Source organism: Pelobates fuscus, chromosome 3 (assembly GCF_036172605.1).
Source record: "Pelobates fuscus isolate aPelFus1 chromosome 3, aPelFus1.pri, whole genome shotgun sequence".
In the NCBI taxonomy this organism is placed as follows: domain Eukaryota; kingdom Metazoa; phylum Chordata; class Amphibia; order Anura; family Pelobatidae; genus Pelobates; species Pelobates fuscus.
This window is the reverse complement of record NC_086319.1, coordinates 332,795,487-333,083,844: the sequence shown is the minus strand read 5'-3', so window position 1 is coordinate 333,083,844 and position 288,358 is coordinate 332,795,487.

The window sequence follows — 288,358 nt, the reverse complement described above, 5'->3', positions numbered from 1 at the left end:
ACCTCCTACCCTGTCCTTGCTTCCTGTACTTGTACCTCCAATAAACAGGATGTGGGCAGAACTCAACCTTTTACCTCAACATGCAGGCCCTCCACTTAACATATAAGTAAACCGGCAAAAGGTATTATTCAAGCCATCAATCCGATAGATGTTAAGAACAACAAGGTTCCATTTAAAACCTCCCTCTTCTCAGATATAAATAACAAAGAGCAGCAGTTCAGATGTGCAACAAAATGCTAGCAGGCAGTAACCAGACTGCACAGACTTAACGAGTTTCATGACTGTTAGGGTGTTCACTCATATGCAGACACCTTCTCTTGCCGAGCCTTAATGTTCTGTGCTAGATGCATTCCAGAGAGTCTAAACTTCCTATTCCTTTTAGATAGCAAGCCTTGGGCAAATATCCACATTGTCTCTTAAATACAACCTTTCTTCACCTCTGGTCATATATACATATATTACTGCTATGTCAAAGTTCCCTAAAATAAATTAAAAACGGCTTTTATAATACGGATAGCTTTTAGCAATAAAAGCATAAAGATATTGTGAAGATCCAATTTTTTGTGATTAAATTTATAACAGATTTCAGCGTATAATGTTTAAAATATTTATTTAATAAATGTTACACTCAAAGATATAAAATTTAATTTTGTATCAAAACTGTATTTTAAACATATTCTGCATGAAAAATTTGTATTATTCTGAATTTCTTCCTCAGTAAACTCATCTCTCTAAAGGCTATATCCCCAGAAAGTTTACTTAGCAGAATAAAGCTCTTATTGTCCAATATATTTTTATGAATTATGACTGCAAACTGTCAAGCGTCTCCAGTTGAAATAAATGTAATCAATCACAGCAACATGTCATTTCCCACTCCACATGCACAGTACAGTCTGCTTCCTAATTGCATCCGAGTTTACAGAGTGGAGAGATAGCTCTTAAAGATACAGTGTCTCAGGAGGAGGACATTTTGAGTTTTTTTATCCAGTTAACTTACAGAGGATAATTTTCGGTTTTCAATCATATACAAGTACATGCCAATCCACTGACTAACTTATATCCTTGAGAAATGATAATGCAACATCATCTTCTCAGAAATCTTGTCAAATCTGACATATTTTTTCTGCAGAGACACAACTAAATACTTCCTGGATCACATTCATCACATGAACTGCATACCGTGCAAAATAAATGTCATATAGTTACCTAATAAATACAGCATATAATCACTGTAAACTGAGTGTTATAGCATATTGAGGAAAAGGTGCAAGGTAGTAACATGGAGATATTTATCTCAATTTACATCAATCTACCTGGTTGTTAGAAGCAGGGCTTGTCCTTATTATACACTATATGCATCGATAGATGTGCCTGTTTATAAGAAATTACTGTATGCAATAAAGCAAGAAAATCCGTTTAGAATGTTTTTGGAAAGTCACAAAGTATATAGAAACGTATAAAAATGTTAATTCTTGATTTGATAACAGATTCATGAATTTACAAAAATAAAATAAAAATCAAAACAAACAGGTTTCACCATTGCTCCATAGCCTTGCTTCCGATTTCAAATGGGGCATAGACATCCCTAACAAAGAACATATAGCTGCATATCATTTTATTATCCAAGTGAATGTGCTTTTGTATATGTAATAGATACACATGCACCAACTTAGTTATGTGAGAAAAACGAATGAGAACCACTTGTGCAAATGAATGAAAACTGATGACAGATACAATCATGTTTGTAAGTATTTCTCATGATTATGATTTTTCATATGAAATTGCAACCATCTACTTATTTACATCAGCAAAAAGGATCATTCAGATATATCTTCTTTAGTGATGTCTCGAAAGGTTCGCTGGCGAATAGTTCTTGGCGAACATCGCTTGTTCGCGTTCGCCACGGCGGGCGAACATATGCGATGTTCGGTCCGCACCCTATTCGTCATCATTGAGTAAACTTTGACCCTGTACCTCACAGTCAGCAGACACATTCCAGCCAATCAGCAGCAGACCCTCCCTCCCAGACCCTCCCACCTCCCACCTCTCTCACCATTCATTTTTTTTTTTTTTTAATTCTAAATGCAAAACATTGTTATACAGGGGAATATTCACTAAATACCAAACATTGTTATACAGGGGAATATTCACTAAATACCAAACATTGTTATATAGGGGAATATTCACTAAATACCAAACATTGTTATACAGGGGAATATTCACTAAATACCAAAATTTGTTATACAGGGGAATATTCACTAAATGCCAAACATTGTTATACAGGGGAATATTCACTAAATGCCAAACATTGTTATACAGGGGAATATTCACTAAATACCAAACATTGTTATATAGGGGAATATTCACTAAATGCCAAACATTGTTATACAGGGGAATATTCACTAAATACCAAACATTGTTATACAGGGGGATATTCACTAAATGCCAAACATTGTTATACAGGGGAATATTCACTAAATACCAAACATTGTTATACAGGGGAATATGCACTAAATACCAAACATTGTTATATAGGGGAATATTCACTAAATGCCAAACATTGTTATACAGGGGAATATTCACTAAATACCAAACATTGTTATACAGGGGAATATTCACTAAATGCCAAACATTGTTATACAGGGGAATATTCACTAAATGCCAAAAATTGTTATACAGGGGAATATGCACTAAATACCAAACATTGTTATATAGGGGAATACAAATAATGGGGGGGGGGGAGACCTACTCTCCTCCCCCCTGGCCCCCACCCCTGCGCGGTGGGTGGGGGCCATAAATCACAATGGGGGGGACCTACTGGGGCAGAGGACAGTAGGTCTCCCCCATCTTAATTTAGGGCCCCACCCACCGCTCAGGTGCGCGTTCGCCATTCGCGAACCGAAAATGTTATGTTCGCGACATCACTAATCTTCTTTCTAAAAGGATGTAATTTTTCATGAAGTTGGATTAAAACCTTGCTAAAAGGGTGGAGCTTGCCAGTGAACCTGAGCGGATCTCAGTTCCCAATGGCTTTGGACTAATCTTCTCAAACTCCCCTACTACAAGGGTCATCCAACCCTACCAGACGCTACCATTGATGCAGCAAGGGTTTCTGTGTGCATTGATTGCCAAAAGCCAAAGAACAGAAGTGCAGGTCTGGTGCCTGGAAAGTACGGGCTTTTCCTAACTGGGACTCCTTCCTCGGCAGTTTGCTCAACAACAGGGCCACAGACACTGCAAAGCTGCTCCACAGCCTCTACATCGACTATGGGGTGTAATTTACAGAAGTCTAATCTAGGGACTGTACCTGAATCATGGGATAAAGGCACCATGCTACAGAAGCAGGCGCAACCCAAGATGGTGGCCAAGGAAGGTGCAGGTGAGTCAGCCCCCTCAGACTCGCCAGAATGCAGTGAGGTACTTGCCTCCTGAGAGCAAGGTCTTGCAGTCTCTATCCACCTTAACTTCCTGACAGGGACGCTTGCTATCAACTAGGACATCCAAACTCTTTTGCTCATCATACAAAAGCTGTTGGCAACAGACATGGCAGTAATTAAAACAGAAATTCAGTATGTCACAGACCATGTGTGGGACACAGAGAAGGACATGATGGACCTTCATAAAGAGGTCTCCAATATGAAGGAAAAATTCCATAAATTCCAGTCTACCCAACATATATTTACCTCCCAATTCTCTGCCCTTGAAGATCACCTCAGGCCAAATCACATAAAGATCAGCAGCATACCAGCTGCAATTACTGCAGAGGAACTGCCTCACTATCTACATCTCTTGTGTCATCGGTGCCACATGGATTATTATTATTATTGCCATTTATATAGCGCCAACATATTCCGTAGCGCTTTACAATAATATAAGAGGGGGATGTTACAATAAATAGGACAATTACAAGAAAACTTACAGGAACAATAGGTTGAAGAGGACCCTGCTCAAACAAGCTTACAATCTATAGGAGGTGGGGTATAAAACACATTAGGACAGGAAATATCAAACAAATAAGGTGGGAGTGAAGCAGAGCTGGAGGAGAGAGAGTAAAGTGCTGCCCTATAGGAGAGAACAAGAGACAGGTGTGTAAGGTAGAGGTTACTCTGGGAGGCCACACCTCCCCGGACCGAGAAGGGGCATACCTATGGATGTGTGAGGAGATATAAGAGGGGCTAAGATTATTAAGTGCTTTATAGGTATGGGTTAGCACTTTGAATTGACTCCTATAGCATACAGGAGGTCAATGGGGCCTAAAGATTGCTTGGCACCCTTAAGTCTCCCATTATCACTCCACAGGATGTTATTCTTTGCTGCGCAAATTCTCAAGACACTGGACAGCTGCTGGCAGCACTGTGGGGCAAATCACAGATGGGAGGACCTAGGTCTTTGCTAGTGATCAAAAAATGAACTGTTCATAGACTTAGCTTCCTGAAAATGTTGGGCCTTCCTGTACTGACCTCCACCATGAATTACCAAGCCACACATCATACCTGGGAACCTGGAACTGCTCCTTTGACCACCTAACTACTGATGTTCCTCCTGTTATTTATATTTGCACAGTTTTTTAGTTCATTGCTATGTTTTTGCCTTTTCTGAATTTTTTAAATATTCTTTTACTGTTATTGGGTTCTGCACTACCCTTGCCCACCTAACATATGCTTGTGGATGCATATACTGTGTTCTAGGGGAATTGTCTTTGGTTGGCCCCGATGGGCAGTTAATTACCCACTACTTTACTGCTGCAACTAGTTAGGGGTACTCAAATACGTGTAGTGTATTGAACCTATGCTGTCAGGGCTAGAGCCCTCCTGTTTTATTATGTTATAATTCTCTCTTACACCCCTGATGGGGCATAGAGCTGGTTTTGTATATTGCCCTCTAGAATGTATTCTTTTAACATAGAAATCTTGTACTTACCTCTAGTAAATTATCTGTCCTGAGCCTTCTAAGAACTCCTGGCCATCATGATATGGGCTCCTGATAGTTACTTATAGTTTAGTTCTATTCTGATGCTCATGTACTATTGAGCAAGCTGATATTTTACTGTGATATTATTAATATTGTGTACTCCCAGCACGACAAACATAATGAATAAAATAAACCTTGCTAAGCATACCAAACCTTAGCAAATCTTACTCACTTAAAGCAATTAACTGTAAGACTCTAAAACAAAATAATGTTATATACTGTATTTTTTGGTGAGACACAGTCCTAAAAATAGCAGTTCATCTTCACACTATTGTAAGGTGCTTTAATGAACAACTTCACTCAGCAGCAACATATGAAAGAGAGCACAAACAGGAGGGGACCAATAATGCAATATGGTAGTAAACTGTATAACATACAACACAAGTCTAAAAATACAAGTCTAAATACAAGTCTAAAAATGCCAACTCACATAGTATAGAGCTGTAACAGCACTCAGTAGTATTGTATCCCCACTTGCAGAATATTAATCAGTGGGTAATTCACAGCAGGATAGTGGTGAGGTAGGTCTTATGAAATGAAAAAAAGGCAGCCAATAGTGCTCTCAATATAGGTAAATGCAAGCATAAATAGTAGAAATATACTTACAGTAGATGGAGCAGACTAACCTCTCTGTGTATCATGCATGGGTGGTATGATTCTATACCAGGATTCTATAAACGGTAGTCTTCAGGAATCTCAGGACATAAATAGAAATGCCAGGTAGCGATAAAATACAGAACACAAAAAGCTAAAAGGTATATGGTTTACAACAAAGAGGGGTAGCCAAAAATAATTTATTAAACAAGGATAAAATATTATTAAAAATATATAATATACTAACATATTTTACATCTACATCATTTACATCTATTGTAAGTGTATTTCTTTTTTTGTGTGCTTTTTTTTGAAGTTTAGAGGGAATCCCCCGCATTCAGGTGTGCTCCCTCCCTTATTCTCCCAAGAATACCCATTACTGTTTTTAAACATGCTAAAAAAATTAAATAATCAATTAGCCCAGAGTGCCCTTCTTAAAGGCCCTACTTATAGTCACCAGAACAACTACAGCTTATTGAATTTGTTCTGGTGAGTAGAATCATTACCTTCAGGCTTTTCAGAGAAAATGCAGTGTTTACATTACAGCCTAGTTATAACTTCACTGGCCACTCCTCAGATAGCTGTTAGAGATCCTTCCAGGGCCATGGCTGCCTAAAATGCATCCAAACATTCAGTGTCTCCTCCCTCTGCATGCAGACACTGAACTTTCCTCATAGAGATTAATTGATTCAATTCACCTCTATGAGGAGATGCTTATTGGCCAGGGTTGTGTTTGAATCATGCTGACTCTGCCCCTGATCTGCCTCCTTGTCAGTCTCAGCCAATCCTATGGGGAAGAATTGTGATTGGATCAGGCAACCACTTCTGATGATGTCAGCAGACTGCTTGTTTTTCTGAGTCTAACAGCATGCAGAGTTACAGCTTCTGGCTTGAATACAGTAAGATTTTTATTATATTTATGGAGGCATGAGGGGCCCAGAGGGGCCAGATGGTGGTGTTAACACTGTAGGGTCAGGAATACATGTTTGTGTTCCTGACCCTATAGTGATCCTTTAAGGGATCACTATAGGATCAGGAAATTAAACTTGTTTTCCTGACATTATATCATCCTTTGGGGACCCGCACCCTCATGGTCCCACTCCTGCTGGGCTGAAGGGCATTCAGCCACTTACCTTAATCCAGCAGAGGGCTCCCTTGGTGCTGGTGACAACTCCTCCCCCGCCAGCGTCAGCCCTTGAGTAATCCAGCGTCACAGAAGCGGCTCTAGCGGCTGTCAGGAAGACAGCCATTAGAGGCTGTATAAACCCTGCAATGTAAACATAACAATTTCTCAGAAACTGCTGTGTTTACATGTGAAGGGTTAAAACCTGAGGCACATTGCACCCAGATCACTTATTTAAGCTGAAGTGGTCTGGGTGACTATAGTGTCCCTTTAAAATTACCAAAGAGATAAATGTATTAAATCCCTTGCGTGAGCTTTTTGAAAAACCAAAGTCATTTAATAAACGTGGCAGTTGCTCTACAGAAAAGGAAAAAGTTTTGAAAGTTTTCTAACCAAATAAAAATGTTATATTAAACACTTCATAAACTGTGAAAGTAGAAATGTGATCTATTTATTGCAATGCAAGTGTGGAATACAGTACATAGGAAGAACTGCCAGAACATTACCCGAAAGTCTGACAGAACAGTTTTACACAGTGTTCCTAGATACTGCCAAAATTGTAAGGATTTGAATTTTCAAACTCTCATGTGTATAGGTATAGATGTAGTCGAAGAGGGGCGGAGGGAGGATATAGCATTTGCACTCACTAAAGAAATTCGGTTCCACCGCTGATTTCTCCCCTGGTATAGTTGAAATGACAATTGTGATATGAAGGTTACCTGGCTATTAACCGCTTCACTACCATGAAATTTGCATTCTACTCCAAGATTTTGGGGATTGCCAAGGTTCGACAAAACACGTACAGCTATTCATTTATGGGGAAGTGCTATGCTTGCTAGATCTATCTCTCTGTATGTCTGTCTGTCTCTCTTTCTTGGCATATATCACGTTATTTCTCTTGATCATAACTCAAAACACACACAAAAAAAAAAATTCCTTTATTGGTTGCTATTTATAGTGGAAAGATATTCTTCATCCTTTGATATATCGGAGTGCAATAATAAAGGCATTATTTTGCTCAAGAAACTTAAGCATTTCAGGATATTAGATTCAATGGTCTTGTAAAAAATATATCATATTAATTGCATGTTGTATAACTTACATTTCAATCTGATGCAAACACAACAACTTGATAGGCAATAGTTATAGACCTATTCCCCAATGTATCTGTATATTCCATGAAATCATATTAAGTTACGATTTTAATCACTATAAAATATGTAGTAACATAAAAACATTACGAGAAGAATAAAAGATCATTACAGAACTCTTTGAAATATATAATCTGTGCAATTTGGAGAAAACATAAAAATGTGTCATCAAACTGAAACATTTTTCATTATGAAAAATAGGAGGTAAATTGTTTCTTCTGTGTTGAAAAATGACCTCTATATAACTGACTATTGTACTTGTAGTAAAGTGTAGCATATATTGGGAACATAAGTCAAATTGAACCTTTTAACTTGTTACATTGCTCATTCACTATTATAAATTAAGACTAAAATCACTCCGTGGAGTCTGCTACAGCCTTTAATAATAACATTCCTTGTAAATTAATCGCAAATTGGCACAGATTATATTAAAGTTAGTACAATAAATCATATGTATAGAAAAACTTTTTTGTAGATTTTATTAGAAAAGTTACACTTTATACTATTTGCATTTTTCACACACAAACAAATACTAACGCTAACTTTGGCCAGTGTTTGTGACCCAATGGCTACTAGACTGGACATACCCCATTTGCAATACCTTGGGTTGTCTTCTATTGCAAATGGTATGCCATTATGGGTGTAAATTTAATTCCTGGGCTACTATACAGTCTCAAAGGCAACGTAACCAATCTGCTGAATTTCAATTTCAAATGTACCGTGCTATATTTGACCCTGTAACTTCCCAAAATGCCATAAAACCTGTACATACTGGGGTACTGTTTTACACATGAGACTATGCTAAATACAAATATGTGTATTTTATTGCAGTAAAAGCAAACAGTATTATGACATTGACAGTTAAAATGTCATGTAGAACTAAAAAAATAACAAAATTCTTATTTTCTCCCATTTTTTTCATATTAAATTATGTTTCATAGCTAAATATTTGATATTAAATGAAAGCCCTGTTTCCCCTGAATAAAATGATATATAATAAGGGGGGGGTGCATTTAATATGAAAGAGGTGAATTACGGTTGGACAGACATATGGCGCAAATGCCAGGTTTTGTTTACGTTTTGTTCTGTTCACAACGTGTACATTTGGCTCAGTCCTTAAGGGGTTAATGAATATTCCTGATACTATTCTATTATTTATAAGACTTTTTACTGTTCATGATGCAAAATACTCAGTACTGTAATTAAAGTGGCTATAAAGTCCAAATGCAGACCAATATATTAAATGTAGTGGTAACATAGTTTTAGCTGTGTATGAACCGTTCATAGCATAGTAATACACACTACTTAGCTTTCCTATTGAATATTTTATTTAGCGATCCATCCATGCTGGTACGATGTCAAATGGATCAAAGTCAGAGATACACATGGTAGATTATAGTGCCAATGTCTTTCCAGCCACTGCTAAATGATGTTTCTAATAGAATATCTCTGGTATATCCTGAGAACTCCAACACAATTATTACACCAAAAAGTCACAACCCCAATTAAGTATATTCTTTAACTTCTTTAACTTCAGCACTGCTCAAAATTATTTTTAATATACAGCGATATATTTTAGGGTTGTCCTCTTGAATTAAAAAATAAAAAGTTATGTGTTGCAACGTTTATATGATTTTGAATGGAAAGACAAATATACTTGGTTGACACAACAAAGAATAAAATTTTTGGCCTCAAAATTATACTTTATACATGGATTCCTTGAAGTATGTGTCTGCTGTATACAACAGCTCTGAAACACAACTCAGGAAGAGGAGCAATGCCAGTGAACCACTCATGGACAGCTGTTTAGTTGTTAATGCAACTCATCAGCAAGAGGTTGGTTACTGGCTTGGTTACACATACTCCAAGGAATCCATGTATAAAGTGGAATTGAGGCAAAAATATGGTTCTTTGTTGAGCTCATTTGCATATGTCTACCCAGAATCCCTTGCAGTAGTGAGAGCACTGTTAAAGTGAGATTTCTGTGGTGTGGGGAAAGCAAGTCTTATGGCTTGACTGGTGTTTGCATTTGTATTCAGCAATGTATTAACTATCCACTTACTTCAGGTGGAAGGGGTTTTCATCCACACTTTTCCCCCACTACAACTTTATGTGTATATATATATTTTTGTTTGTGTCTTGATGAAAGCTCCCTAGAGGAGCTGAAACGTCGATTTTGATTTTTCCACAATAAATGGAGAAGTAAACTTTGGAAAATCCTTGAGTGCCAGTATTTTTCTTTGCTTATAATTGAGCCACCAGAGCACCAGGTATTGTTTTCTTTTTGTTCGTTGGAGTGCAGGGGTTGCTTGTATATATATATATATATATATATATATATATATATATATATGTGTGTGTGTGTGTGTGTGTGTGTGTGTGTGTATGTGTGTATACACACAAACTCATTTGATACTCTCAGCTCTAAAGAGTCTGTGATTGGCAGACACTTGGAAAGCTGTCAAACTGTATTTACAAATGATTTGATTACTTATCTTGGAAAGGCACCAGGAAACTCCTGGCACTAACCATAACCTAAATATCAGACTGCTGTGGTTATGGTGCTTTAGTGTTCCTTTAAACATTAGACAGTTTCTGCAATGCAATGGCTTATCAATGGAATTTATTGTGGGTGGTAAAGGTATTTGGATTTGCATATCTCAATATGTTCTAAAAATACCTGCTTCAGTTGAAACATTTCCAGATCTGTATTTCTAACTCAGTTGGATTAAATTTGTGTGAACGCCTTGGCTATCTTTCAGAGCACAATTTACCGAGCTTCGCTAATGAAAAACTTGTAAGGATATTTATTGCATTCACACTGGTACAATTTCTGGTCTCTAAATCATTTAGAAGGACCAAGAAAAGTATTGGGGTGTAATGAAATAACATTTCTAATTTGCGAGACACGTTGACTCGGAAAGTGAAAAAGGTGAAGCTCATAACTCCTGGTTAAATCATTTCGTGCTTGATAAAGTTCATGAATTTCTTGAATAATTTGGTCAATGAATTAGATGACCTTTTCTGATATTCTGGTCAACATGGAATATGTAACAAAAGTGTGTCTTTTTCTACATTTATTTGAACGAGTGAAGAAAAATAGTTCGACAAGTTTTCTTTACTGATGAAGAGAAAAAAACGTACCTTTTTTTTGTTGAATGACAACTTCTTTAGAAATGTTCTTGAGTGAATAGATTTAATCAATACCTATCATCAAAATGATCAGGATATTTTTCCTGTGAAAGGCAATTAATTCACAGTAAAGTTCTTATGTCACATTAGAAAATTCCTTCCTTCATCATACCCTAGCACATTGAGCACTGCAGCTAAAGTTAATAAGGTCCCCTATCACAGGAGCTTATAATCTCGATGGACTAACAGAATTGTAGGAGCAGTAAATACCAAAAATTCTTGATGCATAGTGGTCTTATTCTAAAGCCAAATACTATGCATGTGTGTTATCAAGATGATTACTGCACTTATGAGATGAAAGCTTAAGATGTTATATGTGGGAGGAAAAATTTGTATGCTGTGATTGAACAGGTGGATCTTAAGGTTATGTCTAAATAGGACACAGAAGGCAAAGAATGGATGAAGTTGAATGTGGATACATGTGATGGATGAAAAGAAAATTATATATGCCATGAGAATAAAAGGGGAAAGTCAGAGTGCAGTTGATTTTGTGTTTAATAAAGGATGGAAGCAAAAATGTAGTGTTCAAAGAGGATACGTTTTCATTTAAACCTATTCCTAATTCTATACATATCCGAGATTTTTTTTCAATAACATGGACCAATTTCAGGCTAATTTAAACTGTTATTGCTACTTTTTACTGCTGCTAACTAAAATTATTTTTCACTACTCTTAGCAAGCAGCAGATAACTACAAAAATTACCGACTGCAAAAAAACAGTAGGAACAGAGAGGTACCACCTGCTGCTTATTAAAGCAGTGGCTAATGGCTTCCATTATTCTTTATGGGAGATACTAAACACTACTTATAGGCTGTTTTCCAATTGGTTTTCAACCTTGTCCCTGCTGTGTAATGGCTGCTGCTAAATCTCAGTACTTAATGCCAGCCTTTTACCTGGTGAAAAGTTAACTAGAGCTAACTATACATCTTATAGGAGTAATACATGTTAGTTATGTCGCCTTACATTGAAATCCTAAAGCAAAAATCAAATCAAAGTATATTAAGTCATATCAAAACACAAAAATAATAATAAAGCTAAGATATGAGATAAAACATTATTCTGTCTATCAGTAAAGTGTAAATGACATTTAAATGAACAATACACATAGCAGAAAACAACCTCAAAAGTTAGATACGTATGTATCGGGCATAAGACAAAAATATGGAATGTTTGTGAATGTTTAGCTGACACTTGATTTGTTATAGAATAAACAGACTAAGATTAAATTCGGGGGGCGGAGCCAAGCAGGCAACCTGACTAGACGCACACTACATGAGCTCCTACCGTGATGGCCCAAACTAGACTGATAACCCGAGGAAATTCGCAGGGATGCCGCCACAAATCAGCCTATCGGCTAGAGGAGGCACCCCGGAACACGCCGATACCAAACTCGGCACCAATCCTGACCGGGAACCGCGGCACAAGAATGAGGCCTAGCGGAGGCATGGGGGAAGGACGTCCGCCTTCCCGCCTGACGCTGCACGCAACAAGCGAGTGCAAATCATGTACCCCCCCCCCTGTGGACCGGTGGGGGATATCCCGGTCCCCGCCGGATGGAGTGTCCCGAAATCAGCTCCAAGCGACGGGCACAAAGACTTCCAGAAGACACGCGGTGACGGGAACACCCAAGATGGCGGTACACCATCATTCAACAGCATCCGACAAGCACCAAAAGCACCCAGGCGCAATACACACCAGGGAACAAGCAAGTGACTCCATTACTCTAATTTTTGACCGCTTCTGGGCCACACTAGAAGCACGCTTATGGGCTGAAGTGCCATGCCGAATCTCCTATACCACGTCCAGAGCCGACGGCAGACGGGTGAGTGAGGGTCCGCTTCAGGGCAAAACCACAACCCAAGCGTCCGACTCCCACGTTTTAAGCCCTCCCGGGCTGAGAGCAACACGGGGCAAGCCCCAGAGGTGCCGGCCACACAAGCGGGGAACAGCCAAGAGAACTCCCAAGCGACCTGCCACGATCCCTCGCACCGTCCCGCAAGGGTCGAACCTGGACCACAATGGTCTCCAGGCTCGTGGCCTACAAGCACCAGCCCTCATGCAACCCCGGGGCAGAAGGGGACTCCCGCCCCTGAAACGTCGCTGCTCCACGCAGAAGAAGCAGCACTTAGACATGCGACCCACATCAGGGAGACAACGGACGACCGGCACTCACGAGGCCCGCGGCAGTGGAGTCCACATCCCAGTTCATGCTACGAAAGAGAAATCTCCAGCACACCATGCCGGTACAGGCAACAGCCAGCAACGACCTAATCAGCAGGGGTGTCCAGATCTCCCCACACTGTATCTGACAGCAATGGCCCCGATCAAGGACCGACGCCTGACATGGACCAGCGACAGAGTGAGAGGAATTGGCTGACTGTGTTCAGGTCGCTGACCACTAAAGCCCCTAGATGACCAGCAAATTGCAAGTTGGGGGGGGGGGTGTGATCGGGAGTGGCACTGGCAGAGGCAAAGGTACTGCGGGACTCTAGGGGACTTGACAACTTAGTTGGCTGCCTCCGTTGCCCCCCCCTGTCCACAGAGGGCAACACAGCTACCCACCTATCTATTTATGTTTATGCTTACGTTAACATTTTATTTTAGCCTAACTCAAACACGCTTAACATGTAGAACTTAAAGCATCCTACAAGTTAGTTTACACGTTCAACACATCTAACTGTCTGTCATCCTAAACTGCCAAGCACAGGCCACAGGGCTCTTATTAATCAACATGCTGGCTGAGCCTGTTTTAATAGCAATAAAAGGCACTCACAATAGACACAACTCGAATGCAAATGCAAAGAAAATCATTTATTGCTTGATACTGCATACTATATTGTACCTTCTCTACTCACTTAAATGTACCGTAACTGATTAGCAAGTTGTACACAACTTAAACAACAATGTGTGCATGATATACCAAAGCCATAACACTGTTATCAACCGTTTGAAAATGCATGGTTAACTCTGCTATTGTGGCGATGCAAGCTGATTGTATGTACTCTCTCTACTCGCTTAAATGTACCGTTACTGATTAGCAAGTTTTACTCACCTTAAACAAAAATGTGCGCATGATATACCAAAGCCATAACACTGTTATCAACTGTTTGAAAATGCATGGTTTGCTCTGCTATTGTGGCGATGCAAGCTTATTGTATGTACTCTTTGCGCAACAAAAATAAAGAATATAAAAAAAAAAAAAAAAGATTAAATTCAATCTGTTTGTTCTCCAATAGGTCAATTTTCAGGTAAACTGTGACATCACAAATTGACATAAACATTCCATATTGATTCAGATGCAGTTGTTTCACTCTGCACTCTATTTTGAAGCTGAACAGACAGTGCTGCAATTAGGAAATATGAACAAGCAGAAAAAGCATGGCAGTCCAAAGAATAAAAAAGGTAAGACTGACAGGGTGTGGATCATATAGTGAAAGGGACACTATAGTCACCTAAACAACTACAGCTTAATGTATTTGTTCAGGTGAGATCTATAGCTCCCTGCAGGCAATCTAATGAAAATACAGTGTTTACATTGATTGATAGGAATACCTCCAGTGGCCGTCACTCAGATGGCCCCCAGAGGGACTTCCTATCATGTAGGGCCCTAAAAAGGCATTGTACACATCAGACGTATTAAGATACGTCTGACGTGTGCAGGAGAGAGAAGGCACTGTGTGCGCGCCTTCTCTCTCCAGCCTGTCAGCAGAGGAGAGGGAACGGGCAAAGACCACGAGCTGAGCTCTCCGTCAGCTCAGCTCGCGGCCGCACACAGCGCGTGCTCAGGACTTCAGAGGGCGGCATGAATTTCGCCCTATGAAGTATGTGCGCATGTGTGGCGAAGCCTGATTGCTCCCTGTGCGCGCTCGCCTATTTCGTCATTTTGACGAAATAGGGGGCGCGGCTTCACGAGGCTCCCGAGGCTCGCATGAGGAATAGAAAATAATAATTTTAATGGTAGGTGTATTTTAACAGTGAGAGACAGAATAACCAAAAAAAAAATCCCGAAATCGCTTGTAGTTGGCCACCAGATTTGCACACATCTCAGGAGGGATTTTGTCCCACTCCTCTTTCCAGATACTCTCCAAGTCATTCAGGTTTTGAGGCTGACATTTAGCAACTCAAACCTTCAGCTCCCTCCACAGATTTTCTATGGGATTAAGGTCTGGAGACTGGCTAGGCCACTCCAGGACCTTCATGTGCTTCTTCTTGAGCATTCATTTGTTGCCTTGGCTGTGTGTTTTGGGTCATTGTCATGCTGGAATACCCATAAGGCTGTGCGCCTGGGCTTTAAAAAAAAAAAAAAAAATAAATATATATATATATATATATATATATATATTTTGTTTGTTTGTTTGTTTGTTTGTTTGTTTGTTAACTTCTATTTGTTCTAATGCTTGTTTTTAATAACAAATGAGATATTTGGGCCCGTTTTACTATTCTTAATACATACATATGTATTTTATGCTGTTTTAATCTATGTTTAGACTATGCTAACAGCTGATTGGCCCACTTGTTACACTGTGTTTTTGGCGCCAATTGTAAGTGGTTTTATGCCTATATAAACACTCTAGCCAGGTGTATTTTTTTTATTTCATTTGAAAAAAGCTGTACTGGTGAAAACGCGTTAATGGATGCTACTACTTTGTATTTTAGCTGTTAAAGGATTTTGGTCACTACACTTGTGTGCTGTGCCAATTACCTTTTTTATTTAGTTCTAATACTGTTTTTATACTTCCTGGCATTTTTTATCTCTACTCCAAAGCAATCCTAAGTGGGGATGAAACCACCAACGTTGTCATAATAGAGCAGTTAGTCTGCTCTATATTTGTGAGTATATTTTAACTATTTTTATCATATACATCGCTTGTTTTATTGAGAGAACTATTGGTCACCTTATCTATTTCTCCCTGGGTTCCTATCATCGTGAACCAAACGGACACCTCCAATACATCTTATAAGTGGGGATTATACCACCGCACAGGCCACATATGCTAGAGCTGGCTTAGGCTTTATAAAATGTGAATGTGATACTGACTTTTTTTATTGCATAACTAGATTTGACATATTACACTATTTACGCCCTTTCTGCTTTTTTCTTTCTATATACATCAACAAGAAAATAAAGACAGCTGCCCTACACAAAGAAAAGTCCTTGCTGTACTAAAGACTATCAAGAGACTATTATTTGTGAGGACTATCACATTGACTTATTTCTTGTTTGTTCCAAATATCATTTGTTTTTTGTATATTGTCTATTGGCGCAGCCCTTTTATCTTTTCTTAATAAAATTATAGACTGATCATTTCTTTGTCAGTAGGCAAACGTTCAAAATCAGCAGGGGATCAAATACTCTTTTCCCTCACTGTATGTGTGTGTATGTATGTCAGTATGTATGTATGTACACATGTATGTTATTTTTTTTTTTATTATTATTATTAGTAGTAGTATTTATATAGCGCCAGCTTATTCTGCAGCACTTTACAATAAAAGGGGAATTTACAATGAGACAATAACAAAATGTAACAGGAATAGTAGGAAGTTGAGGACCCTGCTCAAACAAGCTTACATTTATCATTTATTTAGCGCCACCAAATTCCGTAGCGCTTTTATTGGAATGCTTGTATGTGTAAGTGTGTCTGTAGGTATATAAATATGTATGCATGTATGTGTGTGTCTGTATGTCCTTACACGTGTGTGTGTGTGTGTGTGTGTGTGTCAGTATGTGTGTGTGTCTATAGGTATGTTAGTATCTGTGTTTCAGTTGTGTATGTGTGTCAGTATGTATGTCTGTGTATCTGTATGTCTGTTTCAGTATGTATGCCTGTATATGTGTGTGTATGTCTGTTTCAGTACTTGTCTCTGTTAGTATGTATGTGTGTTTGTCAGTATGTCTCTGTGTGTCTGTGTTTTTGTATATGTGTACTTTTGTATCAGTGTATGTATCTGTATTTGTGTCTGTGTCAATGTTTGATAGTCTGTGTGTGTGTGTGTATCTGTTTCTCAGTGTATCAGTGTGTGTGGAAAAACTCTATACAAAAACATGCCTACATTCAAACACAAATTGTGTTGCACTTTACACACACTGCAGCCAATACACAAACACACACTGCATCCACAAAACACACACCCAGTATCCACTCTACAAACACTACTTCCTTGTGTGCAAATTTGTAGTCAGGTCCTGTTGCAAGATTTGGAGGCAGGCCCTGAAGGTGGGCTTGGAGGCAGGTTCCCGGGGGGGCCCAGCCTTTGAGTTGTGTTAGGGGCCCCAAAATGTCTAATGGCGGCCCTGTTTCTTGGTAAATATATAATTGGTTATTCACTTAATAGAGACTTGTCTGGAATGTAGGCCCCATTTGTCATGTTGGGAAATAAACTGAATTTGAAAATGTTTCCAATTATTCTACCATGGTCTTAGGTTGAAATTACTGTACTCCAAATTTAAAGTAAAAGGAATAAACTTAAATAACTTTTCTGATATATAAGCATTTGCAGTGAAGGCTCATCCATATGGGCACTTAGGACAGGACCCCACCAGTTCTTTATGTGGGCAAAGCATTTATTTCCAGTAGTTTAGAAAAGCTAAAATTATTTTTGTGGAGGAGAGGGGGGTAAGCCAAAACATTAACGGAAAATATTAGAGTCTCTTTAATTCTGTAATAGGTTCCAGTCAGGACCGGACTGAGAAAAAAATTAGGCCCGGGCATTCTTTAATCAGAGCGGCCCCCTAAGAAGGGGTTGGGGCCAGAGAGGGTGTGTTTTGTTATCACTAATGGCAAGCACGCCCCCTCTCAAAGTGAGCATGTTGGTTCAATGCGCAGAGCCCCGCTGAAGAGCTCTGGCATTAGAAAAAGGCCCTGAATTTGTTCTGCGCAGCTCAAGCAAATTTAATAACATGTTTGCGCTGTGTTTGCTTTTAAATTGTCTCTGGTTTCTCCACAAGTGGGATACCAGAGGACAAAAGGGCCAGGAAAGTGCATGGTGCATGTGTTTGGAGCCTGCTTGTGGGATTGCATGTGTGTAGAGTGTGGTGTGGTATTGTGTAAATAGGTCAATTTTATTTGTGTTTGTGGTGTAATATGTGTGGCTAGGGGCTGTAGAGAGTGTGTGTATAGGGGGCATAGTGTTATAGGAGATGTAGCGAGTGTGTGCATACGGGCTGTAGTGTGTGTGTATAGGTGACGTAGTGTGTGTAGGGGTTGTAGAGAGTGTAACGGATCAACTGGCACCCCGACTGGGTACCTCCGTTGAAAGATGCTCTTAGCGCTTCCAGAGGACTCCAAGCACTCCACCAGACACCATAAGCACCGCAGGCTGCAGCTATCTCCCTTCAGAACGAAGCAGGAACAAGCTCTTACAAGAGCTCAGTGATTATAGCAAGGGAATATGCCTAGCATAGCAATCCCTTGTAGCAGATTCCCCCAATAAGAGACAGGACTCAAGTTGAGGGTAAAAATAGAACTCCCTGGCTGCTAGCTTGCATTCCTTTTTATTAGGTGCTCCCATGAAGGGGAGGGACACACACAGTAACGCACATTAACCAATCACACAATAGTTACATCCCACACATAGCCCTCCCCTCTACCTGTAAACTAATTATCTGTACACACAGGAAAATACAATTATCATAGGTAGGGAAAATACAGTTTTTACACAACATTCATAACTCCCAAAATATACATCACATTCGCATAAAAATGACATATTCACAATCAATCCATTCAGGGGAATAACATATAAAAAAATGGCATGAATCAGACCAGGGGTTCAAAAGTTAGTAAAAGTATCTTTTGTTCCCCCTGGCTCAAACAGTAAAAGTAAAACATCCCCACAATGCATCCTGGCTTCCTCCCTTCTGCCCTGGAGATAATTGGAGAAGGAATCTAATTATCTCCAAAGACAGAGCCAAACTCCATTACCCACATGGCAGACAAAAAGACAGTAAAAGACATAAAATTACATACTGATACATTTAGTACATAAAACACACATTTCTACATATCCCCAGATAGCTTTGATCTGACTGCACATTATTAGATGAATGGCACTCAGATCACACGAATAAGCCTTTCTGCAGGGAAAATAAACAGTTTAACCTGCAGGGCCATAGTCCAAAGGCAAGAGGCGGGCAAGCAGCCCCCTCCAAGGACACGTGGCGAGGTCGGTTTCGCCACAGAGAGGGTGTGTTTAGAGAATGTTGTATGTGTTTGCTGACAAGGAATGTAGTGTGTGTGTAGGTGGTGCAGTGTGTGTGTGTGTGTAGGAGATCTAGTGTGTAAAGGACCCAGAGTGTGTATAGGAGATTGTGTGTATGTGTGTTTGTAGAGGATTGAGAGTGCATATAGGGTTAGGGATCTAGCATTTATCTGGAGCGTAATGTGTGTAGTGGTGCAGTGTGAGGGGTGCTGTAGTGTGTGTGTGTATATATTTATATATACATATATATATATATATATATATATATATATATATATTTGGACGTATTGTATGTGTGAGGGGCGCAGTGTGTGTGTGTATGTAAGAGGGGTGCTGTGTGTGAGGGTGTTTTTATCTGCCGTCACATTCTAGGTTTCTAATTTTCTTTGTTAACTCACTGAGGGTTATTTTATATATTATATATATATATATATATATATGTATATATATATATATATATATATATATATATATATATATATACATATATATATATATATATGTGTGTGTGTGTGCTGTATATGTGTGGGAGTGTGCTGTGTGTGTGAGCGAGGGTGCTGTCTGTCTGAGTGTGCTGTGTGTGAGTGAGGGGGCTGTGTGTGTCTGAAGCTGCTGTGTGCTTTGTGTCTGAGGGTGCTGTGTGTGTCTGGGGGTGTGCTGTGTGTGTCTGGGTGCGCTGTGTGTGCCTGGGTGCTGTGTGTGCCTGGGGGTGCGCTGTGTCTGGGGCTGTGCTGTGTGTGTCTGGGGGTGCGCTGTGTGTGTCTGGGAGTGCGCTGTGTGTGTCTGGGAGTGCGCTGTGTGTGTCTGGGTGCGCTGTGTGTCTGGGGGTGCGCTGTGTGTCTGGGGGTGCGCTGTGTGTGTCTGGGAGTGCTGTGTGTGTCTGGGTGCTGTGTGTGTCTGGGAGTGCTGTGTGTGTCTGGGAGTGCTTCTTACATTATGCCTGAGAAGGGGGATCCTTTCTGCAGCTACCATCCCTGGTGGTCCTAGTGGTGAGAGTGAACTCTAACCTGCAGGCTAGAGTTCACTCTCGCAAGATCTGAGCATTGCCGCGGTAACCACGGCAACGCTCAGACCTCGCGAGAGGACCCGGCGGAGCTGCTGGCTAGAGCTCCGCCGGTGTTCTCTCCTCCTGCATGCCTCCCTCTCCTGCCGGCGGCCACATCTCAGTGTCTCTGGGCTGAGTTACCATTCAGGCTGCAGAACCAGCTGCCCATGAGTGGATGCATGCCATTGGCCTCACTATTCATGGGTCATCATTGGCTTATAGCTTCAGGGCTTGGAATTTTAGTGCCCACAAGAGAGAGAAGCAAAACGCCATAGTAACACAGAGAGAGCACAGCAACAGCATCACCTGGCCCCTGCCAAATGCAAGTGTATAATATTATCTTTTTTTCTTCCCCAATAGCCCCAATGGCTGTCAGATGGCTGATTAAGCAAGGGAATTTTCTAATATATATAATTAATATATATATAGAAAAGGAAGCTCATGGGTTACAAGGGGAGGGGGCAGCACTGTGCTGCCTGTCACTAATCGTTTTAATAACTCCTATTACACACACCTGTCATTTCTTTAAAGTGCTCAGTCACTCTACAGCTGAGATCTGAGACACTCATGCCTTGACTAGTTGAAAAGTTGTGAAGCTTCATACTGCAGGACTGGGGCTGTGACTCTGAGGACTGATCAGATAATGATTTGAATCCGTTTTAATCTGTAATGATCGTTGATTCTGTTAACTATGTCAGTTACTTCTTTGCTCCATATTACCACTGCAGGTTAAGTATATTGCTAGCTACAAAGGTAATAAAGAGTTTGTCAGTATCATGTTGCTTTAACCCTGGATGCACTGTGTGCTGAGAGCTAATAGTGATTCAGGAGTAGCTGATGGAATAGATGACATGTTTCATAACAGCAGCATCATTTAATAGAAAGCTAACATTACCAAAGCAGGAGCGCTATTGAAAATGATATTGTGACGGACCCTCCATCAATCGATGCTCCTAATGCTTACCAAGGACCATCAGCACCGCACCAGACAACATAAGCACCGCAGACCCTACGAACCGCCGTAGCTTGGTTGGTATCTCGCCGTCTACTACCCACCCTGGAGCTACGACAAGGCTCCAGGCTTCAGTGGGTGAACCTCTCTTCCTTCAGAGAGCGAAGCAGGAACAGCTCTTAGAAGAGCTAGTGATTAGAACCCAGGGGAGTATACAGAGTATAGCAATCCCCAATGTGATTATAGCAGTTCCTACAACACAAGACGGGGCTGCGAGTTGAAGGTAAGAAGATCTAAAAGGTTTATTGAACAGCCTGAGCTTTTATTCAGTTTTTCCCCACAAGGTTGACGCCCAGGAGGACCTTGTGGGGCACAGGACACAGAATTAACAAACCAATAAAAACAAAGTCTTACATGCAGACACTCCCATACAGTGTACACAATCCCTCCCCTCTGCCTGTGATACAATTAACAAAGACAATCGGCTAACTCAATTAACTCTTAGCAGAAAAACATACATTTTTACAAAGTCTGGAAAACACCCCAAAACACAACATATCCCCATTTTCATGCCCAAAATAGTTCCAGAAAATTAGGCTGTGCGGTCGGTCTATTTCCAATTATTCAAATGTACTTCAAATGTTCGAAGTCAATGTCAAAGTGTGTTCGGCAGATTACTTTTACCGAGCGGTGCTCTGTTCGTATGGATTTAGTCAAAGTTAGCTGGAAGTGGAAGTTCTAGCAGTGTTCGTGCCATCGAGTTCCGATTTTCGTTCCATGCACTCAACGACAAAACACCGCTGGCCGCGTTCGACTAAACAAGATGACCGCCGCCACGTGTTTGGCTATACGAAACGGCGACCACCCAGCCGTTCGTCAATTACGCTGCGGTTAACCACAGCTTCTGGACAGTTAACAAGCAGCCCACTTCCAATTATGGGTGGTCCGGTACTTCGATGGTTCGAAGTACCACTTCGAATCACTTCAACAGTTCGAAATGGCATTATTAAAAGTCCCAGCAGGCAGAAATAATGTCCCAGAACCAAATAAGTCACAGGAACCATAATCACACAGTAAAAGGCTGCCCATTAATCTTCTCCAAAACCAGTGGCGAAGTTGCTTTCATCACAGATATCATGTAAGGAAGAGCTAAGAAAGGGCTAGGGAGATAGAGAGAGAAAGCTGGAACATTATACAGAGACATGTACTGTGTGAAGTAGTTAATACTGTGGTGCTCTAGTGCCAACAAACAATGTATTGTGAAAAAATACATTCAAACAGACACTTCAGGCACACAGCCCTATGTCAATGTATAGTTGCCCCCAAAGAGAAAATGCAGCACTTACCCACATTTAAACATCCCCACCCACCACTCCACTGAGGCCACAAATTCGTCCAATCTGAAGCTGTAATACAACACATCGAGAAATGTACAAATGGCCAGTGGCATGCATATTTTGTTTGTCCACAAAACTTCATAATGACAATCTTCAGATTGGACAATGTACAGTAGCTACAGAAGTATTTCTGCAGATAATATAAGGTAACATTTACATACCGCCCCCCAAAAATGTGCAAAAAATGTTAAAGGCATATTTTTAGAGGTATGTCTACTGAATGCTTGATTTTTTCTTTAGTTGATTGTTTCTTTAAACTTCAGGCACACACATAATAATATTGCCTATATTTATATATAATGTCCCATGGTCAATCAAACAGTGATACTACAGAGACCCACCTGCTGTTTGCATTCATAACACATTGCCATATATTTTACTTATGCGCAGTCATGCACTCATACTCGTAAACATCCTTCTTAAATAATTATGAATAGTAAGTACTGAGATAAACAACAACTTTATAACTGTTAACAGCGGGGATACAGAGTGCTCACATTCCTGTCTGTCTGAACCCTGTCCATGTTAGGTGGGATTTAACAAATACTGGTATGGTAATTATATTCTACATTATAATTAACATAACAACTCAACAACACAAACACCTGTGATGCTATATAAAACACTGTAAACATAATTAGCAGTGATATTGTCACATCTGCTATCCCATACATAATCCTGTATTAATTGCTTACATATTGTGATCATAGGCACTGATCCTTATCTTAATGAGGTAAGCTATTAGGTAGTGGGATAATGTAGGGGAGGTATACAAGGTTGTCACTAAGAGAAAACTAGTGAAATTGTGGAAAAATGTTTTTAAGAATGAAGAGATTACTATTGAAAGTCATCACCAGGAAACGTCCACAGTTTCAAAGGTGATAGCATCATTTTTCTAACTTTACCACTCAATACATTTTAGACACAATTCCCTTCCAATGTAAACAAAGACTGCATTATGAATGTGGATGTACAAAGATCACTACATTTCATTGGAATATTAGCGTACGCATTCTATTCATATTTACTGCATGCAATTATATTAAAATAATATCATAATTGTAATCAATGTCAAGTCTCGTCCAGGCCAACTTGCTGACAACACTGTCCTATTTTACTAAGAACAATGGCAGGATTAATGGCATAAACTTGCACAGACCTTAATCCACTAGTTACATTGTTAACATGTTTAAACTTATTTATTTAAATGATGAGTAGTATTGTTTCTAGTAAATATTACATTATTTGAATTGAAATTTAATTTACAATTGAATTATCTTGAAAAACGCTAAAGATTTGAAATCTGAGTGGGCAAAATATGATCAAATTCCATGAAAGCATTGCAAAGCAGAGGTACATCCCGAATCGGTACTAAACACAACAGCTGTACATATAAAGTATATGTATCACACACTAATTCCACTCACTTTATGTTCTGTCCAGAACCAAAAATATTTGGGGAAAAAAAAACAAAAGTGCAGCAGCATTAATGTGGGAAACTCAAAACACTAAATTTGACATATACTGGAATGTGATTACAGTAAACTACAGTTTAAACTCATATAACAAATATATTCTTTAAAATAACATTTGCAATAATTGTCACCTTTAACCATCATTCACATTTTTCACCTCCTTTTGACACTAGATAATAGCATGCTGCCATTGGATTGACACGTTCGACTGACTTTGTATTCCAAAAATACATCATACAGGAATGACATTAATTAATGATGGGAATAACCCATTATATAGTATGTTACTCCATTCAATTATTACACTTGCAAATAGTCCCTATGTTCCTAAGAGTTAATTTGCTATGCTTTAGCATACTTTTTGATCTTTTATGTATCAGATGTCTACTTATCTCATCATTGCCAAATGTGTGTCCCAGTACTGATCTTAGTCTACACATCTACACAATCATTATATGGCAACTGCTGAGATCGCTATAGAAAACAAATAACATAATTGGAATCACATGTAAGATAAACATTGATAGTATATTGTTTAAAGGGACACTATAGTCACCCAGGCCACTTCAGCTCAATGAATTAGTCTGGGTGCCAGGTCCCCAGGTTTTAACCCTTCCGATGTAAACATAGCAGTTTCAGAAAAACTGCTATGTTTACATTGCAGGATTAATACAATCTCTAGTGGCAGTCTTCCTGACAGCCGCTAGAGGCGCTTCTGCGACACTGGATGCAAAAATCACATCCAGCGTGCAGAACGTCCATAGGAAAGCATTGAGAAATGCTTTCCTATGGACTGTTTGAATGCACGCGCGGCTCTTGTTCCGCTCTTTGCATTCCGCTCCACTCGGGAGCTGACGTCGGCGGGGGAGGAAAGGTCATCAGCACCGAGCTAGCCCGGCGCTGGATTCATGTAAGTATGGGGACCCTGAGGGAGGGGGGTCCTAAGGAGTATATAGTGTCAGGAAAATGAGTTTGTTTTCCTGTCACTATAGTGATCCTTTAAGAGTCCTTAGATTAAAAAAATAGGCCCTTTTCACTTGGCAAAATTTTACTTTACTATTGCCCTATTACAGGGGTAGGCAACCTTGGGCACTCCAGATGTTGTGGACTACATCTCCCATAATGCTTTCACAGTCATAATGCTGTCAAGGCATCAAGGGAAATGTACTTCATAACATCTGGCGTGCTGAAGGATGCATACCCCTGCTCTATTACAATGTTATGATGAGGTGCTTGAATGTTAAATTGCATATTGCCTAAACCTGTTTACAAAAGCAACGTTAAACCATAAAACATAAAAAAGAGGTACAAATATTAAGGAAATATTAGATACCATTGTTATTGAACCCTATACTGTATTCTAAATGCACATTTCCCTCTCTCTATTCTGTATCCCATCTAATATGCCTCAATAAAATACAGATTGAAAAAAAAAAAGATACGATAAGAATAAATAAATAAATAAAATAGAATGTATCTATGAAATAAAGAAACTGTGAAAAATCTACATAACTCAAATGATAAACTCTGTGGTTTAAATCTTGGATCATGTGCTTCCACACCATGAGAAAAGAGCCCTCTTCCCCAGAAATTGGCCTTCAACCAGGCCCAGACTGGCCATTAGTCATGCAAGGTAAATGCCACATGAGCTGTGGTGGACATGTTTTCCCAGTTTCCTGACTGAGGCAATCCAGGGGATTTATGGTGAAGATCTAACTAAAGTCCCACGGCCTAGAGAAACATGTATACATAGTTACATACATGCATATCCTTACGGTTTGTGTTTTCTGGTCGGCACTTATTCATAGTATATTCTATGCACGATTGCTGTTCGCATTAAAATGCATACGGTTAAGTTATTCATGCTAACTTCTGTTTCCCTTCATACTAAGATTCGGTTATTCTGCTATGTATTCACATAGATCTTTTTCGTGAGTTACATTTCATCATTTCATGTATTTACATTTGGTTAAAAAGTTGCTTGGTTAAATAGACAGACCATTTTCATGCTATTTTTAAGGTATCACTTATTACATCAGGGTATGAAACCAGCTAACATTTCTGTATAGACATTGGACTCCCACGCTTACTGGAGTTTTTTTTTTTTTTTTATAATTATCCATTTCTTTACAATTAAATCAGCCTACGTTACAGGCCTCATTTCTTTATTGTTAACCATGACACAAGGATTTAATTCCTTTTCATGCATACTCGGGTTGAATCACACGTACTGATCCAACCAATCATACGTTTCCTGCACAGTAATCGGTTAAACTTTCAAATACTTATTTTACACGATCTTAGGTTGTCTATTTTGTTTCAGTTTGCTTATTATATATATATATATATATATATATATATATATATATATATATATATGGTTTTAATAATAATAATAGTTATTTTATTTTACAATGCAGATATTACATGTATATTACTGTTATGGTTAGCCTACATTACGGCTCCTTTTTCTGTCATGCTCGTACGACATACCACGAGTTCAAGGACACGGTCCTATTTTCAAAGAGTATAATGGAGATATGATGTTATTACAACCATGTACATTACGATTACATGCCACTAACTATTCAGGCCATTTCTTATCATACTCATACGATATACCACGAGTATATAAGAACACGGTCCTACCTTCCACAGAGGGTTTCGGGTTGAATCACACGCATTGGTTCAACCACTCATACGTCACGTTACAACATTTTCTGCATAGATTGTCATTTCACATGGCATTTACAAACTCAGGCCTTTTCTTGACACACTCAGACGACGTAACACGAGTATTCAAGAACACGGCTTATACGTCTCACAAGACTTTCGGTTTTTGAATCACACGTTCTGGTTCATACATTCATACGTCACTTTACAGCAACATTTATGATTCTGCATATTGTCACTTCACATTAAAAAGTCCCTTGCATTCCCAGATCAGTTTAGTGACATGCATATCATCTGATCACCTTCCATATATACACATTACACGGCCAATCCCCTGCTGCCAGGTATCGGACTCAGCGTAACGCTTGTCACCAAGCATGGGCAGTCATGTCACTATCATACTCATAGATTTTACACCTCCCACACATACTGCTAGAAGCCCTAATCCCAGCCTATACAGATTACACAGGTCTCACAGGATCCATTCTCACTCTATCCCTTTTTAGGTTTATCCAGGTTTTCATACCTGTCGAATCTCAAAACTTCATACATACTACCAGGTACGTAAGCCTGCTCACGTTGTAGTTCACATACGTTTCATTCTTCTAGGCCATAGAGTACTGGCAAGTTAGGGGTATAGGCCCAAATAGGTACCTCCCTTCTTGGCATTTCTGCCTATCGTTTAGTGGTCCGCGAGGCCAACACCCCGCCTCAACGTTTCGGAGGCAAACGCCATCGGGCCACACGTGAGTTAGCCGCCTCGCAATATTATAGAGAGGGCCTCACCTGTCACTCCCTCCCCCTGTTTTCTTTTACTATCACCGAGAGGCCTACAATTCCTGCCACTACGACGGGTGGCCTCAATAACCCCTCGCGCCAACTCATAGACAGAGCCTCTCATAGCCACTTGGCAACTAGCAGGGCCTCACCTGTCACAAAACAAGATTAATTTTTCGCCTTTCAGGCCTAGTTAGCCTGCCAGTATCACCCCTGGGGAATCGGTCACTACACCCCTTACCATGGCTGGGTCTGCCGCTGCGACCCCTCCAGCACTGGTTGAGTTGCAATCACTTTCTCCAGCCATCTGTTTCAGGGCACATGCTAAATCTGTGTTCAAATAAAATGTATCCCAAAACTATACTTAACATCAATAAACATTTCTGTACTTACGACATTACTGCCACATCATCCATCTAGACATTTGGTGGAATTCATTATCTCGGGTCTATCAGAAGGATTCACACAGGCCTCATACACATGCCTTCCGGAATCCTGGAATGTCCTAATTTACAATCCGCACAACAAACCCTACAGCGGTGGAGACACTCATAGCCAGGAAGTGGCAGAGGACTTCCTATGGGGGCCCTTCCAGTCCCCTCCGTTCACCACATGGCGGACAAACCCCATCGGTATTGTCACGGGGAAATCTTCTCACAAACAGAGACTTATCATTGATCTATCAACACCTCACACCTCTGCCACTCCTAGTCTGAACTCCCTCATACCCTCTGAGGAATTTTCACTGCAATATTCCACCATAGATCACGCCATTACGGCTATCATGCAGGCAGGGGCCGGAGCATGGCTCAGTAAGACTGATATCACAATGCTTTCAAGTTACTGCCTATCCACCCTACACTGTGTCACCTGCATGGTATCAAGTGGGCAGGGAACTACTATTTTGCTCACGTTTAACATTTAGGTTCCAAAGTAGTCCGGCCATTTTCGACGTATTCGCCGAAACCCTATGCTGGTTTTATTAAATATAGCCAGATGCCCTACAGTTATACATTATCTGGATGATTTCTTACTGGTCGAGGAGAATATTTCCCCTCCCAGTAGCCTAAAAGAAACCATCAGTCTATTCGAACAGGTGGGTGTCCCAGTCTCCTCCACCAAGACTGAAGGACCAGATACCTTCATCACATTCCTGGGTATCATACTAGACTCAGCCACCATGCAAGCTAGCCTGCCACGCCCAAGGTAGAAAACATTCTGATCAACATAATCTCTACATACAACTCGGTACTTGCAACCGCAAGAATTACAGTCTCTGCTTGGGTCACTGAATTTTGCCATTCGCATCATACCTCAAGGCCGGGCTTTCATCTCACAACTCCTTTACATGTTTCCCACTTTTAGACATGATGGACACAGGTTACCCCTGGATACCCAAGCCACGGCAGGCGTAATTATGTGGAGACAATTTTTAACCACCTTGAATGGTAAAAGCATGTTCCTTCCAAAATTGTCTGACTCCTCACCTACCATTTGGTCAGACGCGGCGTCTACCACAGGTTTTGCAGCAATTTTTCAGGAACGAATGGCTTTGGGGCAGCTGGCCTTCAGAAGTTCAGGACCTGGAGGGTTTTTCCACTACCTCAGCTCTGTTTGAGATATATCCCATCGTGACGGTTGCCGTGGCATGGGTGCATTTATGGGCAGGTTCGTCTGTACGTTGCTACTCAGACAACCAAGTAACTTGTCACATTATAAACAAGGCCGATCCAAATCACTGACTATTATGAGATTCTTGAGGAAACTCACTTGGCTGGCTGCATGTCATAATTTTCTCTTGTTTTGTATTCATGTTCCAGGTGTATGTAACACTGCTGCTGACAATTTGTCTCGCTTTAATTTCCAGGCTTTTCGTCAAATACTCCCGTCAGCCGCACTCACAGCCACGAACACCCCACTATTCCACCATCTAGTAATGGACTAGATGCTATTATGCAACATAGCAGAACATTGTCCCAATTAGCACTGTCTACTAATACCCGGGAAACTTACGATAGAGCTTTCATTTGATTTAAAGATTCCTTTCTGAACACAACATCTTACAACCTTTCATCGTGACATCCTGGTTGGGCTTTGCTTCTTTTTGCCACCTCAAACTCAAACTATCATACAACACAATCAAACCGTATCTGACAGGCATCCAACATCACATGCTAACTTTACAACCAGACAAATCAAGTGTCCTCCTACCAATTAAGAACATCCTTAGGGGTATTCAGAGATCCGAACCCCCACGTACGGCCCAGAGGCTACCCATAGATTTCCATATTTTTAAAGACTTATACAATTCACTAGATTTAAACCCTTTGCCAACAACACAAACCTCATCGTTAAAACCGCCATATACGTAGCCTTGTTTATGGTTTCTTGAGACCAAGAGAATTTACCGCCATCAGCACAACACAGTCCACTCACATCCTACTTCATTCACACTTAACAAAACACATGGACTATTATATCTTGACTCTGCCTCACTCCAAAACCAGTCAACATGCACTTTCAGTAGAGGTTAAGTACTATCCTACTCACAACAGGTGGAGCCCCGTCAAACTACTGGACTCATATACCCAGCATAACAACGAACCACCATCTCAACCACTTTCAGTCTACAAGGTTCGGTACTCACTACCACCACCTTTATGACACACGTCAGGTCTTTACTTACACAGCTGGGCCTCAAATCAGCTAACTATTTGGGCCACTCCTTCCGCATAGGAGCGGCCTCCACAGCATCCAGTGCAAACATTCCAGTTCATGTTATCAAGTCACTAGGGCGCTGGAAATCATCGGCTTACTCTAGATACATACCTAACCCGGTACAAGAAGTAAGAAATGCCTTTCAAGACATGTCTGGTTAAAGTATGTATATTGCTGGTATGTAATAAATTTGATTTTCTACTTTTGCCCTCTTTATTTACAGGCCTACCTCATCGTCGGTTCCGGCACACCACAACCGACTTGCTCTTTTAATACCATCCTACACTTATCAGTGTTTGTATCTTCTGTACTATCATGAGCCCTTAACACAAGTATTAAGGCCTTTTGGCCTGTTATTGTGGGAGGGGCGTATGACACACCTCTTCCCTACTTAAGGGACACCCCTTACCTGGCTCCATTTCGTTCGAGGTCAGCGCTGCATCACCCTCCTAACCACTCCTCATTATTAACTCCTTTTCTCTTTACATTTCTTCTTGGTGGGCCCTCTTTATTTACAGGCCTACCTCATCGTCGGTTCCAGCACACCACAACCGACTTGCTCTTTTAATACCATCCTACACTTATCAGTGTTTGTATCTTCTGTACTATCATGAGCCCTTAACACAAATATATATATATATATATATATATATATATATATATATATATATATATATATATATATATATATATTAGAGGAATAAAAATATTATATTCACTCTCCCTTATACTGTAGGGTTAGAAATAATAGAAAAAACAAATATACAGGTTATAGGTTTTTGTATGGACGCTGATTTCATTACTAGCAGCACAGCTTACTAAAACAAGCAGCATGGCAAAAGAATGTACAACGGATGTCTGCATTTTAACACTATGCCCACATAAAGTAAACACAGTGAAATTATAAGTTGTTAAATAGTAAATAGGTACTTAAAAGTGTTTTAGCAATCCAGTGCTAAGAGGAATATGAGAGACCTCATTCGCCCTTCCTCTTCTCTGACTGGAGGAATGGTATAGTCATTGAAACTTAACTCCACTTTACTGTTTATAGTCCATAAATAGTCTTTAAATTGGTGGAAAGTGTTAGTGGCAGATAAATGTATTGCTTTACAAATTGGAAATAAAGGCAGGTGATTCTTTAGAAACATTGATTTGCCAAGCAAAGCATGTTACTATTATACCCACTTTTGTACTTTTTCCAGTTCTGTAATATCCTTCCTCAAAACAGGTGGCTGACATTGGACTGCGTGCTCAATTTGGGGGTCGTATTACTTTATAAAAAGGAGAAATTATATTTATATAATATATTTAAGACATCAATGAATACTTTTTTTTTCGATGCAGAACAATAATTTAATTTCCTTTGAATGTTGAGGGTTTATGTTAAATGGCGGGATTTAGGACAATTGTTTCATAAGTCCACACACCATTTTTTTTTTTCCTCAGAAAACAAATGATTGAAAAACGTATGTTTTACTTTGTTTCTAATGACATTTCTAATCAAGTCCTGACATTTCTACTGTATGTCCACTTGAGAAAGAACCTCTTATTTTTTTTTATTTTTTTTACATTTACCACTTCTAGACTCTTCCATTCTAATTGTCCAGTAGAATTGTAGCACTGTCTCTGTACTTTTGTTTATATTGTACCTTATTTTAAGCTCTCTAGAAAATTATCAATTCAAAGTCTGAACTTATTACTGCTAACAATACACCATTTTGATGATAACATAGGGAAAAAAGAAAACACACATGTTTTTTCCTAATCATTATCAAAACAGTCGCACATTTACTGTAGGAGTTCAAGGCCAGTTCAAACATTAGTCCATATATAATTAAACCATATTTCAAATTCATAAATTATTTTTCTGGATACACTTCTATTGATGTTATTTTCCCTCAATTTCATCTTTAATGTCATGTTCATACAACACGAAGCAATAATTTGCTGAGATACCACAAACATTTTTGATGCAGCAAAGCAATCAGTGATGTTGATTAAAAAATGATTGCATTCTAAGTCACAGCTATTTCTGTTTCATGTGAACTGGTCAAGCAATATTCTATATTTTTCACTCAATCTTACAACTAAAACATGTCTTGAAAGGAAATATAATTGGAATGCAGTTCAGTGGTGTGTTACGGTAAAAAAAGAAATACTTATTCATTCATTATTCATTATTTTATATTACAAAAATTAAAAAATAGTTAATTAGCCATTGTGGCAGCATTTCAAAGTTTTCCGTTTAATTATCCTTATATGCCAGATATGTATTATTATTATTATTTTTTTTATTATTACTACTATTTATAGTGCTAACACTTTCTGTAGCAATGTACAATGAATAAATCAACAAACAGTAGGGGATGAAGCTATAAAAGGAAAGGAAGGCAGTTCAGTATGAAGTAGCCTACAAGCTTGCAATCTAAATAGTTAAAGTTAATAAGAAAGAAAAAGAAGATTGCAAAGGAATATCAGTTTCTAATGTAGAATAATCAGTTTGTTGATGCAATTTTATAAAAGGGAGAAGGGGTTAGAATGCAAATAATGTAGTAGAATTAATTAATAAAAATGTATAGAAAAGTATTCATAAACTTATCTTTAAACTAATGTGTAACAAAATTATTAACTTATGAATGTGCAAATTCTACTGAAACCTGCACTTTTTATACTATTACATAAAAGGGAATACACTCTTCACACATGAAGTACCTCAGCAAGCTAACGTGCTTTAGGTATGTGGTGTGTCCCTTTAACACAAAATTATGGTCTCTGGTCAACCCGAACCTGGTGCCTACTTGGAGTAAGACTGAGGCAGAGATTACACACTGCCTTCTAGCCATACCAAATTATACCAGGCATTGGTGCTGCGATAAGCTGAAAGCAGTCAGCTGACATTCTCATCCAATCATAGCCTCCTATTGCTGTTCAGGTTAATGCTTCCTCATTAATCCCAGCAGCACAGAGAGGAGGGGCTACTGGGGACTCTTGTTCAGCATTAAAACATAAAAAAAAACTGTTTAACACTGAATGGAAAGACAATGCCAGGGGACTCTAAATGATTATAAATTCTTAAATCATAAGCAGGAACTATTATTATTATTATTATTATTATTATTATAATTTTATTATTTATATAGTGCCAGCAAATTCCATAGCGGGTGGATGAACAGACATGTAATTGTAACCAGACAAATGGATGCACAGGAACAGAGGGGTTGAGGGCCCTGCTCAATGAGCTTACATGCTAGAGGGAGTGGGGTATAGTAACACAAAGGGCATAAGTAGGGGTAATGGAATAGGTTGCGAGAAAAGTAATAATTGAGAACTTAGAAGTTATTTTTGACAGTTGCAGGAGAGGAGTCATGGGTGGGGGGTGAAAACCCGCTAACAGTTTAAATGATATGGCATCCTGAAGAAGTGATTTTACAAAGATTTTTTAAAGGAGTGGAGACTGGGTGAAAGTCTAACAGAGAAGAGAGGGGAGTTCAACAGAAAAGGTGCAGCCCTGGAGAAGTCTTGGAGACGAACATCAGATGTGGGAGTACGGACAGAGGATAGGCGTAGGTCTTTGGCAGAGCGCAGGGGCCTTGACGGAACATATTTGTGTATTAGGAAGGATAGGTAGGTTGGAGCAGCATTATGTAGGGACTTGTAAGCAAGCACCAGAATCTTAAATTGAGCCCTATATCTAACTGGATGTCAATGTAGGGACTGACGGAGGGGGGAGGCGTGGGAAGTGTGGGCGGACAGGAATATGAGCCTCACTGCTGCATTCATTATAGATTGCAGCTGTGCAATCTGAGAACATGCAAGACCACTGAGAAGGGGATTGCAGTAGCCAAGGCGAGAGAACAGCGGCATGGACCAGCACCTTAGCTGCATCTCGTGTTAAATAGGGGCGGATTCAAGCTATGTTTTTGAGATGGAAGCTGCAGGATTTGACAATTGACTGGGCAGGAGGGGTGAAGGATAGGTCAGAGTCAAAGAGAACACCGAGGCAGCAAGCCTGCAAGGTAGAGGTGGTGGTGGCACCGTTGACTTCAAGGGAGACAGACACAGGAGTAGCAACACTTGAGGGTGGAAAGACCAGAAGTCCTGTTTTGGACAGGTTGAGTTTAAGGAAGTGAGCAGCCATCCAGTTGGAAATTGCAGAGAGGCAGTCAGAGACACGAGTCAAGATGGTTGGAGAGAGATCAGGAGACAAAAGGTAGGTTTGTGTGTCATCTGCATATAAATAATAATGGAAGCCAAAGGAGCTGATGAGTTTACTAAGGGAGGCAGTATAGATAGTTAACAGTAGGGGACCAAGGACAGAACCTTGGGGAATGCCAACAGGGAGGGGTTAGGGAGAAGAGACAGAGCCAAAAAGAAACACTGAAAATGCGTTGGGAGAGGTAGGAAGAGCACCAGGAGAGAGCACTATCCCATAGACCGAGATTCCTGAGAATGAGAAGAAGCTGTTGATAATCAACAGTGTCAAAGGCAGCAGAAAGGTCAAGGAGAATTAGGATAGAGTAATGGCCGGGAGATTTAGCAACGATTAAATCATTGGATACTTTGGTCACAGCTGTTTCAACAGAGTGACGAGCGCAGAATCCAAACTGAAGCGGGTCTGGATTCGAGGAAGTCAGTCAATCTCGCATACACAACTCTCTCAAGGATCTTGGAGGCAAATGGCAGTAGTGATATAGGGCAGTAGTTGACTGGGGAGATGGGGTAAAGGTTGGGCTTTTTCAGAATCGGCGTTATGGTTGCATGCTTGAAGGGTGAGGGAAATGTGCCAGAGGAAAGGGAGAGATTCAACATTTTTGTGAGAGGAAGAGCAAGCAGGCGGACAGAGTGCGGGGGAGAAATGAGGGGATAGGATTGAGGGAACAGGTGGTGGGGCGGGAGGACCAGAGCAGAACAGAAACCTCTGTAGCAGGTGCGAATGAGCATAGAATAGTGGAGGGAGTGGGGTTGGGTGATGTATTGGAAGGGGAGGGAAAGAGGTTAGAGATCTCTTCCCTGATTGAAGAAATCGTCTCAGTGAAGTGAGCTGCAAAGTTTGAGGCGGACAGGGTGGTAGGAGGAGGGGGAGTAACAGGGAAAAGAGAGCATTAAAAGTGTGAAATAGTCATTTGGGTTTGCCAGAGAGTGTGGTTATTAGGGTATTGAAGTTAACTTTTGCAGAAGAAAGAGACAGTTTAGCAGCACAGCATAAATTTATAGTGGAGAAAATCAGGTTAGTGAGACTTTCTCCAACTGCGTTCAGTGGTTCTTGAACATTTTTGGAGATATTGGGCGGCTTGGTTTGCCAGGGTTGTAATTGGGAACGCTTGCTGCGTTTAAATGTAGGAGGTGCCATGATGTCTAGTTGAGAGGAGAGAGTGAAGTTGTAGAGTGAGGTTGCAGAGTTAGGGCAAGTGAGATTTGAGATGGGTAGAAGGAGAGTTTGGAGTTTGGTGGAGAAATGCTGGAGATCAAGCATGGTGTATGCTGGTGTCAAAGGTCAGCAGATGGTGGTCAGATAAAGGAAATGAAACAGTGGGGAGATTGTTGAAGATGAGGTCAAGAGTATTTCCTGCTGTATGAGTTGCTGAAGTAGACCACTATGTGGGGCCGAAGGAGGAGCAGTTGAGGTTGTTGATTGGGATGTTAAAGTCCCCAAGTATTAGGGAATGAGTGCTAGAGGAGAGAAAGTGGGGTAGGTAGGAAGAAAAGTGTTCAATGAATAGCCTAGGATGACCATGGGGGGGGGGGGATAAGGGGTGATAGATGATGGAAATTCTTAAAGGAGTGTGCTTCAATATGCAGACAGTGTGAACTTCAAAGGAAGTAAAGGATAGGGTAGGGGCAGGGAGGATAGCTTGAAAAGTACAGGGAAGAGAAGGATGCCTACACCGCAGCCTTTACAGTTGAGTCTGGGAGTGTGGGAGAATTGTAGTCCACCAAAACACAAAGAAGACAGAGTAGCGGTATCAGAGGGGGAAAGCCAGGTCTCAGTGAATGTTAGTAGTGTGAGGTAATTAGAGATGAAGAGGTTGTGTATGGCTGTTGATTTAATATAGATGGTACGGGCATTCCAGAGTGCACACTGAAGGTTGGTAAGGAGGCTAAACTGCAGGGTATTTGGATGAGGTTTGCGTGGTTTCTAGTTGTTTAGTGTGAGCAGACGAGGTGAGGGGCCTGGGTTGGGAGAGACGTCACCAACTGCTAGAAGTAGGAGGAGAGATAGTGACAGGAGGTGTGAATGAGTTTCATATGGGCATGGTCTAGGATGAGATTGGAGAGAAAGAATAAAGAAATGAGAGAAGGAGGGAGTGTAGCAGAGATGGATAAATGTGGATGTGATTGTATTGTTGAGGGAAGTGGGTGTAAGGAGATATTTTGATACTGAGGGAGAGGAAAGAAAATTAGAAGAGGAGAAGATAGAGCATTGCTCAGATGAGTAAGTACTTTGAGACAAGCAGAATGAGCAGAAGTAAGGAGAATGAGGACTGAGTGTCAGAGTTTAAGGGAGCGTAGGAGGGTTCTGATTGCAGGTAGGTTTTGTGGCTGTCATTTCTAATTATCTTAAATTGTATGTGAGATTCTATCTATAAATGGAATAAAGAGCTTGGGTGAGGTGGGGAGGGGAGGGGAGGAGTGGACGGGCAACTGAGAACTGTTCTGGTTTCAACAGGGAACTTTTTAACTCAGACTGGAAGACAGAGATGATAGAGTCAAAAAGGTCTGCATTAAAGCTTTGGAATGGAGATGCACAGAGGAGGTGAGGATTGGTCAAGCAAGACATTTGGGTGGGGATGCAGAAATAGCAGAGAGTCTTTAGAGATAAGCAGATAGGTGAATAACATTTATGTTAACAAGCCAACAATGTTGAGTGGGGCTGGGAACAACTAGCTTAAGCATGAAGGGTAAGATATTTATGTATAAATGAACAAGTACACATACACAACTGTAAATATATATATATATATATATATATATATATATATATATATATATATTACGCCTACAGTGTCTCTTTAAGTAATCAGGCTACATTGTGAAACACTGGAATTAATACAATAAATATTTTTTTTTTTTCATAAAAGATGTTTTAATTTACAGAACAAATTGAAAAAAACACAGTAACACTATACAGCTCTAATCAAGTCAGTGAGATTGCTGTTTACTCACTTTAGCTTTCTGAAAGTAACAATAATGAGAGTAAGCTTCGCTGACATATTTTATTTGTCAGTTCACTAACAACCAAATCACTTTTAAGTATTTTTTTAGACTCCTGTACACATTTGCTACTTGGTTCTTTTTTGTACCTCGGGCAGAACTGTCTATTTTCAACATATCAGTGATTTCTGGATGTTTATGCCATTGGTGCTTGATCGTTATATAACATACTTAAATGAAATATAATGGATATCATTTAACCAACAGTTTGAATGTCATTCATTTTCGCCACACATATAAATATAGTTTTATATATATATATACATACATACATGTATATATATATATATATATATATATATATATATATATATAAAAAATGGAAAAAACCCTGCACTCACGCTTATGTATAGCTCCAATACCGGGTACATACGCCAAAGCTCCAGCAGACACAAATAGCAGTAAAGAATGGCTGCTCACCGGATTTTAAAAAAGCAAAAAAAAATGTATTGAAAAATGTTTAAAAAGACCAACGTGTCAGTCACAGTTTGGGACTTTCTTCAAGGTCTAAGTAGCAGAACAACATGTTCTGAAGAAAGTCCCGAACTAGGACTGAAACGTTGGTCTTTTTAAACATTTTTCACCCATTTTTTTTTCTGCTTTTTTAAAATCCGGTGAGCAGCCATTCTTTACTGCTATATATATATATATATATATATACACAAAGTAGAAAACTCTTGCACTCCAACTATAGTAAATTATACCAGGTGCCCAGTTCCAAATTCATAAAATGTCAAAAAATTACCGGCACTCGTGGGTTTCTTTTTATTTATTGTAGGTAAGTACTGCTAGGTCAACGTTTCAGCTCCCAGTCGGAGCTTTCATCAGGTCACCAAAGGCATTTAACATGGTAAAAAACAAACATATATAGGGCATCTAAAACATGAAAACCAATAGACACTCACCTTATCAGCTGAATTCTGTTCGTCCTGATTCTCGGTGTGCATTCCTGGATCTAGAACTATCGGTCATCAATCATAAGCTGGAGTTCAAACTCTACACCAAACCGACTGACCGCAACACTATTTTACACTTCGATAGTTTCCACCCGCAGCATCTCAAAAAATCCTTGCCACTCTCTCAGTTCTTAAGGGTACACAGAAACAACTCCCAGGAAGAACAACGGGAGGAACAACTAAGGACGATGTACTTAAAATTTATGAAGAGGGGGTACAGACAACCGGTACTGGAAAAAGCGCTAAGTCAAGCAAGAGAACAACACCAGAAGGGAAATAACTCCCCGAAAGAATTAACCAACCGAATAGTTTTTCCAATGAAACTACACTCCGAAAGCAAAGAAATCACTGAATCTGTCACCAGAAACTGGAACATCTTGCGACAAGATCCGACACTTCCAAAGGAACTGACAAATAAGCCAATGTTTTGTTATAATAGGAATAAGAACGTAAGAGACCTATTGGTTAAAACAGACCCTATCCACTGTTATAACCCCTCTACAACAGGGAAAGTAAATAATGGCTGTGTCAGGTGTTTAGGATGTGTAACCTGTGGGCATATAATTCCCTCTAAGACACTGTCTCATCCTCATACAGGTAAAATATATAAAATTGCCCACAGGATACATTGTCACACATCATTTGTTATATATAAACTCCCATGTCCTTGTGGACTGAGTTATATAGGAAAGACAGACAGCACTGTGCGAGAGGATTAGGGGCCACAGATCAAGTATCCGACTCGCCTACCGTGATGGCAGATCGGACAAACCTGTGGCCCGACATTTCTTGGAAAAACAACATCCACTCTCTGCTTTACGCTGTGTGGCATTCGATCATGTGCCTGTGGCAGCTAGAGGTGGGGATAGAGGGAGACTCCTCTTACAAAGAGAAACTTATTGGATAGTAGAATTGGATACTGTTTCCCCTAGAGGTTTAAACGAAAAATGTTCCTTTATCTCTTTTTTGTAAATAATTTTTTACTTTTGGTTTAATATTATCCTCGATTTTGGATAGATACGTCTTCTCCTTTCCAGTATATGGGAAAACGAATACTTATGATGGTCTCCCTCGGGCGTGACCTTTGGTAATTATTCCTTAAAAATATTTTTAATTACGTTTTGTGGAAAATTCCTTTTTTTATAAAGATTATATGCACATAATAATGGTGATAACTATGACTGTAGACACTCACCTAGTTCTATCTGAAATATGAGTATTATGCACATACACTTATTTACACGTATGAACGTTTTATATATTTTCTCTCTGTAAACATCGCTATTGACCACTAAGGGCATATCCCTTTAATACATACTATATATGTAAATATCGAACACTTCTTTACAATATGCCACACATGTAAATATTGACTACACATCAACCAGGGTTATTACATATACAATACAGTCACCTAGAGACAAAATAAAAGCACCTAGAGACCTGTGCATATATAGTTGCACTTTTTCTTGACATAATATACACTTATTTTCACTTTTTGCCACACATTTGTACATAGTGTTTTTTCTCATAATTTTACACTTTATTGTTTTCACTTTAATGTCATTTCTCTATTATCATTTATTACTGTGTATGGCAGCTGCTCTATATTACATAGATAAGAGATATGTGTAAACAATTGTATTCAGATTTTTATATATAGATGTGATAGCTGTTCTGTTAATCAGGTTTTTCGGCTAGCACTGTTTATCGGAGTATTAGAACCCGATGTCACCGAGAGGATGGCTTTATTTCAGAAGGGAGAAGTTCTCCTGAGGGCAGCTGGTAACACAGTAGCAACCTAAGCTGAATGTATCAGCGGTTGCTTAGATACTGTGACGCACCCGAGATGTAAGCCCGACCTCCGGATCACATGACGCGGAAGTTCATGCCGAACATAGACATGCGCAGTTGCACTGAGTGCACGCCGAGAATCAGGACGAACAGAATTCAGCTGATGCCTTATATTCATGTTTTAGATGCCCTATATATGTTTGTTTTTTACCATGCTAAATGCCTTTGGTGTCCTGATGAAAGCTCCGACCGGGAGCTGAAATGTTGACCTAGCAGTACTTACCTACAATAAATTGGATGAGAGAAACCCACGAGTGCCGGTAATTTTTTGACATTATATATTATATATTATATATATATATATATACAGAATCCAGCGCACTGGGTTATTCACAATGATTTCAAATCTTAGATATTGTAATAGTTTTATTTAAATCACCTCAACTAGGCAAAAAATAATGGGGTTTAGTTACATTATATGATCATATATTGCGTAAGCCTGCCACAATGTCAAAGTACACCATTCTTGGCAGGTCCTTCTCTAGCTGCCTAATGCTTGCTCTTATGAGATTAATCCACTTACTTGGAAATGCTTCCTTACTGGGACTCTCTGCAAGTCAAGGCTAGATAGGGTCCTGGAATGAGGCACCTGTGACAGGGAGGGGTGCAAAACCAAGGAGTTGGCCTGGACTCCCAAATATATTTTGTATATTTTGGCCCCAGCAGAACCCTATAATGTAAGCATGTTTAGGTGAGTGCAGCCCTCTTGGTTTTATATATATATATATATATATATATATATATATATATATATATATATATTTATATTCAGTATTGCTCTTTGTAATGTTTTCTGTGTGATCACTCTTTACTGATCTTTTCATTATTCTTAAATAAGCAATCCATGCACCATAACCACTACAGCTCATGTGTTCCTATAACACTGTTGTATATATCAGGGATCTGAAATACTGGTCCTCCAGAGTTAAGCTGACCTACAACTCCCAGAATTTTTTCTAATATTGTACAGGTGCACCTAACACTTTATTGGTAGTATTGCATATCTTATAGATTGTGAGCTTGTATGAGCAGGGCCCTCTTCACATTTTTCATCTCTGTCAGCTTGACTTTGTACATCAATATTTATTGCTTTATATCCCCAGTGTATAATTGTAAAGCGCTGTGCTATATAAATGCTATGATTCCATAACACAGGGTTACATTACATATGGATGTATTATTAGATGGGGTTCTAAGCTGTATAGTGCTGATTGTGATTGTTATACTCTTTTAGTTTCTAACATATAATGCAGTACAGATTTCCTATTAAACCATGATTTAAAATTAAAAAAAATATATATTAGAAGGCAAAATAATGGATTTGAACAGTAAATAGAGCTTGGTTGCTTCATCTAAGTGTTGCTTCTAAGTGTCTGTGGTTGGAGATATTCTGGAGAGTGTTGCTTCTAAGTGTCTGTGGCTGGAGATATTCTGGAGAGTTTTACAGAAGCTTCAACTGTCTAAGAGTTGTGCTAAGAGTTTTCTTTTTTACTGTTTCAGGTAAGATTCATCTGTAGGAAAAGGTTACTGATTGCACAAGGTTTGATTTCCTGTTGGTAATTATAAGGCATTTGATTTGATTAGTTAGCTACTTGCTATTGATTGCTGTGTAAATTAGCTATTGTTTGCTAATAAGCAGAGGCCTACCCAGGTGTTAAACATTCCTAGTGGGAGGTGATTTTAGGAGTATATAAGGGCTGTTGTCATTAGCTTGGCTAATAGAGCTTGGTTGCTTCATCTAAGTGTTGCTTCTAAGTGTCTGTGGTTGGAGATATTCTGGAGAGTGTTGCTTCTAAGTGTCTTCAGGAGGTATTCAGGAGGATAAATAAAAAGTTAAGATTCGTTTGATTTAAATAATTGATCTCATTGGAATGGCAGACTTAGTTCAGTGTAATAGTTGCTTTGCATTTGTTTCGCGTTCCACTTTTTGGAGGTTTAGTTGTTGTCTAATCTGTAGACAGTTCTCTATCTTGCAGCAGGAGATTGTATTTTTGAAGTCTGAGATTTGTAAATTATCTGGTAAACAAACTCAGGCTGGAACTGCTGCAAAGCCACTGCCACAGAGACATACTAGGAATGGCAGATGGATTACTGTAGGATCTGGTAGACTTGGAGTTGTGGATAAAAGGCATATTGCACAGTCTGTTCTACATAATTAATTTTCTGCACTTTCAGAGTGTAATGGAGACAGGCACTGAGGCTAGTGGTGTTGTGCAGAGAGGCACTGAGGCTAGTGGTGTTGTGCAGAGAGGCACTGAGGCTAGTGGTGTTGTGCAGAGAGGCACTGAGGCTAGTGGTGTTGTGCAGAGAGGCACTGAGGCTAGTGGTGTTGTGCAGAGAGGCACTGAGGCTAGTGGTGTTGTGCAGAGAGGCACTGAGGCTAAGGGTGTTGTGCAGAGAGGCACTGAGGCTAAGGGTGTTGTGCAGAGAGGCACTGAGGCTAGTGGTGTTGTGCAGAGAGGCACTGAGGCTAGTGGTGTTGTGCAGAGAGGCACTGAGGCTAGTGGTGTTGTGCAGAGAGGCACTGAGGCTAGTGGTGTTGTGCAGAGAGGCACTGAGGCTAGTGGTGTTGTGCAGAGAGGCACTGAGGCTAGTGGTGTTGTGCAGAGAGGCACCGAGGCTAGTGGTGTTGTGCAGAGAGGCACCGAGGCTAGTGGTGTTGTGCAGAGAGGCACCGAGGCTAGTGGTGTTGTGCAGAGAGGCACCGAGGCTAGTGGTGTTGTGCAGAGAGGCACCGAGGCTAGTGGTGTTGTGCAGAGAGGCACCGAGGCTAGTGGTGTTGTGCAGAGAGGCACCGAGGCTAGTGGTGTTGTGCAGAGAGGCACCGAGGCTAGTGGTGTTGTGCAGAGAGGCACCGAGGCTAGTGGTGTTGTGCAGAGAGGCACCAAGGCTAGTGGTGTTGTGCAGAGAGGCACCGAGGCTAGTGGTGTTGTGCAGAGAGGCACCGAGGCTAGAGGTGTTGTGGAGAGAGGCACCGAGGCTAGAGGTGTTGTGGAGAGAGGCACCGAGGCTAGAGGTGTTGTGCAGAGAGGCACCGAGGCTAGAGGTGTTGTGGAGAGAGGCACCGAGGCTAGAGGTGTTGTGGAGAGAGGCACCGAGGCTAGAGGTGTTGTGGAGAGAGGCACCGAGGCTAGAGGTGTTGTGGAGAGAGGCACCGAGGCTAGAGGTGTTGTGGAGAGAGGCACCGAGGCTAGAGGTGTTGTGGAGAGAGGCACTGAGGCTAGAGGTGTTGTGGAGAGGCACTGAGGCTAGTGCTGTTGTGGAGAGAGGCATTGAGGCCAGTGGTGTTGTGCAGAGAGGCACTGAGGCTAGTGGTGTTGTGCAGAGAGGCTTGAAGACTATGGTGAGGCCTAATAGAAAGCAGTTGTTGTTGGGGGATTCCATCATAAGAGGTGTGGAGATGGACAATGGTGGTCTTGTGAGGTGTCTTCCCGGAGCTACTGCTCAGAGACAGGAGACGTATCTGTAATATTGTTAAGCAAGCAAAGCAGGAAGGGGAATTGGATGTACTTGTCCATTTAGGGACAAATGACTTGGCTTGCAATTAGGTTTCAGAGGTTAAGGAAGTTTTTAGTGTTTTTGCCAATGATATACGGCAGGTTGCTTCCACACTGTCATTCTCTGAAGTTCTGCCTGTGCATAACACTCAGAATGACAGGCAGATGCGTATTAGGGACTTTAACTTGTGGCTTGGTGAATGGTGTCGGGAGCAAGGATTTGGCTTTATTGCTCATGGTAGCTCTGTTTGGAATGGAAATAAACTGTACAAAAAAGATGGTTTGCATCTTTCTCAAAAGGGAACAAATGTTCTCAGTGAGCAGTTCAGAGGTTTTGCTAAGATGTATTTAAACTAGGAGGGGGGGGGGAAAGGGTGATAAAACATCAATCCAATTGTCCCCCAAAACAAGGACAGAAGGTGCCTGTAGCAAGTGTGTTAAAAAATGATAAGCTTAGAGTCATGTCTACAAATGCTCGCAGTTTAGGGAATAAGATCCATGAACTTGTGGCAATAATGGCAACTGATAGTGTAGATTTAGTCGCTGTTACGGAGACATGGCATAATGAAAAAAATGACTGGGACATAGCAATACCAGGGTACTCTTTATATAGAAAAGACAGGGAAGGCAAGAAAGGGGGAGGGGTGGCCCTGTATGTGAAGGATAGCATAAAATCTAGCCTAATAAAGGTTAGTGAGACGAACATAGAGTCCATTTGGGTTACGTTAGAATTTGGGAATCACACAGTAATTCGTGTAGGTGTGATTTATAGGCCCCCAGGACAAATTGAAGAGTTAGATAATCTACTAGTTGAAGAAATAGCTAAAATGACAATGAAGGGGGAAGTAATCACCATGGGTGACTTTAATCTTCCTGATGTGAATTGGAAAACAAAAATAGCTACTTGTGCCAGAAGCACACGTATTCTAAACTCCCAACTGGGATTGTCTCTAAAACAAGTCGTTGAGGAGCCAACTCGTAAAGAGGCCATACTAAATTTAGTGTTAACAAATGGAGATTTGGTATCAGATATTACTGTAGGTGAAAGTTTAGGATCCAGTGATCATCAGTCAGTGTGGTTTAATATAAGAACAGTGACTGAGTCAAACCACACAAAAACAAAAGTTTTAGACTTTAGAAAAACAGACTTTTCTAAAATTAGAATATGTGTAAAGGAGTCATTATCAGACTGGAGCAACTTAAATGGAGTCCAAAAGAAATGGGATTATTTAAAAGCTGCACTACTGAAGGCAACAGAAAATTGCATTAGGCTTGTCAGTAAAAGCAAAAAATTCAAGAAACCACTGTGGTACTCCGCAGATGTGGCCAAAATAGTAAAAAACAAAAAGTTAGCATTTAGTAATTATAAAAAAACCCAGAGTGAGGAAGACAGAATGACCTATAAGATTAGGCAGAAAGAGGCTAAGCAAGTTATAAGAGCTTCCAAATCACACACAGAAGAGAAAATAGCACAGTCAGTAAAAAAGGGGGACAAAACTTTTTTTAGATACATAAATGAGAAAAGAAAAGTAAAACAAGGATTAGTTAGATTAAAAACAAAAGAAGGAAGGTATGTAGATGAGGATAAAGGTCTAGCTAACTGCCTCAATGAATATTTTTGTTCGGTATTTACAGCTGAAAATGAAGGAAAGGGACCTCTGTTAAAAAAAAGGATAAATGAGTAATTTATTACACGTGAGTTTACAGAAGAAGAGGTTCTATTTCAACTGTCAAAAGTAAAGACAAATAAGTCAATGGGACCTGATGGAATACACCCAAAGCTATTAAAAGAGCTTAGTGGTGTACTAGCAAAACCATTAACAGAATTATTTAACCAATCATTGTTAACAGGAGTAGTCCCAGAAGATTGGAAGTTAGCGAATGTTGTGCCCATTCACAAGAAAGGTAATAGGGAGGAGTCGGGCAACTATAGGCCAGTAAGCCTTACTTCAGTAGTGGGGAAAGTGATGGAAACCATGTTAAAGGATAGGATTGTTGAACATCTAAAAACACATGGATTTCAAGATCAGAGACAACATGGGTTTACTTCAGGGAGATCATGCCAAACTAATCTTATTGATTTTTTTTGATTGGGTAACTAAAATTGGATCAGGGTGGTGCAGTAGACATTGCTTACCTAGATTTCAGTAAGGCTTTTGACACTGTTGCACATAGAAGGCTTATCAATAAACTGCAATCTTTGAGTTTGGATTCCAATATTGTTGAATGGGTAAGGCAGTGGCTGAGTGACAGGCAACAGAGGGTTGTAGTCAATGGAGTATATTTGAAGTTTGGGCTTGTCACCAGTGGGGATCTGTACTTGGACCCATTTTCTTTAATATTTTTATTAGTGATATTGCAGAAGGTCTTGATGGTAAGGTGTGTCTTTTTGCGGATGATACTAAGATATGTAACAGGGTTGATGTTCCAGGAGGGATAAGCCAAATGGCAAATGATTTAGGTAAACTAGAAAAATGGTCAGAGTTGTGGCAACTGACATTTAATGTGGATAAGTGCAAGATAATGCATCTTGGACGTAAAAACCCAAGGGCAGAGTACAGAATATTTGATAGAGTTCTAACTTCAACATCTGAGGAAAGGGATTTAGGGGTGATTATTTCTGATGACTTAAAGGTAGGCAGACAATGTAATAGAGCAGCAGGAAATGCTAGCAGAATGCTTGGTTGTATAGGGAGAGGTATTAGCAGTAGAAAGAGGGAAGTGCTCATGCCATTGTACAGAACACTGGTGAGACCTCACTTGGAGTACTGTACACAGTACTGGAGACCATATCTTCAGAAGGATATTGATACCTTAGAGAGAGTTCAAAGAAGGGCTACTAAACTGGTTCATGGATTGCAGGATAAAACTTACCAGGAAAGGTTAAAGGAACTTAACATGTATAGCTTGGTGGAAAGACGAGACAGGGGGGATATGATAGAAACATTTAAATACATGAAGGGAATCAACACAGTAAAGGAGGAGACTATATTTAAAAGAAGAAACTACCACAACAAGAGGACATAGTCTTAAATTAGAGGGACAAAGGTTTAAAAATAATATCAGGAAGTATTACTTTACTGAGAGGGGGTAGTGGATGCATGGAATAGCCTTCCAGCTGAAGTGGTAGAGGTTAACACAGTAAAGGAGTTTAAGCATGCGTGGGATAGGCATAAGGCTATCCTAACTATAAGATAATGCCAGGGACTAATGAAAGTATTTAGAAAACTGGGCAGACTAGATGGGCCGAATGGTTCTTATCTGCCGTCACATTCTATGTTTCTATGTTTCTATAAAGCAAGGCAGGCGGAATGACAAATGCACCATTATTTAAAGTTATGCTATTTTTGGATGACATAATTTACCTTATACAGTGATTTTACATGAAGTACCTATGCTCCTAAGGTCCATCTTGTATGATTACTTCCATTACTGCTCAAAAAATATAATAAGCTGCACAACACGTAACCTTTTGGGATAATGTGTTTCTGTGATATGATTTTGTGTTTGATACATTATCAGCATTGTTTGATACAGTGTACAGATTATCCCCATGCAGTAATGTGCACAGTTGGCGCTATCAGTTAAAAAGTCTGGTTTTAACTTGGTTCATTTTGTAAATTTGAAATGTACATTTTCTTTCAACTTTTTAACTGTCAATATTAAGGATTTTATCCACTAATCTGGGTGTGGCAGAACCAGCCACCTGATAAATCAGGTACTTATCTGGTTCGACAATTGGGGCCACCAAACAAGTTATAGCTGTATTGTTCGTATACCGAAAAAACTCCCGAACAGTTAGACCACACAGGGGAGTCGTGTCAGCAATTGACCCTATTAACCCTTTTCACACTTAGAAACCGCAAGGTAGTTGGATGGATGGCCATCGTTTGTATGACCGAACATGTGGTGGCAGCCATCTTTAGTCACAAACACATACAGCGGTGTATGGTCGTCGAGTGCCTGAAACTATAATCGGACACTCGACAGCGAGAACACTGCTGGAACTTCCACCTCTATGTGTGTTCGGTTCCACTTACCTTGGAAGAGCGGCATTCGTTGAGAGCAAACTACCGAACAAGGGGCACACAGTCAACTGATTTACGAACTGTTACATTCATTTTTTCTATTGTTTTGTATACTCCTGAAAGAGATCGACCGCACAGCCTGATTTCATGGAACTCTTTTGGGCAGGCGCCTCATGTACGGTCAGTCTAAACTATAACCTGGTGGCGTTTCGGCTGTGTTCGTGGGATCTGAGTGCTTTCAAGATATGTTGGGTGCTTAGGACCTGAGAAGTAATGTATTTATGTTGTGTATTTTGTCACTGTCCCCTCTCAGGTCCAGTGGGGAATTCCCCTGGAATGTGTTACAGTAAACCCCTTAAATGGGGACACACATAAAAGGCTGTGTGTGGCTTTCATTAAACAGTTGACTCCCAGAACTGTGTATTGTTCAGTTACGGGGGAATTGGGATTATATTGCTGAAATGCACTTTTTTTGATGTTCTACAGACTACCAGCGGAGATATTGGTTTTAGTATTGCAGCTCCCCTACACTGGAGGGTGTTGTGTTCTGACTTTGAAGAAAAAAAAATGTAACAAAAAAAAAAAAAACAGATTAAAAAAACCCTGATTTGTAATTTTGTTTTGTTATTTCAAATTACAAGTTACATGCATAATGTTGACTTTGTTTCTGAGTTAGCCAGTTGCACAGTTTATTATTTAATGAGATTATGGAAGTCTTTCTAGTTTCTGTGCAATTTTCCATTCACCAAAAGAAAATAATTACAATGCAGGGCAGTTGACGCTAAAGAAATATAATTTAATTTTGTTGTAATAGGAGTAAAGGGGTGGCCACAATGGGAGAGAACACAAATGCTGGTGTTCCATTTTTTGTGTACATTTCAGGGTCCCCCTTTGTAAAAATAATAATTTGTTTTAAAAGCAATGGAATGTACCTGTTATCCAGAACCCACTTTCAGCCATTTGCTATACTTAATAGCAGATGTAAGTACTACCATTTAGGACACCGTAATGTTCTATTGAACAAGTGAGGGGATAGACATTTGTGTGCCTATATGTATGTAAATATTTCCTCTGTGTGTCTATGAGTATGCATGTGTATGTCTGTATGAAACCTTACCTTTCTGTGTCGCTGTGTATTTGTGTACCTGTGCGAAACTCTGTGAGAGAGAGTGTGCATCAGTGAGATTTATTTACATATCATAATATGTGCAAAGTGAAGTGGTTAGGGAGGAATGTATTTGGAAAGGTTACATAGGCAGTGTGGATGAGCAACTTATGCAGGGGAATATTATTCATACAACTGACACCAAATCTTAGTAATGGAACTTCTAATTCAAGGAACCACATATAAATGCATTGTATGTACAATCAACTCATAGAGATCCACAACAATAAAGCGTCACAATTGTATTTTTTTTATATAAGTGCATCACTGAACTCCACCCCCCCAAAAAAAACCAGAAAATAACAACAACAAAATAAAAGAATAACTCATCATAGCACAATATACAATATACATATACAATATATGTAAATAAATATATAACCTTAGCTTAATCTGCAGGAGAGAGAGCCTTTCCACGTGTGTGTGGTGTGTAGTGATGTACCGAACTGTTCGCTGGCGAATAGTTCCTGGCGAACATAGCATGTTAGCGTTCGCCACGGTGGGCGAACACATGCGCGGTTCGATCCACCCCCTATTTGTCATCATTGACTAAACTTTGACCCTGTGCCTCAGTCAGCAGACACATTCCAGCCAATCAGCAGCAGACCCTCCCTTCCAGACCCTCCCACCTCCTGTACAGCATCCATTTTAGATTCATTCTGAAGCTGCATTCTTAGATAGAGGAGGGAAAGTGTAGCTGCTGCTCATTTGATAGGGAAATGTATAGCTAGGCTAGTGTATTCAGTGTCCACTACAGTCCTGAAGGACTCATCTGATCTCTGCTGTAAGGACAGCACCCCAAAAAGCCCTTTTTAGGGCTAGAACATCAGTCTGCTTTTTTTTTGTGTAATCTAAATGCAGTTGCCTGCCTGCCTGCCAGCTTCTGTGTCAGGCTCACAGTGGATACTGTGCCCACTTGCCTAGTGCCACCACTCATATCTGGTGTCACAATAGCTTGCATTTAAAACCAATTTTTTTTCACTGTAATAGATTGAATAGCAGTTAGTTGTCTGCAAGCGTCTGTGTGTCAGGCCTACAGCGTGTACTCTGCCAACCTCTGCCAGTGCACAGTGCCACTCATATCTGGTGTCACAATCGCATACATTTAAAACCAATTTTTTTTTCACTGTTATAGATTGAATAGCAGTTACTTGTCTTCAAGCGGGTGTGTCAGGCCTACAGCATGTACTCTGCCAACCTCTGCAAGTGCACATTGCCACTAATATCTTGGTGTCACAATAGCGTGCATTTAAAACCAAAAAACGTTTTTCACTGTTATAGATTGAAAAGCAGTTAGTTGTCTGCAAGCAGGTGTCAGGCCTACAGCATGTACTCTGCCAACCTCTGCAAGTGCACATTGCCACTAATATCTTGGTGTCACAATAGCATGCATTTAAAACCAAAAAACGTTTTTCACTGTTATAGATTGAATAGCAGTTAGTTGTCTGCAAGCAGGTGTCAGGCCTACAGCGTGTACTCTGCCAACCTCTGCAAGTGCACATTGCCACTAATATCTTGGTGTCACAATAGCGTGCATTTAAAACCCCAAAAACTTTTTTCACTGTTATAGATTGAATAGCAGTTACTTGTCTTCAAGCGGGTGTGTCAGGCCTACAGCGTGTACTCTGCCAACCTCTGCAAGTGCACATTGCCACTAATATCTGGTGTCACAATAGCGTGCATTTAAAACCCAAAAAACTTTTTTCACTGTTATAGATTGAATAGCAGTTAGTTGTCTTCAAGTGGGTGTGTCAGTCCTACAGCGTGTACTCTGCCAACCTCTGCCAGTGCACATTGCCACTCATATCTGGTGTCACAATAGCATGCATTTAAAACCCAAAAACTTTTTTCACTGTTATAGATTGAATAGCAGTTACTTGTCTTCAAGCGGGTGTGTCAGGCCTACAGCGTGTACTCTGCCAACCTCTGCAAGTGCACATTGCCACTCATATCTGGTGTCACAATAGCGTGCATTTAAAACCAAAAAACTTTTTTCACTGTTATAGATTGAATAGCAGTTACTTGTCTTCAAGCAGGTGTGTCAGGCCTACAGCGTGTACTCTGCCAACCTCTGCAAGTGCACATTGTCACTCATATCTGGTGTCACAATAGCGTGCATTTAAAACCAAAAAAACTTTTTTCACTGTTATAGAGTGAATAGCAGTTAGTTGTCTTCAAGCGGGTGTGTCAGTCCTACAGCGTGTACTCTGCCAACCTCTGCCAGTGCACATTGCCACTCATATCTGGTGTCACAATAGCGTGCATTTAAAACCCAAAAACTTTTTTCACTGTTATAGATTGAATAGCAGTTAGTTGTCTGCAAGCAGGTGTCAGGCCTACAGCGTGAACTCTGCCAACCTCTGCAAGTGCACATTGCCACTAATATCTTGGTGTCACAATAGCGTGCATTTAAAACCCCAAAAACTGTTTTCACTGTTATAGATTGAATAGCAGTTACTTGTCTTCAAGCGGGTGTGTCAGGCCTACAGCGTGTACTCTGCCAACCTCTGCAAGTGCACATTGCCACTAATATCTGGTGTCACAATAGCGTGCATTTAAAACCCCAAAAACTTTTTTTCACTGTTATAGATTGAATAGCAGTTACTTGTCTGCAAGCGGGTGTCAGGCCTACAGCGTGTACTCTGCCAACCTCTGCCAGTGCACATTGCCACTCAAATCTGGTGTCACAATAGCGTGCATTTAAAACCCAAAAACTTTTTTCACTGTTATAGATTGAATAGCAGTTAGTTGTCTTCAAGCGGGTGTCAGGCCTACAGTGTGTACTCTGCCAACCTCTACAAGTGCACATTGCCACTCATATCTGGTGTCACAATAGCGTGCATTTAAACCCAAAAAACCTTTTTCACTGTTATAGATTGAATAGCAGTTACTTGTCTTCAAGCGGGTGTGTCAGGCCTACAGCGTGTACTCTGCCAACCTCTGCAAGTGCACATTGCCACTCATATCTGGTGTCACAATAGCGTGCATTTAAACCCCAAAAACCTTTTTCACTGTTATAGATTGAATAGCAGTTGGTTGTCTGCAAGCAGGTGTCAGGCCTACAGCATGTACTCTGCCAACCTCTGCAAGTGCACATTGCCACTAATATCTTGGTGTCACAATAGCATGCATTTAAAACCAAAAAACGTTTTTCACTGTTATAGATTGAATAGCAGTTGGTTGTCTGCAAGCAGGTGTCAGGCCTACAGCATGTACTCTGCCAACCTCTGCAAGTGCACATTGCCACTAATATCTTGGTGTCACAATAGCATGCATTTAAAACCAAAAAACGTTTTTCACTGTTATAGATTGAATAGCAGTTAGTTGTCTTCAAGCGGGTGTGTCAGGCCTACAGCGTGTACTCTGCCAACCTCTGCAAGTGCACATTGCCACTCATATCTGGTGTCACAATAGCGTGCATTTAAAACCAATACACTTTTTTCACTGTTATAGATTGAATAGCAGTTAGTTGTCTTCAAGCGGGTGTCAGGCCTACAGTGTGTACTCTGCCAACCTCTACAAGTGCACATTGCCACTCATATCTGGTGTCACAATAGCGTGCATTTAAAACCAAAAAAACGTTTTTCACAGTTATAGATTGAATAGCAGTTACTTGTCTGCAAGCGGGTGTCAGGCCTACAGCGTGTACTCTGCCAACCTCTGCAAGTGCACATTGCCACTCATATCTGGTGTCACAATAGCGTGCATTTAAACCCAAAAAAACTTTTTCACTGTTATAGATTGAATAGCAGTTAGTTGTCTTCAAGCGGGTGTGTCAGGCGTACAGCGTGTACTCTGCCAACCGCTGCAAGTGTACATTGCCACTAATATCTTGGTGTCACAATAGCGTGCATTTAAAACCCCAAAAACTTTTTTCACAATTATAGATTGAATAGCAGTTAGTTGTCTTCAAGCGAGTGTCAGGCCTACAGCGTGTACTCTGCCAACCTCTGCAAGTGCACATTGCCACTCATATCTGGTGTCACAATAGCGTGCATTTAAAACCAAAAAACTTTTTTCACTGTTATAGATTGAATAGCAGTTAGTTGTCTGCAAGCAGGTGTCAGGCCTACAGCATGTACTCTGCCAACCTCTGCAAGTGCATATTGCCACTAATATCTGGTGTCACAATAGCATGCATTTAAAACCAAAAAACTTTTTTCACTGTTATAGATTGAATAGCAGTTACTTGTCTGCAAGCGGGTTTCAGGCCTACAGCGTGTACTCTGCCAACCTCTGCAAGTGCACATTGCCATTCATATCTGGTGTCACAATAGCGTGCATTTAAAACCAAAAAAATGTTTTTCACAGTTATAGATTGAATAGCAGTTACTTGTCTGCAAGCGGGTGTCAGGCCTACAGCATGTACTCTGCCAACCTCTGCAAGTGCACATTGCCACTAATATCTTGGTGTCACAATAGCATGCATTTAAAACCAAAAAACGTTTTTCACTGTTATAGATTGAATAGCAGTTAGTTGTCTGCAAGCAGGTGTCAGGCCTACAGCGTGTACTCTGCCAACCTCTGCAAGTGCACATTACCACTAATATCTTGGTGTCACAATAGCGTGCATTTAAAACCCAAAAACTTTTTTCACTGTTATAGATTGAATAGCAGTTAGTTGTCTTCAAGCGGTTGTGTCAGGCCTACAGCGTGTACTCTGCCAACCTCTGCAAGTGCACATTGCCACTAATATCTTGGTGTCACAATAGCATGCATTTAAAACCAAAAAACGTTTTTCACTGTTATAGATTGAATAGCAGTTACTTGTCTTCAAGTGGGTGTGTCAGGCCTACAGCGTGTACTCTGCCAACCTCTGCAAGTGCACATTGCCACTCATATCTGGTGTCACAATAGCGTGCATTTAAAACCAAAAAAACGTTTTTCACAGTTATAGATTGAATAGCAGTTACTTGTCTGCAAGCGGGTGTCAGGCCTACAGTGTGTACTCTGCCAACCTCTGCAAGTGCACATTGCCACACATATCTGGTGTCACAATAGCGTGCATTTAAACCCAAAAAACCTTTTTCACAATTATAGATTGAATAGCAGTTACTTGTCTTCAAGTGGGTGTGTCAGGCCTACAGCGTGTACTCTGCCAACCTCTGCAAGTGCACATTGCCACTCATATCTGGTGTCACAATAGCGTGCATTTAAAACCAAAAAACAGTTTGCACTGTTATAGATTGAATAGCAGTTACTTGTCTGCAAGCGGGTGTCAGGCCTACAGCGTGTACTCTGCCAACCTCTGCAAGTGCACATTGCCACTCATATCTGGTGTCACAATAGCGTGTATTTAAAACCCAAACACTTTTTTCACTATTATAGATTGAATAGCAGTTAGTTGTCTTCAAGCTGGTGTGTCAGGCCTACAGCGTGTACTCTGCCAACCTCTGCCAGTGCACATTGCCACTTATATCTGGTCTCACAGTAGCTTGCACGCATAGTACAACTAATCAAAATAAAAATGATAGGCAGAGGCAGGCCACCCCACAGGGGCCGTCGTGGTCGTGGTGCTGTGATTCTCTTTTGCCCTAAAATAATGCCCAATTTTCAGAAGTCACGTACCCTGAACTCGAAACGTTCTGAGGACATAGTTGACTGGCTAACACAGGACACCCAATCTTCTACAGCTTCCGCTCGGAACCATGACGCACCATCCTCCTTTGGCTTAGCTTCGGGCATCTCTCAAGATACCACTCACCCGCCTGCCGCCACCACCAACACTAGCACCACAGCCGCTTCACTTTATCTGTCAGAGGAGTTATTTACACATCCGTTTGAAGAAATGAGTGATGCGCAACCATTATTGCCAGAGGATGTAGATAACAGGGATATGTCTGTCAGGCAGCATTACACACATGGACGTACGGTGTGATGATGATGATGCTTCCTTTGCTGAGTTGTCAGATACAAGTGAAGCGGTTGATGATGAAGATGCGTCCATGGATGTCACGTGGGTTCCCGCTCGGCAAGAAGAAGAACAGGGCGAAAGTTCAGATGGGGAGACCGAGAGGAGGAGGAGACGAGTTGGAAGCAGAGGGAGGTCGTCGCAAGGAGCTAGTGGCACAGTCAGACAGCATGCATCGGCACCCGGGGTCAGCCCGACAGCACGCCAATCAATGCATGCTGTGTCCACCACCAGAATGCCGTCATTGCAGAGCTCAGCAGTGTGGCATTTTTTTTGTGTGTCTGCCTCTGACAACAGCGATGCCATTTGCAACCTGTGCCAAAAGAAACTGAGTCGTGGGAAGTCCAACACCCACCTAGGTACAACTGCTTTGTGTAGGCACATGATCGCACATCACAAACGCCTATGGGATCAACACACGAGTACAAGCAGCACACAAACTCAAAGCCGCCATCTTCCTCCTGGTCCAGCATCTTCAGCCACGTCAACCACTGCTGTCCTCCTTGCCCCCTCTCAACCATCCGCCACTCCGTCTCTCGCCTTGAGCAGTTCCCGCTCATCTGCCAACAGTCAGGCGTCTGTCAAGGACATGTTTGAGCGTAAGAAGCCAATGTCAGAAAGTCAACCCCTTGCCCAGCATCTGACAGCTGGCTTGTCTGAACTATTAGCCTGCCAGCTTTAACCATACAAGCTGGTGTAGTCTGAGGCGTTCAAAAAATTTGTGGCTATTGGGACACCGCAGTGGAAGGTACCCGGACAAAATTTATTTTCACAAAAGGCAAACCCCTACCTGTACTCGATTGTGCAAAAGGAAGTAATGGCATGTCTGGCACACAGTGTTGGGGCAAGGGTCCATCTGACCACTGATACCTGGTCTGCAAAGCATGGTCAGGGCAGGTATATCACCTACACTGCGCATTGGGTAAACCTGCTGATGGCTGCCAAGCATGGAATGCGTGGCTCTGCAGAGGAGTTGGTGACACCGCCACGACTTGCAGGCAGGCCTGCTGACACCTCCTCTACTCCTCCTACTCCATCCTCTTCCATAACCTCCTCGGCTGAGTCCTCTTCTGCTGCTGCGTCTTGCTCCACATCAACGGAACCCCCCCCCAGCTCGCTGTCTTGGGTTTGACTTGCTTGAAAGCAGAGAGTCACACCGGACAAGCACTCCTGTCCACCCTGAACGCACAGGTGGAAAAGTGGCTGACTCCGCAGCAACTGGATATCGGCAAAGTGGTTTGTGACAACGGAACAAATTTGTTGGCGGTATTGATGTTGGGCAAGTTGACACATGTGCCGTGCATGGCACATGTGTGTAATCTGATCGTACAATGCTTTGTGAATAAGTACACAGGCTTACAGGATGTCCTGAAGCAGGCCAGGAATGTGTGTGGCCATTTCAGTCATTCCTACACGGCCATGGCGCACTTTGCAGATATCCAGCGGCGAAACAACATGCCAGTGAGGCGTTTGATTTGCGACAGCCCGACAGGTTGGAATTCAACACTCCTAATGTTCGACTGCCTGCTCCAACAAGAAAAAGCCGTTAATTAATATTTGGATGACCGGGGTGCTAGGATAGCCTCTGGGGAGCTGTGATTTTTTTTGCCACGTTACTGGACGCTCATGCGCAATGCCTGTAGGCTCATGCGTCCTTTTGAGGAGGTGATAAACCTAGTCAGTCGCAACGAAGGCACCATCAGCGACATCATACCATTTGTTTTCTTCCTGGAGTGTGCCCTGCGAAGAGTGCTGGATCAGGCCGTAGATGAGCGTGAAGAGGAAGAGGAAGAGTTGTGGTCACCATCACCACCAGAAACAGCCTTATCAGCATCGCTTGCTGGACCTGCGGCAACGCTGGAAGAGGATTGTGAGGAAGAGGAGTCAGAGGAGGAATGTGGCTTTTAGGAGGAGGAAGACCAACCACAACAGGCATCCCAGGGTGCTCGTTGTCACCTATCTGGTACCCATGGTGTTGTACGTGGCTGGGGGGAAGAACATACCTTCATTGAGATCACTGAGGAGAAGGAATGGGAAATGATAGCTCGGCATCCAACCTTGTGCAAATTGGGTCTTTCATGCTGTCGTGCCTGTTGAGGGACCCTCGTATAAAAAGGCTTAAGGAGAACGAACTGTACTGGGTGATCCACCCTCAGAGAACGACTCGACCGACAGGTAGCAGACTACACGCCTTAACTGCAGATATCGACACTCTGAGGAGCGATGAACCCCTTGACTACTGGGTGTGCAGGCTTGACCTGTTGCCTGAGCTATCCCAATTTGCGATAGAACTTCTGGCCTGCCCCGGTTCAAGTGTCCTGTCAGAAAGGACCATCAGTGCTGCAGGAGGTATTGTCACTGAGAAGAGAAGTCGCCTAGGTCAAAAAAGTCTAGATTACCTCACCTTTATTAAGATGAATGAGGGATGGATCCCGAAGGGACTGACAGTGGGTGATACATTTGACTAAAAAAGGCCTGATGAGATGAGCTGCCTTGGGATAAAAATGGTGACCCTATGTAGAAGGAACAGTCCATATTCTGCTCTGTGTCAGCGTGTATCAGGGTCCCTGAGGACAGGTGTCAATCCATATCTGTCAAGTGACCCTATGTAGGGGGAACAGTCCCTATTCTGCACTGTGTCAGTATGTATCAGGGTCTCTGAGGACAGGTGTCAATCCATATGTCAAGGTGTCAATATGTCAATGTCAGGTGTCAATCCATATCCATTGTGATTTAGGAATGTTAGGTGATTTATGCCCTTTATGGATTAAAACCAGACTCTGCATCAACGGTGTAATTTTTCATGGGAGTTTTGCCATGGATCCCCCTTCGGCATGCCACAGTCCAGGTGTTAGTCCCCTTGAAAAAACCTTTCCATCACTATTGTGTCCAGAAAGAGTCCCTGCGGGTTTTAAAATTCGCCTGCCCATTGAAGTCTATGGCGGTTCGCCCGGTTCGCCAGTTCACGAACGTTAGCGGATGTTCGCGTTTGCCATTCGCGAAACAAAAATTTTATGTTTGCGACATCAATAGTGGTGTGTAGATTTTGTATGAACACAGCTGGTTGGAAACAACACAGTAACGGAGGATATGAAAACTCATCTGTTTTGTCTGGGCCTAGATTGATATCTTTAGCTATATGAATTTAAAAAAAATCAAAATTATACTTATGCTTTAAATTTACATACTGTCTATTTTTTTAATTTCTTTTTATTTTTTACGTTTGATAGGGCTGGTTCATTTTTTGGAGTGTACCTACTTAAATATTCTCTTATTTATGCAATTGGAGATTTGTGTGGTTACCTCTTACCCTCTTTTTCTGCATATGGTATCTTTTTTAGTTAGAATATGTTTATTATACTTACTTTTTAAGTTTTCCTTTAACCTTATTTTTTTATGTTTACAACATCATAATAAGGAAATTACTTTCTCATTCTACATACAAACTATATATACAAATTTAGTAAAAGAGGATGATATCTTACCAAGCCTTCACTACCTTTTTTGATGTGGAAGAGCATCTACTAATTATTTCAGTGCCACTGGAACTACCAAGGGAGCTGTGGCAATTCAGCAGTGCAAAAAGGGTTGACAACAATTCAGCCACACCAAAAGAGTTGCAGAGATTTAAGATGGTCAAATTATATAATCTAGTGCTCATAAACCATTACCTAATGGCCCCACCTTAACTCCAAACTGTAGCAGTTATGGCACTTAGCAAGTCCCTTTAATAATAACTACTCTTCTGTTTGTAATGATTGCCTGTTTCACAAAGTTAATTCATACACACAAGCATAACAAGTAATATGTGCAGCAGTAGGCTCCGGTACCCCACTATTTTGAGATATCTCCACTGCAACATTCTCATTGCAAACACCCCTTATAAATTTGTGAAGCCTCAATACTTTTGAGAATGTGCGACAGGGGTGAAGATTGGAATTCAAATCCACAAATTCAGTAGTTAAATTATTCAGCATTCCTAAATGTGACACTTTTTTTCTTTTATTGTTATTTATATGATGCCAGTGGAAATAGCGATACCTACAACAAAGTATGCCAGATGAATGTGACTAGTTTGGGTAATGTGATTGGATGGATGAATGTGAGTAGTTTGGGGTATGGCTGTATGGTAATCATAACTAGGTGGGTGGCTGAATGGCAATAAGTACCAGGTGAGGGGGCAGGGGGAGTAGGTGACATGTTATGTGGTCAAGTGTGTGCATGTGGCTGCGGTTTTTTATCTTTTATGTTCATAAAATGTAATTTGGTCCCTGAGGAAGTCTCTTTCAAGGGAAGAAACGCATAGGACCTTTTAGTATTTGTTTTTGATTTTATTTAATTTAAAAATAAAACAAACTTTCTACTGTCCACCCTGCTGGAGTTCTTGTTATCCTTGCTGAGTTTAACTGCTGTCCCTGGGAAGTGAAGAGAGTGTCTACGGTTGCTATATTGTGGGTTTTCACTCTTTGAAAGCTCATAATTACTATTTGTAATTGTATTACCATATCTGTTGTTTCATTCTGATATTGGTTTAGCTTGCTCCCCAGATTTTTTTTTTATATATATACAATATTGTGAATGTAACAGGGTGAGTGGGTATGACTAGAGGTGAGACTATCTGAAATGGTGGATAGCTGAATAAGATCATTTCGGAGTATGTGACTGAATGGTAATGTGTACGTAGAAGCATATTTGCTTGGAGGGTTAGTGAGTGCATATGAATGACGGGTGTATTTGTGTAGAGTGGTAGTGTGAGACTTTAGTGTGTTTTTATAGAGTGCCAGTGTGTGCATGCAGGAGCATATTTGTGTTAAGTTTTAGTGTTCATGTGTGGCTTTGGTGCACATATGTTTCCAATTCCCATCTACCCCTTTTTTATCTCTCCTCACTCCCCCTATTCATTTTTCACTCACACACATGCGTTCTCTTTTCCTTAATTATGCCTTGCCCTCATAATCGACCCTGTCTTTGATTGTTCCCCTTTCCTTCTTTCCCTCTTCACTCTCCCCTTCCCTCTCTTGTCCCCTGCTTCTTTATCCCTAAAAACACTTGTTTCATTCTTCTGTCCCCTATGCTTTCTGCATTTCTTTTCTCCCCCGCAGGCAGCCAAAGGTACAAGAAGTTGCATGGGGTTATGACCCTGACTTCATCTCTGCAAGCTCTCCTGCAGTTCCTTCGGCTGCCTGCAGGAAAAAGAGGACCTGCCGGCATGAGTGCCGGTCAAGAAGGGCAAGAAGGGAAAATAGCTATTCTCTTTAATGCCTGTGCACCTCTGCAGTAGCACCAATGATACTGGGTACAGCAGTGCTGCCCCAAAGATATGGACTCCACTGCTTTATAGGAAATCTGGCCCTGCAGATAGTACAAAAGATATTAAAAAGATAAATTATAAAAGATAATACACAAGAAAGAAAGAAAGACATAATAAAATAAAAACTGTCCAAGGCTACCCCTCCTTTGGAGTTTCTAGTGCTTTCATGAAAAGATGAAACATGATAGCATCCAGCAAGGACTATATTTACTTTTTCCCAGGTCCAAGTTATTTCATTCAAGTAAGTACAAAGCAATTCATGAAACATGAAAGTCTGGGTGCTATTTGTCTTATTCTGGTATTGAAAGTCAAATAATTAAAACATATTCAGCATCTCATAGACTACTTCAAGTTACATATAAAGCTTTTCAATATGGAGAACTATTTTAATATTCCATTTTCTATCACATTTGTACAATCAATATGTCTTTCTTGTCACAGATTTAATTTATATCTCCATAACAGTGAGAGGTAGCATGCTAAATGAGTCAAATTAGTTCTTTTATAAATGTAAATTGTGTTTTTCTTTCTTTCTTTGTTATGATTGATGATGCATTCTCCGAACTAACATTTCTTTTTTTAATGGAGTTGTACAACCATCAAATGTTTACACATTGCTAAGTGATATAACTTAATTCAACTGGCATTCATAACCATTCATCATAGCCATTTTTATAGCATTCATATACTTACCCATAAAATGATCCAAGCTTCATTCTTATTTCAGAGCATTATATTTAAAAAAAATATATTTTTAATTTTCAGTTGACATTGAAGCTTGTGACAAAATCTACCATAATGTTTTCACAATAAAATACAATGAAGTATGATTTTAAGATTTAAAGTTCAGGATAATATAAAACCCTGAAGAAGAATAGAAAAAAAATAATTTTATCTGGAGGAAAATATATAATTAGTGAGAAGGAAAAGGCTAGACAGGGGAAGAAAAAGGAAGAATAATGCTAATACAATGCCAACAACCACTACCAGTATCTCAAAGTTAAGTTAAATATTTGACAAGTGGGGTCCAAAAAGCTAAGAAAAGCTTCAAATAATAGTAGTATTGAACCTTCAACAATCCTCATTAGGACCTTAGATAATGGAGGAAATCTATGGAACCCTTAACATATTACATTTTTATTTTATTTAGACCAACAATAGGTCTCTAGTGAAAAATGCCCGAGTTCCAATGGTTTAGTACAGTTAAATAATTTGCCTAACAAGCTAATTGACTTTAGAAATAGCAATAGTGACTAAAATCACAACACAATTTGGAACCCCAATTGTTACAGCTCTACCAGACACATTGATAGTGTTCTTATCCATTTCCTATAATTTTATCAGGGTAGTAGCCAACCAAAGCCAATTATTATAGCACTGTTTTTAAAATATTACTTATTTTGACGTCTTATATGCCCTTCAGACCTGCACATCGCTATATTTTATATCTAGCATTGTTATTTCTTTGAGGAGAATCTTACCACTGACAACCTTCTTTCTTAGAGGTAAAAAGAAGACCTTTATCGTTGTTATTATTATATATATATTGTTACATTTGTGAATAGCCTGAGATGATGAAATTGTTTTTAGACAGCAAGAGAGTTTTATTTGTATAATTTTGAGGATTAAGGTTATATTTGTACAATTGTAAACATCTATGCAAGTAGTACTCAATAATGACATATAGGAAGATATATCTATATAAGCTCCAGAAAAGGACACAATAACAGACAAGAACTTAGCAATATACATCTGTATAAAGACAAAAAGGAAAAACTACATATGGTGTTGTAACGTTAAGGAGAGATGGAAGGGGAAAGGGAGGGGGAAGGAGTGAGAGCAATCACAAGACGTCAGAATAAACAGGCTTGTCTCCCTATCAAGGGGTATAAGACCATGTAGATAGATCCTCCGTATAATGAGTAGTTCAACGCTGTTACCGTCAAGGTCCGCAGTCTTTCCTGGAACTGTCCCAGGGCGTCCACAAAGCCATGGAGGTCAGTCTGCAATGGTTATAGTGCCTGTGGCTGCTGCACCCCAGTCTGCATACTCTGAACCTCGATTCAGAAGCCAGGAAACTCAGAGTGATTGCTCAATGATTCCAAAATGTTTTATTTGTATACTGATAATGTGCCTTGTGTCGCCTTAAACATGTCTACACTGTCTCTCACCTCTATCTTCTGATTGTAAACCTCTCTCAACATTAGCGTACAACTGAGCACGGACTCCATATAACAGAGATATATCAAGGAAAAATTTGCACTGTTGTGGAGTAAAGTGCTAAATGAGAAACAATCGCCATGAAAACAAATAGAATATATCTTACCAATTTAGCAGTATTGTCCAAAATACCACATTGTCTTGATAATTTATGTTACTTGTTTTTGAGCGCCATATTTTATCACATATATAAATATATGTTTTTTAAAAATAAATATTACATAAACTGTAGAATTTAATAATGGTCTAGCATTTTGTTTCTGTAGGCATAATGAGAAATGCTGTTCAAGGAACATCAGGGATGCCAAGGTTATCATCGCTGGTATAGTGCTTGCCAATCTAACAATGCATTCACGTGTAGACTTGTTAACCTGCAAAATACAGTTAATCAGTGCTGCACGATTCAAAGGTAATGATTGAAAGAACATATTTAACTGCCTTCCTTTCTATTACTTGCAACATAAAAAGGCAAGTCACTAAATCCCCATTCATCAGTGGCAAAGCATTTAGTTGTGATCAAGGGATTTGAAACCATTTTATGTGAGACAAACCAATTTATTATGAAATACATTTATGAAATACATTTACTCAAGTACTTGAATGTAATATTGTCTTAAAATGGGAGGGATATTTTTCCATGTGTGAAATGCATCTCTAATATATGCAGTATTTAGCTTAGAATGGACCCATGCTTTCATGCAAAAGGATACATAAGTGTTTCTTTGTGTCAATTTCTTCCTCTCGTAAAAGCTAGGATAAATGCTAAACTTTAAACTACCTTTCAATATACAGTATTCTTTGGAAGTCCTGTGGGAAAGGGAGCCTATTTCAGAGGGAATGGCGTGTCCAGTCACTCTCTCGAATTATCCGATGCCCCATCTGATTTTCATTAGAGTGTTATATTAACCAGTTAGAATATTGCCTTCCCTAGAGGTATATCATAACTAGAGTGTCAGTTTAATAAATATATTATTAAACAGAGTAAATAGACACAGATTATTTTCGGGAAAGCAGATGTGTGGCACATTTCTTTTAAGTTTCTCTTAACAGGTTACAGGACTGCAGGGAGACTCTACATTGAAAGGAGGAATCATTAAGCACTTAGTTCAGTAAGTTCTCGTGATGCAATCTTTGGGTATCATTCATAAAGCCTCATGACAGATAGCATTCAAAGCAACTGCAGGATAGACTTGTGCTCTCATTTATTGGGTCATCCGAACTCTGAACCTTTGAAGTGCCAAATAAACATATCACAAACAAAGAAGAAAATGGATGAGCTGGTTCTTCTGTGGTTTTTAGCTCCATCCAAAAATGACATAATTGATGGGAAAGAAAGATGATGTTTTGGGGACAGCCACACTGATAAGAGCATTTTTAAAGTGAAAAGACAAAACCAATATTATTATTATTATTGCCATTTATAAAGCACCAACAGATTCTGTAGAGCTTTACAATATTATAAGAGGGGGGAGGAATAGAAGGGAAAAAAAAAGAGGAGTCATATGTGAGGAAGGCTGAACTTGATGGACGCAAGTCTCTTTTCAGCTTTGTAACTATGTAATAATATAAAGCTATATGTAAATAGTTAATAAATATATAATACATACATTTATATATATTTTTTTACTGCTCCTCCTTTTTTCTACTGGTTACTTCTTGTCATTTGAAAATCTATATTTACATTACGTATATATTTTGATGTGCACTGATTTTTGCGCTCTTTCGGTTCATATGATTAATTTGTCTTGCAATGCAAGAAGATCATGTGTGCAGAACAGCCACATGGACAACTTTTAATGGACTCCAAATATTATTTTGTCTCATCAATAAGCTCTTTTATTGGCACCTCAGGTGGAATTGAGACTCACAAATTAAATTAAACATCGGCCATTGCATGTTTCATTTGTTTCCTGATTCAACTACATTTCGGCTCAGTGTTTCAAATGATCACGAAATTGGCCTAAATTCAGACAAATTGCAGTTCATAAGAGAACAAATCTTCAAGTCTTCTTCTCAATACTCCTGTTGATATCCCGCCCTGCCTATTTTGGTTTTCTCTGCTTCAGCATTTTTAATTTTCCACGTTACTGTTGAGAAATGGTTGTGCAATAATGCCAGTACATTTACATCTTGTGATAGGAACTATCACTAAATCAGAATATGTTCCAAAGTTAATATGATTATTTCCAACATATAACCAGCACCTTTATTATGTTTGTTTCCCCTGTTTCACCTTTATTATTGCTCATGCAATATTGCTGCATTGCAATTGAATAAGAAGTGTGCATATTTATTTTAAACATACCGTATATACTCGAGTATAAGCCGACCCGAATATAAGCCGAGGCCCCTAATTTTACCCAAAAAAACTGGGAAAACTTATTGACTCGAGTATAAGACTAGGGTGGGAAATGCAGCAGCTACTGGTAAATTTCTAAATAAAATTAGATCCTAAAAAATATATATTAATTGAATATTTATTTACAGTGTGTGTACAATGAATGCAGTGTGTGTGTGTGTATGAATGCAGTGTGTGTATGAGTGCAGCGAGTGTGTGAGATCAGTGTGTGTATGAGTGGTGTGTGTGTGTGTGTTGCAGAGCCTTGGTGGGGGGTGGGTGGGTTTTTTTTTTATTATTTTAATTTTTATTATTTTAAATTTTTTTATTATTATTCATTATTATTTTTATTTATTTAATTATTATTATTATTGTATTATTATTTATTATTATTACTAATTTTTTTTTCGGCCCCCCTCCCTGCTTGATACATGGCAGGGAGGGGGGCTCTCCTTCCCTGGTGGTCCAGTGGCATTGGCAGTTCAGTGGGGGGGGAGAGGGGGCTGTCAGAGCTGTAACTTACCTGTCCTGCAGCTCCTGTCAGCTCTCTCCTCCTCCGCGCCGTCCGTGCACCTCCCTCTGTCAGCTCCCAGTGTAAGTCTTGCGAGAGCCGCGGCTCTCGCGAGACTTACACTGGGAGCTGACCGAGGTGCTGAACGGACGGCGCAGAGGAGGAGAGAGCTGACAGGAGCTGCAGGAGAGGTAAGTTACAGCTCTGACAGCCCCAGTCTGTATTATGGCAATGTAAATTGCCATAATACAGACTATTGACTCGAGTATAAGCCGAGTTGGGGTTTTTTAGCACAAAAAATGTGCTAAAAAACTTGGCTTATACTCGAGTATATACGGCATACTGCAAAGCTTACATATGAAATTATAAAAAACAGCAATATTGTGTACAGATTTTCTGTTTGATGATTCTTAAATTAGTCATATAAAGTATATTTACTTTCCATTAATTCTTTCATCTTTTCTTAATAAATAATTAAAGTAATAGAGAGTTAAAGAATGTCTAGTACCCTTTTACCTGGCAATTCTTGCAAAAGGTTCATAAAGGTTCTAAATTAACATGGAAACATATAAATTTAATAATTTAAAATATATGCAAAACAAAAACAAAAAAAGATCCAGTTTGGTGAAATAGCCTATTATGTATTTTGTAAGTAAAGGGATTCTATAGTGTAAGGAATACAAAGCTGTATGAATCCTTATGATTCATCTGTTTAACTGTCCTTATGATTACCCTAGTGATATAAAAACGTATTCAGTGTGGGAGTTGCAAAGTAAAATAAAATCTATGTGTATACAGTCTTACCAATAAGGGATTATTGTGATCAATTTGTTATGATAACGGCAATCACATAAAAGTTAGCTATTTTCATATTTTAGCATAATGCACTTAAAAGTAATTAGATTAGTAACTTTGTAAGTCTATTGCCAAACCTTTTTTTTTTTTTTAAATATAAAAAAATGTGTAAAACATTTTGATTATATAATTACTATTTGCAAATTATTGTCTATGCTTTTGCCTATTTAAAATTGGTCTCGTCCTCCCCTTTTCCTTTCTATACCACAATTCTTTGTTTTGAAAATGTAAAAAAACTCAAGGTTACAAAAAATATTACTTTGTTTACAACAGACCAAATCAAGGCTTTGTGTCATTAAACAGTATTTTATTGCTATAAAAGTTGAGAAAAATTGCAAAATTTTCATGTTTACCAGTTCATTTTAGATTACACTGAGTGCCTTACTCATTTTCATTATATTCTCCTAAAATATTTAAATATGAATTAGAGTAATGAATTTGTTAGCATTCTTAAAATGATCTGAACATCACGTTTCAACAAAGATTTAAATAAAATTCCATTATATTATGTTTATGGAATAAATGGGGATTTAAACAGCAGCAATACATTGTGATTTATGGACAAATGTCCATAAATTTTAATTGTGTTATTAGGAAGCTGAAATCTTTAAATAATTTAATAAACTCAGGCCAGTGCATTTGCAATAAAATTTTCATGCAGCATTATAACAAATCAAATGAATAACAATGAAGTGAAATATTTCCATGCCATCAAAGTCCGAATGAATAGCATAATAGCATTTAAGAACATTTTAACAGCGCAAACACATCTTTTAAAAGTAAAAATCTTCCACTCCACTTAAAACTACATAGTTACGATGTGGATGGTAGAAAAATGATGCAATCAATTAAGCACTTGTATCTATCTCTAATTTTGCATTTTGTTCTTCAAATTCTTTAAGCTATCCCCTACCTACCCCCCTCACCCTAAAAATAGTGAAGGGGGAATAAAATAACTAACCTGTAAAAAAAAAATAAACTTACCGTTTGACGTCTTCTTTTTTCTAAAATCTTCATTTTTCAGCCCCAAAAAAGGCCAAATAAAAAGCCATCATACCTGGCGAACTTAAAATAAAATAAAAAACTTGAGCGCAAAAAAAAAACCTGACGAAAAAGAAAAAACCCGAGCGCAAAAAAATAATCCATCTTCACCCATGGAGGGCTCCGTGCAGACTTAGCTACGCAGGGCGGGGGAAGGCTTATAAAGCCTCGCCCCGCCCTGCAATTAGGCTAAGAACACTCTGATTGGTGGGTTTAAGCCAATCAGAGTGCTCTTTGGAAAGTTATTTGGAATTTTCCCATGCTGTGTAAAATGACACAGAGCACAGTGATTGGATGGATTTCAAGCCATCCAATCACAGTGCTCTGTGTCATTTTACACAGCATGGGAAAATTCCAAAGAACTTTCCCACGCTGTGTAAAATGACACAGAGCACTGTGATTGGATGGCTTGAAATCCATCCAATCACTGTGCTCTGTGTCATTTTACACAGCATGGGAAAATTCCAAATAACTTTCCAAAGAGCACTCTGATTGGCTTAAACCCACCAATCAGAGTGTTCTTAGCCTAATTGCAGGGTGGGGCAAGGCTTTATAAGCCTTCCCCCGCCCTGCGTAGCTCAGTCTGTGCGGAGCCCTCCATGGGTGAAGATGGATTTTTTTTTTTTCGTCAGTTTTTTTTTTTGCGCTCGGGTTTTTTATTTTATTTTAAGTTCGTCGGGTATGATGCTTTTTTATTTGGCCTTTTTTGGGGCTGAAAAATAAAGATTTTAGAAAAAAGAAGACGTCAAATGGTAAGTTTAATTTTTTTTACAGGTTAGCTATTTTATTCCCCCCTCACTATTTTTAGGGTGAGGGGGGGGATTGTCATTTAGGGCCCCCACCCGCTGCTCAGGGGTGGGGCCAGGGGGGGACAGTAGGTCCCCCCCTTATTGTTTTTTAGGGCCCCCACCCACTGCTCAGGGGTGGGGGCCGGAGGGGAGGATGGTAGGTCCACCCCACCATTATTATCTAGGGCCCCCACACACTGCTCAGGGGTAGGGGCCGGGGGAGGACAGTAGGTCCCCCCCTCTCTTTATTTAGGGCCCCCACACACCGCTCAGGGGATGGGGCCTGCGGGGACAGTAGTTCCCCCCCCTTATTCTATTTTTAGGGCCCCCACCCACCGCTCAGGGGTGGGGGCCGGGGGTGAGGACAGAAGGTCCCCCCACCATTATTATCTAAGTCCCCCACCCACTGCTCAGGGGTGGGGGCCAGGTGGAGGACAGTAGGCCCACCTCTTTATTTAGGGCCCCCACCCACCACTCAGGGTGTCACTGAGAAGAGAAGTTGCCTAGGTCAAAAAAGTCTAGATTACCTCACCTTTATTAAGATGAATGAGGGATGGATCCCGAAGGGACTGACAGTGGGTGATACATTTGACTAAAAAAGGCCTGATGAGATGAGCTGCCTTGGGATAAAAATGGTGACCCTAGGAAAAATGTGTTTGTATAATGTCTGTATGAAAAAAAAAATGATAAAAATAAAATTAAGATTTTTATTCCATGTACTCTGCTCTATTTTGGTCCATGGTTCAAAACATTGCCCTTGTGTGTTCTGTTAACCATGAAATTGGAGTTGGTGGTCACAGAAAAAGAACTATTGGTGCACTGAAGCCCTTTAAACTGTTGAAGTTATAGCTTGTTTTGGTGAAACCCATGATTACCTTGCACCCTCTCCTATAGCAAAAAGCGTATCTTCACGTACTTTAAGTGAATGTGTGCTTTCAATTTCTACTTGTTTGGAATAGGCATTTCTTGAAGAGCTGGAGATTAAATGCCCTATGCTTGTTGTTGAAATAATTTGTATGGAAAAAAAAGGATATATGCTCAGATCTATTTTCATGCCGAGAAATTATAAATATTGTTCATTAATTATTTTTTCTTCTCTCTTGTTTCAGTATTCACTTGACCTTACATTGCATTTTGTAAATGTATAGCTTTCATTTGTTAACATTTCTCATTTGTCAAACCTGTAAATGGAATTTGTCCTGACAAATGATGGAACTGCGTTAATTGTTCTAATAATATGAAGGCCCCAGGACTCCTGTAAAATGTTCAGTTTGGTTGCTTTTGATAAATTTCTATAGTTTAATGGAATTAATGGGTTTGTATAAATTTATATATAGTAAAAATCTTTCTTGAAATTTATTAGATCAATAATATTTTATGCAGCTTTTGCTTTATCTTAGTGCTGTTAGAATAAAAAGTAAATGACAGTGAATTTTTACCAACAATGCAAACATTTTTTCTAGCCTATAACATTATATATGGTGCAATATTTGTATAATTGGGAGCTACTTGATTTTATTTAGTAATTGACTATTTTTTAACGTAAGTATTTATCTATGTGTTTATCCAACTTTTATTGCTGGAAGTAATGTATTAATCATGCTCACAATATTACCAATTGCATTTCCTTGCACTAATGTATAACTAAGGTTAAGAAACATCTTTTATTTTTGTGTAGTTAATTTATTTAAGAATTCATTTTTTTCCATGATTACCAATAACTTTTTTCCGAATAAGATAATTGTGACGTTCTATATACGTCCGACGGTTTATCACACGTCCTGTCGCCCATACCGGAAATCGAACGACCAGAAACGGAAGTGAATATAGGCGTCAGAGCGTGATGACTCAGATTACGTGATGACGCCGATCCCGGAAGTAAAGTGCCGAGATTACGGTGAAAAGGGCGCTAAAGAAGAGATTAAAAGCCTGCATGCTATGAACATACACATCTTCTCTGACGAAGGCTGATAGCCGAAACGCGTCAGGTGTTGTTGACTTTTGGTTTATGGGACTTTTTTTTTTTTTTCAGCATTCCTGGTTTTAATTTGTTTCCTGTGTTTGGAAGAATAAAGTTTGTAACCCCCTGAATCTGCGTCCTGGAGGTACCTTATACAGGATACTGAGGAGTGCCTAACTGAAGTCTGATGTGTTCAAGGCATGCAGTTTGAGACAGCTATTTAAGTGGCTCTCCATATGTGAGTGGGACCAATGCATATATTTTAATATTTCAGTTTTAACTTTATTACCCTATGTCTTTCTTCTTTGATTTATTTCAGAGAAAAATGTGACTGTAATTTTGGGTAAAATTAATTTTATTTTCTTGAGTGCTCTCACCATTCTTTGTTTTATTGTCTGTTGCTATTTTCTTGGTGGTTATTGTGGCCCACTCAGGTGATTGTAGCACCACTATCTAAGGGATGAAAATAGCAATATTATCTATTGTGGGAATTTTTCACTTTTGTATTTCTATTTAATGAAAACATATACACAATAGCAAGTAAACACATTTGGAAGTATTGTCTGTATTTATTGACAAGATAATGTCTGTCAACAAACAGTTAACGATGGCAATGTGATCACAATCTTCTTTTTGATACCACTTTTACCATTACCTGTGAAATCAGCCCTATTATGTTCTAGGACCAGTTTTAAGATTATATTTTTTTTTTAACTTCAGTTATTGCAAAAAATATATAAAAATTTAATTTATTAGCATTGAAACAACTACTGATAAGTGTGCATCTGTCATTATTATAAGTGCAGTTTGCATTCCCCTCTTTATGGATGACTGGAGATGCAGCTGTTTTTAACCAGGGAATGTCATCTTATGGTGTTAAATTGGTAGAGCCTAACAAGGGGGAAGCCACTAGCTTTAAAATTCACTGTTCACATTAAAATTCTGGAAAACACACAGGGCACTGATACATGCCAGCCTAGGTTACACGTGAGTCAGTAAGATAAAAGGAAAACAATCAATTGAGTGCCACAAAATTAAATTCAATTGTCACCAAATTATATTTATCTTAGTAACCAACAATCAAACTACATTACAGAAACACATAGTACAAATGATTACATAAACACTGATTTTTATATATATATATATATATATATATATATATATATATATATATATATATAGAGAGAGAGAGAGAGACGCATTTTTGTTTTTAAAGACACATATCATTTTTTATTTCCACTATTTGAGTTTGTGAGTGTAAGTGTATTGACTGGACAAACCTCTCAGTAAGTGTGAGTTACAAAGGGACTAAGCTACATGTATAGCATAGCTAGGATGTAAAAATAGGGTAGAAGATGGATGGGGAGGATAATGGGAGCCTGGACAGGGAGGGGCTGTGGGAAGAAAGGCAGATAAAGGTTGTAAAGCCACTGGTGCCAAGGTGACTGGCACACAAAAAGGATGGAGTTGAGCACTAGTGTGATATGGTGGGGTCAATGTAGCATTCAGTTATAAAGCTAGAGTTAGTGAATTCAGGGATCACAGTTAAACAAGTTGAAGATTAAGGCAATAGGGTCTAAGTTTGCCCATAATAAAAAAGTGGACCTAGTAAAGACTGTAAGTGAAAATTAAAAAGGTTGTACTTGGCTGAAACATGATCACATCTAACCTGCAGTACCTAATAAAATCTGCACCCAAACAATTTTTTTGGAGTGTCTGGATCTTCTATTTTGCAAGTATTGTTAGGGGCATGCCAAACCCTTGGAGTTCAGTCCCCTTTTTTGCTGCATGTAGTTGAAAACAAACCGAACTGCTTGATAATGACAAGATAAAACAGACAGCCTTCTGCAAGGGACAAACATGGGAGAAGATGAAAGTAATCACCATTTAATAACTTGTGTAACACTTGGGAGGAACTATATGGAAATAAAGCACAAAAGACGTAGAATGCTTCATAGTCTTGCAAACTCTGAAAGTGTCAGTATAACCCCTACACCTTGTAGATTTTATATTGCAAATTAAATGAGTCCGTTTAACTTTGAGCATGAGTTTAAGTCTATAAACACTAAAGATTGAGCAGCGGACATCCTTTACACCACCTATATGTAGAAGTATACATAGTGAGGGAAGGGATAAAAATAGCAATGTTTCATTTTTATTTATATTTTTCATTTTAACAATGGCTGTAACCAATGTGTCTTATTTTTGTTATTTAGAACATTACACGTTACGCATATCAAAATATATTAATTGCTAGGATAGCTTTAGTAGATGCTGGAATCTAGGGTAGCCTCACCGATTCTTAAACTACACTTTCTTTATATGTATATTAATTTTATAACATGACAGGAGGCTTCGTATTTGCTTAAGACTTTCTTTACTTAAGCTTCACAGCAGCACTTTTTTACTTAGTAACAGGATAACCAATCAGAAAAATTTAACATGGTATAAAAGTCCCTCCCTGTGACGTCACTTCCTCTTTCTTTGCTGCTTCACACCAGTACAGGTCAGAGTGCCACTGTCTCCTACTTTTCTGTGGTTTCTGTGGTTTATTCTTTATTCTTTATTCTTTATTTTTTACCTATCCGTTTCTGTCATAATTTCACTTTATATATGGTTTTTATTCCTAGGCGTTTGTTTCCTACCCTATCTTATTTTTTCCCTAAGTTTCTCTTAACTTAGTTCTTATTTCTACCTTATTTTTCTTTTCTCATTCTTACAGTTACATTTCTGTTTTGTATATCTATCGAATGTATTATATTTAAATTTTCAAATATACCGTTTTTAACAGTCCGGGTTGCGGTCGGCATATTTTGCCCCGTTTTCCCGGGCTTTCTGGGCCGTGGAGAACGCCTCCAGCGGCCCCGAGCGCGCACGGCGGCCATCTTGGATCTCGCACACCTCTGCGAGATCCAAACGGCCGCTTCTCTTCCTTGTGCGCATGAGCACGATCGCGGCGGCCATTTTCTTGGAGCCGCGATCGGAGCCCAAATAGCCGCACGGCGGCCATTTTAACTGCACTTCAGCAGTTCCTTTATTTCTAACACCTGGATAAAGATATATATATATTTTACACTACTATTTTTCAGATAATAATAATATTACCTCAGAGTAGGCTTGATTTCACTCCCCTTGGAAATACCTCACTCTGTAATTTCAATTTGATGAGTTACTGGCTTATACTACTCCCCCTGGTGGTGAATTGAAAGTACTACTTGGAACCAAATATTTATATTTCGGTTTTATATTCAACATCTCATTACTGTTGGGATTACCCCATTACCATTCAACCTGAGTTTTTCATCACATTTATACTGATTTATTGTAAGATTAAATCCCTAAATATATTTATGATTGCTGTTATGATATACAGCCCATGATTGGCCCGCTTTGTCTGTGCCGCTATACCTCTATACGGGTTTGAAATATTACTCCCTGAGGTTATTAAGTCTGGGTGACCCCCAGCTACAGCTTGCACTGTTTTAAAACATTTTAATAAAGTTTTGTGTTATTTCGGACGGCCTCAAATACATTCTAATGCTGGCCTATTCTGCCCCATAGGTATCATCACTATTGCTATGGAGGCTTCAATCCAAGACCAAAACTTACAAGCTGTTATAAATGCGGCTGTTGCCGCTTCACTGGAAAAGGCCCTGGCTCGGGTGCTGCCCATTGAGCCTAAAGACCCAAAAACTTCTGAGCCCCCGCCTTCTGAGGAAGAGGCGGAGGATTCAGATTCCACAAGAAGGAACCCTTCCAAACCCAATAAAAGATATTGGAAAGGGGATGGGCCAGAACCCCTCAAACGCAAGGGGAAAGAACCGGCAAAACGCCCGAAACAGACTGACACCAAAACTAAACATCCCGTGCAACCTACTCTGTCAGAGGAAGGGGACGACTCCTTTGATTTACACCCCTTGGCCATCCTAGATGAGTGGCAAGCCGACCACTCTTCTGAAGATGAAGAAGACTGGCCTGTGGCTTCTTTAAAAGGGGCACCTTTCCCTCAGGATTTTAATAGAGATCTCACAACAGCGGATTCTGTACCCGAACAGAACCCTTCGGAAGACGCCGAAACCTTTATGGATACACTGGGTCAACCCCTATTTGACCCACGGCATATCAGATATCCTCGGTCTTCGGAATGGTCACTCCCATTTCATCTCTCCCAATATATCCATTTCTGGATCAGGAGACCACTAGACCGAGAGGTCCGCAAGCGCCTAAGAGCGGAATGCCCTAGGCCGACCTTGCCGGACAAGGTAGCCATGACCCCGGAGTTCGATCCAATGCTCTGCACATACCTAGCCAGAACTGGCCGTGACCCTAAAAAGGGCATTGAGCGCAGCCTACGCCTCACCCAGGACAAGATGTTGGATGTCCTGGGGCCCCTGGCAAGAATTCTACTTTTGGCTGATGAAGCCCTCACTAACGAGGGCCCCTTAGACCCATCGGTTATAAGAGAATGGGCACTACGCTCCATTTGCCTGCTGGGCAATGCAAATACTTCCCTATGTACGGAGCGTAGAAAAGCAGTGCTGCTGCGTATGGATGCCAAATTAACTGATCTGGGCACCAAAGAATTGGGCCCCAAGGCTAAGGGTCTATTATTTGGAGAACCCTATATCAAAGAGTTACACAAGCATGTAAACTTATACACTACTTTGAACAAAGCACAATCATCCATGAAAAGAGTATTCCACCAACAACCCTCTCGGGTTTTTGGAAGGGCTGGCCGTTCAAGGGGTCGTACAGTCAGCCGCTTCTGGGCCTCAGGCCAACGCCAGCGACCCCCCACCTCATCCTTCTTCCCCAACTACCAGTCAAGGGGTTTCTACACCCAAAGAGCAGACAGGGGAAGAGGAAGCAGAGCCCGTGGACGCAACAGATACCCTACAGGTGAGACTTCCTACCTTTCATCTTACTACGATTTATCATGCGGGCAGGTTATTACATTGTCTAGATATGTGGAAGACGCTGTCTTCAGATACCTGGGTTCTAAACACAGTCCGGGGTTATTTGATAGAATTTTATTCTCTTCCTACTCAAACAGGTTTTCCCCATTACCCGATAATGTCAAGAGCTCAAACCACCCTCCTCGATTCGGAACTACGTTCCTTACTAACAAAAGGTGCTATTCAACCAGCTCCACACGACAAAGGCTTCCTAAGTTCCATCTTCCTAGTCAAGAAGAAATCAGGGGAATTTCGCCCAGTAATCAACCTTCGTCAGTTGAACACTTTCGTGATATACAGGCATTTCAAAATGGAAGGGATTCATCTACTCAGGGACATCCTCCGACCAGGAGATTGGTTCACCAGACTCGACCTCAAGGATGCCTACCTCTCCGTACCGGTACATACATCCAGCCGACGTTTCCTCCGCTTTCTTTGGCACCACCGGGTCTTCCAATTCACCTGCCTTCCATTCGGCCTGAGGTCCGCTCCATGGTGCTTCACCAAACTACTCAAACCAGTCACCGCGCATCTTCGAGCAAGAGGCATTCGCTGCCTAATCTACCTCGACGACCTCTTACTACTCTGCGACGACGCATCCAGTCTACAGTCACAAACGAACTACGCATCTTCATTGATCGAATCCTTGGGATTCGTCATCAACAAGGCGAAATCCTCACTGACTCCATCCCAAATTATTCAATTTCTCGGCTTCGAGATCGACTCCTCTACCTGTGTTCTCCGCCTACCTCAAGCCAAACTAACTGCGATCAGGAAGGAACTACGCAAGACGCTTCGACAAGTGGATATCCCTCTCCGAGGTTTAGCTCGGATTGTAGGCCTACTTTCGGCTTCCATTCAGGCGATCTACCCAGGTCCCCTCCATTATCGGGCCATGCAACGTCTGAAGGCTCAGTTCCTCCAGACCCATCCATCATACGACCAGAGGGTCCCGATCACTACCGAGGTGAGGGAGGAACTCAACTGGTGGCTCCGCCACATGTCTGCCTGGAATGGCAAAGCAATTTTCGGCCCCACTCCAGACTTCGTGGTGGAATCGGACGCGAGCCTCCAAGGCTGGGGCGCAACTTGTCATGCAACTTCCACCGGGGGACCATGGACCGCGGCAGAACACTCTCTCCACATCAACTGTCTGGAGTTAATTGCAGGTTCGTTCGCAATCCGCAGTCTGGCCAACCACCTCTCAGACTGCTGTATCCTCCTTCGAATGGACAATATCTCAGCTGTCCAATACATCAACAAACTGGGAGGGGCCAGATCACGTACCCTATCCGAAGTGACAAAGGACATCTACAATTTTTGCTTCCAACGCAACATAACAATTCGAGCAGAATATCTCCCGGGAGAAACGAACATTACTGCGGATTGGTTCTCCCGGCATTGGAGGGACGTCAGCGACTGGCGCCTGCACGAATCAGTTTTCTTCCACATCTCCAAGCTCCGAGGACCGTTTACTCTGGACCTTTTCGCCTCCCGAACGAATTTTCAAGTCCCACATTTCTTCAGCTGGCTACCAGACCCAGAATGCTTGGCGGTAGATGCCTTCCTTCAAAAGTGGCCGACAACGGGAGCCTACGCCTTCCCTCCCTTCGCAATGATCCCGAGAGTCCTTCTCCAGATCCGCAGACAACAAGTCACGCTGGTACTGCTCACCCCGCTCTGGCAGGGCCAAGCATGGTTCCCAGATCTCCTGGACCTATCCTGCCAACATCCCCTCCTTCTACCTCCATGGCCCAACCTGCTAGAGGACCCCCAAGGAAACCCTCATCCGATGATAATTCAGGGCCACCTCCAACTAGTGGCTTGGACTCTTTCAGGGGATCCTGGAATTTCGGAGAATTATCGCAGAGAACTAAGGAACTCCTCTGGGATTCTTGGGCACCTGGAACCAGAAGATGCTACCTTTCCTCCTGGGGTGCTTGGTGCAATTGGTGCCTGGAACGGAATACCGATCCCCTTACAGCCCCTAGACAGTTCATTTTGAATTTCCTCTCACATCTATTCGACTTAGGCCGCTCATACCGTTCCATCAACGTTGCCCGGTCAGCAATTTCAGCGGCCCACGTGCCTTTAGAGGGAGCTCCGGTTGGCCAGGACCCTTTGGTTTGTAGACTATTGCGGGGCATTAAACTAGCTCGCCCCCCAACACCGAAATACTCCCACCTATGGGACGTTAATGTCATGATTCGCTTCCTTGAAGCTTGGCCGAACAACGAGGATCTAACCCTACGTCAACTCTCAGCAAAATTCACTCTGTTACTTTGCCTCATCTCCTTCCGAAGAGTATCAGACGTTCGAGCATTCGACCATAACGCTATCAACTTCTCCCCAGAAGGTGTCACCTTTTCCGTATCCAGACGGACAAAATCAAACTCCTCTTCAGTTTTTTACCCTTATTTCCCTAACCATCCAAAATTGTGTGTGGTCTCTCTTCTCTCTCGTTATTTATCAGTCACCTCCTCTCTACGTTCAACCTCCTCCAGCCAACTATTGATCTCATACGTCCGACCCCATCATCCCGTATCAACCACAACCCTTGCCAGATGGCTTAGGTGGTTGCTCTCCCTAGCCGGGATTGAAACTTCCTTCGGAGCCCACTCCATCAGGGGTGCGGCGGCATCAGGAGCATTCAACGCTGGAGCCTCTCTTCGGGACATCCTTCACTCAGCAGACTGGTCCAGGGAACAGACGTTCCGCAACTTCTACTTTCGTCCAGCTGGGCACGCTTCCTTAGCCCTCCTGGGGGAGCGTTAAAACAGCAAATACGAAGCCTCCTGTCATGTTATAAAATTGTAGATTATGCTAGCTTTAGTGTACTGATAATCTTAATTTTATTAATGACAGGAGGCGAGTATTTCCCACCCATTCACCTTCGTTTCTTCCCCCCCCTTAGGTTGCCTCTTTAGGTAAGTTTATCTAAGATATGAGTAACACGCTATCTATATTCTACCAGGGGGGGCTAAGGATTTTTCTCCATGGTTATATAAATTAACACTTTAGGGGAGGTGGTCTATTATATATGATTTTTTCTAATTACTGGACACCATAATTTTAGAAGTCCAATTCTCGGATTAATCCTTGGTTTCGACTCTGCTCTCTCGTTTCAGCGTAAAGCCCCTCAAGAGGACAAGTCTAGCTGCTGTCTCATCTCAAGCTTCATCTCAGCTCTACTAGAAGTCATGTTTTCGTTCCTGTTCCCTCTCAAGCATCAACTTTCTCGTCTGGCTTTTCCGGATTTCTCATCGGTTCCCTTTACAGTTTTCCCGTTCCTTTTGTTCGCAGCCAGAAAGAGGAAGTGACGTCACAGGGAGGGACTTTTATACCATGTTAAATTTTTCTGATTGGTTATCCTGTTACTAAGTAAAAAAGTGCTGCTGTGAAGCTTAAGTAAAGAAAGTCTTAAGCAAATACTCGCCTCCTGTCATTAATAAAATTAAGATTATCAGTACACTAAAGCTAGCATAATCTACAATTATTTCTTAACATTATTACATTATTTAGGCTATAAATTCAACTCAGTTTTGAACAGATTTTTTTATGTCATGTCAGACTCTTTTTGTGCATCAGGTAAGATACATTTAACTCTCAACATTTGTCTCTTAAGATTAAAAACAAGCAAAACAAGTGTTTGTTTTCCTGGCCCAGAATTAGACATCAGGGTATTCGTTTTAACAAAACATTCCTGGAAACAACATAACTTCAAATCATTTTGTTCAGCTGGGTACAAGCAACCAGCCGTGACTACATTTTTCAAAGAACTACTCCAAAATTGCATTACTGAGTATAAGCTATGGATTTTAAGGTCAAAGTTTTAAATGGACAAAAACCCATTAAAAACAAACAAACAAACAAACAAAAAACAAAAACAAAAGAAAACAACAACATCAATATTATATGAAGCCTGTGGGTTTAGAAAGTTTTTCAAATAGTCTATAAATGAAGTTGAAAACATCAATAATAAAATCTATAATATTTATTTCACTTTGATTTAAATGATCAAAGTCTCAAATATGTACGTGTTTTAGTTATGTATTTGTGTCATTGTCAATATTTCTAACAAAGAAGAATATGTTATCCTTGTGAGTGACTTAGTAAGAAATATCTATCTTCATATTTTATGTGGTATATGTCTCGTTCAGTTTTAGTGGTTCTTAAAAGGATAAAAGTGTTAACTGCAGAATATGTATGCATTGTTAAAACCTGGTTAGAATTACAGAATTCAACTCAAAACAACATAGTCGTAGCCAAGAAACAAAATGTGTATGTGTTTTTGTGTGTGTGTGTGTGTATCCACATCCACAGACACCTTTGGAAGTGTTTCTGATACCAGATGCTGTAGCATAGCTACTTTTATGACATTAAGCCATTCTTTGTGACATCATCACCACATTGTTGCCGCCCACTCAACCTATAAATACTTTAACTTTTCATCTGTTTAGTGCCCTGTTGTGATTTTTTTTTTTTAAATATTTATTTTAAAATATTCACAAAGTTACAACCATTTCAAAGTCATTCAGTGTTACAAGCATGATCAATAAAGGTACAAAGACAATATTCAACTGGACAAGTCACAGTTGTGTAAGCATAAACACATCATAGGTTGTTGAATAAAAACATTATACATGAGGGTGAGCATACAGCTAGTGGGTGAAAAAGCATCACATATTTAGTATGTAGAAGGATTCACTGCGTGCATACGTAAGGTAGGTATACAGTGTGTCTTTGGTGAATCTGTTTAAGCTCTTGGCTCCTATAGGTAGGAAACTGTGATCAATTGGTCGATACCAAGTACTTGTGCACTATATTGTCTATTGTGTAGGTGTAGTATCCCAACTAGTGGAGCACTGGAGCCCTACCCCCATGTAGCCTCGGGAATGATACCGTAGAAGACCGTCTTCCAGTAGCGGTCACCCACTCCCATTTTCTACTACCTCAATATGATAATGGGTGTGATATATGGTGTTTTAGGTGTTTGTGTTTTGGGGATATGTCATACCGGTACAACAAAACGTGTGTGTGTAAATCTCATGTGGACGACTGTTGCCCTGAGGCTATGTGGGTTGCGTGAATGAATCGCGGAACTGCTGAAGTAGTTATAATTGAAGGTAATACCATAGGTCCTTGTGAACGGGAAACACACCTGGATATAACAATAGCCTTACTAATACCCAACCTTTTGTGGGTAAGGCAGAAGGTGGACAGGTGAAATTCCGTGTTATTAAGTGCCACCATAAGTTACAGGAACATTAATATGACCCTATTTGTACGGTAATAAGCCCAAGAAAGGAGATAGTGGGTCAATGCTATTCATGCCTACGTAATGTGGCCTCTGGTCAGTGAAAACGGGTCTTAAACCATGTGGGGGAAACTGGGTGAAATGTAAACCTTCAGTTTGGTGTGCCAGTTGGCTTGAGGTCTTACAGGAATACTGTTACTGTGGGTTCACCACCTGACTGCTGGCTTGGCTGGGATATTTGAGGAAGCACGTCCAGGGGCCCCAAGTCTTTTCGTATTTGTCATATGTATGTATTAGGGAAGAATCCACCTCCTCTAAGAGATGAACAGACCACCTTATTGATCCATTCCCTGATAGTGGGGCTCCTGTTTTTTTCCAGTTTACTGGAATGAGGGCATTGGCAGCAGTGATCAAATGTGTGATCAGTGATCATGATAGTCTGGGGATAGGGTGCGGATAGTGGAAGAAAAGTAGTGTTTCAGGTGTAGTAGGCAACCTGATTCTGGTCACTAGGTGGATCATTATGGCTATTTTGGACCAGTACTCTTGAATCGTTGAGCAGGTCCACCATATACGGCCCATCGTCCCCGCAGGGTGGGAGCATCTCCAGCAAGCTGCTGATGCATTGGGTAACATTGTATGTATTTTTGACGGTGCTAAATGCCATCTGGAAATCTGTTTGTAGTTTCCTTCTCGAGTGTGTGTGCTGATGCTGGAATTATGTACATTAACGAATATGTGTTGCCAGTCCTTGTGCGTGAGTGTGAAATTCAGCTCAGATTCCCATGAGTTTGCGTATTTTGGCATGGCGGGTGATGCCTCCTGTTGCAGTGTTTTGTACATTAGTGAGATGAGTTTTATTTTAATGCCTCTTAAGGCACAGTGGTTTTCAAATGATTTGAGTTGTCTGTTCCCTTTAAGGAGGTTAGGGGTGGACGTGATAAAATGGGTGAGCTGGGAGTACCTGAATTGTTCTAACGCTGTGGACGTTGTATCGGGCTGGAGACTGTGGAGGGGTATGATGACCCGATCATTCAGTACTGGGTGCAGGGTGAGATAGTGAGAGGAAGGGAGTGCTGCAATAGAGGAGGCGTGTAGGCCTGGTGGGAACCCCGGGTTGTGTGTGATCGGGTATAAAGGGGACGGGTGGGGGGAGAGGCTCAATAGTCCCCTAACTTGTGGCCAGACTTTAAGAGTGGGTGTTATTGTGGGGTGTGTGACATGGGCTCCTCCGGGGGAAGCTCTCCTCCTTAGTACGTTCTAAATGTTGTCATTTTCATGTTCGTGTTTGTGAAATCCACCGAACTTCTAAATAAAGTCCAATACTAGACTTCTAGTTTGGCAAATATTGTTTGCTGATCTGCATTGTTCCCTTTTTAACCCCTTAAGGACCAAACTTCTGGAATAAAAGGGAATCATGACATGTCACACATGTCATGTGTCCTTAAGGGGTTAAAAGACGTAAAAAGTATCCAGATTTTATTCCAGACTTATTTTTGGATAGCAGAAAACAATAGTACATTTCTAAATTCATGGTGATTTATGAAGTGATGTGATTTTTATTATGTACCAGTCATTTCCGAATAAAGAGCAAGAAAAGTTACGTTGAGAGACTTGTTAATTAGAGTGAATTGGATGATTTATAGTTAGACGCTGAAAGTTAATCAATACTCAGGTCAGAGAACACAAAGCACTAGATGTCATTTTAATTAAGAGGTGCCCTAGTTATCACAGCCTACATACTTGATTTTGCATACTGTTGCTTAGTGAGCAGTAGTGTCATATGGTTTTAACTTTTTCTTTTTTTTGCTCATCCTATAAATTATAAAACAAATCAGAACAATTTCATCTCCTGTAAGGTTTACATAAAACTTTCTATTTTATAAGCTTGCTTATGTATTATATGTATTTAAAATCCATGACAGGGATATGATATTTTGGGGGTATTTATTAAAGCACTCTGAAAAGTGACAGTTAAATTACATAGTTTTTGATCACATTTATTAAAGTGTTTTAAAAGTGACCTAAAAAGTACGGTAACATTTTTCTTCATAGTAAATTCCATCAGTTTTGGCATAACTGTCCTTTTTAAGCAGACTGACACATTTGGAGTGGTGGAAAAAATAGTTAAACACTTCAAGTGAGAAGAAGTGGCAAAAAGATTGGAAAATCCGTTTCACTGAAAGAATGGTGTACATTTTACATTCTACTAGAAACACTTGGAAAAGCTCTTTGTTTACTAAATTTTGAGAATGACTATTGCTGGAGCAAATAACATCACCGTGAATTAAACGGTGAGCTCAAAGTTTGGGAGTTTGAGTGCAGGGCTTATTTTTTTATTGGCTTGAAATTGGTTGGAGAGTGGACCAAAATGTTACCTTTTCTCGGTTGATTGAACACCAAAACACAACTGGATACTTTTATCACATGAATTTATAGGGGTTAGCAGAAACTCATAGGCTTGTTTAACTCATCCTCTTCCTGACACTCTTTTTCAGCTACTGGTACTTCATCTGCCAATAGCCGACGTTAATGCTGTACTCTCGCACATGAGCCCTACTTTTTATTTGCAAGGATGTCAATTGTGTTGTGATTAGTGGCATACCTCTAACACTTGTATGTATTTCATATTTCCCAGTAGCTTTAACATACCTGTAGAAGAGTTAGCTAATTATGTTGGTTCATTGTTTTAAGTACTCTGAGGCGGTCATTGTTAAAATTAGAAATACAAACATCACCCTAAACCAGGGGTAGTCAACCATTTTATATCTATCGCCCACTAATGCATCTTTCTTGATGGTAAAATTTCCTTACTGCCCACCAGTGCTGCAGTAACTCGAACTTTTTAGCGCAAGTGTCTTCAGATACTCTGGTAAATAGCCACAAGTATATATATATATATATATATATATATATATATATATATATATATCCAGGCAGTGAGGAGAGCACTCCAGAGGACTTGTTGAAACCATTTATTCAGTGAAGAGGAAAAAAATCGAAATTTCGACCCTCAGGTCTTTATCAAGATACCACAATGTGTACCACATTGTACACATTTTATATATATATTAGATGTGGGTTTTAAATTTGTTGCACAATTTAACTTTTACCACGTTTTGATCTGCACTCCACACAGTGCTCCCCCCTTTTGCTTTTATTACAAACACCCAAAACAATGCTGTATTAGGTGCCAATTTTTATTACATGTCACCATAAAAATAAATTCCCCTTTTTTTTGCTACTTTTCCTGCCTTCTTCTTCTTTGCCTTCCTTATATTATATCAATATATCAGGTGTCTTTTTTCCCTTTCTCTTTATTCTCTCCTTCTCCTTCCTTTACTTATTTTCCTTCTTTCTTTTATTTTATATGATAACAAAACTTAACTTGACAAAACATGAGCCACTCAAAACTTACAAAAACTCCAAATTTTAGCAAACTAAATCTGAATGGTAATGCTATAGTCATTTTTTTGCTATTTTAGTTTGAATCTTTCCATTTGGATTTAATTCATTAAAATTTGTTGATTAGTAGATATCCCTGTTTGACTGTGAAATGATTGTTGGTTTCAGGATCTCAGAAATTGTTTAGCTCCTTGTATTTTCATATGCATTGTTATTCACTAGTCCAAATGACCCTGTTTGGAATGGGACAACTCCATACAGCTGCACACAAGGCCATTAAGACTGCAAAATTGGTCTAAATTTGGTCTGAATTTCAGCTGGGACGGGTGCTTCTGGATGGCTGAAATCCAGACCTGAATACTTCAAAACTTCAAAACCAATCTATAGTTGCACAGTACCAGCATGCTTAGCAATGTGACAGTGAATTATACTTATAACTAGTGACCGGGCAGCCATTGCTGACCAGATGCTAAAAAAGCCCCATCACTTGGGGATGGGACCTGTAAAGTAACGGGGGAGGCAGAGGACAGCCTAATATACCCACCAGCCCCACTCATGGGTGGCAGGTGAGGCCCTAATTATGATATGTAAGGGGGGACCATGAGTAGTGCCTCTTAATAATTATACAATGGGGATTGGCATGCCATTGTTCACCCACCCAATTAATGGCATGACCAAATTTTTAGGTTAACATAATTAACCCTCACTCAACATAATTAAACCACATGTTGCCAAGGGTTTTTAACTATATGACCACTAGCTAATCCTTTGTTTAGTAAATAACTGTGTAAGTCTTTATAGTTTATAGAGTATGATGAATAGAAAAAAAAAAACATCCAATGAGTAATAAAGGTCAGTGGACAGACTGGTACAACATAACAAGGAGTACTTCAGTAATTGAAATAATCATGTGATAGAACAATGCAATGCCAACACTAATCAGTAGCAGAAAACAAGACATCATTACATTTACTATACATGTCCAACTCTTTCATCATAATGAATTCTAAAATGCCAGTCAATTGACAATAGTAGATAGATGATGTCATTGTACACAGCTGTACAGTATACATTTATAAATTCTCTCAGTCAGGTAACTGATTTGAAGATGTAGAATAAAAGTAATTCTGAATTCATACTTATGGAAAATAAAGGAGAAAACTTAGTTTGAGTTTGCCAGAATGCATACCAAAAAATGTTAAATTAACTTATTTCCTCTGCCCCAAAAGTAATTGCTTTTATAGCAGTTGAAATTTTTGCTTCAGTGTATGTGATTTAACATTATAAAACACAATCCTAGCAGCCCACTAGTAATTTGCCAGTAATGTATGATATAAATACCTGACATTAATTAAATTAGTGCAAATAATGCACACATAAACCCTTACCCTTTATTTATTAAACATAAACAGTGACTTTCATTAAATTCTATTAGACTTTACAGGGTTACTCGAGTATAAGACGAGTTTTTCAGCACATTTTTTGTGCTGAAAACCCCCCACTCGTCTTATACTCGAGTCAATTGTCTGTATTATGGCAATTTACATTGCCATAATACAGACAAGGACCGGGGGCTGGCAGGAAGCTGTAACGTACCTTTCATGCAGCTCCTGTCAGCTCCCTTCTCTCTCCTCCGGTCCAGTCAGCTCCCTCTGCAATTCTCGCGAGAGCCGCGGGGTCAGTGTTGCCACGGGTTACCATGGCAACGCTCCGTGCGGCCGCGAGACTTGCAGAGGGAGCTGACCTGGGAGCTGCACGGACCGGAGGAGAGAGAAGGGAGCTGACAGGAGCTGCTGTGAAGGTAAGTAAGAACTCTATGCCAGCCCCCCTCCTACAGCCCATCCACTGGACCACCAGGGAGTTAGAGCCCCCCTCCCTGGCCAGCTAACAAGCAGGGAGGGGGGACGAAAAAAAAAAATAATCAAAAAATTATAATAAAATAAAAAAATAATAATATTAGAAAAAAAATAATATTAAAATAATAATAATTAAATAATAATAAAAAATGCCCACCCCACCAATGCTCTGCATCACACACACACATACACTGCACTCATACACACACACTGCACTCATACACACACACTGCACTCATACACACACACTGCACGCATACACACACTGCATACACACACACTGCACTCATACATACACTGCATTCATACACACACTGCATACACACACACACACTACATTCATACACACACTTCATTCATACACACAGTGCATTCATACACACTGCACTCATACACACACACTGCACTCATAATATACACACTGCATTTATACACACACACTGCACTCATACACACACTGCACTCATACACACACTGCATTCATACACACTGCATTCATACACACACACTGCATTCATTATATACACACACTGTAAATAAATATTCATTTAATATAATTTTTTAGGGTCTAATTTTATTTAGAAATTTACCAGTAGCTGCTGCATTTCCCACCCTAGTCTTATACTCGAGTCAATAAGTTTTCCCAGTTTTTTGGGGTAAAATTAGGGGTCTCGGCTAATATTCGGGTCGGCTTATACTCGAGTATATATGGTATTCACTAAACGCCAGATTTTGTCTGGATGGACAAAATCCGTGAAAATTACCAAATTCCAAGTGGAATAGCAGTTATCATATTTTCCGATGCCATATCTGGTCAGAATTTGATCCAATTGAATTTGCATCAACCATCTGGATGCATTTGATATCCATTTTAAAATCGGTGCTTTTGCATATGAATCCTATACAAATATGGGATTCAGAAGATTCACAAAATAAATACAATTTGGGAATGAGTGGATCTGGCACAATGTACATTTTTGCCAAATTATCATTCACTTGCTTTTTGCAAGTGAATTGATCATTTAAAGAACTATTTGCCCACTTGCAGCGCTATCAATCAGTGGACATATAGTTAAAAAAAATACTTGGCAGTGCAAGGGATAATTATGTGGTGGCTGGTCAGTGCTTGATAATCAGCCACCACATTCAAAAATTAAAATGAATGCATAACCCTTTGGGTAGTCAATAAGACTGCACCTGTTTAACCCATTAAGGACCAAACTTCTGGAATAAAAGGGAATCATGACATGTCACACATGTCATGTGTCCTTAAGGGGTTAAATATTTAAAACTAGTGACTGCTTATATCCCCACCCTAGTCTGCACCCATTAGTTGCAGGTTCGGGCTCTATTAATAAAATATGGGGTGACCTAATATTACCACCCCGGCCCCCCACTCATTAGCAGCAGATTGGGTTTCTAAATAATAATATTCTAGTGTCTTCCCTGCAAGCCCTATGTGTTAGTACTAAATGGATCTAAATTTGTTCTGGATTTCAGCTGGACAGAGTGCTTCCAGATTGCTGAAATCCAGCTGGACAGAGTGCTTCCAGATTGCTGAAATCCAGCTGGACAGAGTGCTTCCAGATTGCTGAAATCCAGCTGGACAGAGTGCTTCCAGATTGCTGAAATCCAGCTGGACAGAGTGCTTCCAGATTGCTGAAATCCAGCTGGACGGAGTGCTTCCAGATTGCTGAAATCCAGCTGGACGGAGTGCTTCTAGATTGCTGAAATCCAGCTGGACGGAGTGCTTCCAGATTGCTGAAATAAAGCTTGACGGAGTGCTTCCGGATTCTGTATCCTTCAAAACCAATACAAATGTTCAGAAATGCTTACTGAATGGAATATTGCAACACTATTTGTGATATTATTGCCCATGTTGCTCCAGGTACACTTGCACATACTCAGGCATGAGCAGACATGAATTGGTGAATAAACATATGCATCCTTCTAAAATGCTGTATGTGTACATGTGAGACAGTTAGGCAGTGTGGGTGTTAAATTAATATGCATGCTATACTTCGTGTTGGCTATGTCAAGACTGCCAAGCATATAATGTAAATAACATGACTGCTGACCCTCTACTCCAACTTCCGTTACCCTTCCCTCTCAATAACTCACAGACAACCAAATTTGTGGGTAAGGGCAACGGTCCCAGCTTTATTCATCAACCAGCATAACGTAATAACTGTCAGCTGCCGCTATTCCCCAGCAGACAGCTACTAATCAACTCCATCTTCCAAAGCCTCTTCAGACTGAAGTCCGTCCTTGACCAGACCAGGCTGCGACTAGACCAGACTAGGAAAACCTGCCACCGCAGCCTCTCCATTGTAACTGGCGATGGCTGCGTCCCCCCAAAGCCAGCGCTTGTTCAACTGCTGATTGCAGCCCCAAATTGAAAATGTCTATCGTCCCACATCAGGCTTGAGTTGTTCCCTTCTAGTTCAACATGACGAACCAAAAAACCACCAGCCTCCGCACAAAACGGGAAATCGTCAAGTTGAACCAGCGCCTACCGCGCTCCACTGCTTTAGCCTGTGGTAGCACCCCCCAAACTGGGAATGACTTTGGACCACACCAGTGTTACGTCACTGAACAACGCCACACAGGGAGCCAAGTCGTGTTTACACACATGCATCAAGTCCCATCCTAAGTAATTCCCCCCGGCATGGATCACCAGAACCACTGGCCCAGACATGAAGCGACTGAGCGCAACACACTCCAGATACACTTGGTGCCAACCTAAACCACATATCCCTCACCATTTTACCCTGACCTCCTAATGTGGGAGCACTAGATTCCATCCGTAAGGTTTCTGCTCCGCCAAGCCACCCAATAAATAAAGGAGTGCCTGAGGATCCAAACAAAATTGGGGGATGCCTGTAGAGAGAACACAACACAGCTAAACCAGCTTGAGAACAGAGCGGGGACCCACTGAAGGGCAGGACGTTTTTTTGCTCCCCTTAGGTTTAAAGGGTAATCCAGACGTAGACCCCTTGCTCACGTTGCCTCAATTGATATTGGCTATACCTCACTGACGATGCCTAACAAGGTTAAAATGACTGTCTGGGGTCAGTGCAGAGAGAGCCAGCCTGTATTTTGGATCTGTTCTGCCCTTTTGTGTGGAATCAGTCTGAGATGCATGGCCAGGTTCTCTCTGTAATGGCATAAGGTGAGCTAAAACCAGCTTGAGAACTGAGCAGGGACTCACCAAAAGAGCAGGCTAATTGAGCTGTTGTCCTTTCTCGGCACTCTCTTGCGACTTGTTTTTTGCGAGGATGAATATACAACTGAAATCTGCGGGAATCCCAATGACCCATACGCTGAATCGCAGCATCGGACAGTCTTAACTGGTGCACCTGCGTCACTGCACCAATACGGAAAGAGTGTGGCAAGTATTCTTTGACCTCCACACCCAACGCCCGCAATCCGGACTTAAAAAGACTAGAGAACGGAGATCGAGTTAAGACTGAACCATCAGCGTGAAGCAAAAAGCAGACTCTGGCCGGGAACCCATGTATCGACCCGCCAGCACCACTGGGCACCATCTACCCCCCGTAATCCCAATACTAGCCATCCTACCATGCCCTAGCTGATCAGTTATGAACAGCTCCACTCCATCTGACCTCATGCGAACATCCACCCTCCTGAGAGATGTGCAGACCCTAGCTGATGAGGCAACCAATTCCCCAATATGCAATGCTGCGTAAAAACAAGAAAAAAATGGCCACCCGAAACAGAAGCACCTCAAAGGGGGAGAAGCACACTGGCGAAAGAACTCCATGTAACGGATTGCCTGGCACCCCGACTGGGTACCTCCGTTGAAGGATGCTCCTAGCATTTCCTGAGGACTTCCAGCACTGCAGCAGACACCATAACCACCATAGACTACTCCAGAGAGCAAAACAGGAACAAGCAGAACAAGAGCTTAGCAGTGATTCAGCAAGGGAATATGACAAGCATAGCAATCCCTTGTAGCAGATTCCCCCAATAAGGCACTCCAAATTGAGGGTAAAGTAGAACTCATGTTTAATGGCAACATTCCTGCTTTTATGAGATTCTCCCATGCAAGGGAGGGACTCGCCACAATTAGTATATTATCCAATGCCAGCGAAGTTACCTCCCACACATCTCCTCCCCTCAGCTTCACAGTTAACACAATTTTAATGTACATGTTTTTTTCCCAATTACTGGATGTACCCCAAATCTGTATCCTGATCTGGGTGAGGAACATATCCAAAAATCACCCAGATCAGACCAGGGGTTCGGGAGTTATGGGCAGGCAAAGTTTTGACCGACCGCATGGGTAAGGTAGCCGAAAATAGTTCCATGAAATCTGGCCCTGCGGTCGGTCTCAATTCGTGTATAAAACCGGATGAAAATACCGAACAAAATAGCTGTTGCTTGCCTTCATTTGAATTCCCTTCTTCGTATGAATATTTCTACCGAACGGCGGCCCGGTCGGTAGTTTCAGCACGAATCCATGGAAGTCTGGAGGTCTCAGCAGTGTTTGCCTAGTCGAGTGTCCGATTTTAGTTCCAGACACTCGACGGCAAAACACCGCTGTTCAGGAGTTTAAGATGGCCGCCGCCACGTGTTCGTCTCACAAATGGCGGCCACCCAGAGGACAAAACCACACATTACACACATTGCCAATTACCCGTTTGCAACATTGTTGCGAACGGTAATTGGAGGCACACTTTAATCCTGGGTGGTCATGTTTTTTCGGTAGTTGCACTCAATATAATGAATGGAGTGACCGAACAATCAGTCGAATGCTGCAAACACATAACACAGTTTACCAAACATATAATATTAAAGACAGCCTGAATGCAATCTGCTACACAGTCTTAAAGGGGCATTGTTCCTAAAAGTCATAATATGCCCACGGATGGCCCTTAAAGGGCCAGTAGCAGCAATATAAAATACCACATGCCCAAATATTGCATTCAACAGTACAAATTTACCAGGGGCCATAGTCAGCAGGTAGGAGGCGGGCAACCAGGCTTCTCCAGTTCACAGTGGTGAGGTTGGTTCCGCCACACTCCACACAATGACTCCAACAGGTGGACGGACCCGCTTCTTCCTCCACCCTCAAAGCACCCTCTGAACCATGAAATCCTTGGAAACATTCTTCCACCCCATAAGAAAGCAAATAGCAACTAAACTACGTTCCACCGAAGCTACCACCACAGCACGCTCCTGCAAAGATGAAAGATAATTCAAAGTGGACAATAACCTACCCTACATGGAATCCAAGCCAAACTCACCTACTGCATAGTCCAGCCACTGGTGCCACACCACTCGGTAGGAAGCCCACGAGGCCGGAGCCAGCGATCTCCCATACAGGTCAGCTAGATTCCAAAATCAAGGGTCCATAAGCACTTGGGGCATACCAGACCATTGGCTTCTGCTTCTGGAGCGACTTCCCGAAATCGATCCCATTGAAAGCGAAAAAGAGAATCGGCAATAACATCAGACACTGTGTCGCACAAACAAACATGCAGCACCAAGCAACGCAACAAAGCCAAAACCCGGTAACAAACCTCATGATAAACGATTCATCACATGGACCACACTCATGTTAGCCCTGCGGAATATAACCTGTATTCGCGAGCTCTGACCCCCACAGTTCCACCGCTTCCACAATAGAGAAAAGCTTAAGAAAAGTCAGGTTCCTAATCAATTCGGACTTGTGCCACGCTGATGACCATGGCTCAGCACACCATCGTTCCTGAAAAATCATGCCAAAGCCCAAGGCGCCCAATGCAACTGTGAAAAATTCTAGGGCCACATTCGAAATTACCTCTCTTCGCACATTATACAACATTATAGAACATTATACCCCTCCAGGATCTTGCTCCAGAACCCCAAACTTCAGACGCTTGTTAACCCGAATAAAGTGTTATGGCAGATGCACACCCATGGTGGCCAGAGAAAGTCACCTACAAAATACCCGACCCATGGGCATAATTCAACAAGCGAAATTCAGATGGCCTAACAGCGATTGCAGCTGCCGAAGTGGCACCTTCCGAGTACTCTGAACCTTATTGACCAAGGAAGTCAGGACTTCCAATGTGTCTGCTGGTAAGTGAAAGACCAATCTAACAGAATCAATTTCGATCCCTGGGAAGAAAATCACCTCCCTCGCACCCTCAGTCTTGTCCTCCACCATCGGAGCTTCCAAATCCTGCATAACCGCCCCAAAATTAGCCAGACCGACAAACAAGAAGTCATCGAGATAGTGAAGGAGGGAAGAAAAGCCCGACAACCACACTACGATCCATTCCAACAAGGAACTAGAAACTCCAAAATAAAAACAAGAAATCAAACAACCCATGGGAAGGCACAACTCGAAGAAAAAAAATCACCCTGAAACTGACACCCCAGCAGATGAAAACAATCTGGGTGAACTGGCAGCAACCAAAAAGCTGACTGGATATCAGATTTCGCCAGCAGGGCCCAAAGCCCAATCGAAGAAAGTGTATCACACCCTACAGTCTTCCTTTGAAATCCCATCATTAACTGAGGACCCGGATGGGTAAGAAAGATGGTTAATAAGCCCAAAGGCACCCAATTCCTTTTTTGGAACAATCAAATAGAGGAATGAAAATGGACCCTCCATATGCCCCAGATCCACCTCCTTCCATAGCCCCAGCTCCACCTCCTTTCGCTCCTTACCCCGGACAGAGGACAGGTTAGGTGCAAACTATGCCTCTCCCAATGGAGTGAAAGGGATACGAAAACCCTCGGTAAAACCTTCCCATATAACCAGTGTGTCCCTATGCCTGAGAGAGAGTGCGAGCCATGACTCCAGTCTTTCCACCCTCACTGGTGTCCTCTCCTGGAGGAACGTCATCCTTGGATGCCGACCTCGGGAGGGGTTTTTCCCTCTGAAAACAGCTGCTTGAGCCCTATCACAGTGGGAGCACTCATGTTTAAACCTACAACTGCTGTACCATCTGCAGTGGCTCTCATTAAAGAGCCAACAGGTTCCCTACTTCCTCCGGAAGTGCCGACGGCCTACGGAAAGTAAGATGCCAAAGGATGACAGGGAGTCTTGAGAAGCAACCACAGGTTGCCATCTTGCAACCCCGAAATCCAGGTTTGGCCTAACCGCCATTTTTTGCCTAAACTGTTGGTCATATTTAATCCAGCATTCCCCCCCCCCCCCCCCCCATACACCTTATAAGCCCTCCAAACCAAGTTCAAATACAAAAACAGCGATTGGGCCTTTTCCGGAAACCTAGCTGATCGAATGCTAGCATAGGTAGCGAATCCTTGCAACCAATTCCCAAAGGTATGGGGGAGCTGCTTACCTTTGTAGCCCTCAACCGCGTCAGCCCGACGTGGTCTATCCGCCGACTCCTTATCGAATTGGACCAAGGAGAGTAGGTCCACATACTCACCCTTAAGTATCTTTTCTCTCACGTCCAAAGACACATGTAACCCCATGGTGGCAATGTTACAGACAGGTCTCCCTGAAGTACTCACTCACCTGTACCTGAAGGGGAAGCCCCAGAGAGAAGCACCGAGCCCTGTGCGTCGCCCCAACGGTCCCCGCAGACGCCAAGCACTAATTGCAGCAATTGCACTGTTTCTCCTTGACCCTCCCCCACTAGTCCTCCCCTAACCCCTGCAAAGCATGAGCACACTCCAACTCACACTTCAGGAGAATGGGTCTTTATTCCAGGCTCCAATTCCGATCCTTCATGCTGTGAGTGTGCTGCAGCCCGCCTGCCTGCTGTTCTGCCAGGGGAGCGGCGACTCGCATCCCAGGGAGTTCTGGTTCGTGCATGCCGGGCATGTTGAGGGGAATCCTGAGGAATCCTGAATCCCTCCCTGGTGCTCCGTGGCCCCCTGTCTATTTTTTTAATTTTTTTTATTTAGGAAAACAGGGAAAACAGCACTGAGTTATTCCCTCAGCGTGCTCTCCAGTGGTCTGGTAAGTCTTTTCCAGGTGTCCCCGGTCCAGGTGCATCCCCAACATTGTATCCTTCTTGTTGCCATGCCAACCTTTCTGTGCAGCCGTCATGCTCCCCTCTCCTTATTTATGCTGGGGGGTTGGCCTGTACTAAAACGGTGTGTAACTAAATTATGAAAATAACATATTCATATCCCTATATTTAGTTCTGTTTTAGTATTTCAGTTAATGGAGAAAAAAACAACAACTTATAATTATAATTTAAATTTACTTAAAGGGATGCCAGAGCTATAGCCAAACAGAATCCAGGAAGTCAGAAATGCACCTGTACAACAGTACAGCTATAGTCAAAACAACCAGAAAGGAAAGCTAAACAGAACAATTCATTAAAGTGATTTTTTTTAAATAAGGCATTATACTAAGGATAATGTAAATGAATGCTGAAGGGCACAGCTGAATTTTAAAGTATTACAGTCTGTGTACTTGATGATAGAGTGTGATGATATTCAGCTGTAGATTGCTTTTGTGATGAAATCTTGCTTTGTTAACAATATACACAGCCGTATGACACAGAGATGGAGAGCCTCCAAACCCCTATAGAGTCTAACATCTTTTTACCTTAAACCCTGTCAGCAAGTTGGTGATTTGATTACAGCACTCAATTTTGATAGCAGGATTAGTTCTAAAATGACTGGTTAGATTTATGTGAGGCATTAATGCATCTTAATGAACCATTTCGAGCTTCCCTTGGTTTCCAGACATTTAAATATTTACCAATATGTGTCCTAGAATTTGTTAAAGCAACCCTTCTATTGGTGCATTTGATGATAGGAGTTCAGGAGACAGACAGGGTATGAGGAAAAAAAGTGTAAGCTTCCGCAGCCATTTTGTTTATGCCTCTGACACTGCACTCCTACATCTCCTCATGACAACTAAAGAGGGACATTGTCGGGAGTATCTTTACCTGTGGCAATGGCTCCTTTGTGATGGGGATGCTAATTAACATACAATTATCAGGAGTATTTGCATACATATAAACGGTCAACCCAATTGGATTTGGGGAGACAGAAACAGAAGACTGGGACTTAGAAATAATACAGATTGGTGCTTAAGGGGTGAACTCACAAGAGACATACATAATATTGTCTCCTGAACTCCTATAAATAACATTGTGATTTTGTGCATATTTAAACATTTTCAAATGCACTCTACTTCCTCATGTTTCTCTGACCCAAAAAAACTCTGGCCAACTTGACTGACCATTAACCCCTTAAGGACCAAACTTAAGTTCCCAGTGAAACAACAAGGCACTCCTCTCGTGAGCCCAGCATGCATGCTGCTTGGAGCATTGCCATGGCAACCCGTGGCAGCATTTTGACAGACGGGGCTTTTGAGATGATACTGTCGGAAGTGGAACTTGGTATCTCCTGGGCCCCCTCTTCATTAAAGATGCCAGCAAGAGCCCACAGGGGCATTTATATATATCAATACTCGCTATATACATTGTAACACATCCCCTCTGGGCTCATTCGCGGGATCTGTACTTTATGTGAACTGTTCATTCGTTTAAAACCACTGTATAACCGATTGCCATAGACTATAATACAAACTGTCCAAAATACAGAATTAAATACCGAACACCGGACCACCCTGATGCTTAATTGTACTCCAATTTACCTCCCTGTTCGACTAATTGAAAGCCGCAAACGCTTTATTCAAGTCCCTGGGTGGCCGCCATTTCGGGAGTTTTACACATGGCGGCGGCCATCTTAAACACCCGAACAGTGGTGTTTTGCCGTCGAGTGTCTGGCACTAAAATGGGACACTCGACTAAGCAAACACCGCTGAAACCTCCAGACCTCCAGAAATCCGTGCTGCAACTACCAAACGTCCCGCCATTCGGTAGAATGACTAAGTTAAGTATGGGAATTCATACGGACACCAGGAGACTCATGGATGGCAAGCAGTTCTGGACTTTTAGTGCACAAACAGAGACCGACCACAAAGCCAAAACTTATGGGACTGTTTTCGGATACTTCACCTGTGCGGTCGGTCAAAACTTTAAACCCTCATAACTCCCGAACCCCTGGCCTGATCTGGGTGATTTTTAAATATGTTGCTCACCCAGAGTACCCATATATTTGGGGTACATCTGAAAACTTGGGGGAAAATGTGTGTTTAGTAATTATGTTAATGCTGATCTAAGGGGATGTGGGATGTACCTTGTGTTTTATTGGTTACTGTATAATTGCTTGTGGGTGTCTCCCTTGCATGGGAGCACTGCATAAAAGGAGAGCATTTGCCATTAAAGATCAGTTCTACTTCACCCTTCAAAACGTAGCTGTGTCTCGTTATTGAAAGGGAACCTGCTATATATCACTAGCTCTTCTCAGAGCTCTGCCTCTCTACTGCTCCAGGGATTTAGCTGATGGGACTTCGCCTCTTCACCTGAACCAAGCACCTGGCCCGGAGAAAGGACGTCTCCAACGGCAGATACCCCTCTCCACTCTGGGTAGCCATTACATACATAGATTTATTTGTGCTAGTTATACTAAATATGCCACTTATGCTAAACCTGCAAAATAAAACACAAGACTAATTTACAAACAATGCCAAACTGCAAAATGTTTGTGGACCTCATTTTTGATAATGTAAAATTAGGTTCAGCATCATAGGACTGTTTTTCTTAAAAGCTCACTCAAAATTAAGTTGTTATGGAACCAGGAGGTCCCTGGTGTTTATTTACCTTTAGGGGGTAAACCATTCATGAATGGATTAACCCAAATGTCTGTTCTGTAGTGCCATTTCTCTCTCTCCCTTTCTACATCCAAGATTCTTCTAAAGGAAGCCGTTGAATGCCTCCAGGCAGTGGCATTGATGATCAGTCAGAAGATTCCCATTTATAGAAATGGCATAAGAAAGGTACGTACCTGTTTAAAGCATTTTTATTATTGGGTAGCTACTGATTGGCTTAGATTGTCAGCAAACTACTCCAAGCCACTGTCTGAGACATCCTTTGGAATTCAGAGATTTCCTTTGAAGAATTTCTGAAAATGCATGTGTCTAGGTGAATGGAAGTCATTTACTTGGTTGATGAATGTACATGACTGGGAGTTGAGGTAGAGGTATGTTACAAGATCAGTGGGTGTACGTGATGATGGCATTCCCTTCCAATCATCAACCATTTATTCAAGCTGTGTTTCAATGGTTCCAGGGTCACACAACATGATAGGAAGGAACTACCTACATTCTCTCAATAGCATCTCACAGTGCTGTGTCATCAGACAAAACAATTACTACAGAGTGGCAGTTCGAAAATGAAAAATATCAGAAACCAAGGAATTATTTCTATTACGATAAGGTTGCTACTAAACCCAGTGAAATTGTATTCTACTCTTCTCATAAATCCAGCTACTGCTAATGATTGGAAATGTTAAGTTGTCCTTTGTTTTTATTCTTTAGCACTTTGCAGCACGTTTTTAAATTAACAGAATAAAAGAAAACAATATTCATGGATGCAATCAGACTAGCTGATATAAAATTATAAGCTTGAAATAAATGAAGTAAACTAAATAACATAATGTATAGTCAAGGGAGGCAGAAAAAGTAATAATACACCAGGAAGTTAGCGTGAGAATTGAGAAGGGAATCTGTGAATCCAAGTCTTTATCATTGCTGAGGGACTAGTCCAATCAGAAGAGTACAGTTGGGCTCAAAAGTTTGCATACCCTGGCAGAAATAGTGATTTAGAAAATATGACTGATCATGTTAAAAAATATATTTTATTGAAGGATAGTGATCATATGAAGCCAGTTATTATCACATAGTTGTTTGACTCATTTTTAAATCATAATGATAACAGAAATAACCCAAATGGCTCTTATCAAACATTTACATATCCTTGAATGTTTGGCCTTGTTACAGACACACAAGGTGTATAAACGAAAACGAGGAATTCCACACTCTTCTTAGGATCCTGGTGCTACCAGACCTATGGTTTGCTGCCCCTACTGTAATAGTTGAACAAAATTGTAGTCCAGGCACTCAAGGATCAATTAAGCAGCAGATTTATTTGGAAAAAGTGCGACGTTTTGATCTCAAAGAGATCTTTCTGACTGCGCAGGCTAGATACTGAGCCATGGGGAGCAGAAAAGAACTGTCAAAACACCTGCGTAACAAGGTAATGAAACTTTATAAAGATAGACAAGGATATAAGAAGATTTCCAAAGCCTTAAAAAAGACCAGTCAGTACTGTTCAATCACTTATTAAGAAGTGGCAAATTCTGCCAGAAGAATTGTTCAGGATACAAAAAAAAACCCACAGGTAACCTTAGGAGAAATACAGGCTGCACTGGAAAAAGACGTTGTGGTTGTTTCAAGTAGCACAATTCAACGATACTTTCAGTTGGTATAGTTGCCCATTCGTCATTGCAAAATGCCTCCAGGTCATGCAAAGACTTTGGTTGTCTTGCATGAACAGCACATGTGAGATCTCCCCAGAGTGGCTCAATGATATTAAGGTCAGGAGACTGTGACAGAATATTCACCGTTCTCTGCTCTAACCACTGGGAGGGGGGTGGAGGGGGTGAAACTGCCCTTGTACATAGAGTCATTGTCATGCTGGAAAGTCCAAGAGCGACCCATGCGCAGCCTTCGTGCACAGGAATGCAAATCGTCTGACAGTATTTTCTAATGACATTCTGCATTCATCTTGCCATCAATTTTCACAAGATTCCCCATGCTTTTAGAGCTCACACCCCCCCAAAACATTAGTGAGCCACCACAATGCTTCACAGAGGGGATGGCATTCTTTTCATTATAAGCCTTGTTGACCCCACTCTAAGCATAGCATTAATATCCAAGCAAATGATTTAAAACAGCAGTTTAAAGCAAAAGGATACCCCAGCACATGTACTATAGGAGGGCGTTAGAGGCTGACGGCAAGGGTCTGTTAAAAGATACTGATCCAAATTTGGTACCCAAAGATTCTGGGGGGACCATTAGCTTGATAGCCACGTATGATGCGGGATGGGAGAGTATGAAAAAAAATAAATTCACTCCAACGCTTCTGGCCCATTTTCACGGGTGTCACCTAAAAGCAGTGAACATCCCCAATGTGACTATGACAGCACGTAGGGGAAAAAACCTCAGTGACTTGTTAGCCCCTAATCACCTTCAGCATAAACAGCCTTCATTAACATGGCTCCAGAAACCTTTAGTTGGCACCTTTGCATGTGGAAGGTGTGTACTGTGTAAACACATCAAAAGGGACTCTAAAAGTAGCATGGACAGTGAGGGTGTAAATGTGTTTAAGATCACAACCTTCTTCAACTGTAATACGGCAGGTACCTGGGCTGTGAATCTGTGCATGGGGGCTTGGCAGGAACAATAACCGGGTACAAGGAAACTGACAAGGGCAAATCCAGGAGAGTAGTCAGGCAAGGTTCCAAAGGTCAGGGCAGGCAACGTACAGGCAATAACAAAGATCCAGAAGCAGGGGGTCACAAACCAAATCAGTCTTAAGCAACAGGATACAATGAACTGATACTGCCCTCAGGGAGTGGCAGTGTTATATAGCTGGATAGCAAGCAGCCACTTTGCAAGATGCCAGAGGTGGACTTAAAGAGACAGGTAGTAATCAAAGGAGAAGTCCAGCCCCCTAGTGCTGCAGACAAGACTAGGTAAACAGGGCTAGAACCGTAAGTTCAGAAGTGGCTCAGAGACAGGAGAGCAGGCTTAGGATACAGAAGGACCTGAGATCAATTCTCCTGTAAGGCCCCTGTGGGGTGGCCACACCTAGCCATCTGGATGGCACGGAGAGAACCATGACAGTCTGACCTTGGGGTGAATTTGCTGGGATGTCCACTACTAGGAAAAATGGCAACGGCTTTCCATTAACACACACACCTGAATGCTCCAGACAAGCACGCTGGTAAAAGTTTTGCTTCATTATTTAATTAGCAGCACCTGTCTGCTACTTAGCCTCTTAATTCCTAGAGTAGCAGTAAGGATGTACTTAGTTTTTCACACATGGCTTCTGCATTTTGACTTTATTCATCATGTGTTGCTGTTCATCTGAGATTTTATTTGTCTCCCAAGGAACAGATAATTTTTATTACTTCCAGATTTGAAGAGAAAAAAACTATAGAATTCAAAGAAGGTGTACTTTCTTTTTCCCATGACTATATATATATATATATATATATATATATATATATATATATATATATATATATATATATATATATATATGTGAGTTTGTATATTTTCATTCTAAACGTATCTTGATCATAATAGAATGCAGCAGGAGTTATCTAAATGTGACAGCTAAGTCTAATTTAGTATGAAATTTTCCCATCAGTTTCACTAATTTGACTTTGCTTGACAAGATTGTACAAATAGCTATAATTCATAACAAGCCAACTAAAATACCAGCAAATGTAGTTTTAAATCCCTATATTTGACCCTGTAACTTTCCAAAACCCCATAAAACCATGGGGGGAGGGGGTCATTGTTGTTCTTGTGTGACCCCACAGCATACAAATATGTGTGTTTTATTGCAGTAAAAGCTAACAGTATTATGACATTCAGAGTTAAGAATTATTAGATTTTTTTCATTATATTTTATTTTCTCATTTATTTAGATTTTATTCATATCAAATTATGTTTCATGTATAAATATTGTCTGTGAAATGAAAGCCTTAGTTCTCTGGAACAAAATGTTATAGGAGAAAAAATATAAATCATTCTTAGCTTAATTCTCTTTTCCTGATCATAGGCCATGGCCTAAGACCAGGACAATAATATTACAGTAAGTATGAATACATTTTGCCCTAATTTATATATAATATATCAAATATATAAATAAAAAGGTGATGTAATATCTGAGTGGCATTGAAAGGGTTAAAAATGAAGTACGTGACTACTGTACATGGACAAGACTACATTATTAGAAATAGCAATTGTTAAATGTCAACTTGAACTGAAACCTATCACAGACCATCAAAGAAATAACCCTTTGACCTCGCTACGAAAAATACATGTTGTTGGCTGCTGAATAAGCAATATCGTGTTTAACTGATGTGATCTTGTCATGTTACTTTTGCTGTAACTTCTGTCTATAAATATGTTTGCCTGAGCCTTAATACATTGGTAGTAGCCCAAGTTGAAACACGTTGTCTGTGTATCACTGAAAGGCTCTCGCCGGACGTTCGGTCCAAAAGTGAGGTGCATGGAACGCTTTGCCAAGCAGTTTATTATGACCCCAACAGGCATCATAATAATAAACTCATAATAATATGTGTTTTCCTATATGTCTATCTTATCATTATGATGTTTAATATTACAATATGAATGCTATTATATTTGGGGAATGTTGATAGCTAAGTATAAATGTAGCACTTTACTCATGTTAAGTGTTTGTATGCATTACTTCACATAATCACTTAGTGATTATTCATTGAGAGTGAAAGCCACTCGGATATTACACCACCTTTTTATTCATATATTTTTCATGTTATATATAAATTAGGGAATTTTAAAGTTTTTTTTTTAATTAATAAGGTTGATAATATAACTGTTTTCCCATTTCCCTGTATATACTGAGCCTCCTGGATCCAATATATTAATTTTCTGTGTTAGAATACATGATTTGGAATGCAAAATTGCAGACGCCATTGCAAACCATGGTTTGAACACAAATAACTGCCTCTTGGAATGCAAACAGTGACATAGGTTGCCGCAGGAAGAGACAGACTGGAAGTAACATCTCGCACAAGGGATTTTGCACGCGAGTCAAAAGCCAAAAGCAGCATATTCCAAAAAAACATGCGATTCCCAGGGCAGGGAAGAAGTCATGAACTGCCCCTAAGGTCACTGCAAATAGCTCCCCTGGTCATTAAAGGGTGCTTACAGGGTGCTTCAGGGAGACGCCTGTGCACAGGGCCATATAGAAACAGAGAAACAGAGAAACATGAATGTGACGGCAGATAAAAACCTTTTCGGCCCATCTAGTCTGCCCCATTTTTTAAATACGTTCATTAGTCCCTGGCCTTATCTTATAGTTAGGATAGCCTTATGCCTATCCCACGCATGCTTAAACTCATTAACTGTGTTAATCTCTACCACTTCAGTTGGAAGGCTATTCCATGCATCCACTACCCTCTCAGTAAAGTAATACTTCCTGATAATATTTTTAAACCTTTGCCCCTCTAATTTAAGACTATGTCCTCTTGTGAAGCTTCCTGAAGCTTCCCATGGAAGAGAGGCTGAACTCTGTTGGGGACAGGAGATAATGACCCCTGTGAACCTTGGCTTGCCCCTAGAAATATACCATTTATATAAATATATGATACCCCAAATATCTTAACCACAGACACACACACTCTCAGTATAGCTTAATTCCTTCAGGATCAAATACTTCTGATTGCAAACAGTTTTCTATTTAAATATATTTGGCTCCAGAAAATGCCACGTAAAGTTTTTTTGGGTCCCAACATATACTCTTCACAGAGAATTAGAATGATGTTATCATTGCTTTTTAAACCATAACATTTTGTATCTTTAGTATTTGCTTGAAGGTGTATAAATTGAAGCTGTAATGTACCGCTATTTGAATTGAAATGTCACTCTATTCAGTTGTGCTCTTGGATTGTAACTAAACAGTTCATTTAGAAGTGACCAGCGATCCACTGACAGCTTACGGAAATTTTTGAGTCAATGGAAAATGTGTTCTCTATAGATAGAGAGTAACAAAGCTCTTCAATTCCACAGCATTCTATTAAGAGGATAACACTGTTGTTAAAAAACATTGACTTGTGATTCTCAAGTGTTTGTCTAACCTTCAGTAGGTCATGGACAAACACGCCATCTGTAATTTCCTTCTCTTGCTTTGGATTGTGTTTAGTCAGGGCATATTTAATATCTGGGGCTCATTATGTCATCTGAATTCACTGCTTCACTTGTGTATATTAAAATGGGTTTTGGATCATGCATACAATAAATCATTTATACATGATCACAATATGTTTCAAGAAAAAAAGAAGGCAAAGAGAATTAAACTCTGTCAATCACAGAAAATTGAACAGGACATAGAATGAATCAACAAGCGTTGGCATGGTTTTTACAATAAACGTTTTATTGAATTTTCATAATGACGTTTTAGCATATATTTGTTTAACCTTGCAGTACCTGAACTTTGTTGTGTAATGTTTTATGCAAAAATGTACACCTTCAGTTACAAGAGTGACTGAAATATCAGATATTTATATTTGGAATATAGATGTAGCATATGCTTTAACACTTTGTCAATAAAAAACTCATCATATCATTACAGCCTTGGCTTGTCATTTGACCTGAAGGTATTGATTGGGGGAAACAACATATCTGCTATCTAATAGCAAACTTAATATTTGAATCTGTTTTATTCACAACACATACATATGAAAGCAAATGGACCACACATACACATATCAGCCGAAACATTAACATGGGAGTCTTGTAAAGAAGGCAGACTGGCAGAGACAGTGTTATGTTCTGAGCAGTGTTCTGCTGGAAAACCTTGGGTCCTGACATTCATGTGGATGTTACTTTGATGCCTACCAAGAGATTGAACACCACTTAATGGCAAAAGTGATCCCTGATGGCAGTGGCCTCTTCCAGTAGGATAATAAACACTGCCACAATGCACAAACACATTAACCCCCATACGCACACACTGCCCATACACACATAATTACCCCCATACACACAATTACCCCCATATACACAATTGTCCACCCATACACACACACACACACACACTCACTGCCCCCCTACACACAATTGCCCCCATACACACACACACACACACTTCCCCAGGGCCGGACTGGCCCACCGGGATACCGGGAAATTTCCCGGTGGGCCGCGGCACCTGGGGCTGGGCTGACAGCCCCATTCAGTGATCAGGCTCCTGTGATCCCGGCCGGCCATGTGTGAGCTGTGCCTCAGTGTCAGTGACTGTGTGCCTGCTAGTGAGTTTGTGTGTGTCAGTGAGCTTGTCTGTAGTGAATCTGTGTGTTAGTGAGCTCTTCTGTAGGGAGCATGTGTGTGTCAATGGGCTTGTCTGTAGGGAGAGCGTGTGCGCATCAGTGAGCTTGTCTGTAGTGAGCGTGTGTGTGTGACCGTGAGCTTGTCTGTAGTAAGCTTGTGTGTGTATCAGAGTTTGTCTGTACTAAATTTGTGTGTGTGCCAGTAACCTTGTCTGTGTGTGTCATTGAGAGTGTCTGTCAATGAGCCTATTTGTGTGCATCAGTAAGATTGTCTGTGTCTGCATGTGCGTATGCTTTACTGTATAATTTAATTACCCTGAAATAACTAATATTTTGAATTAGAAGAAGAAATGTATCAATATATATATATATATATATATATATATATATATATATCCAGGCAATTGAAACAGTTGGCTGCACTCTCAGATTTCATTAAAACGTAACTTTTATTGAAATATTTAAGAGAAGATCAATGTTTCAGTCCCTCTTGTGGACTTTCATCATGATCCTGATGAAAGTCCACAAGAGGGGATGAAACGTTGATCTTCTCTTAAATATTTCAATAAAAGTTACGTTTTAAGGAAATCTGAGAGTGCAGCCAACTGTTTCAATTGCCTGGAGATATATATATATATATATATATATATATATATATATATATATATATATATATATATATATATATATATACACATACACATACACATATATATATATATATATATATACACACATATACACACATATACACACATATACACATATATATATATATATATATATATATATATATATATACCCTACATAGCACATTGACTTATGGGGTTGGCATAGATTTTTTTTCCAGGGCTGCTTCGTATCCCCAGTCTGGCCCTGCACTTCCCCCCCATACACACACACTGTCCCTCCATACACACAAACTGCACCCCTCACACACACTGTACCCCTCACAGACGGCCCCACACAAATTCGACCCCTCATACAACCTGCCCCCCCACACACACACACACTGTACCCCTCACACACAACCTGCCCCCCATACACACACAAATACCCCCATACACACAATTACCCCCATACACACACACACACTCACTGCTTCCCCATACACACACTTGCACCCCCCCACACACACACACACAGCCCCCATACACACACACAATGCCCCTCCATACACACAAACTGTACCCCTCTCACACACTGTACCCCTCACACACTGCCCCACACAAATTCGACCCTTAAAGGACCACTCTAGGCACCCAGACCACTTCAGCTTAATGAAGTGGTCTGGGTGCCAGGTCCAGCTAGGGTTAACTAATTGTTTTATAAACATAGCAGTTTCAGAGAAACTGCTATGTTTATCAATTAGTTAAGCCTTCCCCTATTTCCTTTAGTGGCTGTCTCACTGACAGCCGCTAGAGGCGCTTGCGTGATTCTCACTGTGAAAATCACAGTGAGAGCACGCAAGCGTCCATAGGAAAGCATTATGAATGCTTTCCTATGTGACCGGCTGAATGCGCGCGCAGCTCTTGCCGCGCGTGCGCATTCAGCCGACGGGGAGGAACGGAGGCGGAGAGGAGGAGGAGAGCTCCCCACCCAGCGCTGGAAAAAGGTAAGTTTTTACCCCTTTCCCCTTTCCAGAGCCGGGCGGGAGGGGGTCCCTGAGGGTGGGGGCACCCTCAGGGCACTCTAGTGCCAGGAAAACGAGTATGCTTTCCTGGCACTAGAGTGGTCCTTTAACAAAACCTACCCCCCCACACACATTTCACACCTCACAAATACACTCATACAACCTGCTCCCACACACACACTGTACCCCTCACGCACAACCTGCCCCACATACACAGACACTGCACCCCTCACACACACGCACACTGCACTCCTTACACACACACACACTGCACCCCTCACACACATGCACACTGCACCCCTCACACACGCACCCCTCACAAACACACTCCACCACTAACTCACACACATATTGCACCCCTCACACACACTACTGCCCCTAAAAATACTAAAATATTAGGGTGCCTTGCACCTAAAAAGTTTGGGAACCACTGCTGTAGATTATGTGACTCTTGGAATGTTCCTTTTGGTTCCTCTGTAGGGCAGAGTTTCAATGAGGAAATGTGTAAGATGCACTGAAAATAGCCTAGCTCTCTGTACCTCCACTCTCAAAGAATAATTGCAATATTCTGGGGAAAAAAATGTATCTTTGAAAAATTCTGTTAAAAAAATCCTGCAAAGACATTTCTCTCAAAGAACAGAATTACTATATTTCAAAACATTCATAACTCACCATGACTTTTCTGGAGTATTGTAAATTATACATTTGGAGAATCCCAAGGAGACATTCAATACTGTGTCACTAGGGTGAACTTAGAAGAGTCTGCATTGAATGGTGCATATTTTATATAGGGCATTGCCAATTCACAGATATGAATCATATCAAGTCTTTGATCTAACACCATTATAAAACTTCATGTATTGAACAAATCCCAATAGAAACCCTGAAGAGATGTTTATGTGGTTTATACTTTACACAAGTTTAAATGAGGATAATTATTTTTAATGATTACTAAGAACAGATATGGATTTGTTTCTTGCTAGTGAGAGAGCTACATATCAATGCAATTGCTATAACTATGTCCCCAATAGACTCACTTTTATTTTTCATTTTGGAAAAAATCCAGCAATGTTTTGTCACATTATTAAGTGAATTTATAGATGAACATTACATACAATAATAATATTCAACTCTATAACAATGTTATTTAAATAATAGCATAATACATAACTCATTAAAACTATATATATATATATATATATATATATATATATATATATATATATATATATATATATTTAGCATATCTTGTAAAATAATTGTGAGAAAGGAAACGTTTTAGAAATACATAAAGTTTAAACTTTCTGTGTTTTTATTGTATTAATCTTTTTCACCTGATAATATTTTATTAAGTTTTCTACATAAAGCTTAAGTGTAATAAACAAAACACAAACAGTGCAGTCTACAACCAAACCACAAATTATCAGGAAATGACTAGAGGAATACAGAACTATAGAACTTTTAGGGCAAAATAGATCTAGAGGAAAAAAGTCCACTTCATCTATCGTGAGTTAGGATTTGCTATTCTCTGATTAATTTCCTACAGTTTCTACTTTAGTGAATAGAATGGCTGTACTATTTGGGTATAATACTATAATTTACCATGGTTTTATTTACTGAACAATGAGTTGTGTTGAATTGACAACATGCTTGTAATAATTCTGCCGAAATAGTTAAAGAATTAGAATATTTTCTACAATTGGAAGTTGGTTTCAAATGTACTACAGCTTACTGTTTAGTGAATAAAGTATATATATATACACCAAGAGATTTGTGGTGGGGAAAAAAGTGTGGATGAAAACCCCTTCCACCTGAAATAAGTGGATAGTTAATACATTTCTAAACACAAATACACACACCAGTCAAGCCACAAGACTTGCTTTTCCCACAGAAATCTTACTTTAACAGTGCTCTCACTACTGCAAGGGATTCTGGGTATATGTATGCAAATGAGCTCAACAAAGCTCCTCTTCCTGAGTTGTGTTTCAAAGCTGTTGTATACAGCAGACACATACTACACAGAATCCATGTATAAAGTGGAATTATGAGGCAAAAATTTGGTTTGTTAAACCATTTGCATATGCCTGCCCGGAATCCCTTGCAGTAGTAAGAGAAGGGCCTGTGCAAAGATTTTTGCCGCACTAGGCAAAATGAAGCCCATGGAATAAGCAAAGCTAGGTGGAATGGGCCTTGACAGAGCTAGGAGGCAGGCCTATGGAGGAGTGTTACTTGATTGGTCAATTGGTAAAAGGCTTAGTCATATATGGCTTAGTCATATAAATATTCGCCATTTTAAAATTGGGTTCCATTTTAATTTGAAATCTTTACCTGTTGTTAGCTGTTGCTGGCTTCTGGTTGGGATTTCTTCTTCTTTGTTTTCCAGATGGATTCCGTGGCTGAGAGTGATATGGCAGCGATCCTCGAGGGCGTGAAGGCGGCAATCCGGCAGCATGGCACAGCTTGGATGGAGCAGCAGCTGGGGGCAGCACTGAGCATGGCGGGTCCGTCGGCGGCGCCGGCTCGGAGGACTTCGCGCCGGACCAGGCCTCCACAACGCTTGAGCCCTGATGCCGGTGCTGCCGCGGTTAGGAGTCGCAGCCCGTCAGCAGGCAGGACAGGGACCGGCAACAGGAGAAGTGGCGGCCGGGCTAGGATCCGCGGAGGTAGCGGCCCGGGGGCGACCACGCACCAAGGTCGGCAAGCAGCATCTGAGGTGTGCGGTCAGGACAAGATGGCGCCGAGGAACGCAGAGGCAGCGGGCTCGTTACCAGCAGCGGGCCCCGTTGGGAGCAGGGAGCAGCCCGCAGGACAGAGTAATCGCAGTGAGTCGCCCCCTGGGTCAGTTAGGACAAAAAGGGGTAAAAAACAGGGGTTGTCAAATGAGGCCCTCTTAACCCGTTCAGGTTCCGCAGATGATGGGGCAGCCAGTAAGGGCTTGGACAGCGGGGGACAGTCAGCACCTGCCACCCATTCCAGGGCAGGTAGGGTGGCACCCAGAGCACGCAGCAGGTTGCAGCAAGCGAGGGCTAGGCCGCAAGCACCCCTTCCATCAGCGCAGCGGCCGCAGGTGACAGGCAATAGGACTGATCATAGGGCGCTGGTGATGGGTGGCGGGGTCACAGCAGGCAGTGGCATGGCCCCCTCCAGAACTGGCACAGAGATGGGGCGCTGTAGGCTGACAGATCAGCGGGCGGGCAGGGAAGGCCGCGCTCAGGATAGGTCGGACAGCCCCGTTAGTTGGCGCAGAGACAGGGGGGGTGATAGGGGATCTTGCCATCGCTCCAGGAGTAACCGGCGGAGCAGACAGCGCAGTAGCAGCGGGGAGTCTTCGATTGGGCGTTACCGCGGCTCACCCGTTCGGGGTCCAGTCTCGCGGGGGAGTGCATCCAGGTCAGCGAGCGGGGGCTCTCCTGACAGGTGGGACAGAAGTTCATCCGGGGACAGGTGTGGATGAAAAAGGGCCGGCAGGCCAGGAGTAGCAGTACGCATAGAAGCGCAAGGGTTGAGGTTAGGGAGGATTTGGGTTCTGAAGACGGCCTCCCCAGTTGTGCTTCTTTCATCCACAGGTCATTGGAAGTCGGGTCAGCGGGCCGCAGGAGGCCTCGGGACGGCAGATAATTCGCAGCGGCATCGCCAGGCCCATCGCATGGCGGGGTTCGGGATGCAGCCCCAGGATCAGCAACACCACGGGGTTTGGTCGGTGAGTTGCACAGTACACCACACTCTGGAGATTTATTAGAGGGTTTAAAATCGTTCCTTACATCTTGGAGTTCAGGGCTGGATAAGGGGGCTTCTTTTAGCAGGGCTTGGTTGCCAGGATCGTCGGGTTTGGGGTCGGGGGTGATTCCGTTCTCTGAGCGGGCGGGGAGCGGGGCAGGTGAGTTGGCAGCAGCGTCAGCGGGGTCAGTAGCCACAGAAGTGGCTGCGGAGAGGGACACGCTAGTGGGGGAGATTCCGGATGCAGCACGGCAGAATGTACACGTGTCGTTTGCGGGTCCGCTAGGGTGTCACCTTAAGGTGGAAGTTAAGGAAAGGTTGTGGAAGGGTGAATTTGTGGAGATCTTCTCCCTTCTCCCTTTAGATGAGTACTTAGATTTGAAGGAAGATGACAAAAAGGACGCTAAGAAAGAGGAGGAGGAAAAGCGGCGTAGGTATAGGAAAATCCCGAAAACTTTCGGGAATTGGTTACGAGCATTTTGCATACTGGCGAGTGTGCTGGGGGAAAAGGCCCCTGAAAAATGTTCACAACTGTTTTGTTACTTAGATGGGGTGTGGGAGTCTTACCGCACTTATGGGGGGCTAGCCTGGTGGCGGTACGACGAGCAGTTTCGCCAGAGGCTATCAGCTAATCCAGGGATGAGGTGGGATCAGATGGACCTACCGTTATGGATGAAGCTGATGATGTCCCAGAAGGCGGCTCCCTTTCAAGGGGGGGCTGGCGTCGGTGCCTCTTCCATCGCGTCGGCTGCGCAAAGGAAGGGATTTTGCTGGCTCTATAATGAGGGCCAATGTAAGTGGGGTGCCTCATGCCGCTTTAAGCATGAATGCTCCGGATGCGGTGGGGGGCATGGTTACAACCGGTGTTTCAAGCGGGGTAAGTCCACAGCAACTAGCTCGGCCGGAGGTGCTTCAGCACCTTCCGCTGCCGCTTGGTCGGTCACCGGTGAAGGTAGACGCGATGCTCCCGTGGCTAAACAGCTACGGTAAACGAGAGGATGCCTGTTTGTTGTTTGAGGGATTTACGAAGGGTTTTATCATTCCCTTCCGGGAGCGGGTTGTGGCACCTCGTTTCCGTAATCTGCGCTCCATAGGTGAACATCATGATGTAGTGTGTGAGAAATTGCTTCATGAGGTTCGCCTGGGCCGGATGGCGGGACCGTATAAAGAGCCTCCGTTGCCCGATCTCAGGGTTTCCCCTCTAGGCTTAGTGCCAAAGAAGGAGGCGGGAAAATTTTGCCTCATCCACCACTTGTCATACCCGAAAGGATCATCGGTCAATGATGACATTGACGGGGCTCTCTGTTCTGTTTCCTACGCATCATTCGACCAGGCGGTCGAGCTGGTAAGGGAGGCAGGACGCGGAGCGTTGTTGGCTAAGGCGGATATAGAAGCGGCTTTCCGCCTTTTGCCCATTCACCCAATGTGTCACCACTTACTGGGTTGTTTTATTGATGATAGCTATTTTGTGGATCTGTGTTTGCCCATGGGATGCTCCATTTCATGTGCGTACTTTGAGAAATTTAGTACGTTTGTGGAATGGGTAGTGAGAAAGGAGGCGGGCACCAAGTTTGTGGTCCATTATTTGGATGATTTCTTGTGTGTCGGGCCGGCCGGCTCTGACGCTTGCCGTTTCAGGTTACGGTGTCTTGAATGGGTTAGCCAGGTTTTTGGGATACCTCTGGCTCGCGACAAGACCGTGGGGCTTGTTACTTGCCTTAGTTTCCTAGGACTGGAAATTGACACGGTCGCCGGGGAATGTAGGTTACCAGCGGATAAGTTGGAGTCCCTGCGCGACGCTATTTCAGAGTTGCGGGGGGCGAGGAAGGCGACACTGCGGGCTATACAATCGTTGTTGGGACGGTTGAATTTCTCTTGTCGCATTATTCCGGTGGGTAGGGTATTTAACCGGTTCCTAGCCAAAGCCACGGCGGGAGTGCGGTCACCTCATCATTTTATTAGAGTCACCGCTCCGATCAAGGAGGACTTGGGTGTATGGGAGACCTTCCTGGAGGATTTTAATGGGAAGGTCTTTTTCAGGGAAAAGTGTATGGAGTCACCCGAGTTGGAAGTCTTTACCGATGCATCTGGGAGTGTAGGTTTCGGGGCCTACTTCGCGGGTCAGTGGTGTGCGGAAAGATGGCCCGAAAGGTGGGCAGTCAGCCCGCTGATTCGGAACTTGGCTTTTCTCGAGCTGTTCCCATTGGTGGTGGCACTCTCCTTGTGGGGCCAGGTTTTACGCAATAGGAGAGTGGTTTTCTTTACAGACAACATGGCTGTTGTGGAGGCTGTGAACAATCTGTCAGCGTCATCGGTCCCAGTGGTCCGCTTGCTTCGTCGGTTTGTTTTGTACTGCATGCAGTTGAACATTGTTTTTCGTGCACGTCATGTCCCAGGTTTCTTAAACGTAATTGCTGATGCTCTTTCTCGCTTTCAGTGGGAAAAATTTCGGGCGGAGGCTCCGAACGCGCAAAGGGAGGGTCTGCCATGTCCGGATCTGATGTGGCGGCTCGGGACATCTTGCTTGGAAGACTGATCAGAGATTCGTTGGCTCCGGGCACGTGGGCAGCGTATAGTAAAGTGTGGGAAAGGTGGGACGAAGCAGTAGGCTGTACAGGGGACATGGTATCGGCAAAGGTACGTCTCGAGACTCTATTATGGTTGCTCTGCCGGCTGTTCGCAGGGGGTGCTTCCCCGGCAGTGGTTGGCCAGAACTTGGCAGCACTGGCGCTTCTCTTCAAGCTCCGTGGGTGGGAGGATTTGACAAAGTCGTTTATTGTGCGGCAGGCAGTTAAGGGTTATCGCAAGGGGAAGTCTGTCCCTGACAGTAGGAGGCCGGTGTCTTTCACGGTGCTTCTGCAGCTACTGGGGGTCTTGCCAAGTTTGTGTTTCTCGCTGTTTGAGGTCTTGCTATTTAAGGTGGCTTTTGTATGGGCCTTTTTTGGGGCATTTCGGGTGAGTGAGATTGTAAGTGGGAGTAAGCTTAGGCAAGGGGGTCTTCAGTTCGAGGACATGGACTTGAGGGTAGCAGAAGTAGCTATTCGGCGCTCGAAGACTGATGTCTTTGGGAGAGGTTGGACGATTAAGCTATACCTCAGGTGGAGGCTTGCCCGGTGGGCTGTGCTCAGCGATATGTGGAAGTCCGCCCAGAGGGGCGGGGTTCATTTTTTCGCCATGCTGACGGCTCGGCGTTGTCGAGATTCCAATTCACCAGGGTCTTTAAGTTGGGTTTGGAGCGCTTGGGCATGGATCCCTCGCAATTTGGCACCCACTCGTTCAGGATCGGGGCTGCCACAAAGGCAGCGAGATTAGGCTTGGGGACGAGTTGGTTAAGAAAATTGGGAGATGGGAATCGCTTAGGTTCTGTTCATATGTACGACCTGACCTGTTATTATAAATCAAGTTGATGTTTTGGCGGTACAATTCAGGTTGGCCGTGGTTATAAGTTATTTCTTTTCATTTCAGGTGGAGTCGCATGGATAGTAGGCCACTCATATGTCTACTGGGCTGAACGGAGGGCTGCAGTTCGGAGACAGGGCATGCAGCTCGGCTTTCCGTTGGATGTATTACGTGTGTTGTGGTTTGGTTTTCGTGGTTATGGTTGGAGAGACACGTGTTTGGATTTATTCCGGAGGATAGGGCAAGGGGAAGTCCCCGAGTTCATATTGTTCCACACAGGGGGGAATGATTTTGGGTTGGTTCCGCAGAGGGAATTAGTTTGTGCGATTAAAAGGGACGTGGATAAGTTGAGGTCTTTGCTCCCCGGGGTGGTTATTGTTTGGTCGGAAACAGTACCGCGTTTCCATTGGCGCCATGCGAGGGATTTTGCAGCTATGGCAAGATACAGACGGAAGTTCAATAAGTTGCTGGCAATTTTTATCAAGAGATCTGGGGGGGTAGTAGTGAGGCACAGGGAGCTGGAGGATATGTTGCCGGGATACTTCAGGCGTGATGGGGTTCATTTGTCTGAGGTGGGTTTGGATTTTCTTAATTTGGGCTTTCAGGATGGTTTGAGGCAGGCTTTGTTTATTCGGGGTGGGGGCGCGCACGAGGCTTGAGGGGTCAAGCTCTGTGCTGTGGCGGGGGATGGTTTAGTTTAATTGGGGGTAGGTCGGTTTTTGGTAAGTGGGATAGGTCAGGAGGAATACTTACCTTTAGATTTGGTGGTAGGTTCGAGCTCGGCGGTAGCTACGAACCTGGGGGTGTAGGGGTGTCTCGGTATGCCCCTACACTGGAAATGGATGCCCTTGGTGGCTGGGATAATGGTGTAGGGGTGTCTTGGTATGCCCCTACAGTGGAAAGGGATGCCCTTGGTGGCTATGTTAATGGTGTAGGGGTGTCTTGGTATGCTCCTACAGTGGAAAGGGATGCCCTTGGTGGCTACGATAATGGTGTAGGGGTGTCTTGATATGCCCCTACAATTGGAAATGGTTGCCCTGGGTGGCTGTGTTAATGTTTATGTTATTTATGATATGTTACACTGTTATATGGTTGTATTATGTAAATATGTTTTGAGGTCATTGTCTGGGTATTTAGTTATGTTAATTGGGGGGATGTCTTTTAAAATGTTGGTGACAATGACCTCTAAAATTTTATATCTTATTTTATATATATATATATATATAATTAATAAAGCCGTGGAATAATTTTGCCAAATAATCCTTGTGTCTGTGTTTATTGGAGGTTAATTAGTTATAACGGGAATAGGCCAAAGAGACGACAATGCGCATGTCATGAAGCCCATGGAATAAGCAAAGCTAGGTGGAATGGGCCTTGACAGAGCTAGGAGGCAGGCCTATGGAGGAGTGTTACTTGATTGGTCAATTGGTAAAAGGGGAGTGGCTTAGTCATATAAATATTCGCCATTTTAAAATTGGGTTCCATTTTAATTTGAAATCTTTACCTGTTGTTAGCTGTCCCGCCCACCCTCCCTAATTTAGTGGGTTAATGGTTAAGAATTATGACTCTCCCGTTTTGTCACGGCGGCGGGGGATGGTTTAGTTTAATTGGGGGTAGGTCGGTTTTTGGTAAGTGGGATAGGTCAGGAGGAATACTTACCTTTAGATTTGGTGGTAGGTGCGAGGTCGACGGTAGCTACGAACCTGGGGGTGTAGGGGTGTCTCGGTATGCCCCTACACTGGAAATGGATGCCCTTGGTGGCTGGGATAATGGTGTAGGGGTGTCTTGGTATGCCCCTACAGTGGAAAGGGATGCCCTTGGTGGCTACGATAATGGTGTAGGGGTGTCTTGGTATGCCCCTACAATTGGAAATGGTTGCCCTGGGTGGCTGTGTTAATGTTTATGTTATTTATGATATGTTACACTGTTATATGGTTGTATTATGTAAATATGTTTTGAGGTCATTGTCTGGGTATTTAGTTATGTTAATTGGGGGGATGTCTTTTAAAATGTTGGTGACAATGACCTCTAAAATGTTATCTTATTTTATATATATATATAATTAATAAAGCCGTGGAATAATTTTGCCAAATAATCCTTGTGTCTGTGTTTATTGGAGGTTAATTAGTTATAACGGGAATAGGCCAAAGAGACGACAATGCGCATGTCATAAAAATTTGCCCCCCCCCTTTATGTGACATCACAATGGCCCAACCATATGATCTGCCATATGAACTAACGCCAGTGCTGCACATAGTGTGTGTTTACATGAATAAGCCTGCAGGGACAGGCTATAGACACCAGAACTGCTACATTAAGCGGCAGTGGTTATGTGGACTATAATGTCCCTTTAATGTGAGGTAAATGAGAGATTAGTGCCACAAATAATATACTAGATTGCCTACTTACAACCAGATAAAGGGTGATGATGTGCTCTAGCTGCAATCTGGCTCCAGTGGTCTGGTGTAGAACAGGCTCTCTGGAGGTTGTTTGTAACTGTGGTCACAAAATTCAGTGTTCTGGGAGAATGGGAAGCAGCTCATTTTTTGGGGGGCCCCTTACACAGCTCAAGGTCTTGGCCCCAGGGTCTGACTGTGAGTATGCCCATAAGGCCCCCCCCATAAGTCCACCGACATGTTCCACCTATGAGTTCGCTCACAGGGAGTGGAGTGTGTAGGGGATGTGTTACGTGTTAGTGTAGAGGGTCTAAAGTGTGTACTTTTGGAATGTAGTGTATAGGGATACCAATTTGTGTAGGTGATGCAGTGTGTGTTTATGTAGTGGATGCAGTGTGTTTTTGTGTAAAGGATAGAAAGCAGTGTGTGTTTGTGTGTAAGGGATGTATTGTGTGTTTCTGGTAGTGTGTAAGGGATGCATTGTTTGAATCTGTGTTTGTATGCATAAGGGATGCAAGGTGTATTTCTGTGTATGTAAGGGATGCAGTGTGTGTTTGCATGTGTGTGTAAGGGATGCAGTGTGTGTTTCTGTGTATGTGTGCAGGATGCATTGTCTTTGTGTGTAAGGGTTGCATTGTGTGTGTGTGTGTGTAATGCATGCATTGTGTGTTTCTCTGTGTGTAAGAGAAGCATGTTGTGTTTCTTTGTGTGTAAGGATACATTGTGTGTTTCTATGTATTTATAGGGATGCATTGTGTGTGTGCGTGCGTAGTGTGAAAGAGAGAATTATTGGGTAGAATAGGGGCTGAGTCCTAGCAGCCCCTTTGTGCTTCTCTTTTCCCCCTTCTCCAGCCTCTCTCCCCTCCTGTCCCTTAGTGATCTCCCTGCCCCCTTTCCCATAGTGTTCTCCCCTCCTGTCTCTTAGAGCTCTCCTCTCCTGTTGCTTAGAGCTTTCCCCTCCAGTCTCTTAGAGCTCTCCCCTCCTGTCTCCTAGTGCTCTCTCCCACCCACCCATCTCTTGGTGCTCCCCCATCCCTTAGTGCTCTCTCCTACCCCCTGTCCCTTAGAGCTCTTCCCTGCCCCATGTCCTATAGAGCTCTCCCTTCCATCCCTTATAGCTCTCCCCTGCCCCTTAGTGGTCTCTCCTCTCAACCCCCCCCCTCCTTAGTGGTCTCTCCTCTTAGTCCCCCATTTCAATTAGTGGTCTCTCGTCTCCCCCTTAGTGGTCTCTGCTCTCCTCTGCCCCCCCCCCCCCAGTGGTCTCTCCTCCCTCCCTTAGTTGTCTCTCCTCCACCCCCTCCCTCTCTTAGTGGTCCCCCCCCTACCTTAGTGGACTCCACCCCACCCACGGCGATGAGGGCGCAGGGTGCCCCCTCCTAATTGCCGGCTGCCTAGTTCGCCTTATAGGAATCACCGGCCCTGAGTGAGAGTACTGTTAAAGTGAGATTTCTGTGGGAAAAGCAAGTCTTGACTGGTGTGTGTATTTGTGTTTAGCAATGTATTAACTATATATATATATATATATATATATATATATATATATATATATATATATATATATTCAAAGTGAAATAAAGCTTGTTTGCCTGCTCTTTTATTTATATGAGAAAAAGAGTAATGAAGGTTTGCCAAAAACAATAATATATTTTATTACTTAAGGTGTGAACAGGTATGTTTTCTCTTCTTGCTCTGTCCTAATCCATACTGAAAATTAAGCGCCTTCACATGTAGTGTTTTATTACGTGATATAATGAACCAATATGTGATTTTTATGTTGAGAATATTTCCCTAGATACGGTTTCAATTCTTGTTATTCAGTATATTTTTGCATTTTAGTATTGTTTACATTTGTCTTTATGTATTTAAAATAATGGAATATAAAGTATTCATTTTGTTTAGAAATTATTTGTTTTTGTAAGAAGAAAACCAAAATGGCCCTTAAAATCTTTTTACAGATTATGATTGTAGATAAATTAGTCACAAAAACTACAGATTTCAAATAAAAAAGATAAAAATAAAATTAGAATAAAAGATGCTTCTTAGGGCCAAAGATGAGAAAGAAGCGGATATTATAAGAGCAGGGTGATGCTGTTAATCCTTAATACCCACTGTACCACATCTTTTCGATATGTTCTTCTTCTACGTTATGGCATGTACCAAGAAGAAGGAGTTTTATCCTTGGAAAGTCTACATTGCTGTGCATTTGGATTTGAGAAAGAGGTGGCTTACTGGATGTAGGGAGTGTGCCTATTCCAATATTAGTATGTTATATGTAAATATAAATAGAATCAAGAAGAAATATGGTGCCATGGAGGTAGCGTAAGGTACAGGAAGTTGAGGGATGGAATGGCTAGGTGTGCAGCATATTTTGACGGAGAAAAGACAGGGAGGTGCAAGATTATGGAGTGATTTGTTTAATCTGTATTAAACGTTTGAAAACAGAGTTTTAGCAAATTGGAAGAATTTGGTAAAGTGGATTGTTGCGGATGACTAAGCAGTCAATAGTTACTAATACTCGAGCTTGTTGACAATGGAATGGGTTAGGTGTTTTTCAGCAGAAAACGTGGCAAGTGTGCAGATATTCTGGTAAGTGAAAGGGACAGTGGATATAGCTTAGTAGCAAAGAGTCAAAGATGACAATGTACATCTGTCTGTCTGTATGACTTTATATATGGAAAAGCAGGATACTAGCACTCCAGGGTTTTCATTTTATCTTCTTTATTCTGTATAATACGAATTAGATGGTCAACGTTTCAGTTCCTAATAGGAACTTTCATCAGGACAACATATATAATCATTACTTCTCTCTTCTCTACTACAAAAAATCGTATATCTGTGAGATACTTCAGATGATGCGATGAGCTAAATATTCATATAGTCTGATGTCCACAACATTTAAGTAGGTATTAGTTTTATTTACTCTCAAATACATGTATTTTAATCATATTTAAAAATCATTGCAATAATACAATATGTATTTGAAAGGAATGTTAATCCAAGATACTTTGTGCACATACTGCCAATTATACTGCATGCTTCTCAAATTTAAATAGAATATATTCCTCTATTATTCTGTCCCTAGATGCATGTCACTTGTTTTGCTTTTAATGAAAATCGATATTACTGCTATTTTCACCTCTGTCTTCACAATAACATGCCCTGGGGTCTGGTTATCACCTGCTCTCACCAGCTCACTAATCATCATGTGTTCCTGCAATTCTGTTTTCACAACTTTTAGTATTTCCTTGTTATAAAAGCTAAAGTAGAGTACAAGCCTTTGATTTATAATCACCAAGCGTACAAATCTGTTTAAAAAAAAACAAAACCAACAAAAATACAGCAAAAATGAATATGAAATGAACACTATCAGGTCCCACAGTGTTCTCTTTCTGAGTGCTGAGTGAAACTCAGTCAACAATGCAAGCTAAATTCATATATCAATCAGCTTTGCCTGGAGACGTCAAGTGAAATCATTGCAAATCTAACAAGTTTGCAAGTGAAGAAAGGACTGTGATCAATAGTCAGAGGACCTTACAGTGTTCCTTTAATGAGAATTATTAGAAATAAGTAGAATTTTTCCAAAAAAAGTTGTGTTTTTCACATGGAAACATTGCAGGACATATAGGTTTCTATTCAATACATGGTGGACACAGATTGAAGAGAGAAGAGACTGACAAAGACAAGCAAGAAAGTTTCTTGACTTCTAGCATTAGGATTGGTTTTCATTACTGAATTTTATTGCATCACATCCAGATTCCAGGCATATGATTGAAGGGAATGTTGGGCTAAACACTCCTCAGGTATATGGAGTGTATACGAGAGTGCAATCCAAAAATGTCATGTTAATAGCAAAATAAATAATTGTGATGTAAAAATGTGACTGTGATGTAAAAATTTGGAAATATCTGTATTAAGTGACGATGCTTTGTAACCTAAATAAATCAAAGCGATTGTAGTAAAGAATAACGCTTAGTCGGTGCCAAAGTAGTGGTTGTTACCCAAAATGTGTTATGTGTTTCTTTAGGTTTATGGTTTCCAATATCACATGAAGTTCCATTGGTTTAGGGGGCGATGACATCAAGTTAAATAGGCAGAGCCTAACGACACTAGGTTAGAGTCAAATTATGGTCCAAGAGTCTAGCACTCACCACCTTTAACCCCTTAAGGACCAAACTTCTGGAATAAAATGGAATCATGACGTGTCAGACATGTCATGTGTCCTTGAGGGGTTAAAGGTCATTAGCCACTGTTGGTAAGTTACCAGCAGTAGCTAATGAGGTTTAAAATGGTGTGATACTAGACTTTAGCAGTGCCTTATTCAGTGAGAACCTGTGTTGTACATATATTGTGTTTTAAATATTCTGTTAATTGTAAATCTTTGATTCAAGGCACGTATTCTTAAAGGACCACTATAGTCACTCAGACCACATGACGTGGTCTGGGTGCCAGGTCCCTCAGGTTGTAACCCTGCAGCTGTAAACACAGCAGTTTCAGAGAAACTGCTATGTTTACATTGCAGGGTTAATCCAGCCTCTAGTGGCTGTCTTCCTGACAGCCGCAAAAATCACACATTGAGCACGCAGAACGTCCATAGGAAAGCATTGAGGGAGCTGAAATCGGAGGGGGAGCAGAGGTCACAACCCCCCCTCCCTTAGTGGTCTCTCTTCTTATTCCCCCCTTTCCATTAATGGTCTCTCATCTCCCCCTTAGTGGTCTCTGCTCTCCTCTTCCCCCCCCAGTGGTCACTCCTCCCCTCCCTTAGTGGTCTCTCCTCCACCCCCCTCCCTGTCTTAGTGGTCTCCCCCCCATATTCTCCTCACCCCCTCCCTAACTTAGTGGACTCTCCCCCCCCTCCCTTAGTGGACTCCCCCTCCCCCACAGTGCCCTCTCCTAATTGGCACCCTCGGCGGCTGCCTAGTTCGCCTTATAGGAATCACAGGCCCTGAGTGAGAGCACTGCTAAAGTGAGATTTCTGTGGGAAAAGCAAGTCTTATGGCTTGACTGGCTTATGGCTTGACTGGTGTGTGTATTTGTGTTTAGCAATGTATTAACTATCGCTGAATATATATATATATATATATATATATATATATATATATATATATATATATATTCAAAGTGAAATAAAGCTTATTTGCCTGCTGTTTTATTTATATGAGAAAAAGAGTAATGAAGGTTTGCCAAAAACAATAATAGATTTTATTACTTAAGGTGTGAACAGGTATGTTATCTCTTCTTGCTCTGTCCTAATCCATACTGGAAATTAAGCGCCTTCACATGTAGTGTTTTATTACGTGATATAATGAACCAATATGTGATTTTTATGTTGAGAATATTTCCCTAGATACGGTTTCAATTCTTGTTATTCAGTATATTTTTGCATTTTAGTATTGTTTACATTTGTCTTTATGTACTTAAAATAATGGAATATAAAGTATTCATTTTGTTTAGAAAATACTTGTTTTTGTAGCCTACCCATTGAGCATGCAGAACGTCCATATGAAAGCATTGAGTAATGCTTTCCTAATGGCAGTTTGAATGCGCGCGCAGCTCTGGCCACGCATGCGCATTCGGCTCTACTCGGGAGCTGACGTCAGAGGGGTAGCAGAGGTCACCAGCGCAGAGGGAGCCAGGCGCTGGATTAAGGTAAGGGGCTGAATGGGTTTTAACCCCTTCAGCCCAACAGGAGGGTGGCCCTGAGGGTTAGGGGGACCTAAGGACTATATAGTGCCAGGAAAACAAGTTTGTTTTCCTGGCACTATAGTGGTCCTTTAAGTCTTTGAGAATGGGGTGGTAGAAAGATGCATGATTTTACTTGTTCACATTACTTCTCATCTTAAAAAAATAAATGGAAACAATTCCATTGCATGAGTATCCTTGGAAATATACTGCATCTGATTTCTTCTCCAATCATATATGATTTATTTTCTTTCCTATTCAATTTTTTTCTTTTTTCTTCTCGTCACAATTATGGCTAGCAAACAAAATTTGACTAGCATAATTAAAATGCATTAATGCTTACCTTCATTTTTTTTATTTTATATAGACCCAAGTAGCCGCTTTACAAACCATATCAGGTGGAACCCAAGCTGCCCAGGAAGAAGATACACCTCTAATGGAATCAGCCTTTACACTAGAAGTATAAAACAAATAAAGGATTTCTAGCGCTGATGAAAGTATTAGCAGGCAGCTGAAACAACCCAAACCAGAGTCTCTTCCTTCTGGTAAAAAGTAGAGTTCGGTATAGTCTTAAATCCAGGAGATGATAAGTGGATAGGAGATGGCCAGTGGAAAAAAAAAAACCTGAGTCAGCCTTTCCATCTCAAATTCACAGCCATCAATTGGAGTTAAAGGGGATATGGATGGAGTACTGGACCTTGATGCAGGAGTATAGAAAGCTTTAGAAGGCCCCATGTAGTCATTTCACATAGTATAAAACCTCTCCTTAAAGATTGAGGGTTGGAGGTTGGGAGGGCTTTTACAACTTTTAAAATTAAGTTCCTGTCTTTGGGTATTGGCAGGAGCTACCCATTGTTGTGGTGCCATGGATATGGCTAGGAAATATACAGTATACATATATTTGTTTTCCCTGAAATCACCTCAGCAATTAGGATAAAAATGGAAGTGGGAATTAGGACTCTGTATTGCATATCTATTAGCTGAACAACGAGATTTAGTTTAGCTTAACTACAGGAATGTAATTGGGCTCATCCAGGTATAATATTTGCTTAAGCCGAATGATTTAGTTTTGCTTCACTGGTAAGCAATGCATCTTAACCAAGTCATGCCATTAATATGGTACAACAGGGGATATGGAAATCACTTGATTTTCAAATAAACAGTATTATCATTTTAAATATTAAACACACAACATAATTTTCTGTAAAAAAAAAAAGAGAAAAAAAACAACAACCTTTCTATTTTCAGAAGCTCCCTGAAGTTCCAAAGCCATTAAGCATTTTATCTAACAATATGTTAATTAGCAAATCTGGAATGCTAGTCGTGTCCCTTCTTCTCCTAAATCTTCTTACTGGTGTTTTAAAGTATTACAGAAAAAAAATATTCAAATGTGGTGTTCCATGTTAAATATTTCAAACATGCAACCAGTGGACAACTATTCACTAAAATAGAGGAGACATGAAGTCAATTTCTATATCCAATTTTGTGTTCTGAATGATCTAAATGTTATAATTGGTTTCTCAATTAATCAATAAACCTCAAGTATAACAATGCGACATAATACGTGTCATTTTAGAGATTACCATTCTATAAAATGTTATATGAGATGGTTTACATACGACTGTACACATAATATAAATAAATTAAAGCTTTTAAAGAGTTATAAGAGCATCAGTGTAAGGCAAAGATATGTGACCATCCCATATGTATGAGGAAGCCTATATCACAAGTGGAAATCGTCACACAGGGTCCACAGGGACGTGTGGCCTAAAAGGGTCAATATCACCTTCATCCCAGTTCTGTGGAAACTGTCTTGTTACCAAAGAGGTATTAGAAGAAGTCAACCACTAAGAGAATACAAGATAGTTTCTCCCTGTATCCAATGTCCTTAAACAGGCCAGAAGGATTGCCTCTAAAATAAACAGGGCTATTTGCTAAGTGAGAATGTAACCCCTTAAGGACACATGACATGTGTGACATGTTATGATTCCCTTTCATTCCAGAAGTTTGGTCCTTAACCCTTTAAGTCCGGAGGACGTACTATTACGCCACGCAGAAACCGGCTCTAAACGCCGGCGGGCGTAATAGTACGTCCTCGCTTTTATTGCCGCCCACATGGCCGGCGGTATTCTCCCGCTGCAGATCGCGGTCGGGGGGGATGCCTGGCCCCCCGGGCAACCCCCCCTGTGGCCGGTGACCGCGATCTGCAGTCTCTGATCGCAGTGACAGGCTGTCACTGCGACCAGTATTCAGCATGTGTCAGCCGATTTCAAATCGGCTGACACATGCGGCCGGCGGCTTTCCCGTTGTGCAGATCGCGGTCGGGGGACTTACCTGGCCCCCCAGGCAGTCCCCCTGGGGTCAGTGACCGCGATCTGCTAAGTCTGATCGCAGTGACAGGCTGTCACTGCGATCTCAAAGCACTCTGATCGCAGTGACAGCCTGTCACTGCGATCAGTGTTACATGTGTCAGCCTATTGGCTGACACATGTAACTGGCACAGTGATCCCCCTGCAGATTGGAGGGGGGGAGTGCTTGTACCACCCAGGCACTCCCCCCTGTGGTCAATTACCCAATCTGCAGGAGGTGATCACAGTGACAGGCAGTCACTGTGATCACTGATCCTGTGTGTCAGCCAGTGATGTGAAATCACTGGCTGACAGTGTCTCTGCCCCCTGTCCTGTAAAAAAAAAAAATATTAGTTCAAAAAATAAATAAAAAAAATTACAGTTACAAATAAAATATACTTAGATCATATATATTATATATATATGATCTAAGTATATATATATACACATACACACACACACACACACACACACACATTTACACATACACGACGTGTATTTAAATATTAATAAATATATATATATATATATTAATATCAAATTACACGTAGACTGATACTGATTAAATATATATATAATTATTGTTATATATATATTTATATATAATATAAAAAATATATATGTAAATACGTAAAAAAATAAAATTAAAAAAATATTTAAAAATAAATAATTAAAAAATATATAGATGTGTGTTATTTCGTTCTAACTGTATTGTGATAATAATATATATATATATATATATATCAAAATACACGTAGAACAAAATAATATATATCATAATATATATATCTATATACATAAATATATACGTATATATCACTATATATACCTATATATAAATAAAAATATTTAAAAAAAATTATATATATATATATATATATATATATACACGTATATATACACATATGTATATATATACATATATTAATTCTACACATATATTTATGTAATAATTTTACATAATTAGGTATCCTAATTAATTACAATTAGCGGGACCTGCCTGACAACCCATGCCGAAAGTATAGGGAATTTAATTTGCTAGCACTATATTTAACCCTATAACTTTCCAAGACACCATAAAACCTGTACATGGGGGGTACTGTTTTACTCGGGAGACTTTGCTGAACACAAATATTAGTGTTTCAAAACAGTAAAATGTATTACAACGATGATATCGCCAGTAAAAGTGACATTTTCTGCATTTTTCACGCACAAACAGCACTTACACGGACGATATTATTGCTGCAATACTTTTTACTGTTTTGAAATACAAATATTTGTGTTGAGCGAAGTCTCCCAAGTACAACAGTACCCCACATGTACAGGTTTTATGGTGTTTTCAAAAGTTACAGCGTCAAATATAAGGCTTGTGTTTCATTTTTTTCACATTAAAATTCGCCAGATTGCTTACGTTGCCTTTGTGACCCTATGGTAGCCCAAGAATGAAAATTACCCCTATGATGGCATACCATTTGCAATAGTAGACAACCCAAGGTATTGCAAATGGGGTTTGTCCAGACTTTTTTAGTAGCCACTTAGTCACAAACACTGGCCAAAATTGGCGTTTTTTGCATTTTTCACACACAAACAAATACTAACGCTAACTTTGGCCAGTATTTGTGACCAAATGGCTACTAAAAAAGACTGGACATACCCCATTTGCAATACCTTGGGTTGTCTACTATTGCAAATGGTATGCCATTATGGGTGTAAATTTAATTCCTGGGCTACTATACAGTCTCAAAGGCAACGTAACCAATCTGGCGAATTTCAATTTCAAATGTAACACGCTATATTTGACCCTGTAACTTCCCAAAACACCATAAAACCTGTACATAGGGGGTACTGTTTTACACGTGAGACATCGCTGAATACAAATATGTGTATTGTATTGCAGTAAAAGCAAACAGTATTTTGACATCCACAGTTAAAATGTCACATAGAACTAAAAAAAATTAAAAAAAAAAAATTTCTCCCATTTTTTTATATATTTTTTATATTAAATTATGTTTAATACCTAAATATTTGATGTTAAATGAAAGCCCTGTTTCCCCTGAATAAAATGATATATAATAAGGGGGGATGCATTTCATATGAAAGAGGTGAATTACGGTTGGCAGACATATAGCGCAAATGCCAGGTTTTGTTTACGTTTTGTTCTGTTCACAACTTGTACATTTGGCTGCGGTGTTAAGGGGTTAAGGGGTTAAAGTGCATTGGAAATGAGTTTGGATGTGTGAGTGACCCAATACCTCTGTGATTAATTTTCTCTGTGTGCGATAAATCAGTATTATGCTATGCTTTCTGCCTTACAGATGAATCATAGGAGTACCAGCAGGAATTTCCTATAAATAAGTATATTTCACTGTGTTGGCTGTTATTATCGCGCACCCTGTTTTTTGTATTATTTGTGTTATTATACAGTGTGTCTTGTGAGTGATTATATACACTAGGTGAGCTGCGCTTTGTAGCTAGGGACAATCTACCCATAATCCATTGTTTCTTCGTTTTTGTACAAAGTGAATTTACAATTTAAGGACGGGGGGTGCCGTGCAAGCTGGAAGCACACTGTCTGAGCTCTCGGCCCACAACCTTGATTTTGCTCAATTTTGCAGGAAAATAAGCGATTTTCCATTCACATTTCTAAGCAGTTTACCCTTGAGGGTCCCGTGAGCACTAATCTCTGACTTAAACTGCTGCTGGCTGGTGCCTCTATGAAGAAACAAGGCTTTCGGCCTGTGGGAGGCTGAGCTGGGAAGAGGCAGATGCTCTCCTCGCTCTTGGGTCGACTACAAGGTCCAAGAATGCTACGATCTAACACCCATGGACCGGAGAGAGTTATCCCGGTCCCCACTAGGGTGATACTACACTCACCTCTCCTTGATCTGGCATCCACTACTGAACAAAGCAAAGCAAGCAGCTCACTGCAAGCAAAGATGGCAACCAATAGATTGCCTGTGCCGCTCTAGCCCTCTATGACTCAGGTCTCACTGGAGGAATGCCTTAACCAGGCCATCGAGTGCTTTTGGGTAACACTCCTGAGCAAGACCCAGCTACGAATGCCGAAGTCTCCAGTAGAAGCTTTGCTCCAGCCCAACCTACCACACATTACAGACGAGCCAAAACTCACTGGGAGAAGCTTTGTTTCAGTGCCAATGATGGAGAAATGGAGACATAAGCGGAAACGGGTGCCTCAACACCGACGACCAGGCCCTGCTATGCACAGCTATCGCCTTGGGCCACAGTTTATGCACCGCTCCTTCCCTCACATGGCCCTCAAGCAGCGTGCCATGAGGAAGCCAGGCAAAGCCAGCGTCTGGTCCTGTTTGCGGTTCTCCTTGAGTCCTGTGAACTTGATACCCTGCTCAGTATCTCGACTCGGGGCTAGTGGGGTACAGCTAAAAGAGACTCTTTCACAAACTCTCACTGGTCCAGTATATATCTTCTGAAAGGCATAGGCTGAGCATGCTGATAACTAACCATGAGATGGATTGTGAGAGAACTGCTCTTTCCCTTCAATATTTCATGCCCAGTTGTGTTATATATATGCAAAATGTCAGCTGCTTTTTGTTTTTCCTTATGTTTTCTCTACTCCTCCTGGCATTTTCTCTCATCTTGCAACAACAGCATTGTAATAATTTTCTTTCTATAACATTCATCGTGTTTCATTTTATTTACTTACAAATAGTGCAATGTATTTATGTGCCATGCCCATGTACCAACATGTCGTATATAGAACGCCTGTTGATGCTGTTGTGGCATTACATGCTTGTTTATAATTACCTGCACTGCAAAATAAAGAATAAAAAAAATAATTAAGGACAAAATAGCTGATTTGGATAAAGTCTCCAGTTTTCATTTCAGCTATTTTTTTGAATTCACATTTTAGTGAATGACCCCAAAAGTGTTTTAACTCAAGTCTTGTAAAATTGTTAAAGTAGAAGTCTCAAATGAGTAAGTCATTTTCTGGAAAAATATTATGACATCTCTTGGTGTCATATACGATGCTCTTAAAATCTCGGAGATATGATATTTCCCATCCAGGGCAATAGCCTTGACTTGTTTGTGTAGGAGCAAGCTAGAAAAAGCTGTATGACACGTATAGATGGTTTATTTCAGGGATTTGGCTATACCCTATATTTTAAAATTGTCATATATAATGCCATATATAGCCTGCTAATGCTGTTAATGAGAATCTAACCAGAATGAGTGTTGTGAGGTCTGCTAAGTCTTTTTCAATAGCCTTCACTTGAGCTCAATATGTGGATTCATTTCTGCCATACAGCAATCTCTAAAGGGATTTTTTTTGTCCCTTAGTAGTGTCATCCTGCTCACCAGGGAATCTGTAGAGGTGGCCATTATCGAAAAATCACTTCATGTTGCCAGGATGCAGAGCCGCTATCTTTGGCTAGCACCATTATAAGCATAGATGATCTCAGAAGAAGATCCTAGATTTCTTGGGATATCTTGGGTTGTCTCTACTGCTGTTTTCTGTCATTTTGTTGGTTTCTGATACTATCCGAAACATATACTGGTCAAACTGGTGTGTAAAAAAGACTTTGCAAAGTCACTGTACATAACTATAAGCAGAAGCATTTTCTTTTATAGACTGTTCACTCTATCCAGACAAATTTTAGTATAAAAATAATTTGGTATTTATACTTATAAAACATTTATGGTAATATCACAATTTCTTTATGCTTCTTACCATGAGCAATGCTATTACATTGAACATAGGGGCTACAGTAGGAGTTTAGCAATGCACTATAAGCTGATAAATATATCTTGACAGCTTAATGATATGTATACAGAAAATCATATATTTTTCAATCCACTGAGGAAATGTTTTTTTTTTTTTTTTTTGCCATGCATGTTGTATTAAGAGCAGACTTTCACACCTATCCAATAAATTACTTTTTAATTATATTAAAGTGCCTCTCTCCATTATTAAACACAATTATTTTATCCTTGTCATAATTTGACAGGAGCATATTCGTCATCAGAAGAACAAGCAGAAACATGTTCTGATTTAAATAGTGATAAACAACTATTAACATGATCTAGATTTATTAAAAACCTGGTATCAAAATCCATTTTTTTTTATTTGTGATGCAAGTATGGTATTTGATGTAACAGATGGCATTGTGTCATGAATGGGATGAACATGGCGTTTACTTTTCTAATTACTTTTTTTGCCATTCAAACCCACTACATTTGTATTTCCTGTTCTAAAGATCGCCATATTTAATAATGTAACTTGACCTTATGTCAGTCTTATTTGCAGTTCATTATTTTATCTGTTTCTCTCATATCACTAATGTTGTATTTAAACTGAAATGCGTAGGGAGATTGTGTAGGTCACATGCAAGGGAGGTGTGACTAAGGCTGCATAAACAAAGTGATTTAACTCCTAAATGGCAGATAATTTAGCAGTGACACTGCTTAATTAATCTAAAGTTGTTTTGGTGTCTATAATATCCCTTTAATAACCAATAACTTTATTTGTACAAAAATATTTTTAATGAGTTGGGGTTTAATGACAGGTGTCAAAATAAGCTTAAGATGCAGGCAGTGGCCTTAAAGGAATCAAATGAAACTTCAAAATATAGTTGTCATATGGGGTACTCAGTTAAAGGACACAGATATGCAAATACTTGGGGTGAAAATCTAGTTCTATGAAAATCATTAATTTTTCTGCCTGGTCTTCAAAAGAGTCACTCTAAACACTGACTTTACTATAAAACCAAAACCACCACTACAGCTCTGCATAATTAACAAACCATAAGCCTACTCTCATCTCCATCCCTGTAGTTCTAAAATAGCCCCAGAGGACTGTCAATCAGGCAACGGGAAAGCTCAGTTATAGTTGCCTGATATCAGTTTTGTCCAACTTGTATGTGGTTTGCATGTGGGCTGGGCTCCCTATTATTTTTAGAAAAGAGAACCCAGCCTACCATGGCTCTGCCAATCAGGTGTCTGGTGTTTCCAGTTTACATAACAGTTCTAATAATCCTATGGGATATATGTAGATAATCATACAAATCATAGAATTATTGTAGTTAATATTGGAAACAAGAGTCTAAAAAAAGTAAAACTTAAATTGTGGAAAGAAAATTATTACAACGTTAATTCAAATTTAAGGTCAAAATTACTAAATCATATGCATTCTCCAAGTCGGTTATGCTTCCAGTTTGACCATAAATGTGACCATAAATTTGAAAATGAATTTGAATTGACTTCAAATTCCCAACAATTCTCAATTTGGAGAATAACCTTCTAAGACTGCCATTTTGTCCCAGAATAATTTTATCACTTTGCCCACTATGTCCATGAGAGGTGGCAAACATTTTATGACTTCAAGTCCCTGGCAATTTTACTATATCTACTTTCTAACTGGTGAAATTCCTTATGATTAACACCATTTGTATGGCCTTTTTTTTTTGTCAATCTTTCTTTTATTAAGGCATTTGCGATGGGGTACAAAATTAAGAAAGGGAAATGTGTGAGCAATATATACAAGATTATTACAGTGCTAATATTGTTGGTCTACATTTCCGTGATATTGATGCCTCATTTTTTGTTTTGTGTCGTTTAACAATGTGATTTTACAGACAAGCTTAGAGAATAGCCAGTGCAACTTATGGAACATTTGCAGTAGTACTAGTGTTTTGCTGTCTAGTTAAGTTACATTAAACTCGATTACATTAAACTCGATTAAGGTACTACAGAGTACGCTATGCCTATGACAGGTCAAGATTTAACATTCAAGCAGGTCTGGCTAGTACTGCGCTGGTAGAGCTGGTTAGGTAGGATAAGCTATGAACAGGTTATAACAAATTTGAAACGTGCGAGCATAAGTAGCTTGTCATCCTCGTTAAATAGGCTATATGACTAACTGAGTAACACATCTAGGAACAAAACAGTCCGTGCCTTAAGAGTCTCATTGCGAGCCAAACTGGTGTACACACTGAGTGTCTCTGTTGCAGTGACCTTTGGGGTTAACAGTGACAGAGTCCTTGGTACCTTGCTCTTTTAGAGATAGGGGGTTCTGTATACCAGCCTTCAGCCAATACCCATTTTCAGCCGGGAAATCATGGGGGCCGCAGGAGTGTGGACGTGGTTCTTGCCATAAAGGGTGTCCCTGGGCTGGGGCTCCGTTCCAGCAGCATTCAGTGGAGTGTATAGCCATGCGTCACCCCGGTTTGCGATTGTAGCTTGGGGGGACAGGGTCGAGCTCCTCCGGGCGCCGGTCTCCGGGTCAGGTGAGTAGCTGGCGTGGGAGGCTGGTTTGGTGGTCGTTGTTTCCTTAATGTGGGGGCCAGCGTGGTCATCCATATAACACGGTGTGGCTTCCTGCCCTTGAGAGTGGCGGTGTTTGCGCAGCCTGGCAGCCTTCCCGGATGCCTGCGGTGGGTGCCTGTAATGGCGCCGGCGGGTTACAGGACGGATCCATGTAGCCACTAGCTTTGCTGCCCGTCGGTAAGACAGTCCGCGTTCACGCAGCATATTCCAGAGGCTCTTGCAAAGCCGGTCAAATTCCCCTAGGGGGTACGTGTATGGTCGGGCTTGTGTGCTCCGCGTTTGGGGTTCTCGCTTGGCGGCCATCTTTGCTGCGTTCCAGCTGCCTGGTGGTTGCCGGAGCTGTTCCAGCCGTGTGGGATGGTCCCCGTTTTGGTTTTGCCTTTGTGTCTCAAGCTTAGGGTACCGGGATATCCCTCACCGGTGGGGGGGGGAGGAAGTGTACCTGGGAGACCTCCGAGCGAGTAGCTACAGACGGCGTGGGTGTCGGGCGCCTTCCACGCTTCGTCCAAGTAGGCCTCGGGTCTAACCCTGGGTAGATGCCACCGATTTTGGTCGGAAGAGTTGGAGCATGGCTTCTGCAGGTAAGTGTTCACGTCTTTAAGTCGTTTATTTGTCGCTTTGGTAGGTTTTTGCCCACTTTCGGGTCGAATAAGAGCGTTTTGGTACGGAGCTTGTCTCATGTGCGACCTATCCGCATGGCAGCTTGGCTCCGCCCCGCTTGTCTGGCCTTTTAATCACTTCCTCCATTGAGATATTTGCTCCTATTTTTCTGTTTGAATTCAAAATTGTGTTCTGTTTCAAGTAACAGTCTTTACCAATCAATATAAATGTCACATTCAGCTACGATTTATAGGAGTTAATCTGTTAGGGCTAGCCCATCTAATTTATTATATTCTTACAATATATTCTTTTACATAATCCGGAATCCACAGATTTTCGTGGTCACAGTGATAGAAATTGATTGCCAAGTACTTGCTAAAGCTTCTGTCCAAAGAATCAAATACTTTCATCTGCTTTTGTCAATGTATTGAGAGGTCAACTGAACGTGGCAGAGAATCTACATTGAAATTATCCCAAGCATTTTTTTTTCTTTTACTTTTTGAAATTAAACATCACTCAGTAATTACAACACTGGATTTGACAGATTTTTTTTTTTTTTTTTTTTTTTAAATTAAGCTCCACCGCAACATAAACAGTTTTATTAAATAAAAGTCTGAATAAAAGCTGTGATTTTTAATATTTACAAAGCAATATACAGAGACTTATTTTCTTGCATTAAGTATAAAGCAAAGCTGAAGCGTCTTGAAGGAAGATTAATTCAATATTAATGAATATTTATGAATATGTTTTACTTTTTAAAATATGGTTTTAAAGCTTTTGTTTATTAAAACATGACTTAGTTGCAGCCTTGATTATTATTACATTCAGAAATCATAAGTCAGTATTACACCCCAGGCAAGGCTTTTGTTCCATTCCATATAAATTTCTTTTGTCTTTTAATATCAACTCAGTATGTGGTCGTGAATATTCATAAGAATAATTAGAAAATATGTTATTAGAGATCAAAATGTAAAATACATATAAAACCCCTACATAAATACTACAACTAATTAATATTTATTAACTTTCCCATTACTTTCTTACATTCTTTGTATTTTTACACAACTAATTTTATTTTTAGATTTTTTTGTTTCTTTTTTTTACTTTAGACTGCAAATATGTTTTGCTATCATTATGACTAGACTACTAATAGCAACATAAGTCTTTATTTTTCCTACATATTATTTTGTACACAAAAGACGACTAGATGACTGCACTACCTAAAAGAAGCATACATTTAACACCCTCCTGTCAAAGAGTTAAAGAGCACTGTTTGCCTTATCCAGTGCACAATGTAGCAAAATAAACAGTAAAAAAAAGGCTGGATATGCTGGCGCAATTATGCTACCCAAAGTTTAATGTAGGGATATATACTGTACAAACATTTTGGCACACAGATCTTAATAAATGTACAATGCCCCTGACATGTGTAATATACACCACTGTGAACTCTGCTTCTATGCAAATGAAACCTGTGAGATCAAAGAAATACAAAGACAAACAGGACAGAGTTGGAAAAGAAGGAACTTTGAATCGGAGAAGACCCGATAGAGGTTTTAGTTAACAAGTTACATAGTTACATGGCTGAAAAGAGGCATGCATCCATCAAGTTCAGCCTTTCGCACTTCTGTTTTTGCTTGTTGAACCAAAAGAAGGCAAAAAAAACAAAAAACTGTTTGAATGGGAGGAAAAGTAGCAAATGGAAATCAAAATGGTAAATGTCAGCCAACCAATAGCTAGGCTATGAATTTAGTTGAATTGGAATTTTTTTTCAGTTATTTTTGCCTAGATATTACAAGTTTTTTTTTTTTTTTTTGCAACAATTCAAAGTTTATTTAAATTGTCTTTAGTTCATTCTGGATTGAATGATTATTCTCAGTTGGTCTGTTGTTTATGGCCATGAAATTCCAGAGTACATATTTTCTTTTCAGTTTCATTAACCTTTAGCCAAAACTGAAATTTTCCAGCCTATTTTTATTTTATCAAACATATATATATATGTCTTAGAATTCTCTGATTTGCTTGCAGAAGGCTGGTCATATTAGAATAATACATTTTTCCAAACAAACTAGAATTGAGTTTTCTAATTTTGTATTTATACATCACATGGGATCATCTACCTGGAGTAAGTAGCACACAGAGCTTGCACAACCCTAATCACTATTCATTTTATAAAACAGTAGTTTGTTTTGCAAAAACAGAAATTTCTTTACAAGTATATTTTCCTATTTGAATGGAATTCACACAACATAGCATTTGAAATATTTTGCATGTTTAATTGTTGATTTTGTATGGCAGTTGAATCCTTTTGATTTTTCTCATATTTTCTTCCTAAGTATATTCTCCAAGGATGCAGACTGATGTTTCTTCTAAAATCTAAGCTACACAGGTTCACAACCCTTTACAATGTTTCATTATGTTTAGCCCATGTCATACAGTTCCTGCAATTAAGGCAGATTATTATTATTATTATTATGATGATGATGTTATTATTTATATAACGCCAACAAATACCGCAGCGCTTTACAGTAGTTGGACGAACAGACATGTAGTTGTAACCAGATAAATTGGACACATAGGAACAGAGGGGTTGAGGGCCCTGCTCAATAAGCTTACATGCTAGAGGGAGTAGGGGTAAAGTGGCACAAAATGTAAGGATAGTATTAGACTAATGACAGTTGCAAGAGAGTAATCAGTCGGGAGCTATTAACAGTTTAATTGATACGATTAATCTGAAGTTAGCAGTCTGCCATAGTCCTTTAGAGTCTGCAGCCTCACTGGCCTCCATGGTACTGTTGAATGGTTTTGGTGCAAATCATACTGCTTCACCAATTGGTGGTGTTCATGGTATTGGAAAAGTTACATATCTGTATAAATCTGCATAGCTGTGTTTCACTGCCTAATCCTTTATGTCTTTTTGCATGCGCACTAACAATGCCAAATGCCATGAAGTAGAATAGATGGGTGGATGTTATATAGACCACTCACTACTCAAATACCAGAAGTGTTGTCAATGAATGAGTGCTTCAGAAGAGAGAACCAGAAGCTCCTATGGTGTGATTTGGAGAAAGGTGAACAAGGAGAATGGTGTGCATAATTTTAAATAACGGGGAGGCATAGATTCAATAGACTAAGGAGATATGGGAAAATCAATGATGAAGGTATGGGACACTAAATTAACAGGGAGGAATCAAGATAATAGGAATAGGTAATTGAAAAGAATAAATGGAAGGGGAGTATTAAGAGATGGAATGAGGGCATTTATTAGTGTAAATGTCATGTTATGTATTAATGAGGGGGTAGGGATAAATGAAAAATAAAATACAGAATAAGGAGATGGGATTTTAATCAAAGAGAACATTTAAAAATGAGAAGTAACCTGGAATAAGAAGGATTAGAAGGATGACATTTAATGAAAGGGATGTTGAAAAGTGATTTGAAGAATGGATAGATGGACTGTGGGTTGAACTGTAATATGGAATAAAAAGGAAGGATGATGAACATTAAAAGAGTGAGGTTAGGATGAAGTCAGAGTGCTTACAATCACACAAAGACACATTTTATGTGCCCCCTTCAACAAGCTGCTCCAGCTAAATCCACTCATCCACATCAATGAAGTTGGAAAGTACTGTAGGGATTAAGTAGGGATTAAAATACAAATGCAATATTAGATTAATTGGTAGAAGAGTAATTTTGTTTTAATGGTATTTAAAAAAAAAATACATTTTAGAAAGGCTTTTTCATCTATTATGTATATCAGGTCTAATCAACTTTTCCTGTGAGAAGTTGCAGACTTTTAAATTCCTAATTAAACTGTACTTCAGGAACTAACTTGGCCGCATGTACCAGTAGTCATTAATTGATTAATTCAATGTTAATTACAACAAATCCAAAAGTCTTTAAGTACCCAAGAGTGCTTTCAGGACTAGTTGGACAGAACTAAATAGCGAATTATATTGAACATCATAATCAGTCTACAGACAACGGTAAAAGCAAAATTGAAAAATCACAATTTTTTTATTTTAATCTGCATAATACAGTCACATGATTTAGGTTTCAAAAAATAAAATAAACTGCAAAAAACTATTTTTGCCTGTGCAGTTGATTATGCATGCAGCTCTGTGTATTCCAGAAATAAAAGGCATTCTATGTGCTTATTCTTTGAGGACTACTAATTAGCTTTAGTAAAGCTGGAATGTTATAAATACTACAGTTCAGTGGGAAATCTTTTGTTTCCTGAAAAGTTTGGAGCCTTATCATGTGTTAAGAGTTCCGTCACTATTAACCAAAATTGGCATTTAACTCAGGAGTTCATTAGGGATCCCATGATGAATAGCTTGCCTTGCAATTCTACTCAGTTGTACAACTCAAGGAAGTTCAATATAAATTTCAATTCAGCCAAGTTTGATGTTTTGAGGTTACCAGGGTGAGTTTTCTCTGCCAGATAGTTTGAATTTGATTATTAATGTAATGTAATGGGCTCTCCAACCACCATAGCCACTTCAGCTTATTTTAACAGTTGTGATACGGTTAAGCTGTCAATGCTTACCTATCTCGAGCATGGAGAATCCACCCCACCATCACTGATGTCATATGGGAACGCATCCCTCCCATATTCAGCCTTAAAGTAAGCTTACCTTGTTCACTCAGCACATATCCATGCTTAGATCATAGGTTTTTATTTTGTTAATTTATATGCATAAATACTTGTTTATAGAACATACTGTCCTCGTAGTATGGGGAGGTACACAAAAAAACAAGCAACAACTAAGATTTAGAGAGAGACAGAGAGAGAGAGAGAGAGAGAGAGAGAGAGAGAGAGAAAAGAGAACACAATTTTGATCGAATCTCTACAAATTGATCACTTTGAATTAACATTTTTTTTAAACCCACTTTAAGAACTATCTCTCAGAGGGAGATTTTGTATTATCACTTAGTGTTTCATGTTGTAGTTTAACTTTATAACAACATTTTGTGACAAGGTATATAAAAACATGGCAAATCACTGGCACTAGATACACTTCAGTAATGTATCAGGCACATAGAAGGACAGAGATGTGGTATTGTGTAAAATAACATCACATTGCATTGGGACATGTTTAAAGCTTATGGGCTGGCCTGTGCTTATTGAATAGCATTTCCTCCATTGATGTCTATGGGAAAAGTGCTCTTCAGTAAGTTGAGTTAAAGTTTACTGAGTATCTATCCCTTATGTTTCAGAGTTCACTGGAATTCCCTTCAAAAAAAAGATCTCTGGAATAAAACAGGGTAACAGGAATTTGTGTATCATATTATGGAACACAATTACAGAACAAATAAAATAAATGCCAACCACTAATGGCCTAAATTATTTGAATATGGCTATTGTTAGTAGGTTTTAAATGCCCTCATTAACTACCTTGGCTAGAATATAGGCAAAAACTCTGTATGAGGAAATTATATCATTTAACTTGGTTGAGAAGTGACTAACGTGGTCAGCAATAATGCTGCAGCATGCAATGTGCAGGGTGCAGATACAGCAGATACTAAGTGCCAGCGGGCCAGTGAGGGAGATATTTGAGGGCTAACAGCAAGACTGTCTCTGCATAAGCCGGCAGGTAAGATGGATCTCCCCTGCCTGGCCTTGGTCCAGGGCCATCGAGGCCCACCAGGTGTTTTCTGCAAATCCCACCACCGCCCACCTGAAATTCCAAACCATCTTCTAGTGACATTTTGGCATACAGATCATGCCCTTGCAGTTTCACTGCTCAATTCTCTGCCATTTAGGAGTAAAATCACTTTGTTTATGTAGCCCTAGTCACACTTCCCTGCATGTGACTTGCACAGCCTTCCTAAACACTTCATGGAAAGAGCCATCTCATGTTTAAACTTACTTTATTGCAAATGCACATTCTTTAAAATATATATATATATATATATATCTCCTGCTCTGTTAATAGCCTTCTAGACCCTGCATCCTGTATGTGAATTAAGTTCAGCAGGAGATAAAAACATCTAAAGCAAGTTAACATCTGATTGAAAATTAAACATTTGCTTTTTCATGAAGGCTGTGCCAGTCACAGCCAAGGGAGGTGTGCATAGGGCAACATGGACAGAAACAAAAGTGATTTAACTGTTAAAATGGCAGAGAATTATATATGGCAGAGAAAGTATATCTAGCCAGACACAGTGGTATAGCAGTTATCCAGAGCATTATGATTAATTATGATAAAATAAAATATCCAGACAGATAAAATGTTGCTGCAGTTGGAGGATAAAATGTTGCTGCAGTTGGAGGACTAGGCAGTAGATATGCAAAAAATCATGTAATGCAAAATAGACGAGTTTATTTCATAGGAAACACTACAATGTACACTAAGCAGTGTATTTTGCAAAGTCTAAGGACATAATTGTACAAATGAAATTATTATGTAATCATGGATTAATAAGGAAAGTTGCAAATAAAGGGACAGTCCTCTATTGGTGTAGTATGCACAAAACCATAGAAGATGTTCTGTTTTTAGGGTTAGTGTCTAGAAAAGCTCTTCTAGTGCACCACCAATATTGGTGTGTGTTCTGTATTTGTGGAATGTCTGCAGTCTTCTGTATATGTATAATATATGTTGCACATTTTATACATTTTAGTATGCACATATTTACTTTTAATCTAATATAACCATCTTTGGTTATCAGAATGACTAATGACTGCAGACACAGTAATAATCACTATTATTTATCAATACATCTGCATTGAAAAATCTGCTATAATCTGTTATAGAGAAGGAAAATAACTCTAGATGCCATTGAAATGCTAGTGGTTTTGTATACACGGATTTAAGAATTGTGATTATTTGATTAGTCTTTGTATTTCGAATGCCAAGAGCACTCTTATTTTGCTCATTTCTCACATTTTAGGATTTTTATAGTGACATCTAGATTATAATGGCTGCCAATTACTTGCAGATTATTCAGTGCTCATTGATTATTTAAATGCTATTTTCTCCAAAATGACTCGAAGGTTTCAAAGCATGTTCAATGACATTTTAAAGTAAAATGACATTTTGAAGTTGTATATCAAAGCTCTACAATGAAATAAAGTGGCACTGGAAGGAATCGAGGTTTACTGTTCATGAATATTTCATACATAGCTAAAAGATATTTTGTAATGAGCATACAAAGTAATGAAAACAAGGAAATGGCTTCCTTTTTCTAAGCCTTCCATGTCAAAGTCTGATTTTATAGCGCTAGATTAAGACCCCTTGGGGCCATAGGTGTATTTATTTAATCAAATTTTATATGTAAAAAAAAAAAAAAGTCGTATAGCACTAAGAGGTAAAAACTGAATTTAATCTATTATATTGCTTTTCAGTTTTGAAAATTCTGAAGAATACTGCAGATATACATTAGACTTATGAACGGCAAAAAAATATTAGGGCTTCCAAATCGATAAGTCAAAAAAATAGTTGTGAGCAATTTGAGTTTTGTCCATGTGGCGTTTATGTTCGGATGAATTTCATCTATGCAGATCTTTAACAAACACAATTTGGATGAACCAATATAGAGCGAAAAGTGGCTAATTGTGTACTGCAAATTCTATAAATTAAAATAAATAATAAATGTGTTTTTCAGTACACCGATAGCGATAGGTGCATTTTTGCTCTACTTGGTTCACAGATAAAGTAAGAAGTAATCAATAGAGGGAAGAAAAGGAGGAGCTGTAATATATATATATAGTTCTATTTATATATTGTATATTTATAAAATATTTAATATATAAATGTAGATTTTTTTTACTGCTCCGTATTTTTTCCCTCTGTTAGCCACTTCTTAAATCAACATTTAGTGGCAGACCTCTAACTATTAATCATCTTTTTTTCCACTAATTATCTTCTTTTTTGATGTCACAATGTGGAACTATGAACCATGAAACAAATAAAATGGTTTGTCCATTGTCCATTTAGTTTGTTTCATGACTTGTCCATATAGTGTTTCAGAGTTACAGAATTCAGGAGAATCACCGATCTCTTAAAATTTGGACGAATTGCAATTTGTTTGGAATTGAATATGCAAGTCTTGTAAACATGAATATATTATTAAATTAAAATATACTATGGTCTGTTATTGATATCATCTGATGTTGTTCAATGGACACTACCACTAGAGTCTTTCTTATTGTCTATTTTGATTATTGCTTGATTGCATTTAATACTTTTTCATGTAGAAGAACTTGTAAATTTACCAGACCTTTTAATTAAATCGTGCTTATTTTGTAACAGAAGAAATAAACATAATTATAAATAAAAAAATAAACTTCTTAGAATTGTTACATTTTATGTGTATTGCAATCCAGTTCCATATTAAAACACCAAGAAAAAATGCAATAGAGAGCAGATGAGCAGTGATTGATTTATTTATGTACTTTGCGTGCATGCATAAATATATAAGTACATTTCTTTGATATTGCAAAAAAGTACTGGCACATAGTATTTTATGCTAGTTTATAAGGTTTACAGTTGCCATGAGATTTATATGGTATTCCCTGTTCTTGCTAATTAAGATCTTTAAGGTATGAGAGATATCTATTCAGAGCAATATTGCCCCTCATCTTTTTAATTATATAGTGTGCTTTTTGGTACTATCTTACTTTTTCATATCTATTTAACTGTTGCTATGGGTTGTCATAAATACTATATGTTATAAAAAATGTTATCTACAGAAATAAATAAACTGGTGTTTGAGGTCAGTGGGTTTCATAATATAACAAGATGCTAATCTCACTGCAGATATAGAACATTTTGACTGATATTAAAAATCTATATATACAGACAACCCATCCAATCAGAACAATAAAACCTATAACACAGAGACGTCAAGCAGTGCAGTATTCATTCTTATTCAATGAGTCACTTTTTTAACACTCTCTTCAATTATGCCCTCACTAATTCTTGTTTATATGTTTGTTTGTTTTTCTCATCACACTCAGATCCTTATACAGAATATGTAGAAATTATGTCTATTTTTCTGTTTTTTTCCTACCCTAATTAAACCTGTGTATAATTTGCTCTAATGCTGCTTTAACCCTCCGTATAACAAGTCGGTTTGAATTACACATATCATTCTGTTCAGAAATGCTTTAGACTTGATAAATGGAGGCTCTCCTAAAATCTTGACAGTCCAAAAGTTTTTTAAAAAAGGTACTATGGTTATCTATTATTTTACATTCATAATAAATACAAGGACAAATGTATTCTGTTTGATGTGACTTTAGGCTTATAGTTAAACCTACTCCATCTTATTTCTCAAAGGAATCTTCAATTATTTTAAAACGCACTTGACAATCCATTTAGTTTGTATAAGTTGACCCAATATACATTTTCTACCCCTTTGGGGATATTATACATTCATTTATTTTGATAGCAGCTACCAAAGTCAATACATCAGTTATTGCCTGGTATCAGTGACCTATTTCAGTGGGTAGAAGAAAAAGTCTCGACAAATGTCTCACAGAATAAGCCACACTCCATTAAAGTCTTACCAGATACTAGACCTGTGCACAACTGAAAAATCTGGTTCAGCTGAATCAATTTAGCAGAATTACAATGATGCATCTGTTCGGCTCGTCTAAATATTGTCCATGCAAGCAATTGGAGAAAACCTATTCAGATTATTATTATTATTATTGACATTTATCAGTCTCTGTGACTCTGTCCTCTAGTGGTTTTCCTCTTATCTCTCCCAACGCTCATTTAGTGTCTCCTTTTCTAATGATACCTCCTTCCCTCGTCCTGTCTCGGTTGGAGTCCCCCAAGGCTCTGTCCTTGGTCCTCTTCTATTTTCTCTTTATACTGACTCTGTTGGCAAGCTTATTACCTCATTTGGATTCCACTACCAACTGTACCCTGATGACAACCAGATATCTCTCCTCCCCAGACCTCTTCCCTGCCGTCCTGCAATGTGTCACTTCTTGCCTTTCTTCCATCTCTGACTGGATGTCCTCCAGCTTTCTGAAACTCAATCTCTCTAAAACTGAGCTTGTTGTCTTTCCTCCTCCTAATACTAATCCTCCTCTTTCACTCTCCCTTCAAGTTAGTGGTATCCACATAAGTCCATCCTTGCAAGCGCACTGTCTTGGCATCATACTTGATTCTGGCCTCACCTTTGAGCCTCACATTCAGTATGTTACCAAATCCTGTAGATTCTATCTTAAAAACATAGCCTGCATCCGCCCCTTTCTTACACAAGATGCTACCAAGATGCTTGCCCATGCTCTAGTAATTTCACGCATGGATTATTGTAACCCTCTCCTAATTGGTCTTCCCAAAAGCCCCACAACGGTCTGTAATGAATGCTGCCACCAGACTGATTTTCCTCTCTAGTCGGTTTTCTCACAGCTCACCCTTTCTATCAGTCCTTACATTGACTTCCTGTATCCTATAGGAGTCAGTTCAAAGTGCTAATCCATACCAAAAAGGCACTGAACAATTCTAGCCCCTCTTATATCTCTTCACAGATCCATAGGTATGCCCCTTCTCTGTCTCTCCGCTCTGCCCGTGACCTTCTCCTGTCCGCTGCTCACACCCTTACGGCAAACTCACGCTTTCAGGACTTCCCATGGGCGACTCCCTTCCTATGGAATAGCCTGCCTACCGCTATCTTGCTCTCCCCTAGTCTTCAATTGTTTAAGAAGTGCCTTAAAATCCATCTCTTTAGGAAAGCTTATGGCCTTTAGGAAAGCATCTTGCTTTAGAAATGGAGCATGCAAAATTAGCCTATCACTGCACAGCACAATATGTACATAATATTTACATGTATGTATTTCTTGCAGTACAGCAATGATTGAAATTTCTGACCGAATAGAATAGTATTCTACAGACTAGTAAACATAGCAAAAGAGAAAGCAATTTAACATCTGCTTTTGATAGATACTGTATTGGTAGATACTGCTAAAATGCAATCAAATAAGATTGTATTTAAATAACGTATCATTTATAGTACAGATCCATATTTTCTGTCACTATATGAATAAGTATTTTCAGGGAGCAGCGCTGAGATATTTTGCTTTCCTTCCTCCCCACCAAAACAGATGTTGCACACTGTCATTAAAGTCAACGCCCTGCAGTCAATTTACAGTACTGCAAAGCTCAGATGTACCCTAATATTGGAATCATTTATACTTTTCATTGTGTTGAGATTTTCAAGTGTTATATCTTCCTGGGAGGCTTACCAGATTGCCTCCTAAATTGGCTACAGATGTTTTTCAATGCAGTAAGATGAGCTTTCCTAGGATTTAATACACAGGCCATTTTTTTCTTTTCTTATTATGTACTCTGTACATTCACTGCTTGTCAAACATTGTATGGATTTTACATCCATTCACCGGCATATACACATTTTTTTTCTCCTTGTCTGAATTACCCATCAATTGATTTTTTGTATTGAATATTTTCTATTCTAATGCATTTGTAATAGCCACCGTATTATAATAATTATATAACTGGTTAATGGTATTTCTGGGTAATCTGGCTTAAACATTAGTATTCAGTGAATTCCCTTTGCTGAAGAAAAAACATTGATTGCATGATGTTTTGGCCTGATTCTCATGCAATGTAAAATAAGTACATGATCATTGTACAGCAAACATCACTGCCATGCAAAAGTTCTGCTCTTCAAAGAATACTCAATAGAAGTTACGGTTAACCTTTACAGTTCAAATGTTTGAGAACTGTGTTTCCCATGATGCAGAGCGGTTTAAAAGACAATCACGTAATCACCTATACAATGTAACAATACATTCTTAACATAAACATAGAATAGGAGAGCATATATTAGTTCTGACAAAATATTCTGTTTTGTTTAAATAATCAAGCTGTCTTCTAAATCAGCAGTTGAGCTGAAGCAATGCATTAGTAATGAGAATGGAACCTAAACCTATAATGCTCTATTTGGGCAGCAATGCAATTTGTAAAATGTTGGCAACCCAGTTTTTAAACAAAATTACTACTTTTATACCAACAGAAATGAAGGACACAGATATTTTCTGAAATGTTTTAGAGGGTTATTCTAGGGCTATGAAGCTCCATATTAGAAGGCTGCTTGACCTGCTTATGTATTGTAATGTGCAAAAATCATGGGCGATTTCCAGAGAGATGGTTGTGAATCAGCAAAAGAAAGGTGAAGGATACAAGGATACAATTGGATTTGAATGATAACTAGGTTAGATCACTTAACGTATTACAATTGTATTCAATTCAGTGTTGTTTCAGGGAAAAGTATAATGTATTACTATTGTCGATCATGTCTGTAGTTTTTTTCTGCTGTACAGAAATTAGGGTTTCACTATATGCTAAAATGTTTATTTGAGTAAACAGGAATTACGTTGCAATATGGTTTTGTTTGAATGTTTACCAGGGGCTTAATGAAGCAGTTTTAGTGTATAGATTATGTTTTTGGAATGTCACTACTCAATTCTCTGCCATTTAAGAATTAAATCACTTTTGTTTCTGTCCATGCAGTACTAGCCACACCTCCCCTGGCTGTGACTGACACAGACTGCATAAAAACAATATGGTTTCATTTTCAATCAGATGTACTTACTTTAAAAGTTTGTATCTCCTGCTCTGTAAATTTAACTTTAATTACATACAGAAGGCTTCTGCAGGGTCTAGCAAGCTAATAACAGAGCAGGGGATCTTACAGTCTAAGTTAAACAGAATTTGCAATAAAAGAAGTATAAACATTAGATCACTGTTTAAAGGAAGTGTTTTGGAAAGCTGTGTAAGACGTATGCAGGGAGGTATGACTAGGGCTGCATAAACAAAGTGATTTAACTCCTGACAGAGAATTGAGACTGCAGAGACATGATCAATACACCCAACTGTCTTATTAAGCTAATGTTGTTTTGGTGAACGCAAATTTTGGCCAGTGCTTGTGACTAAGTGGCTACTAAAAAAGACTGGACATACCCCATTTGCAATGCCTCGGGTTGTTTACTGTTGCAAATGGTATGCCATCATTGGTGTAATTTTCAATCCTAGGCTACCATACGGTCTCAAAGCCAACGTAACCAATCGTGCAAATTTCAATGTGAAAAAACTGAAATGCAAGCCTTATATTTGACTCTGTAACTTTTGAAAACACCATAAAACCTGTACATGAGGGATAATGTTATACTCGGGAGACTTCGCTGAACACAAATATTAGTGTTTCAAAACAGTAAAATGTTTCACAACAATTATATCGCCAGTGTAAGTGCCATTTGTGTGTTAAAAATAATGCATATTACTGTTTTGAAACAATATTTGTGTTCAGCGAAGTCTTCCAAGTAAAACAGTACCCCCCATCGACAGGTTTTATGGTGTCTTGGAAAGTTACAGGGTTAAATATAGTGCTAGCAAATCAAATTCTCTGGACTTTTGGCCTGGGTTGTCAGGCAGGTCCCGTAAATTGGAATTAATAAAATGACCTAATTATGTAAAATTATTACATATTACATAAATATGTACGTAGAGTTATTATATATATATATATATATATATACACATATATATATATACATATATGTATAATTTTTTAAAATTATATAGGTATATATTGTGATATATATGTATATACTTACATATATAGATATATATATAGATATATATATATATTATTTCATTCTATATGTATTTTGATATCTATATATATATTAATATCAAAATACAGTTAGAACAAAATAACTATTTTTATTATTTTTTATTTTTATTTTGTAACGTATTTACATATTTATTTATTTTATATTTAATCAATATCATTCTACGTGTATTTTGATAATAATATACATATATAATTACACATATATATATTAATATTAAAATACACTTAGTGTATGTGTATGTATGTTTATATGCATATATATATATATATATATATATATATATACACACTTAGATCATATATATATCATATATTAATATATTACATATATATTAATATATGTTCTAGTGGGACCTGAATTTAGTGCGTTCTTCAGGACGTTTCTTATTGCGAAAAATGTGTAAACCGAAACGTGGTTTCCCGTAGAAATGCATTGAAAAACAATTAATCCGTTCTGGAGGGCAGAAAAAAAGGAAAAATTAGCTGGCATGGAAACCAACCCACAATGCAGAACACACAATAAAAGGCATACAAATGACGTAGCTCAGCTCCCAACCTTTCCACAGCTGTAGAAATGCACCAAAAAGTCCCAAAACAACTACAAACAATTTCCAGAATGGCTCCAAAACTCGATGCAAAAGCCGCTCCAACACCTCCACAATCGACGTGGTGAGGCGCCAGCATGCAGGGGGTGGTGCTATAAACCTCCCAGGTACAATGAATCCTGGGGAAACTTGCTTTGTATTGCGAAAATAATTTGTAAACCGAGGAATTATTTTCAAAGGATTTTCATTTGTAAACCGAAAATTATGTTGACCGAGTCGTCTGTAAACCGAGGTCCCAGTGTATATATTTTTTTTAATTTAAACTGTGTTTTAACTTTTTTTTACATTTTTCAGGCAGCAGGGGGATTACCTGTCACTCCCCTTGCTGGCACTACTGTGGACGGCTATGCCGTCCATGTGATCGTGAATTCCTCATGATCACATGGCCCAGGAGGGCTGAATCAGCAGCAGGGGGACTCCCTGGGATGCCAGGGGAGTCCCCCCCCACCGCGATCGCTGGCTTGGGATCGCCTCGAGCAGGTAAGTACATAGGGCACACTCGTCGTCCTTAAGGGGTTAAGACCTTTTCACTGTTTTGACAGGGGAGCCAGGGACCTAAAGAGTGGGTTTAACACTATAGTGTCAGGAATACATGTTTTTGTTCCTGATGCTATAGTACTTTTAAAATTTATTTTAGAACTCACTTCTAGGAACAGACTGGACATCTTTGACTGATCTTTTATCACAAATCACCTATGTTCTACACATTGCCAGCTGTTCCCAGCTGCATATCCTGACAGCCATCATTTATCATCAGTAAGTCAGCTTGCAGTTAAACCTTTCCCCTAGGGAAACAATGCAAGTAGTTTTGTTTTGCTTTTTTTAATGTAGGAAGTAAGCATGAGAGATCAAGAAACCTCACTGATTCACCTTGGGGCCCTCATCCGAAGCAAGTATATTGACTATATCGCGTGATTCAATATTAAAGGAATTATCTAAAACATTTTAACACTCTGGAATTTAAGATTGCTATTTAAAAACTATTTAAAAATTATAACACGAGAATTTATTTTGTGTTTCCTTACAGTCTGTGCTGATCGTTTTCAGTTCAACAGAAACATAAAACAAAAACAAATGATTTTCAGAAAGAGTAAATTGTAGAAATTTGGAAAAAAAAATACTTATTATCACTGTAAAGCGCTACGGAATATAATAATTATAATAAAAATAATAGTATGCAGCAATGTTAACTCATACACTAGCAAGCATTTTAAGATTCAGAAATATCAGCATAGCATTTATTTAAAATATGGCATGCATAGCTATTAATGTTACATATAGATTACTGTAGAGAAAAACACAAAACCTACAAATGTGAAAATTGTTTTTTATTATCATACAAATTATGAATTTTATTAACATAAAAAATATTATTTTGGTTTGTTCATACACTACAGAAATATTAAGAGAATGAACAGTATAGGACACAATATTTTGTTCCTTATGCTTGTACTTGCATTAGCCCATTATATTTAACCAATTAATTTCGATCAGGTTACACAAAATTGACACTGATAATGCAGTGTACCCAAGGTGGGTCCAGTCACTAGGCAACTGAGAAGAACAGTTTGATAATAAAATGTGGGATGGTGCCTGGACAATCAAGGTAAAATAACCATTATTTGTAAAATACAGAAAATGATAGTCTATTTTGTGTTGAGAAATCAATTTATAGTAATTTGCATCAATCTCTTTGTTGCTCAAAGTGACATTAGAGCCCTCCCTAACAACCCTCATCTGTTATAATACAGCAAGAAAGTTGTGTCCTTTGAAACTCCATTTACTTTGTAGGAAGAGGTTCATTTGTAGTGAGTATTTAAAAGCCCAAAGGGTCAGAATGGAGCCAAGGCAGTGAAATTAGTTTTTCTCCAAGAGGAAGAAATTATTGTTGGAGTATAAAAGGGAGTATTTATGGACTGCATTACATTTTGTAGTGCATTTTAATAGAAGGTTACATAGTTACATAGTTACATAGCTGAAAAGAGACTTGCGTCCATCAAGTTCAGCCTTTCTCACATTTGTTTTTTGCTGTTGATCAAAAGAAAGCAAAAAAAAAAAACAGTTTGAAGCACTTCCAATTTTGCAACAAGCTAGGAAAAGAGTAAACATGTAAAAAAAAAATGTATTTTTGGCAGTGTAAGAGTTAATCTAAATCAGATCCAGGAATTAATGCCATTCCTGATTTTATTGCTGAACCATGTAAGTATCTTTATGAATAAGTAATAAGGTTGGATATATGATCCAACATTTTTCATATAATCTGCCTACATGTAATATGTATTTTTTTTTACCACTGTACTGCATTAAATTCTCGGGAGCGGACCTAAATATTTTTGTGGGGGGTGGGGGCAGTTAGAGGGTGCAACAAATAAAGTAAGAATAGAGGGCGATGCTTCTAGCATGGGTCCAGGGCCTGAACTAACTCCTGATTTTTTGGAGTTACAGCAGATACAAAAAATATTGTTTGCAACTCTCATACAAAGACCATTCATATGCTAGTGTTATTGTTGTTTGGTTACTGATACATTCATATAAAGTCTATATCACTGTGCATTTTATTCCCATGTATCTCTCTTTAATACCCAGTTACACACTGACCATTAGGTAGGTCCAGGAAGTCATATTTCTCCCCAGCTCCATCTCCTGCTCTCTCTCTCCATCCCTATCTCTCACTCTCTGCTCATCTCCAACTCTCTCTTCATCTCCAACTCTCTCTTCATCTCCAACTCTCTCCTAGTGCACAGGACTATCTGTCTGCTCACGGCTATGCACACATACTTTTTGTGAAAACCAAAATGCATAACAGTAAGCAGTCTGCGAGCGCGTACTGAGAATTAACAAATGCTGAGACTGTAGCAGTGGGAGATAGTTGGAGATTAGTGAAGAGAGAGATTGGGATGGTGAGGAAAAGCGAGAGATGGAACGGGGACCGAGATGACCTACTGGACTTATAATAATGTGACGTTCGTAAAAGTGTAGCTGAGAGATATATGAGAATAAAATGCACAGGAATAAGCACTATATTGCATGATGTTTGTATGAGAGCTATAAACAACATTATATATATATATATATATATATATATATATATATATAAAAATACAGGGTATCCTTGCACTCACGCTCATAGATTGTTATTTGCCGGGTGCTTGTAATCCAGGGAAAAATAATACTTCCGGTAAAAAGTGATCAGCACTCTCGGTCTTCAGCAGATTAAAACTTACATTTTATTGAAATCCATTTAAAAGATCAACGTTTCAGTTCCTCTTGGAACTTTCATCAGGATCAGACATACAATATAAGTAAAAACATTGCATTTATATACCTAAAGTATAGGTGAAATTAGCTCATCAATGACTTACCCCTGTGCTCAAAGTGGTGGGAGTGGAATCCCTGGCGTCCTCCATCGTTCCGTGCGCATGCGCGGACGTGGCCACGCCCATACGTGCCGTGATGACGTCATGCGTTGCCGCAGCAACGCTAGGGTCACATGGGGGCTGAAACCAGGAAGTAACTACTAGTGATCGCGTGTAGATCCGGTTACCATAGCAACCCGGTTTACAACACTAACTACATTTCATTAAAGTACTCCCACACTCTAAATACAGATATATTATATAAATAAAAGATAAGAAGATCTAAGTGGTGATTAATTTAAGTGTGTATAGAGGTATAGTGGTACATATAAATATGGTTATTAATATAAGGTGCTTGCTAGACAGTGATTATGCTTAAGTGTATAAATTATGTGATAAGTGAATATAATTAAATTCACAATAAATTTGCAACAACTGTGCCTAAAGTGCCAAATAGTGCTTTCATATATTAAGGCCAGTGTTGGCATGTTATAGAGACTTTTTAAAGTGCCATATAAACTACAAAGTGCAAACAGTGCTATGACAAAAAATTCTTAAAGTGCAAATATGTGTTAACATTTGAAAATAAAGTGCCTCTATTGATAAAGCTGAATCAAAAATGAATCATATGTGTTCTTACCCTTTTACTTTATCTTTTCCCCATTTTTTCCTTTCTTTTTTCCTTCCTTTTCCTTCCTCTTTCTCTTCTCCCTTTTTCTCCCCTTTCCCCTCTTTCTTTCTCTTCCCTCCTTTACAGAAATTTTTTTTTTTTCTTTTAAAGGAAATACCTTTATAAGATGCACTTGCCCTTTTAATTTCTCCTTCAATGACCTCGGGATAATAAGCAGCGCAAAGCCGAATCAGCCCAGGTACGCTGGGAGCTTCATCCCTCGCTCCGCACAACGGCGGCAAACGAAAATCCCCTTCATACAGGGCGGTCTCCTCAGATCAGCCGCCCGGGTATCGCCGACAGGCAAAACAAAGTAGGAGATAAGTAGGGATTGTTTGACAATTATTTGAGCCGACCTTCCACTGGTGTTTGAACGGTGTTGCTTGGCGTGGTATCGTGAGGCTGCTACCACGCGTCGATCATCTCCAACGGCTCCCTCCCCCTTACGGCCCGTACATCTTCCGGTCTATGTCATCACGTCACCACGTTGTCTCAAGGTCTTCCTTTTTTGTGTTTAAGATAAAACATACCATTACATGTAAAACACCTTATGTGGTTTATAAACTGACCTGTCCATGTGGGTTAGCCTACATCAGCAAAAGTGAAACTCCGCTGTGTGAAAGGATTCGTGGGCATAGATCGGCAATACGGGTGGCTTACAGGGATGGACATTCGAAACAACCAGTTGCACAACATTTTTTAACACTGAAACATCCGCTTTCCTCCCTAAAATTTGTCGCAATAGACCATATCCCTATACCCAGGCGTGGTGGGGACCGTGGCAAAACACTCCTTAATAGAGAGACAGAATGGATTTTCCAACTAAACACAATTGCTCCCAAAGGACTTAACGAACTGATTTCTTATCATCCATTTCTGTAAATACGTACCCTTATTTTTGTGATAGGAATAATGTTTTTAAGTGTTATTTTAATAGTGTATAGCTTTTTAATTAGATACATTTGTATACTTGATTCAGCTTTATCAATAGAGGCACTTTATTTTCAAATGTTATCACATATTTGCACTTTAAGAATTTTTTGTCATAGCACTGTTTGCACTTTGTAGTTTATATGGCACTTTAAAAAGTCTCTATAACATGCCAACACTGGCCTTAATATATGAAAGCACTATTTGGCACTTTAGGCACAGTTGTTGCAAATTTAATGTGAATTTAATTATATTCACTTATCACTTAATTTATACTCTTAAGCATAATCACTGTCTAGCAAGCACCTTATATTAATAACCATATTTATATGTACCACTATACCTCTATACACACTTAAATTAGTCACCACTTAGATCTTCTTATCATTTATTTATATAATATATCTGTATTTAGAGTGTGGGAGTACTTTAATGAAATGTAGTTAGTGTTGTAAACCGGGTTGCTATGGCAACCAGATCTACACGCGATCACTAGTAGTTACTTCCTAGTTTCAGCCCCCATGTGACCCTAGCGTTGCCGCGGCAACGCGTGATGTCATCACGGCATGCGCACGGAACGTTGGAGGACGCCAGGGATTCCACTCCCACCACTTTGAGCACAGGGGTAAGTCATTGATGAGCTAATTTCACCTATACTTTAGGTATATAAATGCAATGTTTTTACTTATACTGTATGTCTGATCCTGATGAAAGTTCCAAGAGGAACTGAAACGTTGATCTTTTAAATGGATTTCAATAAAATGTAAGTTTTAATCTGCTGAAGACCGAGAGTGCTGATCACTTTTTACCTGAAGTATATATATATATATATATATATATATATATATATACACACACACACACACACAACCTGGATTCTGCACTTGACATCTCCAGACAGAAAATGGCAATAAAGAAGTAGATAACTCTCAGGACTGCTTTATTTTCATTAATGCAACATGTACTCGATCATCATTTCAATTATCATGTGGGACCTTGATCAATACTACCATACAGTGCATTAAGATGCTTAAATTGGGTACTAATCAGAAAAAAGAAAAAAACACAGTATGAAAAATAGGGTGATCAAAAATAAGTGTGATAAAAACGTGAGTGAAGAAAGTAGGTAGGACAGGAAGTGAATAATTAAATCCAAGTGTAAAGATACACCAGAAGTATTTAATGTAGTGAAATACAGAATAATAAGAACTGCTATATATCAGTTTCTCATTTATATAAAGGACATGTCGTTAGTATTCTGATGGAACTTTCTATATCTATCCAGAGAATCATAATTCTTTCATAAATTATTTGCTAATGACAACTTACAGCAGCTGACTTTTTATGGTAACCAGATGCAAGAATGGTCTATTACTTCTCTGTTCATGTAATGAATTATACACGTCCATGGATTTATTTATACCGCTGCCTCTGAATGTTCATTTGCATCATGTAACAGTAATTATTAATCTTACTTATAGAAGACGAAGGAAAATCTATGACTTGCTGACTGAGATACACATCAGGACAATGTGCCAGGAATGAAGCGTAACTGAAAATGCTAAACTTATTAGAAAGTGCTTGGTCCACATTATTCTAGAGAAACCTATCAGCAAGTTAATAGGCTTCATTGTTTATTATGAAATTAAAGTGTTTCGGTTTGTCTACAGAATCCCAAAGTATTGATGAGCTGCAGTAAACTATTATAGCAAGCGGATGTACTATAGGCAGTAATGTTTAAGATCATCTTTCACATTCTTATTTTAAACTGTACTAATATAAAGATTTAGAAGCAAAAATGAAAGATACATTTGGCTACAGTTAGGCATCGTCTTTGTAAATGTTAATATGCCTACAATTTGTAAGGCTAATGTGTTTGGCCTCATAATGCAGTTATTCTTTTTCTCAACCCTATACATCATTTACTGTTTTGCTATATGTCACAGGATACTATCTAGAAACATTGTAATATTTGTGTTTAACCCCTTAAGGACACATGCCATGTGTGACATGTCACGATTCCCTTTTATTCCAGAAGTTTGGTCCTTAAGGGGTTAAAAAATATACTTAGTATGTCATGCCAGTCATTCAGGCCAATATAGTATGTATAGTCCTTTCATTTATCTGATTCTCTATAATATTTTCTGCTTCAGAAGTAAAAGGCCAGCATGACGGAAAATTTCCGTCATGTGTCCTTAACAAGTTAATATCATGTGCACCCCTGCATCTGCCAGACAAAAAGTAGAACAGAAGTTACATTCTGTAACAGCTCGTTTGTTGTATAGTATTTAACATTACTAAATTGCCATTCTACTTCCATTACCCAGCATGCTTCATGTCCATATCCTTAATTCACAGCCTAGTTTGCACATTACATTACTCTGTTCATACTGTGAATATCACAATATTCGCTCCAGTGTCTGCTTCAGTATGTAAGCTCAAAGTGCAAGGTTTGTATTGTATTTGTCAATTTACCTAACATTAGAATTGTACTATACTACAAATCTTTGTTGTCATTACATTTCACTGGGCATTTCAAGAGGTTAATAAATAAAGGATAATAAATATTGATTTAATTTTCTCCTAGTGGCATTCTTTATGATCCAATAGATTTTTTTAGCTGTACGTTTTCTTTTCTATTTATGAAGTGTTTACAAAAAAAGTGTGCAACCAACATCCGTATCACAGAAGAAAATAATCAAATATTACTTTACACAAAATGTTGGTTCTTTGTTTCAAAGAAAGTGCTTATTAAATATGGCTGACTTGTCTATTATACATATAGTGACTACCAATATTCAGGTATAAAAAAGATATTAGCAAATCTCTTGAAATTGAAGCTGATATTGACAAATTGCTTGCACGTTCATTTACCTTGTTAATATAAAATTTGTTTGTAGTTTTTCAATGTTATTTTTTTAGACAACCAATCCTGCACAAACCTGAGAATTTTGTTAATGCACTCATCTTATGGTACTACAGGGAGTGCAGAATTATTAGGCAAGTTGTATTTTTGAGGATTAATTTTATTATTGAACAACAACCATGTTCTCAATGAACCCAAAAAACTCATTAATATCAAAGCTGAATATTTTTGGAAGTAGTTTTTAGTTTGTTTTTAGTTATAGCTATTTTAGGGGGATATCTGTGTGTGCAGGTGACTATTACTGTGCATAATTATTAGGCAACTTAACAAAAAACAAATATATACCCATTTCAATTATTTATTTTTACCAGTGAAACCAATATAACATCTCAACATTCACAAATATACATTTCTGACATTCAAAAACATAACAAAAACAAATCAGTGACCAATATAGCCACCTTTCTTTGCAAGGACACTCAAAAGCCTGCCATCCATGGATTCTGTCAGTGTTTTGATCTGTTCACCATCAACATTGCGTGCAGCAGCAACCACAGCCTCCCAGACACTGTTCAGAGAGGTGTACTGTTTTCCCTCCTTGTAAATCTCACATTTGATGATGGACCACAGGTTCTCAATGGGGTTCAGATCAGGTGAACAAGGAGGCCATGTCATTAGATTTTCTTCTTTTATACCCTTTCTTGCCAGCCACGCTGTGGAGTACTTGGACGCGTGTGATGGAGCATTGTCCTGCATGAAAATCATGTTTTTCTTGAAGGATGCAGACTTCTTCCTGTACCACTGCTTGAAGAAGGTGTCTTCCAGAAACTGGCAGTAGGACTGGGAGTTGAGCTTGACTCTATCCTCAACCCGAAAAGGCCCCACAAGCTCATCTTTGATGATACCAGCCCAAACCAGTACTCCACCTCCACCTTGCTGGCGTCTGAGTCGGACTGGAGCTCTCTGCCCTTTACCAATCCAGCCACGGGCCCATCCATCTGGCCCATCAAGACCCACTCTCATTTCATCAGTCCATAAAACCTTAGAAAAATCAGTCTTGAGATATTTCTTGGCCCAGTCTTGACGTTTCAGCTTGTGTGTCTTGTTCAGTGGTGGTCGTCTTTCAGCCTTTCTTACCTTGGCCATGTCTCTGAGTATTGCACACCTTGTGCTTTCAGGCACTCCAGTGATGTTGCAGCTCTGAAATATGGCCAAACTGGTGGCAAGTGGCATCTTGGCAGCTGCACGCTTGACTTTTCTCAGTTCATGGGCAGTTATTTTGCGCCTTGGTTTCTCCACACGCTTCTTGCGACCCTGTTGACTATTTTGAATGAAACGCTTGATTGTTCGATGATCACGCTTCAGAAGCTTTGCAATTTTAAGAGTGCTGCATCCCTCTGCAAGATATCTCACTATTTTTGACTTTTCTGAGCCTGTCAAGTCCTTCTTTTGACCCATTTTGCCAAAGGAAAGGAAGTTGCCTAATAATTATGCACACCTGATATAGGGTGTTGATGTCATTAGACCACACCCCTTCTCATTACAGAGATGCACATCACCTAATATGCTTAATTGGTAGTAGGCTTTCGAGCCTATACAGCTTGGAGTAAGACAACATGCATAAAGAGGATGATGTGGTCAAAATACTCATTTGCCTAATAATTCTGCACTCCCTGTATACCTGTCCTTCATGGCACAGTCTCTTCTATGTCTCTTCTGTGTTTTGATGCACACCCACTTATCCCTAACTTTCCGGTGCCTCATTATGACATCATATATGACATGGAATTCTATTTTATGATGTAAGTCAGTGTGGTGCATTTTAATGATGTATACACACTTGTGATATCATGGTCTTCTGTAACCAATCAAAACCCAGTATAAGGTATATATACTTCCTGGCTGTCCTTGTTTCCTTGCCCTGTCCTGGTTCTTGTTAAGTTAAGTTAAGTTTTCTGACCTTGGCTTGTTTGACTATTGTGGCTCTCTGTTAGCCTGACCTTGGTCTGACTATTGATTCTTTGTATCGCTGTTATTCTAGACCTTGGCCTGTGTCTTGTTTATTCTCTTTCTGCTTATAGACATTTCATTTATCTGTCTCAGGCACTAGCCCTGCCACTCTAATGACTGGCATGTCTTCCATTACTGTTTCCGTTAGGTTTGCATGTATCTTCATTCCTGACATTTTCTTAATAATGATTTGTATTAAAACAATCACATTAAATATATTATTTAAATAGCCATTTTAATATACTTTTTTTAAGCTTTGTTACTTTTTCAAATAACGATATATAGTCAAAAAATATCTATGCCCCATCTCTTTTCCCCACTTTTGGTTAAAAATGAACCTATCAATATACTGTGAAATATATAGTTAATTCATGGTGGCCCATTTTCACACACTTTTTGGTTTGTCCGAATGCTTCACTGAATATTTTTTCATGGACAATAATTTACTGAACTTTACCAATGAGCATTGGACATCTCTAACAAAATAAAAAATGTGAGCAAATTTTTTCAGCAGAACAAAACTCTCCCTCCGTACACAAGTCTATTGAAAAGAAGAATTCATTCACTACCCAGGGCAGCACCTTGACATACATTGGTATACATATCCCAGTATGCATGAGAGTAGGAAGATTTACACTCCTGGGCTGCACTTTGCTTCTTTGTCTTCTCCAACAGTAACTCAGTCACTTTTCAAATGCTGTATGTAGTTTGTGTATTGTGTATATACATTCTTGCCATTAATTATTGGAAATATGTGTACTATTGACATATACCTATTTAACTGCTTTCCTTTAAATATAGTATACTACAAATACTTATTTTGTCACTTTTTAGAAAAACAATGTTACTTTTATGGATACAATTTTAAACTACAATTTATATATTTAATTCCAGAAAATAATAGAATTTGGGATACCACATTTTGCATTGGTAACAATATTTTGTCTTTTCCTGAAATCTGTTTTAAGAATAAGTTGGTGGTGATAATTAGATAGTGAAATGCGCCTAGTTTCACATTTCAATGCTTCGTTCCAATTAGAATGGCATTAGAGTGAAAGTGTAGCCATATAATTGTATGAAGAATAGATCTGATTTTCTCAATGTCACTGCAATATCACCTTTCAGCACTAATAGCGTTGAATGATTACGCATATCATTTAGTAATTGTGTTTTATCCATTTCCACAGTGCAAGCTGATTTTTAAAGTGGACATGTGATTAGATTATAAATGAACACATGGTAAAGAGACCTTGATGCTTATCAATATGTCAGTGTAAATGTGTCGGTTTTGTCAGTTTCCAGTAATGGTGGTAACATATTTATTATAACTGTATTCTCACTGGAGATTCATTTATTGCCTTTTATGGTTGACATAGTTTCTAGGAAGGATCAATGACCCTATAAATAGTTTGATTTCATAACCTTACAAATGCTAAATCGAATGGTCTGCAAACACATTCTTTGGCGACATAATTTAGAATTATAATATATTCCAAAAGGAGTTGCAACAGTTAAACACACTTAATAAAGCTGGTCACTGGATTAGTGTTCAGTAGATTTCTTTAGAATTCTGCTTTGTTTTGCTTTGTCTTTGTTTTTTGTTTTTTTTATATCAACGTTAAACATTATTTATTTTTTTATAAAATATTTTACCAGGAAACGAGATTTCTCTCGTTTTCAAGTATGTCCTGGGTCATTGCATTGATACAATAGGGTACAATAAAATACAAAAACAATATAATTACACAATATATACAAAATTTAACATAGAACAGGTAGGAAATATATAATCAACCATAACACGTGCATTCTGTTTTGAGGTATGTAGAGAGGGATCTCTTAAAGGACTTTAGGCTTGGGGAAGATTTTAAAGTGTTTTTGAATGTGATTTTTTAATTATATACATTTTTCATACTAAAACAGTATTATAGATCAATTTACTAACTTAAAGGACCACTCCACACTTGAAAAAAACAGAAAAAAATCCCACAGTTTAGTAGATATACACCCAATGAAAAAATGCATTGTGGCGGGCTGCCATCACTGAGTATCATGCCCACTGCTCATGCATGTGTTTTCTCCTGTGTTTTCCCTCTGTTTCTCCTGTGTTTTCCCCTTGTATTTAGTGTATTTTGCCCTGTTGACCGCTCGGGAGCACTCATGTGAACAGAAACCGTTTGTCTCCCAAACACGGACCACCCCGGTACCCCGTCACAATGTTCACACAAATCCATCAGAACATTCGCACCTGCAACATAAGTGTGAAAACCGCAAGGGAAGTAATTAATGAGTGCTCCCCTGAGTGGTCGCCATTTTGTATAGGCGAATGCCACCCATAGGAAGCATTTGTATCTCGAAAGGATACGCTTCACTTGCAGGGTCTTCACACAGGGACTCCACGAACAGGTCCCTCAGGTTGGTGGGGACACTGCTGGGGTACTGGCAGTTTGGATCACCCTATCTGCTATAATAACTTTTCCCCTACCCAGGAGCTGCGAGGCCAGGCCCGAAACTGCCCAATGAGTGCTCCCTCTGGTGCTACCTAAGTGGAACTGTGAGTCGGCTACACAACCACAGAGGTCCCGCTGGCCGCCTGGACGTTCATGCTGACCAATGGGAGGAGGAGCGCCCATTCAAACTGGGTTTGCGCCATTCTCCTGATTGGTCGGCACGAGTTAGCACTGATTGGTCGCTGCGGGGCGCAGATGACCAATCGGAGAAAGAGCACACTTTAAATTGGGATTTTGTGCCCTTTCTCCTGATTGGGTGGCGAAACTTCTCTCCTCCCTGAGCGCTGATTGGTGCAACCGAGTTTTGCGCCCTTTCTTCTGATTGGGTGGCGAAACCCCTATCCTCCATGAGCGACGATTGGTGCAACCGAGCTTCGTGCCCTTTATTCTGATTTGGCGGCAAAACCCCTCTCCTCCCTGAGCGCTATTTGGGGCGATTTGGTTCCACGACTTCCACCTGATTGGCTATTGCTTGGTTTGGGCGCGAAGTTTGAATTCACCTGTCTAAACCAAGCAGTTCCATGGAACTAATTTTGGGAATGTACAGAGCCTTCGAGCTCCAGATTTTAGACAATGATTTCTCGAGCCCTCTACATCCAATAGCCCTGCCAGTTGCAGGGATCCTAAATGTGACCCCGGGCTATCCAGTGAAATGAAATGAAAGATCTTGAAAGAGGACGATCTAACGGGCGAAACGCGTAGATTGTGTTTGACGGGATTTTCAAATTTGAAATTACAAAGGCGAGTACAGCAGTACCTGACAGCCAGCATTCCAGCAAGGATATCGGTCGAAGTTCACAGGACCACTCGGCAAATCTACATCGACGGAGCGGTAATCATATCTATCCCGGCTTGTACACTGTACTACACTTATGCTTTTATAGTGGCACTTAGAAATAAGTTCCACCACTAAACTTTGTAAGAGTTCTTCTTATGTGGGTCTTTTTATGTATAGGGAATAAAAATTGCAACGGAATTACGCTATGTCAGTATCTTTTCTAATTTAAGGTGGGATACTAAGTTACATTGAATGACGCAGACTTCGACTGCAGAACGTAAATATTATCTTGCAACAGTTAACAATTCCTGACATTATTTGGACATATCCTTCCATAAACTAATATTGGAACTCTTCAGTTAACTATAATATTATTGCATTTCATGTTGTTTCCCACATTTGGATAATAAGGGAATATCTACTACGCGCTGATACTAGTTCTATTTTATTTCTTGTCTACATTTTTTAAAACTTGGGAAGGTTTTTAGTGTATCTTGCAGCTTTAATCTATTTTGTTGTAAAGTGCTTTAGATCACTTGTTTACTCATTGTTTTATTTGATTTAGTTATATTTTCATTGCGCACTCTTATCTTTTAAATATGTATATTTTTTTATGTATGTATTCATTGGGGTACAGTCTAAAACAGCTTGCAAAAACTGCAGTTCTTATGACTACAGCCTTTGTAAGCCCTCCCCTTTTTCACAGGAAGTGACTTTCAGTCACTTCAAGGAGAATTGTCCATCAGAAGCTTCTCATAGAGAAGCCTATGTTCCATATTATTTCAGGTGTCTCTCCTACCCCCAATCCCACCTTGTGTCATAACCCCCCTTTCCTCCCTGTGTCAAAGCCCCCTCCCTGTGTCAAAGCCCCCTTCCCTACCCTCCGCATAAAATCCTTCCTCCCCTCCCTGTGTAAAAGCCTCCCTCCCTGTGTCACAGCTCCCTTCCCTCCCTGTGTCAAAACCCCCTCACCTCCCTGTGTCAGAGCCTCCCTTCCCTCCCCTCCCTGTGTCAGAGCCCCCCTTCCCTCCCCTCCCTGTGTCAGAGCCCCCCTTCCTTCCCCTCCCTCTTCCCTCCCTGCCAGAGCCCCCTGCTCCCTACCGTCCTTGTGTCAGAGCTTCCCTCCTCCCTCCCTGTCAGGGCCCCCTGCTCCATCCCCTCCCTGTGTCAGAGCCTCCCTCCCAGTCAGAGTCAACTTCCTCTTTCCCCTCCCTGTGTAAGAGTCTCCCTCCTCCCTCCCTGTCAGCGCCCCACTGATCACTCATCTTCCTGTGTCAGAGCCTCCCTCCTCCCTCCCTCTCAGAGCCCCCCTCCTCCCTCCCCTCCCTGTGTCAGAGCCCCGCTCCTCCCTGCCCTCCCTGTGTCAGAGCCCCTCCCTGTGTCAGAGCCCCTCCCTGTGTCAGAGCCACCTCCTCCCTCCCCTTCTCCCTCCTTGTGTCAGAGCCCACCTGCTACCTCCCTGTCAGAGCCCCCCTGCTCTATCCCCTCCTTGTGTCACAACCTCCCTCCTAGTCAGAGCTCCCTTCTTCCTCCTCTCCCTGTGTCAGAGCCCATCTCCTCCCTCCCTGTCAGAGCCCCAATCCTCCCTCCCCTCCCATTGTCAGAGCCTCCCTCCCTTTCTCGGCCTGCTAACATTTAGTTGCCGATCTATGGGTAGAGGATCTTTCTCTACCTGGACTGATAGTGAGAACACTTCCTGTCAGTCTGTGTAGAGGAAACTAAAGACCCTCTACACCCAGATCAGCAACTAAAGGTCAGCAGTAGTGATGTCGTGAACATAAAATTTTCGGTTCGCGAACGGCGGACGCGAACTTCCGCAAACGTTCGTGAACCGGCAAACCAGGTGAACCGCCATAGACTTCAATGGGCAGGTGAATTTTAAAACCTACAGGGACTCTTTCTGGCCACAATAGTGATGGAAAAGTTGTTTCAAGGGGACTAACATCTGGACTGTGGCATGTCGGAGGGGGATCCATGGCAAAACTCCCATGAAAAATACACAGTTGATGCAGAGTCTGGTTTTAATCCATAAAGGGCATAAATCACCTAACATTCCTAAATCACAATGGATATGGATTGACACCTGACATATGACATATTGACAACATGACATATGGATTGACACCTGTCCTCAGAGACCCTGATACACACTGACACAGAGCAGAATAGGGACTGTTCCCACTACATAGGGTCACTTGGCAGATATGGATTGACACCTTCCTCAAGGACCCCGATACACACTGACACAGAGCTGAATAGGGACTATTCACCCTACATAGGGTAACTTGGCAGATATGGATTGACACCTGTCCTCAGGGACCCTGATACACACTGACACAGAGAAGAATAGGGACTGTTCCTCCTACATAGGGTCACTTGGCAGATATGGATTGACACCTGTCCTCAGGGACCCTGATACACACTGACACAGAGCAGAATAGGGACTGCTCCCCCTACATAGGGTCACTTGGCAGATATGGATTGACACCTGTCTTCAGGGACCCTGATACACACTGACACAGAGCAGAATATGGACTGTTCCCACTACATAGGGTCACTTGGCAGATATGGATTGACACCTTCCTCAGGGACCCCGATACACACTGACACAGAGCTGAATAGGGACTGTTCACCCTACATAGGGTAACTTGGCAGATATGGATTGACACCTGTCCTCAGGGACCCTGATACACACTGACACAGAGAAGAATAGGGACTGTTCCTCCTACATAGGGTCACTTGGCAGATATGGATTGACACCTGTCCTCAGGGACCCTGATACACACTGACACAGAGCAGAATAGGGACTGCTTCCCCTACATAGGGTCACTTGGCAGATATGAATTGGCACCTGTCCTCAGAGACCCTGATACACACTGACACAGTGCAGTGTCATGCCTTAATTACGGTATTCCCTTACTTCCTGGTTCCACGGAGCCTAGCCACACCTCTTTATGACACGGTCTGCCTATTTAATCTGACCGCACCAGCTGATCGACGCTGGATTATTAAACTACGTTCCGTACCTACCAACCGGTACAACTTCGTTGTGAAAGCCTCTGCTACCAGACCGGACTGAAAGACTCTGCAAAGTTCCCTTCACCTCTCCTCATCCACGACTAAAGCTTAAACACTCTTCATCCGCCTCTGAGGAGATCTCGGGAACCAGTGTTCTATGTGCCGGAAGCTAAGTAAAACCAATGTGATAAGCGTTGCATCTAAAAGCTGTTATTACCTGTCTCCAAAGTCCTTCGGTAAAACCAACCCCGTTACAGCTAAACTTCAACTCATACTTCATATCAGTTATCTGCATCAGTCTTGCTTCAGTTAAAGTTATGGAACAGCTATTGTAACTACTTATCACCTAAACCGTTAATTCTACTAAGAGACTTTATTTGATTCAGTATCTGCAATTTACTATCGTTTACTCCTTAAAGCTACAGTGCATAATTGTGGACTTCAGTTATCGTTTACTCCTTAAAGCTACAGTGCCTATAATTGTGGACTTCAGTTATCGTTTACTACTTAAAACTACAGTGCCTATAATTGTGGACTTCAGTTATCGTTTACTACTTAAAGCTACAGTGCCTATAATTGTGGACTTCAGTTATCGTTTACTACTTAAAGCTACAGTGCCTATAACTGTGGACTTTAGTTATCGTTTATTACTTAAAGCTACAGTACCTGTAAATTGGAATTAAAGTCAATACCTTTTACTTTTTATAATAAATATTCAAACTATAAGAAATCTGCAGTTGTGTTCCTTCATAACAAATGTTTAGACATGACATGCAGAATAGGGACTGTTCCCACTACAAAGGGTCACTTGGCAGATATGGATTGACACCTGTCCTCAGGGACCCTGATACACACTGACACAGAGCTGAATAGGGACTGTTCACCCTACATAGGGTAACTTGGCAGATATGGATTGACACCTGTCCTCAGGGACCCTGATACACACTGACAAAGAGAATAATAGGGACTGTTCCTCCTACATAGGGTCACTTGGCAGATATGGATTGACACCTGTCCTCATGGACCCTGATACACACTGACACAGAGCAGAATAGGGACTGTTCCCCCTACATAGGGTCACTTGGCAGATATGAATTGACACCTGTCCTCAGAGACCCTGATACACACTGACACAGTGCAGAATAGGGACTGTTCCCACTACATAGGGTCACTTGGCAGATATGGATTGACACCTGTCCTCAGGGACCCTGATACACACTGACACAGAGCAGAATAGGGACTGTTCCCCCTACATATGGTCACTTTGCAGATATGGATTGACACCTGTCCACAGGGACCCTGATACACACTGACACAGAGCAGAATAGGGACTGTTCCCCCTACATAGGGTCACTTGGCAGATATGGATTGACACCTGTCCTCAGGGACCCTGATACACACTGACACAGAGCAGAATAGGGACTGTTCCTCCTACATAGGGTCACCATTTTTAGCCCAAGGCAGCTCATCTCATCAGGCCTCTTTTAGTCGAATGTATCGCCCACTGTCAGTCCCTTTCGGGATCCATCCCTCATTTATCTTAATAAAGGTGAGGTAATCTAGACTTTTTTGACCTAGGTGACTTCTCTTCTCAGTGACAATACCTCCTGCTGCACTGAAGGTCCTTTCTGACAGGACAATTGAAGCGGGGCAGGCCAGAAGTTCTATCGCAAATTGGGATAGTTCAGGCCACAGGTCAAGCCTGCACACCCAGTAGTCAAGGGGTTCATCGCTCCTCAGAGTGGCAATATCTGCAGTTAAGGCGAGGTAGTCTGCTACCTGTCGGTCGAGTCGTTCTCTGAGGGTGGCTCCCGAAGGGCTGTGGCGATGCGTAGGACTTAAAAAGCTCTGCATGTCCTCCATCAACAACACATCTTTAAACCGTCCTGTCCTTGCCGGCGTGGTCGTAGGAGGAGGAGGATTACTTTCACCTCATCCCCTGTTAGATTCGCGTTGTGCTGTGACATCACCCTGATACGCTGTGTAAAGCATACTTTTAAATTTATTTTGAAAATGCTGCATCCTTTCCGACTTGTTGTAATTTGGTAACATTTCAGCCACTTTCTGCTTATACCGTGGGTCTAGTAGCGTGGACACCCAGTACAGGTCGTTCTCCTTCAGCCTTTTTATATGAGGGTCCCTCAACAGGCTTGACAGCATGAAAGACCCCATTTGCACAAGGTTGGATGCCGAGCTACTCATTTCCCGTTCCTCCTCCTCAGTGATCTCAATGAAGGTATGTTCTTCCCCCCAGCCACGTACAACACCACAGGTACCAGATAGGTGACAACGAGCACCCTGGGATGCCTGTTGTGGTTGGTCTTCCTCCTCCTCCTCAAAGCCACATTCCTCCTCTGACTCCTCTTCCTCACAATCCTCTTCTAGTGTTGCCGCAGGTCCAGCAAGCGATGCTGATAAGGCTGTTTCTGGTGGTGATGGTGACCACAACTCTTCCTCTTCCTCTTCACGCTCATCCAAGGCCTGATCCAGCACTCTTCGCAGGGCATGCTCCAGGAAGAAAACAAATGGTATGATGTCGCTAATGGTGCCTTCGGTGTGACTGACGAGGTTTGTCACCTCCTCAAAAGGACGCATGAGCCTACAGGCATTGCGCATGAGCGTCCAGTAACGTGGCAAAAAATTCCCAGCTTCCCAGAGGCTGTCCTAGCACCCCAGACATACAAATATTCATTAATTACTTTTTCTTGTTGGAGCAGGCGGTCGAACATTAGGAGTGTAGGGCTGACGCAAATCAAGCGCCTCACTGGCATGTTATTTCACTACTGGATATCTGCAAAGTGTGCCATGGCCGTGTAGGAATGCCTGAAATGGCCACACACCTTCCTGGCCTGCTTCAGGACGTCCTGTAAGCCTGTGTACTTATGCACAAAGCGTTGTACAATGAGATTACACACATGTGCCATGCACGGCACATGTGTCAACTTGCCCAACTTCAATGCCGCCAACAAATTAGTTCCGTTGTCACAAACCACTTTGCCGATATCCAGTTGCTGCGGAGTCAGCCACTTTTCCACCTGTGCATTCAGGGTGGACAGGAGTGCTTGTCCGGTGTGACTCTCTGCTTTCAAGCAAGTCAAACCCAAGACGGCGTGACACTGCCGTATCCGGGATGTGGGATAGTACCTGGGGAGCTGGGGGGGTGCCGTTGATGTGGAGCAAGACGCAGCAGCAGAAGAGGACTCAGCCGAGGAGGTTATGGAAGAGGATGGAGTAGGAGGAGTAGAGGAGGTGGCAGCAGGCCTGCCTGCAAATCGTGGCGGTGTCACCAACTCCACTGCAGAGCCACGCATTCCATGCTTGGCAGCCGTCAGCAGGTTTACCCAATGCGTAGTGTAGGTGATATACCTGCCCTGACCATGCTTTGCAGACCAGGTATCAGTGGTCAGATGGACCCTTGCCCCAACACTGTGTGCCAGACATGCCATTACTTCCTTTTGCACAATCAAGTACAGGTTGGGGATTGCCTTTTGTGAAAAGAAATTTCGTCCGGGTACCTTCCACTGCGGTGTCCCAATAGCCACACATTTTTTGAACGCCTCAGACTCCACCAGCTTGTATGGTAAAAGCTGGCGGGTTAATAGTTCAGAAAAGCCAGCTGTCAGACGCTGGGCAAGGGGGTGACTTTCTGACATTGGCTTCTTACGCTCAAACATGTCCTTGACAGACACCTGACTGTGGGCAGATGAGCGGGAACTGCACAAGGTGAGGGACGGAGTGGCAGATGGTTGAGAGGGGGCAAGGAGGACAGCAGTGGTTGACGTGGCTGAAGATGCTGGACCAGGAGGAGGATGGCGGCTTTGAGTTTGTGTGCTGCTTGTACTCATGTGTTGATCCCATAGGCGTTTGTGATGTGCGATCATGTGCCTACGCAAAGCAGTTGTACCTAGGTGGGTGTTGGACTTGCCACGACTCAGTTTCTTTTGGCACAGGTTGCAAATGGCATCGCTGTTGTCAGAGGCAGACACACAAAAAAAATGCCACACTGCTGAGCTCTGCAATGACGGCAATCTGGTGGTGGCAACAGCATGCGTTGATTGGCGTGCTGTCGGGCTGACCCCGGGTGCGGATGCATGCTGTCTGACTGTGCCACTAGCTCCTTGCGACGACCTCCCCCTGCTTCCAACTCGTCTCCTTCTCCTCTCTGTCTCCCCATCTGAACTTTCGCCCTGTTCTTCTTCTTGCCGAACGGGCACCCACGTGACATCCATGGACGCATCGTCATCATCAACCGCTTCACTTGTATCTGACAACTCAGCAAAGGAAGCAGCAGCGGGTACAACATCATTATCATCACACCGTACGTCCGTGTGTGTAATGCTGCCTGACTGAGACATATCCCTGTTATCTACATCCTCTGGCAATAATGGTTGTGCAACACTCATTTCTTCAGACGGATGTGTAAATAACTCCTCTGACAGATAAAGTGAAGCGGCTGTGGTGCTAGTGTTGGTGGTGGCGGCAGGCGGGTGAGTGGTATCTTGAGAGGTGCCCGAAGCTAAGCTGGAGGAGGATGGTGCGTCAAGGTTCCGAGCGGAAGCTGTAGAAGATTGGGTGTCCTGTGTTATCCACTCAACTATGTCCTTAGAACTTTTCAAGTTCAGGGTATGTGGCCTCTGAAAATTGGGCATTCTTCAAGGGCAAAAGGGAATCACAGCACCACGACTACGACGGCCCCTGCGGGGTGGCCTACCTCTGCCTCTCATTTTTTGGGGGATTAGTGGTACTATGCGTGCAAGCTACTGTGAGACCAGATATGAGTGGCAATATGCACTGGCAGAGGTTGGCAGAGTACACGCTGTAGGCACACCCACTTGAAGACAAGTTTCTGCTATTCAATCTATAACAGTGAAAAAAGTTTTTTGGTTTTAAATGCACGCTATTGTGACAACAGATATGAGTGGCAAAGTGCACTTGCAGAGGTTGGCAGAGTACACGCTTTAGGACTGACACACCCGCTTGAAGACAACTAACTGCTATTCAATCTATAACAGTGAAAAAAGTTTTTTGGTTTTAAATGCACGCTATTGTGACACCAGATATTAGTGGCAATATGCACTTGCAGAGGTTGGCAGAGTACACGCTTTAGGCCTGACACACCCGCTTGAAGACAACTAACTGCTATTCAATCTATAACAGTGAAAAAAGTTTTTTGGTTTTAATTGCAAGCTATTCTGACACCAGATATGAGTGGCAATGTGCACTTGCAGTGGTTGGCAGAGTACACGCTGTAGGCCTGACACCCGCTTGCAGACAAGTAACTGCTATTCAATCTATAACAGTGAAAAAAGTTTTGGGGTTTTAAATGCACGCTATTGGGACACCAGATATGAGTGGCAATGTGCACTTGCAGAGGTTGGCAGAGTACACGCTGTAGGCCTGACACACGCTTGCAGACAAGTAACTGCTATTCAATCTATAACAGTGAAAAAAGTTTTTTGGTTTTAAATGCACGCTATTGTGACAACAGATATGAGTGGCAAAGTGCACTTGCAGAGGTTGGCAGAGTACACGCTGTAGGCCTGACACCCGTTTGCAGACAAGTAACTGCTATTCAATCTATAACAGTGTAAAAAGTTTTTTGGTTTTAAATGCACGCTATTGTGACAACAGATATGAGTGGCAATGTGCACTTGCAGAGGTTGGCAGAGTACACGCTCTAGGCCTGACACACCCTCTTGAAGACAAGTAACTGCTATTCAATCTATAACAGTGAAAAAAGTTTTTTGGTTTTATATGCACGCTATTGTGACACCAGATATGAGTGGCAATGTGCACTTGCAGAGGTTGGCAGAGTACACGCTGTAGGCCTGACACACCCGCTTGAAGACAACTAACTGCTATTCAATCTATAACAGTGAAAAAAGTTTTTTGGTTTTATATGCATGCTATTGTGACACCAGATATGAGTGGCAATGTGCACTGGCAGAGTACACGCTGTTGGCCTGACACACAGATGCTTGCAGACAACTAACTGCTATTCAATCTATAACAGTGAAAAATTTTTTTTTGATTTTAAATGCAAGCTATTGTGACACCAGATATGAGTGGTGGCACTGGGCAAGTGGGCACAGTATCCACTGTGAGCATGACACAGAAGCTGGCAGGCAGGCAGGCAACTGCAATTAGATTACACAAGATAAAAAAAGCAGACTGATGCTCTAGCCCTAAAAAGGGCTTTTTGGAGTGCTGTCCTTACAGCAGAGATCAGATGAGTCCTCCAGGACTGTAGTGGACACTGAATACACTAGCCTAGCTATACATTTCCCTATTAAATGAGCAGCACCTACACTTTCCCTCCTCTATCTAAGAATGCAGCTTCAGAATGAATCTAAAATGGATGCTGTACAGGAGGTTGGAGGGTCTGGAAGGGAGGGTCTGCTGCTGAGTGGCTGGAATTTGTCTGTTGACTGTGAGGCATAGGGTCAAAGTTTAGTCAATGATGACGAATAGGGGGCGGATCAAACCGCGCATGTGTTCGCCCGCCGTGGCGAACGCGAACAAGCTATGTTCGCCGGGAACTATTCGCCAGCGAACAGTTCGGTACATCACTATACAGCAGGGAAGGAGAGGGAGGCTCTGACACAGGGAGGGGAGACACAGATGGTGCAATAACTGACAAGCAGGAGGGGAGTGCTTTCCCTCCTGCCTGTCACCCGAGCAGTTCTTGCAGCCAATACTGTAAGGCAGGCATGCTCTATTAGAACATGCCTGCTACTGCTACTTCCATTAGCTCAATGGAGCTAGCGGAAGTAAGAAGTGAATCTTCCCAGCTGTTTCTCATATATAAAAGTCCTAATTTCACAATGAAATTGGCACTTTTATAAAGTGGTATTTTAAAGGGATTCTCCAAATCCATATAGTTATTCAGCAAGCTGAAGTGCTCTATGGGTGTGGAGTGCTCGTTTAAGTTAGCAATGCAATATTTGCTGGTATCTTGGTCTCTATAATCCATTTCTAGTAGGTCAATCTGAGGCTGGCACTGGATGGAATATGCTTCATACTCTGAAGAAAGGGGAATAGGATAAAGACTCTCTCAATACAAAACCACCAAATGATGCCGCACTCAAGAAAGAAAGTATACCTAAATATAAATTTATTGCCACAACTTAATACAATTGGAAATCGCTCTCATCTATCCTGGGTAAAGACACCAATGGTATATAGATAGTCCTATTCAATGGTTTGCCCACCACTATGAGAGTGTAGAGACTGAGTATAAAACACTGAATGTAAGATCCCCAACAAGTGATGTCTACTTATACACAGCTAAAGTACAAGAGAGAAGGTACAGTGTTTGATTTACCTATACAATCAGTCTGGAGTGCAAAACAAAACAAAATATATAACACATATAAACAAAATATACAATACTGCCTGTCAATTATCCTCTATTAAGCATAAGATACTCTGAGACAATAGAAGGGTATATACGGGGGAAAAATCCCTGAAATACTGTATGGGAATCTATAGGTATATCCTTATCCAAAGTATTTTATTTATAAAATATTTTACCAGAAAAGATACATTGAGATGTATCTCGTTTTCAAGTATGTCCTGGGTCCACAAATCATTGCATTGTTACATTAGGGTACAATAAAATACCAAAAAAAATTAATACACAATATATACAAAATTTAACATAGAACAGGTAGGAAATATATAATCAACCATGACAGGTGAATTCTGAGGTATGTAGAGAGGTATCTCTTAAAGGACTTTAGGCTTGGGGAAGATTTGAAAGTGTGCGGGAGGTCGTTCCATAATAGCGGTGCTCTGTAAGAGAAGGAGGATCGGACTGCTTTATTTTTGTATTGAGGTAGACTAAATAAAGTGCTGGTACTGGATTGGAGGTTATGGGAGGTGGAACAGCCGAGGAGAGCATTCTGCTCAGGTAGGGTGGGAGCTTCCCATAAAAGCTCTTAAACACAAGGCTGGAAAGATGAAGGGTGGGTCTGTATTCCAGCGACAGCCAGTTTAGTTCTTTTAGCATGTCACAATGGTGGGTCCTGTAATTACATTGTAGCACAAATCGATAGAACGAGTTATACAATGTATTGAGTTTATTAATGTGGGATTGCGATGCAGATGCATATACTACATCCCCATAATCAATGATTGGCATCAGCATTTGCTGTACATTCTTTTCCTTTACTGTAGGGCTTAGGCAGGATTTGTTTCTGTACAGGGCACCTCGTTTTGGATAAAGTTTAGATGCAAGTTTTTCTATGTGGAGGCCAAAAGATAGATTGAGGTCTAACATCATACCCAAGTATTTGAAAGAGTGGACTGCGGTCAGTGTGCTATTTGAATTTGTTTTGATGGATAGGTGGGAATTGTGTAATTTGTGTAATTTAGGTACTGTTCCAAAGATCATTGTGACAGTTTTGTCAGATGTAGATCTCATGAAAAAAATTTCAAAATCTCAAACAAGGGCAAAATATGTAAAAAGAAAAAAAGGGAAAAAGGGTAAAAATAATCTATATAAGAAAAATAAAGTTATGGGAGGAAGTCATGGTTTGATCTCACCCAAAGATAGTCTGGGAGGCCTCCTGGTGAATTCTAGATGCAGTGTAGATTCCTTAAAGCACAGGAAAAATGACCCAAAGTTTCCAATTCATTTTAACTCGCGACCATGCAGCCCCGGATTTACCTGCCTCTATCCAGCTGACCCAGAGTAACCTTCAGAGGATACCCAAACCCCGGACTTACTGGCCTCTACCATGCTGGTTCAAGGAAGATTTCCCAAGGATACCTACACTGAGCAAATGAATTTGAAACTTTGGGTCCTTTTTCCTGTACTTTAAAGAAGCTACACTGCACTGGATACGATGTCTGTGTTTAGTTGATCATGTGAGTTTTGTGAGTGGGGGCAATGTAGAGTAGAAGAAGAGAAAGAGTTGAGAGGAGTATAAAAGCATTAGTTATGTGTGGGGGATGAGAGGAATTTTATGATGTAACAAGTTACCCAGAAATATAATAAGCTTTCCTAAAGAGAAGTGATTTTAGTGATTTCTTAAAGGACTGGAGGTAAGGAGAACGTCTAGTGGAATTGGGTTGAGCATTCCATAAAAAGGTGAATCAATGAGAATTAACAATGATAGATCAAACAGAGGACAGGGGAAAGTTATTGGTGGAGCAAACAGAATGCGAAGGGGCACATTTGTGAATTAGAAAGAGAATTAATGGAGAGTAGAGTTTTTAATGGCTCTGTTTGGTAATACAAAATATACACAGTGACAATCACAACCTCAAAGTGTTCCAAACCCAAAGTGATACAAAGTTTTAACAAAATACATGCAAACTACCATTGTACCTCATTGTTTGGACTGTTAGGTTGATATATACTTTGACTTTGTTTGTTGATGTCAGTAGTTTGAATTAAGTCCTGAAAAATTCAGTAATACAATGTAAAGACTTTCAGAAGAGTGAGGTGTGACAGGGGTGGAGAATGAAGTAGATTGATTACAGATTGGAGTGGGACTATACAGAATGGGGAAGGCCAATGAGTAGTGAGTAGCAGTAAACAAGGGATTTAATGATGAGTGCATGAACAAGTGCCTAAGTATCATCTTGTGTTAGATAGGGGTGAATACATGCAATGTATTTAAGATAGAAGTTACACAAATTGGATACAAATTGGATGTGGAGGAGGAAAGGTGAGACCAAAGTTGAAAGTGACACTAAAACAGTGAGCTTGGGGATTTGGGTAAAAGGTGTTCTATTGACCTGATGGGAAATAGACAAAAGAGAAGGTATATATGGACATATGAAGGAGGAAAGATAAGTTCAGTTTTGGAAAGATTATGTTTTATAAAATGTAGAGACATCCATTTAGAGATAACATAAAGGCATAGCATAATGGAGGAGGCAAAGAGAAAGATCTAGGGAGGAGAGGTAGATCTGAGTGTCAACAGTGTGATACTGAAAGTGATACTGAAATCAAAAGGCATTAATAAGGTTAGAGATGAAGTGTAGAGAGAAAACAAAAGGGGGCCTGGAACTACATTTTGGGCGGACACCAACTGACATGACTAATAGGAAGGAGGTGGTACCAGAAAATGATATGCTAAATGAACATTGAGAGAGATAAAAGAGAACCAAGAAATGACAGAATCATGAAGGCTAAGGTTGCAGAGGGTTAGAAGAAGGAATGAGTGATCAACAGTGTCAAAGGCAGCATAGAGGTCCAGGAGAATTGAGACTGCACTGGATTTTTTCTCTGGTGCTCACTGCTGATAGTATCTACATATCTAGCACAACACTAAGCAAAAATTCCATAAAATTTCAACCCATAAGTGATTGTTTTATTAGTGGTATATATGTGTGGACCTGCTTGCCTTGTCAACCTGTCACTCAGGCCCTCATGTTTGCTAGAGGGATGCACCATGTTTACAGATAGGAACTACTGCCATAGTTAACTTTCTCCCTTTGTCACAGCTCTCACATTTGCCATCACACAATAGAACCCTAATTAAGTGCATCACTGTTTCCCTGAGGGCTAGGAAAAGTATGAACAGACTACTTCAGGAGTGTGGTGCTTGATGGAAATCTGTCAGTGTACTAATAGAAACTAACTCATCGTATATGATGTAAATGCACTAATCAGCCACAACATTAAAACCACTGACACGTGAAGAGAATACCATTGATTACATGATTACAATGGCACCTGTTATGGGGTAGGATATATTAGGCAGTATGTGAACAGTCAGTTCTTGAATTTCATGAGCAAGAAGCAGGAAAATGGGCAATAGAAAAGAGTGACATTGAAAAGGGCCAAATAGTGACGACTAGATGATTGTTCCAAAATTGTTCATGAATGGTTCGAGGAACATGACAAAGAGTTCAAGTGTTGCCTTGGTCTCCAAATTCCTCAGATCTCAACTTGCAGAACTTAACAGATCTGCTGTTAATGTTTTTATGTCAGATACACATTCAGAGGTCTTGTGGAGTCCATGCCTTGACGCTGTTTTTGAATAATATAATTCACATGTTTTTAATGTTGTGGCTGATTAGTGTAATATGATGCTATATCTAGCTAACCATGTGGGTATAGACCATACAGTGTCTGGTAAATGTAGTGGAATTTAAATGATTTGTTTTTAAAAAGCTGATGTTTTATGAGTTTACCGCTTTTATTATATTTTGCTAAATTATTTTAGAGTGTGAAAAGTATTCTAAAAAAATATTAAAAGTTTTATAAAAATGACATCTCTCTGTTCTACTCAACATTTATCTCATTTTGGGAAGAAACTAAAACCTATGCAAAATAAAACCTACACAAACAAAAAAAAAATATGTTTCATACAACTTTTATTATATTGAAGTATTTTGAAAAACCATGACATAAATTATGTTTAGAATTACCAAATGGCACATAAGAAAAATAACTAAACATAGGCTTTTGGTATGTATCAGATCTCAGCTAATATTTCAGTTTCTTGTTTAATGAAACCAATTCCTTAATTTTTATTTCATGGAATAGAAAACTGTTAGTCGGCCAACAGCTTGCTCCAATCATATGTTGAGGATTGATGTGTTCATGTTCTCCGTGTCCAATATACTTTTCATATTACGTTGGGCCACATACAAAGTATTGATTCTGACTTTCACAATATGTTTTATCCAAACACAATCTTTTTCAGTTGCTTTTTTTTCCCTATTCCCACCCTTATATTTAATATAAACAAAATAACTTATTTATTTTATAAAATCTTTGGTTTGCATTGGTATAGCAGTTGGCATAACCTGAAAGCATCAGTATTTTATCCTAAGAAATTTCATATTGGAAGGGTTATCTAAGGCTTCTAGTACACATTTGTAGCGAAAATGCCTTCATTCATCATTCACTGTGCTTATTGAGTTGTGGTATTTTTAGAAAATGTACAGTATACTAAAATAGGCTATCTAGGAGAAAAAAAACGAAAAAAAACCATAAAGTACTGACAACCAATCATGCTGGAATGTGCTGGTCATTACTCATATTGGTAACAGGTAACAATTTGCTGAATGACTTGCATTTAAATTGAAAATAAGGAAGGTACCCAAGGGGGAGCAAGATTAGACATTATATTGTCTTACTGTGTTCTCTAGGAAGGGATAAGATGTTTCTCTTCAAACCATAAATCCTAATAAATACAATTATTGTGTGCTTTCTTGAAGTTTCATTAGCATAGTAACCAAAACCACACTTGCCTACTGCTGCAATTGCACAGCATTTATTATAAGCTATAGAGGGATATTTGAATAAATACATTTTTCACCTTGAACAAACCATGAAAAATTATTTTTTATTTCCCTGCTATAACAGTGTTGCGTTTACCATCTTCCTAACACCTCTCTCTTATAAATGCATGCCATAACACAACCATTGCAATACCCAATAAAATCCCATTGAGTTATGGCTCTCTGTGATTGCCTTTCTCTTTAGCTCTTTGTTATATTTTCTTATATTATTTTCTTAAAGGTGAGGGAATGTTTGTCTTAAAAATAAAAAAATAGACAAGTACAATAGAATATGAAACTATGTGGAAATAAAAACTAGCTTACAGTTTATAATTTAGCCGAAAGTCATTTTGGAACTAAAAATTTTCACTAGTTACTTCAATTTTGACATTTTAAATTTTTTTTATCTGACATAATGTAACTTCTGGTGAGTCTATTTCACCCTTCTGTCTCAGGTTCCATTCCTGATCTCCATTATCGATAACGTTGCCTGCTGCTATATCAGATAACTACATATTTATTTATTGTTTCTACTGAAACTATCCTATACTGTGTTGCAATCTTTTATATTTAAGTTTTGTATGTTGGATAATATACCAATTGTTTTAAGTACTGCATATTAAGCATCCCCTTTTTACTTCAATGTTGTGTTAGCTCCATTTAACAAGAATATCATCTGTGTGCACTTTTAGACTGGGATGGGTAAAAGAAGAAACACGTCTGATATTACTTTTCCCTTGTATGTAAAACCTCCTTGACTTCACATTAAGATTTGCATGATTAAAGTTTGTAAGTTTTGACATTAATGTGTGCAAAACATTTAACACTTTGACAAAAAAATATCCAAAGTAACCTTTCCTTCTCATACCACACGTGTATATTGATGATGAGAAGCGCTGGAACCTGCTACATGGACTTAATGAGCAGGCATTGTAGTGAGTGTTGATCCGAGTCTGTGCATAGACATGCATTTCTAACTCAGGATGGTTTGTTTTTCTAAAACAGAATAAAGTAATACACAGTTTCAGAAACAAAGTAATCTTTGGAGGCCATACCAGATTTAGTGTTAACAAATGGAGATTTGGTATCAGATATTACTGTAGGTGAAAGTTTAGGATCCAGTGATCATCAGTCAGTGTGGCTTAATATAAAATCACTGGACAAAAATTTTTTTTTAGACTTTTCTAAAATTGGAATATGTGTAAAGGAGTCATTATCAGGCTGGAGCAGATTAAATGGAGTACAAGATAAATTGGATTATTTAAAAGTTGCACTACTGAAGGCAATAGAAAATTGCATTAGGCTTGTCAGTAAAAGCAAAAAAAAATTAAGAAACCACTTTGGTACTCCGCAGAAGTGGCCAAAATAGTAAAAAACTAAAAGTTAGCATTTTAGTAATTATTAAAAACAAAAAAAACAAAAAAAAAACAATGTGAGGAAGCTAGACAGATCTATAAGATAACAAAGGCCCTGTTGTGGGCCGAAATGTTGTTTCTATTTTGCTCCAATAAATCTGCCCACTGGATTGAACTGAGTGCCTGGACAATCATTACTTTTTTGCAGGAAGAAAGAGGCTAAGCAAGATTTAAGAGTCTCCAAAGCACACACAGAAGACAGAATAGCACAGTCAGTAAAAAAAAAGGGGACAAAACATTTATTAGATTCATCATTTATTAGATTTCACTGTCCTCCACCCACCCTTGATCCAAGAACAGGATCCAGCTTCCAGTGAGTCGACCTCTCCTAGTCCAGAGAGTGAAGCAGGCTGCTCTTAAAAGAGCAATCATTGTGATCCAAGGGAGTATAGTGATTATAGAAATCCCCAGAGTGAATATAGCTCGCCAATCCCCCAAACATGAGCCTAGACTTCATGAAAGGTAAAACTAATCTCAGAAACAAATACACAATCACATTGGCTCTCAGGTCCAGGACACTCCCATACAAAATAGGTCAATCCCTCCCCTATGCCTGGGAGATAATTTAGTCAAGCACTATACTAAACTAAATTATCTCCAAACACAAAAAACACACATTTTTACAAACCTCCCAAAATACCTTAAAACACACAAAACCCCCATAAAAGTTACATCCCCTGATCGCCCTGAATTGGGTGACCAACATATCCAAAAATCACCCAGAATGGTTCAGGGGTTTGTAAAAGCTAAGTCCCCCTGAAGTCTCTTCGCGGTTTTGGTCCATGCGAACGGCCGACACAGACCTAGCGTTTGTTTCTAAGCAAAGTGCCTAACCAGGGGAACCAGGGGGTGATAAAATATGGGTTTTTATAGTCGCTGACCTGGCCCATAGTCCTGAGGTAAGAGGCTGGCCAGCTGGCCCCTCCAAGAACATGTGACAAGGCTCAGTTTGCTACAGTATGTAGAAGTATGTAGAAGAGGATAAAGGTCTGACTGCCTCAATTAATATTTTTGTTCAGTATTTACAGATGTAAATGAAGGAAAGGGACTTCAGTTAGGAATAAAGAACAAATGAGTGATGTACCATGTGAGCTTACAGAGGAAAAGGTTAACATACTGTGACGGCAGATAAGAACCATTCGGCCCATCTAGTCTGCCCAATTTTCTAAATACTTTCATTAGTCCCTGGCCTTATCTTATAGTTAGGATAGCCTTATGCCTATCCCACGCATGCTTAAACTCCTTTACTGTGTTAACCTCTACCACTTCAGCTGGAAGGCTGTTCCATGCATCCACTACCCTCTCAATAAAGTAATACTTCTTGATATTATTGTTAAACCTATGTCCCTCTAATTTAAGACTATGTCCTCTTGTTGTGGTAGTTTTTCTTCTTTTAAATATGGTCTCCTCCTCTATTGTGTTGATTCCCTTTATGTATTTAAATGTTTCTATCATATCCCCCTTGTCTCATCTTTCCTCCAAGCTATAGATGTTAAGATCCTTTAACCTTTCCTGGTAAGTTTTATCCTGCAATCCATGAACCAGTTTAGTAGCCCTTCTCTGAACTCTCTCTAAGGTATCAATATGCTTCTGAAGATACGGTCTCCAGTACTGCGTACAATACTCCAAGTGAGGTCTCACCAGTGTTCTGTACAATGGCATGAGCACTTCCCTCTTTTACTGCTAATGCCTCTCCCTATACAACCAAGCATTCTGCTAGCATTTCCTACTGCTCTATTACATTGTCTGCCTACCTTTAAGTCATCAGAAATAATCACCCCTAAATCCCTTTCCTCAGATGTTGAGGTTGAGGACTCTATCAAATATTCTGTACTCTGCCCTTGGGTTTTTACATCCAAGATGCATTATCTTACTTATCCACATTAAATGTCAGTTGCCACAACTCTTTTCTAGTTTACCTAAATAATTAGCCATTTGGCTTATCCCTCCTGGAACACCAACTATGTTACATATCTTAGTATCATCAGCATATATCTTAGTATCATCAGCAAAAAGACACACCTTACCATCAAGACCTTCTGCAATATCACTGATAAAAAATATTAAAGCGAATGGGTCCAAGTACAGATCCCTGAGGTACCCCACTGGTGACAAGCCCAAGCTTCGAATACACTCCATTGACTACAACCCTCTGTTGCCTGTCACTCAGCCACTGCCTTACCCATTCAACAATATTGGAATCCAAACTTAAATATTGCAGTTTATTGATTAGCCTTCTATGTGCAACAGTGTCAAAAGCCTTACTGAAATCTAGGTAAGCAATGTCTACTGCACCACCCTGATCTATAATTTTAGTTACCCCATCAAAAAAATCTGTAAGATTAGTTTGGCATGATCTCCCTGAAGTAAATCCATGTTGTCTCTGGTCTTGAAATCCATGTGTTTTTAGATGTTCAACAAACCTATCCTTTAACATGGTTTCCATCACTTTCCCCACTATTGAAGTATGGCTTACTGGCCTATAGTTGCCCGACTCCTCCCTATTACCTTTTTTTGTGAATGGGCACAACATTCGCCAACTTCCAATCTTCTGGGACTACTCCTGTTATCAATGATTGGTTAAATAAATCTGTTAATGGTTTTGCTAGTACACCACTAAGCTCTTTTAATAGCTTTGGGTGTATTACATCAGGTCCCATTGACTTATTTGTCTTTACTTTTGAGAGTTGAAATAGAACCTCTTCCTCTGTAAACTCACTTTATCTGTAAATACCAAACAATAATATTCATTGAGGCAGTCAGCTAGACCTTTATCCTCTTCTACATACCTTCCTTCTTTAGTTTTTAATCTAACTAATCCTTGTTTTACTTTTCTTTTCTCATTTATGTATCTAAACAAAAGTTTTGTCCCCCTTCTTTACTGACTGTGCTATTTTCTCTTCTGTGTGTGATTTGGAAGCTCTTATAACTTGCTTAGCCTCTTTCTGCCTAATCTTATAGATCATTCTTTCTTCCTCACTCTGGGTTTTTTTATAATTACTAAATGCTAACTTTTTGTTTTTTACTATTTTGGCCACATCTGCGGAGTACCACAGTGGTTTCTTGCATTTTTTGCTTTTACTGACAAGCCTAATGCAATTTTCTGTTGCCTTCAGTAGTGCAACTTTTAAATAATCCAATTTCTATTGGACTCCATTTAAATTGCTCCAGTCTGATAATGACTCCTTTACACATATTCTAATTTTAGAAAAGTCTGTTTTTCTAAAGTCTAAAACTTTTGTTTTTGTGTGGTGTGACTCAGTCACTGTTCTTATATTAAACCACACTGACTGATGATCACTGGATCCTAAACTTTCACCTACAGTAATATTGGATACCAAATCTCCATCTGTTAACACTAAATCTAGTATGGCCTCTTTACGAGCTGGCTCCTCAACGACTTGTTTTAGAGACAATCCCAGTAGGGAGTTTAGAATATGTGTGCTCCTGGCACAAGCAGCTATTTTTGTTTTCCAATTCACATCAGGAAGATTAAAGTCACCCATGATGATAACTTCCCCCTTCATTGTCATTTTAGCTATTTCCTCAACTAGTAGATTATCTAACTCTTCAATTTGTCCTGGGGGCCTATAAATCACACCTACACGAGTTTCTGTGTGATTACCAAAGTCTAACGTAACCCAAACGGACTCTATGTTCGCCTCACTAACTTTTATTAGGCTAGATTTTATGCTATCCTTCACATACAGGGCACCCCTCCCCTTTTCCTGTCTTCCCTGTCTTTTCTATATAAAGAGTACCCTGGTATTGCTATGTCCCAGTCATTTTTCTCATTATACCATGTCTCAGTAACAGCGACTAAATCTACACTATCAGTTGCCATTATTGCCACAAGTTCATTGATCTTATTCCCTAAACTGCGAACATTTGTAGACATGACTCTAAGCTTATCATTTTTTTAACACACTTGCTACAGGCACCTTCTGTCCTTGTTTTGGGGGACAATTGGATTGATGTTTTATCACCCTTTTGCCCCCCCCCCTCCTAGTTTAAATACATCCTAGCAAAACCTCTGAACTGCTCACTGAGAACATTTGTTCCCTTTTGAGAAAGATGCAAACCATCTTTTTTGTACAGTTTATTTCGATTCCAAACAGAGCTACCATGAGAAATAAAGCCAAATCCTTGCTCCCGACACCATTCACCAAGTCACAAGTTAAAGTCACTAATATGCATCCGGCTGTCGTTCTAAGTGTTATGCACAGGCAGAACTTCAGAGAATGACAGTGTGGAAGAAACCTGCCGTATATGATTGGCAAAAACACTAAAAACTTCCTTAACCTCTGAAACCTCATTGCAAGCCAAGTCATTTGTCCCTAGATGGACAAGTACATCCAATTCTTTGCTCGCTTAACAATATTACAGATACGTCTCCTGTCTCTGTGAGCAGTAGCTCCGGGAAGACACCTCACAAGACCACCATTGTCCATCTCCACACCTCTTATGATGGAATCCCCTAACAACAACTGCTTTCTATTAGGCCTCACCATAGTCTCCAAGCCTCTTTCCACAACACCACTAGCCTCAGTGCCTCTCTCTACAACACCACTAGCCTCAGTGCCTCTCTCTACAACACCACTAGCCTCAGTGCCTCTCTCCACAACACCACTACCCTCAGTGCCTGTCTCCATATTACCATTACACTCTGAAAGTGCAGAAAATGAATTATGTAGAGCAACAGACTGTGCAATATGCCTTTTATCCACAACTCTAAGTCTACCAGATCCTACAGTGATCCATCTGCCATTCCTAGTATGTCTCTGCGGCAGTGGCTTTGCAGCAGTTCCAGCCTGAGTTTGGTTACCAGATAATTTACAAATCTCAGTCTTCAAAAATACAATCACCTGCCGCAAGATAGAGAACTGTCTACAGATTAGACAACAACCAAACCTCCAAAAAGTGGAACATGAAACAAATGCATAGCAACTATTACATTGAACTAAGTCAGCCATTTCAATAAGGTGAAAATTTTAAATCAAACAAATCTTAACTTTTTATTAATCCTCCTGAATTCCTCAGATTACCTCCAGGTTATCTCCAGGATATCTCCAACCACACTTAGAAGCAACACTTAGATGAAGCAACCACGCTATATTAGCCAAGCTAATGACAACAACCCTTATATAACTCCTAAAATCACCACCCACTAGGAATGTTTAACACCTGGGTAGGCCTCTGCTTATTTGCACACAATAGCTAATTAAACAGCAATCAATAGCAAGTAGCTAACTAATCAAATCAAATGCCTTGTAATTACCAACAGGAAATCAAACCTTGTGCAGTCAGTAACCTTTTCCTACAGATGAATCTTACCTGTAACAGTAGAAAAGAAAAACTCTTAGCACAACTCTTAGACAGTTGAAGCTTCTGTAAAACTCTCCAGAATATCTCCAACCACACTTAGAAGCAACACTGTTCTATTTCAACTGTCAAAAGTAAAGACAAATAAGTCGATGGGGCCTGATGGAATACACCCAAAGTTATTAAAAGAACTCAGTGGTGTACTAGTAAAACCATTAACCATTTAATGAATTATTGTTAACAGGAGTAGTCCCAGAAGATTGGAAGTTAGAGAATGTTGTGCCCATTCACAAGAAAGATAGTAGGGAGGAGTCGAGCAACTATAGGCCAGTAAACCTTACTTCAGTAGTAGGGAAATGAATGGAAACCATGTTAAAGGATAGGATTGTTGAACATCTAAAATCACATGGATTTCAAGATGAAAGACAACACGGGTTTACTTTAAGGAGATCATGCCAAACTAATCTTATTGATTTTATTGTTTGAGTAACTAAAATAATAGATCAGGGTGGTGCAGTAGACATGACTTACCTAGATTTCAGTAAGGCTTTTGACACTGTTGCACATAGAAACTGCAATCTTTAAGTTTGGATTCTAATATTGTTGAATGGGTAAGGCAGTGGCTGAGTGAAAGGCAACAGAGGGATGTAGTTAATGGAGTATATTCAAAGCATTGTCTTATTACCAGTGGGGTACATCAGGGATCTGTACTTGGACCCATTCTCTTTAATATATATATATATATATATATATATATATATATATATATATATATATATATATATATATATATATATATATATATATATATATATATACAGGGAGTGCAGAATTATTAGGCAAGTTGTATTTTTGAGGATTAATTTTATTATTGAACAACAACCATGTTCTCAATGAACCCAAAAAACTCATTCATATCAAAGCTGAATATTTTTGGAAGTAGTTTTTAGTTTGTTTTTAGTTTTAGCTACTTTAGGGGATATCTGTGTGTGCAGGTGACTATTACTGTGCATAATTATTAGGCAACTTAACAAAAAACAAATATATACCCATTTCAATTATTTATTTTTACCAGTGAAACCAATATAACATCTCAACATTCACAAATATACATTTCTGACATTCAAAAACAAAACAAAAACAAATCAATGACCAATATAGCCACCTTTCTTTGCAAGGACACTCAAAAGCCTGCCATCCATGGATTCTGTCAGTGTTTTGATCTGTTCACCATCAACATTGCGTGCAGAAGCAACCACAGCCTCCCAGACACTGTTCAGAGAGGTGTACTGTTTTCCCTCCTTGTAAATCTCACATTTGATGATGGACCAAAAGTTCTCAATGGGGTTCAGATCAGGTGAACAAGGAGGCCATGTCATTAGATTTTCTTCTTTTATACCCTTTCTTGCCAGCCACGCTGTGGAGTACTTGGACGCGTGTGATGGAGCATTGTCCTGCATGAAAATCATGTTTTTCTTGAAGGATGCAGACTTCTTCCTGTACCACTGCTTGAAGAAGGTGTCTTCAAGAAACTGGCAGTAGGACTGGGAGTTGAGCTTGACTCCATCCTCAACCCGAAAAGGCCCCACAAGCTCATCTTTGATGATACCAGCCCAAACCAGTACTCCACCTCCACCTTGCTGGCGTCTGAGTCGGACTGGAGCTCTCTGCCCTTTACCAATCCAGCCACGGGCCCATCCATCTGGCCCATCAAGACTCACTCTCATTTCATCAGTCCATAAAACCTTAGAAAAATCAGTCTTGAGATATTTCTTGGCCCAGTCTTGACGTTTCAGCTTGTGTGTCTTGTTCAGTGGTGGTCGTCTTTCAGCCTTTCTTACCTTGGCCATGTCTCTGAGTATTGCACACCTTGTGCTTTTGGGCACTCCAGTGATGTTGCAGCTCTGAAATATGGCCAAACTGGTGGCAAGTAGCATCTTGGCAGCTGCACGCTTGACTTTTCTCAGTTCATGTGCAGTTATTTTGCGCCTTGGTTTTTCCACACGCTTCTTGCGACCCTGCTGACTATTTTGAATGAAACGCTTGATTGTTCGATGATCACGCTTCAGAAGCTTTGCAATTTTAAGAGTGCTGCATCCCTCTGCAAGATATCTCACTATTTTTGACTTTTCTGAGCCTGTCAAGTCCTTCTTTTGACCCATTTTGCCAAAGGAAAGGAAGTTGCCTAGTAATTATGCACACCTGATATAGGGTGTTGATGTCATTAGACCACACCCCTTCTCATTACAGAGATGCACATCACCTAATATGCTTAATTGGTAGTAAGCTTTCGAGCCTATACAGTTTGGAGTAAGACAACATGCATGAAGAGGATGATGTGGTCAAAATACTCATTTGCCTAATAATTCTGCACTCCCTGTATATATATATTTTTAATTCTTTATTTTTCCTGCTCGTTTCATTTCAACAAGAGCATATATGTCATGAGGTTACAGTATTACAATGTTGACAGGTTTCATACAAAACTTTACAGTTTTCAGCAAGAGAAACATGTTCATGGATATAGTAAGCACTTTTTCTTGTTATAGACAGGTTTGGTAACATATCCGGGGTGGCATTTTATCATCAAGCTTTTAAAATTAGTGCATGTTGTACCCCTGGGATACTCCAGGTGTGGGACGTGAACTATGCTCGCAGTGGTGAGCCAGGTTGGAATCAAAGTGTGTGAAGCATATATATATGAGAAGGCAGGCTGGAACATGTGTGCAAGTTAGATGACTATATATGTGGGTCAGTTGAGTGCTGAGCCTGATGTGACGATGCCGGCTTGATTGCTGTGTGTGGTCATCCCTGAGAGTCACAAAGCTAGTAATCATGCATCTTAGCTAAACTTAAACCCCTAACCATGAGGGTGATGGGTGGGCGGGGGGTATTGGTTGTAATAGACGCCACTTTTCTGTCAGTGTAAGGAAGTCGGAGCTTCAGTATACCCTGCGGGTCAATTGTAATTCTAGCCCTACTGCCAACAAAATTAAAGATAAACAAAGCATAAAACATAAAGTACATGAAAAAGGAACTGGGTTGTAAGCTTATTGGCATGAGATATTTCTCCGGCAACCTATTTGGGTGTCTTAGTCTCTAAGTGCTTTCAGGTGCCTAGGGCCTGCAGATTTCATGTCGTCGGGCCCAGAGGGGTACTATCATCCGGCTCCCAGTTGCCAGGGTGGGTTTCGGCTGTGGAGAGAGCCTGTGAAGGAGGCAATCCTATCGCATGCAAGAAAGCTGAGGCTCCAGTCATATGTGTGAGATTGTGAGCAGTCCCATTGCGGTGTACAAGTAAGGAGCCAGTGTTCCCCCATCTGTATGGTATGCCTGTCTTTCTCAGCGTGATTGTCACTGGTCCAAAGGACTTGAACCGGGTAAGGTGGCTATGGTGAGGTCTTGGAAGAATAATAGTCTAAAATGATTTTCTTTGCAATCGTCTGTGACAAAATTGAGGAGAGTAGGCGTCGGATATGGTGCGGTAGTTCTTCAGTTGGAACTGTGGCAGGGACACCGCAGATTTTGATGTGTGTCTTGCGTTGTTTGTCAGTTGTAAAACTGAGGCCTTGAGTGTGGTGACATGATCATGGACTTCCACAAGGTCGTTAGCTAAGAGTACCTTCAGATCCCCTTTGGTGGTGGGGTCTGAGTCCTCAGATTGAGGGGTTTTATGTGATCAGTCTCCCCACTTCCGGGGCGGCATTAAGTGGGTGTACCGCGTGTGCTGGTCCAAGTTGTGCAGGCCTGAGCAACATCTCACTAATGTCCCTTCCCTGAATGCAGTTGCTGGCAGGGACTTTTTGGGTATGACGACCCATGGAAGGCGTACCTGTGGCTGTTTGAGGCAGGGAATACTCCGGGTAGCTAGTTCCTTCTCCCGGCCACAAAGAAATGCCTCGAGGCCCAGGAGTGGTGAGGCGCGGTAGGCTGTGGATTTTCTTTGCTGTTTGGGTGCAATTGCAGTGCTGTTTCGTGATGCCAGGTCAGAGCTTCTTGGATTTGGATGAGTCCCGGTTAGGGAGATATTTCAGTGATTGTGTCAGGTTACGGGCGAGCATGCTGAAATGTCATCTTAACAGGATGGTTGTCCCTTTAATATTTTTATTAGTGATATTGCAGAAGGTCTTGATGGTATGTCTTTTTTGCTGATGATACTAAGATGTGTAACAGGGTTGATGTTGCAGGAGGGATAAGCCAAATGGCAAATGATTTAGGTAAACAAGAAAAATGGTCAGAGCTGTGGCAGCTGACATTTAATGTGGATAAGTGCAATGCATCTTGGACGCAAAAACCCATGGTTAGAGTATAGAATATTTGATAGAGTCCTAAAAGGGATTTAGGTGTAATTATTTCAGATGACTTAAAGGTAAGCAGACAATGTAATAGACCAGAAGAAAATGCTAGCAGAAGGGGTAGAGGTTAACACAGTGAGGGAGTTAAGCATGCGTGGGATAGGTATAAGGCTAGCCTAGATATAAGATAAGGCCAAGGACTAATGAAAGTATTTAGAAAATTGGGCAGACTAGATTGGCCTTATGGTTCTTACCTGCCATCCCACTCCATGTTTCTATGTTTGATTTTAGGCATTTACCTTTCTTGCTTAAGATGGGCAACCAGTTAGCCATACACAAGACCTGCATCAAGGAACTATCAAGTGGATCTAGACCTTTTATGGATAGTCATAGACATAGTCAGTGCTATGATGGATATTTATGATATTGAAGCTATAACCCAAGGTTATAAACAGTCATGTGCTTTGCCATAGAATCATCCTCAGTAAAAGTAAAGGAAATATTAAATAACAAAAACCAAAATGTAATCAAGAACCATGAGTACTGAAAGAATTTTTGTTCTAAAATAATTTTTTTAAATGTCCTATATTGATAAATGGCCTTACACATGCATTTGACGTTTATGAATAGTTTTCTTGAGAGAGAAAAAAAACATTTCCATTAAATATAAAGCAATGTTGTTCAGTCTTTTTAACATGACAGTGAATTTACTTTGAAGTGTGTATGCCAAAGAATTGAAAAATGAACTCTGGAAAGCACAGAAAAGACCCTCCTTCCCAGATGAGAGGTGGCAGCAATTGACCTTGGTAAGCAAGTACAAACAAATGGCCTTTCTCTGCACATAAAACTAACAGATTTCTGTGTGGTGCATGAGGTATATAGCTTTGATAAATAGTGGCTGGTGGAGTATGACATTATATATTCCTGCAACCTCCTTCAATATGGACTTCATAACATAAATGAGCATTTGTAGAAAATACTTTGAACTCAGCATTGTCTGCTCATTTTTTTGCAATACTCTGCCTACAGACATCCCAACATATCTCCAATTGAGAGGTTTTGAGAGGCTACAACCCACAACTCCTATATTATAGTGACTTGATTGACAATCCTCCTCTGGACTTTGCATAAATTATGGTAAGGAAATTTAGATTTCTAAAATGTAAAAAGACTGTCACCAGTGACTTAATAAAATAATGGAGACAAAAAATTTAACTGCTTTGAGCTCTACTAAACAGAGATTAAATTATACAGAAATGGCCAAATGGCCTGAGTGGGTAAATGTAACCAATGAGGTGTATACGTTGGTTTAGAGAAGCCATAACATTAATGTTATTATATGTTTATTTAATGTGCACATAAATATTCTTCCCAGAAAGGGACTTTTTTTAGATTTATCAAATGTAAGATAATCTATTAATATTTCACTTAAATGTTGGTTTACTTATAGCCGGCTTCCCCAAACTCCGGCCCTCCAAATGTTGCTGAACTACAACTCCCATGATTCTCAGCCTATATATTGCATTCACAGAATCATGGGAGTTGTAGTTCAGCAACATCTGGAGGGCCGGAGTTTGGGGAAGCCTGACTTATAACCATATAAACGCTAAGATATAAATAATTTGTTTCTGTACCCATGAATATTCTACAAAGTTACTGAGTTTGTCTGAAAAGGTACCATTCTATACTTAATAATATTCAAATACTCTAAAAAGTTCTTATAAGTGCATGTAAACATTTTTTCCATGAATTTTAACATCTTAGCTTCATCTTATATTTACCACAATATAATCTAAATAGAACTCACCTTTTTGTTACTGTCACTCAGAGACATTTGGTGACTATTTTGGTTCCACCATTTTTGTAAGAAGAATATAGAATTGTTGATGAAACTGAAAAGTAATCTTTGAAGTTACTGGTTTGGGATGTGCTAGAATGAATGGGCAGACAGAAATACTGACAGCAATAAATGACACCAAATAAAAGGAATTTCAAAATGCTTTTTTCATCTTACAGTCTGAAGCCTTTTCTAGTTTTTTTAAGCATTGTCATGGATTAAGTGGCACTGGGGAAAAAAATGCAATAATAAGTTTTAATACCAGCTGAAAACCAGCAGGGTTCATAGAACATAAGTGGCCTCTACACAATCACCATCGTTCAATGGGAAAAGAAAAAAAAAATACTTAGGTGTGCTCCTACAGACCACACGCTGGTTTCACTTGTGTGCCAGGGTAATTTAGGCTTCAAAATTCCATTCATCAGTGAGTCCCGAGCTGGATCTTAGCCCATGTATGTTTCCTTAATGTATTCCAAACATCTGCAATCACATAATTTATTCATAGATTAAAATCTTTAATCCCAGTGTGGGGTAGAAAAATGTTTACTTGGTCACTGTTGCTGTATTGAAATGGGACCATGACAATAAGATTGTGAAGAGATGTCCTGTTGCATTCATTTTTTTTTTAAATAATGTATCGCAAGCCGTATTCTTAAAAAGCTGGAGGAAGTTTTAGACGCAAGATAATGGACATATAGTACCATCTTGAGTGCATTAATTCCCTGCTCTGTCAGCCTCCATCATTGTAGAGTATGCATGAGAGGAAATGACGTCTCATCACAGGATTGCACCTGCTGTGTGCCCATCTGCCATGCACATGCATCTGCTGATTGCCCTTTTTCATGCTTATTGCTTGGCTTCCACTTTAGATTTCTCTTTGTACTGGAACTCTCTTGACCTTTCTGCCTATTATTTTTTCCTACAACTGTTCCTATATCATGGATACAGGTCAAGAAATTACTAAAATGTCTCTCGCTAAATCTACATTCATTCTTTAAACTACACACTTGGCTAATATGTTTTATTGTGCATGATGCTGTTGTCATGGTGATGGAAACATCATTAGAATAATGAGAATGTTCATGTTCTATTCCAGGAAATAGATTGTACGTAAACAGGGTAATATTAGAAGCTGGGGTTATTACACTGGCTGTTTTCCATTTATTTTATTGGTAACATTACTTGTCTTGATTAGTTCTACAATTTAAAAGTTAATTTTGTATTCTAAGATTTACATAAAAACTAGACTCCTTTTGGATCCAGTTTTGGAGTTTGGCTGCGTTCCTCACTCTGGCCTTTTGAGTTCCATCTAAAGCAGTAAATGTGACTGGAAAAGGAAAAGCTTGTTATTACATATTGAACATCTGTCAAAAATAGAACTGAGTACAAACAGCAATAATAAACTTTCCATTTGCATTTTCATAATAGAATTCTACGAGGCAAGAAATGTTAAACTTCAGCACAATGGTGTTGTTAAAAATAAGATGCCAAATTGACTTGCATTTACCAAATGAGACATTTTGAATTTGAATCATTAGTACTGGTAATGTCACTATATAAAAGCTTCCACTCTGACAAATGTCAGTCTGAGGAAGTTACCAATGTTTGAATTAGTTGTCAGTGCTCTGCTGTCAAGTTTCATTGTGGAAATGTGTCACAGTGTTCTAATAACCAGATTAATTTAATAATCTTTTATAGAGACATCATTAATGGCAAATAACTGCGAAATAGTGCATAAATAAGTAAAATTCTGTCTGCCTAATTCATGCTCTGGGAAGGACAGAGTTTATGGTAATAGCAATTCAAGCTGTAAAATTGTAGGTTTAAAAAGAAAACACACTTAATCCATAATTTTACACTGTTTTAAAACTCAATATTTCACATGAATTTATGCTAATCAAGTGACATGTTTTTTTTTTTCCTGATTTATATTCTGAAAAGACAACTTCATTAGAACAATGTATCTCTTAGTGGCTTACAAAGCATCATAATAGGTAGTGGATTTATGAACTGAAAAAAAAATAGTTTGGGAATTTTGATCAATTGCATTAAGTTTAACAAAAAATAAATTTACATTATGGAAAAAGGCAATTTAAAAAAAAACAAGATTAATAAAGTTTGCAGATCAGAATGACATCAGTTTCCCAGTTTAGCATATTTTTTTTTTACATTATTTGCATATTGTGGTCATTTTTTTATATGTGCTTGAACATTTTAATTCAGCTTTTAATTGAGTTTAATGATTGACTTATAGAAAAACATTTAGGAGAATATGTACTAAACTCTCAAACTGATGTTGAGAAGCGATAATTCTTCATTAACAAATCATTTCAGCTCAGTTTAACATGAGTGCAAAATCCGAGTTGAGCTTCTGAAAATGACTACCCAAAGAAGTCAGTTTTGACCTGATTGTTCTCCTAGAACAATCAAAACCACCCTATTAACTATAAGCACTCCTTCTGGAGCACTTTAAATAAACAGTAATGTACATTCACACTGGAATTTGTAAAGCAAATCATGGTGGATCATGCACAGGCAACAGAGCAGTAATATATTTTACATTGCGTGTGCTTTATTTCTGAAACAAACAGAAAAATCTAAAGGCAAGCACATAAAAAACGATAGCATAAATCTTAAGTTATAAAACAGCAAACTCACAATTCAAGTGTGCATGTATGTCTTACTGGGAATTCAAAGTGCAATACAAATTTGTGTTCAAAATAGCTAAACTGAAATAAACGATTACTTTTTTGGTATTCAACTATTTCGCCTTAAATTTGTTTTGTTCTTATTATGTTTTGTTAATGTTCAAAGTGAAAACAAGTTAATACTCCCTCTTCTGTGGAAAAAAAACAAAACCATAAAATCTACATATTTCTTCAAATTTTAAGGCAGTTTCTATTTATTTGATCATTTTAACAACTGAGAAGTATGTGCAAAGTAATAAGCTGTCCGTACTTACTGAGTAACTTACATACACCTAATACTCTATTCTAATTTTGCTTTACTATTGTTTACCACTCTTCTTTCCAGAATACATCTAGTTTAGAAAAATTCTTAAATTGTCTCTTGGGCACTGTATGTTTGAGGTCAGCCTAGAAAATGTTAATAATATTCACACCGGGAGACTGTGAAGGCTATTTCAAAACCTTAATCTTTTGGTTCTGGAGATATTTGATGGTTTATATTGAGTGTATGTTTTGATCATTGCCTTGTTGGAATATCCAACCAAATTTTGGCTTCAGTTTTTCTTTACTGACCATAAAACACTAGCTCCTGGGTTTAGTTAATACTTAATATGATCTGTTCTTCCATTTAGGTTTACAATGTGTCACTGGCAGATATGCATAGTTACATAGTTACATAGTTACGTAGCTGAAAAGAGGCTTGTGTCCATCAAGTTCAGCCTTCCTCACATATGTTTTTTCTGTTGATCATAAAGAAGGCAAAATACCTAGCCATACAACCTCAAAGAATATGAGATCCAACCCATGCTTAACAAAATGTTTTTCTTTTTTTTCTCTCAACATACTTTTTGTGATTACAGACAAAGCACTTAATTTTAAATTCATCAGACAACATCACTTCCAAAATGTATCTGGCTTATCTTTGCAGGTTGAAGTCTCATAATGAAACTGCAGGTCGTTTTTTTTTTTTTTTCTGCTGAGCCTTCCATGCAAAACATGTTTGTGTGATCATCAGTGCACAGTGGAATATTGTACAACTATTCCAATCCCAGTTTAATATTCCCAGTGATATGGGATTTTTGTTCTACATTCCTTGCCAGTCTATGACCAGCTGTATTGAAAATGTTTCTTTGTCTTCCAGATTGTGTCTTCACTGGTACCTTTAAATTTCCATTTTTTATGATATTTTGAGCAGTGCAAGCAGGAATTGTTCAGATATTGTTATAACTTCCCACATGCTTTGTAAGAGTCAATTATGTTTATTTTCTCATCCTTAGACTGCTACTTGGGGGAGCACATGGTAGTTAAAAGTAAGCACAACACCCTGAGGGCTACAAGAGTCCGAGAATGTATTAAGGTGTGTGATGCTAGGGCATTGGTGGTGTTTCTGGCATTAATGGTGTACCAGTTCAGACCTGCTATTGTCCGTGTGTTTATTTGCCTAACCTGCACGGCTAGCCGCTTAACTAAGCCCCTAGGTTATGACTCACTGCAACCCTAGATATACTGTGGTTATATGTTTTTTTTCCGGCTGTTACAGAGTTAGTAACTAGCTTGTTCCACTGGCAATACACTTTAATAAACATGGTTCCTTAGCTTGACTTAAACTTGCATGAATTCCAACCAAGACCTCAGAAAGAGACAGGACACAAGCTTCTCACTGGCATCTTGTGGAATCACACTTTAATCTAGTGCTCCCAGCTTTCTTCAAAGACCACAGCGCACAAAGGAAATGTATTTACATTATTTACACCAATGAAAAAAACGAATGCACTGATAGAGAGACATACATTATGCTTTATTTGTCAATACCCATGTGGGATGGGAGACAGGACTTAGGGATGTAAATTAGGTTGAGCTACGTATCCCCAGGGGCCCTTTGTTCTTATCACACACAACTATAACCTTGGACATTCCAACAGAAAGCTGGTTCTCCCCAAATGTGTTAATAAGCACTTCAAACTAAGATTTTGTATACATCACTAGATGTTAAATGTGCCCTAATTCTCTGTATAGAATATAGCTAAATACCAAAATAACATGTTACATAGGCCATTTTGTCACAGTGTGTAACTGTAATCGTAAGACTATGATCAAACCATAAAAAGTCAACTTATACAATTATAGTTCTTACACAAAATCATTGTGGTGTTACTAATAGGGTGCTCACACATTTGCATATTTTATGTGTTTTTTTTAAATCACATTTATATCAGTTAAGTTTGTTAAATAAATAGTAAATATGCATTATTACATGCCAAATATTTTGAATATATATTTGTTTACTGCATAGGTTGTGTAAACTTATTTACACTTAGAAAATCAACAAATTATGTGATTTGTCAAATACAACACTAGCGGACGTTGGTGCATAGGGATAGGTGGGGCAGTGCCCTCACCCATTTTTGTTGCAATATATAATTAACTCTATTGGTATGGTAAGAACTAATGATAAGTGTGGTATAAAAACTATTTCCTGTACCAATCACCAAAATACAATACAAATCCAGACTATATTATTATTATTTTATTATTTATATAGCGCCGGCAAATTCCGTAGCGCTGTACATTGGGTACATTATATAATAATCTATCACCCTATATCTCTGCTATATATATATATTATCTCTGCTATGTATATACATATACAGTTGTGATGAGGGGGTGAGGGGGTGTGAGGGGGTGATGGTGTGAGAGAGGGGGTGGCAGTGTGAGGGAAAGGATGGTAGTGTGGGGAAGGGGGATACTGGAAAAGGGTTGTGATAGTGTGAGGGAGGGGGTTGGTGGTGTGTGGGAGGGGGTGATACTGTGAGGGATAGGGGGTGATAGTGTGTGGGACAATGGGATGATACTTTGAGGGAGGGGGTGATACTGTGAGAAAGGAGTGATGGTGGTGGGAGGGGGTAATACTGTGAGGGAGGGTGGTGTTACTGTGAGGGAGGGAATATTATGAGGGAGGGGTAATACTATAGGGTGATACTGGAAGGGAAGGGTAATACAGTGAGGGAGGGGGTGATGGTGTGAGGGGGGATATTATGAGAGGGGGGTAATACTGTGAGGTGGTATACTGAGATGGAGTGGGTGATACTGTGAGGGGGATACTGTGAGAGAGGGGATAATACTGTGAGGGGGGATACTTGGAGGGAGGGGGTGAAAATGTAAGGGGAATCCTGAAAGGTAGGGAGAGGGTTGATGTTGTGGGGGGGTGGGGGGGACTTGGAGGGATGGGGTAATACTGAGAGGGGGATACTAGGAGGAAGGGAGGTGAAAGTGTGAGGGAGGCGGTAATACTGTGGGAGGGATACTGGGAGGGAGAGGGTTAATTAGCATAAAGGACAATGCCAGGACTGTGGGTTTTAAAACTAACAAAGAAAATATACAGATAAACTTGTATGGAGATGATGTTATTTTAACCTTACAGTACCCAGAAGAATCAGCAAGTAAACAGATAAAGGTTATAGGAACCCCAAGGTAACATATTTTTTGTTATACTATGTGATCAATGCACTAGACATGTGCAATTCGCTCTGTTACGAATGTATATTCGGATGAATTTCATGTCCTGAATTGCCGAAGTTCCGAAGGGGGTTACGGTTAGGGGTAGGGTTGGGGGTAGGGTTTAAGGTTTAGGGTTTAGGGGTTTGGGGTAGGGTTAGGGTCCAAATTAACAAAGTTTCTAAGTGCCGAATTGCCGAAGTGCCAAATTAGTGCTGAACTGAACCGAATGCCATTGGTCTGAAATGCCAAAGCAGATGAATTTCTTTACTTACCCGAATTTCTGAACCTAACCGAACCAAATTTTTTACCAATGCACTATTTTCTGCATGTATCAAAATAAAAATCTTTTATTTACAAATACATAGAATTTAACACAGTACAGGTAAATGTAGTAAGAATGTCCATAATAAATATATATCCATATATAGGGGTGGTGGAAACCTAGATGTCCACCTGTTGTAAACTGGGAATTGTATTTATACAGTACCTGGAGATTACCTTTCGACCTTATGCTATTACATGGCTCCTAAGTGCTTCACTGACAGTGTTTTTGATCCAATACAGAAATCAAGTAAATAATAATAAAACAAAATAAAAAAAAATTAAAGGGAAACTTTCTAGTGTCTCAGGGTACAAGTCACTGTTGATAAATCTGTAATACAGTGGCTAGTACTGTCTCCATTGGGGTTGAAAAAATTGCTCACAGAAAAAAAATGGTTTTATGTGGGCTAAACAGTCAATATCTTATGGGAATAAATATTAGTTTGGATCTGAAAGGAATAATTAAAATAAATGTTCTGCCCTTATTAACACAAACTAAGACACTTTTTTTAAATAATGGAAAGTTTTCGAAGTTTCATGGTGGGGGAGAATAAATATTATTAAAACATGCATTCTTCCTAAATGGCTATACCTGTTTAGAATGATTCCTGTGAGTATTCCCGATAGTTGGTTGAAGATCGTCAATACACTAATATGTGACAAGGCAAAAAAACAACCTAGGATTGCAGTTAAATAGTTATTATTACGAAGTGAGCAGGGAAGACTGGTTCTCCCTTTAATTAAACAAATTTAATTAAACAATAATATAGAGCTAGTTTTTTTATGTTATAGTATTGTCACTCAAATGCCCATTGTGAAGGATGAGCGATGGTATGAGGTGTAACAGGGCCTTGGGGGATGTGAAGTCCTTTTAACATTGTTTTGAAAAATCAAAGATGAATGTTCCGTAACATTAAATCAAGGAGGTAACAGCCACGCTTTGATTTACATCCTTAAAATATGGAATAAAACCAAATGCTCCATAAACCTAAGGTAGGATATTATTACAATTTTGCCTATTTCAGTTTTAACTTCAAATCGTTAAGATTTAAACATGACAAATTGGACAATTGCAGGCATCAAAGATATTACAAAGGACTCTGCTAATTTTACATTTGATATCTTCCAAATTAATCTTATTAAATAAAGAGATTTTTACCTTTGTTAGAATAAAACGCTTTTTTTAAAAAAAATATCTCTCTATGGACAATTTAGAGTAGTTACACTAAATTGGGGATATTAATTACGGAATCTAATACAAAAAAAAAAAAAAGAATAGAAAAAAGTGCCCTTCTACTGAATGATTTTGAATCTATGCCTATCTTCCCGTCTGTAAAAAAAATGGGAAGTGGATCTGAATAGAAAATTCAACCTGATGAGTGGTTAAATACTTGATTATTCATATCGAAAGCAGTAAAATGTTTAAACGTAATGGAATTACATTTCTCAACAGACTTTCTCTCATTCCTAGTTAATTAGCTAAGATGACTTATGGTTGTGCGGATACTTGCTGGAGATGTAACTTTGAAAAAGGGGAATTTTTACATACATGGTGGCTATGTGAACTAATCCAAAAATGTTTGCAGATATTTAGGCAACAAGTTGAAAATAATTCTTTTATGTATTAACCCCTTAAGACCGCAGCCAAATGTACAAGTTGTGATCCAAAAAAACGTAAACAAAACCTGGCATTTGCGCTATATGTCTGTCCAACCATAATTCACCTCTTTCATATTAAATGCACCCCCCATTATTATATATCATTTTATTCAGGGGAAACGGGGCTTTCGTTTAACATCAAATATTTAGGTATGGAACATAATTTAATATGAAAAAAATATTTAAAAAATGGGAGAAAATAAGAATTTTTTAAATTTTTTTAGTTCTACGTGACATTCTAACTGTGAATGTCATTATACTGTTTGCTTTTACTGCAATACAATACACATATTTGTATTCAGCGATGTCTCGCGTGTAAAACAGTACCCCCTATGTACAGGTTTTATGGTGTTTTGGGAAGTTACAGGGTCAAATATAGCGTGTTACATATTTCAGTTTTTTTACATTGAAATTCGCCAGATTGGTTACGTTGCCTTTGAGACCATATGGTAGCCCAGAAATAAGAATTACCCCCATGATGGCATACCATTTGCAAAAGTAGACAACCTAAGGTATTGCAAATTGAGTATGTCCAGTCTTTTTAGTAGCCACTTGGTCACAAACACTGGCCAAAGTTAGTGTTAATATTTGAAAATGCAAAAAACTAATTTGAACGCAAATTTTGGCCAGTGTTTGTGACTAAGTGGCTACTAAAAAAACTGAACATACCCCATTTGCAATACCCTGGGTTGTCTACTATTGCAAATGGTATGCCATCATGGGGATAATTTTCATTCCTGGGCTACCATACGGTCTCAAAGGCAACCTGGCGAATTTTAATGTGAAAAAACTGAAACGCAAACCTTATATTTGACTCTGTAACTTTTGAAAACACCATAAGACCTGTACATGAGGGGTACTGTTATACTCAGGAGACTTCGCTGAACACAAATATTAGTGTTTCAAAACCGTAAAACGTATCACAACAATTATATCGTCAGTGTAAGTGCCATTTGTGTGTGAAAAATGCAAAAAATGTCACTGTCACTGACGATATCGTCATTGTAATATATTTTAATGTTTTGAAACACTAATATTTGTGTTCAGCGAAGTCTTCCGAGTAAAACAGTACCCCCCATGTACAGGTTTCATGGTGTCTTGGAAAGTTACAGAGTTAAATATAGTGCTAGACAATGTAATTCCCTGAACTTTTGGCCTGGGTTGGCAGGCAGGTCCTGCAAATTGTAATTAATAAAATGACCTAATTATGTAAAATTATTACATAAATATATGCGTAGAATTATTATATATATATGTGTGTATATATATATGTGTGTATATATATGTATAGACTTTTTTTTAATTATTTTTATTTATATATAGGTATATACATAGTGATATATACGTATATACTTATGTATATAGATATATATATTATTTCGTTCTACATGTATTTTGATATCAATATATATATTAATTTTAAAATACAGTTAGAACGAAATTACGCATGTTTATATATTTTTATATATTTTTTTTTATTATTTTTTTATTATTTTTTTATTTATTTTTTTAACGTATTTATATATTTATTTATTTTTTATTATATATAAATATATATATAATGAAAATTATATATATATTTAATCAATATCATTGTACGTGTATTTTGATATTAATATATATATATAATTATGTATATATTAATATTAAAATACACGTAGACAGTGTATGCATATTTATGTGTATGTGTGTATATGTGTGTATATATATACTTAGATCATATATATAATAAATATATATATGATCTAAGTAGATATAATTTAGTTTTACACTGTTTTAACATTTTTAATTTTTTTTTCAGACAGCAGGGGGAGTACCTGTCATTACAGGCACTCCCCCTGCTGGCAATGCCTTGGACGGCTATGCCGTCCATGTGATCGCGGGGTCCTCGCAAGGACCTCGCGATCACATGGCCCTGGGCGGCTGAAGAGGACGCAGGGGGACTCCCTGGGCTCCCAGGTAAGTCCCCCATACCGCGATCGCCGGCGTGGGATCGCCGGCGACCGGGTAAGTACATAAGATCGCAGGACGTACTATGCCGTCCTGCGGCTTTTAGAGCCACCAAAATAAGGACGGCATAGTACGTCCTGCGGTCTTAAGGGGTTAATATCTCAAAAGTAAAAAAAAAACATTACATCTTCTTATGCTCTGAGGTATCTGTAGAACGACCCATGGCTCTCTTTGTCTTTTATATTTTAGTTAGACCTGTCTCTTTATATTTATTAGTGTCTGTCATTATTTTTTGTATAAATAAAAAAATAAAAAAAAATGTTCTCCACTTTTATTGATGAGTAGAGATTGTCAAGATTGTATGGCGTTTTCTGAGAAAAAAAAAAGGCAAAACATACATTTTCTGATTATAAACTGCACAGACCTGCTTCATCTTCTCTAGCATTATATGTTATCGCTCATTGACTTTGCTTTGAAGTTGGGTGTTAGGGGTTGAGTACATGACCAGACCCCTCTAAGTTAGGATACTGAGTCCAGTTCTATTGCCTCACCATCTTTAAACTCCGAAAACCACCAATATACAACAATATAAAGCTTGAACAACTTTCATTCTTAAAGGGATACTATACTGCTATGAATACAAATCTGACTTCACCCGAAGCGTGGTGCTAATACACATGCGCAGTAAGTCCATTAGGCCCTCCCGTAGGAAAACATTGCTGCAATGTTTTCCTCTGGGGATTTTACTGACAATGGATGTCCTTGTGCAGGGCGTGAGGACGTCCAGCATCAGTTAGGCAACCAAAAGTTGCCTTGAAATCAGGAAGTGCCTCTAGTGGCTTTCTGATTGACAGCAACTATAGGCAGTCTTAGTCATGCAATTTAATTATTGCTGTTTTTCAGGAACTGCAATAATTAACATTGCAGGGTTAAGAGAATAGGAACACTGCACCCAGACCACTTCAATGAGCTAAAGTAGTCTGGGTGCCTAAATATCTCTTTAAGCTTGCATCTGGTTTAGGAATAGAGCTTATACTTTATTTTTGTGATTTTTTAAAGTGTTTACAGCACTTTACATTGATACTTTTTTTGTATGACAATTTGGGACAGGTTATAATGGATTTATTTTGCTCTGTTTTTTTATGGTAGAAGATAGATCATAGCAGACTTTAACAGGCGAGTGTAATTTTTATTTTATTTGTTTTTACTGGACTTTTTAACATTTTTTTTAAATATGCTATGGTCGTCCTTTAACCCCTTAAAGGCACATGGCATGTGTGACATGTCATGATTCCCTTTTATTCCAGAAGTTTGGTCCTTAAGGGGTTAAAGGAGAGAGAGTATGTATGTGGATTAAAGGATCACTTCAGTGATTAGAACTAGGGGAGTGTGCACCCCTGGACCTAAAGTTAATTAATAATAAGTTAATAAAAGTTATTATTCTCCCCTGGCTTTACAGCCCTCTGACTATACATTTAGGCTGCCATTTCCTACATGGATCCCTACTTGGTTGTAATTCCCTCTACCCAGTGAGAGGGCGCAGGTGCAAGAGTTTTTTTGGGCCCTCCCGACTGCAAGGATGGCCAAAATGTTGATCGCCATCTGTCGTGCAACTCCCACAATGCGGGAATCTACCATTTTCCCCTCCTTGCAGGTTTGTGTTTAGCACTGATCAGTGTTTATATGTTTGAATGCATGCATGTTTTTGTAAGCAGTATGTGTGTGTGAGTGTTGGTGATTGTGTGTAGTGTTGTGTGTTATTATGCACTGAAGCAATTTGAAAGCAGTCGTTGACTTGTGTTTTTCCTTTGAATGTAGGCATCTGAATGCATGGATCAATTTGTGTATCGTGTTTGCGTTGAATGCTCAGATGGATGCACATATTCATAGCCACACACACATACTGGTACACACACATGCACATACATGCACACTGACACACGTCCAAATACAGACACACACATAGATACACAGATACACACATTGTCACACATCCAGATGCAAGATCTGATACACATCCAGATACACACTAACACACATACAGATACACAGATACATAGATTCACAAATGTAGATACATAGACACACACACTAACGCACATACAGATAAACAGACACACGGGCAGATTCACAAGCACACAGATACACACAATAACACATATACAGATACACACACAATAAGACACAGAAAAACACACTCATACAGATACAAACTCAGAAACACATACAGATGCACAGACACACAGGGGCACACACTAACACACATGCACTTCCTCCTAGCGTTGACATCTTCACAGGGGCAGTGTTGCAATATTAAAGGGGCCCAGTGCGTACCAGGCCCCTGAGAACACATTGCCATCGGGTGGCCCTAACTGCACGGGCATCCCAGTGGCCTTCTCAGTGTGTGGGCCCCAATGTACCCGTCGCTGGAGATTAAGGAGAAAGCGCAGGTAACGTGTTTCTTTTCTTTGGTTTTTCCTATATATTGGGGCTGATGTGTGTTGTAGTCCTTGCTGCTTAAGCGCAGGACTTCTCTTTTTGTATTTGTATTTACTTTGTATCACACAGCCTGGTTACAATGCTGCTACCCATCCCATGTGTTCCCTATTAAGGGTTAATAAGTATAGGGGTGTATATAAAAAATACCCCTTTCTGTCTCATTAGAGATATCTTTGCCAGAAGCTCAAGGGAGCAGGCTAAAGGGTCAGTGTTAGGACCCGCTTAGGGGGGTCTGCCTTGATGTTGGCAGGCGGGCATTCCCCCCAATGGCCATTGGAGCAACTAAATGACCTCCATTTGTCTAAATATACAGTGGGACCTTGGTTTACGAATTTAATGCGTTCTCCTGGACGTTTCGTATTGCGAAAAATTCGTAAACCGAAACACGGTTTCCCATAGGAATGCATTGAATACCAATTAATGCGTTCCGGAGGTGAGAAAAAAGTCAAATAAAGTATTTTATCTGTTCAAAACTCTTTATAAAGTGCACTTTAAATGCATAAATACTGTACAGGGACATGATTAATCAAGCAATAACATTTCAAACATCCAACTTTATGTTTTAAAACATCACACATCAACACACAGTAAAAGGCATGCAAACAACCAAGCTCAGCTCCCTACCTTTCCACTTCTTGAGATGCACCAAAAAGGCTCCAAAACCTGCTGCAAATGGCTCCAAAAGGCTCCAAAACTTGCTGCAAAGTGCTCAAAAAGGCTCCAAAACCTGCTGCAAATGGCTCCAAAAGGCTCCACAACTTGCTGCAAATGGCTCCAAAAGGCTCCAAAACTTGCTGCAAATGGCTCCAAAAGGCTCCACAACTTGCTGCAAGTGGCTTCAAAAGGCTCCACAACTTGCTGCAAATGGCTCCAAAAGGCTCCAAAACTTGCTGCAAATGGCTTCAAAAGGCTCCACAACTTGCTGAAAATGGCTCCAAAACCTCTCCAACACCTCCACACTACACACTCACATGCTACCCACACTTCAGTATGCAGGGGGCGGAGCTATAAACTGGGACACTTGTTTCGTATTGTGAAAAAAATACGTAAACCGAGGCATTTTTTTAAATGAATTTTTATACGTAAACCGAATTTTTCGTTTACCGAGGCATTCGTTAACCGAGGTTCCACTGTACATAGGGATTAAGGAGAAAGCGCAGGTAACGTTTTTCTTTTCTTTGGTTTTTACTATATATATATATATATATATATATATTTTAAAAAACAATGCATTTCTCTTCACATTTGCAGGGATCTCAAACACATACAATGTATTTTATTAGTTTTTTTTTCCACTTTTGCAATCGAGGAAGATGGCAGTGCATCAAGCTGCTGTCTGCTGTGGCTCTGAAAGGGTTAATATCAGTTGCTTACATTTGTTGTTTTCTCATGGATATATATTTAAACACTATGATATTTTTCTACCAGCATTGTGCAAACGCTGCACTTATGTCAGGAGGAAGTGATCAGCTGACTTAATTGAGTTTTATAATCAAAATTCAGCTTGTGAGGCACAATAGTTAATATCATAGCTCTTACAGACTTTGAAGTGTAACTAATCTTTTCAGGTTTACAATTTTTTTTTTTTTTCGACCACTGGTACAGCAACATGATAATCTCTCTCTCTTTTTTTTTTTATAAAGATACATACAAGGAGCGATTGTTTCAAATTTCCTGTTTCTGAAACAGATAGATACACACTTGAGCATTGACTCTTTCTCCTAGATTTGAAAGAATAGGGTATATCAGAAAACAATGTAATACTGGTTTTCTCTAAGGTTTGAATAAGAAATATGATGTACAAGGATGTATGATTTATGATTTCAATATCTAGCTGAATAAATTTGTTTGATTATTAATGGTTAGAACATGAATGGCTTGGGAAATATATAGATTTATAACATTATAATTACAGACCTTTAATTTTTCACTGTAATCTTTCACATCTTTCCATTATACTTGTAGTGCCAATACATTAATTATACACGATCCTAGCAAAGGAACATGGATCACATTCTTTTTCAATGCATATTGTATAGATTTTTAAAAAGGTCTATTTTTTGCCTAAAATATATCAGAATACTGTTTTACATAGTCTTAGTACAAAAAAATACATAAAAAATTACATAAAATAATATATATGTATATATATAATTCCTTTTTTCCTAACAACCTATTACATGCAATAACAAATTACTCCATTGTCAAATCCTTTTCCCCCAACCGTAATATTTGTGATCCAATTTGTTTTCATTTGAAGCAATGCAAAAGAAAAAACTTTGCCATGAAGCCCAACTTACCTGTCTTATTCCTCCATTGCTTTTTTTTTATCACTGCAGAGAAACAAATGTCTCTTGCAGAGCTCCACATTCAACCTATTAGCAGCTCTGCAGGGGTATTTTTATTGTTAGTTCTTCTCCCTTCTTGTCTGTGCAGCTAAGAGGGGGCATTGCCTATGGGTGGCTCATATATACCATAAAATCTGTTTCAGTAGTCCACAGTGTCACATTACTGCCACTGTCATTATAGTCATTGCATGTTTGCTGTACCGCCATTATTTGTTTCAAATATATTACTGTTTAAGTCTCGGTGAAGCTCTTAAGGGAACAATCCATTGCCATACTTAGATTGCGGTTTTAGAACAATTTCAACTGTTACATTTAAATATTTGAAACAGAGACGTTTGAAAAGAATATATTTTCTTCACCCAGTGATGTAAAATTATATGTCTTGTATCTCAGCCCCTATTTCATGTAGATTAGCAATAATGCAATTATCAATAAGAACATTAATTATTAAGAACTTTAATTAAATAGTCAACTTAAGACCAGATTACATTACTATCAGTGATACCAAATGAGATTAGTATTAGTATCAAAACAGATTTGCAGACAAAAATGAGAATTGTGAGAGTATTGTTAGAACATTGTTTAATCAAACAGCAGTTGACTTTTTGTATTAAAGCGGCACTGTCATGCCGAACTTACCTTTCCTCAATCTCTTCCTCTTCTCCCCCTCTCTCGGGATCTGTTATTCTTTTCTTCCTGTCTTCTTTAGTTTTCTTTAAAATCATAAGACAAAGTAGGGACTCTGTCTTATGGAGGATTCCTCCGCTTGACCAGCTCTGACCAGCGGAGGAGCAAAGTGTCCTTCATTTCCGCTGGTCAGAGCAATTTTCCCATGATCCCTAGCTTTCCTCCCAGTTCCCACAATGCTTCCTGTCAGTATTGCCGAACGTCCTGTCACTTAGACAGAACGCCGGCAAAACTGCCGAATTGCATCCTAACAGAATGAGCACTGTTTCTCCATTGGTGTTAGGATGCAATTCGGTACTTTGTTCGGATCGGAATTTCATTCAAATGAATGAAACTCCGATCCTATTCATTGCTGTGGCTGCATCTTGCAGCCGCTTAGTAGATAACTCCCTAATTCCCACGGTATCAGGGAGCTATCTACTAAAAGGCTGAAAGACCTAAATTGGTCTTTCAGCCAAATTTACTAACACTAAGTAAAAATGACTTGGTATTAGTAAATAATATGCCCCTACTCGCTATACCGCGAGTAGGGGCTAAGCAGTGAGCAGCCTGTGGCTGCTCACTGTAAAAAAAAAATAAAAAAAATATTGCCCCCCACCCCTAAACGACGGGTGGGGGCTGTAAAGTAAAATAAGGGAGGGAGACCTATTGTCCCCCCCCACGGCCCCCACCCCTGAGCGGTGGGTGGGGGCCATAAAGATAATGAGGGGGGGACCTACTGTCCTCCCCCCCAGCCCCCACCCCTGGGCGGCGGGTGGGGGCCATAATGGTAATAAAGGGGGGGGGGGACCTACTGTCCTCCCCCCCGGCCCCCACCCCTGGGCGGCGGGTGGGGTCCATCATAGTAGTAGGGAGGGGGGGGGACCTACTGTCCTCCCCCCCAGCCCCCACCCCTGGGCGGCGGGTGGGGGCCATAATGGTAATAAAGGGGGGGGGGGACCTACTGTCCTCCCCCCCGGCCCCCACCCCTGGGCGGCGGGTGGGGTCCATCATAGTAGTAGGGAGGGGGGGGGACCTACTGTCCTCCCCCCCGGCCCCCACCCCTGGCTGGCGGGTGGGGGCCATAATGGTAATAAGAGGGGGGGGACCTACTGTCCTCCCCCCCCGGCCCCCACCCCTGGGCAGCGGGTGGGGGCCATAATAGTAGTAGGGGGGGACCTACTGCCCCCCCCCGGCCCCCACCCCTGGGCGGTGGGTGGGGGCCATAATGGTAATAAGAGGGGAGGGGACCTACTGTCCTCCCCCCCCCCAGGCCCCCACCCCTGGGGGGCGGGTGGGGGCCATAATAGTAGTAGGGGGGGGACCTACTGCCCCCCCCCCGGCCCCCACCCCTGGGCGGCGGGTGGGGGCACTAAGTAAATTCCCCCCCCCCCCCATCAAGGTGACTAGGGGTGCCCAAGCCCCTAGTCACCCACCCCCCACCCAAATAAAAAATGCCCCTACCTACCCCCCTCACCCTAAAAAATAGTGAGGGGGGAATAAAATTGCTAACCTGTAAAGTAAAATTAAACTTACCATTCGACGTCTTCTTTTTTCTAAAATCTTCATTTTTCAGCCCCAAAAAAGGCCAAATAAAAAACCATCATAGCCGTCGAACTAAAAATAAAATAAAAAACCCGAGCGCAAAAAAAAAAAACCCGACCAAAAAATAAAAAACCCGAGCGCACATAAAAATAATCCATCTTCACCCATGGAGGGCTCCGCGCAGACTGAGCTCCGCAGGGCGGGGCAAGGCTTATAAAGCCTTGCCCCGCCCTGCAATTAGCCTAAGAACACTCTGATTGGTAGGTTTAAGCCAATCAGAGTGCTCTTTGTCATTTTACAAGCGTGGGAAAGTTCTTTGGAATTTTCCCACGCTTGTAAAATGACACAGAGCACTGTGATTGGATGGCTTGAAATCCATCCAATCACAGTGCTCTGTGTCATTTTACAAGCGTGGGAAAGTTCTTTGGAATTTTCCCACGCTTGTAAAATGACACAGAGCACTGTGATTGGATGGCTTGAAATCCATCCAATCACAGTGCTCTGTGTCATTTTACAAGCGTGGGAAAATTCCAAAGAACTTTCAGTAGACCTATTGTCCCCCCCCCCGGCCCCCACCCCTGAGCGGTGGGTGGGGCCATAAAGATAATGAGGGGGGGGACCTACTGTCCTCCCCCCAGGCCCCCACCCCTGGGCGGCGGGTGGGGGCCGTAATGGTAATAAAGGGGGGGGACCTACTGTCCTCCCCCCAGGCCCCCACCCCTGGCTGGCGGGTGGGGGCCATAATGGTAATAAGAGGGGGGGGGACCTACTGTCCTCCCCCCCCGGCCACCACCCCTGGCTGGCGGGTGGGGGCCATAATGGTAATAAGAGGGGGGGGGACCTACTGTCCTCCCCCCCCGGCCACCACCCCTGGGCGGCGGGTGGGGGCCATAATGGTAATAAGAGGGGGGGGGACCTACTGTCCTCCCCCCCCCCGGCCCCCACCCCTGGGCGGCGGGTGGGGGCCATAATAGTAGTAGGGGGGGACCTACTGCCCCCCCCCCCGGCCCCCACCCCTGGGCGGTGGGTGGGGGCCATAATGGTAATAAGAGGGGAGGGGACCTACTGTCCTCCCCCCCGGCCCCCACCCCTGGGGGGCGGGTGGGGGCCATATTAGTAGTAGGGGGGGGACCTACTTCCCCCCCCGGCCCCCACCCCTGGGCGGCGGGTGGGGGCACTAAGTAAATCCCCCCCCCCATCAAGGTGACTAGGGGTGCCCAAGCCCCTAGTCACCCACCCCCCACCCAAATAAAAAATGCCCCTACCTACCCCCCTCACCCTAAAAAATAGTGAGGGGGGAATAAAATTGCTAACCTGTAAAGTAAAATTAAACTTACCATTCGACGTCTTCTTTTTTCTAAAATCTTCATTTTTCAGCCCCAAAAAAGGCCAAATAAAAAACCATCATAGCCGTCGAACTAAAAATAAAATAAAAAACCCGAGCGCAAAAAAAAAAACCCGACGAAAAAGAAAAAACCCGAGCGCACATAAAAATAATCCATCTTCACCCATGGAGGGCTCCGCGCAGACTGAGCTCCGCAGGGCGGGGCAAGGCTTATAAAGCCTTGCCCCGCCCTGCAATTAGCCTAAGAACACTCTGATTGGTGGGTTTAAGCCAATCAGAGTGCTCTTTGTCATTTTACAAGCGTGGGAAAGTTCTTTGGAATTTTCCCACGCTTGTAAAATGACACAGAGCACTGTGATTGGATGGCTTGAAATCCATCCAATCACAGTGCTCTGTGTCATTTTACAAGCGTGGGAAAGTTCTTTGGAATTTTCCCACGCTTGTAAAATGACACAGAGCACTGTGATTGGATGGCTTGAAATCCATCCAATCACAGTGCTCTGTGTCATTTTACAAGCGTGGGAAAGTTCTTTGGAATTTTCCCACGCTTGTAAAATGACACAGAGCACTGTGATTGGATGGATTTCAAGCCATCCAATCACAGTGCTCTGTGTCATTTCACAAGCGTGGGAAAGTTCTTTGGAATTTTCCCACGCTTGTAAAATGACACAGAGCACTGTGATTGGATGGCTTGAAATCCATCCAATCACAGTGCTCTGTGTCATTTTACAAGCGTGGGAAAGTTCTTTGGAATTTTCCCACGCTTGTAAAATGACACAGAGCACTGTGATTGGATGGATTTCAAGCCATCCAATCACAGTGCTCTGTGTCATTTTACAAGCGTGGGAAAATTCCAAAGAACTTTCCCACGCTTGTAAAATGACACAGAGCACTGTGATTGGATGGATTTCAAGCCATCCAATCACAGTGCTCTGTGTCATTTTACAAGCGTGGGAAAATTCCAAAGATCTTTCCCACGCTTGTAAAATGACAAAGAGCACTCTGATTGGCTTAAACCCACCAATCAGAGTGTTCTTAGGCTAATTGCAGGGCGGGGAAAGGCTTTATAAGCCTTGCCCCGCCCTGCGGAGCTCAGTCTGCGCGGAGCCCTCCATGGGTGAAGATGGATTATTTTTTTGTGCGCTCGGGTTTTTTCTTTTTCGTCAGGTTTTTTTTTTTGCGCTCGGGTTTTTTATTTTATTTTTAGTTCGACGGCTATGATGGTTTTTTATTTGGCCTTTTTTGGGGCTGAAAATGAAGATTTTAGAAAAAAGAAGACGTTGAATGGTAAGTTTAATTTTACTTTACAGGTTAGCAATTTTATTCCCCCCTCACTATTTTTTAGGGTGAGGGGGGTAGGTAGGGGCATTTTTTATTTGGGTGGGGGTGGGTGACTAGGGGCTTGGGCACCCCTAGTCACCTTGATGGGGGGGGGGGAATTTACTTAGTGCCCCCACCCGCCGCCCAGGGGTGGGGGCGGGGGGAGGACAGTAGGTCCCCCCCATTATCGTTATGGCCCCCACCCGCCGCCCAGGGGTGGGGGCCGGGGGGGAGGACAGTAGGTCCCCCCCCCCTTTTACCATTAGGGCCCCCACCCGCCGCCCAGGGGTGGGGGCCGGGGGCTGGAGGACAGTAGGTCCCCCCCCCTTATTACTATTATGGCCCCCACCCGCCGCCCAGGGGTGGGGGCCGGGGGGGAGGACAGTAGGTCCCCCCCCTATTACTATTATGGCCCCCACCCGCCGCCCAGGGGTGGGGGCCGGGGGGTGGAGGACAGTAGGTCCCCCCCCTTATTACTATTATTGCCCCCACCCGCCGCCCAGGGGTGGGGGCCGGGGGGGAGGACAGTAGGTCCCCCCCTATTACTATTATGGCCCCCACCCGCCGCCCAGGGGTGGGGGCCAGGGGGTGGAGGACAGTAGGTCCCCCCCCTTATTACTATTATGGCCCCCACCCGCCGCCCAGGGGTGGGGGCCGGGGGGGGAGGACAGTAGGTCCCCCCCCCACCTATTACTATAATGGCCCCCACCCGCCGCCCAGGGGTGGGGGCCGGGGGTGGAGGACAGTAGGTCCCCCCCCCCTTATTACTATTATGGCCCCCACCCGCCGCCCAGGGGTGGGGGCCTGAGGGGAGGACAGTAGGTCCCCCCTCATTCCCATTATGGCCCCCACCCGCCGTCCAGGGGTGGGGGCCGGCGGGGGAGGACAGTAGGTCCCCCGTCCCCCCCTTATTACCCTTTTTTTTTTTTTACAGTGAGCAGCCACAGGCTGCTCACTGTTTAGTGGACATGCCCCTAATCGCGGTATAGCGAGTAGGGGCATTGGGGAGATTTTAATCTCCCTTGTGCTATTATGGGGGTCATATTGACCCCCATAGAGTGAGGAGGGGACCTGGGGGGCTTATGAAGTGGTGGGGAGCACTGCTCCCTGCCGCTTCTGTCTTTACATATTGCAAGGAGGGAGCTGCATGCCGGTAGCTCCCTCCTTGTAATAAACCGAACAAACAAACGAACACTGATACACAGTGTTAGTTTGTTCGTCTGATTTTTTCTATTCATTCATTCGTCTGTCTGATGAATGAATGAATAGGTGAAATTCCCGTTCGCATGTCCAGATGTTTCACTGGGCATGTGCGGGAATCTCAGGGCTATCTAGTGTGGGTAGATGACGTGTCCCACAGGGACTTCACCTACCCACACAAAGATGGCGGCGCCCTGAATATAGATCGGGGCAGAAAATAAAGAATAAAAAATAGGTAATATGGGGGGCATAGGGGCATTTGGGGGTGACTAGGGGGTCGATTGGATGTAGTTGAGGCGGGAGGGGGGTTAAAAAAAAAACGGAATTCGGCATGACAGTGCCGCTTTAATAAACATGCTTTGACTGAAGCAAGATAACGATAATAAATGAAAGAGATTTTATTTGTATTGATATGGCACTTTGAAGAAGAGGACCAAGGAGGAGGGAACTGTAATATCCCAGCTTAGGTTATGTGTTTCTGGTAAAAGTAAAAGAGTTAGATCAAGACATAAACAGAGTAGGATCGGAGGAGGGTGGTGGTACTGGTACAGAGAAACAGCAAGTTATGGTTGATTTTGTTTCAATATATATCAGTGAGATAAGTTGGGAGATAGAGGATTCATAGTATGTAAACGGTTTCTGTAAAAACAAAATGAGTAATAAAAACCAGAGAGAAATAGTTGGGCAGATTGCCAGTAGTAAAAGGAGAAGGTGAATAAGGTCTGGATCTTGTTTATAGTGTAAAAAGCAAATCTTCCGGCACTCACAGTGAGCAAACAGTAAGCAGTTTTATTCGATCAAAAAGTGACAGAGCAAAGTGTCGAACTAATCCTAGGTCTCTGTCAAGTTATAGTGCGATCGCTCATAGGAGAATCGCTAGTGGTTTTTAGTTAGATGTTATCCTGTAATACGCAGAGCAACTCTGCAGTGTATCCTGCTTTGCCTGGGGAATAGCAACTCAAGTGCCAAGTTCCTAGGGCTCAGGGTAGAAGCTCACCTGGTGAACTAGGGGAAGTTCCCACAGACGATACAAGGTCTGAACTGTTACACCTTCGGTAATAGAGACGCCAGGAACATATTGCTTCCAACTGAATTGCCACCGAGGAGAGATACTTTGTTTACTAGCAGAAAAAGTACAGGCCAATGCAAAGAATCCCACAGGCAATACTAGGCCTGAACTGGGCCACCTTCAGGGCCAGTGATGCCAGAGCCATACCGTCACAGTAACAACAACAGGATCACTTGTGAGGTCTAGAGAAGGGATACGGAAACACAATGCAATAACTATGTAGGAGCAATTGTGACAGGTGGGTAAAAATGGTATTGTTCATTCTTTTGAAATGCACAGGGTTTTTTGTCATTGAACCATATGTACCTTCCCTTGCTTGTACATAACTTTCATACATTGTTGCTTTGCCTTAGATTTATTGCAAAATCTCAATAAATATCTCAATAAATATTTAAAATGATAAAACAAAAATGGTGGTAAAAATCTATAGTTCATCATATTATTGAGCTTAACTCCTTCGGACCCAGAATTATGTATATACATTTTTTACTTTCATGTACTTTGTAAAATGAGATTTAGTATATAAAGCCTCACTGTCCTTCTTTGATACTCCAAAAATGGTTAGCAGCCTGTAGAAAAACACATTTCTCTGCTAGGAGCCACTGGCAACTAATTTATTGTTTTCAAGTGTGCTGAAAATAAAGTTTCAATGGGTCATAGGATCCTAATACATACATGTACTTATAATGAAGCAGCAGTGTGATAGTGTTTTACCAAGATTTGTCACACCTACTGTATGTAAGAAACTTTTAATCTTCGCTTTTATACTAATATTTCAGACCCTATATGAAATACTGCAAGATAAAGATAAAGCTCCCAGGCAGACCCCAGGGTTGCGATCGCCAGCGGGGGATCACAAGCGATCAGGTAATTCCCGATATACTAAATGACGTACCAGGTACATCCGCGGTCATTAACGACCGTTTTTGGTGGACATACCTGGTGCATCACTGGTAACTAAAGGGTTAATGTGGGTCAGCTCTCTTGTCGGCAATAAGCTGAACAGCCTTTATGTTGGAGCTTTATATGCTCTTTACCTACTCGAGATTCTAGCAGGGAACTTACTTGGCTACAGCCGCTGCCATGAAACAAATATATTGACCTTCAGATCTGGTGATTTATACTGCTAAATAATATCTACAATATTATGCTGATTTTGATTGTATATAATATTTATCCCACTTGATACAAAGTTTTTATGATTATCTTTAAAGGAATACTATAGGCATCAAATCAACTTTTGCTTAATGACAAAGTTTTAGTTTATAGATCATACCCCCGCAGTCTCACTGTTCAAATTTCTGCCATTTAGGAGTTAAATCACTTTTGTTTCTGTTTATGCAGTCCTAGTCACACCTCGCCTGGCTGTAACTCACACAGACAGATGTTAACTTGCTTTAGACTGCTCTGTAAATTGAACTTTAATCACACATAGGAGACTTCTGCATGATCTAGAAAGCTACTAACAGAGCAGTAGATATGAAATTCTAAATTAAACTGGTTAATTCCAGTTGAATCAATTGTTACAAAATATATATATATATTGTTTAGGTAGTCCTAGTCCAATGTTCACCCGTGTTGCATTTCAACTGTTATGAATATTGTCATTGCAAAATATTCGGGAACATGATACAGGCAAACCAAAAAAGGGAGTGAAAATGTGCCTGTTAGTGTACTGCAAAATATAAATAATATGTACACATTTTCCATTAGACTTATTGGTGCATTATTGAGCCATAAAGTGAGAAAAAGTAATCAATAGAGGGGAAAATAGGAAGGGTACTAAAACAAAACAAATATATTTATATGTTATATGATTATTAAATATATAAATATAGTTTTTTATTTTTTCTTACTCTTTCATTTTCCCTCTATTGGTCCCTTCTCACTTAGTCTGTGAACAAACTAAATATTTAGTTAATGTCTCCTAACCATCAATCAATTTTTTTTTCTATTAATCATCTCATTTTTTGTGCCACAGATGGGACACCAAACCATGAATGAAACGAACATGACTGTCATCATTTATGCAAGTCATTTGTTTGCTTATATGTGTGCTTCAACAACCCGCTGATTGCCAGAATTGCTGAATGCACAGATATTAATAGGTTCTGTTGCGTTAACAACCTCCAATGGAGGTGGATTTTTTGGATTAGACAAAAACATTTTTCATGTCAGTTCACAACTCATCAAACACGTTGTTTTAGTGACAATGAATGAATTTAAGATATCAATGAATGAAGAGTGATATTATTTAGTGTCATTGTATGTATCTTCCTTTTGCTCAATGAGCTGTGAATTTGTGAGCAACATTGTATATTTATAACATTTATGATCCATCTTCATTCAACTTATTTTTTTTTTTTTTATCAGAGTAATGAACATATTGTGATCCTTAAGGCTTATTTTTCTTTCTGGTTTCACAAAAAAATAAATACATAAATGGAGGAATAGACATGAATTTGTGTAAAATATTTAGTGACTTTTTATTTTTTATTTTGTATTCATGCAGTATTGCCCCTTAAAGTATTATGAAGCTGTACAGCATGCCTTCCGTTTAACATGTGTGAACACTGCCCTGTAAATATAAGCTCTGAATGCAGGGCTATGGGGATCCATACAGATATTATCGATATGCATGATATTATCGAGTCAAGTATATCTCACTGAACAAGATTACAAATGTAATCTCTTGGCTTGTATAGCTACTTTCTATTTTAATACAAGTTTATAAGATTTGGTGATAAATAGAAGACTATTAATATAGATACAGTACATGGTATTCTAACATGGAGATATATTCCCATTACATCAACATGAGAATGTAAGAGAAATCTCCAGTTCACCTTAGTGTATGCTTTGTGCCTGTCAGTTTTTTATGCACTATACCATCTCCACTCAACCTTTTTAATGTATCTTTATCTTATATGGGTTTAATATTTGAGGTTTAACCCCTTAGTGACCAGACCATTTTTCAATTTTCTTACCGTTAAAGACCAGGGCTCGTTTTAAATTTCTGCAGTCCTCTGTCTGTGTTTAGCTGTAATTTTCCTCTTACTCATTTACTGTACCCACACATATTATATACAGTTTTTCTTACCATTAATAGTTTTTTCTAAAGATATTATTATTTTCATCATATCATATCATTTACTATAAAAGAAATTATGAATTGCTGAATCACGTTGCTTACTATGTTCACAGTGAACACTGCCCTGTAAATATAAGCTCTGAATGCAGGGCTATGGGGATCCATACAGATATTATCGATATGCATGATATTATCGAGTCAAGTATATCTCACTGAACAAGATTACAAATGTAATCGCTTGGCTTGTATAGCTACTTTCTATTTTAATACAAGTTTATAAGATTTGGTGATAAATAGAAGACTATTAATATAGATACAGTACATGGTATTCTAACATGGAGATATATTCCCATTACATCAACATGAGAATGTAAGAGAAATCTCCAGTTCACCTTAGTGTATGCTTTGTGCCTGTCAGTTTTTTATGCACTATACCATCTCCACTCAACCTTTTTAATGTCTCTTTATCTTATATGGGTTTAATATTTGAGGTTTAACCCCTTAGTGACCAGACCATTTTTCAATTTTCTTACCGTTAAAGACCAGGGCTCGTTTTAAATTTCTGAAGTCCTCTGTCTGTGTTTAGCTGTAATTTTCCTCTTACTCATTTACTGTACCCACACATATTATATACAGTTTTTCTTACCATTAATAGTTTTTTCTAAAGATATTATTATTTTCATCATATCATATCATTTACTATAAAAGAAATTATGAATTGCTGAATCACGTTGCTTACTATGTTCACATTGACATGACGTTAGGACCTGCATGTCCACTATGTTTGTTGCACTTTCAAACATATCTGTGAATGTAATAACCTTGCTCAATAAACACTAAAAAAACACTAAAAAAAAATTATGAAATATGATGAAAAAATGTAAAACAACACACTTTTTCTAACTTTGACCCCCAAAATCTGTTACGCATCTACAACCGCCAAAAACCACCCATGCTAAATAGTGTCTAAATTTTGTCCTGAGTTTAGAAATGCCTAATGTTAACATGCTCTTAGCTTTTTTTGTAAAGTTATAGGGCTTTAAGCACAAGTAGCACTTTGCTATTTCCAAACCATTTTCTTTTCAAAATTAACGCAAATGTAACACTATCTGTCAGGAATACCCAAATAACCCTTCACATGTATATATTTTTTAAAAAGAAGACAACCTAAGGTATTAAACGTGAGGTATTTTGACTCTTTTCATGCAACCATTATACTACCAAACTATGCCAAATTTAAAAAGACAAAATGGTGATTTTTTTGACACACATAGCAATTTATGAATACATGTACTGAGAACGTTAGGGGTTATTGCCAAAGAACACTCCAATATGTGATCAGCAACATCTCCTGAGTACAGTGATACCCCCCATGTATAGGTGTGTCGGGTTCTCTGGGGGCGAAAATACCTTATTTGAAGGGTGCACATTCCAGTTTTCCAACTTGGAATTTTCACAGCTGGTCATCATGCACCCATGTCCTATTTGGGACATTTTTGAAGCCTGCCAGTGTAATTTACGCCCATCAAACCATATCATTTTGAAAAGTAGACACCCTTAGGGTATTTCAAATGGTGGCATTTGAACACTTTGCATGCACTTATTCTATCAACAGTCTTTGTCAAACTTTTGGGTAGTCATTTTTTTGTTATTTTTCTCTCACATTGTACTTTAGGCATGGATTCTCAGTTCCTGTTATGTGTTACTGACAAAGAACACCCAATAAGTGTTCAGCAACATCTCCTGAGTAAAGGCTTTCCCCTTTTCCTTGTTTGCACATTGAAATTTGCCAGATTGGTTTGCTGGGCCTATGTTGCCTTTGAGACCGTATAGCAGCCCAGAAATTAAAATTAACCCCATCATGGCATACTATTTGTAAACGTAGACAACACGTAGTATTCAAAATGGGGTATGTCCAGTCTTATGTAGTAGCCACTTAGCCACAAACGCTTGCCAAAGTTAGTGCTCATATTTGTTTTTTGCATTTTTTTAACATAAAAACTGCACTTTTACTGGTGATTTCATCGTCGTGATAAGTTTTACTGTTTTAAACACTCATATTTGTGTTCAGCGAAGTCTCCCGAGTATAACAATACCCCCCATGTACAGGTTTTATGGTGTTTTGGAAAGTTACAGGGTCAATATAGGGCTTGCCCAATTCAGGTTGCCAGATTGGTTTGCTGGGTCTGTGTTGCCTTTTGAGACCATATGGTAGCCCAGTATTTCCAGTCTTTTGTAGTAGCCACTTAGTCACAAACGCTGGCCAAAGTTAGCATGTTTATTATAAATGTTTTTTTATGTTTTATTATCTGATCCTGAGGAAAGTCTATATATATATATATATATATATATATATATATATATATATATATATATATATATATATATATAATTTCATTATAGGTGTATTTTGAGATATGTATGTATATATCTCAAAGTACACTTATAATGAAATCATATATATGCATAATATATTATAAAATGTTTTAATTATTTTACAATATATTATACATATGTGTATAACATACCCTGTATTTATTTTACCTTTTTTTTCTTTACTGTTTTGCAGCCTGGGGGACTGTCTGACAGCTCAGACAGTCCCCCTGCTGGCAGACCATAGACTCCTATTGCGGCGATGTGATCATGGTGATCACATGGCCCTTGAGTGCTGGGGTGGCCAGAGAGCGGTCACATGGCCCCTGAGGGTCCTAAATTGGAGAGAGGGGACTGTCTGGGCTGATCCCAGACAGTCCCCGCTAAGAAGAAGACAGATCGGCGGCGGGGGAACGGCGGCGATCGGTAAGTACATAGGGAGGGAGAGGGAGGGAGGGTATGGGTTAATTTTTTTAAAATTTGATTTATTTAATTATTTTTTATTTCTTTTTAACTTTAACTGAGTGTCTGCTGGGCTCCACGTGGAGCAATCCAGAAGTGATTGCTCTAGGGGGAGCAATAACCCGGTGTTCTCCGGCGCCCACCGGCAGTGAGGGGGGTATTGCAGTGATGCCTCAACATCGAGGAATCGCTGCAATATTATTAGAGCTGCTGGAAGAAATCATGATCGCTTCCAGCACTCTAATTCCCTTTGGATGTATGAGGTACATCCGCAGTCCTAAAGGACCTTTTTTGTCGGACGTACCTGATACGTCCATGATCACTAAGGGGTTAAAGAGTGGAGAACTCTGAACACATGATCCTCCATAGACAGAGCCAATTCCTTGTAGCTGTCACTGGTGATGGCTGTAGGGATTTATACTTCTAGATGGCGGTAGCTCTGCCCAGTATCTAGAACTGTCAGGCGCTACATTGCCTTAGTATATCTATTGACTCGGTTAGAAATTCAATAAAATTCCAACAGAGTCGAAATAGGTATTTTATAAAGGTCCTATTTTTACACAATACTCATTATTTGGGCGGGGGAGGAGGAGGGATGGCAGTGCCACTTTAAACACAGTGTGTTTACTTTAGATATTTTTATTGCCTACTTTGTTAATTAAACTTTAATTACACATAGGAGGCTGTTACAGGCTCTAGCAGGCTATTAGGAGAACATCTATGTTTCTATGTTTCTATGTTTCTATGTTTCTATGTTTCTATCTATACACCAAAACTGCTTTATTAAACTATAGTTGGGAGTATCCCTTTAATTTATTCAAATATTGCCAATATTTTAATTTAATAATGTTAATCAAATACATTGCTGATTTAAGTTATTTCATGTAATTATTCCAGTAATGTAGTGACATAACCTAACCTAGTGACTAAAAATCAAAGTTGACTTAAATCTACATAGAGCCACTACATACAAACCACTTGAAATTTCAGATAGTGAAATTATTCTTCTTTACTTCTTTTCTGCTTTACATTTTCTTATATATGTGAGTTACATTCAATATCTAGGTCAACATTTTTCGAGTGTTTAGAACATGGGTACTCAAACTCCGGTCCCCCAGATGTTGCTGAACTACAACTCCCATGATTCCTTGAATTACATAGATAGCCAGAGAATCATGGGAGTTGTAGTTCAGCAACATCTGGGGGGCGGGGTTTGTGGACCCATGGTTTAGAAGCTCACCCTGTGGAGGCACAGTTTATTAACCCCTTAAGGACCGGCCTGTTTTTGCGATGTTTGTACGTTAAGGACCAGAGCAGTTTTAACACTTTTGTGGTGTTTGTGTTTAGCTGAAATTTTCCGCTCTCTCATTTACGGTTCCCATACAAGTTATATATTGTTTTTTTCAGGACAAAAGGGGCTTTCTTTACATACCATTATTTGTATCATGTCATATATTGTATTTAAAAAAAACATGTTTTTGGACTTTTACTTGAAAAATCTTTTACTTATCTACAAAAGCTAATGAAAAAAACTGCTAAATAGATTCAAAATGTTGTCCCGAGTTTAAAAACACCCAGTGTTTACATGCTTTATTGCTTTTTTTTGCAAGTTATAGGCCTATAAATACAAGTAGGAAATTGCTGTTTCAATATATATATATTTTAAATGTATCAATAGTGACCTTGTAACACCGTTATCTGTCATAAATCCCCGAAACACACCTAACATGTACATATTTTTTTAAAGTAGACAACCCAGGGTATTCAAAATTGGGTATGTCCAGTTTTTTTTAGTAGCCACCTAGTCACAAACACTGGCCAAAGTTAACATTTATATTTGTTTGTGTGTTAAAAATGCAAGAAACGCTAACTTTGGCCGGTGTTTGTGACTAAGTGGCTACTAAAAAAGGCTGAACATACCCCATCTGCAATACCTTGGGTTGTCTTATTTTGCAAATGGTATGCCATCATGGGGCTAATTCTCATTCCTTGGCTACCATACGCTCTCAAAGGCAACCTAACCAATCCGACAAATTTCAATAAAAAAAAAAGTAAAATCAAGCCTTATATTTGACCCTGTAACTTTCACAAACACTATAAAACCTCTACATGTGGGGTACTGTTATACTCAGGAGACTTCGCTGAACACAAATATTAGTGTATCAGAACAGTAAAATGTATCACAGCAATAATATCCTCAGTGAAAGTGCTGTTTGTGTGTGAAAAATGCAAAAAACTTCAGTTTCACTGACAATATCATCGCTGTGATATGTTTTACTGTTTTGAAACACTAATATTTGTGTTCAGCGAAGTCTCCCGAGTAAAACAGTACCCCCATGTACAGGTTTTAGGGTGTCATAGAAAGTTACAGGGTTAAACACAGTGCTAGCAAATTAAATTATCTGGACTTTCGGCCTGGGTTGGCAGGCAGGTCCCTCAAATTGCAATCATTAAAATTACTTAATTAGGTAAAAACATTACATAAATACACATGTAGAATTTTAATATATATACATATTTATATATTTGACGTCTACGTGTATATTTATGAAATTATTTATGTAATTATGTATATGGACATATGTATATTTTTATTGTTTTTATTTATTTATTTATACATAGATATATATATCATTACATTCTAAGTGTATTTTGATATAAATATATATATATATCTCAAAATACTGTTAGAATAAAATTGCATATATAAATATTTTTTTTATAATTATTAAAAATTATTTTTATTTTTTGTTATTTATTTTTATTAACATATTATTTGTATTTTATAATAATATAGATATACCATATATATAGTAATTATATATATTGTATATATTCGTGTGTAATTTAAATATAAGTGTATTTTTATATTAATATACGTGTATATATAAATATAAAAATACACTTAGTATGACATTATATATATGATATATATACATTTGTAGTCGGGGACATAAGCCGTAAGTGTACTGATTATACCAGAGTATGAAAGTCGGTTGAGGTGTGCCGTAACCGACGTATGAGGTAGGCCTGAAATAAAAGAGGGCCCACCCAGGAATGGTTTATAGAGGGTTGTGGTGGGAGGGATGAACCCGGCTATTCCAGTGCTGAACCAGAGGGGGCCTGAGCTTTTATAGCCGGGTAACCCCTCCCACAACTACAGGCTATGCCTTACTATTTGTAGTCGGGGACATAAGCCGTAAGTGTACTGATTATACCAGAGTATGAAAGTCGGTTGAGGTGTGCCGTAACCGACGTATGAGGTAGGCCTGAAATAAAAGAGGGCAAAAAGGTTGGAGTAAACAATTCATTTTATTTATACACAGATTACATAGCAAGACCTTTGAATGCTGATCTTAGTTCTATTTCTGGTTGTGGAATGTAAGTGGTGTAAACCGCTGATTTCCACCGACCTAATCTTTTAATTATGTGAGATGGTACGCCATGACTAGAGGCTGCTGAAGCGGCTCCGATTCTGAACGAGTGACCGGAAAATCCTGTGGGATTGAGGCCGAGTCGGGTGAACAGAGTTCTGACGTACTGAATGAACTTGGCCGTTGTTAAGGGTAGACCTTGGAGTGTGAGTAGTGGGGTGTTTTGATTGAGACCTGTGAGGGAGGCCAAAAAGGTGTCGAATACTGCGACCGGGCACCACTGATTGCCCGTGGGGTAGTAGCAGATCTTAGTCGGTGGGCCTACTTGGTTAGTTTTTGTGCGACCTAGGCTGAGAACGTAGTGATCTGTGTTTCTCTGGAGATTTGAAATGTAGAGAGGCTGACAAGAAACACTATTGGTAGTGAACTCGTTTGGACGTAGAAACCCATAGAAAGCTAGGTATGCCGCTGTCTTGATAACCAGGTTGGTATGGGATTCGAAAGGTTTGGAGTCCAAAATATTGGAGAGTGAGCGGAACTTGTGACCGTCTATCGGTAGTCTAGACGAGGTAGTGGGTATGTCTAATCTCATTATACCTTTTAATATGGTTTTTACGGGATAGGAAGATATGAAGGGTTTAGTACTAGGGTAGGCACTGATGATATGATGTTGTATACCCGAGAGATATAGTTTAATGGTGTTCAATGCTAATTTTAGGTTAAGGTGGCAGAAAGAAATAAAGGCGATAATGGAGTCTAAAGAATGGGTGTTGGTTAACTGATGGTCTGTTGTGAATTTGGTGTATAAGCTAAATGCTCGATTATAAGCGCGGGATGTGTTTGTGGATAGGGCTGCTCCGGCTAGGTATCTGCTGTGAGATAGCAGTCTTTCTAGTCCAGGATGAGGTCTCGGAATGGAGGGGTGCTGACCGGTCTGGAGTTGGCTGTGGGATGTGTCTTGAAGAAAACCTGTAAGTTAAATCGAGACAATGCATCAGCGGCTATGTTGGTTTTCCCTGGGATGTGGATGCAAGTGATATGGAACTGTAGTGTCGCTGCTAACCAAGTCAGCCTTCGAATCAGTCTCATGATGGTGAGTGAGGAGGATCTACCCTTGTTTATTATGTCACAGGCTGGTTTGTTGTCGGAAAAGCATTTTTCCGCTTTCCCCTGCCATAAGTGTCCCCACACTCTTGCGGCTGCCACTATTGGGTAGATCTCAAATAGAGCCGATGTACTCGGAAATGAGGGTAGACCTAGGGTTTCTACCGGCCATGAATCTCTGAACCAGTCATTGATATAGATTGCTGCGAACCCTGTGTGAGCTGCTGCATCGGTCCAGATGATGGGTGAGGAGTCTGATAAAGGTGTAATGAACATGGCTACCCCATTCCAATGAGTTAGGAACCGTAACCACATGAGTAGGTCTGCCCTTGCGTGAATATCTAGCGATATCCTGCTGGAGTCTGTATTGAGCAACGGGAGGAGGTTCAGCAATCTTGAGATAAACGCCCGACCTTGGGGAATGATTTTCATGGCGAAGTTTAACGTGCCCAGTAGGGATTGTAGGTCTGACCTGGTACACGTGTCCTTCCCCAGAAAATACTTTACCATCTCAATGATCTGCTGCACCTTCTCACGAGGGAGACTAGCCTGTAACGTAACGGTGTCTAGGTCGATACCTAAGAACGTGAGTTTTGAAGTAGGGCCTATTGTCTTAGCTTGAGACAGTGGCACCCCCAATGCTGTAAATAAGGCCAACGTTTTCTGGAGACTAACTGGTGCGGACTGAGGTGGTTCTATCGTCAGGAAGTCATCCAGATAGTGCAGAACAGTGGGACAGTGAGTGACATTGAGGAGTAGCCAGCATAAAGTGTCGGCAAAAATGTCGAATAATTTCGGGCTACTTTTTGCTCCGAAGGTAAGGCGGGTGGCAAAGTAATATTTGTTTTCCCATTTGATGCCGTGCACGTGCCACAGGGACGGGTGAATGGGTAGGAGCTTGAAGGCGTTGGAAATATCGGTTTTTCCTAACCAGGCTCCCCCCCCTGCCCTCAGAATAGATTGAATGGCATCATCTACTGTGGTATACTGCAGGGAAAACTCTTCCGAAGGTATTAACGAATTGATGCTGGGAGTAGGTAAAGAATGAGGAGCGGACAAGTCGTAGATAAGTCTTTTTTTATTGTTGGACTTGCCAGTGGCAATACCTATAGGGTTGGTGCGCCAGCTGGCGAAAGGAGGGTGAACAAAGGGGCCTATGATAAAGCCGTTAGTCAGTTCGGTCTTGAGTAGTGACTGTGTAGTGATTGGGTCAAGGATAGCTGACTGTAAGTTGGGACATTCTAGAACACCAGTGGGGAGTGTGACTAGACCCGTGTGGAAACCTTCAGTGAAGCCCTGAATGAGGAAGTCGACTAAGTGAAGGGAAGGGTGTGCCTGGAGGTAGAATGCCAGGTTGTCGATGCTAACTTCGGTTAGTCATTGTTTGGGGTACAGACGATTGGGGCACATAGTTTTTGCATGTGCCCGGAAGCAGATTGAGCAGACGTGCAGCAGTCTGCAAGAACTGAACCCACAACTTCCTGAATTGAAGTTGTTGCAGATCTGCGCTTTGCCAAGGTATATAATGGGTCTGCCCAACTTGTCCTTCAATCCTCTGTGTTCTGTAGTGGAGGAACCGAAGGTAGCCCGACTAGTGGTAGGAAGGTTAGGATCGACTGGGCACAGGTTGGTGGAGTGTGAGATAGAGGCGCATAGGGCACAGGATGGAGGCTTTTGGCCCGCGAAATGGCGGCAGAAGAGTTCAGTATCCATGTTACTCCAGTTGGTATGAGTGTTAAATTGAGTTATGGATGCTGCCGCCTTGGCCGAAAACGATTTGTGGTAATCATAGAAGGAAAAACCCCCATACTTGTGTCCTAAGTCCACCAACTTGTGCATGTACAAGTCCAATTCCTCCCTACGGTGAGGGGAAGTGGAACAGATTACGTCACGGTAGAGGCCGAAGGCAAGGACGAATTCCGGTATGGTGAGCTTCCGGTTGAGCCTGGGATCTCTGGCTTTTAGCACAACCGAAAGATCGCCGTAGCAATAAGCCTTGTTCTCTACGACATCTTGTGATGCGATTAGCAGAGAAACCAGGTTTATGTCCTTGCCTTCCAGAATGTCTTTGCGTATTGTCGGGGGTACGAAATGTGCAGGCGTGATGATGTGGGAGGATGTGCTTGGTATTGGGTTTATGGTAGTGTCATTACCGTGGGGGAGGAGGACCGGAGTGAGGGTTGGTGCCGGAGTGAGGGTTGGTGTGGGCGAGGTGACTGTCGCCGTCTGGGGAGTTTCCAGTTTATCCAGCCTGGTGCTGATCGTGGTAATTGAGGCCAAGAGGGATGACATCAGACCCTTGATCTCATTATAGTTTTCTGAATGCAGAACTACTCCAGGTTGGGGAGTACAAGCATTAGAAATGTAAAGTTTGTACAGTTCTGCTTTGCGGGCTGTAGCTGGATACGGGACACCCATGCGACGTAGTTCAGCCGCGAGCTTGGGGATGGTCCATGACCGGAGAGCGTATGGGCTGGCTGGTTCTAGGTTCTCGGTGGGAGTGCTTGGGCCGGCCGGAGTGGCGGGTCTGGTAGGGGTTTCAGGTATGGCCAGCTCTTCTTCTTGGTCATGGGATTGAGACATACTAAAAAATGAAAAATAGGGTAAGAGACGGGTTTTGATTCTGAGCGAAGTTGCCTGAGTCAACTGGTGCTAGCTATGCCGAGCCGGCGAAACATTATCTGTCTTATGAGGAAGGTGAGGCCCTACTAATGCCAAGTGGCGAGAGAGGCTCTATCTATGTGGAGGGCCGGTTGGACGAGGGACACCTAAATGACGTGGTGGTAACGTTGGCCTCTCTGTGACTGTAACAAGACAAAGTAGGTTGGCTGTGACTGGTGAGACCCTAGCTGACCACCAAGGGTGGTTGTTGTGAGGCTCTGTCTATGCGTTGGGCCGAGGGGCGAATACCTCCGACGAGGATGGGTGTATGCCTCCCAGGAACATTTTTAATTTACAATAACTTAGCTACAGGCTGTACGCCAGTTGTCACCAGTTGACTGCCCTATATATGTATATATATATATATATACTGGGTCGGGGTGGAGTGATCGTCGTGCGACCGTACCTATTTGTTTGTTGTACGAGTTTCCAACGTTCGGTTTTGGAGGGATTTATAGATTATTATTATTTCCTTTTCGTCTGTGAAATAAAACATATGGTTAGGGACGGCTAATTGGTTTGGGCTTGAAAATATATATATATATATTTTTTTTTTTTTTTAAATGGTTTTACCTGTTAACGCTTTAAATAACGATGTTGATTTGGGTGATAGCTTGGACGTCAGGTGGGGTAACAATCTGGGGGTAGAGTTAGAAGTTATCCTTTGTATCCTCTATGTTAAATATCGGTTAAGGATAAAGTGCGGTGAAACTTAAATATTTACCAGTGGTAGGCTAGGAATGGGAGTCCGATGATGGCTCCGAGTATCAGGGGAGTTGTTGAACCAGGATTCGAATTGGGCCAGGCGTGAATCCTGAGGAGATGGACGTATTTGGTTTAAGTCGTGACTTTTATGTGGAGGGCATGACAAAGGACGGGACAACCCCTGACATGGGGTAAGCTAATCCTTACCGAGTGCGTAAAGACAAAAGTTTAGCTTTAAATATCTAATTGTATTATTAATTAATTTTTTTTTTTATTTATTTATTTATTTATTTATTTATTTTTAAAACACCTGTGTAGGTGATAGGTAACCTCACCCGGTTTTTGGAAATGTGTGACAGGTTCAAGTAAACATTTGAACCAAACATATTACACATGAAAACATTATGATATAATAGCCAGGAGTATAACTTAATAGTGAAATCTGGGGAAAAAGAAGGGGAAAAAAAAACCAACAAACATATATACTGCTTATTTTAACATTGTGTCATAATATGTGTGGCCACCAGGGGTCGTCTGTTTCCTTTTTTTTTTTTTTTTTTGAGAAAGTAAACGGATATAAATATATTTTGTCCACCAGGGGGCGTTGTGAGCTGACATGCGTTTTGTCAGCAAGAAATTTGCAAACACTAATTGCCGGGTGGCCGGTTACCGAACCGCGTTGGAGAGAAAGGGTTTGAGGTCTGCGTGACCAGTGAAACCGGATGGTAAGGAACTGCGGTACCGAGCGGTAGTGTAAGTATAAGGACGTAATTTGGAACAGGTGAGCAAAGTGTGCGTGGATGCCAGGCGTCTGGCTGAGGGTGGTGTGGATGAGACTCACGGTTTCTGGGACCTGGATTAGGTAAGTAAGTGTCCGGATTCAGCAACCGCCGTGGGTCTGGCTGGGGAGGATGGGAGTTCGTCGGGATCCCGGTAGATTGCCGGGCTGGAGCGCTAGACACCGAGCAGAGGGTAAGCACTTCGGACCGGAGTGGATCACGTGGGGACGAGCTCGAACCGGAAGTACAAAGGTTCCGAATGAACCCGGCTATTCCAGTGCTGAACCAGAGGGGGCCTGAGCTTTTATAGCCGGGTAACCCCTCCCACAACTACAGGCTATGCCTTACTATATATCATATATATATATATAAACACATATTATTATTTTTTTTACACTGATTTTACACTGTTTTTTTTTTACTTTATTTTTTTGATTTTTCACTTGCAGGGAGACTGCCTGTCAGCACAGACAGTCCCCCTGCAGGCAGATACACAGACACCTATTGCGGTCATGTGATCGAGGGATCACATGGCCGTGGGGTCCTGATCTGCCGAGGGGGGACTGCCCGGGCAGACAGGCAAACCCCCTGGACCGGGTGGAGCACTGATCGTCGCCGTGGGACCGACTGCGATCAGGTAAGTAGCCCCAGACCGTTATGACGGTTCAGGACCGTCAGCGGTCCAAACGCACGTTTTACCGCTGACGGTCCTGAACCGTCAGCGGTCCTGAAGGGGTTAAAGAAGCAGAAACTCAGACACCTATGAGTTGCCAAATATTGAAAAATATAGATAATCCTGACCCTAGAGCATCAGTATAAAATTAAAAGAGTTACTAGTAAAAAAGTATTTGGTTTAATGTTTCTCAACATTTGCTAGAAGGTTGTGTCATGCTCATACATTTCAATTGTATTCATACATGGTAAATGTATGTCAAGACAAATTATATAAGTGGGCTCTGTTAGGCCAGGATTCTTAATCCCTATTGTGGAACACAACATTCTGTCTTTGAAACACGCTTCCTTAATGTTACAATTAAAATGCATGGATAGATAATTACATTATTTTATTTATTTATAAAATATTTTACCAGGAATGATACATTGAGATTTCTCTCATTTTCAAGTATGTCCTGGGTCCATGAAACTTTGCATTGTTACAATAAGGTACAATAAAATCCGAAAACAATATTAATACACAATATACACAATATACACAAAGCTTAACATTGAACAGCTAGGAATAATATGATCAACCATGACAGGTGCATTCTGTTTTGAGATATGTAGAGAGGGATCTCTTAAAAAGTTTTAGGCTTGGGGAAGACTTGAAAGTGTGCGGGAGGTCGTTCCATAATTGAGGTGCTCTGTAGGAAAAGGAGGATCGGGCTGCTTTCTTTTTGTATTGAGGTAGACTAAATAAAGTGCTGGTACTGGATCGGAGGGCATTCTGCTCAGGTAGGGTGGGAGCTTACCAGAAAAGCTCTTAAACACAAGGCTGGAAAGATATGAAGGGCACATATGGATTCCAGCAACAATCAGTTTTGTTCTTGTAGCATATCACAATTGTGGGTCCTGTAATTACATTGTAGCACAAAGCGTCAGAACGAGTTATACAATGTATTAAGTTTATTAAGGTGGGTTTGCGGCGCAGGTGCATACACTACATCCCCATAATCAATGATTGGCATCAGCATTTGCTGTACAATCTTTTCATTTACTGTAAGGCTTAGGCGGGATTTGTTTCTGTACAGGGCACCTAGTTTTGGATAAAGTTTAGATGCAAGTTTTTCTATGTAGAGACCAAAAGATAGATTGGGGTCTAACAACATACCCAAGTATTTGAAAGAGTGGACTGCGCTATTTGATTTTGTTTTGATGATAGATGGGAATTGTGTAATTTGTGTAATTTAGGTACTGTTCCAAAGATCATTATGACAGTTTTGTCAGTGTTTAGGAAGAGTTTGTTTTTTGTGATCCACTTTTCTACCTCTGTGAATTGGTCTTGGAGCACAGCCTCAAGCTGCGGAAGATCAAATTTGCTTGCATAGATTACTGTATCGTCTGCGTACATGTGTACATTTGAAGATTTGCAGACATTAGGCAGATCATTTATGAAAAATGTGAATAGTAGGGGGCCAAGAATGGAACCTTGGGGAACACCACACATGATTGGGAGAGGGAGGGAGTCACTGTCAGAAATGGACACATACTGTGAGCGATCCGATACATATGATTAGCAGACGATCACCAATACCTGAGTTTTTTAGTTTGTGCAGTAGAATGGCGTGGTCTACTGTGTCAAAGGCCTTTGCAAAATCAAAGAAAAAGCTCCATTTAGGTCTCCTTGTTCCATGCCACTTTGGATGTCATTGCAAACTTTTAAGTTGAAGTGGAGTGATTCAGGCTACAACCTGATTGATCAGGGGTCAGATAGTTAGATTGTTGGTAACACTCACATACTTATGTCTGGCCGCATTTTTCTAAGGTTTTTGACAATACTGAGAGCCATGATATTGGGCGATAGTTAGAAACCAAAGCAGTGTCACCACTTTTATGGATAGGTACTACTCTCCCAGTCTTCCAAAGTGTGGGTATGTATCCAGACACCAAGGATTCGTTAATTAAAGTTGTGGCAGGTTTAGCAATTGCCAGCGCACTGAGCTTCAACAGCATTGCTTGGATTTGATTAAGTCCAGACTGTTTTTTTTATTTTTAGATTATTAAGGTGTTTCTTCATGACACTAATAGGTACAGGTCTAAAATTTAACTTATCTATATTGGGTATTGGGCAAATTTAGTGGGGCCTGATCCACATTTGTAGTTTCAGGATGTGCATCATTTATTAGCTTGGCAATCAGGGTGGTGGAGCATCCGACAAAATAATTGTTAAAGACATTTGCTACATCTAAGGGAAGTTGCAAGGTTTGGTTATCCACTTTGACAGTGGCGGTTGGGAGTGGATTGGGGGAGTTTGTGATTTATTTATGATTTTCCAAAAGGTTCTAGGGTTTGAGATGTTATTGTTCAGATTTTCACAGAAATATTGGGCCTTGGCCAATTTTGTTTGTTGTGTGCATATTTTTTGCCATTGTCTATATGCACAGTGATAGTTCATAGAGCCAGTATGCTTGAACTTTGACCACAATAAGTCCCTAAACTGGTACATTGAATGAGGTCAACTGTGATCCAATTCATATGTGCCCCTTTTACTCTCACCTTACGCAGCTGGGCATGCAGATTCCAAGCTTGTAGGAGTTCCGACTGAAAGAATTCAATAGCACAGTCTAGATCTGGGATAAGGTGTAATCTGTGCCATGGGAGGTTCTTGATGTCATGTAGAAAGGATTCAAGATTACATTTTTTGAAGGACCTGGTGATTTTAAGCTTGGGAGAGGATTTAGTAGCCTCTATTTTGCGCACGCAGTACACTAAGCAATGGTCACTGAAACTGTTAGGGAGAACACCTGTCTCCTGGATTCTATCAGGAGAAGTGGAGAGAATCCAATCGAGCAGGGTATGGTTATTGCTTTAATGTTTATACGAATAAAGCCATAGTCCAACACAAAAACTGTAGGGTTAATGGAGACAAAAGCTATTTAAAAATTACTGTAATCTTCAAAACAGTAAAATCTATAACTTTAAGAGTCGGTGGAATCTTCACATAAATTAAATTTTACATTTAAATCATATGCTTTTTGCCATATGCTACTGCTGCTGAGTTACAATCTGTTTAAAGTATAAGATTAATCCATGTGAATCTATTAAACTTTGGAAATGTATTATTATTTCAAATTAAAATCTATTTTTGCACCTTAATCTGTTACACAGTGATGGCTCATGTAAGAACCCCAAAATGGTAAATGTCCTATGAATTTTAATCATAGTTGGCATGTGTCTTACTGTGCTTTTTGTGTGTCAATGATTGACAGCTCTTTACTCACAGTTTAATTTTACAGCTAACACAATTCTACATTTTGGTAGTATTTTTATTTCGTTAAATACATGGAACACAGCTAAGAAGTTAAAGAATAATGATGAGAATTGCTCAAAAAACAACAATAATGCAGGTATCTCCCACATGGTCTAGATAACATCAAGTCAGGATCTAGTGTAAATAGAAATGTGTATGGTAGGATTTAGGTGCAGTGGCTGACCAATGAAAGGAAAACTAGGGACCATGAACTCCATAAAAAGTATTTGTGATGTGTGTGCAGTAAAATATGGTGGAATTGGTAACAGTTTACTTTCCAGGCTACCATGACTCTGTAAATTGATAGAGATACCATTGCAATAGTAGAATTATTTTGAAAACCTTGTATGATGATCTTCAAGGACATCGACCAGATGTCATGAACTCAAGCAGAATTGAAAAAAAGTACCAATTTTTAAATATTTTTATTTATTACTGGTATTTATAAAGTGCCAACAGATTCCGCAGCACTGTACAATTAGTGGATAATGTACAATATACACAGACAAATACAAGAGGTAGAGAGAGCCCTGCCCGTAAGCTGACATCTAGCCATTGGAGCTCTTTTATACAAAGTGCTTAGCTAGATGGCCCGTGAGCTTACAATCTAAAGGATACCATGGGGATTTGAGACAAGAGGTAGCAGGGGAAGTTTGGAGGTGATGGCTGAAAGAGTTAGCAGAAAAGCAGCTATTGGAAAAATACAAAGGGAATGAAAAGGTAATTGAGTGAGAATCTCAAACAGCTGGAGGAGCATGCTATATATTTAGGGGGAGCCTGGGTGGGCGGGAGGAGGAGAGGGTTGGTGGGAAGTGGGGAGAAAAAATGCAGTCCTTCACTGAATTTGAGTGTGAAGTGAGGCCTGAAGAACAGAGAAGGAGATTGAACAGTTATATGAAGGTATTTACAGCTGGGAGGAGAATAGGAAAGAGAGTGGGTCTGGGAGTGGTTGGGGGGAGGAGGGGAGGAGCGTAGAGTAACCATGTGTTATATATTATTGAAAAGTTTAGCAACCAAATTCTATCACCCAAAATATTACTAACTGTCTACATGAAATATTGGTCAGAAGCATTAAATGACAATGGTACAAACTACATGCACAGGAAATTACAGTGGCAAACTACAGGTATAACTGGTAACAAATCTATAGTAACACATGAGAATATGGTAGCAATCCAGGAATAAATGAGGTGGAGTATCTTCCAAGATTCAGTCAGTACCTGATAGTGGTTGGTGTTTCTGCAGGATGTTAAATGCAGTCCTTCGCTGAGTTTGAGTGTGAAGTGAGGCCTGAGAGTGGTAGGTAGTGATGTCGCGAACATAACATTTTCGGTTCGCGAACGGCGAACGTGAACTTCCGCAATTGTTCGCGAACGGGCGAACCGGGCGAACCGCCATAGACTTCAATGGGCAGGCGAATTTTAAAACCCACAGGGACTCTTTCTGGCCACAATAGTGATGGAAAAGTTGTTTCAAGGGGACTAACACCTGGACTGTGGCATGCCGGAGGGGGGATCCATGGCAAAACTCCCATGGAAAATTACATAGTTGATGCAGAGTCTGGTTTTAATCCATAAAGGGCATAAATCACCTAACATTCCTAAATTGTTTGGAATAACGTGCTTTAAAACATCAGGTATGATGTTACATAGTTACATAGCTGAAAAGAGACTTGCGTCCATCAAGTTCAGCCTTCCTCACATATGTTTTTTGCTGTTGATCCAAAAGAAGGCTAAAAAAAAACCCAGTTTGAAGCACTTCCAATTTTGCAACAAGCTAGGAAAAAAATTCCTTCTTGACCCCAGAATGGCAGTCAGATTTATCCTTGGATCATGCAGTTATTACCCTACATTGAAAGATTCTATCCTTGAATATTCTGTTTTTGCAAGTATGCATCTTGTAGCTGTTTGAACATCTGTATGGACACATCCTGATTGTTCTTACAGTAAAAAAAACATTCCTTTGCCTTAGACGAAATCTTCTTTCTTCTAGTCTAAACGCATGACCTCGTGTCCTATGTAAAGTCCGGTTTGTGAATAGATTTCCACACAATGGTTTGTATTGGCCTCGAATATATTTGTATAATGTTATCATATCCCCTCTCAAGCGACGTTTTTCTAAACTAAATAGGTTTAAATTTGTTAACCTTTCTTCATAGCTGATATGTTCCATTCCTTTTATTAATTTTGTAGCCCGCCTCTGCACTTTTTCTAGTGCCATAATATCCTTCTTTAGAACAGGTGCCCAAAATTGCACAGCATATTCAATGTGTGGTCTTACCAGTGATTTATAAAGAGGCAAAATGATATTCTCGTCCCGAGAATGAATGCCCTTTTTCATGCATGACAATACCCTACTGGCCTTGGCCACTGCTGATTGACATTGCACATTGTTGCATAGTTTGTTGTCTATAACAATTCCCAAGTCCTTTTTGTGTGTTGTTATCCCTAATTCGCTCCCATTAAGGGTATACGTTGCTTGTGTATTCTTTACGCCGAAGTGCATAACTTTGCATTTTTCAACATTAAATTTCATCTGCCATTTGAGTGCCCAGTCCTCCAGTCTATCTAAATCCCTCTGCAGCAAAGTAATATCTTGCTCACATTGTATTATTTTACAAAGTTTTGTGTCATCTGCAAACACTAAAACATGACTTTCAATGCTGTCTTCAAGATCATTTCTAAACATGTTAAATAGAAGGGGTCCCAGAACAGACCCCTGAGGGACACCACTTGCCACCTCTGTCCAGCTTGAAAATTTACCATTAACGACAACTCTTTGTACTCTGTTTTTAAGCCAATGTTCTACCCAAGAACAAGCATTTTCATCTAGATCGATTTCCTTGAGTTTGAACACTAATCTTCTGTGTGGAACTGTATCAAATGCCTTGGCAAAGTCCAAATAGATCACATCCACTGCAACACCCTGATCTATACTTCTACTTACTTCTTCGTAGAATGCAATCAAGTTAGTTTGACACGACCTGTGCTTCATAAAACCGTGCTGATTTTTGTTGATAACCATGTTCTTCTCAAGGAATTCTTGAATATAATCCCTTAATAACCTTATTATCGATCAGGTAGTGTAAGGGTTACGCCCGCTTCACAGTGACAGACCAAACTCCACGTTTAACGCACCGCAAACAACCGCAAACAGTCCATTTGCACAACCGCAAACTCCCAATTTGCACAAGGTTGGATACCAAGCTAGCCATGTCCCGTTCCTTGTCCTCACTGATGTCATTGAAGGTCTCTCTTCCTCCACCCAGGAAGCGGGAGATGGAAAAAGATGCTTGGTCGGTCCTCCTACTTCAAATTTGGGGCACTGTGCGTGCAATCTAATGTGCCACCAGATAGGAGTGGTGTGCTAAGTAGTACTATTCCTATCAGTTTAAACCCTGTTAGTCCCCTATCAGGGGACGTGTATATAAGGCATCGAGTTTAGGAAGCGGGAGATGGAAAAAGATGCTTGGTTGGTCCTCCTACTATAAATTTGGTGCACTGCGCGTGCAATCTAATGTGCCACCAGATAGGAGTAGTGTGTTAAGTAGTACTATTCTTAACAGTTTAATCCCTGTTAGTCCCCTATCAGGGGACGTGTATATAAGGCATCGATTTTAGGAAGCGGGAGATGGAAAAAGATGCTTGGTCGGTCCTCCTACTTCAAATTTGGGGCACTGCGCGTGCAATCTAATGTGCCACCAGATAGGAGTAGTGTGTTAAGTAGGACTATTCTTATCAGTTTAATCCCTGTTACGTCCCCTATCAGGGGACGTGTATATAAGGCATTGAGTTTAGGAAGCGGGAGATGGAAAAAGATGCTTGGTCGGTCCTCCTACTTAAAATTTGGGGCACTGTGCGTGCAATCTAATGTGCCACCAGATAGGAGTGGTGTGTTAAGTAGTACTATTCCTATCAGTTTAATCCCTGTTACGTCCCCTATCAGGGGACGTGTATATAAGGCATCGATTTTAGGAAGCGGGAGATGGAAAAAGATGCTTGGTAGATCCTCCTACTTCAAATTTGGGGCACTGCGCGTGCAATCTAATGTGCCACCAGATAGGAGTGGTGTGTTAAGTAGTCCCACTCATCCGGCCTTTTTTAGTCGAATGTATCGCCCACTGTCCGTCCCGTCGTGATCCATCCCTCATTCATCTTAATAAAGGTGAGGTAATCTAGACTTTTTTGACCTAGGCGACTTCTCTTCTCAGTGACAATACCTCCTTCTGCACTGAAGGTCCTTTCTGACAGGACACTTGAAGCGGGGCAGGCCAGAAGTTCTATCGCAAATTGGGATAGCTCAGGCCACAGGTCAAGCCTGCACACCCAGTAGTCAAGGGGTTCATCGCTCCTCAGAGTGTCGATATCTGCAGTTAAGGTGAGGTAGTCTGCTACCTGTCGGTCGAGTCGTTCTCTGAGGGTGGACCCCGAAGGGCTGTGGAGATGCGTAGGACTTAAAAAGCTCTGCATGTCCTCCATCAACAACACATCTGTAAAGCGTCATGTCCTTGCTGGCGTGGTCGTGGGAGGAGGAGGATTACTTTCACCTCTTCCCCGGTTAGATTCGAGTTGTGCTGTGTAAAGCATACTTTTTAATTGATTTTGGAACTGCTGCATCCTTTCCGACTTGCCGTAATTTGGTAACATTTCAGGCACTTTCTGCTTATACCGGGGGTCTAGTAGCGTGGACACCCAGTACAGGTCGTTCTCCTTCAGCCTTTTTATACGAGGGTCCCTCAACAGGCACAACAGCATGAAAGACCCCATTTGCAGAAGGTTGGATGCCAAGCTACTCATGTCCTGTTCATCGTCCTCAGTGATCTCTCTGAAGGTATGTTCTTCCCCCCAGCCACGTACAACACCATGGGTACCAGATAGGTGACAACGAGCACCCTGGGATGCCTGTTGTGGTTGGTCTTCCTCCTCCTCCTCAAAGCCACATTCCTCCTCTGACTCCTCTTCCTCACAATCCTCTTCCAGCGTTGCCGCAGGTCCAGCAAGCGGTTCTGATAAGGCTGTTTCTGGTGGTGATGGTGACCACAACTCTTCCTCTTCACGCTCATCTACGGCCTGATCCAGCACTCTTCGCAGGGCATGCTCCAAGAAGAAAACAAATGGTATGATGTCGCTGATGGTGCCTTCGGTGCAACTGACTAGGTTTGCCACCTCCTCAAAGGGACGCATGAGCCTACAGGCATTGCGCATGAGTGTCCAGTAACATGGCAAAAAAATTCCCAGCTCCGCAGAGGCTGTCCTAGCACGCTGGTCATACAAATACTCGTTAACGGCTTTTTCTTGTTGGAGCAGGCGGTCGAACATGTTGGGCTGTCGCAAATCAAGCGCCTCACTGGCATGTTGTTTCGCTGCTGGATATCTGCAAAGTGCGCCATGGCCGTGAAAATGGCCACACACCTGCTTTAGGACGTCCTGTAAGCCTGTGTACTTATGCACAAAGCATTGTACGATCAGATTACACACATGTGCCATGCACGGCACATGTGTCAACTTGCCCAAATGCAATGCCGCCAACAAATTTCTTCCGTTGTCCCCAATCACTTTGCCGATCTCCAGTTGGTGCGGAGTCAGCCACTGATCCACCTGTGCGTTCAGGGCGAATAGGAGTGCTGGTACGGTGTGACTCTCTGCTTTCAGGCAAGTCAACCCCAAGACGGCGTGACACTGCCGTATCCGGGATGTGGAACAGTACCTGGGGAGATGGGGGGGTGCCGTTGGTGTGGAGCAAGACGCAGTAGCAGAAGAGGACTCCGCCGAGGAGGTTATGGAACAGGATGGAGTAGGAGGAGTAGAGGAGGTGGCAGCAGGCCTGCCTGCATGTCGTGTCGGTGTCACCAACTCCTCTGCAGAGCCACGCATTCCATGCTTTGCAGCCGTCAGCAGGTTTACCCAATGCGCAGTGTAGGTGATATACCTGCCCTGACCATGCTTTGCAGACCAGGTATCAGTGGTCAGATGGACCCTTGCCCCAACACTGTGTGCCAGACATGCCATTACTTCCTTTTGCACAATCGAGTACAGGTTGGGGATTGCCTTTTGTTCAAAGAAATTTCGACCGGGTACCTTCCACTGCGGTGTCCCAATAGCTACAAATTTTTTGAATGCCTCAGATTCCACCAGCTTGTATGGTAAAAGCTGGTGGGCTAAGAGTTCAGTCAAACCAGCTGTCAGACGCCGGGCAAGGGGGTGACTTTGTGACATTGGCTTCTTACACTCAAACATGTCCTTGACAGACACCTGACTGTGGGCAGATGAGCAGGAAGGGGGCGGATGGTTGAGAGGGGGCAAGGAGAACAGCGGTGGTTAACATGGCTGAAGATGCTGGACCAGGAGGAGGATGGCAGCTTTGAGTTTGTGTGCTGCTTGTACTCATGTGTTGATCCCATAGGCGTTTGTGATGTGCGATCATGTGCCTTCGCAAAGCAGTTGTACCTAGGTGAATGTTGGACTTCCCACGACTCAGTTTCTTTTGGCACAGGTTGCAAATGGCATCGCTGTTGTCAGAGGCAGACACACAAAAAAAATGCCACACTGCTGAGCATTCTGGTGGTGGCATTCTGGTGGTGGCAACAACATGCGTTGATTGGCTTGCTGTCTGGCTGACCCCGGGTGCCGATGCATGCTTTCTGACTGTGCCACTAGCTCCTTGCGATCACCTCCCCCTGCTTCCAACTCGTCTCCTCCTCTCTGTCTCCCCATCTGAACTTTCCCCCTGTTCTTCTTCTCTTCTAGCGGGCACCCACGTGACATCAACAGACGCATCGTCCTCATCAACCGCTTCACTTGTATCTGACAACTCAGCAATGGAAGCAGCAGCGGGTACAACATCATCATCATCACACCGTACGTGTGTAATGCTGCCTGACTGAGATATATATCCCTGTTATCTACATCCTCTGGCAATAATGATTGCGCATCACTCATTTCTTCCAACTGATGTGTGAATAACTCCTCTGACAGATCAAGTGAAGCGGCTGTGGTGCTAGTGTTGGTGGTAGCGGCAGGCGGGCGAGTGGTAACTTGAGAGGTGCCCGAAGCTAAGCTGGAGGAGGATGGTGTTTCAAGGTTCCGAGCGGAAGCTGTAGAAGATTTGGTGTCCTGTGTTAGCTAGTCAACTATGTCCTCAGAACTTTTCAAGTTCAGGGTACGTGGCCTCTGAACACTGGGCCTTATTCTAGGGCCAAAGGGAATCACAGCACCACGACCACGATGGCCCCTGTGGGGTGGCCTGCCTCTGCCTGTCATTTATTTTTCAATTAGTGGTACTATGCGTGCAAGCTACTGTGACAACAGATATGAGTGGCACTGGTGTGACACTGTGCCCTTGCAGGCCCTGAAACGCACACTCGTGAAGGAAACTGACTGCTATTATATTACAGTGCAAAAAGTTTTTTTTGTTAAATGCAAGCTATTGTGACACCAGATATTAGTGGTGGCACTGGGTAAGTGGGCACAGTATATGCTGTGAGCCTGACACACACGCTGGCAGACAACTAACTGCTATTCAATCTATTACAGTCAAAATTGTATTTTTTTTTTTTAAATGTACACTACTGTTACACCAGATATGAGTTACACTGGTGTGACACTGTGCCCTGGCAGGCCCTGAAATGCACACTCCTGAAGGAAACTGACTGCTATTATATTACAGTCCCCAAAATTTTTTTTTTTGTTAAATGCAAGCTATTGTGACACCAGTGAGTGAGTGGTGGCACTGGGCAGGCCCTGAAATGCACACTAGTGAATGAAACTGACTGCTATTATATTACAGTCAAAAAAGTTTATTTTTTTTTAAATGCAAGCTATTGTGACACCAGTGAGTGAGTGGTGGCACTGGGCAAGTGGGCACAGTATATGTTGTGAGCCTGACACACAGGCTGGCAGGCAGGCAACTGCAATTACATTACACAGAAAAAAAAAACAACAAAAAAAACAGACTGATGCTCTAGCCCTAAAAGGGGCTTTTTGGGGTGCTGTCCTTACAGCAGAGATCAGGTGAGTCCTTCAGGACTGTAGTGGACACTGAATACACTAGCCTAGCTATCAATTTCCCTATCAAATCAGCAGCAGCTACACTGTCCCTACTCTCACTAAGAATGCAGCTTCACAATGAATGTAAAATGGATGCTGTCCAGGAGGTGGGAGGGTCTGGGAGGGAGGGTCTGCAGTTGATTGGCTGGAATGTGTCTGCTGACTGTGAGGTACAGGCAGGGTCAAAGTTTACTCAATGATGATGAATAGGGGGCAGACCAAACAGCGCATGTGTTCGCCATCCGTGGTGAACGCGAACAAGCAATGTTCGCCAGGAACTATTCGCCAGCGAACAGTTCGGGACATCACTAGTGGTAGGTGTTTCTGCAGGATGTTAAATGCAGTCCTTCACTAAGTTTGAGTGTGAAGTGAGGCCTGAGAGTGGTAGGTGTTTCTGCAGGATGTTAAATGCAATCCTTTACTGAAACCTTATCTCAGATTCTCCACACTCATTTTAGAGAATACTTTCATTGTATCCCCTGTCCATATTTTATAAAGCAAATATCAATAATATAAAATATTAAAACATTTTACAAATAATTAAATCATTTTAAAAATGTATCCCAAAACATAAAATTCTTTCAAAAGGTTATCCAAAATATGAAACCAAGGCCTTTATAAGTCTATACCATAAGAATGGGTGACATCCCGCCACTTAATGTCACAACAGTTTTTAATGGCAAAATTAAATGAATTATTAAAAATGCAAAAAGGAACACAATTCTCTCAAAAAAAATAAAAATAATTTCTCAAATCAAGACAGAATAAGCCTACTGTAAATGAGCGCACAACAGTTTTGATGGAATTCTTTGCAAAAAATATATATAGTAAAATGTTAAATTGACCATGATGATAAAATGCCTGGACATAAAAATGTATTGGTATCCCCATGCATTTTATTCAAGACATATAACTATAGTTTACGTTATTGCAGTCTGGCAACCTTGGGCTGCAAGCTTGATTGACAGTATTGGATTCAGGGAACAAAATAATCTTGCTTGCAACAAATTATTCTTAGCATTGCACAAAAATCCAATGAAAAGCAAAAATTAAGTATTACATGTTTATTTTTATTTTTTTTATATATTTTCTTTATATATATATATATATATATATATATATATATATATATATATATATATATATAAAATAATTCATTAAACTGTGTCTCAGGAGCAATCAAAAGGCCGCAGTTTCATAAATGTCATGATAACCCTAATTTCACAACCATTAGTCAGAAAATTGATTGAGATACCATTGTAATAGTAGAATTACAGAAATGAAATAGGTAGAGTCTCAAAAGAAAAAATGAGGCTCAAAACTGTTTTTTAAACAAAGTGCAGGAAACTCTCTTAGTACATATTGTGACTCTGAAAATCAGCACTGAGTACTAGTTAATGAAATCAATGTAATACGTCATATGGAAGTCCCAGAATAGTGCCTAGACCCTATAGTAATGCTAATTAACAATACTTTATTATAATGTATAAAGAGGCACTCTATGTGGAACAATCCAAATAGTGACTCAAAAGGAGGTATAGATAGAATATAAATGTCAGGAGAGGGACAGAGTATATAACTATAATCAAGTAAGTAGAGGAAAAATGTAAAAAAGGGGGGGTAAATCCACCCTATTGCTCCTGAAAAAAGACATCTTCAAGGGTGTTGTATGCTGTCCCTAGGCAGAGTATAACAGTGTAAAAGCGAAAATTTGAAAATTAGAGACAGGCTTGGAAGACAGCAAAAAACAGGAACGGGCAGATACAAAGTAAAGTCCCTAATACTCCTACATCAAACACATTCGAGGGTGTTCTATGCTGTCCCTAGAGAACAATTAAAGGAGAAAAACTCTCTATCAATTATCTCCTAAACAAAGTAACTCAATGCTGAATAAATAAATCAAAAAACAGTGATCAAACACCTTGTGATCTTAACCCCTGACGAAGATGCAATTAAACGCACCGAAACGCGCGTCGGGTTCTCTGTTAGTTCCTGTTTGTTACACATGGTGGCACTAGGTGTTTGATCACTGTTTTTTAATTTATTTATTTATTTCGCTTATACACTGTTATACTCTGCCTAGGGACAGCATAGAACACCCTCGAAGGTGTCTTTTTTCAGGAGCAATAGGGCGGTTTTACCCCCCCCCCCCCCGTTTTAACATTTTTCCTCTACTTACTTGATTATAGTTATATACTCTGTCCCTCTCCTGACATTTATATTCTATCTATACCTCCTTTTGAGTCACTATTTGGATTGTTCCACATAGAGTGCCTCTTTACATTATAATTAAGTATTTTTAATTAGCATTACTATATGGTCTAGGCACTACTCTGGGACTTCCATATGACTTATTATATTGATTTCATTAACTAGTACTCAGTGCTGATTTTCAGAGTCACAATATGTACTAAGAGAGTTTCCTGCACTTTGTTTAAAAAACTGTTTTGAGCCTCATTTTATCTTTTGAGACTCTACCAATTTCATTTCTGTAATTATTATATCCTGGGTCCAAGCCCTCTATCTGGTGGATCTGGAACCACCACCCTGACCTCTATGTGTTTCCATTCCCACATTTTGTGAGATTTGGACACACATTTATTTCTTTGTATCTAATAGTAGAACTATTTTTAAAACCTTGTATGATGATCTTCAAGGACATTGACCAGACGTCATGAACTCAGTCAGAAAGAAAGAAAAAGGTGCCAATTTTTGTATATAAAACCCTTTCTCAGATTTTCCAGGCGTTTAGAGAATATTGTAATTTTATCCCCTGTCCATTTTATTTCCAATCTGCAACAACTGCAATTTTCTGCTACAGAAATGTGGACATTTCTATATTTTTGCTCTTTAGACAGTAGCACATACCAGTCCAAAAAATCTAGATGACCTTCATTGTATTTAATTTATTGGGAATATCTTTTAAACGAATTTGGCAGTACATTTTATCAGAAGATCAGTAATTGAATTGTTAACACATCAAAATGCTAACACAGCTCTTTTTAATCAAGTATCCCTTGCAAAAAATGTTCAGATACATAATGATTTCTTTTTGCAGGACTGTGAAAGTGAGCCAGAATAGTGCACTCAACATTGGGGTGATGAACTGAAATCATTTTCTTTAACAAGAATATAATTGTCTGCAGTATGTGAGTAATGAATGGGCTATTGCAGTTGATGTAGTGTAATCTGTTAAAACATTGCTTAATAATCATTCTGTCAGCTTCTAGCACCACATTTTGCAGTGAATCTGAGAAGTAGAATTAGTTTTCTGTTTAGAAACCACTTTCTCTGCGCCTCATTCTTGTTTGCACTTTATTGTTATTAAAAAAAAATATTTTGTATAAATGAATTAAAACACAAACTGGAAAAAAATGCAGTATATAACGGGACATGCAGCACTTGATATTTTTTTTAAACCAGCCAGGAAACACTTTTAAACAAATATACAAACCAAAATAAAGCAAGAAAACTTTTGAAAAGTAATTCATTAACTTTTATAAACTTACTATAAACTTGGTTAGATTGTATTGTTGGACATGCCCATCAGCTAGGGGAGTTTCTTAAGCCTCACCGCCTCCCTCTAATCTTCAACGTTCTCATTTGTGCAGCAGCAGGAGAGAGAAAAACAAAACCAGAGCCTGCTCCGAATGATCACACTGATCAGGCTCCCTCTCTTCTCACCTTGTCAGATGTTTTAATTTGAAGAGATTGTCCAACTGCACATGTGTAAATCTGTTATCCATGCCCAATACATGTTTCCAGCATCTGTAGGGATAGGACACTGATTGGTTGGATCAGTACCCCCCTGGAGTGGGTGTGGAAAGCATAAGAAAGAAGAAGCAGGTAATTATGAAAAAGAAAATGTATTATCAGATTGTTGTGCCTGCCGAGTGATGCAACTACTTTTCTTTTAAATGAGACACTTGTCTCAAAGTGATGCATGTCTCTTTAAACACCGACTTAAATACCAACACTTTTATTCAAGAACGTTAACGATTTATATCTCATAAAAATAATATCATTAAGATTTATTTAAAATAGTTTTCTTTTTATCTGTAGCTTTTTATTCTTTTGTCAGTCCATAGGAGACGTGCTTTGCACTGCACTGCAAACTTATATTACTATATCACCTTTAAAAACAGAATAAAAAAAGTTGCATTGACTAAAGATAAGAGGAGCTTAGATATGCTAGTGCTCCATGTGCTCTTGACTGTGAGTGATAGAAGTTACAGTGCATAGTATCTACTGTACCCAGGACAATTATAGGAGACATAATTTTGCATTGAGCTGCTACAACCTGCTGGTCATTATAGTCTTTGTTCGTGGAACTCGCTTCCCTCCTCCGTTTGATGCTCACCCAGTCTTCAAAAAAATCATTAAAAACCCACTTCTTCAAAAAAGCGTATTAATTAAACTGTTAATAGCTCCCAACTGATTCCTCTTCTGCAACTTTCACTAGTCTAATACTATCCTTACCTTTTTGTGTCATTTTACCCCACTCCCTCTAGCATGTAGGCTCATTGAACAGGGCCCTCAACCTCTCTGTTCCTGTGTGTCCAACTTGTCTGGTTACAACTACATGTCTGTTTGTCCACCCATTGTAAAACGTTGCGGAATTTGACGGCGGTATATAAATATCATAATAATAATAATTCAGTACAATCTGTACATATTTACATCTGACATTTCCTTATTGAACATAACATTATGAAGAAATATATGTTTTAGCCTTATGCATCTATATTTGCCGTTTACCACCACCCCCCCCCAAAAAAAAAATATATCTAACACTTATTTCAATGATGGTCTCATAGCCACTCCACAAAAGTAAGAATAAAAACGGTATCCCAAAATACAGATGGCAAGAATATCTAAAAGTAAATTCTGCAAGTTTTTGAAATTTACAATTTTAATTCATCTTTAAAAAAATATAAGAGATATAATATATTACACATTTTACCATATGTCTTGTCATGCAGTCCTAAATACAGGTTCAACAATATGTTAACATTACAAATACTATTGAGATTAGAATAGTCTCATGTTATGTTGGTTGAGCGGATCCTTCATTTTTGAAATGCAGAGTTCCAAAATGCCAGCAGATTATAAACATTATGGCTGCATGTAGGCAGAATGCTAAAATCAGAAACAAATATGCAGCTGTTATAAAGAAAACGATGCCAGATAAAAAATATATATATATAACCATTAAAAATGTATTAAATAAATCAATCTGAATCCAGACTCCAAGACTCATTGTTACTGTTTGAACATACATACAAATAATAATCATAATAATGATAAATGTAGAATAAAAAGATAAAACATACATCATCTGAATCTTTGGAACTGTGCTCCACTATTAACCATTTTAATTAATAAACAAATAAATACATAAATAAACAAATAAAAATAAAATTAGTAATCCAGACCCTCCAGGCCGAAGTGAAGAGTTCTCCATTCAGTGAAAGTTTTATATACCCTTGTCAGCATCAAGAGGTTTCACTTCAAATTGATAGCAAAAACAATTCACAGTACATCACGGCCAGGTGATGTTAATACACACCTCACTAGGATTAAGATATAGCCTATTTAGAAATGGAACATGTGTGGCTCTTTGCATAGAGTTATCACTCTCTGTGCATTTGTCTTTTTAAAGTAAATAGACAAATGAACAAAGAAGAAATGCTTAGAATTAGAGTATGCATATTAAAGCAGCTAACATTGAAACATATGATTTTTGTTGGTTGGCATCAAGCTAATCAAACAGAGAATAAACATATTGTAGACATTTTAAAAGTGTACTCAGGTCTTTCAACATTCACAACTGTGGAAAATCTTGATTTTGGGTACACAAGACTTTTATGGACAGCGGGGAACTATCCAAAAAAGAATCATGCATGCATATCATTATATTGGCTAGCAGTTCACTCAGATCACTATTACCCTGTAGAGCTCTGAAACAGTGCTCACTGCATGGTCCACCCTTGATGGGCAGGCCTACTTTATTTGCAGGCAGCATGGTGAGCATTCATGTCAGATTGTCCTGCCAATTCAGACAAGTAGTAGAGTGTTGCACACCAGTATCAGTAGCACTAGAGCTCTGTGGTAGAGGGTAGCTAACCTCCAAATAAATCCACAAGTGAAGAGCCAGAGGCTGCACAGCGTATGGTGATCCAGATATTTTTGTTGTCGAATACAGGACAAAACAAGGATGTGACTTTTCAGCCGTGATGCCTTAATTATATATAAGGTATATATGATACACATGCTTAAGGCCTCAAGGACAAAACTTATGCTTGTTTTGTCATGTATTCCATAATACAACTATGCAGCCTGTGACTCTTTACTTGTATCCTGCCAATTCATAAGGCTGACCCAACCCCTTTCATGGTAGGTGTAACCCTGTGGGCAACACCACTAACATGACCTGCTTCAGTGCCCCCTTTAATGGCTGCCCACCAGAATGTGGGACAACAATGTTGCGGATATTATATACTTTCTAATTGAGTTTAAAAATCCAATATATTAATGCTTGTGAAAACAGAATTAAAGCATTTAGTTGAACAAAAAAAAAATATAAAACATTAATAAATTATAATAACATTTGTTATCTTAATAAATCATATTTGTACAATTTCAATTTATAAAAATGTTTCTCCAATTTTATGTTCTTTCTTTTCTTCATTAGCTTCATTGGTAAAATTACATTTAAAAAAGTAAACTATAAGACACAATATAAGTCTGTCGGCTTAAGGAACAAGAGTTTGTGCACTAATCACTTACTGTGAGACTGTAAAAGACTGTAATAATTCTCTAGTAATGTTTTAATAAAACAGTCAGTTGTTTGGTATGAAGATTAAAGTAAAAAAAAAAAGAGTTAGGAGACAGTGCAGAATTTTAATAGATGTAATAACTCTACCTCAAAAATGTATGTCTGAATGGTTTGCTTGGAAAATGAAATCCATAGATTCGCATTACTAAAAATGCTGTCACTGACAAAAAGGTCATTTCAATCACAATGGCCTATATTCAGTAAAGTGAAAATACTGATAGAGGGTCATTTATTAAAGCCAGAATGCCTCAAGTTTGAGTTTTCTAAAATTATCTGGATCAGTTGGGGGCATTTGCATAACAATGTCCTGGTTTTCCAATACTAGCTTCAAATGAACCAGAATGTTGTCTAAATAATCTTAACTATTAAAATACAGTCATAGGTTGTTAAAGTCTAGATCCATATTTTAAACTTCTAAACTGCTTGCCCACTGAAAGCGCTAGCAGCCAGTGAGAAAAAAACAAACAAACAAACAAACAAAAAAAAAAAAACAACAGTATGCATTGACTGTCCTAAACTTGCGAGCCAGCTAGCACAAAAAAAAAGCTAAGAAAAATAAAAATAAAAACCTGCGAGGGTCAATATGATCCCTATAAAACTATAGGGACCAAAGTTGATTCTTAATGAATAACACCCTTTCCATTTCCATTTTTTTCCCCTTCATACGGTAAGGCATGACGCTGGGTGGAGCTACCTGTAGCGGTACTTACCTTATCCGGGGGCCGGCCGAGGTCCTCAGTCCCCGCCGCGCATGGCTCGCTCGGGGCTCGAATGACGGCGGGCACTGACCGCGGGAAGCGGTCACTTGTCCCGCCTAGCTCCAAGAGCGCGCCGCGCGTCTCGGGCATGCTGTTAAAGGAGAAGTGGGAGCCGAATATTAAAACTGTCTCCCATTGGCCCCTGTCGTCCCACACTCCCCATACACTCACATTTTGGGGGCGTGGAGATGACAGGGGCCAATCAAATTAAACGTTAGGGTATTTATGCTTACCTCTCCCTTATCTCCCTGCCCTATCGTGGTTTCTGTTTCACTTCCCTTTAGCGCTTGTTGTGTTCAGTTGTGTTTTCTCATACTTGACCTTGGCTTTGTATTTGACTCCGTTTATCTCTTTATCCCTGTTTTGTCTTGTTTGCCGGCTTATTGATTACTGTGTACCAGACCTTGGCTAGTTCTTGTTTTCGCTGTCGCTTTGTACCCTTGACCTCGGATCGTTCCTGACTCTGTATTTCTCTCCTCTACGTCGAGTCCGGCCATTCTAAGGTGCGGTAAGACGTATCTCTGCTCTATATTGTCAATTGTTGGACTAAGTCTTGCGAGTTGGGGTAAACTACCGTGACACTACCGCAATCAAGTATTTCCCCCCAAAAATGATTTGATGGTGGTAACCCCGCCCACTGATGGCAGCTCCACCCACTGACAGATTCAGGGAATTAGGTCTTTTTATGAAGCATCCCACAGTTTCCTCCATAGACTATTGCATTCTCAAGAGTCCTGCAGTGACATTGGCTGCTGGGAGCAGAAGCACCAGGAGCAGAAGATGTCCTGATGGAAGACAATGGCTGCTCCAGAGAAGGAGAGGTTCATGTAAGTAAAATGCACCTCTCCCTACCCCTAGATCCCCAGTAAGTAACACTTCTATAGTAAGTAACACTTCTATAGCACACAAACAAATCAACAAAATAGCAACAATTAACATCTCTATAATAAGCACTTTAACTATTTAATCCTGCTTTAGGAAAGTTATTCTATGAAATCCATTGGCAATGTATTTACTAATGATTTTTAAAGGAACAATGTTTATGATGCATTATGCTCAAAAGATGATTTGACTATTAAGAAACAACCTAGAATAAGAATACTGGAGAAGTACTCAAAGTAGTTCCAGTGTGGTTTTAAAATATATCATGGAATCAAAGATGCATAGAGGCAATTTGCATAAAGAATGTTGGCTAATGTTAACAATTAAACTCCTCTTACACTCCCTCTGATCCCCCCACCTGAATCCCCATTCCTCACCCCATCCCTTGTTTGATTTTATTGTATATTTTTATTTATCAATTTGCTTTACTATTTTGCTTGTTCATTTTTAAGACTTAACAAAATAGACCGGCCGTACAGTCTAAACTCATGGAACTGTTTCTGGGCAGGTACCTCGTGTGCGGTTGGTCAAATGGAACTTCCATAAAATTCGAAAACCCCTGAACTGATCTGGGTTATTTTTGAATATGTTGGTCACCCAGTTCAGAGCAATCAGAGGATATGACATCTATGGGGATTTGGTATATTTTGGGGTGTTTTTCAAGTTTTGTGAAAATGATGTTTTTTCTGCATGGAGATAATTGAGTTATTACTTTATCTAACCCAATTATCTCCAGGCAGAGAGTAGGGAATTACTTGTTTGTATTGGGAGTGTCACAGTTTGTGACTGTATTTTTATTGGTTGTACGCTTTGTGTCTCTGTCCTCCACAAGGTCCACGGGGGAGTGCCCCTTGCATGGGGACTTGCATAAAAGCCAGTGTGGCACCCATTAAAATCATTCCTGTTACACCCTTCATCTAGTTTTCGACTAATGTTTGGATATCTGTCTACTTTACTGGGAGAATCTTCTTGGGAGACTGTCATTCGTATGGAAAATCAACACTCTAACTGTGAGCTATAATCACTCATGCTCAGGCAGTTCGGGAGGATTTTTTTTTTTTATCAAATGGCCTCTAGCTATACTTTTATAAGTGCACCAGACCGTGATATCAGGTGTACCTTTGTTTTTATTTTCTAAAATGAAAAGATTAGTTATATTCTTAATTTCTTCAACATTGTTTTTTTTATGTAATATATAATCTTTTATATGCCACTCTTTATGGAATGTATCAACATTATCTTTGTATTCTAACATGATTGGATTATGGTCTGACCTGCTATATCCTGTATCTCTATTCTTTTAGCAAGATATAGCATGGTCACATTACCCAGGATACGGTCAACTCTGGAGTATGAATTGAATGTTCTAGAATAGCATGTGTAATCTAGGTCAGAAGGATCAAGGGGGAGCCTACCTAGAGGTACTACTAGTTTAGGAAAAGATACAAATAAATAAATAAATAAGTAAAAAAAATAAAAAGAAGAAAGAATAAACCACACGAGTACACAGTAACGTTCCTAATGTGTGAAGAAATAGGGATGAGGGGGACCTTGTAAATCTACACCCCACACACTTTCGGCTTATTGTTGAGTCTATTTTTATAAAGTGTTTTAACTGATTATTATTTTACATTTTTATTTTACAAAACATGTGCCCTCCCTTCCAGCGAAGTTGCCCTGGCACATTCTCACATGACATTGCAGACACTTCTGGTTCAGGCACAGACCCGCACACATGCTCATTCTGCCCTCCCTCCCAGCACAATTGTCTGCATACATTTTCACAAGTTTCCACGGACACCCCTGGTTCTGGCACAGATTGACACACATTCTGCCCTCCCTCCCAGCGAAGTTGCCCTGGCAAACTTTTCCCTGGTACCACAGACAACTCTGGTTTTGGCACAGCCTGGCACGCATGCTCATTCTGCCCTCCCTCCCAGCAACTTTGTCTTGGCACATTCTCACTTGATATTGCAGATACCTCTAGTTCGGGCACAGACACACACATGTGCTCAATCTGCCCTCCCTCCCAGCATGTTAGTCTACGTACACTTTTACATACTGCCCCTGCACAGTAGGGCCCCTATGAGGCTTGGGTTTATAACACACATTACTTTCAGGCACATACTGGGATAACAATCTACCTAAGTCAGTACCAAGTAATACATTTGCAGGGATATTCTCATCTACCCCCACATTTCTGAAACCCTTCCCCGCTCCCCAATCCAAATAAACTCACTACAAGCCGTATCCCCCCAATTCCCTTAACTGCTAGAGTCTTGCCAGGAATTAAGTCCTCAGAGCGCACTAGCTCTGGACGCACAAGAGTCACATCTGCCCCAGTGTCCCTGAGTCCCACAGTTACCTCTCTTCCAACTGTCACAGGTTGCAGATTCACATTGTTGCTGCCCTCTGATCTGGTTACAAACAACACAGAGGACGTTGGTTCTGAGGAGCGTCCCTCCCCAGCTGATGATGCTGGCTGCCGTTTCCCAGGGCAAGCAACACTAATGTGCCCCACTTGGTTGCAAATAAAACATCTGCGACTGTCTCCTTGCGCAGACATGGCACTAGCTCCCCCTCTCCCTGAGGTAGGAGCTGAAACAAAAGATGGCCCGCTAGGCCTGGTAATGGGGAGTCGTGGTGGTGTGGTCCTCCAGCTGGATGTTCCCTTGGCAAAACATCTGCTCTGGTCCACTGTTGCTCGATTGGCAGTGTTGAAATCTGCCAGCACACCCGCCTCCAATGCCGTTTTGGGGTTCCGGTCCAGCAACCATTCCTGTACATCGGCTGGGCAGAGCTGCAAAAACTGTTCTTTTATTACCAGGTCTTGCAAACTTTCCAAAGTGGTAATCTCCAGCCCTGTAGTCCAATGTCGGAATGCTGTCGCCAGGTGCCCCACAACTGCTGCATAACTTTCTGTGGGATTCTTTTGCAAAGTCCTGAATTTCTTTCGGTACACCTCAGGAGTAAGGTTGTACCGTTTTTGCAAGGCAGCCTTAATCACATCATAGTCCTGGTCAAATTCTGCTGGAAGCGCAGCAAATGCTTCCAGTGCAGGACCTCTGAGACCAGGGGTGAGGTATTTTGCCCACTGGTCCTTTGGTAGCTGGTACTGCCTGCAAACTTTTTCAAAACTGCGCAGGAAAACATCCAAATCACCATCTTTGTCCAAAGTTGGAAAATGCTCTGCACGTGGTTTGGGTGCAGAAGAGTCTCTGGAATTAATACTTATAGGGGAGGCAGTCAACCTCTCTAACTCAGCTATTTTTAGCTCATGCTCTCTGGCAGCTTGTCGCTCCGAGGCCTCTCTCTGAGCCTGCCGCTCTGCAGCCTCTCTCTCCCTCTCAGCAGCCTCTCTCTCTCTCTCAGCCTCCTGATATTGAAGGATAAGTTGTAGTCTTTGGTTTGCGTCTGCTGAGTCCACATATTTTAACACAGTTTGTAAGTAACAATCCAAAGGATCCCCAGATCTTGGTACATCACGGACAAAAGCTGCAGGTATCTCCTCTGCAGTGTTTGAGGCATCATTTTGCACCGCTTGTTGCATATTATTATCCACCAGTGCTTGCAATAGTTCCTCTTTTGTTTTTCCCCGACAGGGAATAGATCTCTCCCAGCAAAGCTGGTCTAGCGCTGCCTTGGATTGCGCCTGGTACTCCATTTGGTAAATAAAAGATAGCAAAGAAAAAACAGAGAAGGGATGAAGGTGTAAATATATTATATATGCACAGAGTTCAGCCTTTGGAAATTGAGACACAATTTCTTTTAGTGCCTGAATTAACCAACAAATCCAGCAACACTAAAATCTGGTACAAAAAGATGAAACATTTTTTGGTTATCCCACCGCTATGCCACTGTCACGAATTTGTCACGAATGCACCCTACTCCAAGAGTGTGCGTGATGTAGTTTTGGTGGTGAAAGGGTTAAAGTACACTATTTGTCAGCACTAGACCGGAAATAATGACAAAATCCCCCTTTATAACACCACCCACACTTAAACATAACAATATAACTATTACTATTTTATCGCTGCCACCACCAAGACAATTTATAAATGGGGTGCCTTTAAATCAATAATAAAACCCACCAAATATTACTTAGTACAATACTTAAGGAATTACAAAAATACTAACTAGTCTCCTCAGGTAACGTGATTCTTTACCAGACAAAGGCAGAACTTAATAAATGAATGTTTATTATGAGCAAAAAATGGTCACAGTGCATATAAAAATATATGATAAACAAATTATTTACACCAACAACAGATAAAAACAAAAAGGATAAAATACAGAAGTCCTAATTACTCACTTAGGTTTTTCAAAGTACAACTTCTGTCCAGGGGGTCTCTGTCAAGAAAAGATGGTGACTCACTCAAAATTAGATCTTGGCCCCAAGCAAGTACACCACCACCCTTTAGGATCACAGGAGATATACCCGGTGGATTATCACGCCTCACCCACGGGTGGAGCCAAGGCGTACCTATAGAGATACTAAGTGACCACCTCCTTTGTTCCAGAAAACAACAAGCCATATATAAACTTTTGGTTTTATCTCCTCTACTGTACTTGCCACAGAAATAATAATTGCCTCTATGAATTTGTTATTGTTTTCCCATTCCATAGACATGTTGCACGCCCTGCCCAAGATCCAATAGGACAGACATCACAACTCCTGCCACACGGTTTAAGTTGTGCAACTCATGTTTAGGCTTAATTAAGAGATTGGACTTGTCCCATTCCAAATATAATAAAAATGAGGCTTAATTATTAACCTGTGGTTAAGTATTAATGTTTCACTTGGATAAGATACTGGAACACAAGGATCTTCATGAAACTAATCCTGTTACCATATCAAATGATTGAACTATCCTTTACAAGGTACATGCCAAATGGATGAAGAGACATTCAGACTTTTTCCAAGTGTAGAACCTCACACCTTGCAGAGCCTTAATTACTTCCCGTCCATATAGTAAAATCCTTTTCACATTCCTATGCCATTCATACTACCCCTTCTGTCATCTGACCTCTGTGGGGGTTCCAGCTTCAAAAGATGTAACCCCTGTTGACCTCAGCAATAGCATCTCTGTAATTTGTGCCATTTACTATACAAATTACATTAAAGGATAATATTTCATAGTATAATACTAAATTATGCACCCTTGCCGTGACACTGTGAATGGCTGTAAATGTACGACATTAGTTTGGACATTGTTTCCAAGAGAACATTGTCCCGGTTACTGTTTCTACTGTTCATCAGACAAGATCTTCATATTAGTTCATCTTTTAGCCTATATATTAGATAATTAAATATGATATAGATGTATATTGTATTGTATGTACTTTGTATGTTTACACAGAAAAACTGTCAAAGTCTAGCACCGAGAAAGCCAAAACACAATCTGTTTTCTATTTTTCTTCAGTAATTTCAATGAAAGTATACTCTAAAACAAGGCTAATAAAGTTATTTTGTCAAAGTGATTTATTGATGTGGAAATATTTGACAGCTTCAAAAGTTTTGATTAGACTAAGTTACTCTTGCAGCTCACTTTGTAGTAGATATAACACAATAATTATGAATCTTCTTCCTTGTTCTTCCCATTAACAAATTTCCATTCTATCGTTACTTCTTTTCTATCATGTTCTGTGCTCAGTGATTCCATCCCTATTTTATTATTACTAAGCCACCTGTTCCATTTCAAAGACACAAATAGTGATTAATGTGTCAGGCAGAATAATACGAGAAAAATTGTTCTAGGAACTCTTAAGATATAAGTGGTACATTATTGCCATATGTGTCAAGAAGAAAAGTCTTAAAATTGTTGGACTTTTTTCCCTACTTATTTATTTATTACTGCCATTTATAATGCACCAACACATTTCTACGCATTTTAAAAGTGCATTGCTGTCAATGGATAAAAAAACTATAGTAATAAATGTTTTTTGTGATCTAAATTCAGAAAACAAGAAATATGCTGATTTCTTTGCAATGTTATTCCATTATTTCATATAGAAGAAGATTCCCTAGGGACCGAAGGCTATAATGCATGAAGAAGGGTGAGGTATTTTAATTAAACATAATGATTTTCTCACTCTTGGGGAAACATACAATTAAGTGATTCAAAAAGAGTGTTTGAACTAAAAACTGTTTCATCATGAGATAGGTATTTTACAATAGGCAGCAGAATTATTCTATGATATTTGTTAGCAAGAATTGGTCAAACAAGAACAACAAGGTATTTGTTGGTAAATAAAATTCTAGTAATTAGATAAATGATGGTATTACAACTCACTTCCAAACCATGTAAACATGGTTTAAATATATGCTGTAGTTCTGGATTCAGAATTCTTTATGTGAAGCATTGGTGCAGATGGAATGCTATAAAAATATAGTCACTATCAGATTCAAATAAAGGCTCAAGTAAACATAAAAAAAAAAAAAAAAAAAGAACAAACCCGGAAGTGACGTCCCGCGATCTTGCGAGAGCCGAGATTTACTCGTCGAAAGACTTATCATTATGGAATTGGACACTGGGACTCGGAGGGTGGGTTTTTAGCGCACGCAAATTATATTTTAAATAGCCGGTATGTTGTTAGATTTTGTTATACACCTGAGGAAGACGCATTTATATTGTTGAAACGCGTTGTGTTCTTAACTACTATATGGCACTCCAGTAACTTGAATGTAAGATTTTATATGTTTCTTCAAAAAAATGTTTACTATTTTATCTCACTGGTGTTGCCTTTCCTATGTTTTTTTACCCTTGAGGATTAAGCTTTGAATACATGTGGATCCATTGGACCATCTAAAGCTGCACCTTTATATCAAATCAAGCTGTATTACCTGAGCCAGTTCATTATAACAGGCTCAGAGAAATGTGAGTTGGACCACATAAAATTATTTAATTCCATATAAGAGAATACTGCAATATTGCCCTATGAGAGTCTTTTCATTTTGTTTTATTATTTAGGAATATTCATGCTGATATCTCCATTAGGGTATATATATGTGTATTACTTCATCACTTCACATCAATATATTGTACATTGCACTGCATGCATCAAGGGATGTGATATACACATATAAGTGTAAGTGTTTTTTGTATTTTGGGAGAGTGTCTGTGTATTGGGGAGCAATGTGTGTGTGTATTGGGGCAGTGTGAGTGAGGGGTGCAGTGTGTGTGTATTTGGAGACAGTGTGTGTGAATTGGGGCAGTGTGTATCTTGGGGCAGTTTGTGTGTATTGGGGCATTGTGTGTGTATTGGGGCTGTGTGTGTATGTGTGTATTTAGGGAGATTGTGTGTGTATTAGGGGCAGTGTCTGTGTGTATATATTGGGGAGCAGTGTGTGTGTGTGTATTGGAGGGCAGTTTGTGTGTGGGGAGTTATTGGGGTTTGGGGGGGCAGATAAATAAATATATACCTTTTTGATTTTTTAATTAAAATAAATAATTTTTATATCCCCCTCCCTTCTCATCTTTGCTGAAGGAGGGGGGTATTTTCTGCAATCCCTGGTGGTCCGGTGAAGATTCCCGGGTGGTCCTAGTGGTGAGTGTGAACTCTAGCCTGCAGCTCCTGAAATCACTGATCTACTCCCCTCCCCTGCTCTAACATCAGTTGTTTTAAGTGTTAAACTCTATCAGATTGATCAGTATTGCTTCAGACCTGAGGAAGAGAGGAAACTCTTGAAAGCTTGTCTTTGAAATATTCTGTTAGTCCAGTAAAAAAGGTATCATTGCATACTGCAATACTCTGGTATTTTGGCATCTTGTCTACTGGACTAATATGGCTAATTCAATCTACACTATATACACATGAATTAAAAAAAAATGAGATGGTGTATATATATCCAAACCAAAACTATATATATATACACACACCATCTCATTTTTTTATTTTATTTATGTGTATTGACATTTTTGAAGACATGATTTATCTACCTTTCCCCATGCTAACTTTTTTGATATCGTCCATTGAGATTTAAAATTGTGTGCTTTCAGCTGGCAAGATTTTCTGTCAGGCAATTTTGAAAAGTAACAGGTAGTTGCAAAATAGTGAGTATTGGGTCAGTAAGCTTAAATCTAATATAAAATGCATAAAGATGAATGTCTTTAGGGACAGTATGAAAAGGTGAGTAAGTGATTACTTCAATAACCATGAATTTAAACAAAAATTATATAGTATATTGTGGCTTATGGAATATACAGCGTCAGTAGAGGAGGAACGTACTCCTCACCGAAGTTGTATTGGGTTGAAGGCTATTGTGGGCATAACCGAATGAAAAGGATAATAAGAAGGGCTGAGGAGGACTTACACAAAAGAGGCAAGCCCGAAAACAATCCTAATAACCTGATAGAGGTTTTAATAAAAAAGCAAAGAATTGCCTGAAATTGTAAAACCCAAAGAAAAGAAATTTTATGTTACAACTTGATTGAATCCCTAATTGGGTATACATATATAAGACAAAAATAAAGAAAAAAGGTGTGTGATTTGCAAAGTGCAAAACAAAGAATAAAGTACAAACGTGACTAAGTTAAAATAGGACCATACACTGTAGCCTATTGTAACAGGTTTGATTGTACCTGATACAATATTGCAAGTAGTCGATCTAACCACTAGTTGGATCAGATGTTTTGTCAGGGAGATGTGGTAAAAATGTAACTGAAGGTAATGGTATCCTATGCATACAGTTACAAATACGCACCCTGGTGTATAGGAGTGACCCAAAAGCGTCCGATGTATATATAAATGGCTTAGAGTAAGGAGATGGGTGTTGAGGGAAAAGTTCAATAATCATGCTGTCTAATCAGCATCTTGATATGCCACACCTATGAGGTGGATGCATTATATCGGAAAAAGAGAAGTGCTCACTAACACAGATTTAGACAAATTTGTGAACAATATTTGAGAAAATAGGCCTTTTGTGTACATAGAAAACATCTTAGATCTTGAGTTCAGCTCATGAAAAATGGGGGCAAAAACAAAAGAGTTTCATTTATAATTTTGCTCAGTGTGTATATATATATATATATATATATACATATATATATATATATATATGTATATATATATATATATATATATATATATATATATATATATATATATATATATATATAGTGCCAACTTATTCCACAGTGCTTTACAATATTATAAAGGGGGTAATTTAGCATTTAACTTTTTTAGGTTTGAGAAAAGACAGGCCATAGCCTTTTCTGAAGAGATTGTTTTTAAGGAACTTCTTAAAAGATTGATGAGTTGGGATCAAGCTGATGAAGGTAGGCTGTTCTATACGAGTGGACCTGCTTGTAAAAAGTACTCTAATGTCATGGGTGGCGGTACAGAAACCGGGACCCCTGAGTGCCTGATGATGAGATGGGAGTCTTCAGCGAGGAAGTGGATTATCAGGGCCTGGTGCAGGGTAACCACAGGCCTCCTGGTGTTGAGCACCAGCATTTGTGCGGCCACATACCCGAACCCTGATGCAGCTACAGCGGATCCTAAGAGCTAGGAGCTAGGAAGTAAGCAGACCTCCCAGGAGCTGAATAGGGAGGCTCTGCAGCAAGAATGTATCCAGTACAGAAACAAGGCAAGGTTAGGATAGTCACCAAACATGAAAACAAGACAGAACTAGTAGAACCCAGAACCAGAGAAGGATAGGAAGCTAAACCCAGAACATTTACACAATACATAAGAGAACATTAACTAAACAGGGGCAGGACAGGACTGTACATCGACTGGGAATACAAACTAAAACAAGACATGATAGGCAAAACAAGAGGAGAAATAACTAAGTACTATATATGAAAATCATGGGGATTTAGTCACATTATATGATCATACATTGCATAAGCCTGCCAACAACGCCAATGTACCCCATATCTAGCAGGTCATGCTTTGCCTAATGCAAGCTAAACCAACCAAAGAAAACACACATAGTACTTACCTGCAAGAAAGGGCAGAAGACTTGAGCAGCTGCCTGCAGGGACACTGAAACAAGAGGAATGATGGAAAACAAACGGGTGTGGCAACATTAAAGGAAACCTGGACACTGGGAATTCCAGGGACGGATTACAGGAATGAACCCAGAAAAACCCAGCATAAAGAAAACCAGACATAGAATTGAAAACCAAAAAAACAAGAAAAACTAGAAAAACAAGAATTGTAAAAAGAGTACTGGATACCAGAAGCCAACACCAGACTGAACCGAAGAACAAGGCATGATGTGACATAACTCCCCTCTTAAGGAGCGACATCCGGGCGCGACAAGCAGCTCTCAGGCAGAGACCAGGAAATAAGCGAGGATCCAGCAACTAAGTCCCCAAGACTTACCGGAGGCAAGGATTCCCCGACACAGCAGGAAAGTAGTTTGCGGCTCACAATGCCATTCTGAACTACTTTACTTCCTTTGGAAAAGGTCTCCTGCAAAGGAACCACCAGCCAGGACCGAGATCCACTCCAGAATGGGAGCACTGCCACGAAACAGGAACCAAGCATCACAAGAGAACACCTGAAGTGACCACCATACAGCTTAGCAGATCGACCTCCTCCACGGAAAAAAAAATAAGGAAGCCATCTCCAGCAGACTGGTCCAGATACAGGAACTCTTGCATGCCGAATAACCAACAGGAACTAGAACAAGGAACCAGGAACCAAGCATCACAAGAGAACACCTGAAGTGACCACCATACCACTTAGCAGATCGACCTCCTCCATGACAAAAATTAAGGAAGCCATCTCCAGCAAACTGGTCCAGATACAGGAACTCTTGCATGCCGAATAACCAACAGGAACTAGAACAAGGAAGCAAAAAAACAAGAAAAACTAAACAAGAATTGTAAAAAGAGTTCTGGATACGAGAAGTCAACACCAGACTGATCTGCACAACAAGGCATGATGTGACATCTAAGCACCGAGTTAGCATTACAGTTGTGAGCAAGTATCCTCTTTACACACCAGTAATGCAGCACATGTAAAATATGTGTTTTTTGTTTTTTAAACACAACAAAATTAGTAGTTAAGGGGTTAAAAAACAAAGGACAGAGGACATCGTCCTGCAATTTTGACAACATTCCATGACCAAAAATCTGACAAAGCCGTAGCCTAACATGTTTTTACAAGCTAAGCAAAGGCTACCTATGTTTAAGTTAATTGTTATTGATCATGATCCTCTGTCATTCCGTCACTTACAGGAGGACAGTTTCAAGGTGTTACTTTAAAGAGAAACATAGTAGATTCGGACTTTGGATACTGTGACTCCCAAGGGCTGGAATGAGTATATTTCGTATTCCATGTATTTGTAAACATCTGACTGTTTGTTAGATGGTACTGTCTTGTTATTATTTTTCTCAACCGTTGGTATTCTTTATTAGACATAATAGTACATCATTGTATTCTTTTGTGGTTTATGAATATGTATTTACCTTTTTGTCCATACAGGCACATATTTTTGACAGGTTTTCTTTCACCCTTTTTTTGTTTTCCACTTGTGTTGTTCATTTGCACCCCATCACACATCCAGTATACACACCATTTTTCATTTCACTCTGCCTTTCTTTTCCATCACTCACCAGTCACTCACCCCTTTTCCCTGTATGTAGCTGTTTAGTGGACTAGTTAAACTCTTCTGTTTTGCCGCTTTTATGCATTTTTTCCTTTCTTTTTCTTATTCTCACCCTCATTTTTGGTCCTCCACTGTTGGTATGTGATTGTTCGTACACCTTCCACTATTTACCACATTGAGCATATTGTTGATTTGTCCCCCAGCAACCACTGTACTTCGTGTTCGCATTCTGATCATGTCATCACTTTGTCTTGGGCTTCTCAACGGCACACTTCCACAATGGTCTCTGGGCTTTTTGTGATGGGGTCAGTATTGGTGTGTGTTTTGTATTTCTCTTATCTATTCTCTACTTTATATTTTAGAGGTGTTCTTGAACCCAGTAGGGTGAAAACATTGAATTTAGTGTTTTTCACATGTGATTATACATCAAAACCACTGGAATTAAGACATAGAGTGCATCCTTTACCTTTTGCCTACAAATTTCATGCAGATTGCACCTGGGCAGTATATACATTTTCTGCAACATAATTTTTTTGAGGCAGAGTGCGGAGTGCTTTATACATGTATGCTACATATTTTGTTAAAACACATAAGTGTCTAATGGGCTGTAAAGCTCAAAAGGCACAAAAGGATCCCTTTTAATAATCAAAAGAAATAATGAAGACTAGTGATGTCCCGAACGGTTCGCTGGCGAATAGTTCTGGCGAACATAGCGTGTTCGCGTTCGCCTCGGACGGCGAACATATGCGATGTTCGGTCCGCCCCCTATTTATTTATTTTTGTGTGGTCTTTCAGCCAAATTTACTAATACTAAGTAAAAATTACTTAGTATTAGTAAATTGTGCCCCTACTCGCAATACCGTGAGTAGGGGCATGTCTATTAAACAGTGAGCAGCCAATGGCTGTGTCCACCCTCCCTGAGCGGGTGGGGGCCCTAAAGTAAAAAAAGGGGGAGACCTATTGTCCTCCCCCCGGCCCCCACCCCTGAGCGGCGGGTGGGGGCCCTAAATACCAATAGGGGGGACCTATTGTCCTCCCCCTGGCCCCCACCCCTGAGTGGCGAGTGGGGGCCCTAAATACCAATAGGGGGGGACCTATTGTCCTCCCCACCAGCCCCCACCCCTGAGCGGCGGGTGGGGACCCTAAAGAAAACAATAAGGGGGGACCTACTGTCCCCCCCGGCCCACACCCCTGAGCGGTGGGTGGGGGCCCTAAAAATGACAATAAGGGGGGACCTACTGACCCCCCCGGCCCCCAAACCTGAGCGGCGGGTGGGGCCCTAAATACCAATAGGGGGGACCTATTGTCCACACCCCTGGCCCCCACCCCTGAGCGGTGGGTGGGGGCCCTAAATACCAATAGGGGGGACCTATTGTCCTCCCCCGGCCCCCACCCCTGAGCGGAGGGTGGGGGCCCTAAAAAAGATAATAAGGGGGGACCTACTGACCCTCCCCGGCCCCCACCCCTGAGCGGTGGGTGGGGGCCCTAAAAATGACAATAAGGGGGGACCTACTGTCCCCCCCAACCCCCACCCCTGAGTGGTGGGTTGGGGCCCTAAAAAGGACAATAAGGGGGGGACCTATTGTCCTCCCCCAGGCCCCCACCCCTGAGCAGTGGGTGGGGGCCATAAATACAAATAGGGGGGGACCTATTGTCCTCCCCCGGCCCCCACCCCTGAGCGGCGGGTGTGGGCCCTAAATACCAATAGGGAGGAACCTAATGTCCTCCCCCCCGGCTCCCACCCATGAGCGGCGGGTGGGGGCCCTAAATACCAATAGGGGGGGACCTATTGTCCTCCCCCCTGGCCCCCACCCCTGAGTGGCAGGTGGGGGCCCTAAATACCAATGGGGGACCTATTGTCCTCCCCCCTGGCCCCCACCCCTGAGCAGTGGGTGGGAGCCCTAAATACATTTTTTTGTGGTCTTTCAGCCAAATTTACTAATACTAAGTAAAAATTACTTAGTATTAGTAAATTGTGCCCCTACTCGCAATACCGTGAGTAGGGGCATGTCTATTAAACAGTGAGCAGCCTATGGCTGTGTCCACCCTCGCTGAGCGGGTGGGGGCCCTAAAGTAAAAAAAGGGGGAAGACCTATTGTCTTCCCCCCGGCACCCACCCCTGAGCGGCGGGTGGGGGCCCTAAATACCAATAGGGGGGACCTATTGTCCTCCCCCCTGGCCCCCACCCCTGAGTGGCGAGTGGGGGCCCTAAATACCAATAGGGGGGACCTATTGTCCTCCCCCCCAGCCCCCACCCCAGAGCGACCCTAAAAAAAACAATAAGGGGGGACCTACTGTCCCCCCCCCCGGCCCCCACCCCTGAGCAGTGGGTGGAGGCCCTAAAAATGACAATAAGGGGGGACCTACTGACCCCCCCGGCCCCCAAACCTGAGCGGCGGGTGGGGCCCTAAATACCAATAGGGGGGACCTATTGTCCACACCCCTGGCCCCCACCCCTGAGCGGTGGGTTGGGGCCTTAAATACCAATGGGGGGACCTATTGTCCTCCCCCTGGCCCCCACCCCTGAGCGGAGGGTGGGGGCCCTAAAAAAGACAATAAGGGGGGACCTACTGACCCTCCCCGGCCCCCACCCCTGAGCGGTGGGTGGGGGCCCTAAAAATGACAATAAGGGGGGGACCTACTGTCCCCCCCAACCTCCACCCCTGAGTGGTGGGTTGGGGCCCTAAAAAGGACAATAAGTGGGGACCTATTGTCCTCCCCCCGGCCCCCACCCCTGAGCGGTGGGTGGGGGCCGTAAATACAAATAGGGAGGGACCTATTGTCCTCCCCCCGGCCCCCACCCCTGAGCGGCGGGTGTGGGCCCTAAATACCAATAGGGAGGAACCTAATGTCCTCCCCACCGGCTCCCACCCATGAGCGGCGAGTGGGGGCCCTGAATACCAATAGGGGGGGACCTATTGTCCTCCCTCCTGGCCCCCACCCCTGAGTGGCAGGTGGGGGCCCTAAATACCAATGGGGGACCTATTGTCCTCCCCCCTGGCCCCCACCCCTGAGCAGTGGGTTGGAGCCCTAAATACCAATAGGGGGGACCTATTGTCCTCCCCCCGGCCCCCAACCCTGAGCGGCGGGTGGGGCCCTAAATACCAATAGGGGGGGACCTATTGTCCTCCCTCCCGGCCCCCACCCCTGAGCGGCGGTTGGGGGCCCTATATACCAATAGAAGGGGGGACCTAATGTCCTCCCCCCGGCCCCCACCCCTGAGCGGCAGGTGGGGGCCCTAAATAACAATAGGGGGCGGACCCATTGTCCCCCCCGGCCCTCACCCCTGAGTGGCATGTGGGGGCCCTAAATACCCATAGGGGGGAACCTATTGTCCTCCCCCCCCCCGGCCACCACCCCTGGGCGGCGAGTGGGGGCCCTAAATACCAATAGGGGGGACCTAATGTCCTCCCCCCCCGGCCCCCACCCCTGAGCGGTGGGTGGGGGCCCTAAATACCAATAGGGGGGGACCTACCATCTAGCCCCCCTGGGCCCCTCATGCCTCCATAAATATAGCAAAATCTTACTGTAATCAAGCCTGAAGCTGTAACTCTGCATGCTGTTTGCCTCAAAAAAAAACAAAAAAACAAGCAGTCTGCTGACATCATCAGAAGTGGTAGCCTGATCCAATCACAATATAGGATTGGCTGAGACTGACTAAGAGGCAGATCAGGGCAGTGCCAGCATGATTCAAACACAGCCCTGGCCAATCAGCATCTCCTCATAGAGATGAATTGAATCAATTAATCTCTATGAGGAAAGTTCAGTGTCTGCATGCAGAGGGTGGAGATACTGAATGTTTGGATGCATTTTAGGCAGCCATGACCAAGGAAGAATCGCTAATAGCCATCTAAGGAGTGAGCAGTAATGTTATCGCTAGGCTGTAATGTAAACACTGCATTTTCTCTGAAAAGACAGTGTTTATAGCAAAAAGCCTGAAGGTAATGATTCTACTCACCAGAACAAATTCAATAAGCTGTAGTTGTTCTGTGACTATAGTGTCCCTTTAAATGATACTTAATTAGGGGCAACGAAACAACTGAAAGAGCAGAATTAAGAAAAGCCTCTGTCTACCATGCAGAGAAACAAAGTATTAAAAGGCAAGTAACAAATACGAAAGAACATATTATAAAATTTTAAATAAAAAAAAAAAAAACAAGAATCTCTAAAGATGTAGTATACATTTTAAAATACCCATGTGGTCTTTTATATATTGCATGAACCATTAAATGCCTCCATATAAGAATCTCTGAGCATATCAGAAATATCAAAAAAGGTTTAGAAACATATAGTTTCAATGTTTCAAAACATTTTAAGATAGCCCACAACCAGAACACAGAAGGTTTATTCCTGTGTTCATTGAACAAATAAAAGAAGAGTTGATGACTTTTAAAAATATTTTTTAGCTATTAAAGTTTCTGAAAAAAATGAAAACAAAGGAAGATCAGGAATATTTTAAATCCTTACCCTCATAATCCAACATGTCCTTTTATTTTAATTTTCTTGTCAATCAATGTTGAGGCATTTGTGTAACTGACATCAGTGTTGGGGCATATGAGGAAAGTCAGGTCCAGGCACTCAGGATATTGCACATTCAGATTTATTGGAACAAAGAGCAACGTTTCGGCCTGCACAGAGACCTTTGTCAAGCTTGGAAGTGTAGGGCAGAAGCTCCGGTGAGAGCTGACTCAGTATCATGTAAGGTGAGCATTAATGCTGGTTCCTCCAAAAATGAGCACAGATCTTGTCATTTGCCAGCAGAAATGTCTCTTCCCTCCTCCGCTGCATCTCTACTGGAATAGCTGCCATCTTAGATAGCTCAGCTTGCAGATCTGCATTAAGTTATGTCCCCAGAGTAGAAGAGATACTAGATAATAGTGCTGGTGCGGTACATAAAACCCCCCACTGGTCAAGAGAGCGTGAATGTGGGACACAGTGAAAAGATCTGATGGGTAGCGGGGAATCAGCCATGTCCCCTGCCTCGAGTGAGCAAGCAGGCCTCAGTTGCAAATACATGTGTAACAGTGAACAGGGACATGTGTAACAGTGTCATGAAACTGCTGTTCAGGGCAAGTAGACAGTGTTCTCAGGACTAAAAAGAATAAGGAGAATCCAGTAATTAACTATTTGCGAGAAAGTTAGCTGAATCCCTAGACTTTGTCTAGAGCTCTTGTAGAGTGTGTCCTGCTTAATCAGCAGTCAAGCACTGTCTCTCCCAACATGTCCTTTTATAATGACCTTAATTTTAGCACTACATAATTTTTAAAGGTCAGAACTGCATCTCATTTCTTTTTATAAGGTTGTATTATTATATTGTTTTGTGATTACTATGTCAAAAATAAGACCTTGCTTACTTACAGGTAAGTGTAACATATATGGCTAGATTTTGGTATAATAAAGGACTGTGTCATTACACATTATGCACTCTTCATCTTTCCAGCCTTGTGCATAAGAGCTTTTCTGGGAAGCTCCCACCCTACCTGTGTAGAATGCTCTCCCCAGCTGTTCCCACCTCCTATAACCTCCGATTTAGCATACCGCAATACAAAAAAAGTGGCTCAATCCTCATTTTCCTACAGAGCACCACAATTATGGAATAACCTCAGGGACCTTATCAAATCTTCATTATTCATTCATTTATTACCGGTTATGTGTTACATTTATATATGTGTATATATATTGTTTGTAAAAATTTGTGTTTTTTTTTATATTGTATTGTAACAATGCAATGCTTTGTGGACCCCGGACATACTTGAAAACGAGAGAAATCTCAATGTATCCATCCTGGTAAAATATTTTATAAATAAATAAATAAATAAATAAATTATGCAATTTCACATCAGCAAGATACTTTAGCACCCCAAGTCCTTCATATTAACTAGATGGAATGTAAGTGGAACTCAGATTGACTAGATGGAACGCTGGTTGAACGCAAGTTGAATTCCACGAATGCTTACAGCTGAACAGGTAATGGGCATTACGAGCCAGCTGTATATATACTGCTTCCTGTACTAAAGCCCAGTGCCTAAACTGGCTCTGTGTTTGCGAGCAAAGCCATTACTGGTATTTCTAGCTCATATATGCACTATTGCTTCTCCCTTGTTTTGTTTCTTGTAGGCTTTATTACATCTGATTTAAGAGAAGTATTGTGTGTTCCGCCTATTCTTTGTGCATTTTATGTGCTAAGGTGTGGCAGAAGGGGAACTCACACAGGTTTGCTTGAGCATCTTAGGGAAGTTCATGTAGGTACTATAGTGTTTAGCATTTTAAAATTAAGAAAAAAGAATTTTAGTAGCTTTGCTGAAAATGTAATCTCACCTATTGCTTTCAAACAGTAAAAGGAGTACAATAGTGTAACGAGAATATACCCCTACACGCAGGATCCAGCCAAACAGAAGACAGCACAGAGGAGAGATACGTCTAACGGACCTTAGAGTGGCCGGACTCGACGTAATAGGAGAAGTACAGAGTCAGGAACGATCCGAGGTCAAGGGCACAAAGAGACAGCGTAAACGAGAACTAGCCGGGGTCTGGTACACAGGAATCAGCAAGCCGGCAAACAGAACAGACAAGGATAAAGCGAAAATGAAGTCAGAATACAAAGCCAAGGTCAAATACGGAGAAACACAACTGAACACAACAAGCACTAAAGGGAACTGTAGCAGAAACCACCATAGGGCAAGGAACTAAGGGAAAAGGGTAAGTATAAGTAGCCTTCAAACTAATGTGATTGGCTCCTGTCACTTCCACACCCCCAAAAGGTAAGTGTATGGGGTGATTGGCATGACAGGAGCCAATGGGAGCCTTTTTGCAATTTAGGCTCCCACTGTCTCTTTAAGAGCGCGCCCGAGACTCGCGGCGCGCTCTTAGTTGCAGGCGGGACACGTGACCGCATCTCGCGGTCACTGCCCGTCTTCCTGTTAGGAGAGTCGGATGAGCCACGCGCGGCTCGTGCAGCCGCAGGACCGTGCGCGGCTTGAAGAGAGGACCGCGGCCGGCCCCCGGGTAAGGTAAGTAACGCTACAGTACCCCCCCCTGAGGACACACCCTCCGGGCGGGCAGGACCAGGCCTGGCAGGAAAACGCGAATGGAAAGAACGTACAAGGCGGGGAGAATGAACAGCATCCGCAGAAATCCAACTGCGCTCCTCAGGCCCATAACCCTTCCAATGTACCAAGTACTGAAGCCGACCCCTAAGGAAACGAGAGTCAATAACAGCAGACACTTCGAACTCCTCATGACCCTCCACAGAGACAGGATGGGGAGTATGCCGGGTATAGCGGTTGCGTACGTAAGGCTTCAATAACGAGGTGTGAAAGACATTAGGTATACGCAGATTTTTAGGCAGACCCAAGGCATAAGAAACGGGATTAACCTTATGTATAATGCGATAAGGACCAATGAAGCGGGGAGCCAATTTCATAGAAGGCACCCGGAGGCGAATATTCCGTGTGGAAAGCAAAACCCTGTTCCCCACAACATAGGAAGGAGCCGCTCTGCGATGCTTGTCAGCCTGAGCCTTCTGGCGGGCAGCAGAGTCCACCAAAGAACGCTGAACCTGCTCCCAATTATTACGCAAACCAGCCAAATGTTCATCCAGAACTGGCATGCCCTGTGAGGAGAATGCAGCCGGAAGAACAACGGGATGCTGGCCATAGACAACGTAAAAAGGGCTTTTGCCGGAAGAATCATGAGTGGCGTTATCCCGAGCAAATTCAGCCCAAGGAAGCAGGTCAGACCAATTGTCCTGATGGTGAGACACAAAACAACGGAGGTACTGCTCCAGAGACTGGTTGGCACGTTCAGCAGCTCCATTAGACTGGGGATGGTAAGCGGAAGAAAATGAGAGAGAAATACCCATCTCCGAACAAAAGGCTTTCCAGAACCTGGAAATAAATTGGCTACCCCTATCGGATACAACAGATAAGGGAATACCATGTAATCGAAACACTTCTCTAGCGAAGATAAGAGCCAGTTCCTTGGAAGTAGTCAACTTGCGAAGAGACACAAAGTAAGCCATTTTGGAAAACCGATCTACTATCATAAGGATGACTGTGTTACCATTCGAAGGGGGTAATTCAACAATAAAATCCATTGATAGATTAGACCAAGGTCTCTCGGGAATGGGTAACGGATGCAACAGCCCACAAGGAACTCTACGAGAGGATTTCATACATGCACAAGTAGTACAAGCACTTATATAGTCAGTGACATCCTTACGTAAGGTATCCCACCAAAAATACAGAGAAATGGCTGACACCGTTTTGGAAATACCAGGATGTCCAGCAGTCTTAGTATCATGATACAGTGACAGAATATCCCGTCTCTCGGGAACGTCAACGAACAATTTATCATTAGGCCTCTCGCTAGGTGCCATGCTTTGTTTCGCTTGTATGGCCTGCAAGAGGGACGAGGAAATAGACAATATAGTAGTTGCTATTATCCTGTCTGGGGGAATGACAGGAGTAATATCAATCTCCTGTTTGTCAATAGTCTCGAACTGTCTGGACAGAGCGTCCGCTTTAGTGTTCTGATCACCTGGCCTATAGGTGATTATATAATTAAAATGAGACAAGAACAGTGACCACCTAGCCTGCCTGGAAGACAATATTTTAGCTTTGCTAAGGTAGGATAGGTTCTTATGATCCGTAAATATGAGGATAGGATCCTTAGTGCCCTCTAACAAATGTCTCCATTCTTTGAGTGCTAAAATGATAGCAAGGAGTTCGCGATTACCCACATCATAATTCTTTTCTGCTTTGGACATTTGTTTAGAAAAGAAGCCACAAGGATGCAATGGCTTGTCAGGAGACTCTCTTTGGGATAAGACAGCACCTACCCCTATATCGGAGGCATCAACATCAAGTATATATGGCAATGAGGGGACAGGATGCTGTAAACTAGGTGCAGAGGCGAACGTAGTCTTAAGAAAGTCAAAAGCCTGAAGTGCCTCGGTAGACCAGGCACGTGTATTGCCATCCTTTTTAGTCATACGAGTAATAGGTGCTACGATAGACGAAAAACCTTTGATAAAACGTCTATAATAATTAGAGAAACCCAGAAAACGCTGGATGGCTTTCAGACCTTGCGGCAGAGGCCATTCTATGACCGCAGCGAGCTTCTGGGGATCCATCCGAAAACCCTTAGCGGAAATCAAATACCCCAAAAACTGGACTTCGGATTGGTCGAATAGACATTTTTCTAGTTTGCAATAAAGACCATTAGCAAGAAGGGTCTTCAGAACTGTCGTAACATGTCTGTGATGAGTGTATAAGTCTGTAGAATATATTAAAATGTCATCCAAGTACACAATAACAAATGAGTGAATAAAGTCCCTTAAGACATCATTAATAAATTCTTGGAATACTGCTGGGGCATTGCAAAGCCCAAATGGCATAACGGTATACTCATAATGACCTGACCTAGTGTTAAAGGCTGTCTTCCATTCGTGGTCCTTTTTTATACGTATCAAATTGTATGCTCCTCTAAGATCTAATTTGGTGAATACTGTAGCATGTTTGAGCCTGTCAAACAATTCTGTTATTAATGGTATAGGGTAAGCATTTTTGATGGTGATTTTATTAAGACCTCTATAATCAATGCAAGGTCTTAAATCACCTTCTTTTTTTGATACAAAGAAGAACCCCGCTCCAGCCGGAGAAGAGGATCTCCTAATAAATCCCTTGTCTAATGATTCTTTAATGTATTCCTCCATGACACGGTTTTCTTGAACCCTGCCCTTTGGAGGTATAGTGCCAGGCAACAAGTCAATAGCACAATCGTAGGGTCTGTGAGGCGGTAATTTGTCAGCCTCTCTTTTATCAAAGACAGTCTTTAAAGATAAATACTGAGAGGGTATAACCGTAGACAAAGGAGGAATGGTAGGAACATTAATAGAATTCACATGCGTGACTTCAATAGTACATGACTCATGGCAGGCTTCACTCCATGATTTTATCTGCCCTGTCTCCCAGTCAAAAATGGGATTGTGGGTACGTAACCATGGATACCCCAACACTAACTGTGAAGAGGGAGAGGTGATGACCTGGAAGCGAATGGTTTCGTAGTGTAAAACCCCTGTGTACATGTGTAACGGTGCAGTCTCATGAGTAACAACTGGAGATATCCATGGTCTACCATCTATGGCCTCAACGGCCAAGGGTATCTCCTTCTCCCTGATGGGAATGTTGTTTTTCTTTACAAAACTAAATTCTCAGCTGCCCCAGAGTCAACCAGAGCATATATATTTTCAACGATACAACTCTCTCCCATATGTAAAGAAACAGGGAGAAGCAGTCGGTTCGGAGGCAATGTAGGAGACTTAGAAATCACACCCAAGGCCAGTCCCCTATAAGGTCTTAGGTGCGAGAGTTTTCCGGGAGCAAAGGACATTCCTTTACCATATGGTCTCTCCTACCACAATATAGGCAGAGTCCCTCCCTTCTCCTATGTAATTTTTCATTATCAGAGAGTTTGGCAACCCCTAATTGCATAGGTTCCTCTTCAGATACTTTTACACTCTCCGGTGTATCAACTCTGGGGTGAATAGGTGTAACAAAACGTCTATTTCTGTTCTTGGTATAGAGCCTGTCACGAATCCTATTATCTATATCAATGAGGTAGTCAATAAGGTCCTCTAAAGCAACAGGAAGCTCCTTAGCTGCTACCTCATCGAATATAGTGTCTGATAAGCCTTCCATGAAGGCAGTAGTTAACCCATTGTTGGTCCAATCTACCTGTGAGGCAAGAGTACGAAACTGAATAGCGTAATCAGCCACAGACCTAGAACCCTGTTTAACTCTCATTAATGCTCTTGCGGCATTTTTAGACCTTTTCATAGTGTCAAAAGTTCTGCGAAATGCTGTAAGAAAACTGTGAAAGTCATGCACCATAGGTCCATTAGCTTCCCAAATAGGATTCGCCCATTCAAGTGCTTTATCGGTAAGTTGGTGCATAAAGAACCCAACTTTAGACCTCTCTGTGGGAAACGAACGTGGATACATCTCAAAATGAAACTCTATTTGGTTAATGAACCCTCTGCATGTCTTAGAATCCCCTCCATACCTAGGAGGAGGTGTTAAATGGGCCGAAGTAGTAGGCAAAGTGGATACTTCAGGAAGCAGGGGTGTAGGAGGGTTAGGTGTGGTTGCTGGAATGGTTCTAGCTAAGAGCGTCTGGAGCGCCTGAGCTATCTGATACATACGGTGATCCTGCTCTACAAATCTAGCCTCATGGGACGCCATCTGTTGAGCTAAATCTGCGGGGTCCATGTCCCTATCGTAATGTAACGAGAATATACCCCTACACGCAGGATCCAGCCAAACAGAAGACAGCACAGAGGAGAGATGCGTCTACCGGACCTTAGAGTGGCCGGACTCGACGTAATAGGAGAAGTACAGAGTCAGGAACGATCCGAGGTCAAGGGCACAAAGAGACAGCGTAAACGAGAACTAGCCGGGGTCTGGTACACAGGAATCAGCAAGCCGGCAAACAGAACAGACAAGGATAAAGCGAAAATGAAGTCAGAATACAAAGCCAAGGTCAAATACGGAGAAACACAACTGAACACAACAAGCACTAAAGGGAACTGTAGCAGAAACCACCATAGGGCAAGGAACTAAGGGAAAAGGGTAAGTATAAGTAGCCTTCAAACTAATGTGATTGGCTCCTGTCACTTCCACACCCCCAAAAGGTAAGTGTATGGGGTGATTGGCATGACAGGAGCCAATGGGAGCCTTTTTGCAATTTAGGCTCCCACTGTCTCTTTAAGAGCGCGCCCGAGACTCGCGGCGCGCTCTTAGTTGCAGGCGGGACACGTGACCGCATCTCGCGGTCACTGCCCGTCTTCCTGTTAGGAGAGTCGGATGAGCCACGCACGGCTCGTGCAGCCGCAGGACCGCGCGCGGCTTGAAGAGAGGACCGCGGCCGGCCCCCGGATAAGGTAAGTAACGCTACAAATAGGCCATATCATTCCTACAGCCAAGGGGGAGTAAATGAACTGTATCCCACCACTGCTAGCATTACATTAGCATTATATAGGTTGACAAATATTATGATAGCAGTTTCAACTGTATTTTAGAGATATATGATTTAGCAATATTTACTATATGTGGGCATTATGCTCAAATGCAGACATCCTTTTTACATTCTGTGTCCATTTTTAGCAAGTTGTACAGCTAGTAATACATTCAGGATCCTTACAAAGACCTATAAGCAAGATATTTAATATTATTTATTTATCTTTTTTTGTACATCTAATGAATGTGGGTAAAAAAAAGAAAGCAATGCAATTTTTCTAACATTTCAGACACTGTGTTAAATATTGCAAGATAAATCACACTGTATAATGGTTAAAGCTTTTAATTTCCCAAATATTTTTTTCTAAAAGCTGAATGAATAAGTGAAACATAAATGGTTTAAATTGCATCATTTTAACTTTTACATTTGCCTGCAGTGCAATGTATACAGAAAATTGCTAGCTATTCATCCCATGCTTTAAATGTATGTTATGCTAATATTTAAAAAATGGTCAGTAGAGAAAGGGTTAAGAAGATATAACATGTCATGTTATATGGTGAAGTAAAGTACTGCAAAGTAAAAATACATTAAATTAGCTTTAAATTGAAATTTAAATATGGCAAATAAAATTACAACAAATATTTTATAATGCCACGGTAACTTACTTTATACCAAATTATAGTTAATTTTAATTTATTTAAGGGACTATCCATTTAAAGAAGTAATTTGTTTAAGGTACATCCAAACTACAAAGGAAAATGTAATAAAGACATGATAATCCAAATGTGAATCACCGGCATACCATACAAATATTTCCCCCAAATTAATGATGATATCTGTTGATGAAAGCAATTATGGTAGACTTGGCATGTTGCCTATTTTAGTATAAAACAGATGTCCATTAATTAGGAATGTTTGTCCACATCTCCTAGATTATAGTTTTTGTAATAGCTCAACATGCTTGTTATGTTTCCATTTTTGTGTTATGTCTTTATTATTGGATTAGACAACCAAGTCCTGACTGTTCATCTATTCTTCTCTTTTTACATAATAATAGAGATAATACTATAATGGAGAACACATCAAGCCTTAACCCCTTAAGACCGCAGCCAAATGTACAAGTTGTGATCCAAAAAAATCGTAAACAAAACCTGGCATTTGTACTATATGTCTGTCCAACTGTAATTCACCTCTTTCATATTAAATGCACCCACACTTATTATATATAATTTTATTCAGGGGAAACAGGGCTTTCATTTCATATCAAATATTTAGCTATGAAACATAATTTAATGTGAAAAAAATATAAAAAAATGGGCGAAAATAAGAATTGTTTTAATTGTTTTAGTTCTACGTGACATTTTAACTGTGAATGTCAAAATACTGTTTGCTTTTACTGCAATAAAATACACATATTTGTATTCAGCGATGTCTCATGTGTAAAAACATACCCCCTATGTACAGATTTTATGGTGTTTTGGGAAGTTACAGGGTCAAATATAACGTGTTACATATTTCAGTTTTTTCACATTGAAATTCGCCCAGGTATCCCAGGAATAAGAATTACCCCCATGATGGCATACCATTTGCAAAAGTAGACAACCCAAGGTATTGCAAATGGAGTATGTCCAGTCTTTTTTAGTAGCCACTTGGTCACAAACACTGGCCAAAGTTAGTGTTAATATTTGAAAATGCAAAAAGCTAATTTGAACGCAAATTTTGGCCAGTGTTTGATATTTTGTAAAATGCACTAGAACCCAGTGGGAACACTCTGAAACACAAAACTAATGGAAAGGCTAGTGTATTATCCGTTTTGTTTAGGTCATGATACATATGGTCATATGGCTCAAAATTCGGATTTTCAGACAATTCACAAATTGCCATAGATTTGGACTTATCTCCAAGTCTACCAGGGTAAAAATATATAATCAACTCAATCAACGACATTAGAGGGCTTGATGAAATGAGGTGACAGTTTTAAAGTGGGGACATGGAGTAAAGGACAAGTTAAAATTCTGTCTGTTTTTTCACCTAAATATTTTTTAAAGTGCAATTTTGAAAGATACTATATAGATTTTTGTCCCAACTCTAATACTTCAATAATTGATAGCTCTTAAACTATAGGCTAGGAATATAAAATTGTACCCCCCCCCCCATGGGGATCAAAGGGTTAAAACCCTTTTTGTCACTTACCTGAATCCAGCACCAATGTCACTAAGCGCTGGGTCAGGCTCCGCTTTTGCTCCTCCTCCTCCGTCAGCTGATGTCGGGGCCTAATGCACATGCACAGTGAGAGCTGCAATTGCATTAGGACAACTCATAGTATAGCATTGAATCAAGGCTTTTCTATGGGCTCTTAGCTAATGCTGGATGTCCTCATGCATAGTGTAAAGCACCAGTTACGCGACCAGCCACTAGACAGCCCTAGAGGTAGAGAAAATCCTGCAAGGTAAATTTTGCAGTTTGTCAATAACTGCAATAATTAGCAATGCAGGGTTAAACTGACAGGGACAGTGCACTTCAAGATCACTTCAAAGAGATGGAATGGTCTGGGTGCCAATAGTGTCCTTGTAAATTTGCTTAGATGTCACAAGCAAATCCATGTTTCAGCATGTTTTCAAGCATTACAACATTTATACCCAGATGTTCACTTTTAGAACATTAGTATTCTCTAGAGTCATCATTAAATTGTTATCTGATTTTCACAAATTACATTTTGTGTTAAAGATAAAATGACAAAGAATAGCAACAGTACATTTTTCCATCTGAATCTGTAACTGAGGCAGGAAAGGATAATTTTGTGAAAATTAGAGTTGTTAAGATAAAATTACTGTATCCTATGTTGCATGCAAAATGAAACCTAATGGTAGTTTGCCAATATGAATATGGCACCTGTCATTTCATGAATAGAAAAATTCTACAGACTGATGGAGCGGAACGAAACTAGGTCATGTAATTTGTCACATACAGCTTGATTCAAAAAAAGTTAATTTTATGATTTTCTGATGTTTATATAACTTGCAGCTATCTTTGTTTATACACCCATTGCGCTGTTCTATATAAATAAACCATTATACACAGCAGTCCAAAAGTACCGGCTATAAGAGCTAACATATTTACTGTTTTTCTATAATTTCAAAAGTAATTTCTCCTTAGATGAGTGTCATCAAAATTGGTCAATCCAAAAATGGCTGGCTAATCCTGCAAGAGGTGAGCATTTAAATAAAATGTTAGTTATTGATCATTCTGATACATTTAATTTGTGGTGTCATTTTGGTTTTCAGTTTACTACAGGCAGGTTTATACAAATTGCAAATGTAATATTCTGTGTGTTAATATTCAATATAAGTAAATACAAATGAGAGAGAATGATAGACTAGTGATGTTTGTCAATAAATATCTAAGGAGGGAGAACTTGGTATAAGCATTGGAATGGAGTTACATTTTAACTATATTCTTTCTTGTTTAATTATTTTTTGGGGTGGAGGGGGAGGTCAGTATAGGAAGGGTTACTCTGACTAAAATCAGTTTTTGAGTTGTTTAAGTAATCCTTCAATAATTTGTTAGGTTTTAACAACCACTATAGTGTACCAATTAGTACAAACAGGCAGGACCACCATGGGGCATACAGGCCTCACACCTGTAAGATATCCCATCCCAGGTCATTGTACATTTGTATGGCAAGGGAGAGGTAACCCACAAATCTTTATGTTTGCTCCTTTGCTAGGTCCTATCTCTCTTTCTGTTGCAAACCCAGCTTTTAGAGCATTTGCTGTGGGTTACCATGCTAATACACCGACGCTGCACTCTGTCAGGGTTTACAAGAGTGCAAACAGGAGTCACTGACCACCAGGGAATGTCCTGTACTCCATCCCTGGCAAGAATTAAGAAGGGGAGAAACAAAATCATAAAATAAAGCAAAATAAAAATAAATAAAACAGTGATAAAAAATATATATATAACTGATCCTCCCACTCCCCACAAATCACAACCCCTCTCCCACAAAACAAAGTCACACACACTTTATCTAAAATACACACACTGTGCTACACACAACTTTTTATTTCAACAGTGTTCCTTTCAAACATTGCCTCTTTGAACAATGTAGCTCTTTTGGCTGCTGTGTTAAATGTTTTGTTTTTTAACCACAGTAATGCTTTCAAGAAGCTATTTGTTAAAATTGCATAAAAGAGCTCCTGGAATTCCCAGTACCAGACAGCCTCAGGTTGGTTCCTCTTTCAAAATGTGTGGGGTCATTAATCTCTGCAATGCTTAAAATGCATTGGATTCAAGTGTCAGACAAGCCTACCAAATTTGAGATGGAAAAAGCAAGGACTTCCCTGACTACTTTAATTTAAAGAAGGAGTCATTAAAAGTAAAGGACACTATGATACAAAGCAAATCATAATAGGCTAATATGCAGATCTGGAAGTAATTATTTTTTAAATATATTTTATTTGTTCATGTTTTTATATACACTAAAGCCTTATCATTAATGCTTTAGGGACACTGTAATAACTGTAACTGTATTAAACCATTTGCAATGTATGTATGCTAAATAAGAATCCTCAGGAGCCTATCCTCTCTAAGCTTATTGGACCCAATGAGGAACTATTATCCTAAGCAGGAATGGGCAGTTTAGATCGAGTTGACCACTTTCAGCCTATCACAGTGCCATTGCTGGCATGGATTCAAATGGCTAGAAGGAAAAATATAATCTCTGCCTTAGCCATACGTCAAGTGGAGACCAGGCTGTGGGAGGCTCGGAAATGGTTTAACACTGAATGGAGATACAATGCCAGAGGACTCCAGGCACTAAAAACCAATTCAATAAGTTGAAATACCTATAGTGCCTACAATGTCTCTTTAAACAATGGAAATAGGTTATATATTGCTGGGTACAATTTTTAGCTTACACACTAAACAACCCTCATTTCTGTATCGCTGAAAAATTCATATAATTAATTTTACCTGACGTGTTTTATTGTTACACTACATTTTTAAAAACGATGGCATGCATATCTGTGCTAAGAGAACTAAGAGACTGATTTTTAACTGTGCACTGCACACCATTTTGCAAAGAGTTAAGTTGTTACTCCGTGACTTTATTCAAGGTGACATTTTACATTATTTTAGAATGATCAAGCAAAAAAAGAACGCAGTTTCATTTCCACATATTCACGGAGAAGCTATGTATTCAGATTGGAACATTTGTGGGAATCCATTAACATTGACTTACATTTAGCATTCAAATGTATTTCAAATCTTTTCTTTACTCAGAATACAAATGAAAAATTAAACCACAAGTCTAGAAATATAATTATCTAAAATGAAATTGAACTTGTTAAATATGGTTAGGAATGTACATTTGGGAAAATATACTGTTTGCTCATAAAACATTTGCTGCCATCATTCTCTCAAACATTCTGCCCAAAACTCCTTAACAACATCTGGCCTGATTTATTGCCAGCTTTACCTATATTATAGAGCCTTAAAATAAGCCAGTTTAATTCTGTGCACTTGCATGCGTGTGTGTGTGTGTGTATGTGTGTCTGTATGTCTGTCTGTAAGTATAAAAATGCAGTCTTGCAGTCGTCTCTCACATTATTAAGCAGTTAGAAACGGATGGATTTTTGTTTCAAATGTTAAAGACTTATGTAAATTCTATGTGTATTGGTACCAGTACAAAATTAGGCTACCGTCCATGAAGCATACACATGATGAGAAGTGACCTGTGACTCAACACATTGGGTCCAACTGTGCCTTTGTTAGGTCATAAATAGAGGTGCTTTGACAAAGCCACTAATGCGCCCGATAAAAAGCATGGTTTAGAATAAGGAAATCTGTGGCAGGGACACAAATTGTACTAGAACAGCAGGTCCACTGAGCATAGATAAGATCAATAATTTTAGAAACCTAATGGGACAGTATATAATTATGTCAGATATAGATGTAAAAGCAAAAAATTGGAAGACTTAAGATAACTAAGCATTGATATTAGAAAGCACCGATTTTAAGTAGAGTGCCATACATGAGATGATGTAAAGAAGATGTGAAGGAATACTCTTTTACATTGCAAACTTGGTTTGGCAGGTGCCCTCTTATCCTACCGTTCCAGTATGTCAAACATGTTTTGTAAGCATTAATAAATGTTTGTCTTGTTTACCTATTGTACAGCCCTGCAGAGTGTATTGGTGCTAAATATATCATTGAAATGTTAAACATCCTTATATATTCTTTTATCAGAAGAATTAGCATTGATGTTGAGACATACTTGACACTTGGAAACACCATTGCTGAGTCAAATGTATTGTAATAAACATAGATTAATATTAAATATTTGGTCCATGTTTATATTAAAATTTTCCTATCCAAAGTTGCCCTCTCTTCACCTAGTTGCGAACAAGAGATTCACCTTATAAGACTAGGAAAATGTTGGGAGTCGCACCAGAGTTCAGATGTACAAAATACTCAGTAGTAATACATTCACACTTTTAGGAGCTGTGCAGTGCTCCCTTAACCCCTTAAGGACCAAACTTCGGGAATAAAAGGGAATCATGACATGTCAGACACGTCATGTGTCCTTAAGGGGTTAAATCAGGATGTAATAAACAGAGTAGACTGAATGGCTAAAGAAACACTGCAAGTAAACCCAGTGGGATGCTAGAAATGTACACACTTACCATTATACAAAAGGGAAAGTATATAAAAAGGTAACTAGGACAAAAAATCATATATAGTGTACAGTATTATATTTTAAAATCAGTGGATGTGTTTGGTGAATACTGGATAGACTCACATGGGGTAGAGCCAAAAAATTATAGGCCCAGATATCAACAGCAGGGGAATACTATGATGATACTAAACCTGTTCTGTCTTTCACTTGGGGGAACTTGGAGAAGGAAATAAAACAAAATAGAAGCCAATGCATGAGAAAGTTGTCAAATGCCAATAATACAGGGTATTTGTGAATTGGATAGTGTGCAGACCCTATTTCTGAGCAAAGGGTCAATTCCATCAAGTTCAGTCTTTCACACATTAACTGCTTTATAGGAAAAAAAACATTTTCAAGAGATTAGTCACCCTAAATGTATTGTTGCACTTGGGAGAATACAGGATATAAATTAATTAAATAGTATGCAGTCGCTACTTCTGTGGCATATATAGAAGGCGATCATGCACTCACATTTAATAGAGCTTTGACTGCTCATCTGTGACAGTGTAGAGTGGAACAATAACCACTCAAAGACATAAGTGCCATAACTTGAAATCTGGGGATCCTCTTCAGATCAGGAGATCTGGATCAGGCTGTTGGATGTGCTCCATGCATCACAGAGGTCATAGGGATTGCCAGGTAACTATGGCAACCCCATGTATTGTGGATTTACAGGAGACTGCAAAACATTACACTATTACAATAAAACTTTATTAGGTCATAATTAAAAAACACTTCCTGCTGTGCCCTCCCCAGTTACACCTCTATTGTGTGATTTGGCACCGAGGTGATGATATCCAATAGTATCTAGTTCACCCTGTATATATTCCCTTCTTACTCGTAGTAGGTGCCCTGTAGTGGTTTTCATTACCTGTGAGTGTTTTATATATAGATTCCATTTTTTTCTGTTCCTCATCTGGCTTTGTCTGACCATTTTGTTAACTGGTATCCCTGACCTTGTCTTATTAATTTGTGTACCGTGAGGCAAAAAGTATTTGATCCCCTGCTGATTTTGAATGTTTGTCCACTGACAAAGAAATTATAGGTCTATCATTTTAATGGTAGGTGTATTTTAACAGTGATAGACAGAATAGCAACAAAACAAAAATCCCGAAAAACACATGTCAAAAAAAGTATAAATTGATTTGCATGTCAATGAGTGAAATAAGTATTTTTTCCTCTATCAATCAGCAAGATTTCTGTCTCCCAGGTGTCTTTTATACAGGTAATGAGCTGAGATGAGGAGCACTCTCTTAAAGGGAGTGCTCCTAATTTCAGCTTGTTACCTGAATAAAAAGACACCTGTCCACAGAAGCAATCAATCAGATTTCAAACTCTCCACCATGGCCACCAGGACAACTGCACCTCATCAAAGGCACGATGGACTGGAACCTCCTTCCCTCAGCCAGGGCATTGAAAATGGGTCATGAATGGGTATACCAGCATGACAATTACCCAAAAAACACAGCCAAGGCAACAAAGGAGTGGCTCAAGAAGAAGCACATTAAGGTCCTGGAATGGCCTAGCCAGTCTCCAGACTTTAATCCCATATAAAATCTGTGGAGGGAGCTGAAGGTTCAAGTTGCCTAACATCAGCCTCGAAACCTTAATGACTTGCAGAGGATCTGCAAAGAGGAGTGGGATAAAATCCCTCTTGAGATGTTTGCAAACCTGGTGGCCAACTAAAGGAAATGTCTCACCTCTGTGATTGCCAACAAGGGCTTTACCACCAAGTACTAAGTTGAAGGGGTCAAATACTTATTTCACTCATTGACATGCAAATCAATTAATAACTTTTTTGACATGTGTTATTCTGGATTTTTATTTTTTGTTATTCTGTCTCTCACTGTTAAAATACCCCTACCATTAAAATTATAGACTGATCATTTCTTTGTCAGTGGGCAAACATTCAAAATCAGCAGTGGATCAAATATTATTTTCCCTCACTGTACATCTTGAATCCTTGACCTCGATTTGTTTCCTTGACTTTGCTATTTCAACCTACCTTGGTCATCATATTAACCCCTACCACTTGAAGTTCCAGTAACAGGTAGTCTCTGCTTCCTCATTGCTTCCTGGTTGATTACTGTTTAACTACCCTCAACTGTGTCATAGAGTCACATATCTTGATGATAAGTACTTTAAATTTCCTCCATGTGAACATGAGTGGGGTTTGTTCCACTCCATTCTGTCAAAGTTGAGCTGTAGCTCTGTTAGTCTTTGTTTACCTTTGTTCTGCATCATGGAACAGATTACTATTAATCTATAATAGGTGTCACCAGTTTGAAATTCATCATAATAGTTATCTTTCTCGAGCAAGAAAATAAAAACATTAAATTAAATTACTTTTGCTAGATAAATTAGGGAAGTATGCATTATGTTCTGTCTTGTTCAAATGATAATTTAAAATATGAATAATAATTTTTGGAAGTATGGTAATACATCTATTCAGAACTTGTCTGTTGATTTACAAAAAGACAGTCATGCTGGCCATAAGAAACAGTAGATGAACAAGTTAGACAAACTGAAAAACTTACCACATTACATTTCATATAATGTTCAATCACATATGTGTATTTTTTCTCCAGTATAAGTCAGAGGGATATCATGTATTTGCTGGAATGTTACATGGGTTCTCTGGAATGCTTAATCAAACAGCTTGGATTTCTACAGATATACATTCACCTTTTGTTCTACGTCATCCCAAAATTGGGCTATTGAATTGAGATCTAGGAAGTGTGCTCCCATAGAATACATTCCTCTTATCATCATGTCAGTTTAAAAGGATGCCTTACAGCACCGCATATTATTGGACTGAAAATATTTAGTAGACTGCAACTGTAGAACTATGTTTTTTATTTTATTTTTAATCAACACCTTCATTATGACGTTTTTTTGTTAATACAAAATAATTACCAGTTATTTGACACATATGATAAATATTAGCACATAACAGCAACTATGTGTATACATTGCTCTTTGAAATAGTACCATTATGTAAATGTACACATCTTCACAATTTATTTATCTATCTTTTACAGTAATATTGGGGAAGGTTACAAAGTTTTAGAGATTATACTGCGCCCTTTCCATAGGACTTCAAACCAATTCTTGTATATTAGAATATAAGGTGAAGACCATGTATTTAACATTTAAAATATTAAACTAAGGGGGCGGAGCCAGCGCCTGAACGGGAAAGTCGCATCTCACCACAGCTCCGAACGTGAGAACCCAAAACGGACTTTTCCAGCGACAAAAATCACCCTTGAGACCCGACAAACAGACCACCTAGATGCCCTACATGATGGGGAAGAAATCAAAGAAGAGCAGAGCAGATCCTGGCTCGGAATCCAGGGATATAGGCACTTTTATGCGCCCAACACAGCAGCAAGTGCCCGGCAAGATGGTGCCGATAGAGGCCTACTACTCACAGTCATCGGACGACGACAGTGAACTAGATTCCTCACACGCCGCCAGCAAGGTACACGTTGCCCCCCAGCAGCCTAAAGCACTAGGCGACGCGGCACCTGCTACGAAAGCCGACATTAAGGCACTGACACTGGATATCAAGGCAATGTTTGACGCCGACATGGCACTTATCCGAGGGGAACTCTCCACGCTTTCCAGCCGGGTGATCTCCGTAGAGGAGTCCCTTGGGGGCACAAAAGTAGCACAAATGCAGCCCTGGAACTGTTACAAAAGCAATACACAGCACTAACCACTCAATTAGCGGGAATGGAGGACAAAACTAGAGCCCGAAACCTGCAAATTCGGGGAGTGCCTGAGTCGGCAGGTAACCTGGAATTACCACACTACTGCAGGAGGCTGGTGGCAACCTTACTAACTCCCAAACAAGCGAAGCAGGTAGGAATTGACACCTGCTTTCGCCTCCCCAAGGCACTCAAAGCGCCCCAGGAAGCACCAAGAGATGTGCTGCTTAAATTTGTACGGGACTCTGACCGGGGGGCCCTCATGGGAGCCGCAAGAGGCTCTCCTACCATCATGTTTGAAGGAGCAAGTCTGACCCTCTACAGGGACCTTTCAAGGCACACTCTCACTTGGCGCAGATCTCTCCGCCACATCACCTCGATATTAAGCGAGAACTCTATCCCCTATAAATGGGGCCCCCATCGATTGACCGTAGAACATGCTGGTAAGACGGCCCACCTGACACACGCCTCTGAGGCGCCTAAGTTTCTCCAGTCGCTGGGACTATCACTGCCTGTAGCAGCAACAGGGGCCAACCCAACATGGAACGTCGACGCAATAACTCTATTTGTGCCCAGAGGAACTGTACAGGGGATGCTGGACCCTCTAACATGAGGCAAGCGACCACACAGGCTAGGGCACTCGTGAAATGTCCAATGGGTCCCCGACTACAGGACTATCTCTTGGACGCTTTTCATATGCTACACTCACAAAGTCTATCTACTCACCTTACAAACAGCTGCCTCTTGACTCCTGGTTTCTTTACTCTCCGTCTTTTACTTTCCTACGTTTACTAAGGCATTCAAAGTTTAATGTTTTTTTATGTTTTTTTTTTTCGTTAAGTTCATGAAGGCTTCAGGGCACCAGACATATTTAATATTCTGGCTCCTTAGGCAGACACCCACTGATTCTGATCAAGCAGTCTTGTCCCCCCCCCTAACACAAAGCGAATGCAGCTCCCCAAAACGCTACTTACAGGCTTACTAATGGGAGACATGTGAGGGCCTGCACCACTCCAATTAATGGCCAATGGCCATACTACACACACTCCCTCACTTAATTGTACTAGTGCCAAGCTGAGCTTATAGCCCCAACATTCCTAAGCAGGGCACATAAAGCTATCTACTAGCCCCTCAGAGAAGCCGCGCGTCCTAAAGGTTGCTTGCATGAGGGAACAATGCAGGGCTTTACTTATTAAAAAAAAACGGGTGGCAAAGTTTCTGTGCAAATATGACTGTTATGTGACGACTAGCTTAACTGTATTTCATACATGTTATGTATCTCTGTTCTTATTTTGCACATAATGTACTGTATGTTGAACTCTCATATACCCACAAAAATAAAGAATTAAAAAAAAAATTTTTAAAAAATATTTAACTAAAAATATACAAATGCCCTGCTGTGGGTATTAGTAGGGAACTGATCAGATTTCAAATGTATGTAAAAATGTATTACTGTGATTGAGATTGCTCAGTGGCATATTGTTAAGATGTTTTCTTCCCTGAGGAAGTATTTTGTAAAGAAGAAACCAGGTGGGGTGTTTTTACTGATGAACTAACTATCAACCCACTCAGCACTTTACCAGAACAAAGGTTATCCAGTTTGTGAAGTCTGCAGTTCTATAAAGAGGGTTTCAGAAAAGAATTTAAACTATATTGAGATTTAGTGATGTACCGAACTGTCCGCCGGCGAACAGTTCCCGGCGAAATTAGCGTGTTCGCGTTCGCCACGGCGGGCGGACACATGCGCAGTTCGATCCGCCCCCTATTCGTCATCATTGGGCAAACTTTGACCCTGTGCCTCTCGGTCAGCAGACACATTCCAGCCAATAAGCAGCACTCCCTCCCTTCCACACCCTCCAACCTCCCTCCCAGCATCCATTTTCGATTCATTCGGAAGATGCATGCTTAGTGAGAGGAGGGAAAGTTTAGCTGCTGCTGATTAGATAGGGAAATTGATAGCTAGGCTAGGGTATTCAGTGTCCACTACAATCCTGAAGGACTCATCTGATCTCTGCTGTAAGGACAGCACCCCAAAAAGCCCTTTTTAGGGCTATAACATCAGGCTGCTTTTTTTTTTTTTTTCCTGTGTAATGTAATTGCAGGTGCCTGCCTGCCAGCTTCTGTGTGAGGTTCACATTGGATACTGTGCCTACTTGCCCAGTGCCACCACTCATATCTGTTTTAACAATAGGTTAAACTTTACATTTAAAATAAATATTTTTTTTTCACTGTAATAGAAGAGCAGTTGCCTGCCTGCCAGCTTCTGTGTGAGGTTCACATTGGATACTGTGCCCACTTGCCCAGTGCCACCACTCATATCTGTTTTAACAATTGGTTAAGCTTTAGATTTAAAATAAAAAAAAAATTTTCACTGTAATAGAAGAGCAGTTGCCTGCCTGCCAGCTTCTGTGTCAGGTTGGATGCCTTGCCCATTTGCACAGTCAGTGCCACCACTTATATCTGTTTTAACAATTGGTTAAGCTTTAGATTTTAAATAAATATTTTTTTTCACTGTAATAGAAGAGCAGTTGCCTGCCTGCCAGCTTCTGTGTGAGGTTCACATTGGATACTGTGCCCACTAGCCCAGTGCCACCACTCATATCTGTTTTAACAATTGGTTAAGCTTTAGATTTAAAATAAATATTTTTTTTTCACTGTAATAGAAGAGCAGTTGCCTGCCTGCCAGCTTCTGTGTCAGGTTGGATGCCTTGCCCATTTGCACAGTCAGTGCCACCACTCATATCTGTTTTAACAATAGCTTAAGCTTTAGATTTTAAAGAAATCATTTTTTTTTTCACTGTAATAGAAGATCAGTTAGTTGTCTGCAAGCATCTGGGTGTCAGGCCTACTTCAGCGTGTGCTCTGCAGACCTGTGCCAGCGTGCTTTGACAGTTGCCAATCATATCTGGTGTCTCTTTAGCGTGCTTTTACAAAGAAAAAAGGTTTCCAGTGTAAGCTAATAGCAGACAGTCAGTGTCCTTCAAGCGGCTCTGTCAGGCCTTCCTTCAGCGTGTGCCCTGCACAACCCTGCCAGCGTACTTTGACAGTTGCCACTCATATCTGGTGTCTCTATAGCGTGCTTTTACAACCAAAATTTAGTTTCCACTGTAATAGAAGAGCAGTTGCCTGCCTGCCAGCTTCTGTGTGAGGTTCACATTGGATACTGTGCCTACTTGCCCAGTGCCACCACTCATATCTGTTTTAACAATTGGTTAAGCTTTACATTTAAAATAAATATTTGTTTTCACTGTAATAGAAGAGCAGTTGCCTGCCTGCCAGCTTCTGTGTGAGGTTCACATTGGATACTGTGCCTACTTGCCCAGTGCCACCACTCATATCTGTTTTAACAATTGGTTAAGCTTTACATTTAAAATAAATATTTTTTTTTCACTGTAATAGAAGAGCAGTTAGTTGTCTGCAAGCGTCTGGGTGTCAGGCCTACTTCAGCGTGTGCTCTGCAGACCTGTGCCAGCGTGCTTTGACAGTTGCCACTCATATCTTGTGTCTCTATAGCGTGCTTTTACAACCAAAATTTTGTTTCCACTGTAATAGAAGAGCAGGTGCCTGCCTGCCAGCTTCTGTGTGAGGTTCACATTGGATACTGTGCCTACTTGCCCAGTGCCACCACTCATATCTGTTTTAACAATTGGTTAAGCTTTACATTTAAAATAAATAAAAATTTTTCACTGTAATAGAAGAGCAGTTGCCTGCCTGCCAGCTTCTGTGTGAGGTTCACATTGGATACTGTGCCCACTTGCCCAGTGCCACCACTCATATCTGTTTTAACAATAGCTTAAGCTTTAGATTTTAAAGAAATCATTTTTTTTCACTGTAATAGAAGATCAGTTAGTTGTCTGCAAGCGTCTGGGTGTCAGGCCTACTTCAGCGTGTGCTCTGCAGACCTGTGCCAGCGTGCTTTGACAGTTGCCAATCATATCTGGTGTCTCTTTAGCGTGCTTTTACAAAGAAAAAAGGTTTCCAGTGTAAGCTAATAGCAGACAGTCAGTGTCCTTCAAGCGGCTCTGTCAGGCCTTCCTTCAGCGTGTGCCCTGCACAACCCTGCCAGCGTACTTTGACAGTTGCCACTCATATCTGGTGTCTCTATAGCGTGCTTTTACAACCAAAATTTTTTTCCACTGTAATAGAAGAGCAGTTGCCTGCCTGCCAGCTTCTGTGTGAGGTTCACATTGGATACTGTGCCTACTTGCCCAGTGCCACCACTCATATCTGTTTTAACAATAGGTTAAGCTTTACATTTAAAATAAATATTTTTTTTTCACTGTAATAGAAGAGCAGTTGCCTGCCTGCCAGCTTCTGTGTGAGGTTCACATTGGATACTGTGCCTATTTGCCCAGTGCCACCACTCATATCTGTTTTAACAATAGGTTAAGCTTTACATTTAAAATAAATATTTTTTTTTTCACTGTAATAGAAGAGCAGTTAGTTGTCTGCAAGCGTCTGTGTTTCAGGCCTACTTCAGCGTGTGCTCTGCAGACCTGTGCCAGCGTGCTTTGACAGTTGCCACTCATATCTTGTGTCTCTATAGCGTGCTTTTACAACCAAAATTTTGTTTCCACTGTAATAGAAGAGCAGTTGCCTGCCTGCCAGCTTCTGTGTGAGGTTCACATTGGATACTGTGCCTACTTGCCCAGTGCCACCACTCATATCTGTTTTAACAATTGGTTAAGCTTTACATTTAAAATAAATATTTTTTTTCACTGTAATAGAAGAGCAGTTGCCTGCCTGCCAGCTTCTGTGTGAGGTTCACATTGGATACTGTGCCTACTTGCCCAGTGCCACCACTCATATCTGTTTTAACAATTGGTTAAGCTTTACATTTAAAATAAATATTTTTTTTTCACTGTAATAGAAGATGTTAGTTGTCTGCAAGCGTCTGGGTGTCAGGCCTACTTCAGCATGTGCTCTGCAGACCTGTGCCAGCGTGCTTTGACAGTTGCCAATCATATCTGGTGTCTCTTTAGCGTGCTTTTACAAAGAAAAAAGGTTTCCAGTGTAAGCTAATAGCAGACAGTCAGTGTCCTTCAAGCGGCTCTGTCAGGCCTTCCTTCAGCGTGTGCCCTGCACAACCCTGCCAGCGTACTTTGACAGTTGCCACTCATATCTGGTGTCTCTATAGCGTGCTTTTACAACCAAAATTTAGTTTCCACTGTAATAGAAGAGCAGTTGCCTGCCTGCCAGCTTCTGTGTGAGGTTCACATTGGATACTGTGCCTACTTGCCCAGTGCCACCACTCATATCTGTTTTAACAATTGGTTAAGCTTTACATTTAAAATAAATATTTTTTTTTTCACTGTAATAGAAGAGCAGTTAGTTGTCTGCAAGCGTCTGGGTGTCAGGCCTACTTCAGCGTGTGCTCTGCAGACCTGTGCCAGCGTGCTTTGACAGTTGCCACTCATATCTTGTGTCTCTATAGCGTGCTTTTACAACCAAAATTTTGATCCACTGTAATAGAAGAGCAGTTGCCTTCCTGCCAGCTTCTGTGTGAGGTTCACATTGGATACTGTGCCTACTTGCCCAGTGCCACCACTCATATCTGTTTTAACAATTAGTTAAGCTTTACATTTTAAAGAAATCATTTTTTTTCACTGTAATAGAAGATCAGTTAGTTGTCTGCAAGCGTCTGGGTGTCAGGCCTACTTCAGCGTGTGCTCTGTAGACCTGTTCCAGCGTGCTTTGACAGTTGCCAATCATATTTGGTGTCTCTATAGCGTGCTTTTAAAACCAAAATTTGTTTTTCACTGTTATAGATTGAATAGCAGTTACTTGTCTTCAAGCGGCTCTGTCAGTCCTTCCTTCAGCGTGTGCTCTGCAGAACTGTTCCAGTGCACATTGCCAATTTACGTTGCACTCATTAGAACCAAACTCTGTGGGGTGATTTCACCAAGGACCACACGACGGAACAGGATCTAATTTTTAGGGTCCTCCAAATTGAAAAGGAGGATCCGGTATTTATTCTTATATCTGCTGTCAGTACACAGGAAAAGTTTAAATATTTCTTGTTCTACGTTCTCTGCAACTCCACGCACCGACTCATCCAATACGTGAAGATCTGGGGTTTCTCTGACTCTCCTCAGTAGTGTATCAAACAGAGTCTGCACTGTGGTAACACGGACATCTTCAGGACATAACTCAACTATTTGCAGATAGGCAGTCTGCAGCTTCTCTTTTTCACCTGTTCTCTTCTTTCTCTTATGCGTATTCTTGTCTATATGCAGGTGGTCTCTTGCCTTTCTCTTAACCAATTCGTTCCTTCCATATGGTTTCAAAACATCTCTGGCATCATTACTTTCAACGCAAATAACGTCATCATAGTTAGTCTCCTCATTATTCACCGGGAAGAGAGTGTTTGCACTGACTACCCACAGCATGCTCTTGCCATTGCCTACTCCACCTTCAACGACAGGGTGCAAGTCCCAAGGAGAAGGATCATTCACTTTATTATCTGTCTTTATTTCACAAGTAGTGCCTGGAACATCCTCATGGGTCACAAGATGTAAATCTGGACTAATGTCAACCCCAGGGTCTGGAAAATCATCAATTTGAAATTTTTCGAATAATCCCAGTGGGCTGCCACATTCTTCCTCCTCTGATGGTATTAAAGTTTGCAGAGATTAACTATGGGGTGGTGTCAAGCATTTTGGAGAACAATTAAGCATCTCCATCCCAATACGTTTCAGATGTCCTATCAGCTCTTCCACCCTATGCGATACTATGGGCAGGCTACCCGTGACGTCATTACTCACGGCCCTATTTCACGCGGACACTCTGTGTCAGTGTGTATCATGGTCTCTGTGGACAGGGAACAGTCTCTATTCTGCTCTGTGTCAGTGTGTATCAGGGGTTTTGAGGACAGGTGTCAATCCATATCTGCCAAGTGACCCTATGTAGGGGGAACAGTCCCTATTCTGCTCTGTGTCAGTGTGTATCATGGTCTCTGTGGATGGTGAACAGTCTCTATTCTGCTCTGTGTCAGTGTGTATCATGGTCTCTGTGGACAGGGAACAGTCTCTATTCTGCTCTGTGTCAGTGTGTATCAGGGGTTTTGAGGACAGGTGTCAATCCATATCTGCCAAGTGACCCTATGTAGGGGGAACAGTCCCTATTCTGCTCTGTGTCAGTGTGTATCAGGGGTTTTGAGGACAGGTGTCAATCCATATCTGCCAAGTGACCCTATGTAGGGGGAACAGCCCCTATTCTGCTCTGTGTCAGTGTGTATCATGGTCTCTGTGGACAGGGAACAGTCTCTATTCTGCTCTGTGTCAGTGTGTATCAGGGGTTTTGAGGACAGGTGTCAATCCATATCTGCCAAGTGACCCTATGTAGGGGGAACAGTCCCTATTCTGCTCTGTGTCAGTGTGTATCATGGTCTCTGTGGACAGGGAACAGTCTCTATTCTGCTCTGTGTCAGTGTGTATCAGGGGTTTTGAGGACAGGTGTCAATCCATATTTGCCAAGTGACCCTATGTAGGGGGAACAGTCCCTATTCTGCTCTGTGTCAGTGTGTATCATGGTCTCTGTGGACAGGGAACAGTCTCTATTCTGCTCTGTGTCAGTGTGTATCAGGGGTTTTGAGGACAGGTGTCAATCCATATCTGCCAAGTGACCCTATGTAGGGGGTACAGTCCCTATTCTGCTCTGTGTCAGTGTGTATCATGGTCTCTGTGGACGGTGAACAGTCTCTATTATGCTCTGTGTCAGTGTGTATCATGGTCTCTGTGGTCAGGGAACAGTCTCTATTCTGCTCTGTGTCAGTGTGTATCAGGGGTTTTGAGGACAGGTGTCAATCCATATCTGCCAAGTGACCTTATGTAGGGGGAACAGTCCCTATTCTGCTCTGTGTCAGTGTGTATCATGGTCTCTGTGGACGGTGAACAGTCTCTATTCTGCTCTGTGTCAGTGTGTATCATGGTCTCTGTGGACAGAGAACAGTCTCTATTCTGCTCTGTGTCAGTGTGTATCAGGGGTTTTGAGGACAGGTGTCAATCCATATCTGCCAAGTGACCCTATGTAGGGGGAACAGTCCCTATTCTGCTCTGTGTCAGTGTGTATCAGGGGTTTTGAGGACAGGTGTCAATCCATATCTGCCAAGTGACCCTATGTAGGGGGAACAGTCCCTATTCTGCTCTGTGTCAGTGTGTATCAGGGGTTTTGAGGACAGGTGTCAATCCATATCTGCCAAGTGACCCTATGTAGGGGGAACAGTCCCTATTCTGCTCTGTGTCAGTGTGTATCATGGTCTCTGTGGACAGGGAACAGTCTCTATTCTGCTCTGTGTCAGTGTGTATCAGGGGTTTTGAGGACAGGTGTCAATCCATATCTGCCAAGTGACCCTATGTAGGGGGAACAGTCCCTATTCTGCTCTGTGTCAGTGTGTATCAGGGGTTTTGAGGACAGGTGTCAATCCATATCTGCCAAGTGACCCTATGTAGGGGGAACAGTCCCTATTCTGCTCTGTGTCAGTGTGTATCAGGGGTTTTGAGGACAGGTGTCAATCCATATCTGCCAAGTGACCCTATGTAGGGGGAACAGTCTCTATTCTGCTCTGTGTCAGTGTGTATCAGGGCTGGGCTTTGAGGACAGGTGTCAATGTTAGGTGATTTCTGCCCTTTATGGATTAAAAGCTCTGCATCAACTGTGCAATTTTCCATGGGAGTTTTGCCATGGATCCCCCTCTGGCATGCCACAGTCCAGTTGTTAGTCCCCTTGAAACAACTTTTCCATCACTATTGTGGCCAGAAAGAGTCCCTGTTGTTTTTAAAATTCGCCTGCCCATTGAAGTCAATGGCGGTTCGCGCGGTTCGCCGGTTCGCGAACATTTGCGGAAGTTCGCGTTCGCTGTTCGCGAACCGAAAATTCCGGGTTCGCGACAACACTATTGAGATTACACCAAGGAGAATGCAGATAGGAAGAACAAAAAGGCGACTATTAGACCTCTGCACTGCAAACCAAAAAATGGGCTCAGCTGAACCATTTTTCCCCAGAACAACATTTTTGAGACACCCACATTTCTGGTAAATTTTTGCTTTTACTCAGCAGAGTTTTGGTACTGGAAACCTTGTTCAGTAACCGAGTCAGACGAATTAAAATGGTGTGAAAATGGGTTAAGCAATGTACTATAAAATGTATAACTAATATTATCTATATATTTTGCAGTAAGTTGCTTAGTAAATCTAATACATGCCATTAAACACTATTTCTGTGAATCTTTATACAATTTTTTTTACTTGCTCCAAGAGCTTTTTTTACTGCTGTAACTGAGTACATAGGGAATTGTAAATGACATTTTTTAATACTTGTTAATTGATATAAAAAATTGTTAAAACTGGACTCTTATAAATTGAGATGTGTGTATCCTTTTTTATTGTATTTATGTTGTGTGGCATATAATTGGTCTTATATTCTTTCTTGCAGTTGTCTTGTTGGTTTTTGACCAATTCATTGAGGCCTACTTGGGCAATCCAATAAATATATAATATTGGTTAAAGTGCAATTAGTTAAACATTAAACTGAAATTCTATACTATAAAATATTTTTATTTGATAATCCATTTACATACTGGAAATGTGTGCAAGCTGTACAATATAAAAAAAAAATTAGATTCTGCTATATTGACATTCTTGATTATTGTATATAATGTATATTATGTTGTACCTTACTGATATTTTGATTTCTAAAATAAAATGTGCCCCCATATTCACAGGATTAGGAGGCAAGGAATTTATTATTTGTTTTATGTATTGCTGATCAGTTTAACACAATGGTCACATTTTTATATAGCTGGTGAAATGGTAATTATATTGTGTTATACTTAATGGATGGAGTATAATACATGTAAACTGTATATTAAAATTAACAATATAGTATATAGAGGACCATAAACATGCATTTATTCATTGCATATAATGCATTCTGTAAATGTAGCAAACTTATTCAGCTGCATTTTAACACATCAGACTTCACACCTTCAGGTTTTATTGTGCTGTCACTGTCTATTCTTTCATTTATCTTTTCTTCCCTACAGCGGCTCACAAGAATGTGACTCAAAAAAATAGATTTACCCAAAAGGCATACATTTCACAAACTGTTTAAACAAGTATGCCAGACAATACAATTTTAATGTGAAAGAACAAACCTGCATCGGTGACTATAAAGAGTACATACTAATTATAACATGTCTATTATCACATCTTTGCAAAAGACTTTGGGAAGGATACATAAAATGTAAAGGCCATTGTGGTTACAGTGCACTCCGTGATTAATGTACCTGGGATCCCCAGTCTCCTGTGAGTTGTAGTGGTTGTGGTTCTTGGAGAGTTCCAGAAAGTCACACATACAGCTATTTATTGGGTGATGCTTATGTTAATTCATAGTTTAGTTGAATAATTATAGGTATCTTCTGTAGGTAGACAAAACTTTGTAAAGTAATAAAATGTGAGCAGGATATTGCTTTGCTGCAGAGGGATTTAGATAGATTGGGGGACTGGGCATTAAAATGGCAGATTAAATTTAATGTAGAGAAATGCAAAGTTATGCACTTTTGAATAAATAATGCACAAGCAACCTACACCCTAGATGGTAGTGAATTAGGGACATAGGCGTGCGCAGCCTATTGCATTAGGGTGTTCACCCTAAAGCACAAACACACGCCGCATGTATATGTATGTGTGTGTATATATATATATATATATATATAGATAGATATATATATATATATATATATATATATATATATATATATATATATATAGATAGATATATATAGAAGGATATAGAGATGATAGCACTCTCAGGACTCCAATTTAAGATTTAACTTTTAATAGCTTACAGGATAAAAAAATCGACGTTTCAGTCTGCTATACACAGACTGATGAAAGTCTGTGTATAGCAGACTGAAACGTCGATTTTTTATCCTGTAAGCTATTAAAAGTTAAATCTTAAATTGGAGTCCTGAGAGTGCTATCATCTCTATATCCTTCTACATTTTGCTTGACAAGCACCGGGCAAGTATTTTTTACTATATGGAGTGCAAGATTATGTTCCCCTTATAGTATTTGTAATTGGGAGCACATCCGCTTCATGTATATTGCACATTGTGTATCATCACCATGGAAACCGCAGCTCCTGGTGATCGAGGTAGTAATACACGCACGATCACGTAACGAGAGGCGGGGCACGTTCAGAGGTGCGCGCGCATACCCGGAAGTACACTGGGTGATGGCGGATTAGGCGGCAAACACTTTTGGTGAGTAATTTACTTAATTATTAATGGTATATATTGGTAGTATCTGTAATG